This window comes from Eschrichtius robustus, chromosome 6 (genome assembly GCF_028021215.1).
Source record: "Eschrichtius robustus isolate mEscRob2 chromosome 6, mEscRob2.pri, whole genome shotgun sequence".
Lineage (NCBI taxonomy): Eukaryota > Metazoa > Chordata > Mammalia > Artiodactyla > Eschrichtiidae > Eschrichtius > Eschrichtius robustus.
In genome coordinates, this window is record NC_090829.1 from 77,719,585 (window position 1) to 78,007,942 (window position 288,358).

A 288,358-nucleotide genomic window follows, 5' to 3' on the forward strand; every position below is an offset into this window, starting at 1 on the left:
CGCGTCACTGTCTTCCTGCGCCTCAGAGATACTCAGTCTTTCCATCTCCACCGTCCATTTCCGGGTCTGGCTCTTGGGCCCCTCCGGCCCTCCAGGGACTCTGGTCTTCGTCTCCCTGCGGCAGTCGCTGCCTGGGCGCCCCCAGGCCGGTGCGCCCTCCTTCGGTACAGCCGCCCGGCCAGAGAATCGCCCAATAAGAGCGCCGGACTCAAATATGACAGCTCAGGAAGCGGCCAATCGAGCCGGGCCGGGGAAGGGGGGCGCAGCGCGGGGGCTGAAGTTGGGTTGAACGGGGGGATGGGGATTAAAGGGGGATACAAAAGAGGGGAGCTAGGACTAGGGGCGCAGGAACCCAAGCAAGGGGCGGGGGAGGACCGCACGGCAGCCAGGTCCGGCGAAGGGACCACAGGCTGGACGCGGCTCCAGGCGCCAGGGAGGGAGGGGGCGCGGCGAGAATTTTAGGTGAGGAAGGGGAGCTGGGGCCCCCACGGTACCGGGCGCCTCACGAGGCCGGGCCTGAGGATGCCAGCGGGGCGCCGAGGCGGGGGCCGCGGCCCGGCCGGGGGCGGAGGCGGCCGCGCGCCGCTGTGAGCCGAGGCCCGAGCGGCGCGGGGGGCGGGGAGGCGGCGGGAGGAGGGGATGCGGAGGGCGCTCCGGCGGCGGCGGCGGCGGCGGCGGCGGCGGCAAGCGGGCGAGAAGGGAGGAGCGGCGCGAGCGGCCGGAGCAGCGCAGGGCCCGAGGCGTGCATGGCGCGCCCTGAGCCCGGCTCCCGCGGGTCCCCCCGGAGCGCCCCGGGGGCGCAGCGACTCTTGGGTCGGCCCCTCTCGGCCGGCTGCCTCTGAGCGCCGGCCCTCGATCTCTGGATGCCGTGCTCCCTGGGAGAAGCCCGCCTGCGTTGGGGCGGAACGGCGGCGGTGCTGCGCCGGATTCCGCCCTCAGCTTAGTCCTTCTGCGCCCGGCCGCGGCGGGCCCGCAGCCGGCGGCGAGGAGCCTGGAGCTTGCGGAGCCGGCGCGACAGCCCTCCTGGGCCAGCGGGTCCGGGCCAGCTCCGCTCCGTTTTGGGGGAAGGGAGAGGCGAGAGGGGAAGGGCCGCGCTGCAGGAGCCGGTCCTCGCCCCCGCCCCCCTGCGCGGACACGCTGAAGGCTGGGCTCGGCTTTCGCGGGGGCCAAGCTCCCACTCTCTCCGCGGGAGGTGGGGGATGCGGGCGACGGCCCCCTTGGGCTCCAGGACCCTCCCCCCAGGGCTTCGGAGCTGTTGCTCCGCCCGCCGCCCCCTCCCCCGTCCTCTCCACCCCCCCCCATCCCACCTCCCCACCCCTCGTAAGAAAATAATGCTGGCTGGCGCCTGCACCTCCCAGTCGCTCCCAGTCCGCCGCGAGGAAAGGGCGCCCGCTTGGTCTCCACGCCGGGACCCCTACCGAGCCGCCCTAGCTGCCGCCTCGCCGCGTGTGCCGCTGGGCTCCGCTTAGGCAGAATCTGCGAGCGCCGCGCCCGGGCATTGCCAGCTCCGGGGAGGCGCCGCCCGCAAGGACACCTCTCCGTCCCGCCTCGTCCGCAACTCCGGTCCTTGTCGAGCTCGACGCGAGCCAGGAGTCCGGACGTCCCTCTGCGCGCGGCTCAGCAGCTCGAGTAGTCCCCGCTGCCCCAGCTCGGAGCCAACTCCATCTCGGACCTGGGACTCCTGACGCGGATTCTCAGCCACTTCTCACCTCGAGGCTGTGCCTGCCTCCCGCTTGCTCTCCCGTTGCCCTCCTTCTCCGCTCAGGACGGGGGTGCCAAGATGCCCCGCTACTGCCCAGGGCCCCGGGCCGCCCCCGACGTGTGACCCCAGCCTGGTCCCTCTGCTCGGCCGTCCGCCCTCCCCTTGGAGAACCCCGGCCCGGCCCCCGGGGGAGGAGGAAGAAGACGACGAGGCCGAGGGGGGGATGTCCAGCTCCAAAAGCGTGAGCCCCCCGGGCTACGCGGCGCAGACAGCGGCGGCGCCGGCGTCCCGGGGAGGCCCGGAACACCGCTCGGCGTGGGGCGAGGCCGACTCCCGCGCCAATGGCTACCCCCACGCCCCTGGGGGTTCGGCCCGCGGCTCCACCAAGAAACCCGGGGGGACGGTGACCCCGCAGCAGCAGCAGCAGCAGCGCCTGGCCAGCCGCTGGCGCAGCGACGACGACGACGATCCTCCGCTGAGTGGCGATGACCCCCTGGCTGGGGGCTTCGGCTTCAGCTTCCGTTCCAAATCGGCCTGGCAGGAGCGCGGCGGCGACGACTGCGGTCGCGGCAGCCGGCGGCAGCGGCGGGGCGCGGCCGGCGGGGGCAGCACCCGGGCGCCCCCTGCGGGCGGCGGCGGCGGCGGCTCGGCGGCGGCGGCGGCCGCAGCTGGCGGGACAGAGGTGCGCCCCCGTTCTGTGGAGCTGGGTCTGGAGGAGCGGCGGGGCAAGGGCCGCGCGGCCGACGAGCTGGAGGCCGGCGCCGTCGAGGAAGACGAGGATTCCGGAGATGGCGGCAGCTTGGCAGGCTCGGGCGCGGGGCCTGGCGCGGTGCTGTCGCTGGGCGCCTGCTGCCTGGCACTGCTGCAGATATTCCGCTCGAAGAAGTTCCCGTCGGACAAGCTGGAGCGGCTGTACCAGCGCTACTTCTTCCGTCTGAACCAGAGCAGCCTCACGATGCTCATGGCTGTGCTGGTGCTCGTGTGCCTCGTCATGCTGGCCTTCCACGCGGCACGGCCCCCGCTGCAGCTGCCCTACCTGGCCGTGCTGGCGGCTGCCGTGGGTGTGATCCTCGTCATGGCCGTGCTCTGCAACCGCGCCGCCTTCCACCAGGACCACATGGGCCTGGCCTGCTACGCGCTCATCGCCGTGGTGCTGGCTGTCCAGGTGGTGGGCCTGCTGCTGCCCCAGCCGCGCAGCGCCTCCGAGGGCATCTGGTGGACTGTGTTCTTCATCTATACCATCTACACGCTGCTGCCCGTGCGCATGCGGGCCGCGGTACTCAGCGGGGTGCTCCTGTCTGCCCTCCACCTGGCCATCGCCCTGCGCACCAACGCCCAGGACCAATTCCTGCTCAAGCAGGTAGGGGCCCACCTGGGCATAGGGACTGGATAGTGGGGTGCGCAGGCCTAGGCCTGACTCCAAAGAAAGGCAACCCACTTTCACCCTTTAAAGTGGTGAAAAGAGCCAGAGAGACATGGCTGTGTCAGCTGTGTGGTGTCTTCTAGCCCCCGAACCCCCTCTGAGCCCCATCATCTTCCTCTACAAAAAGAGTGCTCTTGTATGTAATGTTCCCGCTGGTAGAAGACACACCAAACCTTAGCCATTATTGTAGGGATGCTAATGAGGAAGGAGAGGTGGAGGAGAAAATGCTATGGAGAGGTCCCCTTCTCTTCCTGTGCTTCTGTCTCTGTATATAAAAGGCCCCTGACAAGAGTGGCTGGCCCCTGTAGCAGCCTCCCCGCTCCTGAGAGCCACTGATGGTTTGTTAACCGAATGTCCTGGATGGAGGGTTGGGGAGGGGAGACCCTGGGCGCCCCTTGCCCAGTCTTAGGGAGGGGAAATGATATAACCCTGCCAGTTGTCTGGGACTGGGGGTTCTGGAGCTGGAGATATTTCTGAACTTGAGGGAGGACTGACGAGTTTGTTTCATTTGTGAAAGTGCCCCAAGCCAAAAAGCTGCCTTCAGCAAAGGTGGGAAGGAACCTTTGTGTGTGGTGACGGTCCCCTTCCTGGCCTGAGCAGAAAGCTAGTGTTGGAAGTCATGACCCCTTCATATGGGTGCTCCTGGTTATTGCTTATGGTGGGGGCTTTTAACCCTCCTGGGATGGGTTAGGCGAGCCTTGAACGGTGGGCTTAGGAGGAAATAAAACTTCTGCCTGGTTAACTGGTGACTCCCCTGAAGACTTGTAGGGGAGAGGTGTGCTTGCCATGGCGACCTTGGGTGAGACCAGCTCCTCTGACATGCACACCTTCTCCCCTTAGCGGTCCCCTTGTCTGTGGCTCCATGGGCCTCATCCATTGGCCCCTGCTGAGCCTACTTGGTTGCGGTGCAACCTACTTGGCTGTGCGAGTCAAGTGGGCCTTTGCTGCAGGCTAGTCTCCTGACTGTGGACCCTAGTGCGTCCCCCCACGTCTCTCCAGGCATATGCATCCTCTAACAGAACTTCTTAACTCTATTCCATTGTCATTGCCTTCCTCCTCCCCACTTCTAGTGCCTTTTCTCAGACTTCAATCTTGTTGAGTACTGCGTCTTTCTTGAGGGGTTCTCCTGTGCCCCCTGGCTTCCTGCGTATCATACTCTCCCACAGGGAATACTGTGGGCTTCATGGCGCTGGGCTCTTGCTGTACCTCCAAGGTGCTCTGTGACTGGGAGGGAGGGAGCCTACAACCTCTCTGGGCCCCGGGTTCCTTGCCTAGTAAATGAGAGGCTTATGCATGCCCCTTCCAGTTCCAGCCCCTCTGTGCCAAGCCTCACCTTCTGCAAGGAGCCCCTCCTTCCATTCCAGCCATACTGGCCTCTCCCTCTTTTGCATGGCCAACAATGGAGTCCGAGCCACAGAGTGGGGCACTTACTTATTCCCCAGTGCCCATTGGTTTTACTCCCCATCCAATGTAAGCTCCTTGGATGCAGGAATCCTGAGGTGTATGTGTTTTTCCTTCTCTACTCTCTCTCCCTTGTCTAGCACAGTGTAGGGTACTTAGTAGGGATTTAATAACTGCTTAACAATTTGATTGTGTTCCAGTAGGTGAAGTAGTTGGGGTTGTTGATGCTAACTTAAAGTTTTTCTGATCTGGGATCAGAAGGAAATAAAATCTATAGAGATCAGCTTTGAACTTAAGAGAACAACTATTGAGAGCTGGTTTAAAAAAAATTAACTACTATTGTTAGTGCTTATAAAGGCTCCAAATGTTTTGACCTGGGGACCCAAGCTCTCACATGAGTATTATACCTTTGGGGGTTGTTCCTGGCTTGAATGGGAGGCAGGTTGCTTGGGTGGATATAGCTTTTCTACAGAAAGAAAGGCATGACATCCACATGGAGCAGCAGAGATTTCCAGGATCATTCAGAGTATTTACTGAACCAGACTTGGGACTCAGGGTCAGATTACAGCCCTAGGAAATCCTAGATGTGTGATTTTAGGAGACTGGAGTCAGATCCCAGGACAGGAGTGCTGGACTAGGGAGCTCCGTCTCCGTCTTAGCATGAAGATGCCATTGCAGCAACAAGAGTTGGCTGACTGACTTCCCCATCTAGTTCCTCAGGCCGGTCCCTCTCCTTTCTCTCCCTACCTCCATCACCTCCCACCCCATGCTTCTTTTACCCATTGTGGTCTTCAGACCTTCAATTGTCTGTAGGCTTTCGGGTGGGTTTGCACTTAACTTCTCATGACCTACTCTGCTGAGTATAGCAGCTCTTGTTAGGAATGGTCCATGATAACAGAATGCAAGCATTCTTTCTATTTGACTTCAGAGAAAACTGTATCTTTTTTGGTTTGTATTTGATTTGCCTTTCTGCTTATGTCTGATATAAACTTTGTATTTCTTGAGCAACCCCTATTGGATGGTGGGAAATATTAGTGGGACAGTCAAGCATTATCCTCTGCCTCAGGTTACCCCAGAGCAGCAGGTGTTAGAAGATGGCTTGTGTTAGATGCCTTGTTCTTTTCTTTGGTGAAGATACACATCCAGGGAAATGGGGCAGCAGTATGCAGTCTCTAATGCGGGAGCTTTGGGAATTTCCCTCCATGCGGCCTTGGACACAGAGTGGGCCCTCAGGAAACTGTGTTGGCATTTTCCACTTCTCCTGAGAGGCTGGCCCCCTTGCTCCTACAGCCTAGATCTTCAACATCAGTATCTGATCTGGATTTTTTTTCCCCTGGCCCCTCTTCTCTTTGGGGCTCTTCCGTTTGCTCCAATTAGGAGGAGAAACATCTAGTATCTCATCTGGTGCCTCCTGAGAGAGCGGAGAGGCAAGGTGGGGCAGCCCTTTTGGGGGATGATATTTCTTCCTTTTGCTACATCTCCTGATCTAGCTCTTCCCCTGTTATTCATCCCCCTCCCCCTGCTCTTTTTCTGTCCCTTCCTTTCTCTTGCCTCCCCCTCCAGTCCCCTGTTGTTCTCTGCCTACCTCTCCTCTCCTCTGCCTGCCTGCTTTTCTGCTTCCCCATCTCTCACTTCCCATTTGCAGCCTCTCAGCCTCGCCTTCTGTGCTTGCCTCACTGTCGTCTCCTTGGTGGGGTACAGTAGGAGCGTCACGGGTTGTTTTTTTCTCCTTCTTTGCCTGTTAGAAGTCCCTCTGCTACACCCATACCATAAATAACACTCAAGCATCTGCCAAACACATTCCTCACTTGTGTTAATAGGCTGCAATGATGCTGGAGCCTGTTGCCATGGCAACCTCATTTTTGTTTGACTGTATCCCACTCTGCTACATAAAGCCTCTGCATGCACTCACACACAAACAAGTACACTCACACAACTATTACACATGCTTAACTATTAGAGATTATTTTGGAGAAAACATCTTTGGGCCCCATGGGGGCGGGCAGTCATTTGGCCAAGGAGATGAACGTCTCTGCTTGTCCAGTGTTACTCTAGGAGGTGATAATGGATGCAGGAGCTCTTTGAAAAGTAGAGAGTCCTGTTCAAATGTGGGGTATTATTATTCTGCAGCCACATTAAACCCACCTGACATGGTTTCTGAAAAGAAGATTCTGACCCTGTGTGGGTCCCCGTGAGCTTGGGAGTGCTGTCAGAGGTTGCGTTTGCGGTGTGGGCTGACCCATCCCTACCCAGCCATCATCAGCTCCTTCCTCTCTTCCCCCTAACCCTTTTGGAGAAACTCAGTGATTTCCTGCATTTCTGCCTTTGTGCCTGTTTGAACACACAACTGTCACCAGTTGTTTCAGAGATCAGAAAGGCACAGGTGCTGTGTGGGTGATTTTCTGTGACCATGAGCACGTGTGAGTGTCTAAACTGAGGAGTCTGGGGCTGGATGGGGCTGGGGAAGCAGACCAAGAAGTGACTGCTGTGGCTGCTGAGGGGTGGGTGCCTGGGTCCATGTGTGGGAGTGTGTCTGTCACGTGGGCTGGCCCCAGTGTGTACGTGCATGCATGTGCATATGGATGTATGTGTGTGTGTGTGTGTGTGTGTATCTATCTGTCTGTCGTGTGGGCTGGCCTGGGTGGTGGAGGGGGGCCCAGGGAGGCCTTTGTGTTGACTTTGAAAAGAGATCATCACAGCTCTGTCCTGTTTATTCTCGGTTGGTGGCTGGCTTCCTATGGCTGTTTGCATTTCTGATTCTGGGCCTTGATTGACTTTCCGACCTTGACCTCTGGCTCCTCAGGGAAATACCCTGGATGGACACGCCGCCCCCCCCACTTATCATAATGAGGCTGGGGGCTAGACTCGAGTGGTCAGCCCACTCCATGGAGTCCCATGGCTCCATGGAGTCCCACCCTTCCCTTTCAAAACCGCAAGCTGCCCACCCACTCAGCCATCCGGTGAGCCCCGTGGAGAGCTGGCCGCTCGCTCTGGAACTTGGTCCAGAGGCCTGTGCAGTGGGTTACTGTGTGCACTGCTCCAGCCACTGCCTCCCTGCCCACGGAGGGGTGGGAGGACGGGGTGGTGGTATGGAAGAGGACACACACTTTCACCACGACGCCGGGAATCGTCTGCTGCCAGTTACTTCCCCCATCACCCCCATTTCTGGAAGAGGGAAATCTGGCCATAGTGAACCCCAGCAGCAACTGCAGGCTGGGGTGGGAGGCTGGCTCTGAGTTTGTAGCCGGGGAGGGTCTGCTTGTCTTGCCTCAACGCTAATTGTATTTGCCGATTATATTTGCTAATTGTTTTGAATTATGTTGCCTCCTTCTCTATGCAGTGGGAAGGGGGTGCTTGGAGGGGAGCAGAAGCCTCTGGGGTGGGGGTCGAGCAGAGCTTCTAGATGGAGGGTCATCTTGTGGATCTCAGGGGTGCCTCGATGCCTGCGGGGAGGACTTCAGGAATGGCAGAGACCCCGCCAAGGAGCAGAACAATCATCTGCTGTACTTGCGGCAATGTTGACTGTTAATAATTCAGTCTAAGTTTTGATCTGGAGCAAGAGCGTGAGGTCTGTGTGCTGTGCAACACGGAACAGTGTGCTCGTGTTTGTCTATAAAGAGGACACAGACGATGTATTAAACCCCAGCTCGGAAACCTGCCCAGCCTCACAGAAGAGTTTTAAATATCAATGTAAAAGGCCAGGGCCGAAGCTCTCCTGTGCAGACAGGCCCTGGCCGCGGGTCACTCTGTCAGAGGGTGCAGCTGGCAGCAGAAGCAGGGCTGTGGCCCTTGCTGGGCCTGGCCTTGTGTTCTCCCGAGAGGTGCGGATGGAGCGCCCACCTCGGTTCCAGCCAGGGGTGGGGTGAGTGTTGGGGGAGGGGACCGAGGTGGGCGCCTCTCTGCGACTGTACCAGTCTCTCGCTGGGTGACTTCCTGTCCACGGCTGCCCGCTTGGCACCTCCGTTAACTTTATTTATCTTGTGGTGGGTCCAGTTCGTGGTCGTTTACTTCCTAGGAGCGTCGCCTGTGTTGGGAATGGAAACAGTTTGCCCCAGGAGCTCCAACGTGCTCCATAAATCCTTTGGGTGCAGTTACATAAGTCACGCTTTAGCGTATCGTATCCTTCTTTCATCCATGCCTGTGAGGTGGGGGGAGCTCGCTAGTGGAGGGCAGGATCAGTGTTGGTTTTTTTTTTTTTTAATAAATTTATTTATTTATTTTTGGCTGTGTTGGGTCTTCGTTGCTGTGCACGGGCTTTCTCTAGTTGCGGCGAGCGGGGGCTGCTCTCCGTTGTGGTGTGCGGGCTTCTCATTGCGGTGGCTTCTCTTGTGGCAGAGCACGGGCTCTAGGCGTGCGGGCTTCAGTAGTTGTGCCTCGCGGGCTCTAGGGCGCAGGCTCAGTAGTTGTGGTGCTTGGGCTTAGTTGCTCTGCGGCATGTGGGATCTTCCCGGACCAGGGCTCGAACCTGTGTCCCCTGCATTGGCAGGTGGATTCTTAACCACTGCAGCACTAGGCAAGTCCTAGTGTTGGTTTTCTCTCCCAAACACGAAACTCCATGAAGACGATTGGAAAGCCCTACTTCCTCCCACACACCCCCACATTTTCTCCAGGCAATGTCCAAACGCGGGGCAGGGGAGATCTCTCTTTATAACATTGTGAACAAAATCTGGGAGTTTCTAGTGAATGGGCCGTGAGCTTCATGTGGACCTGCGTTTTGGTCTGGCTGTTAGAAAAGACCAGTGGGGTCTTGGTTAGGCTTATGGGCCTATCCGGTTCATAGGAAGATTGAGGCCAGATCTGAAATACTATGTTTGATTGTAGAATTCAGAGGAGGGTACCAGATTGGTAAGGGGACTGGAAACCTTGACTTCTGAGAGAACACTTGAAAGGGTGGGAGATGTTTAGCTGGGAAGACAGCAGACTGTACAAAGGTAAGAAGGCAGAGACATGGGCAAAGTGTTATTTACTGCTGGGATCTCTGTTGTCACATGTTAGAAGAGGGACTAAATTTATTTTTGGTTACTCCCGAGGGCAGAGTTGGGGCAAATGGGTGGAAACAGTAGACAGATTTCAGCTCCAGGTAGAAGATATCTTTCTAGCCTTTGGGGTTGCAGCCATCAAACCAGATGCCTCCTGGGGTAGCCAGCTGTGTCAGTGGAGGTGTTCAAGGGGAGACTGGACGGCTGACTGCCAAGCTTGTTACTGAGGAAATGGAAGGCTCTGCTTCCAAAGGTCTGGGGTGGGTCCCAGGAAGGGATCTATTTTTTCAACAGCGTGGATTTAGTTTTCCAAGCTCTCCAGCTGATATTGTTGATCAGCTCTAAGGTTTGGGATCATTGGCTAAGATAGCCACTCAGGTCACACCCAACCCTTGGATTCTGTGGTTTCGCGTCTTACCACAGCATGAATGCCTGCTGCAATCTGTTGGGGTGTCCTATCGTCATGCCCAGCTCAGCCTCTGTTTAAAAGTCACAAAGTCACTGCAGACCTGCAGGCCCATGAGGAGATGTCCAGGTGGGGCTGGCAAGTGGACTGATGTGGGATGCAGAGCTGGAAGGCGATTGGTAATGGTGACATAGGGTGGGAAGGATGGCCCAGGCCTGGACGCATATTCTCCTCTCATCCTGCCTCCCAGCTGTCCCCATCCCCCCACTCTTCTTGGCGGCAAAGCAGTCTGTGGCTCAGCACTGGTGGCGGTGGTGGTCAGCAGAAAGATGGACCTTAGTTTCACTCCTGGTTTATTCATTCACTTGGTAAGTGAATATGAAAAGCACTGAGGATACCCCAGGTCCACAATGGATGGTACAGAACGTGGAAAGTGGGGAGATCAGGGGGTAGGCAAGAGGTCGGGAATTAGGAGATGGTTTGAAGGAGGAAGAGTAGGCTGTAAGGAAGGGAAGAGGAGATTGGAGCTGTGAGTATGGGGAGGGGAAAAGCTTGGAAGTGGGGGCAGGGATGCTCTCTGGGAACAATGGGATATAGTCACAGAAAAGGGGGGTAAACAAACAAACACCGGGGAGACAGTAATCGCTTTATTCTGTAGCCCAGCCTCATGTGTCAGCCTGGACACCGCCCCCGCGCCCCCCCCCCCGTGCCCCCCCCCCGCCGACTCCCACACACACTTCTTGCTCTGAGAGGGTTATGAGCTGTTGCTTCTGGGCTTGAGGCATCCTGACTTCACACTTGGGTGGTCTCCTCTCCCTTCCCGTTAGGGGCTCCCTAGGGGTTATCACACAGATCACCACAGTCCCACTTGGCTCTTGGAAGGGGTCCTGAGGGACCTTGGTGTGCGACACGTAGTAGGTGCTCGGTGAGAGTTTGAATGAATGAATGAACGGGTGGTGGGGTGGGTGGACCGCTGCATGCAGACTCTCAGCTGTACCGAAGTGCTAGACCAACACCTCCACAGAAGGAAGCGATACAGCTCGGCTTGGAAGCCTATTTTGGTGGATTGTTATCCTAAACTCTGAGCAGGGCTTCCAAAATCCCTCCTGCTGCAATTTAAAACGTGTGCCTTCTTGGAAACAGAAAGCTGTTGCCTGGCACTGCCGGTACTATATCCCTTCACAGATTTGAAAACCATTATTAAGTCATTCTTTCAGCCTTTTCCCCATTCATTCAGACAACAACCGTTTATTAGATGCCTACAGTGTAACAGGCACTGTGCTAGACCATGAGGGTCCAAAAATGACTCAGCCTGGGTCCCAGCACCCAGCATTGCCTTTAGCCCAGATGCTCCCACTGACTGTCCTTTGGAGGGATGTTAATAGATGTTTCACATACACACATTCAGTCCTGTGTCAGATAAATTTAAGAAATACTGGGTTAAACAGAATTCTTTATTGTAGAACTTTAAAGCTTTTAATATGTTAATATGCAGTAGAATTTGCCAAGAGGAGGCTTTTGCATGAAGCCTTTATCAAACATATTTGACCCCAGAACCAGTTTTTGAAGGAACATAACAGAGGCATTAGTGTTTGTTGGAACTCATTTTGGGACACACTGCTTCAGGGGCTGGGAGAATCTTTGAAATTTCTCAGGGTCCAGCCCCCTGCCTCTGGGGTAGGCCTAGGCAAAGTCATCTAGATGGGGGCATTTGTTTGCTTGGGGGCTTTCTTCCCTCAAGAAGGAGATTACCCAGCTTGCATTGGCTGGCTACTTGTTTTAAAGTCTCATTCCCCATCTGCATCTGAAATCCTTTATAAAGTAAGATGATGGGGCTGGAAGGGACCAGCGAGATGCCTCCTTTATCTAGTTTCAGTTTCCTTTAGGGGTTTTCTGCTGTCATTAGACATCGGAACCTGTTGGGCTCTGTATATGACCTTTGGTGGGGCTGGGCTCCATGCACTGAGGGCATGGCTGCCCATGGGGAAGTCGTGATGGGCCATTTCAGAGCATCCTTCTTCCCCAAATTTTCTTTGTTTCCTTTGCACCCTTACCCTCCAAAAGGAGGAAGACCTTAAAGAATATTGATTATGAACAATGAGTATATATTGAGTTTTTGTTGTAAGCCTGGCACTGGGCTAATCCGTTACATATGAGACCTCATTTAATCTTAATATCAACCCTTTGAGAAAGATATTTTTATCCCTATTTCAGGGCTGCAGAAAATGGGATAAGAGAAGGTAAGTAACTTCCCCAAGGTCACTCAGTGAGTGAGCATAGCAGATGGTTCAGCGCCCGCCCATATTCCCTGGGCAGGTACCTTTCTGCTCTTGCCAGACAGACTGCCAGCTGTCAGGACCTGAGGGCTTTCTCTGGCCCTGAGCCTCTCTGCCTGTCTGTGGGACAGGTCAGAAGTGCTGGGGAGGGAGTGCCCATCCCTAGAGCAGTTCTCAACCAATGACTGTTGGGAGCTGGTGGATAAATACCCCAGCTCCCTCGACCCCGGTGTGGGGGGAGTATAACTTTAAGACAGGCCTTCTCTGGTGGCTCCTAGTCCTGCAGAAGGATTCAGCTCTGGTTGCCCACAGTGCTATAGGCGTGAAAACATTTCTTTTTTCTTTTCTTCCCCTTCCTTCCTTCCTCCCTCCATCCCTCCCTCCCTCCCTTTTTCCCTCCCTCCCTCTCTTCCTTCCTCCCTTTCTTTTTTTTCTTTCTTCCCTTCTTTGTCTCATTTCTCCATTCTCTGTCTAATGTTTTCTGGGGTCACCTCCCAGGTAAACCACTTCTTTCAAATCCTTGTCTCAGGATCTTTTTCCAGGGACAATCCAAATTGAGAGCGGAGAAGCTGGAATTCTAATCTGGGTTTGACTTGAACACTAGGGAGGGGAGTGGCCGCTTTGCTAGGGCAAAATGCATCAAGTGCAGAACCCTGTGGCAGACTCGGAACCCTAGTCCTGCCTGGCCCCTCACTCCTATCTGATAACATATTTTGTCACCAGTAGAGTGGTTTCTGGACTAGTGGAATGGTGTGAAAATTTTAAAACTATATACATATTTTTTGTTTATATATATATATATATATATATATATATATATTTAATTTCTGCTTCTTAAAGATGTATGACTTTCTGTCCCCTAGACAGTGGCTCAAATATCAGCCAAAGACTCAAATACTTGGACATCTGATTAACATTTTTTAGAGGACACAGGACTTTACCACGTGTGATCTTACTTGCTTCTCATGATGGCTCTGAGGAGGTGATGAGTTAAGAAGGTGCAGACATTGGCTTTTGGGCCCAGGGGCCCAGGAGAAGTCCCTGGTTATATGGTCCTGGCTGAGTTGCCTTACTCTCGCTCAGTCAGTTCCCTGACTGACAGGATCTGTTGTTGGGTGCCCAGATAAGGTAATGCATGCAAGAGTACTCATAGTTACAGACCTGTGCTGCTGGTATTGTGTTGGAGAGGAGGAAGTAGGTGTTCAGAGAGGTTGAGTGACCTCACTCAGGTCACACAGCCAGTTAGCCTAGGAGCTGCTATACAAATCCAGATCTCTGACTCCAAATCCAGTGCTCTTTTCACGTTTGGACCCAGCCCTGAGTCCATCCCATGGTGCCTAAATTAGAAGGCACAGCTGCTATCAAGCAGTCGTCTTGGGTGGTTGTGGAACGTGTGGTTTCTTATTTGTGATGCCTTCCTTCCTACGTGGTGTCTGGCTCAGATGGGCGTTAAGTGATTTGTCATTTCCTGAGCCTGCAGTCATGCTGCGAGCGGGGGCAGCGCTGAAGTGTTCAGGGGGCACCTGGGATCAGATGTTTACCTGTGAAGAGCCCCCGAATGGTCTTCTGGATGCGTGAGGAGGCACCGAGACCCAGGAGATGGGTCAGACTCAACGCTGGGATAGCTTAGGTCTGGGTGTGAGGCTGCCTCGTGTCCAGGCTTCTGGTGGTGTACATGGAACAGGGGTGGGAAGGAGGTGGCTGGGGACACACGTCAGGATCGCTTCTTGGAGGTCAGACTTGGGGTCTTTCTGTAGAGTTGCATCTAGTAGATGGCGCAGTTTAGTGCTTACTCTAGGAGGTCTTTATTTCGTTTATTTATTTATTTGGCCACGCCGTGATGCACGCAGGAGTCTAGTTCCCCGACCCGGGATCCAACCCACGCCCCCTGAAGTGGAAGCGTAGAACCTTAACCACTGGACCGCCAGGGAAGTCCCTCTAGGATGTCTTTAGAGCCCAGCTCCCCACAACCATCAACATCCTAAAAAGTACCCCAAACATCCTGCTTCAAATCCACTTCTGTCCTTGTCACTCTTCTCAAGAAAACTAAAGGAAAATGTAACTCCTACCCAAGTGCCATTCTTTTGCTAAGTGGATTTTCAAGGTTTTATTTTCGCATTTTCTTTTGGGGATGGGAAGGCTGTTTATTTGTTCACTTAACATGCCCAAGCCCCCAGTCTTCCTCTGGCCAAGTCCCTTTTCCTGTAAGCATTTCACCACGCCATCTGGGAGGGACCCAGCCATCCTGACAGGCTCCCAGCGGGTAACACCAGCTCGGAAGTGCCTTGGCTCTGACATCTCAGCCAAGGAGGCTGCCGACGGAGAAGGATCATCACTGAATCCCAGGTGAGCAGGGTAGGCTTGTACCCCTCCCTGCCGAGGGAGAGGCGCCCTGCCTTTGCAACATCTGGCACTCTGCATCTAACATCTGAGTCACTCTGAAACACCCTCTTCTTTTTCTCTGTAGCACTCATACTGGTTTGTAATTTTATCTCTGTAGGTTTATCTATCTGTCTTTCAACTTGACAGTCAGCTGACTGAGGACAGGGGCCTTGTCTGTTTGAATACTTAGATATTTACTGAATGTTACTGACTTTCCGACCCCTACTGCCCAGCACTGTGGGAAGAAGGTGGACAGTTCCCATTCTCAGGTTCTACAGGGAATGCTGACTCTTGGCAGCCAGGGGTCCCTCATGGTGCTCCCTCCCTGGACCAAGGCAAGCTTGTCCTCCACTGGCAAGGGGCTCTGGACCTGGGGGTGTGGTCTTAGAAAACAATGCTTTCCATCTTTGCCCTCCCTCCCTTGGGTTCCCTACTGGTCTGTTGGGTGATGTCAGGAAGGGTCCCTGTTGCCCCCATTTGCCTCTCTCTCCCATCCTTGGTCCCCTTTCTTCTTCTCAGCTTTCTTCTGGTATCTTTTTCCTCCTCCTGAGTCCTGCCACTTCCCTCTTTCCAGCTGTAAGATGTGGGAAAGACCTCAGAGACTTGCCAGGAGGCAAGTTCAACTGTAAGGACAATAAATATAAGCCTGGATAACTACACAAATTCCAAACAGTGTTCTTCATTCTTTTCAAAGCAATCCCATGAAACAGCAGTTCTCACCGTGCGTTATAAACTTCCTTATGGTTGATTGCCCTGTATTACAGTGCATGTGTCAGCTCCGTTTTTCACCTCAAACGCCCAAGGCTGAGACTTCAGCTTTTGGGGTGGGTTAACCTCCAGTCACCCTACGGAGCTTAAGGCGTGGGAAGTGAAGGCATATCTAGGAGTTTTTACATAACCCTGGTATCCAGGCTCATCTGGGGCGGGCCTGGGCATCAGCATTTTGGAATGTTCCTGCTGATTCTGACATGCCCAGGGATGAGGGTGCCTTGAGCCACCCTTCATCAGCAGAGGGCTCACAAGGATGACGCCGAGTCTGATTTATGGCTATATTGAAAGGCAAGTTGCTTATATCGAAAGGGGTTTATTGTGGTGATTCAGTAAAGAGTGACGGCCACTAAAAATTATTGCAGACGTGTAATAGGGGAAGAAAACTTGGTTGGTGGTTGGTGTATAAAATCTTGTCAGGCAAGGCTGTGGCTCAGTATATTTATGTTCCTCTTATCACCAGCAATTAGCCCCAAACATGGTTCAATAAATAGATTAGTGCAGTGCTATAATAACTGCAAGGATATTTTAGAAAATGAGTGCTATACCATGTGTTCAGTGGAGCCATCTTAGCAGAGCAGCAAATCTCACTCAACGTTCCTGATGGCCTCTTAGCTACAAACAAATGCCTAGTGATCAGTGTGAGCTCTTCCCTTCTCTCTTTTTTATGTGGTATTTCCCTTTTGAGTGGGAGAAATTGTACATTAGTCTTTGTGAGTCTCCCTCCAACTAGAATGTAAACTAGAAAATGTCTGTAGTAGATGCTCAATAAATATTTGTTAAAGGAATGAATGAATTTGCTCAGAGTTACGCAGCAGGTAAATAGCAATGTGAGTCCAGCACTAATACCGCCGTTACTTTTTCTTCGACTCTTAAGCTCATGAAATATGTAAGGAATTATATAGTTAGTGACTCCCCATTTGCACGTATTGTTATCAGCTTGTGTGGCAAAGACTAAAAGAGTAAAGAAAGGTGATGTGTAGGGTGATGGAGAGATGGAGCTTGCACCCTGAAAGGATTTCCTTCCTGTGCACTTTGAAGCTACTTCTTTCCTAGCACCTTTGGCTGGAAAGGTGCAAGGATCCTGCTGTAGCCCTTGTGCTCTGGGAGGACTGAGAGATGCACATGAAATCAGGGTCCATCTGAGGACTGGAAGGATTGAAAATCACCAGATGTGTGGGCTGAGGCCTGGGAAGCATCCCTATCCAGGAGCGAGAGACATCCTTGGGTTAAATCCTCCATGAAAGGCCACATGTGGATTACGACGTGGTCTTTTTTGGAAAAGGGTTATCTGAGGAGAGTTAATTTTGGATTTTGCTTTACGTTTATTTTTAAAGTGGAATATTTCTCCGGCATTGGTGACAATGGCCTAGAAAAGCCAGTTAGTCACCATCTGACATCTTCCCCGTGTGGGGTGTTTGCTGCCCCTGCTTCTTTCCCACCTGATGTCTCTGGGGCTGATTTAAATCCTCTCCCTCGGGGGCCTCTGGGGTGATTTCACTGGCAAACAGATCTATAGGGAAGTACTGCTGGATCTAAGTGGTGTCATCCTCTGCTCTGATCCTGGGTGACAGGGAGTGGCCCCTGGCGCTGCTCTTTGCTTCTCCTTGGAGGGGGTGATGGCATCCAGGTGAGGCCTTACCCTGCCACATCCAGGTCTGTAAGACTGGTTCCAGCCTGCATTCTCCAGTAGTTTTTTTGTTCTTTAATTTTACTCTGTATAGTCTGCAGGGAGTAAAAGGAAAATCACCCAAAGCCTGTATTTAAAGAACAAACCTGGTTTCTCTTAAGGGATCAAAAATATATGGACTGTTCCATCCCACTTCCCCTAGGGTCATCTCTGGTTCCACTGTGGAGCAGGAAGAGGGTCTCAGGGCAGACGCTGGAGCCTCTGTACTGTGAGGGGGTGGAAGACGGAAGGAGGCACTGGGAGAGGTGACAGAGGTGGCATCCCTGCACACTCAGTTGAGAGGTGGGGAGAAGGGCCAAGGCTGGCCCTGGAGTGATGTGCAGGGCATTTTCTGCTGGACCTTAACACCCCCAGTTGTAATTCATCTAAGAGGGACAACTCGGGGCCTGGAGGGAGTAGGGCAGTGGCTGTGGGCAGGTGAGCTCAGAGGACCTGTTGCAGTTGAGTGCAGGTGTAGAGTAGGGCACAGAGGCTCAGAGCCTTGGATCTCCCGGAAGCCAAGAAGCCACCGGGCCAGCCACACGCAGGTGCCATATGCCACCCTGACTTCTCCCACCTGTTCCTGCCCCCTCGTGCAGCACCGCCCTTCCAGGGAATGGGTATCAGGTGGTCTCAGAAGTGCCTCCCTTCGTGTCTGCGTGAACTCTGACCTCTCCAGGCCCCCAGAGTGAAAAGCCTGGGGAACCTACCTTACTGGCAGGTGGGAGTGGGCGGGGCCAGGTGCCTGGGCTCCTGCTCTGAGGAGAGGAAGGCTTTGTGATCTGCCTCCATCCAGGGCTGGGGAGGGGCTGAGCACAGGCACTCCCTGGGGAGGGGAACACTCCTCCTTCTTCCTTTTCTCTGGGGACCCCTCTGGACTTGGAGGTGTCCTGATAGCCTGCCTGGCGTAGGGTGGGCTGTCCACTGGGAACAGCATCTCTTTCTTTTCCATTCACCAGTCTTTGCTGCAGTCCTGATGAACCCCTGGGGCCCTGGGCATGGGGAGGAAAGAGGGGACTTTGTCCTTCCCCTGGGGGAATGTTCAGTCTGATGGAAATCTTTTGCCTTTCTGAGATCCCCAACTTAAAGACAGGACAGTGTTGCTAATTCCTACCATTTATCATGCACTTACTGTGTGCCAGGAGGCGCTGAGCACTTGGTAACTTATTTGATCCTCGTAATCTCCCTTTAGGTAGGTGTTGCTTTTTTTTTTAAAGAGGATAATTTATAGATGAGAAAATCGAGGCCCGGAGAAGGTAAGTGGCTCCCGTAAGGTTGTACGTTTAGAGAGCAGTACAGCGGGCTCCAGAGCTCGTGCTCCCCGCCAGTACACCAGCAGCTCCCAAACTAGTGTGTGCAAGAATTCCCCACGAAGTTTATTTAAAAATCAATTCCTGGGCCCCTTGTCAAGAGAGTCCGATCCAGTAAGATTCAGGTGGACCCCAGGAATCTACATCTTAAGTAGGCACCCTAAAATTTGAGGCAGGTGCCCCAGGGACACAGTTCCACCCTAGTGCCTCCCCAGGTGGAGAAAGGATTGAGGCTGAAGTGATGGGGGGCGGTGCCCGGCCACCCGCAGAGACAGAGGTTTCTGTGTTGACTTCCCCAGGAGGTAGCTGGGGAAGGCAGAATGAGATGGTTAGACTGAGGGTAGGAGGTGCCTTTCTGCTGAGCCTGTGCTGGTGGGTCTCAGGGGGCAGAGCTGGAGGAGGCTTTTGGAAGAGCTGAGGGAGAGACTGTAATCTGGGGGGCGGGAGCTGGGAAGTGGTCCGGCAGAGAGCACATGTCAACGGCCAGAGAAAGGAGGCAGACAAAGGGATTCTCAGATGATGGCAGGGACACCGGCTATGACACTGCAGGCACAGAAGTTTTGACCGGGAGACATCTGCCTCTGCCTCAGTTTCCTCATCTGGACAACGCAGATCAGACATTCTCTGAAGGTCCTTCCAGTGTGTACGTTAACAGGGGCACTGGGCCCAAATGAGAAAGGACTTCACTCCAGAGGCCCGGGTGGGGAGCAGAATGGGGACGAAAATGATACAACCCTGGGGGGACTGAGAGTCGCACGGCCGGACAGTGCGTGGCCCTCATGGGTCCTTGTCCCTTGATCCTCCGGTTCAGAGTCCCTCCAGCTCCTCGAACTCAGCATGTCCCCAAACAAAATTCGTCATGATCCCTAAATTGGCTTTATTTTTGTCATGTCAGTTCTCTCTTTGCCTAGGTATTGGTGTTAGATGTTTGCCGGACTGAATTATTTAACAATATCTACCATGTGTTAGGCACTGGGAAACCAAGAGGAAAGAGCTGCAGACCCTGCCCTCAGGAGCAAGCCTGTGCATTGTGCCTCCTGTACGCCTGACTCTGTTCTAAGTGCTTTATTTTGTTCTGTTAACTCATTTAATCCCCACAACAGCCCTAGGAGGTGAACAATGTTGTTGTCACACCCATTTTGCAGATGAGGACACTGAGACTGGCAGGTTAGGTAACTGGCCCAAGCTCACACAATGAACCGGGCAGCCTGGCTCCCAGTCTGGGCTCTGACCTCCCAAGTGCAGCGGACAGACAGGCACTCACACCCTCTGGGCGCAGCATGACACCTGCGGTTTTAGCAGCAGAGATAGCATGCAGCCTATACCAGGGAGGGAATGGGAAGAGGTATGTGGCGAAGGTGAGGCTGCTAGTATGTGGACTAGGTTGGGAAGAGTGTAGATTTCTGGGCCAAGGGGGTTGCATTTTTTGGAGGCAGTGGGGATCTCCAGAAGGTTCTCAAGGCCCCACCTGTATTTGGAAAGGTGGCTCTAGTGTGTGGATCTGGAGGGAGCAGCCTCTTGGAAGAGGGAGAGCTGGTGCCGAGTGCAGAGGCTGCTGCCGTTGTCTGGGGAGGCTGGAGAAGTCCCGGGGGTGCTGGGCAGTTGAGGGTCAGGGCCTTCAACAAGAGGGGGCGGGTCACAGGGTGCATCTGGGCATTTACCTATTAGTTTCTCCTTGCCTTGGTTACCAGTGGTGCCAAACCCACAGCCTTGTACTCCCTAACTAGGAGACCAGCTCCCCAGCCTCCGGGAACTAGATATCATCTTTTTCCCCGGGGACCTGAGGTGGCTCCTGAGGGCCCTCCTCCTTACCTTTTCTTGGGCTTTAAATATCCCATGACAGCCTCCTCTCCTCAAATGCCCGGGGCTCTGCCTTTATCTAGGTGTTAAGCGCCCAAACATTCAACCTCTGAGCTCCTCCTCCCTCTGGCACCCGGGAGCCCCCACCCCAACCAGCTCCGTTGCCCAGAGATCTCAAGTCTCTGAGAACTTCATCTCTCTCTGGGCCACTGGCATCCTGGCCACCCTGACCCCCAGCAGAGCTCCTGGCGCTCCTGTAGACCCAATATGACACCCTCCACGCACTGCCCCTTCTCGGGGGCCACTTGACAAAGTGCACATTTAAGCCCCTTGTTCATTGCTTGCCCGCTCCCCCTCCCCCACTAGAACATCAGCTTCCCCAGGCAGGGACTCCTCACGCTCATGGCTGTGTTCTCTGTGCCTACACGGTTCACATCGCAGCTCTGCCATGTCCCAGCTGTTTCTCCTTGGCAGGCTCCTTGTCCTTTCTGAGCCTAAGTGTACTCCACAAAATGGGATATTATAAGAATTGCTGCCCCTGAAGGTTGTGTTGACCGTTCTGTGTGATGGTGTGTGCAAAGCACTTAGCACAGGGACTGCCAAGAAAAACGGCCTCCGTAAATGACCTGAGGTCTGTCCTGGCTACGTATAAGCTTTCAAATTCCCACACATTACAGGAGAGCCTAGTGTTTCTCTTGAAGGCCTTTGTGTTTGGACAGCAGTAAACAGGGTAGGAGAAAATTGCATTACATCCGCAAAGAAGGCTGAGTGGAGGAAGGACTAGGTCCTGGGCCATGGGTTTTCCCCCCACCCCTGCCCCATCCTTATGCTGGCTGCTGGCCACCAAGGTCCAGCACAGACTGTCCAGGAGTGAGGCGGCCTCTAGAACTGACTGGGACCAGCCTGGGAGCTGGAGCCAGGACTGCCCTGGGTGAGTGTGAATGGGGGGTGGGCTCAGCCAGGTCCCCCTGAATTTGGGGGTGGCTGTAGCTGAGGGAGGCTGCAAGGATGTGACCAGCATCCTCTCCAAGGACCGTTCTAGAGAGGCCAGTAAATAAACTGAGGACGGTTTTGAAAGGGTTGGAACCACTAGGGAAGAGAGCGGGCAAACATCTGCTTTTCCCAGATGTGCTTCCTTCTGTAACTTCATTAAGACATGCACACCCAGCACAAAGGACAACAAAAGCACCCATGGACCCCAGAGGCCTCAGGGTGGAGAACGCTCAGAGCCGGTGAGGCCTAGAGAAGGGCCTGAGAGAAATCAGATGAGACCCTTGAGGGATCTGGCCGAGGCCGAGCGACAACCAGGATGTTGAGTCAAATCCCTCGTCCCCAAGTGAGTGTTTAGGTGGGGCAGGGCCCACGCCCAGGGCAAGAGATTGTGATGATGTCCAGAACATTCCCCCAGCTGGTTGGACCTTTGGGACTAGACACAGGGCTGGCCAGCTGGGTGGACCGTAGGAGGACTGCTGGCACGTGGCCTGCCGGCTTTCTGCCCGTCCGTAATCTTGTGTGCCCCTGACTGGGCCCCTTCTCTCCAGGGCTGTTACCCTCACACTGAGCGAGGGGCCCCCTGCGCCTGGGCTGCACTTAGGATGTGTGGGGAGGGGCTGTGCCAGAGCCAGAAACCGCAACAGCCCCTGATCCTGGCTAATGGAGGCGGTCTTGAAATGGACATTTTTTTCTTTTTGGCTAAATTAACATTTGGCATTTCAGGGTGCTGGCCCCATGCCCGGCCACTTTGGCCTTCTGCCTGTCAGCTCCTTTGAGGCTATTTTTGCCATTCACTTATTTATTAACTATTATTGCTCCCCAGGACAGATGGGCGTGCGCACGCGTACACACACGCACATGCACACGCACACACACACACACCCTTCAACCCAGAGCCCATTGGAAAAGCCAGCCTGCGCCCACCAGGCTGAACATGGGATGCAAAAGGGGGAAATGACCTAAAGATGGTCTCTCTGAGTCAGGGTGGAGGAAGGGCTGTGGGGGTGATGGGAGGCAGCGACCTCCCCATGCTCATCATTCCCCAGAAACACCTCCACCCCCAAGGCATTTCTGTTCCCCTTCTCTTGCCCTCAGGGGTGTTCAGCCCTGGGAAGGAGCCACGTGTGAGGAGATTGTGGATCCTGCCTGAACCATCTTTCCAGAGAAATCAGCAGGGAGACCTGGGAGATCTAAGGACTCCTTGCTAGGAGGCAGGAGAGCCCTTGCTTCCTTCCTACAGGAGGCCTGCTTTTCTGCCCTGCTCCACCAAACCCTCACCTTCCAGAGGAGGGAAACTTGGCTTCTGCCTTCAGAGAGCTCCCAGCCTGGTGGGGACAACCCTGGGCTCTGGTCGTGAGGTGAACAGGTGCCACTGTCTGAGAGCAGAGAGTATCAGGAGGAACTGGCCTCCATTGAGGGGCAGCGTGCACATGGCCCTGACCACCATTGGATCCCTCTGAGAGCAGGTTGCTGGCAGCAGAGCAGGCGCCAGCCCCGCCACCCACACAACCTGTGTGCAGGGCACTGTGTGCATGGTGTGAGATGATCCCCACACTTGGGTCCAATCTCCTTGCCTCAGGGCCAGCTCGTCTGCTCTGAGGCTGGGGCCCTGGCCATGTTCCCTTCCCCCAACAGCCTTGACCCTGGGGCTCCCAAAGGCCAGCATGGAACCAACAGGAGAATAGAACGAGCAATAGGGACCTTCCTGCTTCCTTGGCTGCCTGGTGCCTTACCTGGGCCTTGGTTTGTGCTTGGGAGAATTGCGAATGATGCTTTTGCCGTCTCCAAGGCAATTAGTGAGGGGATCGGGGGCTGGAGTGGTGGCGACCAGGCCTGAGTCCCGGGATGGCTCCCTCTTTTCTCCCACTCAGCTGGCCAACCCCACCCTTCCCGTCTTAGGGCACGTGCCATCCACTTTCTTCATCCTCAAGACCCCTTTCTTGGCCTCAGGAAGACACTGCACTCCTGGGACTGGATACTTACTGCAGAGGGACTGCCAGCTGCCGGGCTATGTCCTGTGGGGCTTTTCTGCCTTGGGACTCAATGCCAGCCCTTCTCAGAGTCAGGGAACTCGTTGAGGGCAGGGGCTTGCCCCTTCCATCAGACTGGGAGTGAGGCCAGGGGCTGCATTTCCTCCGTTGAGACTAGGAGCTCCTGAGGACAAGGACCGTGTCTCCCCCATCAGACTGGGAGCTCCCTGAGAATGGGATCAGGACCCTCTTCCACCACTCAGGACCCAGTTTCTGGCTGTGGGACACAAAGGTGCGCCTGGGTACCTGGAAAGAGGGTAGAATGCTGGGGAGCCACACGGCCTTAGCTGGGGATATGGAAGGTGAGAAACTTCCCATCTCCCTGCAGGAAGTCAGAGCCAAGAATTCCATCCCCTTAATCAGGAGCTTTCCTCCACTTCCCCTTCTTCCCAGGGGTGGGGTAGGGATGGGTTTTATAGCTGGGGTCGGGGGCAGGATTTCACAAGCCTGAGAGCCAGTTGGGCACTAAAGGTTTGTGCTAATAAGCTCAGGGCAGTCCGAGAGGCAGGCACGGGTGTGGAACGGGTGGGCAGTCAGGGAGGGCTGGGCTGGTGCCCCTGGTGGCCTGAAGACTGAGTGCCCTTTTGAGCTGCTGCCTCGTGTGACCTACTCCTGAGCTGAGGGCCAGGGCAGCCGCGGTAACTGGCCTGTCCCCTCCTCTGAGGTGCAGGGAAGTATCATCTCCTTGTCCTCGAGGTCAGTGCCGATGCTTCTCCCCGGGAGGGACGGTTGGGAAGTCCTCTCTGGTCTGTGCATCCAGACTGTGCCAACCCCTGACAGACTGATGTATCTGTGTCTCTCTTTCTCCCCTACTTGATAAGGGACCATCTCGTTAATTTGTGTGCTCGCCCCTCTCCTGGACTCAACCCTTGGTCTCTTCTGGAGTGCAGTGGCTTCTCAGGGCTCCCAGCAGCACAAGGAGGGGGACCAAGCCTGCTGCTGGTGGGCCCCGCCTGGAAGCCAGTGTCCTAGGGTCTGGGAAGAGGTGGGTCCTCCTGGCTGGGCGTTCTGGTGGGGGCGGGGGCAGGGGGTTTGCAGCCCCCAGGTTGTGAGCTGAGCTCACTGCCCCTGATGTGCAGGTCATGACTCAGTGGCTGCGTGGTTTAATGGCAGGCTTGGATTTGAAACTCAGCTCTGCCGCCTACCTGTGCACAGATAACCTTGGATGAGTGGCCACAGCTGTCTGACCCTCAGTGTCCCCATCTGACCACTTGGGGCTGTCGCTCTCCACGGCACAGTACTGCTGTGAGACTTGTGCTAATAAGCTCAGGGCAGTCCGAGAGGCAGGCACGGGTGTGGAGCAGGTGGGCGGTCAGGGAGGGCCTGGGCTGGTGCCCCTGGCGGCCTTAAGACTAAGTGCCCTTTTGCACTTAGAGACTTGTGCACTAATCTGTATAAAACACCCTGACCTTCCCCACTGCCCATGGAAATCCCACGGACAGGCCGAGAGAGGAGGTGGGTCAACGAGATGTCTAGTTCCTCTGGCCACTGTGCCGCCCTGATTTTTCCATGGTCTTGTGTACTTTACTTTTTTAAAATTTTTATTTACTTTTTTATTTTATTTATTTATTTTTGGCTGCGTTTGTTCTTCGTTGCTGCGCGCGGGCTTTTATCTGGTTGCGGTGAGCGGGGGCCACTCTTCACTGTGGTGCGCGGTCTTCTCATTGCGGTGGCTTCTCTTGTTGCAGAGCACGGACTCTAGGCACGTGGGCTCAGCAGTTGTGGCAGGCTCTAGAGTGCAGGCTCAGTAGCCGTGGTGCACGGGCCTAGCCGCTCTGCAGCATGTGGGATCGTCCCGGACCAGGACTTGAACCCGTGTCCCCCGCATTGGCAGGCGGATTTTTAACCACTGCGCCACTAGGGAAGCCCGGTCTTGTGTACTTTAACTTCTGGCTGCTTTAACTACTCATCTAAATCTAGACTCAGCTTTGGCGCCACTTTGCTGAGAGAATGGGAGAGAGTGTGGCCGTATTAGGAGCTGGGCAGAACCCTTCGAGGGCCCCTTTCTGCCAGGGAGGAAGCTGGCAGTCCCAGTGCCTGCACGGTTTTTTGCCTCCCAGTAAAGACTGCATTATTATGAGCTAATGTCTGTGCTGTCCCCAGAGTAGCCAGGGAAGAAACACGGAGTAATATGATTAGTACAACAGTAATAATAACAGCAACAACATCGACAAGCACACACAGTTATGGAGAAGGCTGAGACTTGAGGGCCTGGCTCCAGGCCAGGGCTGCGGTTCGTGTACCAGGGATGGCCTTGGGGCTTGAAGGCAGCAGATTTCAGGGTTTTCATGCTCAACTCTCTCTCCCACAGCCTTCCCCTATTAAAGAAAAAGCCTTCTAGACAAACCTTCTGGACAAATCAATAAGTTCCTTCCAGTAGAGCACAGTATGGTCCTATGCCCATCTAGAGACGGGTGGGGATGTCCCAGAAAGGGAGGCAGTGGGCTCCATTTGACTTATGTGTCCCCTGCCCCCTGCTCTTCACTCACCCACTCGGAACTCCTCCCACCTTTGTATTGCCCCACTGCAGGTCTGTCTGCTCTCTTGGGTGGCGACTTGAGCCAGGGTCAGGGGGCAGTTACCCTGTGAGAACTCTCCATGACTCAATCTAATGGCCAGAGTGTACCACACCCAGGTTCTGGATTTAGGACAAGGTGTCAGAGTGAGATGATATCTGTGTTGCCCAGAACTGGCACAAATGCTTACATCGCATGATATGATTATTATAGTGCAACGGCTGAGGACCACCTGCATTAGAATCCTGGTTTTGTCATGCATAAACTCTGTGACCTTGGGGAGGTTCCCTAACCTCTCTGGGCCTCAGCTTTCTCATCAGGAAGTGGAGGTAATAAAAGTAACTTCATAGTGTTCTTATCCATGCTTATAATGGTATGTGGGACATGGTACGCCCATGAGGGTCAGCTCTTTTTCAGTTACTATTCTTTCAGTAAGAACAATACCAGTACCTTCAGCAGCTCCCACCCTTGGGATCTGTTATGCATTGAATTGTCTTCCTAAAAGATGTTGAAGTTCTAACTCACAGTACCTTTGACCTTATTTGGAAATAGGGTCTTTGCAGATACTCAAGTTAGATGAGGTCATTAGGGAGGGCCCTAATCCAATATGACTGGTGTCCTTAGAAAAAAGGGGAAATTTGGACCTAGAGGTAGATATACATTGAGGGAAGATGGCCTGAAGACACAGGGAAAGTGCCATCTACAAGCCAGGAACACCTGAGAGAGTCTCCCTCACAGCTCTCGGAGGAACCAACCCTGCTGACTCCTTGAGTTTGGACTTCTGGCTGCTAGAACTGTGAGGCAATTATTTTTTGTCATTTGAGCCACCTGGTTTGTGGTCCTTTGTTAAGGCAGCCCTAGGAAATGTAGGCAGGGTCTGATAGGGGTATGGCCCACTGCTTCCCACTGCTCCCCTGAGCTGCCTGCCACCTGCAGGGGAGAAGAATGGAGGTGGGACGAGCAGGCCAGGGTCCGGGGCCTGCCGTCAGGCTTTGGCTGGCTTTGAGGCTCTGGCATCTCAGATGACCTGGGCTTCTGGCCATGCAGGTGAATGGAGCTGGAGCCATTCACAGGGCCTGGGGTGCAGATAGCCCACCCCTCGCCTCCCACCCTGCCTTCCTGCCTCTTGCCTCTGCTTCGTGGAGCACTCCCTACCTCACCCCTGCTCCAGACAGGAGGAAATGGAGGAAGGAGATAATAAATCCCTGGAGAGGACAAGCCACAGTGGGATGTAGGCCTGGACATCTCTGCGCCTCTCCTCACCTGTCTCCTGGAACTTTAGCTTTGATCTCTAGTTGGGAAATGGTCTGCCTGTCTGGGGTGTATCCGTGTGTGTGTGTGTGTATGTGTGTGTGTGTGTGTGTGAGTGTGTGTACTGAGAATGTCCCTCATTAAGCTTCTGTGGGCCTCGTGACCATGACTCATGAATGCATAATCAGGCTGCGCTGGACGGAGGAGACCTGTCCCTGGGGTGGGTGATGCCAGCTCCCGAGGCACACCTCGGCAGCCCGCCCCTGCCTGCTCCCTCCAGAGAACGGGCTGTGCAGTATCACTTGAGGGAACAGACAGGTCTTATGTGTCTCTGTCTGCATGGCATGGGGATCCAGCGATGAGGAAGGTGCTGGCCTTGCCCTCCGGGAGCTTGTCATTTGTGGGGGCGGAGGGGCGGGTGGGCGTCTAAGACAAGCACAAAATAACTCTTAATCCAAGGGGAATAAAACAAGGAGCGTGGAGAAGGGCAAGCTGAGAGTGGAGGTGGGGGGCTGTGGAGGAGGAGGCGCTCAGCACAGGCATTGGGGACGTCTTGTCCCATGGAGGGGTGGAGGGAGATGCAGAGCAGTCCTCCAGCACGGTAAGACCCTGGACTAGCCATGGCCACCAACTCTTCTGTGGGCAAGGAGATAGCTCCTCTCAGGAATCAGAGTGGGCTCATTTCCCTGAAGAGCCCTGGCCACTAGGCCCACTGGCAGGTCTGAGCTACAAGCACCCAGGGGCCCAGGAGCCAGGACCCACACTGGTCACAAAGGCCAGTGGCACATGTTCACCCCAGGATCCCACTTCACCACCTGCTCTGTGCTCCCTCCATCCCGGGTACCCCAGAGAGGGCCCTGCATCCCCCTTGTCCCACAGTGATTCCACAGAGACCTGCCCTCTACCACACCAGAGGCCCCGGTGCTGCACAGGTGGATGGCACAGAGCCAAGGCCAGGGAGGCACCCTCCCACCCACTCCTCTTTGAATGGCAACACTATTCCTTCACCCTGGCTCATCCTCCATGCCTCCTCTTCCTCACTTGCCAAATTCTGTCAATTTTCCAAGAGAAAAGTCTTCCCTTCACTCTTTCTTCCCACTCCCACTCTGCTCCCTCACCTGCGTCAGGGCTCATCCCACTCTCCCAGACCTGCTTCAGCCTCTTTCCAGGGCACCCCCGGCTACGTGCTCCCCACCCCACACACTCTCCTTGTCCACTCCCTTCTAAGGTGCAGCCTAAACCATGTGCCTGTGCCCACAAACCCCAAGGAACCCCCTCTGATGGCTACGTTATACAGACGCGCCTCGAGCCAGTATGTGAGGCCTCACTTCCCGCCTGCCCCAGGGAGGACCCTGCACGTGGGTCACTGGGAAGACTCAGTGTACCAGACACGCCCTGCCCGCTCCAGCTTCCAGGACTGTGCTTCTTCACCGCCCCCTGCAGCAATGCTGGGGCCTCAGAGGCTCCTTCATGAAGCCCCCCATGGCGTGTGAGGGAGGAGGGCTTACTGGTTCTGGCTGGCTTGGCCATCAAGCAATGGTTTCCCTCACTGCCCTGTGGTGAGCCTGGGAAGAGGACCGAGGGGGAGGGGGGCGCCTCTCGGGAAGAGGACCGAGGGGGAGGGGGGGGCGCCTCTCATTGGTACAACTCCTTTTCTTCCCTGGAAAGGCAGACTCACTGTAGCCTTTCTGTGCCTCCTGGCCCAGATCATGCGTGGTGGGACGAGGAGGAAGGAGGGAACTTGTACCTTCGGAGATGCTAGGAAATCAGGGGCACTTGAGCCAGACAGGTGTGCTTATTGGGTCAGATGGAACCACAGTGTGCCTTTGGGGTTCGTGTCTCTGAGGGGAAGGATTAGTCAGTTTGGGCTGCCCTAACAAAATACCACAGACTTGGTTTAAATAAGACATCTATTTTCTCACAGTTCTAAAGGCTGGAAGTGCAAGATCAAGGTGCCAGCAGATTTGGTTTCTGGTAAGAACTCTTCCTGGCTTGCAGATGGCTGCCTTCTTGCTGGGTTCTCACATGGCCTTTCCTTTGTGCATGAGCTTGGGGAGAGAGAGATCTCAGATGTCTCTTCCTCTAGTTATAAGGGCACCAGCCCTATTGGATGAGGGCCCCACCCTTATGACCTCATTAATCTTAATTACCTCCCCAAGACCCCATCTCCAAATACAGTCACACTGGGGGGGACCAATCAATTTGGGAGGACATAATTCAGTCCATAACAGAAAAGATTTGCGAATGAGAGCCATGGGTTTGTATCTTGCTCATCATCAGGGTGCCCTGTCCATGGGTGTGAAAGACCTGATTGGTAGGAAATTTGCTTAAAATCTCAAGGTCTCTACAAATTTCTGTGAGAGAATTGTCACATCCTGTCAATTACCTCAGATGATGAGGCAGAGTCTGAGTGTCCCTCGTCCTTAAAACTCCCTCCCCTCTTTCCCAATCAGATTGGGGTCAGGGAGGATCTCTGGGAGGCCAGCTAGGCCACTTCTCTGTGGGGCAGCCTGGTGTCTAACCCCAACCCAACGGGACACAATGCCCTGATGATAAAAGTTCCAGAGAAGGAGATTTTTGCTGTTGGCCCTTTGTAGGAAAAGTCTGGAAGTGAGTCTTGAAGAATGAAGTCTCAGAGAGCTGTTGGGCAGGGGTGGGAGGTGACCTGGCCAACAAGACAGCGGGTCCTGGAGAACACCACTGTCTGAGGGACAACATCATCTCCACTTCTGGCCCCCCTGCACCATCTCTTCCTTCCTTCTGTCCCTCCGTCTCCCTTTCCCTGTGCCCTCCCTGGGCACCTCACCTGGGTCCTGCATTATAACTTCCTGCCCTTGGGTGGGGCCTTTGTCTCAAAATTTTTTAATATGAAACATGGCAAAGTAGAGAGAATAATAGTGAGCTCCCACACACCCATCATTCAGATTCGACAATTAGCATGATTTTTCCCACATTTACTTCATTTATTCTTTTTTTCCTCTTGCTGAAATCTATTAAAGCAAATTCCAACCATCATGTCCATGTACCTGTATATACTTAGTGTTTCTGAAAAAACAATGTGCATCCGAATTTGATCTCTGCCTCTCTGCGCCATCCCTTGTCAGTCAGTGATGCCCTCACTGCTCAGTTTCTTCACTGTGAATTTTTCCGAAGGGTGTGGTATTGGGTAAAATAAAGGAGAACTTAAAAAGAACAACAGTGTAGTAAGAAGGTGCGCCAGATTAAACCTGAGACCTGGGTTTTGTAATTAAACTGCGTTTTCCCTGGTTGGAGCTCCTCCCTAAGGCCACAGAGGCGCTGTGGGACGTGCCACCCCCTCTCTCTGGTTGCAGGAAAAGTAATCATTTTCTAAACGGTCCCGCAGACACTGAAGAGAGGCTCATTAGTCCTCCCAGGGGCCGCTGTCACCCCCGGGAGGACAAGTGGCCCAGCTCAGAATCTGGGTCATCTTATCTCGTACCATGACGATCTCCCCAGGGCTCTGGTGAGAAGTAGCCCGACCAGCGAGACCCCAGGCACACTGGCACGTGGCGTGGAGGTGTACTGGTGGATGGCAGGGCTGGGGAGAGGCTGCTTAGGGTTCTGTCCAGGGCTGAGTCAAAGGAATTTAATGGTTTCGTCTCATTCCTCTCTAACAAATGAATTTCTCTCCCTCTCTTGGCAACCTAAGCTGTGTTTACAGAAAATACCAGAGTCTAGAATAAACAGTTCCTGTCAGACCCAAGGGCCAGTGGAGACCGTGGGAGGACTTGCAGGTCTCCTCCCTGTTGACTGGGAGGGGGCTGCAGGCCCCGCTGTGGCTCACCCCTCAGCTCTTCTCTCTGGGGGTCCCAGAGATTGCTGTGGTGAAGCTTTGGAGTCAGACAGACCCACATCAAATCCTGCTTCCCGCCTTGGTTACCCATGTGACCGTGGACAGGTTACCTAACCTTGCATAGCCTCAGTTTCCTCATTTGTAAATCCTCGGAAGGGTTGCTTTAAAGATGAGTTGTCAAGTCAAATCCCTAGCTTAGCACTGGTCCTCAGAAATGATGCTGCTTTCTCTCCCCCCTGACCTGGAGCTCCCATGTCCCTCTGGCATTCGGTACTGGACGCAGGGAATTATTGGCAAAAAAAAAAAAAAAAAAAAAAAAATTATTGATACAGTTTCTGAGGACCGTTTCCCACACATTATCTCATTGGAGTATCAGTGAAGTAGGAATTATTATCATCATCCCCATTTTGTAGATTTGAAAATTGAAGCTCAGAGAGGATAAGAGGATTGTACAAAGTTGCACAGTAAGTGTGGAGGTGGGGCTCAGGTGCGGCACAGGCTAGTGGGTGAAATTGGTGTCGAGTGGCCGGAGGGCTAGGATTGTCCACCTGGGAGCAGAGAAGGCTGGGGGTGGAATGAGAAGCGGTTCAGGCCTTTGAAGATTCAGTGTCCCCCCATGTCAGTCTTCACTCACCCATCCTGGGCAGATCCTCCAGCAATTTGTATGCCTTTAGCTGGCAATATACTGTCTGGACCATTTTTCAATCTCTCTCTCTCTCTCTCTCTCTTCCTCTCTGAGTTTTGTTTTATTTGAACCAGAGCTGACAGGGACGGACTTTGGGGGTCACCTCCCCTAGCTCTGTCTGAGAGTGAGGCTGTGTGCACAGAGGTGAAATGACATGCCCAGGGGCACACAGTCCCCAGTGGGGCTGGGATGTGACTCCCAGGCATTGCTCTGTCCACTACACGGCCCTGCCCCTCGGTCTTTGCTGCTTCTACGCTCCTTCGGGACAGAGCCTGGGGTTCCTGTCTCACGTACCCAACACAATCATGTTTAATAAATACTCATCGAGCAAATCAAAGGGGAAGGGAACTGCTTTCTCTGTCCTTTCTGAGGCGAGAACAAGAGATGCCTCAAGTTGCAGCCAGAGGCATTTAGGTTAGACTTGACAGTGGGCTCAGGCAGGTCCACTTCCTGCGGTGGCCCTGCTGCCCAAGTCTCCGGAGACTGTGGACTCAGTCGTCCCCTCTGCTGAGAGTCACACTGGTTTGGGGGTGGTTTGGAGGAATCCTAGGCAGGTCTGGCTGCAGAGCTGACCCCTGACTTGGCCTCCCAACTTCAGGCCTCAAGTTTCTGACGGGAGGCCCTCCCCATGTGCATTTTTCTGGGGTTCTACTCCACAAGTTCTCTCTGGGAGGGAGCATCTCCCTCCCTCCTCGGACTGAGGTCAGACGCCTCCCAGGAACAGACAACCTTCCTCGGGCCCCAGCCCACCCATGGGCCTGAGCTCATAGCTCTGGGATCTCATCAGGGACGGGAAGTGCTCCTGCCTGCCTGCGTGCGATTAGGGTTTGGGGAAATATGACGTGTTTTAGGCACACTCAGCGCCTGCCTTCGGAAAGGTCACTGCTTAAGAAAACAGCCTGGTCCTGGGCTTGGCCTATCTGCCGGGAAGCAAGGTCTGCAGCTTTTCTCCCATAGGCTGGCAGCATTTCTCAGATGAAAACAGGAAAACAGAAGAGGGGAGAGAGGCTCGTCGTCTCCTGGATGAGCCTGTGTCGTAGCCTGTGTCGTGAAGTCTGCTTCGGACGCCGAGGACGTCTCTGGGGGCGCAGTGATTTCTCACAAATCTGGATTTACCCAGGAAACAAAGTCCAAGTCTGAGCTCTGATGGCCTGCTCTGGAAGCCCTACTGGGCCTCTGTACTGGCAAGTGATGGTCCTCAGCCTTTGTGACGGGCGTGTGCATGGACGGGGCTGTTTAGGGCAATCATCGCCTGAGCACGTGACCATGACTGCCCTTTTTTGTTTGTTTATTTGTTCTGTTAGCCTGAGGAAGGATCCAGATGTTTCTAGTTCTCCAGATATTTTTCGTGGTAAAGCTGAAGACCAGAGATAGGAAATGATGGATGCAGGGAAGGTGGGTCCCAGAGCCTCCCACATAACAGATAACCAGCTGATAATTTGTCTTCCATGGGAGCTCAGATTCCCTCTGCACTGGACTCCCACCTTCAGCCCGACTGTTGAGTATGTCCCCCTCTTAGGTTTTTGTTTTTACCTTCTCTCAGAGCTCTCTTCCGCTAGCACTGGAACTGCCATCGTCATTGCCTTAACCCGTCATCCCAAGAGCCCTCCGGGGGCGCTGGCCCCTTTGGGAATCACTCTTTAGGGAGTGCCTGGATGTGGGGGACATGGTGGTTGCATTATTTGACATTTATTTGGAGTCAGAGGGAGACACACGGGGACAGTCCTATCAGGTTTTTTTCTCTGTCACTCTGGTCCTATCCCTCCCATCACCCCCATTTCCTAGTGGGGAGAATGTCTTCTCTAAGCGCCTGCTGGCAGGAATCTGAATGAAGACAGGGCAGCCAGGCTGGCCCAGGAAAGCCCATAGGGGAAGCTGCTTTCTCTCCTCCGTGGCATTCCCCTTTGGTCAGGAAGTCTCCCCGAAGTCTAGCCTCCTTCCCTCTTGTTGTCTCTTCTTCTGATCTTTCCCTAAGTGGAGGAAGATTTTTGTGAGTGGGGGCCTTCTTGGCACCTTCTAGAGAGGAGGGCAGGTATCCCGAGCTCCTGGCTTGGGGTTCCGAAGCTTTGCTGGACTTTGTGGGGGGGGAGGGCGTGCTCCAGAAGATGGGAAGTTCTGTTTGGGTGGGTTTGCTAAGTGGGCCCACAGGCTGAAGGGACAGGAACTGGGCCGTGTGTGGGGAAGCGTGATGAAGGCGGTAGTCTGTCCACCTGGGACTCTCTTGTGCAGTCAACACAGGCTGAAAGCTGTGCATGGGCTCCCTCACCTGTATTGACATGTCAGCTCAGCTGTACCTTTAGGTTGAGCCGTTTGGGGGCAGGCATGCCGGAGCCTGGAGGCCTGGGTCCCCAGGCTAGAGTCTGAGTTCAGGAACAGCTTGAACCCCCTCCCTGCTTTGCTTTTAGGACTTGGGCTGAGTCCTGGGGGCAGAGCAGGTAGTGCTGGGCTGGTACTCTGTGGGAGCCAGGACTTAAAGCAACTCTGGATGGTGGGCGTCAGCCCAGGGATGGGGGGGCCGGGTGAGGAGAGCAGGCAGGCGCTGGCACCCTGCGCTGGGCTCAGGCCGTTGTCCTCTGTCCCCTTGGAGCTGGGTCAGCGTCTGTTGTCTCTGGAGGTTTCTGCCTCAGGCTGGGAGCTCTGAGGACATGGCCTCAGAATGTGATCCCCACCCCAGGTGCCCAGGACGGGGCTTCTAGCGCAATCACCTAACTACTTGGACAGCAATGGGAGAAGTTCGGCTGGCATCCACTTGCTCCCTGTGTATTTAAGGCTCTGCTTTCTCTTCTGAACCTGGAAGGACTCCATTCAATTTTCCAAACATCTGTTTTGCTTGCTCAGCCCTCTGTGAGGGGACCCCATGATGGACAGCAGGCTGTCCTCAAAGCAGGCACTTATCACCAGGAGGCCCAGGCAGAATGCTGGGAATGGGGAGAGGGGCCACAGGGCAGGAAAGAAGAGCTCTCTGACAAACAGGACCGGGAAGGTCATGAAGGTCGGGCTTGGTAGTTAAAGGCATATTTGACAAATCCAGAATGTCTTTGTGTTGCTGCTGGTTTGGAGGTGATTGGGAGCCAGAATGGCCGGTGCTAAGAAATTTGAGCTTTACCCAGTAGGTGATGATTAGCCATTGAAGGTGTTTGAATAAAGGATGGGCGTGATGGAGGTGATGAATGTAAGTGCTTCCGTTATTGAGCCTTTCCTATGTGTGCTTTGTGTTGTGTCCTTTGATTCCATCCTCGCTGCAGCCCTCTAAGGAGGGTATTGTTATCCTGGTTTTCCAGAAAACGAGTCTCAAAGGTCACCCAACTAGTAGGTGGTGGAAGTGTGATTCCAAAGCCAGATCAGGTGCAGGGTGTGGCCAAGGGCCTTGGAATAATGGAGGGAGAGCTTACACCTGGGAGGTGGCGGTGGTCCCAGGCTGCTCCTTCCAGGAGAAGGAGGAGGAGGAGGGGAGGAGAACTCTTCCACAGGGCAGAGATGCCCCGGAAGGGAGTCTTTGCGAGCTGTTTTCGGGGGAGTTCTAGAAAGGAAACTCCCACTCACTCTGCCGCCCTTAAGAGTGATCAGCTGAATAAATTAAAAAAAAAAAAAAAAAAAAAAGCTTCCCTGGTTGCGCAGTGGTTAAGAATCCGCCTGCCAATGCAGGGGACACGAAGTTCGAGCCCTGGTCCAGGAAGATCCCACATGCCGCGGAGCAACTAAGCCCGTGCACCACAACTACTGAAGCCCACGCGCCTAGAGCCCGTGCTCCGCAGCAAGACAAGCCACTGCAATGAGAAGCCGGCGCACCGCAATGAAGAGTAGCCCCGGCTCGCCGCAACTACACGCACAGCAACAAAGACCCAATGCAGCCAAAAATAAATAAATTAAATCAATTAATTAAAAAAAAAAAGGGTGATCAGCTGTGTTCCCGCCCCCATTCCTCCCTCCCTCATCCTCCCAGCTCTGGAGGGGGCCCTGGGGGCAGATGGGGGCTTCCTGCTGAGCTGACAGGATCCGGGTCCTGGGCTGTGTGGGGAGAACAGTGGAATGTCCCTTTGCCTCCTCCTGTCTGGGGACCTCCGGGCTATGTGGCCCCTGCCCTGGGGGGCATAGGTCTGGGGGTGGGGGAATGGGTGTGGGAAGGGCTGTGGAAAAAGCTGGGGCTGTGTGACAGCAGACAGATTTATGATGGCTCTCCCTTTAGGTGTTTGCATTTCCCAGGCCAGTGAGCTGGTGAAGAGAGGAAGAGTTAATCTATATCCAGCTGATAGATTAGCTCCTCTGAGCCCAGGAAACTTTCTCAGCTCAGCCGACTGGGGCCTGGGGGGTGGGCGGGGCCAGGCCAGGAAGGAGTGTCTTTCAGGGGCAGTTTCTACACTGTTAAGAAAGCAAGTGCTAGGGGAGCAGTACCTCAACCATTTGGAGGGCTTTCCAGGGTGGGGCGGGGGGCACCCCAGAGTTTCCAATTCCCAAGGTTGGGACGGGGCCCAATAATCCGCATTTCTAGCCAGTTCCCAGGTGATGCGGCTGCTGTTGGCTTGGGGATCCCACTTTGAGAGCCGTGGTGCTAGACACTCAAATGAGAATTTATGGTTACCCTTCCCTCACCCCACCTTGCTGCTTGGACGGGTCTGTGGTTCGGAACTCACCCTCTCCACCTGAGAAAGCCACGTCCTGCCTTGAGGCCCTGGTTCAAAGGACACCTTCCCCCATGGCCACACTGAGAGCCACGTGTACTGGGCCATCTGTCCTCATTGTCCACAAACCTTATCGTGCCTGGTTTTACAGTGCTGTTGCACACTCCCTGAACACTGGGAGTCACTCTCACTAATCCCTGGGCCCCTGTGGTGCCTCGCACAGGCCCTGGCACATAGAGGAACTAGGGGCAGAGTGGGTCTGGTTAAATTGAACCATTGTCGTGGTTAAGCCATTCTCAAAACCAGGAAATCAAGGTTCAATTGGGGAGAGCATTGCACAGAGGCCTCCTAGGCTGGTTAGGGGCAGAATCAGAACTAGAACTTGGCTTCTTGGACTCCTATTATATACTCTCTGTGTAGACAGTTTTACCAAAAAAAATTTCATAAGCTTAAAACACCATCTAGTTCTCTAAGTCTTTCCTATATCTACACAGGTGCATTGTGTATATGTAAATGCAGTCTGCATAGCTAGAATTTTGTCTGCTGTTTTTTTTAAACTTAACATTTTGCATATTAATTTTCTTGCTGAGTGTACAAATGAGTGTCTTGTGTGATGGCCCTATATTATCTCATTTAATTCTCAAAACAGCACTGCAGGTAAGTATTATGACTGTATTCATGGAGTAGAATATCCCATGGAGGTGATGTTCTGTGGTTTGCTTAAATGTTTCCCAAGCATCATGAACATTGAATTGGTGTTTGGAGTTTTCACTATAGGTCCAGGGCTCTTTGTACCATCCCAGACCACCTCTTATATTTCTTTTTACGTGCCCACTGTACACTGTATATCATGGATGATTTGATCTGATTCTTTTTTAAAAATTGAGGTGAAATTCACATAATACAAAATTAACCATTTTAAAGTGTACAATTCAATAGCATTTAGTACATTCATAATGCTGTGCAATCTCTGTCTAGTCCAAAACATTTTTGTTACCCCCAAGAAAACCCCATACCCATTAGTAGTCATTCCTAATTCTCCCCTTCCCCCAGCCCCTGGCAACAACTTGTCTGCTTTCTGCTTCTATGGAGTTACCTATTCCAGATATTTCATATAAATGGAATCATGCAATATGTGTATTTTTGTGTCTGGCTTCTTTCACTTAGTATAATGTCTTTGTAGTTCATACACGTTGTAGCATATATCATGTACATCGTTCCTGTTTATGGCTGAATAATATTCAGTTGCATGGATGTATCGCATTTTGTTTATCCAATCCCATTCTTTTTGGTAACCAGGGAAATCCAAGGGCTAATGCTGGATTCTGGAGTGTGATGCTAATGTTTGAGAAGAGAGGGGGGGTCTCAAGAGGAGCTTATTGATGGGGGCTGCATGGGACACGGGAGAGTGGTGGGGAGTCTTGAGAAGGTAGAGTTGGTGGTCAGAGTTGGGACTGGGTATGTACCCTTGAGGGATCAAGGGGGCAGAGCAGGATGATGGAGCTTGGCATGGAGGGGCAGCTGAGGGGGTGTCACATTCCTAGAACAGAGGAGTAGTCAGTTCAGGGAAATGTGGTGGTTGAACTCCAACGATGTCCCCAAGCCTGCATGTGAATGGCTTCAAGTTGAGGAATTTTGATCCAAAACCAAGGCGTGACCTCGTGCCCAGATGGAAAAGGTCCTGGATTTCCTGGGAAACAGGAGCAATAGCTGTGGCCTGGTCTGCTGGGCGGGTGTGGGAGTGACAGGCTGGCTGAGCATGGCAGCGTGTCCCTGAGAGGAGTGGCGTGGGGCAGGAGAGGAGCGGGGCCTTATAAGGAGCCCAGCTGGGCGGAGTTGTGGGAATGCCAGCTTGCTCAACCCCAAGTCACCCGGGCGTCCTTGTCCCTCCCAGCATTACAACAGTCAGTGTTGATTAGACCGTTGTTTGTGCCATTTGAGGGATCATGGGAGAAATGGAATAGCCCTGAGTCTCAAGAGCACAGTTTCAGGAGGGAAAAAATCCATTTCCTCTCCCCCTCAGTCCCTCCACCTCAAATGAAACACCACTTTGCTGGTCAGTGGCACCAGACAACTATCTTTGTAACTGACTGAAGAACCATAGGGTTAAACTTTAAGTTTAAAACACTTAAAATGTAGGTGTTATTATTATCCAGGTTTGGTGAGACCCGCAGATCAGGAGACGGCTGCCATTGAAAAGATAGTTTGTTACTCACAGATCCCGAGAGGAGAGGATGCATTATGCCACGGGGGGCCATACAGGGAAGCACAGGGGTCAGTGAGGAGGCAGCGTGAGGGGAAACGTGAGCAAGAGCCTCTATTGTGGCTTCTGCAGGAAGGAATGGATGAGGCAGGGTAAGCAGGCTTGGGATTGGCTAGTTTGAATAATGTCGGTGGGCTCTGAGGCACAGGACTGTCCGAGTTACCTGGCACTTGTCCCTGGGGTGAGTAAGGCAGGGGAGTGGTGGGCCGGAGTGTGGGAGTGTAAGAGCTTGATAAAGGAGGTGTCTGGGGGTAGGGCTCTGGATTGGTTGGCTTGCATATGGAAGGCTCACACACAGGCAAGAGGCAAGTCATTTACTATCTCTCCGAATTGACTAGGTAAGCCCCAAGGTGTGGAAGCGTCTGAAATACAGAAAAATAAAAAGGCGTGATTGGTACAGTGGGGAACCTCAGGACCTTGTTCTCAGCGCAGTCCTACTCAGGCCTGGCAGGGGTGCGTCTCCCGTCACGCCCTGCTCTCCTCCTTGCCTCTCGTAGCTCTCTCAGGCACCGAAGGAGAGAAGAAAGTTGGAGTCCTCTTCTCCGCCTGGGTGGACTCTTGGGAGCATTTGCCTTCCAGGGAGAAGAGGACTTGGAAGATGTTCACGCTCCGGCCCGAGATGACTGGTGTCTGCCCGTCCAGCTCTGTCAGCTCTAGGCTGGCGCTCAGACCCTCACCCAGGGGCGCAAGGAGGAGCATGCAGGGGTGGGGCGCTGCGGGCCTCTGAGGGTCTGGGTCTTGGCCACAAAATCAAGGCCACGGCAGCAGGAAGGCAGGCCTGGGAGCCGGCGCTGGTTGGCCTTCAGGCCTTTACCAGGCAGCTCTTCTTTCAGACGCTGCTCTGGCCGATCAGCAGCAACCATCATAGGTCACATTTCTGGTGGTTCTGGCATGCTCGTTCCCCGCTGCCCTCTCTCTGTCGTCTCCGTGTTGTCCCAGCAGCACCCCAGAGGCAGGGAGGGTCCGTCTAGTTTCCCCTGTGGTACATGAAAATGGAGGCTCAGAGGAGGCCAGAACGGGGGGCCCAAGCCCCAAAGCAAACACGTTTACCAGACCCCTCGGACAGGGTTTCTCTTTGAGAGCCAGTTGGAGATGGAGTGTAAAAAGATGGAATAAGACAGAAATCTGTCTGTCAGCCACCTTCTCTTGCAGCTGGGGGGGACCCATGCCCAGACGAGTCCAGGTTCCGCTTGACTCCTCCGGGGACCCCTGGCTGTGTGACTCTCCCACCATGCTCCGTCTGGTCTGAAAACCCCCTAGAGCTGAACTCAGTGGCTCTGGTGACATACACGCAGCCCACAGAGCTGCCAGGAGCCCTTGTCTGATGGGGGTGGAGGCTCCCACTTTTCCGAGCTGCCTTCCCACCTGGGAGGCCTGTGCAAGTGTTTGTTCTGGGCGTGGTACACATTCTTCTCTCCAGAGCACAGCTGGAGAGACGGGGCAAGGCAGGAACCAGGCCTCGGTAGAGCACGAAGTCCGGGCTGCGGGGTGGTGAGTCAAGGGCTGGAGGTACCAGGAGGCCCTCTGCTTGATGCTCAGGACTGACTGGCAGCTCCAGAGTGACCATGTCCATCCCCTGGGTCTGGCAGGGGCAGTGTTTGTCCAAGGTCAGAAGCTAGGGGAAGAGGAGCCGTGTCTTCATTGGGGTCTTGTGTTCTCAGCAGTCGGGTGCTTGGCAGTGCTTGTTCACCAGCCGGGGTTCACGCTGTATTTAAAAGTCCCCTCCCGAAGCCAGCAGCAGTGGCTCACTGCTTGGGGCGGGCAGGGTTGTGACTCAGACACAGTGCCGATTGTGTCACTTCTGCTGGCGCTTTGCAGTTGGCTGTTCTGCCTCATTCGGTGTTTCCTGGGTGGGCACATCTCTGTACTTCCTCACTGTGTTTCAGATTCTTTGAGGGAAGAGGAGTGGGTCTTACTCCTTTCTTGTAAACTAACCAAACTCAAACTGTTTGCTAAATCAGGAAGGTGAACACCTCCACATAGCTGACTCTAATCAAGCAGCATGTGAGAAGGTGGTGGGAGAGAGAGAGATTCCCTTCTGGCTGGAGTGTCGGAGGAGACCTCACGGAGGAGGGACTATAGATGGGTACGGATTCCACAGAGAGATGGGATTGAACGCAGAAGGCTAGAAGGAGGAATGTGACAAGGACACACAGGAAGGAGGGACCCGGGGTCCATGAGGGAGGCTGTGTGAGGAGAGGCCCCCGTGGGCTGGGAAGGGATGGCTCAGGGGTTCACTCTTAATCTCATGGACAGCGGGAACCCTTTGGGAGCTTTTGATTGATGTGGTTGGTTCATTCACCTGGTGGTCGTATGGGGTGGTTTGGGAGGAGGAGAAGATGGCATCCTTAGGAAGATGGAACTAAGAGTGGGTTCCTCACTGCACTGGGACATTGCCTGAGTGTTTCCTCATAGTGATTCTGGTAAGTGGATGTTACTACCATCCCCATCTCACCAACGAGAAAACTGAACCCAAGTCACATATGCTGTAGGTGGTGGAGCCACGATTCAAAACCACGTCTCTCTGGCTCTAAATCTGTGCTCTTCATGCTACTCAAGACTCTGCAAGACATGGTAAAGAAAGCTTTTGATTTCATTGTTCATCGCATCTGTATTGAGGGATGCTTTAATGGTTTCTTTTTTTTTTATTGCCAGTCTTTAATTAGATAATAAATATAAGTACATCTCCCCTGCCAAAAAGGAAAAACTGTAGATGTGACTAGAGCCCCATTTGAACACTTTTCCCAACCATGGTCCTATGAGCTGCTCTGCCTTGGGACAGAGAGGTTGGAAGACACCCTTGCTTGCATTACAAGCCCTCCCCCGCAACCCCTGCCTTCTAACATCCTGCCAGCATTGTCAATCACGCTGTCACCAGGGTTACCAGCAGTCCAGTGCTGTCCAGCAGCCAGATTTGATCCCAAGAATAGTAACTTTGGGTTAGAGCCATGCTCTGCAGCCCCAGCATTCCACCTCTGGGCCTAGCCCAAGCTGTATATTTGGAGAGTGGAGGGCTGTCCTCCTTGCCATCAGCCTTAAAAGGTCCTGCTTGTGGTCCAAGCATCCCTCAGGTCCCTTGATAACCAGTCGTGGTTCTGCCTTCTCTTAATTTATCTGAACCCTCCATGAGCCTGTTCTGTTTTCAGACTATCTCAGCTCTTAAGAGAGATGGGGGCCAGGGGTTCCCGTCCAGCTTGGTAGAACGCACTTCCTTCTTATGTCTCACTGTGCTTCTTTAAGCTCTCAGGGGCATTTAGCCCTGGTCTTAGAGGAGCTGGTGCACAAAAAGTCCGCCTTTTCACAGCCCTTGTCTACTCGGCTCTCCCCTGGGGACCTGCTTCAGCCTGGCCAGGCCTTGTCTGAGGCATTGCCTGTGGATTCTGGGACAGGGGCAGGCACCGTGGGGTCATCCGGGGTCATCTCAGTCTCCTGATATGTTTCTTTTTTTTTTTGCCTGTGTCGGGTCTTCGTTGCTGCGTGCGGGCTTTCTCTAGTTGCAGCGAGCAGGGGCTACTCTTGGTTGCGGTGCGCAGACTTCTCATTGCAGCGGCTCCTCTTGTTGCAGAGCACGGGCTCTAGGCGCACGTGGGCTTCAGCAGTTGCAGCACGCGGGCTCAGTAGTTGCGGCACAAGGGCCCTAGAGGGCACAGGATTCAGTAGTTGCAGCACGTGGGCTCTAGGGCACGCGGGCTTCAGTAGTTGTGGTGCGCAGGCTCAGTACCTGTGGCTCGCAGGCTCTAGAGCACAGGCTCAGTAGTTGTGGCACACGGGCTTAGTTGCTTTGTGGCATGTGGGATCTTCTCGGACCAGGGATCGAACCCGTGTCCCCTGCATTGGCAGGCAGATTCTTAACCACTGAGTCACCAGGGAAGTCCCTCCTGATATGTTTCTAAGGCCCATTCTGAGACAGGCCACGTTCTCTAGGTTGGTTTTGTTATAGCCACATGTCACAGCAGGGGCCCCAGAGAACAGCTGGAAAGTTTGGGAAAAAGTTGTTCCTGCCATGAAGAATGCTGACCAGAGAGAGAGGTCAGGGCTCAGGATGATCCCAGCTTTCTTCCCCACCCCCTCAGGAAAAGTTGCCTTGATCTTGCCACCATGTATTTCAATGAAATCTTATATAGGTCTCTCTGGGAAAAACAGTTTATAATCATTTAGGTAACCATCTCCCCTTCCTCTGCCCAGCTCCTCCACCGTGACCCCAGCCACTAACTGGGCTCCAAGAAGCACAGGTTGAAAATCATCTGCTCTAGGCTGTAGAGTGATCAGACATATGCTTGTATTTACCCTAAGTGCCAATAGCCACGAAATGGTCTTTTTTTTTTTTAAGTAGAGGGGTGGGATCGGGATGGTAGTTCCCCACTTGCACACGAATTATGCTGCCCTGGTGTCACGGTGTTTTGCTTTTCCTGAGAAGGAGTCCTCAGGTGCTGGGTTTCCCCTGACCAACCCAGGCATGTGCCTGGGCTTAGCGTCCGAACCTCCCGCCCCATATGTCTGATCCAGCCACCTGTTGGAGCCATGAGTACTCTTGGAGAACTTCAAATCAGGACCCTCATCGTGTATTTTTTCCCAAAATTATTTATGCACATTTGGAAACTGAGAAAAGAAGTAAAAAACAAGCACCCATAGTCCCATCAGTCTAAATAGTCACTGTTTGCATTATGGTGAATTTCCTTTGAGTTTTTGTGAACATATAGGTGTTGCACCCCCATATAGGGGTGCAAAACTTCTTTTTTTAAAAAAATTTAATTACAATTATACAGTACCAGCCTTTTAATATTCTGTTTTTTTTTCATGAGGCCAAAAGCACATTCTATGTCAGTGCTCTGTTTTTTCAAATAATTGCATAATATTTCATTAAATGAAATTGCCATATCATAGTTTAGACATTCTCCTACTATTAGACTTTAGCTCATTTAGTATTTTAGTGTCAGAAGTAGTGCTGAGATGAAAGTCCTTGCACATAAAGCTTTTTGCTTATTTAGGATTATTTCCTTAGGGTTCTCAGAAGTGGAATTACTGGGTCAAAGAGTTTGAACATTTCTAAGGCTCTTGACACATATTGCCAAATTGCTGTACAAAAGGATTGAGCCGGTTTGCATTCCCAATAGCAGGGTAAGCGGGTGCCTATCTAGCTGCTTCTCGAAGCATCCAGCTCCTATGTTACCGATGAGGAAACTGAAGTGCAGAGATGTGAGGGGAGTGGTGATCCAGGGATGCACAGTTCCTTGAGAGCAGAGGTGACTCTGGAATCAAGGCCCATAGACTCCCACTTTAGACCTCTTAACTGTCCTCACTGCCTACTCCTGTTTTGATAATGTTTCCTTTCCTTTTTTTGAGTTATGTCCTAGTCTTTCCTATGGAAGCAAGGAGAGCATATAGTTCTGCTGCTTCTGGACCGTGTCCACTGCCCTTCCTGCATGTGTGCACTGGAAGGCGTCTGGGTGTCAAGGGTTTGGGTCCTAGTCCTGACACCACCTTTGCACACACCTGACTTAACCCCCCTGACCTCTGTTCCCTTACCTCTTTTCCGGGGCTGTCAGTGCCTGACCTGCCTGCTTCACAGGGTCAGGGTGCAGAAAGCACCACAATACAGTTAGGAACAATCCAAACGAAACATGCTATTACGATTATGGTTATTCTGAAAGTATTCCTGGGATGGGAGATTCAGCATTAGGACACTAAAGGTCTAACTTAATTAACTCATTTTAATACCAGTTTGTTCCAGAGAGAATATGAGGCATCTATCAGAGAGGGTCTACATGAAGATAAATAAAACTAAGAAAAGTGATGCTGTATAACAAAGTGCATAAAGTTAACAATACTGTACTGTATACTTAAAATTTTGTTTAAAAAGGTAATTTCATGTTATGTGGTTTTTACCACATTAAGCAATATGGAGAGGGAGAAAGCAAAGTGAGACATGGGGACAGTTCAAAAGGAACACTCATTATAGCCTTCAGAGGTCAAAGAGAGACTATTTTAACTAAAAGGTACAGACCAGTAAACACACCCAGAGCTCCCTAGACTGCCACTGCCCCGTAGGAACATAACATTAACCACATGTATAATTAAAAATTTTTCCAGTAGCCACATTTTTAAAAAATGAAAAGAAACAGGGAATTCCCCAGCAGTCCAGTGGTTAGGACTCGGCGCTTTCACTGCTGAGGGCCTGGGTTCAATCCCTGGTCGGGGAACTAAGATCCCACAGGCCATACGGCGTGGCCAAAAAAAAAAAAAAAGGAAAAGAAACAGGTAGATTTATACTAGCACTATATTTGATGTAACCCAACATATCCAAAGTATTATCATTTTAATATGTAGCCAATATAGAAAATTATCAGTGAGATATTTTGCATTTTTACTAAGTCTTTGAAATTGGTGTCTGTATTATACTTACAGTACATCTCATTTTAGACTCATCACATTTCAAGTGCTCAATAGCCACGTGCAACTGGTGAGCAGCTCAGCTGCAGAACGTTTCCACTGCTGCTGAAAGTTCCAGTGAATAGCACTGCTCTACACTTTCACCCTTCGCCTTGCTTTGGAAGCTATGGCTGCGATATAGAGAAGCCCATGAAGGGCTGAGGCCTGGGGGAGGCGGAGAGATGGCTCCCCAAGCCCTGTCCCTGGGGAATGCTAATGGGATAGTTGCGTTGCTTGTCTAGTGAGTGCCCAGTCTAATGGAGGAAGCTCTGTGGGTCCTCTGGGAACCCCTAGTCTAACGGGGGGATCTTGCAGCCTAATGAAAGAGGAAGATCCCCCCTTGAGTTTGCAATGAAGTTAGAAATTTGGAACCCACAATCAAATGGCCATTTATAGCAACATCAAGGTAGATGCAAGTATCTATAGTGACAGGATACAGCATGGCTTGTTGAAGGAGAGGAATGTGAGCCAGGATGCAAGGACATGGCAGGAGGGGGATAATGGCATGAGCAAAGAAAACATGGCAGGAACAAGAAAATTGAGACAGAGAAGAGACGGGTGTGGCTGGAAAGGCAAGGCCCTGGATTTGGGATTGGAGTGTGTGGGTGTGTACGTAGTGTAAAGGTTTAGATATGATCTGATAAGCTGGGGCAGGCTATTTTAGACGCTTGAGCTGAGGAGTGATTGGGTAAAAATGGTACTTGAAGAAGATTATCCTGGTGGTGGTAGCTGTGAGCGCGATGGTTTGGAACACCGGAGACTGGCCTGGAATCTGGACCAGAGGTGATGAGGGCGGTAGACGGTGTGGTGATGATGGATGGTAAGGTACATTCGGATCCATCCTTGCAAAATCTCAGAGAACTGAGCACCTCCCAGTATCCCTGTGTCACCTCAGCCTGGGGATCCCTGAGACAGGCCCCCTAGATCATGTGGTGGCCTGTATGAATGTCCTGAGCGAGGGTGCACACTGGCCTCTCCCATCACTCTGTAGCCGGGGTGTGTGGGTCCCAGCTGAGGGGCAGGTAAAGCCCTTGGTTTTAGAGGGAAGGGGGCTTTGCTAGAGGTCAATTGGGGGCCTTTTTGCTGATGAGCCCCGCTCTCCAGGTGCTAGGAGAGCTGGTTGCCATGGCAATGGGCACAGGTTGGCAGTGCTCTGAGGAGGAGGGCAGCTTGGGACGGCTGCTTGGGTGCTACAAGGCTGAGGAGGTGGGGAACCCAGATGAGGAGGTGTCTGAACCCCAAGATACCTGTGAGCAGCTTTGTTGGTGCCCAACAGTCAGCTAGACTTTGCAACAGGAGGGTTAACCCTTAAGCTTTCCTTCTTACTTTCTCCTGTCCCCTTTTCTTTGCTCTCCACAGTGGCCTCTCTGTGCCGGGTCTCCCCCACGTACCCCCTTCACTGTTTTAGTTTGAGCCAGAGATACACTTAACTAAGGCCCCCTTTTCCTCATCCCTCTTCATCTCTGGTTTGAAAAGCCCACCACTTAAGATCAGAGGGGAAAAAAATGGTTGAGAGTGGGAAAGAAGATCCTTCCCACAGGACAGAAGAAGAGGTTTAAGCTAGATGTCAGGAAGAACTTCCAGACCTGATGATTAAGTGCTGGAATGGATGAGTCAGTTGTTCCTTTTCTCAGCAGTCTCTGAGCACAGGGGAGACTCCTGCCTGGTCAAGTAGGAGAAAAGAGGGGCTGCGTGATTCTGGATGTTTCTGTGCTTATTCCTACCCCCACCCCCCCCGCCCCAAGCCACAGCAAACAGTAAGGAAAAAGTCAGTTAGGCAAGGCACAGAGGAAATTGTTGGCAGGGCCCCCTTCCCTTCCACCTAGTTCCACCCATTCCCAGGAACACCAGGACAGAGACAAATTTAGCCCTTCTATTTTTTAGAGTTTATGGAGAAAATAATTAGCATAAAATCCTTCTTGGGCAAGAGGGAATTCCTTCCCAGCTGGACCTCCTGTCATCCTTTCCCAATTCCAGGAGATCACATCCTCCGTGAGTTTCCCCAAAGTGGTGGGAAGGCATGTGTGTGAGGGTGCCTGTAGGCATGCACGCCCGTGTGTGCTCCAGAAAGCAGGGCCCCTGATCTGCTGTGGTGTGGACACGGGTCTTCAAATCTGACAAAAGTTTACTGAACGCCCGTGAGGTGCTGAGTGTGCTGTCAGCTGTGGGGACCCAAACAGGCTGCGTGCTGTCTGCACACAGCTTACCGTCAAGCCGAGCAGGGGAGGCGGGTGTGCAGGCAGCGCCAGTCAACACAGGATGGAAAGGAGCTCGAGGGGAGGCCCAGGCCGGGGCTTGCGAGGGTGAGGAGGATTTGCAGGGCAGGTGGGACTTTGATGGGGAGAGCGGTGGCAGGCTCTGTGAGGGAACACTGTGGGCAAACGCGGCTGGCAGCGTGAGGGTGTGTGGGCATGGTCAGGGGAGAGCAGGCAGACTGGGCTTGGAGCGTGGGTACTGTAGGCCCTCCCGGGGCCTCAGCGGAGCCCAGTTTGGGGATGTTGCATAGACTGAGATTCTGCCTGGACGTCGGGCAGTGGCAGGATGGGCCCTTTGAGTGGGGAGTAGTCTGTGTTATGGCCTTGAGAGCTGGGGCGCCCCTCTGCTCATCACACAAGGCTGCTCAAAGTGGGGAGAGTCTGAGGGTCAATTCACTTACAAAATGAAGTTGGCACAGTAACCCCCTTCTCTCCAGAACCCTTGGGGAGTACGCCATTCCGTGTGGCCTGCTTTTCCAGATAATTAAGTATTTATGCTGCATTTATTATTATAACTATTTCTGATGGAAGTCTTCCTAAAATATGTACTTTGTCCACTCCTTAAATAGTCACTGATACAATGTAGCCTTTTCTGGATCACTCCAGCCATCACTGTGTAAGTTATTGTCTTCTGCTGTAATACAGGGCAGACCTGCTTGGGGGTTGCAGGGATGTTTGCTCTTACATGAAATGGTCCAAGTAGTGGGTTTTTTTGATGACTTATTCATACTTAAAAAAATCATTTTCTGTCTTCTTCCTTGGTTAATAGACTGTCATTTGTCACTTCTCAAAGTTACCACAGCGCCTGCCCAAGCAGCTCTTCACCTCTCCCACCTCTACCCCACCACCACTTCTTATTTGCTATTTCTAAACTGCATGAGCTTGGCAACTATATTATTAGAATTTGTGGAAACTAACAGTTACCAGGTACTTAGTGATAACCTGAGATGATCACTCATGGGTAAACTTCATGAATGTGAGTGCATAGTCTAAGTACATTTGTTTTGTCCCATATAGGGTATCTTTTTGGCTATTTCTGGGTTCTCAGCTGTGCTATAGAAGGCCAGTGTAAATACGTATTCTTTTTATTCATTCAGAAACGGTCAGGTCCCTGGAAGGGAACAGAAAACAGTTGATTCGTTAAATATTGGAGGCAACATCCTTTATTATTTCTGATTCGGGTGAGAAAAAAATATTTTTTAATCAAATTAAGAGAATAAAGACAAGGTATGTACTTTTTAAAGTTAGAAAAGTAAATTTAAAATGTTACTATCTTAAAATTAGTTGTTGTTGTTGTACATAGTCCCTGAGGGTCCTCAGCAGCTGGCGCTGGAGGGAAGGAGGGAAAACTGGGAATGGGCCAGCCCGGGCCTGGGGCTGGTGTGGGGGTGGAAGGTGGGTCTGCAGAAGGCCCAAGTTCATGACGACAGTAGCTGCCAGTTAGTGAGCACCTGGCCAGGCCAACTCGAATGGGCACTTTGCTCATGTTATCTGGTTCCCATGTGATACCACGCCCCTAGGAGCTAAAGTTCTTGTCCTCGTTTTACACGGGGTTTCAGAGAAGAGGACTAACATTCCCACAGCCGCAGAGCTCAGCTCTAAGTGAAACAGCTTGAACCAAGGCCCGTGTCGGTACGGTGGGGTGGGGGGCGATTCAGGCAGAAGGTGTGTGGATTTCTGTGCCTGGCTACTCGCTTGTCTGCCTGGTATGTGGCCTGATTACAGGGACTGAAGTCCTGAGTCTTCCTACTGGGTGCCATTGTCTAGGCCCAGTGCATTTAGTCACATGTCCCTTGAGCCACCTGGGGTGGGGGAGACTGGTGGCCTCCCACAAACACAAAAAAAGAGCTTGTTCTATTGGGGGAGTGGGTTAGGTAAGGGCAGTGTGTGTGTGTGTGTGTGTGTGTGTGTGTGTGTGTGTGTGAGAAACAGAGACAGAGAGATGCAGAGCAGGGTAACAACAATGTCTCTGCCTGGGGGTTGAGAGGCCTGGGTTCAGACTCCACTTGGCTGCTACCTCCTGGCTAACAGACCTTAGGCCAGCCTCGTGCCCTCTGGGCCTCGGGCAACCAGTCATAAGCTGAGTGAGTTGGAAATGGTTTCTTGGTCTCTCTAACTCTGTGGTGTATGAGAATCTCAAGGAACACGCCCTCACCTGTGATACCTGCAGACACCAGCCTGTCTTCACCGCTCCTCAGACTTTCTACAAACCCGACAGATTTTGTCCTACCTGAAACTCGCAGAATTTTCCACTCAAGGTTTCTCTGAGGAATAAAATCTTTACTGCATGCATAGCTTTCTTTCTCTCACCATAAAAGCTATATATATCCTTTGAAGAAATCTGGAAGATTAAAAAAAAGTATAAAGGAGAAAATGGAAAATCACCCTTAATTCTACACATTTTGATACTTCCTTCTAATCATTTAAAACTGAAATTAGTATAATACAGGATATACTGTTCTGTAACTTGCTTCCCCCATTCCTGCCACTACATAGTGCATCTTTCTTAATTATGTGAAGCAAATTAGACCTGAGGAGGAGGTGGAGCTGACTGCCCTTCAGCGGCCTGTGTCAGCAGCTGCGCTTCTGAGGCCTCTGGAAACCTGTGGCCCTGCCCTTAGCCTCGGAGTCCTGGTCTGCCGGGACTGACCATGACAGAGGTGCCATGGCGGGGACTGCAGGGGCGCCTGGCCACCCACTAGCCTGCAGGGCTATGGGACAAAGCCCTGTAGCTGCAGAGGGAGCTGTTCACACATAATCTGCATTATGAGTGGCGCCCCCTGGAGTTGTGCAATGAGAGGTTGTACCAAAGCCCGAGGGACTGCCCGTGTCACTCCTGCGAGTTAATAGGAGCCCTGGGCCCTGGAAATGGCTCAGCACATTTCACAGGGCGAGGTTATTTTGGTTGTGCTTCAATCCCATGGCCTTTGGACCTTGGGAAGGGGAGCTGGTGGGGGGAGCTGGGCTGGAGGAAGGAGACCAGGGATAGCCCCGGTGGGGTTGTTCGGGGGCGTTGTTGCTTCTCAGCCTCCTGGGCTGGGTGGAGGCTGCCTCCTCTCAGGAAGGACATACCCATCTTCTGCCCTCAGGCCTCAGCCATGGGGTCTCTCCCTCCTGAGTGGGAAGTCATAATTGTAATTTACAGCCTCTCTTTCCCAAGAGATGATCTTTCACTTTGTTTTGTCTGAGCTGCACTTGCTGTCCCCTGTACGGCCCTCAAGGACATCTGGAAGTGTTTAGACAGTCTGTGGTCCTCACGCAGTGGCCCCACGAACCGACTGGCAAGGGTGGGTTTGGCCTAGTTTAGTGGCCCAGCGGCCTCAGGGGTGGCACATGCTTTGAAATTCTCAGAATGTAGCTCGCTTTTCTCATCTCAGACCCACATACTTTCACTTCATTTCCCGTCCATATCCTCCCATCTCACCCACCTGGAGGGATCAGTGTGCCTGTACATCCTTCAAGCTTCCACGCACCGTGGCCAGTCTGTTTGGGCAGCTGGTCATCGTGTGCAGGTGCGCTGGGCGGCCCCCAAGCCCCTGGAGGGGCGGATGGGAGGTGCGCTGCCCCCCCACCCCACCCCAAAGCTGGATCAGCGCAAAGTGCTTTAGTGTTTGCTTCTGGTTTTCCAAAGTCATTCCAGGGAGGAGAGACAGCTCGAAATGCCCCCTTCATGCCCCAAGTCTCTGTAGCAGGGTTGAAGGTTGAACAAATACTCTCTTCTCAGGTAGAGATTTTAGGGGACAGACCACAGAAGTGAACCTTCGTGGATGCAAACTCCAGCCTGCTGTCCTGATCAGGTGAAGGGGAGAGAAGGAACAGGACAAGTCCGTTCCAAGGATGTGACTGGGTGGCCTCACCTTGATGGCCCAGGACCACCAGGGGATTATGAGGAGGGTGCTTTACCCACATCCACAGGAGTCCAGGACCAGCCCTCGTTCCGTACTCCACAGCACCTCTTAATTCTCTAAAGCAACTTTTTATCCTCCTTTGTGTCTCAGCCCCTCGGAAAAATCTAAGGAAGGCTATTAACCCTCCCTGCAGGGAAATGTACCATTTTAGGGAGACTTGGGCTCCTGAAGACCACCTACACAAGCCTCAGGTAGAGCCCCTGCTAACCAGATCTCACAGAGAGGCTGGCCCTCCGTGGCCCATTCCACCAGCGTGCACGGGGGAAACAGGCTTGAAGATGCAGTGGGAGACCTCGCGAGTAAGCACTAGACTGATGCCCAACTGGGTGGTCAAGCAGATTCTGAAGGCTCCTCTGCTTCTGCCACGATGACAGCATTCAGGGACCACCAGCTCCCTCTTCTTTCCCCCTTTTTCTACAAGCAGCACAAAAGTCAGGCTTGGCTGTGAGCTGTGTCTGCTGGGGACGAGCAGTAGGGGATGGGTTCTGTTTTCTGAGCCGATGGTTCAAAGTGTCTGTCCAGCTTCCCAGCCTGAGACTGAAGCTGGAAGCTTGATGGCCCAGGGATTGGCAGCCACCCTCACCCCCATCGCCTAGGGCCACCTGCTCTGTCCCCGTGTCCAGCCGTCTGTAGGACGACTCCCCAGGCCCCTCCCCTGGCTCTGCCCCCATTGTACACTCCCCCACCTTGGCCCTGCTCTTGAGGAAGGACGCGGGCCATTTTGGACATCTGTGTACCCTCCATGCAGTTAGGTTCCGGTCGTATTCACTTCACGCTGGAGTTTATCCTGCTCCGAGCCATGGACTGAGAAGCACTTATTCTGGGAGAGTTGACTGACCCTGTGGTCAGCGAGGGTGAAAGTTATAGGTTTTTCTAACCTCAGGGTTAGTGTCCCTCTCATCTGTTTGTCACATGCCTCTCTGCATGTGGTGCTGTGCTGGGGGCGTCACCAAGAGCAAGAAACAGATGTGGGCCTGTGCTGGACTGGAGTCCCGGCTGTGGTGTGCAGGGAGTTGGGGGGGGGGCGGTTAGCTGTCTTTTGTTTGTTTGTTTTTAAGATTTAATTTTCTTTGTTTTTGGCTGCGTTGGGTCTTCGTTGCTCTGCGGCTTTCTCTAGTTGCGGCGAGCAGGGGCTACTCTTCATCGCGGTGCGCAGGCTTCTCATTGCGGTGGCTTCTCTTGTTGCGGAGCACAGGCTCTAGGCGCGCGGGCTTCAGTAGTTGTGGCTCACAGGCTCTAGAGCGCAGGCTCAGTAGTTGTGGCGCATGGGCTTAGGTGCTCTGAAGCATGTGGGATCTTCCTGGACCAGGGATCAAACCCATGTCCCCTGCATTGGCAGGCGGATTCTTTTTTTTTTTTTTTTTTTAATTTATGTATTTATTTACTTTTGGCTGCGTTGGGTATTCATTGCTGCACGCGGGCTTTCTCTAGTTGCGGTGAGCAGGGGCTACTCTTTGTTGCGGTGCACAGGCTTCTCACTGCGGTGGCTTCTCTTGTTGCAGAGCACGGGGTCTAGAACGTGCGGGTTTCAGTAGCTGTGGTGCACGGGCTCAGTAGTTGTGGCACGTGGGCTCTAGAGCTCAGGCTCAGTAGTTGTGACACACAGACTTTGTTGCTCTGTAGCATGTGGGATCTTCCCGGATGAGGGCTCGAACCTGTGTCCCCTGCATCGGCAGGCGGATTCTTAACCACTGCGCCACCAGGGAAGCCCGGCAGGCGGATTCTTAACCACTGTGCCACCAGGGAAGTCCCCAGTTAGCTGTCCTTTGTGAAAACTCTCCATGTGCAAAAGGACCCTACTGGTATTGGGGAAAAGGGACTGAAAGATTTAGGGACAAGACTATAAATCTTAGCCCGGAGGAAACTCTTTAAGTTGTGTTCCTAATTTTTCTGAACCAGTTCCCTTCCCCTCCAGGGCCATAATTTCTTGCTCCCCAGAGTGGCCAGCTGGAGCCCTCCCCACTGTCTCTCTCTGGCTTCCAGTCCTGTGTCACCACTAAGCCCTCATTGTTTGCACATGAACTTCCTGCCTCACTGAGGACCCCTCAACCCCTGTCCCTCTCTGTCTCAACTACCTCCTGGGTGCCCCTCCTGGGTGCCCTTCCCGGCCTCTCAGAGCCAGCCCTGACCTTCTCCTGCCCAGGGTGCTCCTTCCACTGGCCTGACCTCTGTTTTGCTCTTTCGGCACCCCCCACCCCCCAACCGCTCCATCATTTCTAGTGTCATTCAGCCTCTGTTCCCTCAGATGGTAGTGAGGACACAGGTTCTCCCGCATCAAACCCACCCTCAGTCTCTTTCAGGCCTCCACCTCTCACGTTCTCTCTCTTCTCTGTCACCACCAGCCCTCTCAATGGGGTAGCTTTCCCTAAACTCAGCAATCCCCCCGACGATGAAGGCAGCCCTTGCTTCACATATTGGGGTCTCCTGGCTACCACGTGGTCAAGCCCCCTCAGCTGCTGGTCTCCTGTCTCTCGTCAACCTGGCCCCGCCTCCTTCCTGACACTCCTGGTTCTCACTCCATCTCCTATCTGGGCCTCCGGTCCTCTCCTTCCTCCTTAACACTGAAGTGTTTCCCAGGCTCCGCAGTGGGCCCGCTTCTGGCTGATCTTGCCTACCTCTGTGATTCAGTTAGTTGTCCCCCATATCTGTCCCTTTGGCCCCGATTTCTCTGGAGATCCACTGGCAGATTTCAAGCTGTCTGTTGCTCCCAGGCTGTTTGTCCCTGGGTACCTCAGAAACCTATCGTGGCACTGCCTGATGCATCCACCCCACTTCCCCGACAAGGCCAGCTTCTCTTCCACCTCTCTTCTGCATCTTGTTTTCTGGCATCACCCTCCCCTGGTGCCCAGTTGAAAACTGGGAGTCATCCTTGACCACTCCCTCTCCTCGCCTCCCACTTTCACCTGGTCATCTGGTGCTGATGGTTGTGACTCTGAAAACCCTCTCGCCCTTCCTCCACCTCCCACGTCGCCTCCCAGCCTGCCCTGCTTAGCCCTCATCATCGCTCATCTACCCCACTGCAACAGCCTTTTAACGGGGTACCCTGACTCAGCTCTTTCCCTCTTTGGCGCACCTTCCACACAGCTGTAATGCTGCATTTCCATAACTCAGGACTGAGTACATCACTTCCGGGCCATTCTGGCTCTGCATGTTGGCTCCCTCCACCCCCACCCCCCCAACCTGCCATGCATAGCTCCCTCTCCAAGCTTTCTTGGAAGGCTTTCAGTCCCTCCAACTGCTTCTTGTTCAGCCACTACTCATCTGCATTCCAGAATCCAAGTCAAACTTCACCTCCTCCAGGAAGCATTCCTGGGCCATACCCCAAGTTGCAGGGTTAGGCTTTTTCCTTCCTTCCTTGGGACCCCTCTCTGACCACACTCACCCAGCTGTTGTGCCCTCCTGGTTCTATTTATCTTTCTCCCCCTAGACTAGGTGTGTCTCAAGATCCGAGATCGGGCTTTATTTATTGCTGATTTCTCCAGCCCTAGCAGAGTGCCTGGCCTGCCATTGGCCTCAGAACATGTTTGTCTAATTAATGTTGTATGAAGATAAATTCTCTCTTGCATCTGCTAATAGACCCTTTTAAAGGAGGTTACTATGTCACTTGGTTTGAATGTCCCGTATTTGTGACTGGGCTGGGCTGAGATCAATGTCCTCCTCAGCTTCTCTCAGGTTTCCTCAGCTGTCCTCAGGCTTCTCTCTGCAGGCTGTTGGATTTGCATGTTTTTTTATTCTCGCCTTATGTTTGCATTTGGTTTACCCCCAGCCTCCTGCATGCTGGTCACATCCTGGGCAATTAATCCATACTTCCAGATTGATAAATTTGGCCAAATTGATTTTTTTTCCCCTGGCTAGCTTCCTCAAACCCAGGCATTTTCTGAGAATGTAGAAGAGGTCTCGGAATCCAGGCTCATTTGAATAACAATGTACTATCATATGGGCTAAAACATCATCAAGGAGGTAAAAGTATTGAAAAAAAAAAATCACCTAATGCATTTCAAAGCCTGATTCCAGTGATTTTCAGATTCCTGGGATAGCTCACAACTCACAAGCACAGATAACTAAATCTATATATGCATATATGTGTGTGTATCTCCATCCTAATTCTATAGGTTGTATATATACTTTAATTTTGTGGGTTCTGGTTCCATTGACTATAGGACACAGCCTTGAGCCTGGTTGATGTTTAATCAATTTTTGTTGAATGAATGAACAAACAAACAGACTAGAGCTTGAGGGAGTATCTGTTTCTCTTCTTGAAGATAACAGTGATTTCTCATGGATCCTAGTGCGTCCATGAGCAGTGCTGGGTGATACTTCTGGCCGCCTCCTTTCTCTCTTCTGGAGTGGCCGTTTTCTGCTGGCTTATGACCTTCGGTCACTTATGTGGTGTTGAGAAGGCCCAGCTGGGCCCCTTCTAGAAGTCACAGGCATGGGTGGCTGGCAGGCAGTGTGGGAAGAAAGTTTCTAGAGCCTGGAAAATCAAGGAAGCTGGTCAGGGGCATTTCTCAAAGGTCCTTGGAACTGCCCAAGGACGGTGGGGTGCCCCCCTTAAGGGCAGATTTAGGCCCAGGGCTCAGGAGCTGTGCGTGGGGAGTCAGAGTATGGTGTCCATATAATTTAGCATCAAAACCAGGACCCTTTTGGCGGTTAAAGTGGAGGGAGCACTGTGAATAATTGCTCCAGAACATCAGGCATAAACCAGGACTGTCCTGGGCAAATCAGAACAGAATGGAAGACAGGCCTGCTCTGGGAGCTCTTCAGTTCCATCCAGAGGGCACCCCAGGCAGACTGGGGCATCACGGGCAATGTAGCGGGAAGCTGAGACGCTGGGGTGCGAGTTGGGATCCTGTGGGCGTCCTTCTCTCTGGAACTCGGGGTTCTGACAGAACGCTGGCAGGTCTCCCCTCCCACCCTGTGCACACCTCTGTCTCACCAGCTAGGTCTCCAGAAAGTAGAGGACTCATGATTTCTGGCACTGACACTGCATGTCTGGCTGGGGCTAAGTGGGACTTATTTATAAAAGGTTTTAATAAAATAAGCCTTTTGGCTCTATTGACATTCCCTCTCCTTTCTCCACTGCTCCCCCACCCCTGCCTCTCTCTCTCTCACATACACACACACATAGACACATACACACACAGATTATAACCCTGGTCGTGAGTGTGTGTGTGTGTGTGTGTGTGTGTGTGTGTACGTCTGCGATGGACATTTTTTGCCCCTAGAAGGACGTGCTCTCGAGTGGAGTGCAATGCAGGCTCCAGGGTGACCTCTGCGGGAAGGGCAGCTAGCTTGGCTCCAGCGTCTTGCTTGTTTGTTTGTTTACCGGGGATGTGATGGGGTGCGGAGTATAAGGAGAGGGAGCTGTGTTCACATTGTTCAGAGACATCTGCTGTTTGCTGTAACTTGCCAGCCAGGCGGAGCTGCTGGATGGCTGGCTTTGCAGTGTTCCCTGTAAATATTATGACTTGGAGGAGCAGGGCGGGGTCCCAGGGACTTCAAGGAGACCAAAGGGCTGGTCCTGCACTTGGTGACTGCATCCCTGAAGTCCTATTGTCCACTCCTTCTTCGGAGCTGAGGGTCACAGAAGGAGTGGTGGCTTTAGGAGCAGCAAGGAGGCCAAGATGGTTACTGGTGGCCTCTATGCTCCTCAAATTAGAAAAGTTGGGGCTCACAGATTGTCCCAGAGCCGAGCATCAGAGTGGGAGGTTGGGAGAGAAGAGATGCCCTCGGGCTTTGGGCACAGTTCCTGTGGCTTTAATGGGGAGGAGGCAAAGAAGGAGCAATTTCTTGGGCAGCGAATTTAAATGGCCCCTGGAGCTTGGTTCTGGGGTCAGAGAAAGGGCAGTGCATGTGACAGTGGACAGGCTTTACAAGGACACACCTGGCTTCAAGTCCCAGCTCTGGCCCTTATGCACTGTGTGCCCTGAGGCAAGGCTCTCAGCATCTCTGAGGTAATGTATGGGAAGGGCACAGCCAGTGATGGCGCAAATACAGCTGGTGTGGTCAAGGGCTCCAAAGGCCATCTACGCCACCCCTCTTCCACAGGTGGGCCACACTTGACCCTGCCCGAGGGAAGAGGCAGCCTTCTGTGACGCACTCATGCTCCAGGACCAGACTCCGTGACTCAGTGTTTTAGATTTCCCTTGGTTGGACGGTTCATCCTCGAGTCCAACCAAATTCCTTGATAATATGTACTGTTGAGCCGTCCTGCTCTGTTCTCAGAGGAGACAGCTGGTCCCATCTGCAGCTGCGGTCTAAAGGCTGTTTATTATTAAATCTCCCTCAGGGTCTTTTCTTGGGACCTAGCCACCTCTGACCTGGGAGTCATATGGTCACGTGGTTAATACTATGTAGTGGGGCCTTACTGGGTTCAGAACTGCAGGGAGTAAAGGAGTGACAGATTCCCTTCCTCTCACAGGGCAGGAAGGAGAATTCATGAGGCCCACAGGGAGGAAGGGTGTGCGTGTGCACACGTGCATGTGCACGGGCGCCTGTGCGTGTACATGGTTGCATGTGCACGTGCATGGGTGCATGCGTGCATGTGTGTGTGTGTATTTTCTTGCCCTTCTGGGTGGCCCCATAGTGTAAACCTCCCTAGCTGACTTTAACAGGAGCCTTTGCACAGGGAGCTGTCCCTGCTGCCGTGGAGCCTAAAATTAGCCCTGTGGGCAGGCACTTTTCCATCTGGCTTTCCTCTCCCTAAAGAGCTTGTCCATCTCCAGAAGGCGGGATCCTGGAGCTCAGCAGGGCAGCCCCACCCTGGTTTTGGGGCAGAGCTGTGAGCATTGCAAACTTCCCTGGAGACCAACAGAATCTGTCTCTCCCCTCTCGGCCTTGACCGATGGCTGGTAAAGCCAAAGGGGGAGCTGAGAGTGGGCCTGAGAGCTTGCCGAGTGCAAGGGCCTCGCCGACCCACTTCACATCCCTGCAGCAGCAGCGGGCTGGGCTGCGGAGGGGATGGAGGGCTCCTCCTTTCCTTCTGTCACACACTGTGGCCATGCCTGCCCCTGACTTGGCTTTGCTGAAGCCCACAGTGCTGGAGGCAGAGTCAGAGGCCCCCAGATGCCTCACCAGCGACTGCCTTTCCCTTTGCACTTTCCACCCATTCACAAAGCCCCATCTCCTCGGCAAGAGACTTCCCGTGTGTATCTGTGCCTGACGTCCTTCACAGGGTATCACTAGGGGATGCAGCAGACCGGGAGCACCCCCTTCCCTCTCCAGGGCAGGGCAACACTCGGCCACCCATTGTGCATGATGGTCAGTGTCACCTGGTAGCAGCATCAGACCCTGGGGCGGGTGTGGAGGAGGCCGAAGGGGTCAGGAGGGAGGGCGAGGTCCAGAATGGTTCCATATGCAATTGAGTCTTTTAACCTCATGATTTTTCCTCGACTTTTTGTTATCATGGCAAAATATAAATAACATAAAATTTGTCATTTTAACCATTTTTAAGTGTACAATTCAGTGGCATTAAACATTCACCATGTTGTACAGCCATCACCCCCTTCCATTTCCATACCTTTTTCTATACTAAACAGAAACTATATGCCTATTGAACAATAACTCCCCATTCCTCCCTTCTCCAGCCCCTGGTAACCATTATTCTACTTTCCGTCTTTATGAATTCTACTGATTTTAGGTACCTCGTGTGAGTTGAATCATACAATACCTGTACTTTAGTGTCTGCCCTAGTTCACTTAGCGTAATGTTCTCAGAGTGCATCCATGTTGTAGCATGTGTCAGAATTTCATTCCTTTTTAAGGCTGAATAATATTACATTATGTATATAGCACATTTGGTTTATCCATTCATCCATCCATGGGCATTTGAGTTGTTTCCACCCTTTGGCTATTGTGAATAATGCCACTGGGAACATGGGTATACAAATACCTGTTTGAGTCCCTGTTTTCAATTTTTTTGGGTATATACCCAGAGGTTGAATTGCTGGATCAGGTGGTAATTCTATGTTTAATTATTTGAGGAACTGCCATACTCTTTTCCACAGGGGCTGCACTATTTTACATTCCCACCAGCAATACACAAGGGTTGCAGTTTCTCCACATCCTCACCAACACTCTATGCTTTTTAAAGGCTGGATTAAGTGCAGTCCAGCTTAGGGACAAAGGGATAGGTATGATTTTAGAGAACTTTTCTGACTTGAAAGGGATGTTTGGTCCTCTGTTTGGGGAAGGATATCTGGGGTAAGAGTGTCCTGTGCAGAGGTAACAGCCAGAGAAAAGGCCCTGGGGTTAGAATGTGCCTGGTCAGTGAGGGAAGGAGAGGGTGTAGACTGTGAAAGGCCTCAAGACCACTGTCACGACTTGGCCCTTCCTTTTACTCTGAGTGGGATGAGAGCTACATTTATTAGCACTGTTAGCACTTTATAATACAGTAACTCATTTAATCCTCATGCTAACCTAGAAGGTGTCCCCATTTCACAGGAGACAAGACTGAGGCACAGTCAGGTACTTGCCATGGGTAGAGGTGAAGCACCACGGGAGGGGCACCATGCTGTTTTCACTTCTCATGGGGGAAGGACGGGATATGAGGAGGGCCCGTGGTGGTGACCCCATGCCTGGCACTGTGGGTATGTGCCCACCCTAATTTTAGGGAGGCGGGCCCCTGTGGGGCATCCTGACTCCAAGAGAGGGAGCCAGCAGTGCTCGTGTTTATAAAGAGGGCAGGTGGGGGGGCAGTTTGCAGCGCATGGTTTTGGTTGGTAAGTGAACTGACAAAGCTCACCTAGGTCTCACCTCTTCTCTCTGTACTCCCCACTCTGGGGCCCAGGATTCACAATCCCCCAAATGCTGCTCAGACCTTGGCTTTGCTTGACAGGACCAGAATCCTGTTGAGGGCAGAGGGTAGTATAGTCATTTTCCCACCCACCTCTACTCAGCTTGTTCCCCATTTACATGGCTCCCTGTAAATGTTTGTGGTTGATAATTATACCAAGGCATTGGTAGTTGTAACTGGGACTTTTCTGGCTTATTTTTTCCTGGGAAACCAAAATGTACTCAAGCCTGGATTCACTCTTTCTGAGAAGAGAGGCGAGGGAAGTCCCCTAATTTCTTCTAATTAGGGAAGTAGTCCTAACTAGGAGAGTCTGGCCTATTGATGGGAGAGGAAATTCAGACCCAGATGTCTGGCTGTGTCCTTTGGGCTAAAAGGACCTGGACTTGAATTCTCACCCTGCATTTAATATTTTGTCTGCGTATCCTTGGGTTGAGTTGGTTTCTCCTTTGAGTCTCAGTTTCCTCTTTGCAAAAATTAGGATAATCGGTTCAAGTTGCTGTAGAGACCTGGGGTGAGATACTTAACAGGAAGGAGAAACGCAGTTCTGGGAACGCTTTTAGCCCGGAGTCTCTCTGCTGTTCAGATATAAAGTCTGATCAGAAGTTGGCGGAGACCTGGGGCCTCCGGTTGGGCTTCTCAACTTTGCCGTTGCCACTCCGCCCTACCCCCCGCCCCACTCTGAAGTCCCCATGTCTCTGAGCCCCCGTGAGGCGACCCTACCCTCACCCACACACCCTTCCCACACTCTGTGCTGTCACAGAGCTGCTCCTGACAGCCTCCATTGTCTGCCTCGCCCACTGTCTTCTCACACCTTCTCCCCCCGGCCCCGTTCCCATTGCCCCCACTTCCAAGCCACCCCCACCTCGCCCCCCGCAGTAATTGCTGTCCTGGATTCTCTCAAAGTTCCTGCAAACCCACCTGCTCTGTGGGCCTGCAGCCTCTCGCCTCCTGCCCTGTGTCAGCTCCTTTCTCACCTCATAAGACTCCCCCTCCCCAGAGTGGAGAGACCCAGTGCTATTTCAAACAGGCAGAGAGAATTGCCTCAGAAGTCCTCCGTGAGGGGAGCTGATGGGAGGTCTCGACCCAGGGAAGCCAAAGCGTGCCCCAGGCTCAGCCTCCTGGGGGTCTCGAACATTCCCCACCGCACCCCTTGTCCTCTCTTATCAGCCCTGTCCTCCAACACCGGGACTTCTGCCAGCAAAAGACCAGGCACTACGGTCCAGTGCCACAAGTGGTCCTGTGTCCGTCGGCTGGAGATGGTGGAACCTGTCTGTGAGAGGATGGGCGAGTGAAGCATGGAGGAAAGTAAACATTTGCGCCTGATGCTCTTTCCGAGGACCATAGGACAATAGCCAGTACCAGGAGTTCATTTCACCTGGAGAATTTCAGCCTGAGTTCCTGGAAACCGGGGACGTGTACCCTGAAAATGAGAGCGTGGGACAGGGCATTGACAACATGGGCCTTTCTGCAGAGTCAGAGGATGGCCAAAGAGAAGGAGCTGCCTTGGGGCTTTAGAGGACTTTCTCTGTTTATAGTAACCGATGTCACGTTCATCTGAACGTCATTCCTCACCTCTCCTCTTGAATCCACACACTAACCCTCGGCTATGATAGGGTGGAGTTGGTGCTGGGCATCTCCATTTTACCTCTGGGGAAACCAAGGCACGAAGAGACACAACTAAAGACATTTGGCCAATCAGAGCAGCCCTCGGCATCTCTGGCAGATGACAGGGATAAGAGCCTTCCATTTCAACACGGTGGTGGGGCTTCCCTAGGATAGTGTCATGCTGCCCTCCTGCAGGATGGGACCAGTTGGACCTTCTGGAGCCTCTGAGGAGTGAGGTCAGGGTGATTGGAGCAGGAGGGCGTGGTCTCCCTATCACCTCAGTCCTTCCCTCGCAACTCCCACACCAGTCGGGAGGACCACCTGCTGATCTCTGCCTGGGGCTCTGTGCTCTGGGAAATTGGGCTCCTAGTCAGCATGTCATCTTGGGATAGGAGGTTTTTTCCTCCCAGCAGGGACATGGGGCCACTAGGTCAGTGGAGGCTGCAGGACTCTTCAGGACTCTGGACAGAATTAGCCCTAGTTAGGGCCACACAGCAGTGTGGAGATGTGCTCTCCACATCATTCTCTTTTTGTGGGTATTTGGGAAGACAGTGTTCCTAGCCTCCCTCACAATTAATTTGGGGCCAAGTGACTGAGTGGTAGCCAGTGGAATGTGGGCGAAAGCCACGTACAGCTTGATGTGTACCACCTCCAGGCCTGGTCTGTGAAAATACCCAGTGCCTTCTCTTTGCCTTCCACAGGGACCTGACATGGACCTTCCACATGGTCCAAATGTGGCCTGTATCACATTTTTTATGAGCCAGAACTCAACTTGTACGGAGCTAAGTGCTGGAGTTGCCGGGGTGTATTTGTTCCTGTAGCATAGCCTTGCCTGTTCTGACACAGCAGCATATTAGAATCAAGGGGCCTGATGTAGTCTGCTGTCCTGCTGCCTGAAAGTGTGATCCGAGGCACTGAACCCAGCTCCTCATCTGAAAAAGTAGAGCGTCAAGCCCTCTCAGGGTATGAAATTTGGAGAGGCTGTGAAGATCAGAGTTGAGTAAACATGCTGGAGAAGGAAGGTTTCCTGGGCTCAGGGTGAAAAGGCAGGGCAGGTGGCTGCTATGCCCAAGCTGTTTCTCAGCTTTATTCTCAGGTGGAATTATGGATGGCTCTAGCTTTGGAGAATGCCCAGCTCGTAAGTGATTTGATTTTCTTGTCCATTCATTCATTCATCCACTCATTCATTCATGCAAAGTTTCTTGAGCATTTATTACATGCCAGGCACCATGCTAGGTGCTGCTGTTTTGCTGGTGAGCAGACAGGTCCTACCCTTATGGGGCTCTCACTCTAGTGGGGAAGTTGTACACTGATGAGAAATCACACTGGTAACGGTAAAATTCCAGCCGTACTCGACACAAAAGGGAGAGAGACGTGGGCTTTGGTAGCTGTTGGGGGGACGTCACTTTGGGAGGTCAGAAAAGGCTTTTCAGAGGAATTGGATATTTGGCTGCAGTCTAAGAGAAGAGTAGGAGGGGGAACTTCCCTGGTCGTCCAGTAGGTAAGACTCCGAGCTCCCAATGCAGGGGCCTGGGTTCGATCCCTGGTTGTGGAACCAGATCCCTCATGCATGCCGCAACTAAGGAGTCCGCGTGCTGCAACTAAGAAGTCTGCATGCCGCAACCAAGAAGTCCACATGCCGCAACTAAGAGCCGGCATGCCACAACTAAGAGCCGGCGTGCTGCAGCAAAGATCCCGTGTGCCGCAACTAAGAGCCAGCACAGCCAAAACAAATAAATAAATAAATGAATATTTTTAAAAATAAAAGAAGAGTAGGAGGTAACTAGGTAGAGAGGCGTGGGAATGGGGTTTTCTTGGGAGAGGGACCAGCATATGCAGAAGCCCTGTGGCCAGATGGAGTGGAATTGAACTTAAGGTAGTGATAGCAAGAGGTGATGTGAGATGAGGCTGGAGATGCAGAAGGAGGCAGATGACACGAGCCCAGGGGGCTGAGTTAGGAGATTGGATTTTATTCCAAGAGACTTGGAAGTTATCATAGTTTGAAGTGGGAGAGGATGTGTAGTTTACACGATCAAATTTGTGTTTTGAAAAGATCACCTTGGCTGCTGTGCACAGCTCCAGTTCTTGTCTGTTCTGCCCTCGTCAGCTGCAGGTGGACAGGGGTATGTGTGGAGGGTGGAACATGCATGTGATTTTAGAAAGCCTTCAGTCCAGGGTTGCCTGCTTCTTGCTGGTACACATCTCACCCTGGGCTGCCTCAGCACAGATTAGATGAGTTCCATGCTTGAAACACCAGAGGATGAAACTTCCTCAGGGAATGACGGGAATTTACCAGAAGCAGATCCTAATTCTGCGAAGAATGCTGGTGGAGAAAGGAACTATTGTCTAAAATTAGGCTTTGGGAATGTTTCAGTGAAACTTCTTCTTCCTGACCTTTCCTTCCTGAGGGCTTGGTGCTTGTTCCTCCCTCCTGCCTGCCCAGACCTCTCTTTTCCAGCCTCTCCTCATCCTCTTAGCTCACCCGGCCCCCTCTGCTCTGGAGCTAAGGATGAGGGGTTTATTGTTACTTATCTTTTTGTTTTTTATTTTTTTGCTGCACTGCGTGGCTTGCGGGATCTTAGTTCCCCAACCCCCAACCTGGGCCCTGCCGAGTCCTAACCACTGGACCACCAGGGGAGTCCCCACTGTTACCTATTTTAGACCTCCCTGGGCATCCAAATAGTGGGCAGACTGGCTATGGGCTGATCGTGATTTTCACTTAGCAGGTTATGTCCTGAGGCCTCGAGTAGAGGAAAGGCCTCTAGGAACAAGTGTCCCCTCCTCCTAATGAGACATTTCTCAAAAATATATAGCCTGGACTGGGAAGCCCCAGGCAGAAAGAACTTACAGCCCTCAGAAGAAATTCTGATTTCTCTTATGGAAGTGCCAAGGTCCAGAGCCTGCCCCTGGACCCCTTAGCTTAACTGTGACCGCCTCGGCTACACTCTTGGCATTTCCTTGCTCTTCTATCCTGTGGGCCCCCAAACCAAAGACCACCTTAGCCACAGTCCTGCTGAGACAAGCAGAACTGCCAAGCAGTCCTTGAGTCTCCCCTCACCCCACTGTAGCCCCTTGCCCTGGAGAGCAGGCAGATTGAGGAATTCCAGGTCTGCTGCACACATGCCCCCAAACAGCCATGAAGGAACTCAGCTTTTGGCTTAAAAACCCCGTATCACTATCACCATCATGACTGCCACCACCACTCTGAAGGCTTGCCTGGAGCCCAGCGGTGGGGCTCTGCTAGGCTTCCTCACTGTGTGTGCCTAAGAATCACCAGGACAGACACTGATGTGGACAGGTGAGCAAGGTGTTCGCTTCTCGGGGTTAAACAAGGCCTTTGAAGTCACCCTCCCAGCCTCCCAGCTATCCCCTGCTGTGTGAGTGCCCTGTCCAGCTTCCCCAGATGCCAGAGTGCCCGGCACACAGGGACCCCTCAGTTAACACTGAAGGATGAAACCAGCTCTTAGAATGGCTGGCCTGCCAGAAGCCTCATATCCCTCTGACCCCTCATGCATTCTTGGGGCAAACTCTTAGCTGCAGACATTCTTTCTCAAGAAAGCAAGATAGCACCTGCTGACCTTGGGTTGTAAATATCCTTCGTTCTCCAGATTTCTCTGAAAACTGGGAACAGAGGGGCCTGTCCCAGATGGGTGGCTGAGCCCAGAGCGGGGTAGGCTGGTTGTTGGGGTGATGCCTTGACACTTGACTGTCAGGGCCCAGAGTCTTCAGGAAGGACACCCTATGGAGAGCCCTCTTGGCTGAGATTACTGGCAGCAGGACCTGGGAAAGCTCAGTGCCTGGTTTATCTCTGTTTGTCGTCCACTGAGGAAAAATGAGAGTGTGCTTCCTTCTTGGAGGCAGAGCTGTTTATATCTGCAGGATCTTGACACATGCATGCATGCTTTCACACGCACAGCCTTGGAAATAATAAGTCCCCCACTTTGGACTCCGTGGCAGTGAACAGACACTAACCAGATCCTGTCCGTTTCCCCCGGGAATAGATGCGCTTCCCTGGAGAAGGGACTCTGGTAGAGGTGGACGTGTCATTGAGGTGGGGCCTGTGGAAGGGATGAGGGAAGGTGGGAGCTTCAGTCCCCTGGAGGGTAACTTGTGAAAACCTGGGCTGCAGGTGAAGGGTAGGCTATGTGGGAGAAGAACTCAACGAGGAGAGAGACGGCAGTGTCCACTCTGTGGACAACTCACAACTCTTCAGACTGAACCCATCATCTGCCCCATACTTGGTGCCTTTCTCAACTTTTCCATTCCTGTCAAGGGTCCCCTAAACATTTGAGTCTCCCTGAGGCTTGGTATGGGTTTGTCCCAAATTTTGTCAATACTTTCCTCATGGAATCTCCTGGATTCAGCTCTTCTCTCCAGCCCCATCCCTATCCTCATCTCCCTAACGTAACGGTATTCCTGGCCTGCAGACCCAGGTTCCCAATGGATGCTGCGGCTCCTCCCTTTTGCCATCTCCATGCCTCTTTGCAACTGCCGACAATGTATTCTTCCTTCTTGGGGGCCAGGTGGCATGGAGGTTAGCCACGTCCTAGCCGTGTGGACTTGAGCACGTTGCTTAACTTTGCCATACCTCACAAGTCTCCTTGTCTGTAAGGTGGGAATTCTAATTGCCTCCACCTCATAGGATTGTCCTGAGGATTATAGGAGGTTATATCTGCACATTGTAGTCATTCAATAGACAGTAGTTGCTATTAAAAATAATTTCATCATGAAACTCCCCCCTCCCCCACCAACCTTCAGTGGCTCCTTATTGCTTGTGATCCCAAGACAAGCTTTCCATCCTGGTAGACCTTGGTTCACACCTGGGCCACAGCTGGGTGCAGCATTATCACCGGTCACTCTCTGATCCTGCTGGGCAGTCTCTTCACCGCCCCAGCCATGCCAGGATTTTTCCAGGGCTGTCACTTTCATCTGAAAATTTCCCCTCCCCATCCAAACCCTAGTCAGCTCCCCACCCAAACCTCGCCCCCTCCCTGAAGCCTGTCTTGGCCTCTGTGGCCCACAGAGGTGTTTGCAGTCTAAACCCAGATATCTTGCTCTCCATCATCTATTCCTGTGGTTTCTCCCATGTCATCCACCTAAGTGTGAGCGCCTTGAAGGCAGGGGCCACATCTTGAGTGTCTGCAGCCTGTCTCATGGGGCCAGCCACGTACTGATTTGACTCCCCTAATGTGGACAGTTGGGAGTTGACCGTAATGATCAGTAGAAACTTGTCCATCAAATATAGGGAAGTCCTATCCTGATTTGATAGGAGCCAAAAGGTCAAGAAATGTATCCTGAAGTTCCCAAGTGACCATTGCAGATGAAATGGGATTGGACTCCAGCCCAGGTCCTGTATTCCCTCAGGCCTGATCCCTTGTTACCTGGGGGCTCTTGGCTTCTTGGCCAAATTCCACAGCTCAGCAAGTGGCAGAGATGAAAGCAGGGACCAGCCCTGCAAGTGCCTGCAGTGGTTTGTTTTGACAGGGCAATTTAGCTTACTTGGCTTGTGCTAGCACTTGAGGTGCTCACCAGGACTCCTGCCCCAACTCCCTCCCCAGGGCCCTTCAGGGCAGGGGGGTCACTGCTGTGAGACCATGGGGTTGGGGTGGGGAGATCTTGTGCCCCCTCAGCCCTCATTCTCCCAGTCCCATTCTGGCTGCTGGAGCAGCCCAGCTGAGATTGGTCAGCTCCAAGAGAGTCCTCTGTCCCTCTGAGTGTTCATCCAGTTAGCTCCATTAAGCTAGGAAGCTAGAGGCATGGATAATACCAAACAGCAGAGGATTTCTAAATGCATTTGATAGTTTGGAATGCACTGGATGATTTGTAGCAGACTTCCTCTCTTAATTATTTTGGGCTCAGGCTGAGGTCAGATCAGTCTGTATTCCTTGTGTACATATCGCTGCCTGGAAATGGCTGTTGTGAGGACGAGCCAGTCATTCCTTGATGTGTTTTCCCATTCTCCTGCTCACCCAGCATTTATCAAGTACCTGCAGCATGCTAAGCACAGTGTGGGGTGCTGAGGCTCTGTGAGATATGGTCCCTGTGCCCAGAGAGAGGCCTGGCTGACCCTGGCTAGTAATCTGCTGTGGATAATTCCCACAGTGGATGAGCACCTGAGCTGGCCAGGAGAAAACAGGAGGCCGAGTGGTGCAGTGTCCACCTTTCTGAGCACCTCTGCCCCAGCCTCTGCTTGTCAGGGTTCAGGCTGCTTGGGGTCCAAGGTGGCTTTGCCAGACTCTGCTTTCTGCTGTAGCTGTGGCCCTCTTTAAGAGAGCGCAGTTGACAAACATCCAGACTTGCAAAGCTGATTTATTAGGGGAGTGGCCCTTTGCTTCAGATAGGGTGCGCCCTAGGCTACCTTACCACGGCAGCTCCCTTGGTGCAGACCTTGAGCCACAGGGGACTGTCACATGGCTCTGTTGCCAGACACGAGCCTGGTTGGGCTTTCCTGCCCTCACTGCTGGCGTGGGGCAGGGCGGGGGGGGGGGGGGCGGGGGGGTTGGTGGTGGGGAGGCCAGCTGCTATGTTCCTCTCCTCTCTTGTTCTCACGCTCTGTCACTCCAGGCACATGCACGTGGCCGGGGAATGGAGAGCATCTGGTATTGCTGGCTCAGGTTCCACTCCAGAATCCTTTCCGAGGACTCGGGCTCTCTCCATCCACCTCTGAGCCCTGGGAAGGACTCTGCTTCCCCCAGATGAAGAGGAGAAAGGACTCTCCTGGCTCCTCTCACCCGGGGCCCTCTCAGAATGGGAGTACCATTCGGTAGTTGGTATCCTGCCCCACAGGGCATCGTGATGCTTTTCCGGATCCCACGGTGTTCCTGGGAAATGCCCTCTCTGCCTGTGTTCTGGGGGGCAGGGCAGAGTACTGCTGCCCAGTCTTTGGGGAGAGGTGAGGAGGACTGGCCACGACGGGGCTGGGGCTGGAGTAGGTGTGAGCAGGTGGGACCGAGAAAGCTTGGTATTCTAGCAGGGAGCATGGGGGTAAACCGAGGCAAGAGAAGAGGCGTCGGGCTGGTGTGGCAGCTCACCTTTCAAGGCTCCTGGATGCACCCCAGGACAGAGAGGCAAAGTCTGCAGGATGGTCATCCGATAGTGGTGCTGGGGTATCAGGGACCCCTCCAGGACCGGGAGAGGCCTGAGCTTGAGTGCACTTTTCTCCACCAACTCAAATAATTTTTTGAAGAAAGAAAAGAGCTTGGATTGTAGAAGGGAAGGAGGAAAAGAATGTCTACGTGTGTATAACTGAGTCACTTGGCTGTACAGCAGAGGTTGGCACAGCATGGTAAATCAACTGTATTTTAATAAAAAAAAATAAAATAAAATAAAATTAGAAGAGAAGGAGGAAAAAGGGCTCAAAGATGAGAAGGGAACCACTGGGCCAGGGGTCTCAGGCCCTCTTTCTAGTCTCACTACAGACCTCAGAGACTTTGCTGCCCCACCCTCTCAAAACTCCCTCATTCTTCCCCCAATGTGGCTGAGGAGCAGCCCAAGGCCCAGCTGCTCCCGAGGTGCGGCCCTCAGGCGCCTTTTGCTTTCCTGTGCTTCTCTGCGTGGAAATGCCGAGTGACCATCAGGCAGGAAGCTAAGGTTCAGACGCCTCTGCTGGTGCATGCCTGACAGTTTGCTGAGAGCCCTCTGAGAAGAGACGCTTTGGCCTTTGCTTTCCCTCCCAGTCAAGGCCTGTCGTCGCCAGGCTAGAGCCTGCAGTGGCCACCGGATGGAGGAGAGGAGCTCCCTTCTCCAGCTCCTCTCATCTTTGGCGGCCTCTGCCCCCAGGGCTGTGGGAGTGACAGCCTTGCCCTAGCCCTTGCCTGGTCCTCCAAGCGTGGGTGAGAGAAGCCAGGCTGCCTGTGCACAGGGTCCTGAGGCTCCAGACTAGAACTCTCGGGCAGTCGGTCACGTGTCCCTTTCCCTGGGAGATGCTCTGAGAAACACTCCCAGCCCCGTTCCTGGTGCTTCAAGACGCCCGACAAATACTGATCGATGTTCATATCCTCCCCACGCTAGGACTGGGCATAGGTTGGTTGCGGTTCTCAGTTTCTTGCTTTCACTATAACTAAACCAGGTAGGCGGTGGGAGAATAACTGCTTTTCTGACATTTTTTTAAAAAATTTTATTTATTTTTGGCTGTGTTGGGTCTTCGTTTCTGTGCGAGGGCTTTCTCTAGTTGCGGCGAGCGGGAGCTACTCTTCATCGCGGTGCGCGGGCCTCTCACTATCGCAGCTTCTCTTGTTGCAGAGCACGGGCTCCAGACGCGCAGGCTCAGTAACTGTGGCTCACGGGCCCAGTTGCTCCGCGGCATGTGGGATCTTCCCAGACCAGGGCTCGAACCTGTGCCCCCTGCATTGGCAGGCGGATTCTTAACCACTGCACCACCAGGGAAGCCCTCTGACATTTTATATTATTACCCTATTTAGTTTATCAATAGTCCTTGAGAAGTAGATACTATCTCCCTATTTTCTAGGAGAAGAATCTGAGGCTTTCTAAGGTGAAATGACTCAGTCCACACCACTCATCTCATAAGTAACTGAGCCAGGACCTGAACCCAGGTCTTCTGATACCAGGTCCCATGTTCTTTCCCACACCATGCTTCATCTCCTTGAGATAAAGCAGAGCCCGTTCCTTCTTTCCTCTGGGCCTCCGTTTCCCACCTTGTGGAGTGCAGCCACTCTACTTCCTCCCGCCCTTGAGGATCCAGCCAGTCTGTCTGCTTTGTCTCTGGTCTGGTTTCTGGGCTTAGGCCCAGTTCTTGTCAGGACCACTGCCTCGGAAACCTTCCACTGTTTTTGAAGTGGGCTTCCATTTTCACACCTCCAACCCCATCCTGCCTTCCCTCATCTGCTGTGCTCTGCATGTTGTGGTTTCTCCCTTCTGCACTGGAGGAAGTGATGGGAGAGGAGGGGGAAGGACGGGATCAGGCTGTCATTGGACGCTCCAATCTATGGACCTCTGCTGTTTGCAGGCATGTTAGTGTCACGAAGAGACACCAAGATACAGTCACTTTCAGAAGATGAGAGTTTCTTCCTTTCTCAGGTAGTAGTCCCAAAGTGACCTGGTCTGGTCCCATGAGGTTGCTACACCACCCACAAGGCCATTATCCTCATCTATATCGTCAAAGCTGCGTTTGGGGGCTATCCATGTTCCAGCCTAGAAGAAAGTGAAAAAAGGTGCTGGTCCAGGTAGGGCAAGGGGCTTGTCTGATGATGGAGAGGGAGATGGCATAGAAGTTGCACACATCACTTCTGTTCACACCCCTTTGACCTGAGCACAGTCACATGACCACACCTAGCTGCAACGTTGGCTGAAAAATACTCTCGCTGGGCAGCCATGTGTCCAGCTACGCTGTAATGTTTTGGAAGAAGGGGAGAATGCATTTAGGTGGACAACTAACAGTCTCTGTCATGGCCCTTAAAATTATTATTTGTTTTCAATTTAGTTCTTATTGGAGTATAGTTGATTTACAATATTGTGTTAGTTTATGCTGTACAACAAAGTGAATCAGTTATACATATACATATATCTATTCTTTTTTAGATTATTCTCCTATATAGGTCATTACAGAGTACTGAGAAGAGTTCCCTGTGCTATACAGTAGGTCCTTATTAGTTATCTATTTTATATATAGTGGTGTGTATATGTCAATCCCAGTCTCCCAATTTATCTCTCCCCCTGCCCTTTTCTCACTGGTAACCATAAGTTTGTTTTCTACATCTGTGACTCTATTTCTGTTTTGTAAATAAGTTCATTTGTACCACTTGTTTAGATTTCACATATAAGCGCTATCATATGATATTTGTCTTTCTCTGTGGGACTTACTTCACTCAGTATGACAGTCTCTAGGCCCATCCATGTTGTTGCAAATGTAAAATTATTTTTTAAGTAAAAAGGTTAATCCTAATTATCTACTCTAAAGGGACATGGTGGGAGGTGGTAGTGTGATAATCTGTAGTCCATCAGATGGCCCTCGAGCTGAAAGTACGTTTCTGGGGGGTCAGTTTGCAAAAGAATATTTGCTGCACTCTTTCCACTAGGTGCTCTTTATAGACTTGCATCAGTAATGGTTGAGTTTAATGGCTCACCCTTTGGCACCCAGGTCATGTCTCCTGAGGAAGAAGACATAACTCTTTTTAACTTTTTCATCCCAAGAATTGGGCTCTTAGTCTCAGTGCCAGCCCCGGTCAACCTTCCTGCCTCTCGTTAGCAGGGCAGCTGGGAGTAAGTGGCGACCGGGCCAACTCTTGGTTTTCTCTCTGGGAGGCTGAGTCACATCACAGAGAAGGCCCCCCGAGTCCTAGGATGTCAGGGCCCTTGTGAAGCAGCTGAGAGACGTGGGGTCGTGTTCTCTTGTTTTACATAAGAAGAAACCTCATGGGACCCAGCAGACTTGCTGAGGCAGCCCAGCCTGTGAGAAGGGCAGGCCCTGCAGTAATCCAGGTCCTCACTGTTCATCAAGCCTTTTCACAAGCCTCATTTCCACATTATCTCATTTCTCCTCCCAGGTCCAGCCTCCAGGGATTTCCCATTGATCTGCTCAAAGCCAGCCAGCCAGTCAGGGACCCACCAAGACCACACCTGGGTCTGCCAGGTCCCAGCCCAACAGGGCTGTGCACCCACTCACAGGGACACATAGACTTGCCTCCTGGCTCATCTGTCTGGTAGAAACCATCTCCAAGCCCTTAGCAGCCACGGCAGTTAGTGCCACATTCATTTGTCCATCTTTCTTGGCCTCATCTGTGTTTTATTTAATTCTAACTCAGGCCTTTGCATTCCCATGGATGGGGTCCTGTAACCCCCTCTCCTGCCTTGTGCTTGGTGCTTAGTGTCAGAGGCAAAGACGGCTGGGGGTCTGGACTGTCTTCTGACTGAGCTGGAATATTCAAGGCCTTGAAAGTGCCCTGTAGCCCTCAATGTCCTTTTCACCCATTTATTCGTTTAGTGAGTGTTTATTGGTGCCTGATATGTATCAGCCTGTCCTGGAGGATGAGGATGTAATAGTGAGCAGGAGGCATGGCCAGCCCCTGGAGGGCTTTTATCTAGTTCTCACCCCTCCCAGCCACTCAGGGCATCGCTAGACCAACTCGTATTGCTTTACACCTGTAATGTGTTTGCATTGGTAAAATCAGCAGGCATCCATAGCTCCATTTCAGAGCTAGCTCTGGAGGTTATGTGATTTGCCCAAAGTCACAAGGCCAGCAAAGGTCAGTCCAGGTCCCCTGACGCCCAGCAAAGCACTCCTTCCGTGGTATCTCCTTGCCTCTCTCTCCAGGCAACCTCTGGGGTAACCTCTGGAGCCCCCTGAATCCCTGCTGCGGTACCTGACGGAGCTGGGCAAGCCTGCCTTGTCCTGAGCAGCTGCAGGGTGACCCTCCATCCTGGGTCATTCACAGGGTGCCCAAGCCTGCCACACAGACAGACACAGCCCCATACACGTTCTGCACTCAAGTAGAGGTTAGGTAAGCAGCTTAGTGGCAATTTCACTTTCTCTTTAGTGTTTCTTTTTTCCTTCCAAATTCAGCAGACCTAAAATGGGCCCCTGGAGGTGAGGACTGGAGGGAGGGAGGAGGTGTGGGTAGGGAAGGCATGAGGGAAAGCCGCGCTTCACCTGTGTAGGGTGGAAAGCCGAATTCAGTGTTTGGGGAGGGGCTGCTCGTTTCCCTCCCATGGGATCTGATTCCAGCATTTTGTCAGCCCCTTCCCTCCACCTACACAGCCCAGCATCATCCTCAGCTGTCACCACTGCTCACCTAGAACAATGAAGGCTTGTCTGATTTTCCTGGAAGGGGGAGGAGGATGCTGAGGGTGGAGGAACTTGGGGAGGTGGGGCTGGATAATTGTTCTCCAAGATGGAGGAGAGAAACTTCATTTGCACTCAGATTATAAATAAACTTCTAGCCCACAAAAACTTCTTGCCAGGCCACAGAGCAAACTTTCCCTTACCGCAGAGGTCAGAGAACTGCATGGGAAGCAGTTCATGGGTGGCAAAGCCCCATCCAGCTTCTCTAGAAACTCTTGCCAAGGCACTCCCACCGAGCCAGGCTGTCCATCACCCCCGACCCCTCTGCCCCAACTCATAGCCTTGGTTTGTGTGGGAACGTATCTGCATTTCCACACTGCTTTGTACGTGTGATTCCCACACCTTGGGGGTGCGTGAGGGGGGTCGTTGACTGGCATAGGTTCTGAAGGACTCCGGCTTCCTCTGGGATTCCCCACAGATTCAGCATGGATCAGACGGGAGACTTTTGTATGACTTCCAGGTGTGACCAGCTGTCTTAAAGCTGCAGCTTATATGCTGAAATGTTGGGCATTTTATTGCATTTCAGAAGAACATGGGACAGAATATTTGAAATCAGATCTCCCAGAAAACCCTGTAAGTTGGTGTCTCCATTCATAGTGGTGTGCTCAGGACGGTTGCGCTGCCAGAGCCCCAGGCCACAGCCACTCCATGGACTGTCCCAGGTGGCAGAGACCTCGGCCATCACCCACTGCCTCTCTAGTTTTATAGACGAGGAAGCTGAGGCCCATAGAGGAAAAGTGACTTGCTTAGAGCCAAAGTGCTATTTTTTTTTTCTGTGGCAAATCCAGGATGAGAACTTAGCCTCCTAAGTCCCTAGTACTTTCTTTACACTCTGCTGCTTCCAGACATTTATTCATTGCTCTCAGGCTGCCCCTTCTCCCCATGGTTTTAAATTCATATACTTTCCCAAAGCCCCCAAGTTTCATGACATGCTAGAAACGTTGACATCCTGTCTTAATACAGTCTTAATACCTCAGTCTATACCTGAGCCCTCCGTGAGAGACTTTCTGGTCCCTTGGGACCTTATGGTTGAGCCTCAGCACCCGGAGACCCCTGTCCCTTTTCTCCTGCACATTTCATGCTCCCAAAAGCCAGAGAGAGTGGCTGTCTTAGGGCATACCATCTGAAGTCTGCTCTGAGCCTAGTAGATGAAAGAATCTGAGTCTTTGGAAAATAACCCCCTAAAGGGCAGGGAGGGAGGCCAGTCCCTCTGTGGCGCAAAGGTGGGCCTCTAGGTCAATTCACCGAGTGTCAGGTTTTCAAAAACAGCAGTTTGATATTCTGCAAATCAGCCTGTGGTCTGTCCCATGTCTACCGTGCTCCCAGTCCCTCTTGCTTTGCCTCCCCTTTGTTCTACAGCTGTGCTGTCCAACAGAAATACAATGAGAGCTACATACATAATTTTAACTTTTCCAGTAGCCAAAAAAGTTTTTAAAAATGGGTGAAATTTAGACTTCCCTGGTGGCGCAGTGTTTAAGAATCCGCTTGCCAGTGCAGGGGACACGGGTTCGAGCCCTGATCCGGGAAGATCCCACATGCAGCAGAGCAAATAAGCCCGTGCGTCCCAACTACTGAGCCTGCGCTCTAGAGCCCGCAAGCCACAACTACTGAGCCCATGTGCCACAACTACTGAGGCCTGTGTTCCTAGAGCCCGTGCTCCGCAACAAGAGAAGCCACTGCAATGAGAAGCCCACGCACCGCAAACGAAGAGTAGCCCCTGCTCGCTGCAACTAGAGAAAGCCTGCGCACAGCAACAAAGACCCAACGCAGCAAATAATTAATTAATTAATTTTAAAAAATTTTAACCGGTGAAATTAATTTTAATAGTGTATTTTTACTTCACCCAGTATCTCTAGTATATCGTTTAAACAAGTAATTAAAAAATTATTTCAAAATCTGATGTGTATTTACACTTACAGCACACCTCAGTTCAGACTAGTCACATTTCAAGCGCTCACAGCTGCGTGCAGCTGGCGGCTGCCATTGTGGACAGTGCTGTCCTGCAGCTTAATAGACTTCTGTCCCCCTTTGCCCCTGTAGTCCTCCCCTGCCTCTGCCTTTGGATAAATCTGGTTCTCCCGCCTTTCCCTTCATTCCACGCTCCCTCTCAAGCATCCTAAGAAAGAGTCACCTTCACAGCCCCTATGACTTAATCCGTTGCAGTCTGGACCCCTCTTCTACCCAATCCCCCTCAGCGGTCACCTGTGGGAGGTCCCTAACAACCTTTGATTCACGGTACCTTGTCAGCCTCTTCCACAGACTTGACTCGGTTGGCCCTCCAACTCTTCCTTTAATCTCTCTCTTCCAGTTAGCTTTCGTGACACTGTCTCACTCATTCCACTCACCATGGAAACTTCCCTTCCCCTGGAGAGCCACTTCTGGCAAATGTCTTGCTTGGGACCTCCCAACACGGCTCCCCCTTCCCTTTGCAGGCCCCTAGCCCCCCTCAGGCCCTGGCCTTTCTCATCTGTGCCATTTCCCCACCTCTCCTTTTGGTTTCTCCATCTCTAGCACCTTCCTCTTGACTACCTCTTTCCCAGCTGTCCAATTAATCTTTCTGAAGTGCATCTCTGATCACATTTCCCTGTTGAAAGCCTGCAACATTAGAAGTTGTAATAACAGGGGAACTTGCTTACGCTATAACGTTGAGTGAAAAAAGCAGGATACCAAATCATAGAAACAGTGAGATCCCAGCTTCACAAAAGCAAAAACAAAAAACTGTGAGTAGATTAGAGTGGAAGGAAGGAAGGAACCAGACAGCACTGGTTGTCTTTGGGGGGGGTAAATTGATTTTTTTCCTATGATTTTGAAATTTTCTCTAATGAAAGCACATTTTATAAGTTGAAAAGTTAATATACTTTTTATTTTGGGAAATGCAGCCACCAAGAGGTTTTAATGCTTCCTGGGTCATGTGCCAGCTCCTTACCTGACATGGATGTCCTTCGTGATCCAGCCATGAACCCCACCCTGTCTCTGGCCAGTTCCCCTTGCTGGCTCTGTCCCAGTCAGCGTTGACTTGCTCGCATTCCACAGGCAGCCTTGCACCTGTCTCCCTCCACCCCTTTATTCAGGTTGTTTCTGCCAGCTGGACACCTCTCCCCTGTCCTGCTGGCTGCCCAGATGCTGCCCACGTTGCAGGTTCCATCTCCAGACACTTCTAGCCTTCTTGGTCCCCACTGCCCAGACGTGACTTCTTTTTCTTGTTCGAATCTCTTTTCCCGTTTGACTTATTCTGGCTGGTTTTGTAGGCATTTGAATTCTGATCTCTTCAATTTAGATACGAAGTTCCTTCAGCCTGCCATGCTCAGAGTAAAAGCATGTAAGTTTTTCCTCTTTTTAAAATAAATTCATCATTTTTCTCTTTTAAGATTCATACGTAGGGTAGAAAAGTAGGAAAGTATTCAGTGGTCTAAAGAAAAAGGTAAAAATACTTATAATGCTACCACCTAGGGACAGTCTACCACTGTTGACGTACATATATTTTTAGATTGGGATCATGCTGAATATGCAATTCTGTATTCTCTTTTTACCCCACTTGACATTATATTTTGCAAACTTCCCCATGATGTTGAATCTTCTTCAAATAAAACATTTGAAAGGCCTTGACATATTCCAGGGTTTTGAAGCACCATAATTTATTTAACTATCCTCTAGTTGTTCAACATTTATCTGTTCCCCATTTTTAAGTTTTCTAATTCTCCTTGGATATAAAGCCCTGCCCAAGCTACTGAGTTTCTGTAGCACAGATTCCTGAGAGGAGACTGAATCTAGGTCAAAGAGTATAAACATTTTTAAGGCTCTTCATACACATGGCCAGATTGCTTTCCAGAAGGGTTGTGCCTTCACATCCCCACTGATGGTATGGTGCCTTTTCTATTGCATTCTTGCCATCATTATCCCCATGAAAAAAAGCTTTGCTAGTTTAATAGGCAAAATATTGTTTTCATTAGTATTTCTTTGCTTACTGGTGAGGTTCACATTTTTCATATCATGTGTTTATAAGTCATTTGTAATTTTACTTCTTTGAAAAGCTTCTTCATCTACGTTATCCATTTTTTCTGTTAAATTTTACTTATTCCTTGTTAATTTATAAACCACTTCATATAGTAAGAGTATTATCTCCTCTGCCATATTTGTTGAGCGCTTGTGGAACTGACTTGGGGTTAGCGACTGCAAGGCCTGCAGAGTTTGTGTCCTCTCAGCTGCTTCTGTGCATATGCCTTCCTCCACCACCAGACCTGGAGTCCTGGAGGGCAGGGGCTGGGTGGCCGGGGTCAAGGTTCCCCAGTGCCCCAGCATGGTGCTCTGCACTGGATGCTTAGTCAATGCTTTTTGACTGAATTAAGAGGATGTCCTGTTCAAATAAGTACTGTTATATGAAAGCTGTTGTTTTTCTCTGGCTGTGTACACAAGGTCTGGGGTCTTCCTAGGAACAAGTGACCAAAGATGACAAAAATAAAGTGTCCAGTGTGGCCATTTCTCTCTAAAGGCACAGCTGTTTAAGTTACAGAGTAAACTACCTTACATGTTATTGTCACTATTTGCTTTAAATGTTAAGGGAATCAAAATCACAATGAGATACCACCTCACTCCCACTAGGATGGCTGTAATAAAAAAGACAAAACAAGTGTTGGGGAGGATTGTGGAGAGTCAGAACCCTCAGCCACTGCTGGTTGGAATTTAAAAGGTGCAGCCACTTTGGAAAACACTTGGGCAGTTCCTCAAAATGTTTAACATAGAGTTACCATGTGACCAGCATCTTAGTCCATCCAGTTTGCTATAACAAAATACCATAGCCTGGGTGGCTTAAACAACATTTATTTCTCACATTCTGGAGGCTGGGAAATCAAGTTCAAGTCACCAGCAGACTTGGGTCTGGTGAGAGCCTACTTCCTGGTTCATAGTTTTTCACTGTGTACACTCACGTGGTGGAAGAGATTAGAAAACTCTATGAGATCTCTTTTGTAAGGGTGCTAATCCCACTCATGAGTGCTCCACCCTCATACCTAATCATCTTCCCAAAGCCCCACCTCCTAATACCGTCACACTGGGGGTCAGGATTTTAACATATGCATTTAGGGGAAGAGGACACAAACATTCAATCCATAACATCTAGCAATTCCACTCCTAGGTATATACCCAAGAGAATTGAAAACAGATGTCTGTGAAAGAAGCTGTACATGAATGTTCATAGCAACATTATTCATAACAGTCAAAAAGTAGATACAACCCAAATGTCTATAACTGATGGATGAATAAACAAAATGTGGTATATCTGTACTATGGAATGTTATTTGGCCATAAAAAGGAATGAAGTACTGATACACGCTAAACAGAGATGAATCTTGAAACTATTATGCTAAGTGAAAAGAGCTAGACATGGGAGGCTATTACATGATACCATTTATATGAAATGTCTAGAACAGGCAAGTCCATCAAGACAGAAAGTAAATTAGTAGTTGACGGAGCTGGGGGTGGGGCTGCGGGGGGAAATAAGCGAGGATTAATGGGCGTGGGATTTCTTTGGGGGCCTGTTAATAATGTTCTGGAGTTAGTGGTGAGGGTTGCACAACCTTGAGATTGCATTAAAAGCTACTGAATTGTATACTCTAAACGGATGAATTCTATGGTATATGAATTGTATCTCGCTGAAAACATAATTAAAGGACACTCTACGAGGGTAAGGCTTGGCCTCACAAGACAGGCAATGGGCCTTTCTCACCCGCAGTGGCGAGTTCCTGGGAGAGAGCTGGGCTGGAGGCAGCAGCTGGGAGGAGGGCCCTAATCAGCAGCATTTTATGTGACCAGGATCTATGAAGAAGGCCTGGGGCACTTAGGACGAGGGTGAAAGAAAGTCGAGTGTTTCTTTATTAAATAGAATAAAACAAAAGTGGACCTAAATTAAGTTGGGATAAATAACAGCTTCGTACAGTAGAGCAGGACAAGCTCTGAACTCGGAATGAGAATCTGATTGAGTCCTGCCGCCGCCTTGCTGTGTGACTGCCGATGAGGCCCCTGCCTCGAGCCTTAGTTCCCGCATCAGCAGGAGGGGGTGATGCCACCCAACTTGCTTATCTTAGAAGGATGCAATGAGGATGCAATGAAATGTTACCTGTGAAGGTGTTTTGAAGGCTGTAAATTGCTGACCCCCATCATTCCTAGATACTTGTCTTTTTTCCTATTTTAATCTACGTTGTCTTTCCTAAACATGGATTAAGCAGTTGCTAATTATTGATTTGTTTTTAATAATAGTAAAATTGTATTAAATAAACATCGTACTTTTATAGATTACTTCTTTTTAAACCATTGAATTGCACACTTTATTTTTTTTTTAAGAATTTTATTTATTTTTGACTGCGTTGGGTCTTCATTGCTGTGCACGGGCTTTCTATAGTTGTGACGAGAGGGGGCTACTCTTCATTGCGGTGCGCGGTCTTCTCATTGCGGTGGCTTCTCTTGTTGCGGAGCACGGGCTCTAGGAGGGGGCTTCAGTAGTTGCAGCACTCAGGCTCAGTAGTTGTGGCTTTTGGGCCCTAGAGCACGCGGGCTACATTAGTTGCAGCACGTGGGCCTATTTGCTCCACAGCATGTGGGATCTTCCCAGACCAGGGATTGAACCCTTGTCCCCTGCATTGGCAGGCAGATTCTTAACCACTGCGCCACCAGGGAAGTCCCAAACATTGTACTTTTAGAATCATATTGTAGATTGGTATTTCCAGAGGCAGTGAGTAGCCCATATGGTTGGGGTAGTGAGGAGAAGGGGAATGTGGCCCACGATGAGACTTGTAGAATCTTAATACCAGCACAAGAGTGTGGGCTTTATTTTACTGGTGGGCTTTTGAGCAGGAAAGTGTCATGATATAAGGGGATATGAGGATCTCTGACATAGAGGATAGTTGCATAGAAGATTCCAGTGCAGGAGAGATTGACAAGCACTGAGCAGCTAGATCCTGGCTGGAATGGAGAGGAGGAGAGGGTGCCACCTGGGCAGAACCCTAGCAGGAATGAAGTGAGCGGAGACTCTGGTCTTGTTTGTCCAGAGCCATTGAGATGGACCAGCCACCTCTATGAAAGAGGACCTCATCACAGGAACCCTCAGGCAGAGATAATGTGGCTTTGATCACCAAAACAAGTACAGCAATCTTCATTCTCTGCAAAGGAAAAATTTTAAAAGAGGCATCACTATGATGAAAAGAAGTTAAAATATGTAATATTTTTAAAAAGCCATTTAGCACCTAATCGAGCATGGTACAGTATACAAGAAACCCTGCTGATATGCCTTCTCAGTATATAATTTAAGATTATCCTTCCTTGATTTATTTTACATCATAATGGGATTCCACCGAGGTCCCCCAAGCTTCCCACCAGCACCACGCAGGAGAAATGAAATCTGGGACAGGCAGAAGGAACCCTTGTCCTGCTTGTCGGCTCCTTTTATTTGGGACTCATTTGGTTGCTAGTTCTGTGTGTTTGTAAACTGCCTGTCTTTAAGGCTGGAGTCCTAGGTCACAGCTGCAGAGTACTGGGGAGCTGGTCCTCAGCCCCCAGGGCCCTGAGGTGGTCTAGCCCCCTGGGTCCAGGTGGGTGGATTTGGAAAATTAGATCTCAGCTTTGACTTGCACTTAAGTGGGGTGATTTCAGGCCCTGATATGAAGAGGAATTACTGTAGTCTATCTGTGCAGGAGCCACTGAGAGTGGAAGAGGATCTGGAAGAGGAAGTGGGGTGGAGTGGGAGCTGGGTCACCCTTAGCGTGCTGGGGCTCAGCCAAGGTGGGTGGTGTCAGAGCTGGGGGAGGGCAGGTTTGAAAGGGCTCCCTGTTAGGGTTGCCAGTGAAAATACAGTCGCCCAGTTAAACTTGAATTTCAGATAAACAAATAATTTTGTGGTGTATGTCCCCAATATTGCATGGGACATACTTATACTAAAAAAAAAAAATTGTTGTTTATCTGAAATTCAAATATAACTGAACATCTTGCCCCCTCTCCCCAGTCACCAAATCTGGCTCCCTGGGGAATTCTGATTCCCCATCTCCTACCGCCACCACCAGATCCACCCTGTGAACCACCTTGCAAGGGCAAGCTGACTTGTCCAGAACAGAATTCATGCAAAATAGCAGATTGTGAGGGGGTCTTCCCCAACTTATTTCCTTCTATTCCAAACCGTTCATTCCTCATTCCTCTTTGCCTTGTGCCTTTCTCAGGACTGGTTAGTAGCAGGCCTATGGCAGCGGGCCCTTGGGTCCCCCCTGAAAACTCAGAGAGAAGAGGCAGCAAGGATGGCCATGCCCAAGGCAAGCTGCTGGGAGTCCTTTCAACCTTTGCCATGGAGACACTGCATACACTGAGGACTGTCACTTCACTTGTGGCCAAATCAAACCTGAAGCCTACAGACAGCCAAAGATTGGGTTTCTGAAGTGCTGGGGTTTTAGAAATGCCAGCGGAGTTGTACATATGCCTAGGCATCTCCTCTGGGTTTCCACTAGGAGACCAGAATTCCAAACATTCCCCACTCACAGGGGTTTTCTCCTGGTGTGGTCCTGGGACCTCCCAGACCCAAACCATATGCAGGCCTGGTTTTAAAAAGCAAATGCTGAGGCCACTGCCAGGGCTGAGGTTTGCTGTATTGTCAGGTGTCCCTGTTACTCCACCTGGTGTAATGTAGGTATCCCTTCACACACACACACACACACACACACACACACACACACACACGCATCTTCCATGTGGTTGGACATGTCCTGTGAGGTCGGCACAAGGAAAACCAACAAACCCTTAATTAGGCCTTGCTTACTTGTTGTGACTGATACCTGCTATTATTTACTAATTAAGTATTTTACATAAGGACATATGAAGGGGCTCAATATTTGATAATTATTTTTAGTAGAGAAGAAAGCTGGTCAGCATTTAGACCCTTGTGCCTGAGGTGTGAGATCATTTTTAAGCTACAAACTCCTTCCTGGAAGGCTGTAAGCAGAATTCCATCAGATTTTACTGACGTTTCCTCTCCATTCATAACCTTAGTGTCCGCACAGTGGCCTTAGCATCTATTAAAACCTGGCACACAGATTCCTGCTTTTTTGATGGGTGGCGTGTGTGTGTGTGAGTGTGTGTGGTGTGTGTGTGTGTGTGTGTTTGTTTGATGTGTTAATCTCTTTTTCACTCTCAGGTCCATTTGCTGAAATCACCCTTCCCAATGGGGCCTTGCTCAAGACCCCTCTCTCATACCCAGCACTCTCTTCCTGCTCCCCCCATTGTGTGTTTAGTGAATGGGAGAGAGGAACACTGAGGCATGCTAAGCTTAGCCAAGCCATTTGGACCCTACTGGGTTACGGCGCGTCATTTTACCTGGATTTGCACCGTCTGTTGCTATTGGCCTTCTGGCTGCAGGAGGAGTAAGGTTACAGCAGGAGAGGTCAGGAGGATTAGTACTGAGATACAGCATCGGCCAGTTGATAATTACTTCGGAGATCATGTCTCAGAATAGAGTCTGGTCCCTCTTTCTGGCCTCAGAGAGAGGAAAGGCTGCCCTTTCCCTGTCCAGCCGGCTCCTCATATTCTCTCTGCTAGTCCCTCCTGGATCTTAGTCCTGTCCTTTCTTTATTAAAGTATAACTTACATGCAGTAGAATTCAGCTTCTCTGGTGTACAGTTCTGTGGATTTGACAGAGGCATATAGATGTGTAACTACCAACACAATCATGATATGGAACAGCTCCATCACCCGGAAAGATTTCCTCCTGCTGCCCCTTTTAGTCAACCTCTCCCCCTGCCTCCTGGCAACCACTGATCTGTTTTCAGTCCCTGCAGTTTTATCTTTTCCAGAATGCCATATAAATGGAATCATATAGTATGTAGCCTTTTGAGTGTGGCTTCTTTCACTCAGCATAATGTATTTAAGACTCGTTCATGTTGTGTGTTATCACTAGATTGTTCCGTTTTATAGATGGGTAGTATTCCATAAACATTCCTGCACAGATTTTTGTGTGAACATAACTTTTCATTTGATTTGGACAGATACCTAGGAGTGAGGTTGCTGGTCATATGGCAGGCATAAGTATGAGAAATGCCAGAATGTTTCCCAAGGTGGCTGTACCATTTTTCATTCCTACTAGCAAGGTATGAGAGTTACAGTTGCTGCACACTCTTACCTGTACCAGTGTTGGCAGTTCTTTCTTCTTTTCTTTTCGTTTTCTATTTTATTTTATTTTAACCATTCTAGTAGTGTTTAGTAGTATCTCATTGTTTTTTTAAAATTTGCATTTCCCTAATGGCTAATGATTTTGAGCATCTTTCTCTGTGCTTATTTGTCATCCTTATATCTTCTTTGGTGAATTGTCTACTTAAATATTTTGCTCTTTTAAAAAGTGGGTTGTTGGTTTTCTTATTTTTGACTTGAGAGCTCTTTATGAATTCTGGATACAAGTCTTTTTATTAGATATATGATTTACAAACAATTTTTCCCATTCTGCTGCTTGTCTTTTTATTTTCTTAACAGTGTCTTTTGAAGGCAAATGTTCTTAATTTTGATGAAGTCTGATTTATCAATTTATCATTTCTTTTCTTTTATGGATCATGTTTTGCTGTGGTATATAAGAAATCTTTGCCTAACCCGAAGTCTTGTGTTTTCTTCTGGAAGTTTAATAGTTTTAGGTTTTACATTTAGGCCTATGAACTGTTCTGAGTAAATTTTTGTATATTTTGAGTTAATCATATGGGTATCCAATTATTCTGGCACCGTTTGTTGAGAAGATTATCCTTTCTCCATTTAGTTGCCTTTGTATATTTGTCAAGAATAAAGGTGTGATAAATGATTTGCAGATATTTTCTCGCATTCTGCGGGTTGTCTTTTCACTTTCTTGATGGTTCCTTTAGAAGCACAGGACTTCTTAACTTTGATGAAGGGCAATTTATCTCTTTTTTTATCTTTTATCATTTGTGCTTTTGGTGTAATGTCTAAGAAATCATTGCCTAATCCTAGGTCATGAAGATTTATTCCTATATTTTCTTCTAAGAGTTTTATAACTGTAGCTCTCATGTTTAGGTCTTTGATCCACTTTGAGTTAATTTTGTATATGGATGAGTTATGAGGTGCAACTTCATTTTTTTGCATGTGGATATGAAGTTATCTCAGTATCATTTGCTAAAAAGACTATTCTTTTCCCATTGAATTGTCTTGGTACTCTTGTTAAAAATCAGCAAACCATAAATGTAAGGGTTTATTTCTGGGCTATCAATTCTGTTCCATTGATCTATATTTCTATCCTTAAGCCAGTACTGCACTAGATTAATTACTGTAGTTTTATAGTCAGTCTTAAAATTGAGTAGTGTGAGTCTTCCAACTTGGTTCATCTTCTTCAAAATTGTTTTGGTTATGCTAGTTGTTTTGCTTTTCCATATAAATTTTAGAGTCAGCTTGTCAATTTCTTTTTCAAAACCCTGGTTGGGTTTTGATTATGATTATGTTGCATCTATACATCAGTTTAGGGAGAATTGACATCTGAACAATACTGAGTTTTCCAATACATGCACATGGTATGTCTCTCCATTTATTTAGGTCTTTTAAAATTTCTTTCATCAGTGTTTTATAGTTTTCAGTGAACAGGTTCGCAATATTTTGTTAGATTTATGGATAAATATTTCATAGTTTTGGTGATATATAAACGGCACTTTAAAAAAATTTCACTTCTGATTGTTGCTTGCCTGTAGAAATACAGTTGCTTTTTTGTATATTGACCTTGTTTCCTGTGATCAGTATCTTTGTATTTCTAAACTTGCTTATTAATTCTGGTAGCTGTTTTGTAGATTCTTTGGGATTTTCTACATAGACAAACATGTCATCTGCAAATACAGAGAGTTTTATTTCTTCCTTTCCAATCTGTATGCATTTTATTTTTTTCTCTTATCTTATTGCATGGCCTAGGACCTCCAATATGATGTTGAATACACGTAATGAGAGAGGACAATCTCGCTTTGTTCCTGATCTTAGGGGAAAACATTCAGTCTTTCACCATTAAGTATGATGTTAGCTATAGGTTTTTGTATATGACATTGATCAGATTGAGGAATTTCCCTTCTATTCCTAATTTGTTAAGAGTTTAAAAAAAAATCTTGTATAGGGACTTCCCTGGTGGTGCAGCGGTTAAGACTCCATGTTTCCAGTGCAGGGGATGCTGGTTCGATTCCTGGTGGGGGAACTAAGATCCCAATGCTGCACAGTGTGGCCAAAAAAATAAAAAAATTAAATTAAACTAAAAATCTTGCATAGATGTTAAGTTTTGTCAAATACTTCAGTAACTATTGAAATAACCATATGGTTTTCTATTTAGTCTGTTAATATGGTGAATTACATTGATTTTTGATGTTGAAACAGCCTTCCTTTCCTGGGATAAACCCCACTTGGCCATGTTGCATTATCATGCTGCATTATTCTGTCTGAGGGTAACTCCTCATATTCTCCTTTCCAGTTTCTCCTCACTCCTTTTTTTATCGTCTGGCACCTTCCTCTCACTTTTCAAAAGATATCCCCTAAAGAGAACATTCTTCAGAATTCCCTGTAGTCTGCACCTTCAGCCTCCACCTCCTCATCTCATTCTCTCTCCTTAGCCCTCTCTCAGTGGTCCCCAGCGACGTCCAGGAGGTGTGTCCTCGGGGTCTCCCTTCACAGTCATTGCACTGCTTCATACTGCAGGCTGCAGTCTATTTCTTCCCTGCTCTTGGGGGCTCTTCTTTCTGAGTCAGCTCTGCCTTGCCAGCCCCCAGCCTCATGTAGGTCTTTGTTCCCTCATACTTTGGGCTTCTGTGGTAGCCTCCTGACCCATCTCTTAACTCCCTGCATTACTCTTGCCCCTGATGAATCTTCCTGAAGCCGTGTGCTCATCCTGCCGTTCTTTGCTTCAGCAGTGTTCGTGGCTCCTGTTGTAGGATTGTGCCAGGACTTCTCAGCCTAACATTCAGATGCCTCTTCATTTTGGCTCCAGTCTGCCTTTCCAGCTCCGTCTCCTCTCTGTGGACTTTCCCTCAGGATCAGAGAGCCTGGGTTATTTACTCAAGGACCCTGAGTACCTCGCAAGCCTGAGCTTCCTGGATGCTCTCTCCAGGGACGCCCTTTCTTATGTCTGCCAGCCTCGGCAAACATGCCCCTAACCGCAGGCCCAGGGTGCCGGGGCCTGCCCAGGGGTCTCTCCTCACTCTGTGCTCTCTTCCGCTCCCTCTTGCTTGGCATGAGTCAGTTTCTGCTTCCTGTTGCTGGTTCTCTGTCAGTCTTGACCGCTTATCTCCTCAACTGGACGGTAAGCTTCCGTAGAGCAGGGGTCTTCTTTGCTTGTGATAAATAGGTTGGGTTTTTCTCTGCAGTGTGTTTACATAAGATAACAGTGGTAGGATTCGGGGGTGGCTGAGGTTGGGGTGGGGGGGCTGTGAGTGAGCAGCAGAGTTGGTAGAGCTGGTGGAGCTGGTAATCTGAGTTTGCCCCTTCCCTGAAGGCTCCTCAGGGAGGCATCTGGAGGGTAGCCAGGAGGTGCTTGAGGGGAGCCCACAGTGTCCTTCAGCCAGAAAACCAGAATTTTTTGTGTAGCCGAGGAGAGAGCAAGACTCAGATGGGAGAGGAAAGGTCTCTTTCTGTGCATGGACTGGGACAGACATGGTATAGGATGTCTCCAGGGAAAGGTGGCACCACATCCGGTATGGAGCCCACATGGCTCTGGGCCTGAGAGCCTGGGTGGAGGTCAGGGCCACCTCAGAGCTGGGCTGGGGAAAGCCTTCAGGTAGAACGCAGAGCAGAGCCAAGGACAGGACTTCTAGGTCCAGAGACACCCTGGAAGAAGAGTGTGGGAGCTGCTGCCAGTCACTGCCAGGCAGCTGAAGTCCCAGAGGGAGGCTCTTTGGGATCCAAATAGACAAGTGGACTAGAGACCAATGCAGGGCTTCTGGGGGCTGGAAGAGCCACAGCGGAAGGTGCAGGGGTCGGCCTGGGCTCCCCTTCTGCTGCTGGGACTAAGAACTAAATGTTTGGAGGGAGTGATTGAGGCCTAGAAAGCTGAGCCTCTTTGTGTGGCTTCTGTCCGGTACGGCCTGAGGCAAGGGCAGGACCAGGATCTGTTTACCCAGATACCCCAGGAGCTGTACCTGCCAAGGGAAGTTCTGACCAAACAGCACCTTTGCCAGGACCTGGAATGTGCTATGTCAACGCTGCTTTTGTGGGTTGAGTTGTGTTTTCCCTTAGCTTTTCAGTAAGTTTTGCTTTCAAAAGAATTCCAGCCTGGTCTCTGACCCGAGGGACAGTGGCCTTTCTCCACACACACCTCTGTCAGCACAGAGCAGGGCGTCCGTGAGGAGTGGGGGTAATGGTGGGTGCTCGCCGGCAGGTGTGCTGGTGGGGTCGTCAGGAGGCCCTGGTGCTTGGTGCAGAGAAGGAGATGGGACCTGTGTGGACACTGATCCCTGCTGGCCAGGGACCTCATCCTTCCCTCAGTCCCCAGAGGACTTCACACAGCGCTGGGTATCAGCAAGTATTTGCTTCTTGGAGCCAATCCCTGGGGAAGAGCCAGCTAAGGCCTCTCTGTGGAAGAGCAGCCCTTTGTCCTATGTGGACCCTGTCGCACTTTCAAACAATGAAACCCTGTCCCCCTCAAGGAGCCTTCCCTGCAGTGCCCTTGCTGCCCCCAACACACACAGCTCTGTCACAGCATCCCCAAGACACCTAACCTTTTAGCCTGTGGTACCGTGGACATGGCCAGTATGAGTATTCAGTGACTCAGCATCCTTAGGGCCATATTCTGTCCCAGGCCAGCCAAGCTTTAGGCTCTGAGGACATCAGAGAGCCTGACTGATGACACTTGGCGACTCCCAGCAGTTGGCTGCGGGTGGGTGCCCTTGGCATTTGTTTGCGGGCAGCTAGGTGTGCGTTTGCTACTGTGGGGCCTGGTGGCTCCGAGCTCTGGGCCTGGGAGGGTCATGGCTGGGGCTCCAGTGCCTGGTGCCTGCTCCAGGCCTGAGCTCCGTGTCCTCGTCTCTCCCTCTGCAGCTCGTCTCCAATGTCCTCATTTTCTCCTGCACCAACATCGTGGGCGTCTGCACCCACTACCCGGCTGAGGTCTCCCAGAGACAGGCCTTCCAGGAGACCCGGGAGTGCATCCAGGCTCGGCTGCACTCGCAGCGGGAGAACCAGCAGCAGGTGAGTGAGGCCCTCCTGCCCTGCACAGCTGGCAGGGAGCCTGCCTCGGCCCAGCTGCTGCCTGCCCACCAGCTGTGCTCAGGGCAGCTGGCCAGCCCCGCCTCCCTGGGGGAGGGGGTGCCCAGCCTGTGGGGAACGTTTCCCCTGGAGGGAGCCCAGCGTTCCTGGCTCTGTGAGAATGCTCTAGGGGAGGCTCTGGAGAACCAGCTCTAGCCCTGCCCTTGCCTGTTGCCTCCTCAGTCTCCCTGGGGTTTGCAAGCAAACCAAGCAGCTCCAGCGGCGGCAGGAAACAGCCCTCCACCTCTCCCCAGGGGCTGATGAGTTGGGGTGGTGAGAGCGTCAGCATTCCCTCCTGGGATTAAGGTGCCCTCCAGGCGAGGGGGGAGGGAGGAGGAGAGGAGACCGAGCTGTCAGCCCCTGTGATACCCTCACTAGGCACTTCCTCTGTGATGAGCTCTGGGGTTTGGTTAGTTCAGAGAAAGGAAGACGACTGTGTCTCACCCTAAACCTCACCCTCAGAGGACTCCTGGGCCAGGAGGCAGGCCATTCAGGCAGCTCACAGACTCGGGGGCTTCTCCCCGTGAGCCCTGGGCAGAGGGACCTGCCCCTGTGTACTCCTCTGGCTGAGGCGGGGCAGGGACTGAGGACTTGTCAGGGTTCCCTGCCTGGCATCCTGGGGGTGTCCTGTTTGGGGTTCAGGTCTGGCTGGCTCACCACTGTGTCTTCTCCTGTGTGTGAACCAGATAGAAGCTTGGGATCTCTGAGACTGCGCATGGCTCCCAGACAGCAGGCCCGGAGGGAGACCCCAGGGGGAGAGTGGGCAGGTCAGCAGGGTGCTGGGGTTCCCACTGGACCTGGACTCGTCCCGGCTCTCAGAGACAAGGTTACTCCAAAGCAGAGGGGCCTCCCTATCTTCTTAGGTTCGTGTCTCGCCAAACCCTGCACGAACACTGGCGAGGTCCTCTTCTGTGCTGCACACTGTGTCGGCCAACGACAGGTGTAAACACGGAGGTCTGCCTTCAATCGTGAGGACAGGGAGCCGGAGGCCTGGATGGCAGTAGTCATCTGTGCCCTCCTGCCCAGCACGGCGTGTGCGCTGTGAACACCCCACGAGCACAGAGTTTGCCACAGTGTGAGGGCCTCTCTGCCTCTGTCTGGATTCAGCCCACGGCTGGTGACATCCAGATGGCTGAGCCGGGGGGAGAGCTCTGCTGAGCCTCTCCAGGCCCTCCCCCAGTCACCACCTGCCCCTGCTCCCCTTCCAGCCCCGCGCCCGGCCGCTGTGCCTGGCTAAGTCCCCAGCTCAGGCTGTCCAGTCTGAGGCCTGGCCTTCCCATGTGCTCTCTTGGCCCCATCTGGGCTCCAGGTCCAGCCTCTTGAATGAAACCTGTTCCCAGGGGTGTCCCTGAGTCTTCCCACTGTCTCTTCTTGACAAGCTTACCTCACCTCTCTGCACCACGCTCACCCCCAAGCTCCTACCTGCCTCAAAAGCCCCCCTCTCATCCCTGTTCCAGACCCCAGCATCTCTCACGTGAGATCAGGATACCTTCCTTCCCCTTCTGGATTAGGGAATGTCCCCCCTCACTCCTGGGCCTCGTCCCTTCTCCAGTAAAATTAGCACTTACAGTGCCTCACAGTTTACTTGCACTGGCCCTGGCCAGGCTGGACATTCCAGAAAATCCACAGGGACTTGGGGGAGAAAATATGTTTGCCATACCATGTTTCAGGCCAAGGTACTGGGGAGGGGAGGCATGCTTCCAGGGGACAGGCACTCCTCACCTAGCCGGGGCCCAGAGTCAAGCCTCCCCTGCCCTCTGCAGAAAAGGATCTTAGATCTGAGGATGCGCCTAGGTGCCACCTGATGAGGGGACTCAGCACTGTTCCCCAGCCACCCCCTGCCCACCCGTCCTGGCCCTCAGCCCCAGAGCTAGTTATAAATGTAGGAAGGTCTCTCATGAATCTAAACAATTTGTAGCACACTTTCTCCCAGTCATCCTGTATTTCCACAGAATTGTCCTTTAGTTTATATTGATATTTTTATCACCAGTAGCTGTTCACTGAGAGTTCAGTAAATATGAAATGGCCTTTAGTGGCCGTGTGCACTGATGTCTGGGGAGGCCAGCCCAGCCCACAGAGAGCACCATTCCTCACTAGTCCACCAGAGTTTCCTAAGCATAAGCCTGTCAGCTCTGGAGCTGAACAAGACACAGTTCCCACCCTCAGGGAGACCCCGGTAACAGACCATTGACATTGAAATGCAGAGTGATCGGGGGCTCTATAAGAAGGCCCAGGGTGGCGAGGGGATGCTGGAAGCTGGAGCCAGGACCCTCCTCCTGGGACGGGGCTGAGCCTGAGGTAGGTTAGCAGCAGTACTTGAGGATGGTGATTCTAGTTGAGGAGCAAGGCCTTGACCTTCGTGATCAGGAGGACGGGGGTGCCATGGACAAAGGCAGGGAACTTGAGAAGAAGAACCATCGAGAGTATGGTGAGCATGGTGTGGGCATGATGTCAGGTGCTGGTGGCAAGACATAGGCGGGCAACCGGACGAGGGAGCGGGCGTGGGAGGTGAGCAGTGGAAGTGCTGATGGAAACCTTGCTCCCGGAGGCCAGGAGGAGGGAGGGGAACTAGACAGATGCAGGAGCAGCAGAAGAGTCTTAGGACCACGTGAGAGAGCGGCCCAGCTTCCGGTGCTGAAGGAGTGGAGCGAGAATGAGGAGGGCTGGAGACAGCCAGGAGGAAAGGTTCCAGATGAGAGGATTCGTGAGCGAGCCTGGCAGAGCGCCTGGTGTGGGGCGGGGGCTACAGAGGGTGCAGGTAGAGGTTGGACCTCTCGGAGCAGGCAGGCCCCGGAGGAGAACACAGAAAGGGGGCCAAGTCCAGACCCCATCAAGGGCTGCCATGACCCTACCCAACTTCACAGGGTGGCCCTGGCCCCTCTCCTGGCTTTTCTCCAACCTCCCCTTCAGCCGGTCTTAATTTCTTGGTTTCTCAAAGTCAGCAAGCTTTCCCATCCTCCTGGGCCACCATCCCCTACGTCGAAATGGAGCCCCCTCCTTCACACGTCATCCTCTGGTCCCCACGAAGCCTTCTGTGACCACCCTCCTTCTCCCCAGCCTACGTCAGGTCACCCTGCTCAGTGCCCTGTAGCACCTGTAGCCCCACAAGACTGGGAATTTGTGAAGGAGGAACTTTGCCTGTCTCGTTCACGGTTATCACTCCTGGCACCCGGCATGACGCCAGGAACATGGGAGGTGCTCAGTGAATATTTGGTGACTGAACGAATCTCATCTAAAGCTCCCAACAACCCCATGCCTATTTATAGATAAGGAACTGGAGGCTCAGAGAAGTTCAGTCATTTGCCCAAAGTCTCAGGTGACACCCAGGATTCTGACCCGAGGTGCCTGGTACTACAGATTCACCAGGAGTACTTTTCCCCATGTATGTGGAAGAACCAGGAGGTGTCCCAGGGAGATGGGGGCCAGGTAGCCCTGGGGCATGATTCCACACCCAGCACACACAAGCGTTAGCTCCATGAATTTCAGGAGAGCCTGAAAAGTTTTCCAGGGCCCTGTGGGTGGGGGCTTAGGTGGGGAGGAGTGAAGCCTGGGGAGGGGAGGGGACTGCCAGGCAGGGGGAGGAGCTGTGATGAAAGCATCTGCTTCCCTCCCCAGGAGCGGCTCCTGCTGTCTGTCCTTCCCCGTCACGTTGCCATGGAGATGAAAGCAGACATCAATGCCAAACAGGAGGATATGATGTTCCATAAAATTTACATCCAGAAACATGACAACGTGAGGTAGGGGTGAGGCTGGGGGGCAAAGGCAGAGTGGGAAGACTGAACCCCAAAAGAGGTGACATGTCCCTTCCTTCCCTTTCAAGAGGGCACAGCCCAACAGGGTGGTCTGGTGGCTTTAGAATGTGTGTTGTCTGGGGCACCCCAGCCCCGCCCCTCTAGGTCTGTTAAGTGAATTAGTATTGGTGGGGAGGAGGTGAGGCTGCAGCAAGGAGGAGAAAGGAGAAAGCAACACCACCAGCTCTTGGGGAAACTCCTAGCCTAACAAGGGAGACAGAACGTACAGACTTGGGACCCACATGTCACCATCATCGTCTCAATCTTCACCACCGTCCAGCAGCCTCCATGCCTTCTAAGCCAGTGTGTGCCAGGCACTGTACCAGGCATTATCCACCGCATTGCTCATCCTGTCAGGAGACTGACAACCCTGCAGGGTGGGGACCCTTATTAACATCCCTTGTCTAGAGACTCAGCTCAGACTGGCTAAGACCCCCGCCCAAGGTCACTCAGCCAGGAGTAGTAAAGCGGTGTGTGCCCAGGTCGGCCCACCTTGAAGCCCACGCTCCTTTTAGTGCGTGTTTGCGGCTTCCCTAGACGGAAGCTCTGTCAGCGGGGACAGGCAAACAGATGTAGATTAACAGAGTGCAAAATCTGCTTCTGTGTTCCATGGGGACATGAAGCGATACAGAGGCCTTCATCCAGCGTGGCTTCCTGGAGAGCCTGCTAATCCTCCCATATGCCCAGAAAAGGAGCTGCTGTGTTTGCCTTCGAGAGGGTTGCTTCCTCCCTGGGCGAGTTTTCCTAGGACCCATGAGTCCTCTAAGGTTGGTGTAAAGAGGACATTTTGGAGGTTTGGGCTGAATTTTCAAGTTTGGGTTAAAGAGAATAATACAAATTATTGTGCGTGGGTGCACGTGCACGCACACACAAATACACACATTCGAGATGAGGCTGATGGCAGCAGGAGTGGGGAGGGCATGTGTAGTCTTGCAGAGTGGACAGAGCTGCCCAGTCCCCAGTGTGCCCCGGAATCCGACACTGCCGATTCTGCCCGTGTGTCCTCCACCCAACTCCCAAGACAGGTTTGAAGCCTTTGGGAGAAAATAGTACCTGGACAATATATTTGTCTTCAGTTTTCAGAGTATCCCACCCCCATGACGCCCGCCCACACTCCACTGTCAGGCAGGGAGAGTGTGGCCAGCAGCAGCCTTGGACTCTCAGGAAGAAAGCTGCCCTGGCCAAGTCTCCATGCCGAGGAGGTGTCCTGAGGGGCTGCGGGCTCACCTCAAGAGGGAGGTGGGGTCCAGGCCTCGGTAGGTGGTGCTGATGCGAGGTTTCCCTCCTGGGCCCCTCACACCCGCCTCTGTCCTCACATGGTGGAGTAATCACTAGCAATAGTTAATGCTTGTATAGAGCTTTCTTTAACCCAAGCACTGTTCTAAGCGCTTTTGTATATTCGCTTAATCCCCACAACAAACACAAGAGGTTGGTACTATTATTATCTCCTTTTAACAGGTGAATAAACAGGCACAGAGATTAACTTGTCCAAGATCCATAACTAGTTAAGTGAGGGAATCGTCGCCAGAAAGCTTTTTGGTATTGGAGTTTTAAACTGGTCTGACTACTTGACAGATTTTTTTTATATGCCAGCAGAAGGGGTTCGTGGATGACTCTGTAGGAAGGAGGCTTGGGGAGCCCTCAGGGAAGAGGGGACTCAGAGGAGAGGAGGAGAGAGGTTTGGCTTCCCACCTGCGTGTGTGTGACTGAGGAGCCACAGGGCCTTACCTGTCTGATGGCTACCCCTCAAATCTGGGGGGCCCCACCTTAGGACATGTAAAGAAACAGCCTTATTTATCAGAACAAGTCCCAGAGGTCCAAAGTTCTGGTGGGAAGGAGTGACCCGCCAAGTGGTCCCAACACATACAAACCCTTGAGCTCCGCCCTTTGGAACTTTCTCTCTTGGTCCTGTCTTCACCACGCCGCTGGCCCTGGCATTGCTCTGTTCCAGGCAGAGCATGGACAAAAGGTGCTTTCCTCGATTTCTCTTAGCACAGCAGAGCTTTCAGCAGATTTACTAAACTATAAAGTGGAACACAAAGGAAAACCAGAAAATTCACCACTCAGAAACCATCTGGCATTCAAGGCACAGGTTCTCAGCCTGGCTTGGCTGGCACATCCGCCACGTCTGGCCTCCTCTGCATCTCTGTCCAGTACCTTGCCCTCTCACCCCTCTGTCCTCCCAAATGGGGGACTTCATCTCACTTCCCATCCCTCTGTTGCTGGCTCTTGGGCCTGCAGCCCTCCAGCAAAAGGGTTTGGTCAGAGAGGTTGACTCAGGCCTCTTCCGCAGTGACTGCCCTACGGAGTGGCCCACCCTCTGGGTGACACCCCCTCACCCCTCCACTCCCACAAAGGCTGTGACTTCGAGTCAATACAAGAATCACAAGAGTGGCTAGAGCATCGGCACGGCAAGAATCAGAATCAGACCCCAGCCATGGGGGGTGGGGAATGTCTGTTCTAGAATGTGCTCAGGATCAATAACAGCAATCAGGAAAGAGATGAAAGGACAGAAAAGCTAAGATGCCATCATTTTCATGGGGACAGACATAATTCTGGCTCTGAAATTGCCAGGACTAGGGGTGGCTGGTACACATCAGAGGCCAGCCGCAAGCAATCATATGCAAATATCCCGCTGGGGCCCCTTCCTTGTTTCATCAGCCTCCGGGTGCTGCTCTTGGTGGAAACACATTGCTTGCTCTGGTCTCTGGTTTGGGGCTGAACCTGTGGCTTGGGTTGGGGGTTGAGTAGTAGGTGGAGGGATGACATCACAGTGTAGAAATGCACTTTGGGGTTTGGCTCATGGTCCAGTGATTAGCCCTGGGGCCCTAGGCAAGGCCCTTCATGTCATTCTGGCTCTGCTGTGTGACCAGGGCAAGTTACAGGCATTGAGCCACTCTGAACCTCAGTTTCCTCATCTGCATAATAGGATAGGAAAAGTACCTACTTAACAGGGCTTGTTAAAGAAGAAATGAAGGGCTTCCCTGGTGGCGCAGTGGTTAAGAATCCGCCTGCCTATGCGGTGGACATAGGTTTGAGCCCTGGTCCGGGAAGATCCCGCATGCCACGCAGCAACTAAGCCCGTGAGCCACAACTACTGAGCCTGCGCTCTAGAACCCACGAGCCACAACTACTGAAGCCTGTGCACCTAGAGCCTGTGCTGCGCAACGAAGAGTAGCCCCCACTCACCGCAACTAGAGAAAGCCCGCGCGCAGCAACGAAGACCTAACGCAGCCAAAAATAAAATAAATAAATTTATTTAAAAAAAGAAAAACAGTAAATGAAATAATATGAGGAAAGCGCTTAGCACAATATCTGGCACAGAACAAGTGTTCACTAATTGGGAGCAGCTATTATTGTTACTGTTATTATTATGATTATTACCACACTCCTATCAGCAAAGAAAGGCCTGGGGATTCTCGATCTGGAGTGGAAGGGTGATGAGTCACATTCGTCAATTCTCTGTGGAGTTGTAATATTTAGACAGGGTGATGACATGCTGTTCTCTAACCCCACTGAGAGCAAGGCCACAAGAAAAATAAATCAACTCTGAGGTGTGACAGTTTGGGCCTGGATCTAAGGGAGAGAAGAGACTAATGGGTGGCCAGAGAGTTTGTCCTGGGCAGGGAAGGGGGACAGACAGGTGCCCATCACTTTCCGTGGCCTCATTCTCCCCAGGCCCCGAGGAGGATCATTGCACAGCATACAATTCTCGGGATTCCGGGGAGCCTGTTGGATGCTCTGGTGCTGGGCCACCTCTGGCTGTGGGTTGAGGCAGGCCAGAGGCCAAGGAACCCTCAAGACCCCCGTGGAGCCCCCCAGATGCCTCTCCTGTCTGATGTGTCGGGTGGAGATGTTTCAGCCCCTCTTGCTGGACAGCTCAGTTGGGGCTGGGGCCGTGGCTGGATTCAGACCTGTGACTTGAGAGCCCTCCTGCCTACCCTCACCTCCCCCCAGACATCTGGCCCTGCTGCAGCCACAGTGCCAGGGTGAGAGGAGGGTCGTGCCGTCCCTACTCCTGGGACAAGGGCCTCCAGGACATGTCATCGGAGGCTGTTCTGGGCTGGGGGCTCCTGGTGCTCTGCTCTGGGGGGAGGCAGATGGGGGTTGGAGGAAGGGACACCCAGAGAACGTACCACATGGGGGAGCAGAGTAAAGGTACTGATGCAGCCAGAACCCAGGTGCCACCGGGTTACCCCTGCCAAGAGGTCATCATTGTGGAGGTAGATGAGTGTCTGTGTTGAGCAGGCTAGTTCACACCCCACTCTGCCACTTAGTAGCTGTGGGGACTTGGGCAGGTCACCTAGTCTAAGCCTCGGTTTCCTCATCTGTGACATGGGAATGGTGATGTCCTTCCATTCATCCATTCAGCAGAGGTTTCACCTCTACCTCCATCGCTGGGAATCACCAGCTGTGCTCTCAGACACTTAACCAGAGGCAGGACTGTGCTGGCAATTGGCGGGGGGACACTGTCTCTGTCATGGGGAAGCTCCCCTTCTGTTTGGGAGGACACACAAACAACAGGTTAATTAGTAAATTGGGGATGTATCACATGGGGAGTGGGGGTAGTGACCTGGCGACATGGACTTTGCATTCTGGCAGAATACAGTGCTAGACAACCCACCTCTCAGTCACTGAGGAGCAGAGCCTGTAGGAGGGGGGCCCTGGGGCTTCTTGCAGGGGTGCTGGAAGGGTAGGGCAGCTACGGCGTGCAGTGTGTAAAGCCCCGGGCCCAGGAGGCGGCTGCACCCTGTTTGCCCTGCGGAAGCAGAGCAGGCTCCTGGGCAGGCGACCAGGTGAGAGTCAAGGTCAGGTAACCCCAGAGGTTTCAGGAGGAAGGGAACACCCAGCCAGGCCTGAGAGGGTACTGAAGGGTTCCCTGCTTCCGCAAGGGTCCCAGCTGAATGAGAAAGACCTGCACTTGATTGGGCAGTACGCTGGAGCCCTTAGGTTTTACAGGTTGCAGATGGTGGGATCATTCCAGACTCTGCTCTCTGTGGGAGTGAAGAGAAGGCCACCTCCTCCAGGGGGCGCTGGTCCTCTGCTGAAGGAGTGCCGGGGCGAGGTGCGGTCTTGACTCACTGGCTTGAATGAGAGCCTCATTCTCAGAGACCCAGGAGCCCTGTGGGGCTGGAGCTGGGGCCCTGGCAGAGGAGCTGCTGACCCGGGGGTGGACTTGAGGTTACACCTTCACCCTACGCAGGGGGTGTGTAGCAGGGTCTGGGGAGGGCTGCCCTTCCCCCGCCCTTCCCTTCTTTCCCTGTCTCTCCCCAACCTCCCCCTTTTAAGGTTATCGGCTCCTCTCCTGTCTTCTTCAAGGGCTTGGCTGCGTCCCCAGGTCACTCCGGCGTCTGGCTCAGCTACAGCATGGTTCTGAATTATAATGACCACTCCGCAATGTCTGCGATGCTCTGATACCCGTGGGCGGATTGTGCACCCTGTGGGCAGAGATTGAAAATGTTTACCTCCCCATGTCCTCAGCCAGCAGATGGACGAGAGGTGTGGCCCACAAACATGCAGCTTTCCTGTCTCCAACCTGATATTAAGAAAAGTATTCTTGTCACCTTCTGTATCAATTATAGATATAAGTGGTCTTATATTATCCTCTCATTCATTCCACAAACATTTATTGAGCTGCTACTATGTGCCAGACATGACTCAGAGTAGATGGAAAAGACACCATGCTTGCCCCTTAGGGAATATCCAGCCCTCACAGTGAGGTAGGGCTGAGCCTGGTGCTCTGGGAACGTGGCTGACGACCCAGCTGGAGCCACTGGGGTTGGGTCTTTTCTTTCAATCAGTCAATCAATTAATTAATTATTTTTGTTGTGGTAAAATGTACATAGTATAAAATGTACCATTTTAACCATTTTAAGTGTACAGTTCAGTGGTATTAAGAACATTCACATTGTTGTGCAACCATCACCCACCACCATCCGTCTCCAGAAGTCTTTTCATCTTGCAGAACTGAAACTCTACTCATTAAATACTAACTCCCCATTCTTCAACTTCCCCCGGCCCTGGCAACCACCATTCCACTTTCTATGTATTTGGCTATTTCCAGGTACCACATTTAAATGGGATCATACAGTATGTGTCCTTTTGTGTCTGGCTTATTTCACTTAATGTCTTCAAGGTTCACTTATGTTATAGAATGTATCATGTTTTCCTTACTTTTTTAAGGCTGAATAATATCCCATTGTATGTATTTACCACATTTTGTTTATCTGTGCATCCATAGATGGACACTTGGGCTTCTTCCATCTCTTGGCTGTTGTGAACAGTGCTGCTACGAACATGGGTATACAAATATCTCCTTGAGTCCCTGCTTTCAAACTTTTGGGTATATGCCTAGAAGTGAAATTGCTATATCATATGGTAATTCTATTTCTAACTTTTTGAAGAGCCCCATAGTGTTTTCCATAGTGGTTCACGGTTTTACCTCTGCACCAGCAGTGCACAAAGGTTCCAGTTTCTTCACATCCTTGCCTGGGATTGGGTCTTGACAACAGACCTGAGTTTGTCCTGGGACACAGAATGGGGATCAGTGGGGAATGGAGCCAGCACCGCTCTGGACTCAAAATGGGGGGCCCTGGGGGAAACTAGAAGAGAGAGAAGTTGGGGCACAGGGTCACTGACCAGTTAAACATGTCAGGCTGTCTTTGAAACAACTGGAATCAATTGTGCTTTGTGATTCTGATTCTAATAAGAATTCAGACACAGGAAGGCTGATTCTGGGCAGGGTGAGTCAAAGAAGACATTGTGAAGATGGAAGGGTTAGAATCAGGGCCTAAGAGAAGAATGCGATTTATTTTCCATCTTTTAAAAATTAACATTTTTATTTTACAAAGGATGTAGGTTCTTTATAGAAAAATTGGAAAATACGAGCAGCATGAGAAGAAAATAAAAAGCACCCATCTTCTCACCACTGAGAGGTCCCGACTATGGCTTGGTTCTGGGGCAGTTCCCCTCCCTTCAGTGTTTCTCCTTTAGGAAGCATTTCCCCAGTTCTCCCCAGACTCTGGAAACAGAAAGCCCGTAGGTGCTGTGGAGGCTTCATTGCCTGGGTGGGGGGGAGTAGGAGGAGTAGGATTAGGTGGGCAGAAATAAGAGCGAGGCGCTGGGGCATTGGAATGGGGTCTGCAGGAGGCCCTGAGGCCGGCAGTGGGGATCCCAGGACATACCTTGATCCCAGACCCCCTGGACCCGGTCCTGGTGGTCAGGCTTGTCGCAGAACCCTCTGCTTCCTGAGGAAGGTGTCCCGTCTCTGTGGGAGTGGAGAGGGCACGGCTGTCCCAGGGCAGATTCTCCCTGTAGGTGGATGCGTGCCGACAGACACCCAGTGTGTTCAGCACCCTCTCCCTGGCTTTCCCCCTTTGCCTCTCCCAGCCTGTGTCCTCGGATGGTCCTCTGGCCGCTCCCAGTTCAGATGCCCCGCTAATCGTTTTCCACCGCCCCTCGGAAAATGCCCCGTCATCTGGAGCCCATTCTCAGCCGGGTGTTAATGAGACCACACCTGACTGTGTTGCTCACCTAGGGCATGGGAGTGGCCCGTTGACCCTCCTTTATCTTACAAGGGGCCTTGGACCTGGGTGGCTCTCTGGGTGGTAGGGCTTGGAGCAAATGGAGTGATGCTGAGGGGGCAGCCCTCTTGGTCCAGAAGAGACCCCTGGCTTGTGGCTGGGCCTCCCCAAGCTACACACTGGGGGCCTCCAGGCCACTTCCTGCCCTGCTTCCCCAGAACCTTCCGCTCCCTCTGGGCCCACAGTCCCAGGAGTTGGGCTGAGACCTTGCCATGCTCCCGTCCCGGCCCCCACCCCATGATCTCTGTTTCCCCAGACCCCTGCTCTTCCTGGGCCCACCTGGACAGATGGCTTGCTTCTTGGCATTTCTCAAGTTCCCTCCCCGTGCCAGGCAGGGAGTGCAGGAGTTCAGACGGGTGGGTTCTCATGCTGCTGCCCGCCCAGGCCCCTAGCTCCTGGCTGTTCAGAGATGCTGTGGGGCGTGGCTTCTGCACAGCAATGGGATCAGATGCCGGCAGTTCCGTAAGTCCTAGAGCCTGTTGGCCGTGAGAGGGATCAACAGTGAGGAAATGCACTTGACCAAAACTGCACATGGTGAGGCTGAGCTGAAGCTGTGACAGAGCTGAAGGGCCTGTTGTGGGAACTGGGATGAAGAGCCTGCCCGCTCCTGCCTCTGGAACAGAATGCAGGCGACCATGAGTGATGGATGGCAGGCAATTAGGGAGGAGCGCACAACCGGAGTGGGCCTACCCAGCCTCCGCAGACCCACCGCGAGGGCCTGATCACGTTGCCAAGACAAGCTCTCAAGTGGGAGCTAATCGATGAATTAGTACCTTGCCACGTGTCTGGGCCCCGCGCTGTTGTAAAATGGCCTTCGGAATTACCAAGGAGCAGATCAGGCAATCTTGGCCAGCAGAACAGACAGCCTGCCGTTGGGTAAACCTCGTAAAACAGAGGAGCCTCCAGAAGTGACAGACACGAAGCAGAATCCTCCCCCGAGGCGGCAGAGGTGTGTGACTTTGCCTGTGACAGGAGGCCGGGGCATGTGGAGGTGGCAGAGTCTCCATCAGCGTGGAGCAGGGGCTGCGGGGCTCAGACGTGGGACCTGTCCCAGCTCCGCACCTGCTAGAAGCCTTGCTTGGAGCCATCTCCCCCCTGGCTGCTGGTCGCTGTCACACCACCTGAGGGAAGGGAACCAGCAACCTGCCCCTCCCTGATTCCTCAGCAGCTGTTGAAAGAACTTTTACGGAAGAATAGGTCCCAGCAGATTGGAAGGAGGGTCAGGCTTTCTTTTTGTTTTTTTTTTAAATTTTAATTAATTAATTTATTTTTTGGCTGCACTGGGTCTTCGTTGCTGCGCACGGGCTTTCCCTAGTTGCGGCGACTGGGGACTACTCTCCGTTGCAGTGCGTGAGCTTCTCATTGCGGTGGCCTCTCTTGCTGCAGAGCACGGGCTCTAGGCGTGCGGGCTTCAGTAGTTGTGGCACACAGGCTCAGTAGCTGTAGCTCACGGGCTCTAGAGCACAGGCTCAGTAGTTGTGGCCCACGGGCTTAGTTGCTCCACAGCAAGTGGGATCTTCCCGGACCAGGGTTAGAACCTGTGTCCCCTTCTTTGGCAGGCAGATTCTTAACCACTGCACCACCAAGGAAGTCCTGGAGGGTCAGGCTTTCTAAGGCACCTGGAGGTCCCATCCACATGGATGTTGTTTCCGATGTCCTCTGGCACAGAGCAGGAAGATGCCTGGCCTCCATCACTATTCCACCGTTTGTTCCATGAACACTGCTGGATATCTGCTGGGTGCCTGGCCCGGGGCTCCCCACACTCGTGTCTCAGATGACGTGCTTGGGACCTCAAGAGGCCCAGGGGGGTAGAAGGAAGAGCTACTAGAGTTACTGGTCCTGCCTCTTCCTTGCTTTACACTATGAATATTCTCTTCCATTCAACAAATATATATTAGACACTGTGTGGGTTGAACTGTGCCCTTCTAAAAGATACGTTGAAGTACTAACCCCTCGTATCTGTGAATGTGACCTTATTTGGAAATAGGGTCTTTGTGGATGAAATCAAGTTAAGATGAGGTCATGCTGGAGAGGGTGGGCCCCTAATCCAATATAAGTGGTGTCCTTATAGGAAGAGGAAAATGCCATGTAAAGACACAGATACGCATGGACAACGCCTTATGAGGACAGAGACAGATTGGAGTGACACAGCTGCAGGGTGAGGAGCACCAGGATTGACAGCCACCACCGGAGGCAGGAAGAAGAAAGGAAGGGTTCTACCCAGAGTCGCAGAGGAGCGTGGCTCTGCCAACACCTTGACTTCAGACTTCCAGCCTCCAGGACTGGGACAGAATAAATTTCTGTTGTCTTAAGCCGCCCAGCTTGTGGTACTTTGCTGTAGCAGCCCTAGGAAACTAACACAGGCACCTACTATGTGCTGGGTATTGTGCTGGGTGTGTGTGTGTGTGTGTGTGTGTGTGTGGAGGGGGATGGGCAGAGCAGAGGGCAAGGTAGATGTGCCCTGTCCTCATTCATTCAGTCATTCCACTGCAAATTTTATTGAGCAGTTCCTCTGTGTGCCAGACATTGTACTAGGGGCCGGGACGTGGTATTGAATGAAATAGACCAAATCCCTCCTTCAGGACTTCCCTGGTGGCACAGTGGTTAAGAATCTGCCTGCCAATGCAGGGGACACGGGTTCGAGCCCTGGTCCGGGAAGATCCCACATGCCGCGGAGCAACTAAGCCCGTGCACCACAACTACTGAGCCTGTGCTCTAGAGCCCGCGATCCACAACTGCTGAGCCCTCGTGCCACAACTACTGAAGCCCGCACGCCTAGAACCCGTGCTCCGCAACAAGAAGCCGCCGCAATGAGAAGCCTACGTGCCGCAACGAAGAGTAGCCCCTGCTCGCCGCAACTAGAGAAAGCCCATGCTCAGCAACGAAGACGCAACGCAGCCAAAAACAAAACAACAACAAAAAATCCCTCCTTCAAAGACTTTACATTCTAGTGGGCAGAGGCAGACAGGAGCATGATAATAAATAACAACAACAATAATAAATAATACATTAAATGGTGAAAAGTGCAATGGAGAAAAATACAGTCGGGAAGGGACTTAGACATATGGGAGGGGTTGTAGATTTAAATAGGGTGGAGGAAGCCTTGAGAAGGTGACATTGAAACTAGTACCCTGGTTCTCAACCCTGGCTGCGTATTAGAATCACCAGGGAAGATTACAATAAAACAAAACAGAACAAAACCAATCAATAGCAGAGCCCCACCCCAGGCCGATGAAGTCAGAATCTCTGGGGATGGGGCTCCGGTACTTCTCCATATAAAAGCTCCAGGGGGATTCTGATGGACACCAGCTCTGAGAACCACAGGTCTAGCAGATGAAAGCTGCAGTGGAGAAAGTGCTCTCCTAGGCCCAGCCAGGTCCCTGTGGAGAAGGAGAAGGGTTGCAGGCCTGCCCATGTCCACACGTGGCAGGCAGAGGCCGTCCTGGCTGAGTGGCTAGGTGAGCTCAGGCAGCTGCGGGGCTCAGGGCTCAGTGAAGCGAGGCCCCCGAGCCCTGGTCCACACACGTCTGCCTAGTGCTTCTAGGGGCGGCCCGTTCTTTTCCTCCTTCCCTCTTCTCCTTGGCTTGGTGCTGTGGGTCACCCTGCCCAGTAGCGTTCCTGCTTCTGCCGGGTTTGGGGATTTTTTTTTTCCTTCCCACCATGGGGGGCGGGTCTCATCAGCCCCCAAAGCCAGGCTTCTGCTCTGCAGCCTGGGACCCAGTGTGGAACAGCTGCTGGGCCTGGTGCCTGCCGGCTTTGCATTCGAAATACTGACACTTATTAAAGGTGTTCTTGACTCTGGAGCAGCTGATCTTGACCCCAACTCCCCTTGGCTTTGATTATCTAAGAGTTAAAGAAGAATTTCCGGAACAACTATGTCATGGTGCTTTCACATAGACCAGGAGAGACCTTTCTCTTCTTCCCGGGGTGGGGTGGGGCTCCTGAGAGACTGAGAGCCAGGGAGGTGGCTGGTGGGCTGGGCTAGGGGTCTGAACTTGCTTGGGGAGCAGGGGTCAGCGTCTGGAGCACGGCCGCTTCCCTTCACGCGCTTCTCTCTCACCAGTGTGGATGTCCACAGACTCCCCCGGGCGGCGTGCTGAGCCTGTCTGCCAGACACCAGGCATCAGAGCCTGATGGGGGCTCCGGCTCCCTTTCATCTGCTGAGCCCCTGCCCCGTGGCTGCCACTCTGGAGCAGCTTGTCTGATTTCTGAGTCCTGTGGGCTGACAGTCTCCTCTCTGCTCCTCCTCCTCCTTACCTTTTCTTTCGTCCCCCTCATTTGTCTCCTCTCTTGCCAGCTCCCCCATTTCTCCCACCCTCTTTGGCTCTCCTCCTGCACTTGTCTGCTGGTCCGGACTGGGATCAGGGTGGCCGGAGGAGCCTCGAAGCCGGGAAACAGCACTGGGCTCGGGGCCTGGGGGCTGCCCTCTTGTACTTTTCTTGTACTTGCCTAGCCCAAGCCCCGAGATGCGCTCCCACTTCCCCTCGTGTAAGCTGGTGCAGAGCGTGTCCCCTCATGACGGAGTCCTGTATTTGCCCGCCTACGGCAGCCCACACCTGTCCCTCCACCTCCCTCTGCCCTGTATACAATGCCAGACCAGTGAGCTGTGCTTTTACTCATTTAAGATGACTATGGGGCCAACAGACAGCATAGTATTTATTGGCTTAACTCCTGGATTGTGGACCCACACAAGCCTGTGTGGCCTTGGGCAGGTGACTCGACCTCTCTGTGCCTCCGTTTTCTTACCTCGAAAAGGATTCCAACCTCAAAGGGTGGTTGTGAGGCTTAAATGAGTTCATACATGTAAAGTGCTTAGAACAATGTCCAACTATTTTAAAATGTAGGTGTTATTATTATCCAGGTATGGTGAGGCCAACAGATCGGGAGACGACTGCCATTGAAAAGATAGTTTGTCACTCACGGGTCCCAAGAGGAGAGGATGCATTACGCCATGGGCTGGGGGGCACACGGGGAAGCACAGGGGTCAGTGAGGAGGCAGCGTGAGGGGAAACGTGGGCAAGAGCCTCTACTGTGGCTTCTGCAGGAAGGAATGGATGAGGCAGGGTAAGCAGGCTTGGGATTGGCTAGTTTGGATAATGTCTGTGGGCTCTGAGGCACAGGACTGTCCGAGTTACCTGGCACTTGTCCCTGGGGTGATTAGGGCAGGGGAGTGGTGGGCCAGGTGTGGGAACCTGACTGGGGTGGGAGGCTCTGGACTCCAAGGTGAGTGGTTGACCATCTCTAGGAGCCGGCTGGCCTGGGAGAGGCAGGCTCCCCAGGTCAGGAAGACCCCAGATGTCAGACAGCAGAATGAAAAGATATGCTTAATGCATGAACACACATTTTTCCAAATAAAATGACAAGGCATGTTTAGTTCTACACTCTAATTTGAAGCGAGACTGTCGGTCTGGAGCCTCGGGATCCGCGTGGATCAGAGTAGAGAGCAGAGGCTGGGGGAAGAGCCCCCAAGCTACCGTCCGTGGCTCTTCCCCGAGGCTCCTCGTCTTGGGATGGGGACACCGGGCCCTCCTTCAGGGCTGCCTGGAGGGCTCAGTGAGGTGGCAGTTCGGAAACCCCAGCCCCCGTGCCCAGCCACCAGGAGCATCTCAGCCCGCAAGAGTTACTACATTTCTGTGTCCATTTTAAGAAAAAACTCTTGGGGCCCTTACTCATTCCGGCCCTGGGGCCTCACCTCTGGTAGTCTGTTTTGAAAGAAAAGGAAGACACGTTCAATCTCGGGAACAGATGAAAGATCACAGCGTGCAATGCAGGGACCAGCGGGTGCACCTGAGGGCCCCGGGGATGAGGCCGAAGGAGCTGGCAGGACAAGTTGGGGGGCTTCCAGAGATGCTTACTGGCTGTGTCTTCCTCTGCCTCCTCCCTGGGCCTCTTTATTCTGTCTCTTCTAGAGGACTCCCTCGGTATGGAGGGCCTGGGGTTGGATTCCCTTGTGTATGGGTTTGGGAAGTGAGACCTCTGTACGGCCGCCATTAGGGCCTGAAACACTTTCCAGACAAGATGAACCAAAGACCCTTCTCCTGGACCCAGCTACCTTGAGGGGACTGCTCAGGAGTCAAACGGGGGGCAGGCCTGAGAGGTGGCTGAGGGTGAGGGGAGCAGGCCCTGTTTGCATGGCCTCAGGCAGGCGTACGCCGCCAGGCCTCATGCGCCTCGGCCCCCCTTTCCTCCTGGGTGGGAGCGAGGGTGCAGGGAGATACAGAAAGGAGGGCTGGCCCGGCATTTCCCTACCAGCTGGGAGAGACCACCAGTGTCAGCTCTCTCTCTCCCCTCCCCAGCAGCCATTTGGAGCTCCCAGGACTCTTGCTGGCTGGCAGCCCTCCTAAGGCGGAGGGTGGCCCCAGCTGTGTCCCCCTGACCTTCCTTCCTCACGGGGGTCTTCCCCCCTGTCTCTCTAGCATCCTGTTTGCTGACATCGAGGGCTTCACCAGCCTGGCGTCCCAGTGCACTGCCCAGGAGCTTGTCATGACCCTCAACGAGCTCTTCGCCCGCTTCGACAAGCTGGCTGCAGTGAGTCACCTTGCCCACTGCCCTGGGGACCCCGTGTGCCTGAGCCGGGGCCGGAAGGGTGGCCTGATCTGGGCTGCCTGGGGTAGGGTGCTGCGGAGTCTGCCATCGGGAACGGGGGAGGCGGGGCCGTACAGGCTGTGGCTGCGTGTCCTCACGCCTCACATCAGCCCCGCCGCACACTCAGAGATGCTCACAGTGTCACCGGTCACAAGTGGAAAGGGGTGGTGAGGCCTGCAGGAAATGCTGCCCTGATCCCTGAATTTGTGGAATTTGTGTTTGGAGGAGCAAATTCGGTGCCCCAGAGCCACTTTGCTGATGAGGGTGGCCAGAGTGATAAAAATAAATAAATAAATGAGTCTGAATCTCAACTGGCCTGCAGACAGCTGTGTGTCACCCACGAGACTTATGGAAAGAGGACTCTTCCACGTTGGGACAGATTGGAAGTGACCCCCCCCCAGGCATGGAGTGGTGAAGGACACACGTTCGTTAGTCCCTGTTTATACTCTGCCGTCCTTTCCCAGCCTTTGTGGCTCTGAGCGATGCTCTGTGCCTTTGGAGAGTCCTATGTCGGGGCCCACTTACTGCAATGTCCACCGATAGGTGGACACGTCCCCTGGGCCGTCACAGGACGCCAGGCAGATCATGGATGAGAGACGGTGCCAAGGGCCTCCGAGGGCATTGATGGTGGGCCTCACACCTCGCTGATTTTATTACCGAATGTGGGCGAGGTGAACGGGGACATGCTCAGCCCCTGGGTTTTGGAAGGGCCTTAAAGGAGAGTCCAGGGCACACAGATACTTGGGTCCCAGCGTACCAGCTTCACGAAATAACCTTTGGGAAGCAGACTTGGACAGCTCAGAATTGGTGATTAATGACAGTCCATCTCAATCCCAATTATGCATTGGTTGCGGCCTGCGGGGTGACCCTGCAGCGGGCGGGTGCTTCCGCTCTGTGGCTGTCTTAGCATGCACGTGCTTGCTGGCTTAGCAGAACTGTCTTGGATAAAAATCTCAGGCTGGAGGTCAGGCGAGCTTTGGTTAAATCTCACTTCTGCTTCAGTCTTTTCATAAAAGGAGAGTCATAAAACTGTTAGTAGAACCCTAGGCCAAGAGTCAGAGCGTGTCCCAGGGCTGGGAGTGGGACGGGCCCCTCACTCTCAGCTCGGGGCCTCTCACACCGATGAGTCTGCCCCATTCGCTGCCACACTGGACCCAGCTGTATTCTTCTTGGGCCTCAGCTGTGGCCATAAAAGTGAGTTCCTGAGCCTGGGGTGGCTGGAATGCTTCTCGAGGGCGGCTCAGCCTGTCCTCCGTCCCCCACGGCTCCCGATAAGCCTGTCCCCAGGCTGGGGCCACACCTCATGCCGGCACTGGGTCTGTGCTCGCTGCCCTAAAAGGCAAGTTATTTCAGGCATGGGGTGAATCTGTTTGCTTCCTGTTTCTTTCTCTCCCACTTCTCTTTCCTACTATTTTTAATTTTTAAAATTAATTTGCTTTCCAGGAGAATCACTGTTTACGTATTAAGATCCTGGGAGATTGTTATTACTGCGTCTCAGGGCTGCCTGAAGCCAGGGCTGACCATGCCCACTGCTGCGTGGAGATGGGCATGGACATGATTGAGGCCATCTCGTAAGTGCCCGTCTCCAGGGTGACTGCCCGCCTGTGGGGACACTGTCCATCTCCAGGGGGACCGCCCATCTGCAGGGGGACTGTCCCATAGCCCGAGTAACCGACTCATGTTGAACTGATGGAAGCAGGGAAATAGTGGGGCAAAGCCACCTCCCAAGGACCCTGGCCACACCGGAGGGTTGATTCACGCCTCCAGGCTCTGAGCCTTCTCCCGGGCTCCTGTGCCCACAGCAGCCTGGGAAGCTCTGCACAGAGGGACACGTCCTGGAAGAAGGGAGGGCTTTGCAGACTCCAGGGCAGCAGGAGGTGTGGAGCGACTCCTCCAGGAAAGGAGGACTGGCTGGCAGCTGTGCTGTGCCCTATGCCATGGCAGGGCCTTGCACTCCAGGCCTCATGTCTTCTCACAACCACCCAGCCAGGGGTAGAAGTCACCGGTCCCATTTCTTCACAGATTAGAAAGGTTGGCCTCACAGAGGCTAAACGGTTCCCAAGGGTAATACTGCTAGGCAGGTGGATGCAAACACAGGTGTTCCCGTTTAAGAAAATCCATCCTCCCTGGGAACAATAGCAGCCAGGATCTTTGGCCGATTCTTGGTCACTGCTGACCACAGAAGGAGCCCCAGTCATTAAGCAACATGGACAATCCAAGCTTCCAGGTCAGCTAAGGGAGTAGGCCAGAGATTGCGTCCAGTTTCCATAACTGAGCTTTAGAAGTAGACTGGGTGGGGCAAACGAAAAGCCACAGTGGGCAAGGTCAGAGGTCAGAGTAACTGGCCCAGAAGGTGGCCGGGTCCATCCTGTTTGGCTCAGTTCCTTTCGGCAGTGTTTGCCAAGTGCCCCTGTGTGCCCGGGCTAGACAGGGGGTCCCTTGCCCGGAAGCACAGAGCCTGTTGAGGGGCCAGGACTCCCGTTGCTCTGATACCAGGCATGCCCGGTGGACACCATCAGGTAAGAGAGGCAAACTGCGGTGGGAGGGCCCAGGAGGGGGCAGTTGATTTCACTGGGAGGACCCAGAAAGGCTTCATGAAGAAGGTGGCCTTGGAGTGAAGCCGAAAAGGTAGAATGAGAGATATCAACCTAAGCAAGTGGCCAGAGGCCCTGTGGATGGAAGGCACAGCTCCAGCAGAGGTATTTGCAGAGTTGATCCCAGGACGAGAGAAATAGATGGATGACATAAATATTCCCTGTGGTAGGTGTCAGCCTCTCGGTGGTGGGGTGGGGTGAGAGCTGGAGTCCACATGGTGGTCCCGCCCACCAGGCCAAGTCAGACTGCCGGCCCCATGGCTGGCTGAGTGGGTCCATCCCCAGGGAGCCAAGGAGGGCCCAGGTCCCTAAGAAGTGCACACTGTGAACCTCCCCCCAGAGCACCGGCTCCCTCTTCCACAGACCCCGGGCCCCAGACGCATACCCAGAGCTGTAGGGCTTCCATCCCACTCCCCCTCCTACAGGCGGCCCGCCCCGAATACGTGCGTGGTGCATGTGATGGGGTTGGCACTGTCTTCTAGCACGTGGAGCATCCCTGGCCCCCTGCACCTGCCCCAGCTCCCCTTCTTTCCTGGGCAGGGCCTGTGTTCTCTTTTTCTCCATTATCCTGCTCATGTCGAAGAAGCAGCAATGTGGGTAAATCCGAGAATTATATGAATGGGGTTTGGAGTGACTATAACTTTCCTGTCGACTCAAATCGGCACTAACGTGCGCTTGCATTTTCAGAACACAACATAATTATTGACCGAGGGTAGCGCTGGCTCAGGTGCCCTCGCTGGGGAGAAGCAGTGGGCCTGGGATGTAGTGTGAGGCACTGCGCCACCTTGCGGGCAAGTTGGGAAACAGCGCCTCTCACAACCCTCAGCCCCTGGGCACCAGGGCCCAGCCCTGCCCTTCAGGATGCACAGTCTAAGACTCTGGATTTGGGCTGTCCTGGAGAGAAATGACTCTTTGACCCCTGCACCTTCTCATGCACCCTGACCTCTCTGCACGTGGCCCTGACCCCCTCCCGGCCTTACCCCTACTCCATCCCCAGGCTGGTCCGGGAGGTGACAGGTGTCAACGTGAACATGCGTGTGGGAATCCACAGCGGGCGAGTGCACTGTGGCGTCCTTGGCCTCAGGAAGTGGCAGTTCGACGTCTGGTCTAACGACGTCACGCTGGCCAACCACATGGAGGCTGGAGGCAAGGCGGGGTGAGTGAGTGAGGGCAGCTTCCCGCCCAGCCCACCCAGGTGGCTGTCATGGGGAAAGGGCTAGAGTGGGCAGGACCGGGTAGCCGCAGCCCTGGGGTTGGCAGAATTTAAGTGGAATTCCTCTAGTAACCAAGCACTGACGCCACACATGGCAACTTGTAGGGAGCGTGGCCCCAACCTTCACCCAGTCTTCACCCAGAAAATATTTACACAGAACCTGGCGGCCTGTTGTCAGACGCCGGAGGTCAGGGTAGACTTCTAGAGGAGGGAGGAACCCTGGATAATTTCGGGGGTGGCCAGGAGGTGGAAGGTGAGCTGGCCCGGCAGACGGGGCGGGATGGGGACAGGTGAGGAAGGTGAGGGTCGGGGGAACTGCCAGGCTGAGGATGGGCACAGGTAGAGGAAAACACAGTACTTCCAAGGAATGCAAGTAGAGCAGATGGCCTTTTAGGAACCAGTGGGGGAAACAGTGCCTGTGTTAAGGACATGCATGCCAGGCTGGGGAATTTGGACGCAATCCTGCAGTCAGCAGGAGCCACTGCTGGCTTCTGAGCAGGTGTGCAAAGTTTGTGAGAACGGAGGCCGTGCTCTCCCGGCAGGCCGATGTGTTACATTACTATAATAACGTGATGCCGATGTGATGCGGTGTGGTCTCGGTGAACGTGAGCTGGGGAGGGGCCCACCGTGCCATCTTGATGAGGTTGGAGGGATACAGTCCATTGAGAGATCCAGGTAGGGGTTAGCACTTGAGCCAGAGTTTGGGGCACTGGGATTTGAATGATGACTGAGTTGGTTGCAGTTTGGTTCTGCATGGAAGCAGGGGTTCTGAATTCATGTCTGCTGCCCTCCTCTCCCTGCTTCCCCCCCTACCTGTAGACGCATCCACATCACCAAGGCCACACTCAACTACCTGAATGGCGACTACGAAGTGGAGCCGGGCGGTGGGGGCGAGCGCAACGCCTACCTCAAAGAGCACAGTATCGAGACCTTCCTCATCCTGCGCTGCACCCAGAAGCGGGTCCGGGGACCGAGGGCTGGGGTGGGGGGGATAGTGGGAGGGCTTCATTCTTTGGGGAGGAATGTTTCTTAGCCTGCTGCTGCTTCTTTCTCCTCTTATTCTTTCCTTGAGGCAAGTCCTGAATTTCTTATGCAGTCGTGGTCCCTGCATCTCAGGAAGGACATGAGAGCTACAGAGGCTTTGTAAAGGCTGGTGGCAAAGAGGGGAGGTTTTCATTTTGCTTCTGTTGCAGAAAAAGCAACAGACCTCAGATCGGTTAGTAACAATCCAGCAGAAGGCCACGAGATGGAAAAGAAGCATCAGGGAACTCTGTGTATACCACGTCCTTTATTTCCATCTCGTCCCTTGTCTGTTGCCTAAACTAGGTGGATCTCGCTCTCTCTCTGCCTGTACTTATATACCTCTGTTTCTTGAAACTCTGTCTTTTCCCCTCTTGCACTTTCCAGTCGTTCTTCTTCCTTCTTTTGTCTCAGCCCACACTTGCCAAAATATAAAACTGAATTATTAGCAGACTTCAGTGTTCTATTTTTAATAGTGTCACGTTCCATGTTCTTAATATTTAAAGCAAACGAGGAGAACATTTTATATTTTATATTTTTCCTTAGATTAAAATGCCTTTTACTTATAAATCTTTCAATTGAATTTATCTATTGGTCAGAGCCCTTTGATAGAGAAAAGCTTCCCTGTTTCCTTCCTAAGGAGTTAGACCGAAGACAAAATTAAGCTGTGAGAAAAGTTCAGAGAAAGTCTTGGAGACAGCAAAAGTAGATTTTTCAGGGTGGGCAGAGCTCTTCGAGGCAGGTGTCCACCCTGAGAGGGACATCAGAGGGACACCTCACCCCCCACAGAAGCACATCCCAGCACACAGGACCTGGCTGCGGGGTGCCTCTGAGGGAGCGGTACCAGGCCCTGCCACAGACATCCGGAAAGAGGGATGGGAGGATTTAGGTACTCTGGGGAAAGCACTTAGTGGCTTAATTGACTCATTTTAAAGCATTTGCTTGTTGTTTGGCTGGAGTATAAATGAACCGAAATCCTCCCAGGCCCCCTCCCACACTCCTCCTCTCTGCGGGGCCCATAGCGCCTCTAGCCTCACCTTCCTGCCCCGCCCAGGCTGAAGGGTTACCCTCTGCCCTGGGTTCTCTGGGTCTTGATTCTTCTAGCTTGACAAGTGTTTCAGAAAAGATGAAATGGAGACAGAAAAGGACACCCCCCCCCACCGAGCCCCGACCCAGAGCAGTGTCTGCTGAAGCAGGCTCTGTCCCCTCCCCTCTGCCTCTGATATGACAGGCTCCCTTCCCAAGCTCAGGGAGGGAGTTGAAGGGAAGGCCACCCAGGTCCCCCCAGGGCCTCTCCAACCCTCCACCTCGAGCTCGTTTGGATGGATGGACAGATAGGTTGTGGTTGGCACATGGAGAGCTGGCTGAGGCCCTGTTGGTGTATTTGTGCAATGCGCGTCAGCCCTTGAATCTCACATTCTAATGAACCAAACCTCCAGAAGCTGCAGGGCCTGTCCTACTACCCGCTCTGCTAGAACATGCTTGTTTTGGGGTGGAAATTGGAATCTCATGTTTCCTCTCCGTCCATCATCCCCCAAGCACCTTCAGACCCAGGCTCTGCCCACATCTAAAATTCTATGCCAGCGACAGATGTTCCCACGCCCCTTGGCTTTCTAGCAAGACAAACCTCATCATGCTGCTCTGCTGCTCCCACCTGAGGCTCCCAGCTCCCAGCCAGGGCTGGCGTTGGGGAGTTTGGAGGGATTTAGGGTGCTTTCTTGGGTGAGCCTTAGGATCTTGGCAGACCTCAGGGCTCCAGGCTGTGCAGAGAAGGGAGGGAGGCACTGCCTTAACCCCTACCTGGCCAGGCACCTGGGAGGAATGAGAAACTCCCTACTTGGGCTCACCTGATGGGCCCTGCCCACAGGCTGATGCATCTATGTTGCTCTCCCAGAAAGAAGAGAAGGCCATGATTGCCAAGATGAATCGCCAGAGAACCAACTCGATCGGGCACAACCCACCACACTGGGGGGCCGAGCGCCCCTTCTACAACCACCTGGGTGGTAACCAGGTGTCCAAGGAGATGAAACGGATGGTGAGTAGCTGGCAGGGCAGTGTGTGGGCCGCACTCTCCAGGGCTAGGGCCTTCTGTGGGTGTGAGGACTGGGCCAGGCCCCTCCTGTTACCCAGGGAATCTGGAGAGCCACAGAAGGAATCGTTGGAAGGGGGCTCACCCTGACTTTGGACCAGGAGACAGAGCGCCTAACTTCCGGCCCTGGGCTTTCTCCGTGGGCCCCACCATCTCTCGGCATGCCGGATTTGGCTTTGGAGCAGAGCGGTGAAGCCCCTTCTTCCCTACCCCTTGGCAGACCTTGCTGGTGTAGGCTGGAAGCAGACCCATCTGGCTGGACTCAGGGTCCAAACAGAGCCTCCAGGGCCTCTTGGCACTGTCTGGGGAGCCCCGGGGAGGTGGGTGGGCACAGGCTTGTCAGACACCTTCCAGCATCTGTTGCATTTCCCAGGCAGTTGAAACACATCTTCTGGCCCGGTCGCTCAGAAACCATCTCAGTGCTTTTTGGCAAGTGCCAGGTGATGGTCTTTTTGCCCTCTGTGCTGAGAAACGCCCTGCTAATTCCAGTCTTCCTGTGGGAGCATGCAGGCTGAGTGAGCAGAGGCCGTGGTAGGGGTGCTGCCTCCATCTCAAGGGACCCTGCCGGCCTCAGAGGACAGACACCCTCAGCCACCCCCGCACACAGCAGGGACGGGCGAATTCAGGCTGCCCTGCCTGGGTTCTGTCAGTAATGCTAGAAAGGAGACTTCAGAGGGTGGGAAGAGGAGAATGAGGGATGACAAGAAGTCAGTCTGCAGCAGCAGTGTTTTCTTTCTTTTTATCTGAGATCTTGGCTTCTGCACCTGAGTACATTCCTCAGGTCAAGGGCAGCCTGGTACCCAGGCAGGAGTTGCCCACTCTGAGGGAGGGATGGGTGAGGAAGCCGTGTGTGTGTGTGTGTCCACTGAGTTCCCACAGATCCAGGTAGAGAAATGGGGGGCATGCCGACACTAGGATCCCCACGTTGGGGGCCTGTGGATCAGACTGGGTTTAAGCTGCAGCAGCAGGGATTAGAGAGAGACTCCATGGGAGTCCAGCTGAGTCGGCAGACAGATCCAGGGGTCTGAGGGAGGGGACAGACTAGGGGCCAGTCATTCTGCTCCTTGCCAGCTAGCAAATAGCAGATGACAAAGGTTTAAGGAAAATGTACAGAAGAAAAAAGTGAATTGAGTCAAGATCACCATTTTAACTGTTGGTGGTAAAGAAACAAGTCGCAGGACACCAAGGTCCTAAGCGACGAAGAGTGGGAAAGGTCAGCCTTGCCCCAGGGCTTTGAACTTAGACGTCCCAGACCTGGTCAGTGCCACCCAGGGCTCCAGGTACCACTCCCGCTCCCTCCAGGCCCCTCCCCAAAGCCAAGAGCAGTTGCTGGATCCCCCCTGTTCTCACCCCAGTTCTTGCATCATCTCCTGTGGACTCTGTACCCACATGACCAGGATGGCCAAGAGGTGAGAGAGGGAGTGAGAGGAAAGGGAGGAGACTGAGAGCAGGATGCAAGGAGGGAGGCTCTCATCCAGGTGGGAGGAAAGAGAAGGACAGGGGAGCAGGAAGACCAGAGAGGGAGGACAAAGGGGGTAAGGGGCAGATGGTGGGGGGAGCAGGAGATGAGAGAGAGCAGGGAATAAAAAGATGGGGCAGGACAGAGGTGGAGAGGAGGAACCACCAGCGGGCCAGAAAGGTGCCTGCCGGTACGTTCTCCGTTTAAAATCTCTGGAAAGTTTTTTTCTTTAGCGATATTTGGTGTAGGTGGACTCTTTAGGTATTTCAGAGTCTCCAAGGGGGCAGTTTGGACTATAAGCACCGATTTGGCAGACATTAATCATTGTTAGGACAAGAAACCTTGGAAGAATTAGCAGAAGGGCCGTACGTAATTGGGGAAGCAGTCTCAGGGGAGACTGGCTGTCGGAAAGGCTCCTCCGTGGTGTTGGTTGCTTCGCCCAGTGGGGAGGGAATGGGAAGTGATCACAAGGCTCGGGGACACCCCTGTAGAGGGAGAGAAGAGGCTCCCCATCCCCGTCCTTGCTGGGCACAGTCACCCGAGGGGCCAGCATCAAAGTACCATCCCCTGGGCCCCTGCCTGCCCAGTGTCTAGGCCAGGGATGGGATAGGATCTGGCAGCCACCAGGCACACCATTGGCTTTTGGTGTTAAACTCGCCCAGAAACCCTTGGGAAAGATAGGCAAAAAGAAAGCCTCTACCCCGACTTCCACTGAAGATGCGGTGGAGGGGAGGGGATTGGATTAAGCAGTGACTGAGAGCAGTTAGAGGGGAGTAACTCATAGTCAGCAGTTTATTTCTTTAAATCTTGTTCCAACTTTTACTCAGCTTTTAAGATGTAGTAATGAGCTATGCTCATTTAGGCATGAGTGCCTAAATGAGTTTAGACACGAGTGTTGTAAGGTCTCTAAGGTTCTTTTTTTTTAAATTATTTTTATTTTTATGTATTTATATTTTTAATTAATTATTTATTTATTGTTTGGTTGCGTTGGGTCTTCGTTGCTGCTGGCAGGCTTTCTCTAGTTGCAGCGAGCAGGGGCTACTCTTCGTTGCGGTGCGCGGGCTTCTCATTGCAGTGGCTTCTCTTGTTGAGGAGCACGGGCTCTAGGCGCGCGGGCTTCAGTAGTTGTGGCTCACGGGCTCTAGAGTGCAGGCTCAGTAGCTGTGGCGCACGGGCTTAGTTGCTCCGCGGCATGTGGGATCTTCCCAGACCAGGGCTTGAACTCGTGTCCCCTGCATTGGCAGGCAGATTCTTAACCACTGTGCCACCAGGGAAGTCCTCTAAGGTTCTTTATTAATAAAAAGGTTGACGGGAGGTTGTACGTGGACTCCTGCTCATCTAAGCAGGCCCGGGTAAGCTGTGCATCCTCCAGAGGCGGCAGGCTGGCCCCAAGTGTTCCCCACAGCAGCTTCGCCAGGGCAGGCGTGCAAACCGGAGTCTGCACCTCAGTGTGGACGAGCAGAGGGACCCACGGCCTCTGCTCTTGCTGTAGGTCAGAAGGAGAGGACTCGGGGACCAAACAGAAACACTGAGCTGAGCTGCTCCTCAGAAGTGCTGAGGCACAATGGCAGGAACCCGTCTGAGGGTCCTCCTTGCCGGCTGAGGACCGTTGTCCTAGGACTAGAAAGCAGGTCAGGGGACTGGAACCCAGTCTGCTGGCCTGTGTTCTTAAAGGCCCTTTGCCGTGGTTTATCCACCAAAGTGTTTGCTGACTGCGGTCAGTTCACCACCCCAGCCCGGCACCCAGGGAGCCTAGAGCGGACCTGGCCCCCAACACCAGCCCCCGCAAACCACCAAAGGAGCACTGGAGGAAGTCAGAGACAGGTTCATTAGACACATTTCAGGTATAGTTCCGAGCTGTAGAGACCAGCGTAGGCATAACAGGGCTTGGATGTCCTCCGAGTAAAATCGTTGCCGGCCCCTGTGGTGGAGATCAGCGGGCCAGCCCCTCGCCATGGTCTGCAGAGACTGGCCTGTCCGGACTCCCCGCTGCCCACTCGAGCTTGTGCCCTAGAGATCCTGCCTGCCCCCAGATGGGGCACTCACATGAGAGACCCCAACTCCTCTAGCCTCGAGTGGGGACAGTGAGGTGGGCGGGGCCCTGCAGCCTGGACCGAGGGCTTGGTGATTCTCAGAGGACGAGGAGAAAGGAAGACAACCACTGGGCAGCCTGGGAGGAGCTCAGAGCCCACGGCTGGGCACTTGGATGTGGCACTAGGGGCTGCCAAGGCCCCTGGGAGCCCTGAGCTGGTGGGGAGAATAGACAGCACCTCAGTGCCCACGGGCCCCACGTCTGTTTCGGAGCCCAGCAGCTCCGGCTCGCGGAGAGCATCATAAACCCCACTCCTCAGTGGGAATGAAGAGAGCTGTGTTCATTTGGGGTTTGGGTTCCCCCAACATTTGCCAAGCCCTCTGGCTGCCCAGCAGTGTGTTCCATGCTGGGCCACAGGGACAAGAGGCCACACTCTGTCCTTGTCCTGGCAGCCTGAAGCTGCCTGTCCTGGGGTGCTTGTGCCTCCCCCACTGCCTCCCAGATCCCACCCCTTCCCATTTTAGGGGCCCTCCCTCCATTCTGCCACAGTTGGTCAGACCCTGACACACTTGTGTCCTTTATAGATGAACTCTAGGTAGGGCCTTGAGTTTGGCAACCAGTAAGGGCCCTTCCCACCCTCACCCCTGCCCTGGGTGTGTGAACATCAGAACAGTAATCAAACCGGGGCAGGCAGGTTCCTCACCTCCTGGGTCCCCAGCCAGCTCTAGCCTTATAAGAACACATTGGTTCTCGGATACCAGAAAAGCTGTTGCAGGTATCCAGAGTTTAGTTTTCTTAAGCTCAAAACTTGTGAAGTCCCAGGAGATTTTATGTGTGCTTGGCGGGAGTTGGGGGGGTGAGTGTGCATGAGCTGTGTGTGGGCACAGGTGTGCACGGGCGTGTGGGGATTGATCGGCCTGGCAGTTTCTCTTATTTCCGTCTGAGTAAGTGGCAGAATTGGGAGGGGACCCACCAAGCCCAGGGTCCAGGAGGAGGGTGAGGGAAGGTTTGGGGAATGACAAGGAATTGGGTATGGGGACAGAAAGAGCTTAGACTCATGGATTTTGCCAGCGGATGAAGTAAAATCACAGTGCGCCCCCAGCATCTAGCACGGAGCCTGTCCCAAACCCAGCTGTGTTGGCCAAATGAAGGAAGGAGGGAATGACTGGGTGACAGTGCCCTCTGTGTCCCAGCTCCTGGTGAACTGTGGAGAGGGGATGAGCTGCAGCCTCACCGCTTTCATCCCCTTCTCATCCTCCTCTCCTGCTCTCTCCGTCCCTCTCTTTCAGGGCTTTGAAGATCCCAAGGACAAGTGAGTAACCTGTCCTTCTTCACTTCAGCTCCCTCGGCCTGGGGGATGTCTCCAAGTCTGCCTGGAGCTCAGTTTCCGTACTCCATGGAGAATGAGCCCAGGTCTCGCAGTCTTGGCTGGGAGTGAACAGAGCCCACTGCACCTGAGAGGCGAGCAGCCCGGGAGCCCAGGCCCCCGGCAGAGAGGCTGGGCCTGGGCATCCCCCATTTATAATCTCCACTCCACGCACACACACACGTGTGCACACACAACTACACACAACACACTCCGCACATGCATGTGCGCGCGCGCACACACACATGCGGCTCCCGGGAAGATGCAGGCTTTGCACATTGGTCACCAGCGCCTGGCCACGTCCCAGCACCCTGAAGGAATGTGCCTGTCTCTCTCCTCCACTCCCCAGTCTCAGGGGCTGTCAGAAATCCCACTCGAGGACTGGGCTCCACTCTAGAAGTAGGGTGTTTAGTTCAGCACCCAAAGATTGTGAAACGTGCTTCCCAGAGAGTCCCCTGGGCCAGTTGAGAGCAGCCAGGTGGCTCCCAGGCCCTGCAGCAGAGGGCTTGCCTCCTGGTCTCAGCCTGCAGTTCAGGATGACAGTACAGCTAGAGAGTGAAGAGCAGAGACTGTTACCTGTAGGGGAAAAACAAACCCTTGAGAATAATTCATATTATCATTATCATTCAATAATACATCAATAGGGTTAGAAAATCCTTATTGTCAGTGAGGCCCCCCAGCCCGCGGGTCTGACACTTGGGCAGTTTTCTGTGCATGTGAGTACTTGGGCTTCGGGCTGTCCTGGTGTCAACCCCAGCTTCCCCACCCCTTATTAGAGCTGATCAAGCCCCTCTGATGGGTCCGGGTGCACGGGCTGAGCCGGCCCCCTAGCGGCGCCCCCTGGTGGTCAGCCTGTCCTGTGTCCGCGCCCCTTGCTCCCCAGGAACGCCCAGGAAAGTGCGAACCCCGAGGATGAAGTGGATGAATTTCTGGGCCGTGCCATTGACGCCAGGAGCATCGACAGGCTACGATCTGAGCATGTTCGCAAGTTCCTCTTGACCTTCAGGGAGCCTGACTTAGAGAAGAAGGTACAGCACCCTGGGGGGGACCACCCGCCACCCCTGCCCCGGTGCAGAACCAGGACCGAGGGGAGGGCAAGGAGGCAACAGGATGGCTCCCTCCCTTGTCTCCACCCTGGAAAGAGCTCCTTCTTGTCACTTCCATTTCCCGGCTCTGATGCTGCCCTACCCAGGAAATGGGGGTTTTAGGGAGACTTCCTTGGTGGAAGTCTTAATTTAATCTTAATTTCTTTGTGTCTCAGTTTCCTTATCTGGGAAATGGGGATTTTTAACATACCTACCTCATGGTGTCAGAGTGAGGATTAAACACATCCATGTATGTAAAACACATGAAACAGTACCTGCCACATAGTAGATGTTCAATAAACATTGCTATTTGTATTATTTTTATTGCTATTATTATTATTATAGTTACCAATGGACCATCCAGCTGCCTTTGGCACACTGGAAACTCAAAGTATTAGAGTTGGAAGGGGCAATCAAGAGCTCTTTGTCCTATCTCCTTAAATTGTGACTGAGAAAGTAAAGCTCAGAGTAGCTGGGTGACTTGCTCTAGGCCACCCAGTGAAGTAGTGACAGGGCCACAACGAGACCCTGGTCCAGGGTCTTTGCTACATGTCACAGGGTCTCCCTTGTGTTCTGTCAACATGGGCTCCTGTGAACTCACGCCGTGGTCAAATGAGGCACACCTAATCAGGAGGGAAGAATTATGGGTAGGGAACTTAGTCTGTTTACCAGCATAAATGGAACTGACTCATGGATTACCCTCTCTGGGTGACTCTCTGCCAGCACGGCCATTTGTGCAGCTGGTTGGTGTCGTGGGAAGGGGGGGGGGGGCGCTGGGAGTCAGGACCTTGGAGATGAGCTCTGTGACATTGGACAAGTCGAGTGACCTCTCTGATCCTCAGCTCACTCATCTCTGAAGTAGAAACAGCAGCAGTCCTGTGCCTATTTCCTGGGGCTCTTGTGAGGATGTGCAGTGATGGTTGCAAGCCCCAGCACGTGTTGTGGCATGTAGATGGTGCTCAGGAATGTGAACCATGATCATTATGAATTATTCTCATGGTGACCCAGCCTGCAGAGTTTCTGGTTTAACATAATTCAACAGCCCTCCCCACAGGCACCACCATATAGTGAGTGGACTGGTTTCTTGAGAGCTAAGGCTAGTGCTGGTTCTCGACTGGGTCTTCCAAGTCTTGGGAGTGGGCTGTCCTGGGTGTGTCTGGGGTGGAGGGGGGCTGGAGCAGACAGGGCCAGGTGCCTCCGCCCACTCACCCTGCCCCTGTCCTCTCAGTACTCCAAGCAGGTGGATGACCGATTCGGTGCCTACGTGGCATGTGCCTCGCTTGTCTTCCTCTTCATCTGCTTTGTCCAGATCACCATTGTGCCCCAGTAAGTACCCCATCCCTCCCGGGCTCCCTCCTCTGGCTGCAGGGGCTCCAGGGGTGGGAGGGGAGGTCATGTAGGAGAGCAGAGGCGGGAGTCTGGGCTGAATTTGCTCAGGCAGGGAGAAAAGTTTACAGTCTTGTCCTCAGGGAGACCAGGAAGCCAAGAGTCTGCCTCCCCCATGATGGGTGGGCCATGTGCTCATTGCAGGTGGAAAACTTCTGTCTGGGCACTGCCCAGCGCACGGGAGACCCCTTCTCTCCACTTCATCCTCTCCTCCCATTTTAACGCAGACCACTGTTGCCCACTGAGTCACCCAAAGTATTCACCAAGCTGGTTTCTGCGTGACCTTTGGTTCTTGCAAAAAAACAGGTATATCTTCAAAAAATAAGGGTTTTATGCTACTCCAGATATTTCAAAGAATGGATTTCAGATTCTGAAGACTTTTCTCTAAGAGATGTTCCTGAAATCTTCTGAGGACTGGCTGTGTCACTGAGAGAGGCCTGTGGCTTCCAAGGGGACCACTCTGAAATGGGCTGTTGGACATGAAATGTTTGTTAGGTAGCCATTCACAGTAGGGTCACAGCTAAGTGAGAAAGATAACCGCTCCGTGTATGTATGTGTGTGTATATATATGTATATATGCACATATATATATATATATATATATACATTTTTTTAACTTTTTATTATGCAATATTTCAAACATACAGAAACATAAAGTAATTAATATAATCAACACTCATCCCCTAGATAGAACAATTGTTCTTCTTTTTTTTAAATTTATATATTTATTTATTTATTTTTGGCTGTGTTGGGTCTTCGTTGCTGCGTGCAGGGGGTTTTCTCTAGTTGCTGCGAGCAGGGGCTACTCTTTGTTGCGGTGCGTGGGCTTCTCATTGCGGTGGCTTCTCTTGTTGCGGAGCACGGGCTCCAGGCGCACGGGCTTCAGTAGTTGTGGCACGTGGGCTCAGTAGTTGTGGCTCACAGGTTCTAGAGCGCAGGCTCAGTAGTTGTGGCGCACGGGCTTAGTTGCTCTGCGGCATGTGGGATCTTCCCAGACCAGGGCTTGAGTCTGTGTCCTCTGCATTGGCAGGTGGATTCTTAACCACTACACCACCAGGGAAGTCCCAGAACAATTGTTAATATTTTGCAAGAATTTTTTATCTATCTTTTTCTGATTTTTTTAATTGAAGTATAGTTGATTTAGAATGTTGTGTTAGTTTCAGGTGTATTTCTGATTTTTTAAGGTAAATTTTAGACACAAGGACATTTTGCCCCTAAACACGTCAATATACACCTGTTTTAATGACATTTTGCTTCTTAACCCCAATGCTTTATGTACCAAACAAAACTAACTCCAGTTCCTCTACAATCATCTAATACCAAGTCTGTATTCAAATCTCCCAAATTGTCCCCCTAAATGTCTTCTACTCTTAGTTTATTCATAGCCAGGATCTACTCAAGATCCACTGGATGCATTTGGTTATGTCTCATAAATCTAACTTAATCTGGAAGAGTCCCCTCACGCCAACACCTTCTGTTTTTCATTTTGAAATAATTATAGACTTAGAGAAAGGTTACAGAAGTACCACGGAGAGTTTCTGTACATCCTTCCTCCAGTTTCCCCTGCTATTGACAACTTATATAACTGCAGTAGAGTAATCAAAATCAGGAAATAACACTGCAGTGATATATGAACTAATCTGTAGGCTGTATTCTAATTTCATCAGCATTCCCCCAAATGTCCTTTTTGTGTTCCAAGAGCTGGGCCTGGACCCCACATTGGATTTAGCTGCTGTATCTCCTCAGTCCCCTCCAATCTGTGATGCTTCCTTGGCCTTTACTTATCTCTCATGGCCTTGGCACTTCTGATAAGTACTGGCTAATTAATGTGTAGAATCTCTCAAATTGGATTTGTCTGATGTTTTTTCATGATTAGATGGAGGTTATGTATTTTTCACAAGAATCCCACAGAAGTGATGTGTCCTTCTCAGGGCGTCATATCAGGAGGTACATGACGTCGGCATGTCTTATTACTCAATGCCTTTTATTTTTAATGGCACTTATCGTTGAAGAGATGGCCCTTGCGTTTGTGTCTGCTATGACCCTGTCAGGATACCACAGGTGAAAACCAGACACTGGCAGCCAGCTGCACCCTGGTTATGCAGTTAATGTCCGTTGCCCCCTGCACTGAGACCATGCAGAGCTGGTGGGATTGTGGGTCTTTACTGGCATAGGACTCATTTTCTGTACTGAAATGGAGCTATAGGTATAATAAGCAACCTAGACTTTCCATCCCATTGCAACTGAGAGTCTCCTTCACTTGGGTGCATAATCCTGCCTCTTTGCTGCTTCTCTCTTTCTGTAGCGTGGCTTGGGGCTGGGTTATTCCAGATCCCTGCTCTGCCCGCCGTGGCTTCACTCCCTCCTCTGGCCACAGCTCCGAGCTGCTAAGGCATGGATGGAGGTCGTTCTCTGGCCATCCTCTCCCCAGGGAAGCCTTAAAAGCTACTTTAAAGGTCTTTCTTTCCCTCTGAAGAGAGTTCTCTCCCCTGTTCTGTTTGTTTCAGGCAGCTTAAGTGCTGGCTTCCGGGGGAGCCTGGAACAAAGATGCCTCCCTAGAGGCATTCGCCTGCCTTCTTATGTCCTCCACTTGCCTTTAACCTGCTGACAACACCTGTCATGTCAGGCTGTCTCACTCCCTGAAAGGGAGAAGGAGTTTCTGGGGCCTCCTGTGGTTGGTAGGGAGTGCTGTGCCTCGACCAGCCCCTGCCCCAGGAGGGCCACGGCAGGCTGCGGATGGAAAGTCACTTGCAGTTCTTTCGCCCGAGGATACTAGCCCTTTGTGAACATTGAGCTCCCCTGTGACCTGCCTCTGTGAGGAGGGGCAGCAGGAGATCCTTGCAGTTTTTACGGCTGTTGTTGAGCTGGGTGGGAATAGGGGAACAGAAACTGAACAGGACTTGTGCGGCCTGGCAGTAGGAAGGGGACAGGGTTTAGGGACTCTGCCCTCCAAAGGGACACGTCACTGCTGTTTCTCAGAGTAGCTGGTTGGGCTGTTGACAAATGCATTTCTATAAATGATGGCCATTTGTCAAACCAGTGTTCAGCCTTCAGAGTTACTTGTCAGGCCATAAGTGACTACCTAGAGGGAACAACCAGGTGATTTTTAAAATGGGTCATTCCAGGCTAAATGAAGTGAGTCTATGGATAGCTAAGAATTAGGCAAAATATTGGGCAGGTGTCACCCTGTTCTTCATTTGGCTCCTGTGTGGGCTATGCTCCCCCAGGAAAGTGACGAGACCGGGAGGAAGGGCAGGAGCCAGACCGCTATGGAGGCAGGTCCTGAATCGGTTCACAAGGCTCCGTAATCCCTCCTCAGTGAGTCAGGGGCCAGGCACCCAAGAGTGGGCAGGAGGTGCAGGAGAAATGGAGCAAATTCTGCTCCCTTCGTGGGGCCTCTCAGAGCCCCAGGATTCCCCACCTCCTCTCTCCTTCCAGCTCCGTGTTCATGTTGAGTTTCTACCTGACCTGTTTCCTGCTGCTGACCTTGGTGGTATTTGTGTCCGTGATCTACTCCTGCGTGAAGGTGAGTCCAACTTATACTTGAACCCCAGTCGCCTTCTTCCCTCCCTTCCCAGCCCACTGATAGGGCCCCTCCCAGGGGCTGGAGAGTCACACCTGGGATCCAGGTGCCTGATGCTGGATCACAACTCTTGATTGGCATTCGCAGCAAGCCAGACTGCCGGGGGCGTAGTTTGTCTGAGGGGCCTTATTTGTACTGGCTGTTTCAGTTAGCCTTTGCAAATCTCTGCAAGAAGATACTGTTGCTGCCTCTTCCTTCTGTCCCCTGGGTATCAGGTAGGCCAAAGGAAGGGCACGTAGCACAATGCCTGGCACAGAGCAGTGGTCAGTAAACATTTGCTGAAAGAATGAGTGTGAAAGGGATCGTTCTCGACACCCCTTCTCTGTTCCATTGTGCCCTGGAAATGGCCCTGGAGGGAAGCCATAGAGATTATGGCTTTTGAGCTGCCCATGGTATAGATGAGAGGGAGACCCAGAGTGGTTCATTGTTTCAGACAGGGCCACACAGCTAGTAGCATGGGCGTGAGACCCTGTTCTGTGTTCTTCTCCCATGCCGCCGCTTAGGCATGCTGTGTCACCATCCAAGCTGTGTCCTTCAAGGGGACCTGACCACAGGTCATTAGGGTCTGTTGTAGAAATCACTCAGGTTCCTGTTTGCCTTGCCCACCAAGCCTCTTCCTCAGTTCCTTCGCCACTGGTTTAAGAATTCCTGTGGGCCTTCCCTGGCAGTCCAGTGGTGGGACTTTGCCTTCCAATGCCGGGTGGGGGGGCGGGGGCAGGGGCGGGGCGGGGCGGGGGATGGTGCGGGTTCGATCCCTGGTCGGGGAGCTGAGATCTCACGTGCCTCATGGCCAAAAAACCAGAACATAAAACAGAAGCAATATGGTAACAAAAATTCAATAAAGACTTAAAAAATGGTCCACATCAAAAAAAAAAAAGAATTCCCTGATGGGGCCAGCCTGGTTCCAGAAACCTGTGTCCCAGCAGAGACAAGCCCTTTCTAACTTCTGCTATAACCATTTCTCTGCTCCTCCCTGACACTCACTTGGAGCCAAGCCCCTGGGGGGCCCAGGCCCTGCCAGCACTCCCTACACCCTTTGCGGTGGGCACCGTGTTCTCCTTCCTGGGGGATTGGACCTTTGTCATCTCCAAAGTCCCCTTTCTCGCTCCATCCTCCAAATAGAGTCCTTCATTAGGCTGTAAACTGTTTGATCACCTGATGGTCAAGATCTTGGTGGACTGATCGTCAGAACTGGAAGGACCTTAGAAGCATCTGGTGTGCTGCAGTGTGCCCCTGAGCAGGTGCAGAAGTGGATGCCCAGAGAGGGGCAGGACCGGCCGGGGTCGCTCGGCAAGTTGGGCAGTGTGCTCAGCCAGTTCCTTCGCTGCATCGTAGGGGTTAATCCTGGCTCCCTGCCTCTCCACCAGCTCCTTCCTCAAGGCTGTGACCTCCCTCCTGCTCTGTGTTCAGTCCCTCTTGCCTTTTGGTCTTGCCGTTGTCAGGCACCCCCAGCCTGCTTTTCCCCCAGTGGGCAGTCCCACTTTCTTCCTCTCATGGCTATAAAAGCACGCCGTACATTCACAAGAGCCAAAAGGTGGAAAAAACCCAGGTATCCATTAACAAAGGGGTCCCCACCCCCCGGGCCTCGGGCCTGCACCGGTCCTCGGCCTGTTAGGAACCGGGCCGCACATCAGGAGGTGAGTGGCGGGTGAGACAGCGAAGCTTCATCTGCGGCTCCCCATCGCTTGCATCACCGCCTGAACCCTCGCTTGCATTAGCTCCTGAACAATCCCCCCCCACCCCGGCCGTGGAAGAATTGTCTTCCACGAAACCGGTCCCTGGTGCCAAAAAGGTTGGGGACCGCTGCATTAACAGATGAACGAATAAGCAAAAGTGCTAGGTCTGTACAATGGCATATTGTTCTACCATAAAAAGGACTGAGATTCTGACACATGCTCCAACATGGATGAACCTTGAAGACATTATGCTAAGTGAAAGAAGCCAGACACAAAAGGGCATATATTGTATGATCCCAGTTCTATGAAATATCTATTCTAGACAAATCCATAGAGACAAAAAGTAGACTATAGGATAGCCTGGGCTGGGGGAGGGGGAGTGGAGAGTTATTGCTTATTGGGTACAGAGCTTCTGTTTGGAGTGATGAAAGGGTTTTGGAAATAAATAGCAGTGATAGTTTCACAACGTTGTGCAGGTAATTCATGCCACTGAATTGTACACTTAAAAATGGTTAAATTGGCAAATTTTATGTTATATATATCTTACCGCAGTAAAACAACCTAAAAACACCATACCATAGCTAAAAGGCCCTCTTAAACATTCTTTTGCTGAACACTCAAAAAGAATCTTAAGTTATAAACTGAGGCAAAGTCATTGTTTTGTTTGTTCATCTGAGGCACTTAATTAGGCTATTCAAATCAGAATCAAAGCTATCTGTTGTTTACAATTTTTAAACTGGAACCGAGCTTCTCTCTTTTCTATTAGCTGCTTTGGTGAACCTGAGCTTCCTGGACTTCATTTGGTTTGTGTTCCCTGACTTGCATGTGTATCTGCTGGTGGGGGAAGAGGAGGAAGCAGAGGGGGAGGAGGTGGGGAGGGGAGGGGACGGGCCCCGCCTGCACTGGCCATTTTAAGTTAGTTCCTTGGTCTAGTGAATTCTTTTTGCCACTGTTAGAGATTATTTATAAAAGTCATTCCTGCCTCCTTGTGTTTTATTGAATCTACCTATTTTGTAATCAGTGTCACAGTCAATAATCTTGTTCTCAATTCCTTCATCCAGCCCAGTGATCTTTCTGACGGCTCTGAGGCCTCAGTTTTCTAAGCGGGAGGCCGGTGGACGGAACCCTCCCCTTCCTGCCCCGACTCCATTCCGCCCACCTCCCCACACCCTTCCACCAGAGGAGCTGCTTCTTCCATCTTGCAGATATAGAGCTTCTGTAAGGAGTTTGTTTAGAAAAAAAAGTGCTCTGTGACTTACCAAGCCTGAAACCTGCTCATCTGGACCAACAGTTGAAGAGACACTAATACCTTTCTTGGGCTCCTAGCTGTGTGCTTCTCTCACAGCCTCTGAGAAGCCATCTTCTCAGCATTTATCCACTTTCTGGAAAGTAGACCCCGACCTGAGCAATTGTGTGTAGCATGCACTCCTCTTCCAGTTAATAATCAGCCTTCTTTCCTCTTTGTGTTGTGGATTAACTGCATAGTAAGATGTGAAAGGGGTAAGTCTCCCTTTTGGCATCTCTGCAGCAGGGTGGCCTGGCCCCCCTTCCCCTGTCACACTGCCTGCAGGCCGACTGACTGAAAGTTGATGGTATCACCTTTTCAGGTACTGCCGTGAAGCTGACTAGACTGGAATTTTCAGTGTCATTCTGTTTTTCCCTGTGAAAAGATTTGCCAGAACTCAAGACATTTTTCATCTTATTTCCACAGTTTCTCAGAAATCATGGCTAGTGGCTTTCTGACGAGATACAGCAGTTCCTAAATTACCCCTGCCTGCTATGGGCTCCTGCAGATCCAAAGCCAAGCGGTTCTGTCAGACATGGTCTCTTTCTCTGTTTCATTTACTTTTCCAGTTCCCCAAAACAACTTGGACTTACTTTCTTAAATCATCCATATTTTATCCTTTTTGAAGAGAGAAACATGAAGAAAGTGTAGTCTGAGTTAGTCAACGTAGTCGTCTTAGCTGTCTGTCAGGGAGCAATTCCTGGGTCGTTTCTGTTTTTCTGAAATGTACTGCTCACCGAAGGCTCTGATTGTTTTTTCCATCTTGGGCCTGTATGATCTTTTCCTGACACAGCTTGGCCCAGGTCACACACACACACCTAGATTTCTCAGTGAGGGTAATTTTGTGCCTTGGTCTTCATCTTGTCCCCCAGTCCTGGTCTCGCTTCTCAGCATCAGCTGCCCTCTGGAGCCCCTCTGTCTCTGGGATGCCTTGTCCTAAGGGTCATCCCCTGAGCGTGTCCTTCTGGGGAAGCTGTCTTAGAGGGCCAGTCTGAACATCTGCACGCACCGCTCCTTCCTTCCCTTGGCATCGGTGCTCATCTGGGCCCCAGAGCTGCTTTCATCAGAGAAAACCATGCTAAATCCCTTCTTGCCATCACATGTGGTCCAAAAACTCAGCGAATCTCAGATTGGAAGGGGCCCGAACAGTGAGGCAGCCCAGACACCCTCCTGAGGCCGGAAGCCCTTTGCATAACCCTGCAAGGGGTGGGCCAGCCTCTGCCGTGTCAGCTCCAGGGATGGCGAGCTCACTCACGTCTCTGAGTGCAGCCCCTTCCCTCTTTGGCCAGCTCTGACTGCTCCGTCAGTCCCCCTGTGGCTTGTGCCCCCTCATCCTGTGAGGCAGCCCAGGCCTGCCCCTGGCAGTGCCAGCACTTCTGCTGCCACCGCCCAAGTGGGTGGAAGAGAGTGGCTCCCTTCTGTCCCCCCACTTGACTGGGCCCCCTTTCTCTCCTGTGGTTCATAGCACGTTCTCACTCAGAAGGCCAAACTCTGCTTTCCTGCAGTTTGGGGGTTGGGTACAGATAGGCCCAGAAGGAGTACTCAGCTATAGGGCCGCGCGCGCACGTGTGCGTGTGCGTGTGCGTGTGTGTGTGTGTATGTTTAAATCTCTTTCATCTTCCGGGCTGCTGGCATCCTCTTGGCTTGCCTCCCACCGACCTCCTGGACCTGATTGTCTGAGCTCCTGGAAACTGACCAGGGCTTCCTCTAGGCCCTTGTCTGCTCTGTGCAGTCACCTAAAAGCCTCCTCTCCTCTCCCCGAAGCCTGAAGCTAGCCAAGTCCCGCCTTGCCAGCTCTCCTTCCTACCACGCCCTCCTGACTCCCGTCCACAGCTTCTAAATCAGGGCCCTACTCCTCAACCAGTACCTCTCACCTCCCAGCTGGCTTCTGTCTTGTGACGACTTCAGAATCCCCACACTCCCCTTTGCAGAGGCTTGGGGTCACACTTTGTCCACTTGAAGAGGATGTGTTGCTGTCAGGCACGTATTTGTTTGGGGGTGGAGAATGCTTCATTTTCAGGAAGGAGATCTTAGGTTCCTCCCGTGGCTTTTAAGTCAAGCCATCTTGGGTCCAGAGCCCAGCCATGCCACCTTGACCAGCGTTTCCCAAACCTTTAAGGTGGCTTTTATTATATCCACTTTGCAGATGAGGAAAATGAGGCTCCAAGCGGTTAGACAGCTTTCCCTAGGTCCCAGAGCTAAGAAGTGGTATAGCTGGGGTTCTTGACTCCAGAGCCCACAGTCCTTCCCCTCCAGGGCACTGCCTTTGTTAATATGTCCAGTTGACCGCTGAAAGGCCAGGTGATAAGAGCAATAGTCAGCGTCTACTACCTGTCAGCATCTGCCTGTCTTGTTCTGAAGTTTTCATATCTTTAAAACTATTTTTCTGAAGTAGGAGCCACTGCTTCATTTATTAGCTCCTTGTCAGAAAGTCTGTTTTCTTACATTTTTTTGCTGTCCGATTTCATCACCTTCTTTCATTCCTGCAATACCCTGGTCCCACATGACAGACAGGGAGTCAGGACCCCAGGGAGGTCATTGATTTGCTTGGAGACTTTCTGAGAGGCCAGGATCAAAACTGTCCCTCACCCTAGTCGTGGTTTATTAATTGTGTCGCCATTCCCATTTTTCAAGTTGAATTGATTTGAATTAATCATATTGGGGTTGGAACTTTTTTTTTAAATTGATTCTTTTTCTGAGCTCTGATGGTGAACAGGCATTGATCAATTGGTTTGCACAGACACAATTATCCTTCCAGAAAAATGCTCTCCAGGATCTGTATGCAGCTGTAGAGCAGCCCTGCGAGGAGATTCTACTCCAGGTGAAGAATTTTATTGTCCACACCGGGGTTAGTAAAGGTGGGATTTGGGGTCAACATACAGGTGAACTTTTTGTTACAGGAGATGAGACACTCTATCAAGCAGTGCCAGGGCAGGATGTCAAATCTTCTGGAGACTTCAGAAAGGCAGCAATTCCTGGGTTCCTGCTGAGACTTTTAAGTCAAGAGCAGGTCTTTTGAAAGGGTGACAAGGGAAAATGGTTTGTAAAAAGCCAATGCATTGAGGTAATCACTCATTAGATGTTAGAGCTGTAGCAGCGGTCCCCAACCTTTTTGGCACCAGGGACTGGTTTCATGGAAGACAATTTTTCCACGGACGGGATGGGGGTGGGGGGCTGGCTCAGGCGGTAATGCGAGCGATGGGGAGTGGCTGATGAAGCTTCACTCGCCTGCCTGCCGCTCACCTCCTGCTGTGCGGCCCGGTTCCTAACAGCCCCGGGGGTTGGGGACCCCTGAGCTATAGTATTCCAGGTTGGATTTTGTTTAATAGCCTGCAGTTCTTCTCTGGGTAGCCCCTGTGGGGCTCCTGGTCCCAGGTTCACCAGGAAGCCTGTGTGCCTATACTGTTCCCCAACCACCTTCTATAAAGGCTTTACCATCTTCTAATAAGTGTTGTCTAAATCAGTCATTACACTGGCGATGAAAGAAGCCATTCAATTGATGGATAGGGTGATCAGGACTGAAATGGTTTAAGCAACACGGGGGATGGGGGGATGAAATGGCAAAATTTTAAGCAGGCAAAGATTAGAAGCCATCTGTCTTACCATTTCAGAGTAAGATCCTCATGCTAGTGCCAAAACACTTTCCACAGCTGTGAAACCAAAAATTCCTTTAATGAGAAACAAGGACTTTTGTTCTTATCGGCAACATAGCTTTTTAAAATGCAAATATTAAGTAAATTTTCTATTGAATTTAACAGCTTTCAAAGCACTTTCAAATGCATCATTTCATAACCACCCTGGAATATCTCCCACCCTGGAAGGTAGATATTCCCTGTTTACCAATAAGGAAACTCAGAGCCCTTGATGACTTCCCCAGGATCACACAGTACGAAGCTGAGCAGGATTTTTTTTTAAATAAGTGCTTTATTGAGATATAATTCACATACCATCAAATTCACCTTTATAAAGGTTATAAAATTATAATTCAGTAGTTTTTACTATATTCATAAAGTTCTGCAACTATCCCCACAGCTCCTAGCAACCTCAAATCTACTTCCTGTTTCTATGAATGTGCCTGTTCTGGACATTTTGTATAAATGGAATCATACGCTATGTGGCCTTTTGAGATTGGCTTCTTTCACTTAGCGTATTTCAAGGTTCCTTCATGATGTACTATATGACAGCGCTTTGTTCCTTTTTATGGCCAAGTAATATTCCATCGTGTAGATATACCACATTTTGTTTATTCCTTCATCAGTTGATGGATATTTGGGTAGTTTCCACTTTCAGGCTGTTATTAATAATGCTGCTATGAACATTTGTGTACAAGGTTTTGTATGGACTTATGTTTTCAGTCCTCTTGGGTATGTACCTAAGAGTATAATTGTTGGGTCACATTTTGAGGAACTGCAAAGCTGTTTTCCAAAGCAGCTGCACTATTTTACATTCCCACCAGCAGTGTACAAGGGTTCCAATTTCTCTACATCCTCACTAGCACTTGTTATTATCTGACTTTTTGATTATAGCCATCCTGGTGGATGCGAAGTGGTTGCTTTTGTTTTTGGTTTGCATTTCCCTGATGACTATTGATGTCAAATATCTTTTCATGTGCTTATTGTCCATTTGTGTAGATTCTTTGGAGAAATGTCTATTCATCGTATTTGTGGGCTTTTTTTGTTTTGTTTTGTTTTTGGCCGCGCCTCGTGGCTTGTGTGATCTCAGTTCCCTGACCAGGCCATAGCAGTGAAAGCCTGGAATCCTAACCACTAGGCCACCAGGGAACTCCCTGTTTGTCCATTTTTTAATTGGGTTATTTGTCTTTTCTTGTTGAGTCGTAAGAGTTCTGTGTATATTCTGGTTATAAGACCCTTATTAGATATATGGTTTACAACAATTTTCTCCCATTCTGTGGGTTGTCTTTTCATTTTCCTTTTCATGATCATTTTTAATTTATGGTAAAATATACATAATATAAATTTTTTATTTTAACTATTTTTAAGCTTACAGTAGAGTGGCATTAAGTACATTCATATTGTTGTGCAGCCATCACCACCGTCCATCTCCAGGACTTTTTTATCTTTCCAAACTGAAGCTTTATACTCATTAAACAATAACTTCCCATTCTGCCCTCTTCCCTGGCAACCACCATTCTGCTTTCTGTCTCTATGAATTTGACTACTCTGGGTACCTCAAAAAAGTGGAATCATATAGTATTTGTCCTTTTGTGACTGGCTTCTTTCATAATGTCTTCAAGGTGCCATCCATGCTGTAGCGTGTTTCAGAATTTCATTCCTTTTCAAGGCTGAATAATATCCCATTGTGTATGTATACCACATTTTGTTTATCCATTCATCCATAGCTGGACAGTAGAGTTGCTTTAACATTTTGGCTATTGAAAATAATGCTGCTATTGGGCATATACTCAGAAATGGAATTGCTGGATCATATGATGATTCTATGTTTAATTTTTTAAGGAATCGTCATACTGTTTTCTACAGCAACTGAGCAAATCATTTTACATAACTACCAGCAACAAACAAATGTCCCAATTTCTCCACATCCTCACCAACACCTTTTTTACTTTCTTGATGGTGTTATTTGAAGGAAAAATTTTCAAAATTTTGATGAAGTCCAACTCACCGGTTTTTTCCTTTTTGCTTGTGCTGTTGGTGTCATATCTAAGAAACCATTGCCTAATCCAGTCACAAAGATTTACTTATGTATTTTCTTTTAAGAGTTTTGTAGTTTTAGCTCCTACATTTAGGTTTCTGATCCATTTCAAGTTAATTTTTTTGTATATGGTGTGAGGTAAGCTCCAAATTCATTCTTCTGCATGTGGAGATACAGTTGTCTTAGCACCATTTGTTGAAAAGACTATTCTTTCCCCATTCAATTTTCTTGGCTACCTTGTCCAAATCAGTCGGTCATAAAGGTAAGGGTTTATTTCTGGACTCTCACTCTATTCCATTGATCTCTGTGGCTATTAAAGCAATATTTTAATCCAAGCTTATGTTCTCCAAATCACACATGTCTTTTCTTCTGCCGTGTTAGAGGGTTCAGTCAGGGTGCCTCCTTTATTACCCCAGAAGGAACTGTTCTTTCAGAAGAATGCCACAGACTTGATGATCCATGAACACATCTGAGAGGCACCCTTGCTGGGGACGTGGAGGTCCAAGGTCTTCATCACTCAGCCTAGAGCCTGAATGGCTTGCAGGCCTCTGCCACTGCTGCATTCCTTCTGTGTGGTCCCTTCTTTCCCCCTGCTGAATAGGAAGTGGCCTTGTTGGAAGGGTGGAGGAGGATTTGGGGTGGAAAGATATACTGCTTCCCTACCTGCATGCCCAGCCCAAAGCCAAAGACTGAGGGGGTAAGCAGGGCACTTTCTTGGCGTCAAGAACTATGAAGGGTCTGAAATTTGGTTTCACCCTAGTTACAAGCTAATAAGTCAGCTTGTTGCTCTTTCACAGATACTGGCAGACGTCACGAGACTCCTGGGTCAGAGACAAGAGACTGTATTACTCACAGCATAGCAAGCAGCACAATCATCAGCATATTTGTGTTGGTTTCCCAAAGTCCCATGGGGGCAACCTGATGGGCCCATGTAGACACCCTGCATGTAGTGAGTTTGGGTCACAGCTGAGGAACACTGGACCAAGGGCCCGGTACTTGCTGGCCTTAAACATCGTAGCACACAAGCCAGTCCTCTCCACACTGGGAATGAGCAGTCACACCGTGGTCACACTGTGTCCCCTTGCCTACTTAGCTGTCTGTGTGACCAGCTACAGAAATGCTCTGTATCAGAGGGTGGAGAAGCCTTGCAGTCTGGCACACTCAGCCAGAATGTGCAGGTGTGCTCAGGGGTCACACAGGAAAAGCCACGCCTAGAACCCTGGCCTCCAGGCTCTGGCAAGTGCTTTTTCCACCACCTTCGTCTGCCCTTAGGCGTTTCCAAAGGACACATGGCATGCTTGCAGATCAGCCTTACCAGGAGGCATTAAGGTAGGTAGGGTGGGGGAAGCACGAATCCACTACTTCGCTTTTCTGGGGTCTGTCAACTTCTTTTTTAGCCTAGGTTGCTTGGGAGATGAAGAGCACATGGGGGCCAAGGCCAAGTGTATCAGATTTGGTAGACCCAATCATTTAATTACCAAAACCGCAGCGGGTCTTGAATGGACATACAGTTTGTCTAGCTGAAGGAAATATAGGGAGGATTAGGTGAGGGAAATGGCAGATCCATGGGAATCCTGCTGAAGAAAACTCACTTAATTCACATGACGGGGGCCCCACTGTCCGCTTACACGCTGCTCTGCCCCCTTCTCGTGTGCCCATCCCTTTCCTCCAGACCCCAGGTTCTCTCCAAGCCCTCAGACCCACAGCTCCCTACTTCTTCCCTGAAGCCTTCTGGCCCTCCCTGGAAACGTTCTGGGCACCTCCATGTCTCCTTCACTCCCACCTCCTGCCCCTCCCTGACTGTAACTCCAAGCGGCCCAGCATTCACCCAGCGGGTACATGTGCTTTTTTCTCTGCTTCCCCGTTGGGGTGAAGGTAGCATCTTTCCTTTCGTCCTACCTCTCTTACCTGTGAGCTCCCCAGGTGGACCCCCTCCTGGCCAGCTGCAGAATCTGTGCTGTGGTTGGCCTGGAAGCAGGGGTGCAATGGTGCGAGGCTGGAGGCTTGCCCACAGGGAGGAAGGAGGTCAGGAAAGCCCCTGTGGTTCTGTTGGCGAGAGACAAAGGTGGGGAGGGCCTCCACCGAGCTCCTCTGTGGCGGTGTGCGGAGTCCACTGAATTCTGTTCCATCTCTGTCCTCCCTCTGCCCCGCGACAGCTCTTCCCGGCCCCGCTGCAGAGGCTCTCCAGGAAGATCGTGCGGTCCAAGATGAACAGCACCCTGGTGGGCGTGTTCACCATCACCCTGGTGTTCCTGTCGGCTTTCGTCAACATGGTGGGTGGCTCCACCTCCCCAGCGCCTCCTCAGCCCATTGGGTGAAACCCAGTGGAGCCCTGTACCTCACAAGCATGGGCCGGGAGGAGACTTTCCCCGAGGCCCTGGAAGTTCTTATTTGGGTCTCACCTCGGGTCTGGGATCAGATTTAGCTCCTAAAGCCTCTCACACAGCCTTTGGTCCTCACTCTCGAGGCTGGAGGAGCCAGAAAGACTCAGGGAAGTATGCCCCAGGGGAGGTTTACAAGCCCTGCCCTGGGTAGCTGGGCAAATCTTGCCCGTTCCTCGGCCTCTTCCAGGCTCCTCTCCTGTCCCGGCCAGTGTCAGGCTGCACCTGAGGCGAGGCGGGATGGGCACCTGCTGCCTGTGGAGGTGGGCTACCCTGGCTTGGTCCCCACAGGCTGACCCTCTCCTCCCCCACCAGTTCACGTGCAACTCCAAGGACCTGTTTGGCTGCCTGGCGGACGAACACAACATCAGTGCCAGCCAGGTCAACGCGTGCCACGTGGCGGAGTCAGCCGGCAACTACAGCCTGGGTGACGAGCGGGGCTTCTGCGGCAGCCCCTGGCCCAACTGCAACTTCCCCGAGGTACTGGGCAGGGAGGGACTGGACACGGCTGGGGACCTGCCACCCCAGCCCTCTCTGCCCTTGGCTACTCTGATGGACAGTCAGGGGCCCTCAAGCTCACTGCCATTCCAGAGACCTCCTTCCCCCTCAGTCTCTCTCACTCTTTGTGCCAGACACCAGTGAACAAGGCCGACCTCCTCAGTAAAGCAGTAACAACAATAATAGCATAGCTATTGTTTATATGGTATTTACCATGTGCCAGACACTGTGCTAAGGGCTTCACATTTACTCATTTAATCCTCACAGCAACCCTATGACAAAGATACTGTTTTATACAGATGACACTGAGGCACAGAGAGGTTAAGTAACTTGCCTAAGGTCACACAGCTAGTAAGTGGCAGAGCCAGAGCTCCCACCCAGGTCACCTAGCTTCAGAATTCTTGCTCTTAACCTGAAAGCAGAGCTGTTTCTCAACCCTCAGCCTCAGCAGCATACCTGATAACGGCCTCAGGAGGACCTGTCTGACCCCTCTGCTGTGGGTCAGAGAGCAGAGGGGAGCAAAGGGAATCCAATCCCAAACCAGTACTACCACCAAGTTCACCCATTCAAAGTATAATTCAGTAGCTTTTAGTATATTCACAGACTTGTGCAGCCATCATCATAATCTAACCTTAGAACATTTTCGTCACCCCAAAAAAGAAATCATGCACCTACAGGCTATTGGGTTTAAAAAATGGCGAGAACCTTTCGAGAGCGGCGTGCATTAAGCCCCTACGGTACGTGAGGTGCTTCGTTCACCCTGCCGTGCTTCCTCAGGGAGCTGTTTTGCAGCGAGCAGCAGGGCCAGGCTTCCAGCCCAGGGTATTTGCTCCAAGCATTGGGTGATTCCCACAACCCGGCTCCCTGACGGGGCTCACGTGAAACCTGTAAGATGATGGCAGTTTTTGCCCTTTTCTGGGGAGAAAGCCCGTGCTTTCATCCAATTCCCAAAGGGCCCATGACTCATAACAAGGGTTCAGAACTGCAGTGAGGGCTCCGTGGGCTGTCACAGTGCTGGCCTCCCTCCCCTGCCCCAGGGAATGGACCTGATCCTACTCCCCTGTACACATGGGCAAGGGAAACTCAGTGAGGGGTAGGGCTCACCCTCACCCGTGCTCACCTAGACCAGTTGTCCCTGGGCCCCTGCCAAGCCCTCCCTCTGCCCAGGCAGCCATGCTCCAGCACCCACCCTCTGCTCCCCACCTCTCTTCCCTCTCACATCTGGCCGACAGCCCACAGGAGCTGCTGCCTGAGGGCTGTTCGCTGAGAAGCAGAGGCTGTTTTTGGTCTTGCACATGCCCCTTGGTGGTTGCTCCATGGGAGAGTGAGGGAACAAAGCAGTGGTGTCAGGGCCTGTTCTGGTTCCTCATTTGTGGCAGATGGTTGGTTGGTCACAGACTTCAGCTCTCACCAGCCCGACCAATTTCAGGCCCTCAGATCCCAGGCCCTACCAGCTACAGACCCCTCGGGCTGACACCATCCCACAAGTGTTGTTCTGATGCAGCAACTCCTCACAGACCCTGAGGTGGACCTCAGTATTAAGCCTTGGCCTCCTGGATGTCTGGGCCCAGGGTCTGAATAGGAATCCAGGCTGGCGCTTGGGTTCCCCTCCCCATCCCCCAAGGACAGGACTATTATCCTTAGGGCTGATGTATCGGGTTGTGCCTTCCCTACTCCTTCCTCTGCCCCTTTCCTGTTGCTGAGTTGAGGCTGGTCCCTCCCCCTTCCAACCGCCAGGGGCCTCTGCAGTCCCTCTCTGGGTTCCTGAAGGCCTAGGCAGAAGGGACTGCCCCACTGCCAGCCACCAAATTTGGCCTCCAGCCCAAGGCAGAGGCAGCGAACAGTGAGTCGCTCTGCCTGATGCAGAAATAACAATGCTAAATCTAAAAGAGAAAAACAATAGATGCTGACATGACTAGGACTAGTGTCAGGGGACAACAGAGCAGAAGTCGACCTCTGAGATGGCCTGGTTTGGCCCCTTGGTTGTCTGAGAAAGAAACTGAGGCTCAGAGACCAGGATTTCCCCGCAGTACAGGGAAGAGCACAATCCCTCATCTGAAACCTTTTGGGTCAGATATGTCTTAGACTTGGGAATTTTTCAGGTTTTAAAATGTTACCTCACACCCCAGTGCAGTATGGGCAGCACCTGATAATGAAACACAGAAATATTTCTGCAGCAAAATGTATGAATAGTCACAGGAAGCAGGATAAAGGTGATAATTCGCATCACATCAGTAGGTCAGTTTGGCCACCAAATAAGGTCAGTTCAGATGTTGCCACCACCTGTTATGTTGCAGATCAGGGGCTGAAGCCTGCGCTCCCACAGTAATGAAAGGCACCATGCACTGTGCCAGGGGCTTCATATTGTGTAATCATCACAGTAAGCCCATGAGATAGAAGGTTTTGCATATGGGGAAACTGAGGCTTAGGTTGAATAAATGGCTTAAGTCACACAAACAGTCCATAGTGAATCAGGGCTGAAACTCAAGTCTGCCTGAGCCTGGAGCCCTGCTCTAACCATTGGGCCACACTGCTGGTAGTGGTCCTCCTCAGCCTGGAGCCCCACCTCCTGGTTCCTACCCAGGGCCACTCACACCACAGTACAAGTCTGCACCAGCAGAAACATCCCCAGACCCCCAGTTTCACCTGAGGCCAGCTCAGACTGGAGGGATGCTGGGGGGCGGGGCTGGGGGCGGGGCCGGGGGAGGGCGGGGCCCGGGGCGCTGAAGCCGCTGCCCTCTCTCCACAGTACTTCACCTATAGCGTGCTGCTCAGCCTGCTGGCCTGCTCCGTGTTCCTGCAGATCAGCTGCATCGGGAAGCTGGTGCTCATGCTGGCCATCGAGCTCATCTACGTGCTTGCCGTTGAGGTGCCCGGTGTCACGCTCTTTGACAATGCCGACCTACTGGTCACAGCCAATGCCATGTAGGTGGCACCCGCCTCGCGCTCTGCACGGGGTCTGGGGCATTGCAGAGAGGCAGGAAGAGCGGGAGGCTGGGTTCCTGGGCCGCAGGGGGCTTGCCAGGGGAGTGTTCTGTTGCTCCCAGCTCTGACCACCGGGGCAAAGCAACACAGGGTCTTGTTTCTTTCCCTCCATCCCTCCCCCAGTGGTGAGGGTGGCCTCAGGGCTACTAGGTCCCCTGTCCCTCTGCTTCCAGTCTCCTACTCAGTCCTGACCTCAGGCTTCGGTGAATTGTTCCTCATCTGTCCAGGGCAGCCTTTGATGACCTATTTTCACCTAACTGCCCTTGCATCTCAGGCCCAGAGGGGTCAAGGTCCAACAGAGCTGGAAAGCAAGGTGTGTGCGAGCAAAGGAACAGCCTTTGCTGTTCGTGGGCACTTGTCCTGCCTCGAGCCAGGCAGTTGGACATACTTTATCCCTTTCATCCTCATAGCAGCTCAGCAAAGTAGGCAGGGCCACCCTGGACGGTTGGGTAGTTTGTGCACTGCTCAAAGGCTCCTGGCTGTGATGGTGAGCAGTTAAATCCTACAGCCCAGAGGTGGCAAGTATGGGGGTTGTACCCCAGGCTATCTAGCTGGCAGTCAGCCTGGTCATATAGTGACAGATATCAGATTTCCAGGGGAGGTAGCTCCGTGAGGGGAAAGAGCTCTGATTTTGGGTCAAATTGAGTTTGAATCTCAGCCTCAGACACACATTTGGCTGTTTTTCCTGAACCTCATTATTTTTTTCCCAGTGAAATGGGAATAATAATACCTATAGTAGTAAAATGTATGTAAAGTGCCTGATATGTAGTACCTTTTTCTTCCCATTACCATCCCCCCCACACATACATACACATCAGGAAGAGCAAAACACGTGAGTGACAGGTCTGTGTCCCCTGAGAAAATGCAGCGAACTGTACTTTCTCTGAGTTAGAGGAAGGGATCCATTCATCCATCTATCCATTCACTGAAAAATATTTATTGTGGGCCTACCCTGTTCCAGGCACTGAGCTTGGCAGTGAAGGTACAGTCATGGATAAAATAGGCAATAACTCCAGGGTCAGAAATGTTACCTTCTTGTGCAGAGTGTCGCCTGAGGAAATGAAGATGTTGTGAAGGATCTAAGTCAGATGCAAGGAAGAACTTCTCCACAGCTGTGCAGGGCTGTGGGCAGATGACAGGGAGACGCTGTAGCATCATGAGCGGTGCAGGCTGCAGTCCCCTGGGGACAGGAGAGGGAGGAGGTCGACCCTTCTCCCTGTGGATCAGGGCGGGAGCTGAGAACTTTGCCTCCTCTTTCTCTCCTGCCCCGCCCCTCCCCAGAGCCCCTCCACGCCTCCTGCTGAAGCAGCCACAGAGAATGGAGGTCCTTTCTGTGTTGGGAGACCCTGGCGTGGCTCTAGGGCAGCACTGTCCACTAGATAAATCATGCAAGCCACAGATGTAATTTAAAATTTTCTAGTAGCTATATTAAAAAGGCAAAACAAGCAATTAATTTTAATAATGTATTTACTTAACCAATATATTCAGAATATTATTTTCATATATAGTCAGCTTAAAATTATTAATAGAATACTTGACATTTTTCCACACTAATTCTTCAAAACCTAGTATCTATTTTACACTTACAGGACATTTTAACCTGTACTAGCCACAACTTAAGCTCAGTAGCCACATGTAGCTAGTGGCTACCATACTGGACAGTGCAGGTATAGTGTTTCTCCTCTGGGTGGCAGCGACTGGCTGGGGTGGGAGAGGGCACAGGCTTCTGCCCAGGTGGATGTGCTGGGAGGGCCCCAGGGTCCCAGGTAAGGGCTGGGTGATTTGTGGTCATGGTGACCAGATGCTAATTGGGGCTGGCCTTTCTGCAAGCCTCCCATCCTGAAAGTGACCTTGGATTGGGAAGAGGGGTGCTGGGGGCGGGGCGGGGGGGTGGCAAAGGAGCAGCAGTGGTGGAGGCAGAAGTAGGAGGTGCGGGGAAGCAGAGCTGGGTGTAGAGGGGCACAGCAGGGGGTGGGGGGCAGTAGAGCAGGCTTGGAGGCTACTGATGCAGGGAGCAGCCCTGAACAGCCCTCCCCAACTCCTGTTCACAGAGACTTCAACAACAACGGGACCTCCCAGTGGTGAGTTGAAGCTGTTTCTCCGAGTTCCCTGATACAACCCCTGCCTGCCCTTGGCACTGAGCAGCCAGAGGCCACCAGCTCAGGCCACCAGCCCAGCAGAGAAGGCAGCAGTGCCCAGGTGGGAGGGGGCCTTGGTGGCAAGGTGGGTGATGAAGGAGGAGGCCCTCCCCTCCCTAGGTACTAAGGGGGGCCTCACTGGGTAGGTGCCCTTCTTTTATGATCTCTCTACCACCCCAAGATGATTTATAGACTCAGTGACCAAGGTCATCAGGATCCACAGGTCATTCCACAGGCCTCAAGCTCTCCCCAGGGGCATGCATGAGATCCTGGCGCACGAGAACAGGTGCCCCTTCTGCCCCCAGAGGAGAGGAGCAGAGGAGAGGCCTGCAGGGTGTGTAGGTTAGGCCCTGCCTCGGGGCTGCTCCTGGGCAGGGAGTCTACACAGCCTTCAAGGTTTGGGCTCTTTGCTGGGACAGGAGCAGGGTCAGGAACAGCTGTTTTTATTGAGAGTATTAATAATGTTAACAGAAATATAGTCAGACAATAATAGCTACCAGTTTTGGATTTTCTACTGTTTGTCAGACACTGTACAAGGAGTTTACATACAGTGTCTGTAATTCTTACCACAATCTTGAAATATGGGTGTTATCCCATTTTACAAATTAGGAAACTAAAGTTCAGAGAGGTTAAGAGGACTTGCCCAAGGTTGCCCAGAGATGGTCAGTATGGCCTGCCTGGCTCCCCTGTTACAACCCCTGTCTTGTCAACTGAGAAAGACCTGAGATGTACACGCTGCCTTTTACAAGGGCCTCGTTCATCCCCTGATGTAACCAGAGGGAAGCGCCCCAGTGATGGGGGAGAGGGAGCCATCAGGAGAAGAGTGCTGGCTGCTGAGCTGCAGGCTGAGCAGGGGCTGCCCACCGAGAAGGCTTCCTGGAGGAGGCATACCTCAGGCAGTTAGAGCAGGAGGGTGAGGATAGGGGGGCTGGAGTGGGAGGTAGAAAAAAAGGCCTGAGGGGCCTCAGAGCCCGGCATGAAGTGCCAGGACATCTACCTCCCGCCTGCAGCCCTGAGCACGCGACCAAGGTGGCGCTGAAGGTGGTGACGCCCATCATCATCTCGGTCTTTGTGCTGGCCCTGTACCTGCACGCGCAGCAGGTGGAGTCCACCGCCCGCCTCGACTTCCTCTGGAAACTGCAGGTGGGTGGCCCCGGGCTGGGGGGTCGGGAGTGGGGTTGGAAGGGTGGGGCGGGGCCCCCAGGCCTCATGGCACTTTGTGAGTGAGCAGTTCATCCGCTGGGCTGGGCTGGGCCTGGGTTCTGCACTGACAAGGTGTCCTGCTCACCAGCTGACCGGTGCCCCGCGTCCCAGCGAGTCTGCTCCCTGCTCTCTGAGGCCAAGAGGCAAAACCCTGGAGCTCCAGACAAACCCACCCTTGACAGTGCCTGGTACCGGGACTCTGATGGGCCTGGGAGAGAGGCTCTTCAGTCACAAAGACCGTGGGCGTCCAGATGCCGGGACAGAAGGGAGGCATGGACAGGCCCAGTTTGTGGCAGAGGCAGCAAGGAGTCAGGAGGGCAGGGGGAAAACAGTGGCAGGAGGAGAGGAGAGAAGTAGGGGGAGTGCAGTCCTGGGGCCGCGGAGGCCTTAGTGCAGGAGTTGGTGCCAGAGGCTTCTGAGCAGGGCTCGATGTGACCTAAACTGGGCTTGAAGACCCCTCCAGGGGAAGACGGCTGGAAGGGGCATCAAAGATCGTCGACAGGAAGTCCAGCCAGGTGGCTGTGTCCTGGCCTTGATGAGAGGTGGCCCAGGCAGGGGCAGAGGTGCTGGGTGCTGGGTGCCCAGGTGGGGCTGGAATCCAGCCAGCACTCTGCCCTCCAGGCTCTGTGCCCTGCGCCCTGATTGTGTCCACCTGCAGGAGGGGGTGCTGCTGGGCCATGCACAGGGTACTCCAGGTGCTACAGCAGCAGCCCCTGTGGCCCCTTCCGACCTGCTGGACCACCTCAAAAGGTGCAGGAGAGGGCGCCCAAGGGCCCATGAGAAAGCCTGGTCTTGTCTTTTTTTTTTTTTTATAAATTTATTTTATTTTATTTATTTTTGGCTGTGTTGGGTCTCCGTTGCTGTGCGCGGGCTTTCTCTAGTTGCGGCGAGCGGGGGCCACTCTTCGTTATGGTGCGCGGGCTTCTCGTTGCGGTGGCTTCTCTTTTTGCGGAGCACGGGCTCTGGGCATGTGGGCTTCAGTAGTTGCGGCACGCGGGCTCAGTAGTTGTGGCTCGCGGGTTCTAGAGCGCAGGCTCAGTAGTTGTGGTGCACGGGCTTAGTTGCTCCGCGGCATGTGGGATCTTCCCAGTCCAAGGCTCGTACCCGTGTCCCCTGCATTGGCAGGCGGATTCTTAACCACTGCGCCACCAGGGAAGCCCCAAGAGAAAACCTGGTCTTAGATGGGAGTGAAGGTGGGGCTCAGACCTGTTATTCCAGCCCAGCCGCTTGCAAGGCATAGCTTAGCCTGGCCTTTTTTGCCTTCCCTGGCCTGGCCCCTGTGTGCAGACCACTTCTTCAGCTCATCTGCAACTCGCTTAGGCCTCCTCCATCCTCCGCTTCCTAGTAACGTTGAGATTAAAGTCTTCGGGCCGGGGCAGGAGGCCCTGGATTTTCGCTGGATGCTGAGTGAAGACGGGCATCTGGCTGCCCCTGCTATTGGGTGTCTCCGGTGGGGATGTCCTGAGGCTGGGCGAGCATGTTTTCCATGCGGAATGCCCTGGGTTGGGAGGGGCCTCGGGGGTACCCAGTGTGAGGCTGCACCTTCTCTTCTCGGAGAGCAGCCTCCCAGCCTCCTCCCGACCTGCTCACGCCTCTCTTCTTGGGGAAGCTCCCAGGAGGTCCCCAGCTCTCTCCTGGGGGCTGACCAGGCTTTGTGGGGTCCAGGGCCAACGCCCCTCCACTCCTCTGCTCACACCCCCTGCCTTCCCCAGGAGCCCCCAGGGAGCCCCTCCCAAGGTGGTTGCTGTTGGGTGACCCTGTTGTGTTCCAAAGGTCCCGAGAAAGGGGCGGAGGCCAGGGAGGGTGAGCCTGCCACTCCGCATCTTTGTGACCAGCTGCCCCTTGACCCGCACCCCGGGGCCTTGTCCAGCTCCTGAGGGCACAGGGTCAAACCGAGGCCGCCTGCCTGCTGAGCAGAGTAGCCTGGAGCCCCTACCTCTGGCTCCCCGGTGCCCAGGCAACAGCAGCTTTCTCGTAGCCCCGGAAGACCTGGAGGAGCCATGAGGCGGGGTGCCTGCCTCTCCCAGAGAGCTGAAGCCTTTCAGCTTTCAGCCAGGGTGAACCTCCCCGAACCAAAACAGCCAGGGAAAAAGGGGTGTGTTGTGGACAAGACTTCCTCCAGTCCCCTTGGTCTGAGGCCCCAACATCTGCCCAAAGCACTCCCGTTGCCTCCTGCGTCCCCGGCTGCAGCCCGCCCCCATCCATCCCCCCACCGACCCCAGCTGCGCTGAGGGTTTGGGGAGGTTTGGAGACCCAGTCGATGTCAGGCACTTGTATTGTTAGTGCTCCTCTCCACATGTGGCTGCAGAAACAGGTTATTTCCACTCTTCATCTTTCCTCCCTGACTTCCTACCCCACACCCATGCACCACCACCCCCATTTTTATCTTCTTTTATGGGAGGAAGTTTTAAAAAATAATTTTAAGCTTACAGAATAGTTAAAAGAACAGTATAAAGAACTCCACGAGTCCCTTCATCAGATTCCCCAGCCATTTGTCTACATTTGCTCCGTCACCCTCTCTCTCTCTTTTCTGAAACGATGCCTCATCACCCCCCTAAATTCTCTGGTGTCTACCTCCCAAAAGCAGGGACACTCTCTGCGTTATCCCCGTGCGAACTCCCAGTCAGGAAGTCAACACTATCCACCCACAATACCATCCCACCCACAGAGCTGTTCACGTTGTGTCAACTGTCCCAGTTCTGGCCCTGGATCCCATCTGGTGTACCCTATGCCTTTAGCTGTCATGTCTCCTGTCTTTCTTTTCCTCTCATGTTTGCCAGTCTTAAAGAGGTCCTTATTCTGTGACCCTCAGTCTAGAGCCCTTGATGTTTCCCATGTCCAGACTCAGGCTATGGCTTCTTGGAGGAAAACCGTGGAAATGACACTGTGCACTTCTCAGAGCATCAGCCTGGGGACTCCTCTATGTTGGCCTGTCCCACCCCTGGTGACATTTACCTTGATCACCCACTCAAGTGGGCGTCCGCCAGACTTCTCCACTGTCAGGTCCCCATCTTCCCCTTTATACTCAATTAGCATTTTGTGGAAAGATACTCTGGTATTACGCCAATATTCTGATCTCCAGCAAACCTCACCCACCAGCCTCAGCATCCACTGCTGACTCCTGCCTGCCAGGTAGCGATGACCTATGTCCGTCATTCCTTCTGCATTTGTTAATCGGCATTCTCCTGTAAGGCAGAGCTCTCCTTCTCCCCCTCTCATTTACTTGGTCATTCATTTATCTACATCAGCACAGACTCATAGATTCCTATCGAATTCAGTGGGCTTTACTCTGCTCCTCTCATTATTTATTTGAATGCTTTAATTGTCCTGGCTTTGGTCGGTGTGTCTTCAGTTGGGTCCATCATTCTCTGAGCGTCTTCTTCCTTTCTGGCACAAGAAGATGTCTGGGGCTCATCATGTACTTTCCCTTCAAAGTGCCCCAGTTCTTTTTAGTGGAGAATGGATTTAGAGACCCAGATCAGGGCACTCAGTGTGCTCACTGTTCTAGGTCCTCTCTGTGGGCAAAGCTAGGAAATGCATGTAGGTGCGTAGGAACATAGAAACAAACGTACACATACACACGTACATATAGATGGATACCGCTCCAATATCTGTCTGTTGATATTTAAAACCACGAGTTTATAGCAGCACACCCATTGCCAATGCAACACCTCAGGCTTCTTTCTAGCCTTCTCCCTCCCATGCATGCAAATATCATCTCTGGCAGTGAGAACCTCCCCTTCCACTCCTTTCATATCTTTACTCATTTGCTCGATGGAACCGACCTCCCAACCAGCCCAGCCCCCTTCTCTGCCCTACCATGCCCTCTCCCCCTCACTGCCCTGCTTCCTTGCACACTGGACATACCACGTGTGGCACCCCTTCCTCTGATCACTTCCTTCTTCAGGCACCAAGGGCTCTGCACAAGGGCGGGAAGGAAGGGAAAATTGGAAGGGAAGTGGCTGACCACTTCCCATTTTGAAAACAACTAAGAAGGCCACGCACACTGTGTGGGTGTCTGCGGGGGGTGGGGTGGGGTGAGCGTGTCTTTACCTGCTAGGTGCGTCAGCCTCTCTCCACTCAGGCTCTCTGACAGGCTCATGATGCGTCCACCTCCCTCCATCTCCCCTTGTGCTCCAGGGCTTTGGGGAGGGATAAACAATAACCTGAACGCAGGTCCTTGGGATGGGTGAGTGATGGTCCATTCCCCACGCCCAGTCTCATGCAGCAGCCCATTTAGCTGTTGGGTCTGTGGTCGTGATGGGTGGGTGCGGTGCTGACGGGGAGGTGGGGAGCCTGGGGTTCTTAGCTTCCCTGAAGCACCTGCACGAGGAACACACCCTAACCTGCAAGGCCCCCTCCACTTGGCCTCAGCTCTCGGGAGAGCCCATTCTTGTCCCCTCCCACAGCATTGAACTTACTAGGACCAGCAAGCGTCTGTGGACCCCTAAGCTATCCTGCCTGGGCAGAGCCCAGCCCTAGAAGCAGCTGGCTATGCTGGCAGCTGCCAGCATGTCTTGGGCAGAGTTCCCCAGATGTGGCAGGCATACCTGGCCAGGGCCTCTGCGCTTGGCGTGCGTTCCCAGCCGCGTCTCTGCTCCCTGAGTCCCCACCCACAGCCTCCACAGCCACCCTGCCTGCCACGTTGGGCAGAGGCTCTCTGGGAAGGCACGTGTCACATTTCTGCCACCTCCAGGCTGATCAGAGGAGCTGAGGTGCTCCAGGGTCCCCAGGCATGTGGTCTCAGCGGGCAGTAGGAGCAGGAGTGGGGGCAGTCCGGTGCATTTTCAGAGGCAGATGGACCAGCTGGGGCTCCTCCACGGGATAGCAGGCGAGAAGTACAGGGATTCCCACTCCAGCCTTCTCCCTCTGGCACGCCTGTTCCCGAGCAGGAGCAGGTGCCACTTATTTATGGGGAGGGGGGTGGTCAAACTGTCCCGCCTCATAGGAGCAGAGGTCACCTGGCAGGAAGACAGCACATGCCCGCTGGACCGCCCCCAGGCACCTGAGGGTCCAGGAGCTTCCTCGGGTGTGATCCCCATCCTTGTGGCCACGTTTCCAGTGGCTCCAGGAATGAAGTGGGTCCTCTCACCTCAGAGGCAAGGCTTAGACCCTGAGCCTCAGGGTCCCTGAGCTTTCTCCTTCCCTGCTGGACCCAGTCCTGCAGCCTTGGTGGGTGTGCCAGCTCCTTCCCTGTAGGCAGCCACTGCCTACCGGGAGGGCCGGGGCCCTGAGAAATAGCCCTGGCCCTTTTGGATGTTCTAGTTGCAGTGAACAGAAAGGCCTCCATGTGTAGTTAGGGAAGGCCCAGGCAGGCTGGCTAGATCTTTTAAACAGCCCTGCCAGTGATCCTTTGTTTGCCTGCCTGCCTGCCTGCCTGCCTTACCAACACGGTCACCCCCAGTTCAGGGGGCCATTTTGTTTGCCATTGAGGGGAGGAAGCCAGCAGACTCCAGTCTGTACCCCCGCGTTCCTTGAACACTCTGGTCAGCTGGCTCCTCGCATGCCGAGGTGCAGGACTACCTCTGTGCTTCAGCCTGTGGGCCACTGTTGGCCTCTTGACCCGAGGGCTCTGCACTGTCCCTTTATCCTGGAGAGTGAGCTTGTCCCAGACCCAGGACCCAAGCTAGGGGAGAAACAAAGTCATCAGTGATGTCCTTGTCCCGCCCAGGTGGCAACCTCGGGGTACCTGCACCTCCTGGCCCTGCGGGTTGCGTCTGGCCCTGGGGTGAGTCAGCTCTCAGGGAACCAGGGAGAACGGGCAGCGCTTCGAGCCATTTTCTCTGTGGTCAGTCTGCTGAAGTGATTTTTCTCACACTGCCTTTCTGATCGCATTTCCCGATATGAAGGGGAAAATGGAAAGTCGAGGAGCCTTTGGGTGGCTGGAGGGCCATTTGCGTGTGGTTTTGGACCATCCCTTTACCCTCCTGCCTTCTCCTCATCTGGGGCAGACAGGATCCTTCCGGCCTCTCCTCCGGGACCTGTGTCCACTCAGGGTTCCCTCCTTCAGGATCAGTGCCCTCATAGGCATCGCTTTCCAAGAGGCAGGCGGGAAGAGTTAGCTACCTACAGATCTCTCTTTTCTGTTGGTCAAAGTAAGAGATGCTCTTTATAGAAAACCAGGAAGTAGAGACAGCAGCGAGGATGCAAAGTCAGCACTTGCTGAAATCTTGGGCCTGCGTTGGCACGTGGGCGGATTGCACTGCCTTTTTCTAAGCAGCACGATGCTTGCCCTCCCCCTGACCGAGCCCTCTGTCCCAGGCCACCGAGGAGAAGGAGGAGATGGAGGAGCTGCAGGCCTACAACCGGCGGCTGCTGCACAACATCCTGCCCAAGGACGTAGCCGCGCACTTCCTGGCCCGCGAGCGGCGCAACGATGAGCTCTACTATCAGTCGTGTGAGTGCGTGGCCGTCATGTTCGCCTCCATCGCCAACTTCTCCGAGTTCTACGTGGAGCTGGAGGCCAACAACGAGGGCGTCGAGTGCCTGCGGCTGCTCAACGAGATCATCGCCGACTTTGACGAGGTGCGGCCGGGCCCCGACGCCCCCTCTCCCATCACCAGATGTGAGCAGAGGCGTCAGGCGCTCTGACTGTGTCCCAGGCACTGTCACAGGCATCTGCATACATTTCCACCCCATCACCATGTCACGATGGGGAGGACGAGGCCCCCGCACGTTAAACGTCCTGCCTTGGGTCACTGCCTGCAAGCGGCAGAGCTGGGGTTTCAGCCCAGCTGTTTGAATTCGCAGTCTGTGCATGTTGGCTGCCCCATCGAGGCCCTGCCTGGCTGACCCACCCCCATCACCTGCCATTCCTCTCATGCCATCTAGGGCTGGATGGGGCTCCAGGCTGGGACTCAGCATTTGAGAGAGTCCAAGGGAGGAGGAGTTCCCAGGCTAAAGGAGGAGGCAGGACAAAGATGCAAAGCCCTGAACAGCAGAGGCAGAAACAAAGACATTTTCTTCTTTGTTTATTACTCCCTTGTTGAGCACCCAGTGTGTGCCAGGCCCTGGGGATACTGTGACCAGTAGAGCAGTCTCGGGGCTGGGCGCTCACCGCGTAGTGAGTGTGAGAGGGACGAGCCCAGCGGGAATACAGGGGCTGGGGCATGGAGCTGGGACCAGGCAGTGTCAGAAGCAGGCCCCCGAGACTCCCGGGCGGTGGGGTAACTGGAGTTGGCTGCAATGGGTGTGGACAGGCTTCCGGCAGGTCCTGGAGACAGGAGAAGAGCGTCCTGCTGGACAATGGTGAGGAGGTCTCCCTGGGAGGGATGGAGACCTGAGCCAGCAAAGGGGAAAATGGCTGCCAATCCCTGTGGGGGGACAGAGCCCCAGAGGTGACTAGTGACCTGGCCCCAGGGGCTCTTGTATGGGGCTGGGCTCGTAGCCCACGGCCACTAGACAGCCACAGGGTAAGTGCTGGAGAAGGCCTGACTGTTGGGGAGCACCAGGGCTTTGCACTGAGTTGGTGGCGGAAATGGGCCCCCCTGTGTGAACTGGGGAGACACGAGGGGGCCCTGCTGCTGCACTCCCCTGCAGACCTCGGTGCCCAACTTGGGGGTGACCCAGCTTGTCCTCCGTCTGTCCAGATCATCAGTGAGGATCGGTTCAGGCAGCTGGAAAAGATCAAGACCATCGGCAGCACCTACATGGCCGCCTCGGGCCTCAATGACTCCACCTATGACAAGGTGGGCAAGACCCACATCAAAGCTCTGGCTGACTTCGCCATGAAGCTGATGGACCAAATGAAGTACATCAACGAGCACTCCTTCAACAACTTCCAGATGAAGATTGGTGAGCCCGGCCCGGAGTCCCGAGGGCTTGTTGGGACTCCCACCCACCATCCCCCATGCCGCCACCATGACCCGATCCAAGCAGAGGCTAACACTGCAGTGTGTCCCTGCCCGAGGGGTGGGGGTAGGCCCCCATCACACAGCAGAGTTCTCCCAGGGCCTGGAGGTGCCTCCTCTGCATGGTGGTAAGCACTGGACACCCTCTTTCTGAGTTCCCGCCTCTCCCACTCACTGTGCCTGCCAGAAAGGCTTTGTAGGGGGATGCTGTGTGCCAAGGGCAGAGGGGCCCCCGGTGGGAGAGGCAGGAACTCAGAGAGAGGTTATCGCTGAGCTCCAAGTGGTTTCTGTGCGCACGTGAGCAAGATCTTCTAGGTGCTGTGAAAGCTGTTCTGGTCTACGCAAACTGGGGAAAGAAACGGTGAGGATGTGGAGATAAGTCCACGTATCTTCCCTGGATCCCTTCTTTGTCAAATGCCTTGGCCCTCGCTGGGTGGCTTTGAGGAGCTTCGTAGATGCTGTGGTGTCCTGGAGGCAGGGCCGCTGCGGGAGAGAGTGGGGAGCTCTGAGCAGAGCCCCTGGGTCAGTTTCAAAACAGGCAGAGCCATACTCTACTTGTTCAGAAAATCTTCGAACCAAAACCCTATATAATTTTTTTCATTTTTTGTATTAATTTTATTATTTTATTTCTTAATTGAAGTATAGTTGATTTACAGTATTATATTAGTTGCGGGTGTACAACATAGTGATTCAATATTTTTATAGATTATACTCCATTTAAAGTTATTATAAAATAGTGGCTGTATTCCCTGTGCCGTACACCTTTTGGTATTCAATTTTGTTGTTTTATTACCCCAACCTTTTTTTCTGACACGTTTCAACTCTACAGAAGAGCTGAAAGAATAGCGCAGGGAAAACCCGCGTACATCAGCACACTTGCCTGTTCGCTCCCCTACTATATCCACAAAATGATCTCAGAATCACAGCTCTGACTGTGTTGCTTGATAAGTTCAAGGTGTCTCAGCAGTTTGTTTTTTTAGCACGTATCTTGCCAAGGATGCCCAGGCTTTCAGAGTAAGAGTTCCATTTTCAGAAGAAACTGCTTTGTCGAGCATTGCTCTCTCCTCCTTCTGAGGATGGTGGAGGTAAAGAATGCTTTCCAAAAGAGCAAGCCTTTGTTCTTGTCAAAATTTTAATGTATGATCGACCCCCCCTCCAAGAAATATCTCAGGCCAAAAATTATTCAGATTTCAAATTTTTTAAAAAACGAACAGAGATTCACCAACAAAAATACTGGTATCTCAATTCTAAAAATTAGCACATTAGACTGAAATATTGGATTCCTAAAAATCAATATTGTGATCATGAATGTCCTCAGGAGACCTTTCGTTCTGGCCCGAGTGTTGGGAACTGGGCTTTCCCTGAGGAGCTGGCCGTGTGGGCCCGTGGACACATGCCTATGGACTGGACCAGGTTTTCGTTTTGCATCGGCTGCTGGAAAGCCAGACCAGAGCCAGCTGGGGGCCTGCTTTAACTGACGGGCAGCCTGTGCTTCTGTGTTAATGTCACTCTTGGTTTCCTGTGATGTTGCCATTCTTATTTTCCTTTCACCCCATCTCCCTCACCCGCATTGATCTGCACCTTTCTCCCAGTGTGTACTTATTTCTGTGAGCTGCCCCAGCTCCTTCATTGGACCAGGACTGGGGACTGAGTGGCAGGCAGATACGTAGCTGGGCAGGCAGTTGGGAGCCTTGTGTGGCAGATCCCGTCCTACAGACTCAGGAACGTCTTCCCTGGGGAGCGTGGCTTTTGGCCAGTGAGGGCAACAGTCCAGCCTGGGAATAGCACGTGAGGTAATAAGTTACATGTGGTTTGATGGGACCAAAGAGGAGGGTCGTGGAGGGAACAGTTTTGAAAACTGATGACATTTCTGACTTAGTGAGTGACCAAGGGGTGTTACGTGGGAGCTTCTGCTGTGTTTGTGGTCCTGCCGCTCACACACAAGAAATAGTTAAGCAACAGCGAGGCTTAATAAGACCCAGTGTGAGAGACAGTTTATGTAATAGGAGGGAGCACCCTGGGGCTTGGAGATGGGGCAGGACATGTCTAGCGAATGCCGGTTGAGGCAGATGTGTCCAGGAAGGACTTCACCAGGAGAGAAGGAGAAAGGACACTTGAGGTGGAGACCAGCACGGCAGAGGCTCAGGGGCAGGGTTGCCCAGTGTTGTCTTGGGCGGGACTGGGAAGGCGGACAGACCGGAGCAGAAGTGTAGGAGAGAGATGGAGACGGAGAGCCCATGTGGACGGTGCTGCGGCATCACCGCCCCGGCTCAGAGGCCTGAGGGAGGATTACCTGGAGAGAGGAGACTCTGGGGGCAGGGAGGTGGGTTAGGAGGTAGGTTCTAAGAACGAGAATGGTGGCACCCCTGAAACAAACAGAGGAGCAAGGAAGAAGAAAATGGCGAGTCTGGTATATTGAGTGTGAATTGAAGGTGAAAACTTAAATGCCACCGAGAGAGGGGGAATTAAGGAAAGGCAATCAGACAACGCAAGAGGTTAACTGGAAACTTTGAAGAGGGCAGTCTAGCGGTGGATTTGCAGGAGCTGAACGTTGCCTGGGTGGCGAGGACACAGGAGCAGCGGCTATGTGAATGGGTTCCTGTCGTCTCAAGTTAGCCAGCATGCAATAGGAGCAGAGCAGTGGCAGCTGTGGGGTTAGGCACAGCCTCAGGGCGGGAGGACCCTGGGTGTCTTCAGGCCAAGAGTCAGGCGGAGAAGCTGCCGAGTGTCGAGGGAGGAACGGTAGTGAGGGCGGGCAGGGCAAGCGTCAGTCTGAACCCTGATGAGCATTCTGACTTCTGTCCCCTGCAGGGCTCAATATCGGCCCCGTAGTGGCTGGGGTGATTGGGGCCCGCAAACCTCAGTACGACATCTGGGGCAATACAGTGAACGTGGCCAGCCGCATGGACAGCACCGGCGTGCCCGACCGCATCCAGGTGAGTGCAGGAGCGCCCACGTGGGGACCTCTGTGTGATGCTAAGTGGTCTTCCAGCAGGCCGCCCACTGTTCCCAGTCAGAATTTCTGCAGCCAAATTTGAGGGTGATGGGGCAGTTGGCGCTGGTATCTTGGAAGCTTGGAGAACACAATTGTGTTTTGGTCCGTCAGTACCTTGGACAGATCTTCTACCCTGTGCAAAGCCCTCTACTGGCCACAGAAGGAATGGGGGGGAATGAGGGCAGCCAGCTGCAGATGCCAAGCCAGGCATGCAGAGCGGACACGAGGCGGCCGCAACGAGCAGGGTCTTGCCAAATGGAGCCCATGGCACTCAGGGCCTAGCTCTGAGAACCAGACGAGGCCACTGGTCCCGGGATGGTGCTCCCGCCAGCCTCAACAGCCAAGGTGCCTGGCCAGAGACCTGGAGACTTTCTCCTCTCTTCATCCTTTGCGGCTGGTGCTTGTGATTCCCAGGCCTGCCGCTCTTCAGCTGCTTTTCTTTGTTTTTCTCAGGCCTTCCTTGATTCTTTCTGCTCCAATCTGACACAGAGAGGCCCTGGACTGGGCTCTAGTCTGGCACCCCCGGGTCCCTGTGAGGCTGTGTCTGGTCATTTAGCCTCCCCGGCCTTGGTTTTCCCAAGTGCAGACTGGGCCATTGTTAAGGTCCTTGCTCACACTGACGCTGCTTAACTGGCCCCTAACTTCTCTCCCCTGGGGGGCCTCTGAACAAAGGGGCTGACCCCAGCACAGCCCTGGCTGGCCTGTGGGTGCTGCCTGAGGGCCCTGGCCAGATGGCCTTCTCTCACCTCCATCCCTGTGCCAAAGCGGGGGGCGGGGGAAGGGACAGCAGGATGGGAGTGGGGGTCCTGAAGGGAGATGGGGAGACAGGATGAGTGTTTACAGAGCCTCCAACCCCGCCCACAGACAGGTGTGAGGGGCTCAGTCAGTAACCGCACGACAACCCAGCACCTCGCCTTTGCGTGGGGCTTACCTTTCACGGAATATGCTGCCCCCTCCTCCCTGGTCCCACAGCAGCCGTGTGATGGGGGCGCTGGCGGGGGGCGGGTGCTGGCTATGCTCGGAAATGGCTCTTGGATCACCTTGTGGTGAGGCATTAGTTGTCCTGCTCCTCCTGTGCCCCCTGCTCTGGCCCTTCGCCCTGCAGTAGTGCTGTGTCATTACTGAAACCACCTGTGAGTTCCCCTCTGTGTTCCAAAAGCCAAAGCAGAGACAGGCAGCACCATCTGAAGTGAATCCGGGCTCTAGCATTTATTAGCTACGTAATATCGGGCAAGTGACTTAGATTTTCTGAGCCTGAGGTCATAGTTCTTACCCCACACAAGGATAAAATGAGATCAGCAGTGGTTCTCCAACTGTCTGTGGTGAAAAACCGGTTTCTAGAACTTTCTGATCACTCAGGAGTGAGACTTTGGTAAAGCCTTGGGCACTGATTGTGGGGAGTCAGACGGCTGTGAGCTCCTGAGCGCCTCCCCTCAGCGTCTGCGTTTCTCCCACTGTGGACGGTGACAGGCAGTTTGCGGGCCGCAGGCATGAGGTGCTCGCCACGCCACGCAGCAGGGGTGGGCGCTGCCGTCCTTCCGGTTTGTGAGGCCTTTCGCTGGACGAGCCGCCCCGCAGGGGCACGCCGCCCACCCTTCCGAGTCGGAGGCAGTCAGGGCTCAGGTCATGGATGGCCTGTCCTCTCTCCTCGTTTGCCTCCTAGGTCACCACGGACATGTACCAGGTGCTGGCCGCCAACACGTACCAGCTGGAGTGCCGGGGTGTGGTCAAGGTCAAGGGCAAAGGCGAGATGATGACATACTTCCTCAACGGAGGGCCCCCGCCCAGTTAGCAGCCGCCGCGGACGCCAGGCAGCCTGGCCTCCAGAGAAACGGCGGAAGCCTCGCTCCAGCCCACGAGGCCGCCCTGAGATTTTCCACTTTGACTCCAGAAGCAGCTTCTGCCTTGGCGGGCGGGCGGTCTCCGTCCCAGGCCCCGGGGTGCCAGCGTCCTGCGAGCACCAAGCTGACCAAAGATGTCTCCCCCTGTAGTAGACGCCGCCAGACTCGATCGGAATCTCGTTTTCTAACGGGTGCTGCGGCGCGTGCGCGGGCGGAGAGGCGCCGCTGGAGGGGCCTGGGCGCGCGGCAGCCCCGTGTGCGGGGCCGCGGGAGCACGGCCTCGGCGGGCGGGAGGCGGCGCCACCTGGCCCCGGGCCCTGGGGCTGCTTTTCTATGTGAGCCTTTAAACTTGCAGAGCGAGGCTGCGGCCCTGCTCCGTGGTGGAGGGGACCCCGAGCGGGAGTGCTGGCTTTGGAGGGACCGAGGCCTTCCTCGCGGGCTCCTCCCACACCCACACACACAGCCGGTGCCCCCTGGAGGGGGCAGAACTGCGAGGGGGAGGCCAGAGGCCCCGGAGCAAGGAGTGGTGGTTCTGAGAAAAAGAAAATATTTATTAAATAAAACAAAACACGTTTCTGTGCCCTTCTTTAGACTATGCTAGTTGTATGCGTGTAAGAAACCCACAGGCAAAGCAGGATGCCACTGGGGAGGGAGGGCGGGGACCCCAACTTGTCTTTTTGTATTTTTTACTTTGTATTATTGAAAACCTTGGAGATCTAACAAATATACCAAATTCTATATTTTGTAAATTCTCTATATTAGAAAACAGCTGTGCACAGCAGGGCATTTGTGCTCATTTGTACTGTACGTATGTCAATGTACTGGAGTGTGTGTGTGTGTGTTTATGCTGCGGAACTGGTCTCATTCAGGACACCTGTTTCCCTCACTTAAGATTTCCCCAGGTCCAACCAGAACAGTGAGCATGTCCTTTCGGGGTACCATAGGTAGGAAGATGCATGCACACATTGCCCCACCTCTCTCTCACACTCACACACACATACACTCACACACACACACATGTACACACACAAACATACACACACACACCACTTCCCCTAAGTAAAATGCAAACAAAATGAAAAGAAAACAAAAGCTTCTTTCCCATCTCAGGCCAAGTTGGAATCAAGGGAAGCAGCCTCAACCTGCGGTGGACAGTTCGGCCACCCTCCAGCCTTCCACTCCCTGAGATGTCAGTGTTTGCTGCCTGCAGAGAGGCAGCTCCTGCAACTGTGAGAGCTCAGCTGGCGTTGGGAGTGTGAGGAAACCTCGCCTGCCCGGCTCCTCTGTTGGCCGAGGTGCAGGTGGCTCTCTCGGGAGAGGATCCCTCAGACTTGGGGATGTAACGTGCAGCCCTCAGGCAAGGAAAGGGCGGTGGCCTTGCTCTCCACCTGCAAACCAGACAGAGGAAAGAGTAGAGGCCAGCTTCAGAGTCCATGGGGCAAAGCTAGCAGAAATCTCGTTTTGTCTGATTTTTGTTTTGGGGGGAGGGAGCAGTCAAATATACCAAGAAAAAGCTCTATTTTTTATACCCTATGAGGGAGGCATTTGGGAAATGATATACTATTAGAGACATATTCAAACAGAATCCTTTGGTCCTGTGCCCAGATCTTGTTGCTTCTCAGGGCAGCATTATTCTCGCCTCCAACATGGGCTTGAAGGAGGTGAGGAGGCAGCTATATGCCAGCTGTGAAATGTTACTTTGATGCCCACCTGCAGCACCTCTCACTGGACACTACTAGCACCACCCTCCCCTTTCCACACACTGTCTCCCACCCCAGTTTGAACACAGCTCTGAGAAGCAAAGCTTATGGACCTAAAACTAGCAGCGTTAGTCTCTCTGTGCTTTTGCTGCTCCAGCCTCTGAATTCTGCATCACGCCTCTTGCATCTGTCACGAGGGGCCGGCTCTCTCCATGGTGTTGTATTCAAGTCCCTGACCCCTCCATATGGCCCGCCAGTGGTGCTGGGTTTTCATTTTGCTCCCAACCTGAGTAATGTGTGTGCTGAGTTTCTCCTGTGTTTCCCCTGTTGGTCATGGCCTCCCTGGCCTTGTGGGGACCCATCCTCTCCATCCTGGCAGTGACTGGTGACAACGTGTAGTGCTAGCTCTTCATTCCCTCCAAGGGGTGTGCACACTTTTTATCCCTGCTCTTGCAAAAATGAATACAATTATGATTTCCCATGGAAATTGAAAAGTCTATTTAACTAATTTAACTATTAAACACTTTCACTGGTAACGTGTCCTGGTCTGATTTGCATCTTGGGCCGTGGGCCTGGCTCCAGCTGGAAGAACAGTGTACCCAGCACAGGAGAGGCACTGCAGAGGGAGCCTCAGAGGGTGGAGAGCGCCCCTGAGTGGGCACAGCGCACTGCCGTGGCGAGAATGTCAGCTGAAGACTGCAGTCGTTGTAGCAGCAGGTGGGAGAACGCTGGTGACCTTGGACTGGTGACCTTTGACATGCCAGGGTGCAGGAGGCTGAGGGATGGAGAGATGAGGAGAGGGGCCAGGGGTGAAGGGGACAAGGGATGGAGGATGGAACCAGAAAAGATCCAGGGTCAAGGGGAGGATGTTTTAAAACAGGTGAGCCAAACATGTTTCTTTGCTAAGGGAATGAAAATTGAAAATACAAGAGGGAACACAGATCATCGAAAGGACCCAAGTAGGTGGCAGTGGGGGAGATGTAGGCAGGAGGTGAACTGACTTGACCTGGATAGCTAAGAACAAGGGCTACCATTTATTAGGCACTCTGTGTGCCAGAGCATGGGATAAGCACCCTACAAATATGACTTCATTTAATCGTCCTGGCCACCGCATTTCACTGATGAAGAAACAGAGAGGCTGAGTTACTTGCTTAAGTCCACACAGCTGGTGATTAACAGATGAGATTAAAGCGGGCCTGTCTGGTAAGCCCACGCAGGGAAGTAAGTTCACGTGTGTCCAGGACTCCTCCTCCCCTGAGAGGAAGGGAAAGGTGGTAGGAAGCCAGGGGACACTTTTCAGCAATTCCCAGCTGCTGCACCCATCAAATGCAGGGATATATTTGGGTTCAGAAAATAAAACCAGAGGGGCTTGGTCAAATTAAATTCAACACAAGTGAAAATGAAGGAACCGTTGAAAGACACTTCACTGGGGTTCACTGCAACAATGGCCACAGATGTGGTAGTCCTGGTCCTAGGCAGGCCTCCTGCCCCAAAGAGAATAGACATCATTAGGAATTCAAATGTGCCTGGTGAAGGATGTAATTGCATAGAGCTAAAGTTTAACTCAAAGATCTTTTCAGGCTGGAGTGAAACCGTGGGTAATTGTTAGTCAATTCCATTTCACCTGTAACCTGCCTTCACTAATCAAGGTCATTTTAATTGTTGCTACAAAAGACTTGCGTGTCCTGCAATCTGCACGTAGCCTAAACAATAACATATTGGCCCGAGTTGTTTTCCAGAAACTTAGACTCAGCTGCTTCTGGTTCAAGCTGAGCTGGTTAAGACTCTTAACCACCAACCCTTCAACTAGGCATGCTCAAGTGACCTTTTAACCGAGCAGAGGCCTGTAGCTTAGTTACGCTTGCGCAGAACAAGGATTTTTGCACCTTTTTCCAATCACTTTCCCTACACTCCCCAGTCCTCAAACCGCCCTGCTTCTTTATTGGTTATCCTATATAAATACCCCGAGGCCCTTGCCTTGGGGAGGTGGATTTGAGGTGTGTTCTCCCGTCTCCTCTCTTAGCTGCCTTGCAAGTAAACCCTCTGTTTGCTGCAAACCTTGGCGTCTCAGCGTTTTGGCTTGCTGTGCTTCGGGGAGCATGAACCTGGTTCCCTAACAGGTTTGGTGAGCCAGCCAGAAGGTAAGTCCAAACGGAGTTTTGCCCATGGTTCATCAGCCCCTTGCCAGTATTGAGAGCCTGTAGACAAGTCCAAGTAGCTGCCTGGGCCGTTTGTTCCAGGGGCCACCTCTCCCACCCCCTACCCCGCCCCGGATTTCCCCGGGGAGGTGCCGCTGACCTCTGGCGCTTAGTTTCGTTTTGCAGCGAGGAAACGGTTTGGAAGATGTCTTTTAGATGAGAAACCTTGTTAAAGAAACATACCTGTGCAAGCCTGACCAGATCATGGGCTGGAGGCTCACCTGGTGGGATTGTGGCAGATGAGGTAAAAGGTTACAGCTGCTGAGGGACCCTGTACCTGGATTAAAGGCTTGGGACTCCCGGTTTTGTTTTGGTTTGGTTTTGTCTTGGTCTTGTTTGTCCACGTCTATGTTGGGTTGTCTTACTTATTAAGAACTGGCTATTGGGGATTGAGCTTCTTGGTGACCATAGCAAGGACTGGCAGAAAGATTTTGTTGCTGTGAGCATCTGGCAGTAAAGCACCTTCAAAATCGGCAATGTTAATTCAGTTCCCTCTTGCAGCCTTCTAGGCTGCATTCTCCAAAACTGGGGAGATTTCAGTTATGAATCCATGGAAAAGAAAAAGATGCTAGTTTTTGGTAACACTGCATGGCTTTGGGCCTAAGACCAAAATGGCCTGAAAATGGATCCTTAAATTACGACACAATTTTTTTTTTGACTTTTGAGTTTTATTTATTTTTTTTATACAGCAGGTTCTTATTAGTCATCCATTTTACACACATCAGTGTATACATGTCAATCCCAGTCTCCCAATTCATCACTGACCCCTAGCTTGACCATGTCCTAAGAGTTTAATAATAGGTCTGGCATTCTGTGTGCCCCCTCAGGATATGTCTTTTGTCTACACTTTGATTACCAATCTCGGTCCTATGAATGCCTTGACAGCTGGCAGATAGGTAGTATTTGATTACTGGGATTGTGGAAAGGGAATGTTGCCTGCCATTCCAGTTCAAGAATCAAGCTACCAGTTACAACAGCTACTGCCCGTTGTTCCCATGGTGTGCACTGAGGGGAATTCAGTACGGAAAAATAGGATGCATGTTGTGCTTTGGATGATGGCCGTATATAGTAAAGATGCATATCTAAGGAATAATTTGACTGAGCCCAGACTCAAAAGGCCCCAAATAGCCAAAACAATTTTTATTTATTTATTTTTTTGAATTTTTGAATTTTATTTTTTTATACAGCAGGTTCTTATTACTTATCCATTTTATACACATCAGTGTATACATGTCAATCCCAACCTCCCAATTCATCACACCACCACCCCCCACCACCACTTTCCCCCTTTGGTGTCCATACGTTTGTTCTCTACATCTGTGTCGCAATTTCTGCCCTGCAAACCGGTTCATCTGTACCATTTTTCTAAGCTCCACATATATGCGTGAATATACAATATTTGTTTTTCGCTTTCTGACTTACTTTACTCTGTATGATAGTCTCTAGATCCATCCACATCTCTGCAAATGACCCAATTCCGTACCTTTTTATGGCTGAGTAATATTCCACTGTATATATGCACCACATCTTCTTTATCCATTCATCTGTCGATGGGCATTTAGGTTGCTTCCATGTCCTGGCTATTGTAAATAGTGCTGCAATGACATTGGGGTGCATGTATCTTTTTGAATTATGGTTTTCTCTGGGTATATGCCCAGTAGTAGAATTGCTGGGTCATATGGTAGTTCTATTTTTAGTTCTTTAAGGAACCTCCATCCTGTTCTCCATAGTGGCTGTATCAATTTACATTCCCACCAGCAGTGCAAGAGGGTTCCCTTTTCTCCACACCCTCTCCAGCATTTGATGTTTGTAGATTTTCTGATGATGCCCATTCTAACCGGTGTGAGGTGATACCTCATTGTAGTGTTTTTTTTTTTTTTTTTTTTTTTAACTGGCAAGAAGCTCATTTAGCTTTTTTTTTTTTTAATTTTTTTATAGCTACTTTATTTATTTATTTATTTATTTATTTATTATTTTTGGCTGTGTTGGGTCTTCGGTTCGTGCGAGGGCTGTCTCTAGTTGCGGCAAGCGGGGGCCACTCTTCATCGCGGTGCGGGGACTGCTCTTCATCGCGGTGCACGGGCCTTTCACTATCGCGGCCCCTCCCGCTGCGGGGCACAGGCTCCAGACGCGCAGGCTCAGTAATTGTGGCTCACGGGCCCAGCTGCTCCGTGGCATGTGGGATCTTCCCAGACCAGGGCTCGAACCCGTGTCCCCTGCATTAGCAGGCAGACTCTCAACCACTGCGCCACCAGGGAAGCCCTCGCTGTAGTTTTGATTTGCATTTCTCTAATAGTGATGTTGAGCAGCTTTTCATGTGCTTCTTGGCCATCTGTATGTCTTCTTTGGAGAAATGTCTATTTAGGTCTTCTGCCCATTGTTGGATTGGGTTGTTTGTTTTTTTAATATTGAGCTGCATGAACTGTTTATATATTTTGGAGATTAATCCTTTGTCCGTTGATTCGTTTGCAAATATTTTCTCCCATTCTGAGGGTTGTCTTTTTGTCTTGTTTGTAGTTTCCTTTGCTGTGCAAAAGCTTTTAAGTTTCATTAGGTCCCATTTGTTTATTTTTGTTTTTATTTCCATTTCTCTAGGAGGTGGGTCAAAAAGGATCTTGCTGTGATTTATGTCAAAGAGTGTTCTTCCTATGTTTTCCTCTGAGTTTTATAGTGTCCAGTCTTACATTTAGGTCTTTAATCCATTTTGAGTTTATTTTTGTGTATGGTGTTAGGGAGTGTTCTAATTTCATTCTGTTACATGTAGCTGTCCAGTTTTCCCAGCACCACTTATTGAAGGCTGTCTTTTCTTCATTGCATATCCTTGCCTCCTTTGTCATAGATTAGTTGACCATAGGTGCATGGCTTTATCTCTGGGCTTTCTATCCTGTTCCATTGATCTATATTTCTGTTTTCGTGCCAGTACCATATTGTCTTGATTACTGTAGCTTTATAGTATAGTCTGAGGTCAGGGAGTCTGATTCTTCCAGCTCTGTTTTTTTCCCTCAAGACCACTTTGGCTTTTCGGGGTGTTTTGTGTCTCCATACAAATTTTAAGATTTTTTGTTCTAGTTCTTTTAAAAAAAAAAATAATGCCATTGGTAATTTGATAGGGATTGCATTGAATCTGTAGATTGCTTTGGGTAGTATAATCATTTTCACAATATTGATTCTTCTAATCCAAGAACATGGTATATCTCTCCATCTGTTGGTATCATCTTTAATTTCTTTCATCAGTGTCTTATAGTTTTCTGCATACAGGTCTTTTGTCTCCCTAGGTAGGTTTATGCCTAGGTATTTTATTCTTTTTGTTGCCATGGTAAATGTCAGTGTTTCCTTAATTTCTCTTTCAGATTCTTCATCATTAGTGTATAGAAATGCAAGAGATTTCTGTGCATTAATTTTGTATCCTGCAACTTTAATTCATTGATTAGCTCTAGTAGTTTTCTGACAGCATCTTTAGGATTCTCTATGTATAGTATCATGTCATCTGCAAACAGTGACAGTTTTACTACTTCTTTTCCAATTTGTATTCCTTTTATTTCTTTTTATTCTCTGATTACAGTGGTTAGGGCTTCCAAAACTATGTTGAATAATAGTGGTGAGAGTGGACATCCTTGTCTCGTTCCTGATCTTAGAGGAAATGCTTTCAGTTTTTCACCATTGAGAATGATGTTTGCTGTGGGTTTGTCGTGTATGGCCTTTATTATGTTGAGGTAGGTTCCCTCTGTGCCCACCTTCTGGAGAATTTTTTTTTAAATTAGTGTTGAATTTTGTCAAAAGTTTTTTCTGAATCTATTGAAATGATCATATGGTTTTTATTCTTCAATTTGTTAATATGGTGTACCATATTGATTGATTTGCGTATATTGAAGAATCCTTGGCATCCCTGGGGTAAATCCCACTTGATCATGGTGTATGATCCTTTTAATATGTTGTTGGATTCTGTTTGCTAGTATTTTGTTGAGGATTTTTGCATCTATGTTCATCAGTGATATTGGTCTGTAGTTTTCTTTTTTTGTAGTATCTTTGTCTGGTTTTGGTATCAGGGTGATGGTCACCCTGAGAAGGATGGGTATTAGCTCTTCTCTAAATGTTTGATAGAATTGACCTGTGAAGCCATCTGGTCCTGCACTTTTGTTTGTTGGAAGATTTTTAATCACAGTTTCAATTTCATTACTTGTGATTGGTCTGTTCATATTTTCTGTTTCTTCCTGGTTCAGTCTTGGAAGGTTATACCTTTCTAAGAATTTGTCCATTTCTTCCAGGTTGTCCATTTTATTGGCATAGAGTTGCTTGTAGTAGTCTCTTAGGATGCTTTGTATTTCTGCAGTGTCTGTTGTAACTTCTCCTTTTTCATTTCTAATTTTATTGATCTGAGTCTTCTCCCTCTTTTTCTTGATGAGTCTGGCTAATGGTTTATCAATTTAGTTTATCTTCTCAAATAACCAGCTTTTAGTTTTATTGATCTTTGCTATTGTTTTCTTTGTTTCTATTTCATTTATTTCTGCTCTGATCTTTATGATTTCTTTCCTTCTACTAACTTTGGGTTTTGTTTGTTCTTCTTTCTCTAGTTCCTTTAGGTGTAAGGTTAGATTAGATTGTTTATTTGGGATGTTTGTTGTTTCCTGAGGTAGGCTTGTATTGCTATAAACTTCCCTCTTTGAACTGCTTTTGCTGCATCCCATAGGTTTTGGATCATCGTGTTTTGATTGTCATTTGTCTCTAGGTATTTTTTGATTTCCTCTTTGATTTCTTCAGTGATCTCTTGGTTATTTAGTAACGTATTGTTAGCCTCCATGTGTTTGTGTTTTTTACGTTTTTTTCCCTGTAATTGATTTCTAATCTCATAGCGCTGTGGTCAGAAAAGATGCTTGATATGATTTCAATTTTCTTAGATTTACTGAGGCTTGCTTTGTGACCCAAGATGTGATCTATCCCGGAGAATATTCTGTGCGCACTTGAGAAGAAAGTGTAATCTGCTCTTTTTGGATGGAATGTCTTATAAATATCAATTAAATCTATCTGGTCTATTGTGTCATTTAAAGCTTGTGTTTCCTTATTAATTTTCTGTTTGGATGATCTGTCCATTGGTGTAAGTGATGTGTTAACGTCCCCCACTATTATTGTGTTACTGTCGATTTCCTCTTTTATAGCTGTTAGCAGTTGCCTTATGTATTGAGGTGCTCCTATGTTGGGTGCATATATATTTATAATAGTTATATCTTCTGCTTGGATTGATCCCTTGATCATTATGTAGTGTCCTTCCTTGTCTCTTGTAACATTCTTTATTTTAAAGTCTGTTTTATCGATATGAGTATTTCTACTCCAGCTTTCTTGTGAGTTCCATTTGCATGGAATATCTTTTTCCATCCCGTCACTTTCATTCTGTATGTGTCCCTAGATCTGAAGTGGGTCTCTTGTAGACAGCATATATATGGGTCTTGTTTTTGTATCCATTCAGTGAGCCTGTGTCTTTTGGTTGGAGCATTTAATCCATTCACGTTTAAGGTAATTATTGATATGTATGTTCCTATGACCATTTTCTTAATTGTTTTGGGTTTGTTTTTGTAGGTCCTTTTCTTCTCTTGTGTTTCCCACTTAGAGAAGTTCCTTTAGCATTTGTTGTAGAGCTGGTTTGGTGGTGCTGAATTCTCTTAGCTTTTGCTTGTCTGTAAAGCTTTTGATTTCTCCATCGAATCTGAACGAGATCCTTGCTGGGTAGAGTAATCTTGGTTGTAGCTTCTTCCCTTTCATCACTTTAAGTATATCATGCCACTCCCTTCTGGCTTGTAGAGTTTCTGCTGAGAAATCAGCTGTTAACCTTATGGGAGTTCCCTTGTATGTTATTTGTCATTTTTCCCTTGCTGCTTTCAAATAATTTTTCTTTGTCTTTAATTTTTGCCAGTTTGATTACTATGTGTCTCAGTGTGTTTCTCCTTGGGTTTATCTTGTATGGGACTCTCTGTGCTTCCTGGACTTGGGTGGCTATTTCCTTTCCCATGTTAGGGAAGTTTTTGACTATAACCTCTTCAAATATTTTCTCTGGTCCTTTTCTCTCTCTTTTCTCCTTCTGGGATCCCTATAATGCGAATGTTGTTGCATTTAATGTTGTCCCAGAGGTCTCTTAGGCTGTCTTCATTTCTTTTCATTCTTTTTTCTTTAGTCTGTTCCGCAGCAGTGAATTCCACCATTCTGTCTTCCAGGTCACTTATCCGTTCTTCTGCCTCAGTTATTCTGCTATTGATTCCTTCTAGTGTAGTTTTCATTTCAGTTATTGTACTGTTCATCTCTGTTTGTTCTTTAATTCTTCTAGATCTTTGTTAAACATTTCTTGCATTTTCTTGATCTTTGCCTCCATTCTTTTTCTGAGGTCCTGGGTCATCTTCACTATCACTATTCTGAATTCTTTTTCTGGAAGGTTGCCTACCTCCACTTTATTTAGTTTTTTTTCTGGGGTTTTATCTTGTTCCTTCATCTGGTACATAACCCTCTGCCTTTTCATCTTGTCTATCTTTCTGTCTAAATTACAATTCAATTTTGCAACTAGATTTATTTTGTAAATAGGAAGAAAAGTGGGATGAAATACCTTATGTACAGTCTTTTTATGTCCTTGTATCAGAGTAAACCTTCGCAAAGAAAATAAGATTACAATCCAATAGGAAGGGAAGGCAAAGAAACCTGTTTTACTTGATCCTAATGAAAAGGAGGACGACTTGCTGTTAATTCAGTGGAACACTCTGCCTGCTCCTCCTCCACCCCCATATGATGAGGCGGCTGCTCCTTCCCTGACAGCACCTGAGCCACAGTCTCAGGCCCCCCTACCCCCTGTCTCTGAGGATTGAGAAATAGGAATGGTCTCCCCCTCTTATATCCATCAGGGAGCTACCCAAACTCAGGTAGGACAATCCTACCATCAAGGCAAATCCTCATTGGGGGTATAAATGCTGAGACTGGGCAGCCAATGGCATTGATCTGGGTCCACGCCCCCTTTTCAACTTCAGGTTTAATCATTTAGGAGAACAATATGCCAGGACTTCCCTGGCGGTCCAGTGGTTAAGACCCCTGCTTCCACTGCAGGGGCCTGGGTTCGATCCCTGGTCAGGGAACTAAGATCCCGCATGCCGCACAGCACAGCCGAAACAAAACAAAAACAACAATACGCCAATTTATAGAGATGACCCCCAGAAAATGGAAAGTGTTTTTCTGATTTCTGAAACCCACAACCCGGGCAGATGTTGAAAGTTTATTAGATTCCCTCCACACTTCAGAAGAACATAGAATGGTGCTGGATAAAGCTAGGGAGGAAGTAGATGGGCTTCATACAGGAGCCCCTGGTAACCCAGTACAGGCTGCTGCAAGTGTAGCTAGCTGTACCAACAACAGACCCTAATTGGGATGAGAATGCTGAACATTATCGAGATTGCATTCTTGCAGGATTGCGAAGAGGGTGCCAAAACAAAGAAGCCTTAATAGAGTACGGGAGGTAAAACAGAAACCGAATGAGGATCCTTCGGAATTTCTAGAAAGGGTCTTTAAAGCCTATAGGCAACATGCAGATATAGACCCTAAGACCCAGGTAGGATTGCCCTACCTGAGTTTGGGTAGCTCCCTGGTGGGTATGAGAATTTAAAAGATGTTTAATGACTTTTGGTGAGAGCAACCCCGATACACAGAAGAAACTGCAGAAGGTGGAAGGGGCTCTAGGGATGCCTGTGTCTCATCTTGTTGAAATTGCCTTCAAAGTTTTTCATGGCAAAAGCCAGGTTCAGGAGAAAAGGGAACAGTGGAGAGCGAAATAGGCCGCTGCCTTAACGCAGGGGAGAGCTAGATCAAATCGAGGACCCTCACAAGGGACTCAGCAAAAGGTAGGAGGCCTCAAGCCCCGAACTCCCACTCGAATGGGGCACTCAACAGTGGGACCCCGCCAATGTGCATATTGCAAACAGGAGGGACACTGGAAAAGAGACTGTCACATCCTAAATAAGACTCTTGAAGGTAAACAGGAGGCACATCGGATGTGCGAGCTGAGAATGACAGTGACTAAGAGTGACAGGGACCAGGGGCTCCTTTACATCCTGCATCCATCAATATGGAACCCCAGGTAGGAAGTCAACTTCTGGACTTTCTAATGGATACCGAGGCCACTTAAGTCTTAAATACCCGGCTTTCTAAACTGTCTTCTGAGACTAGGGTATCCGGAGAGACCTTGAAAAAGCCTTTTTTCCAGATGCTAGACAGTCAGATAGGGGACACCCATCTAAAGCATGGCTTTTTATACATGCCTGAAGGCCCCATCCCATTCTGGGGTGAGATTTACTAAATTAAATGCCAAAGGTACCTTTGCACCTAGATGAATGGACATTAAAATACCACCAGAGCAGGCTTACACATTGCAGGTTCTATTGCTGTGACCCTGAAGAGAACATCCAGCAACCATCCGAGGAGAGATATGGCAGAAGGTAGGCCCAGAGGTGTGGGTGGATGTGAGACCCGGGAGAACAAAGACAGTTATACTATACAGGTTAGGCTTTGCCCTGGGGCAAAAATTCCAAACTTAAAAGCATTACCCATTAAAGAAACAGTGAAAGCATGGAATTCAACCCCTGCTAATGGCCTTCCTTGAATATGATTTAATACACCCCTGCCTTTCACCTTCTAGTACTCTAATTTTACCAGTCAGAAACAAGACACAGATGAATATTGGTCTGTGCACAAACCAAAAACAATTAATCAAACTGTAGAAGATATTCATCTAGTGCCTAACCCATACACTCTGCTCACTACTTTGTCTGGAGATTTTTGTTAGTTTACCGTTTTGGATTTGAAAGATGCCATTTTTTGGTGTACCCTTGAGTTTTGAATCACAAGAGTTGTCTGCTTTCGAATGGGAAGATCTAGATACAAAAGTTAAGCAAAAATTAAACAGTACTGCTGGACAATACTTCCTCATGAAACTGTACAACTTGTCTTGGGACTCAGTAGAGCACAAGTTGCTGAAAACTCAGAACTCATCTCAGGGCTTAATGAAGCACAGGTTCTTTTGTCTCGGCGCAGAAAGAATTCAGCGAGAGGCAAAGGGACAGGCAAGATGTGATTTATTAGTATAAGACGCTTGTGAGAGATACAAACAGGCAGGCAAGGGAGTGCCACCCCGAGAACTTAGTGGGCTATAGGTTTATAATCAAAGGAAAAGTGGGGAGGGGAAGAAGACCACCTTCTTCCTCATTCTCGAGTAGACGTCAAACTTCCATCATCAGCTCCTTCTCCATCTCGGGCAGAGGAGTTTTCTTTTCCCTACATAGTCAAACTGGCACTGTCACGGTGCTAAGGAAATGAGCAAAAAGGTGGTAACATATATGAAAACATGGTAAATCATCTCAGGTTTCAGTATAATGTCTCCTTTCACTTATATTTCTCCTCTTAGTACATGCAGAAAAAGCCCCTTCTCAACGTTCATTAACTTGCTGACTTCACCGGGCAGGATGTGGGTCTCATTCCACCATTGTTTTATTTGGGGGCATGTCTCGTGTTTCTGTTGCTTGGTTTAGTTGTTAAGCAAGCTTGCTTTCTTGAGTGATCATTAACTTACAGGGGTCTCCCATACTTTTTTCTCTATATACGGTCCCCTAATGGAATTAACTATTTGATCACCTACTCTGCCCCTATCAGGGATTTAAAAATCCACATGATATTTGGAGAAATCTTGGCAAAAGACTTGAGGGACCCTCAATTAAATGAGGGAGCCCTGCTCCAGTGTGTAGATAATAATCTCTTTTCTTATAAGACAAAGGACACCTCAGACCAAAATGCGGTTTTGACTTTGAACTTCTCGGTTGAACGAGGCTATGAGGTGTTTAATAAAAAGGACAGATTTCTCAGCCTTCTGTTAAATATTTGGTTTTGAACTTTCACAAGGACAGAGACTTAATCTTTGACAGAAGGGAAGGTCTCGCCAGGGTTGCAGTTCACCAACAAGAGACAATTGTGGGGATTTCTAGAAATGGCCGGGTTCTGCATTTGGATCCCTAACTTTGCACTCATAGCAAAACCTTTTTATGCAGCTCTTAAAGGAGTAGACAGTGAACCTCTAAACTGGACTGGGGATGCCATAAGGCATTCCAGGTCAAGAAACTGCTAACTGCCCTGCCTGTAGGTCTTCCAGATATCATAAAGCCCTTTGACTTATTATTGGAAACAAGGAATCACCCTTGGAGTCCTAATTCAGAACCTGGGCAGCATAAGGAGGCCTGTTGCATATTTCTCAAAACATTTAGATACAGTCACTAAGGGATGGCCAGTTTGCCTTCTGGCCACAGCAGCTACCTGTGATCTTCTATAAGAAGCAGAGAATTTTACGCTGGGAGAACTTACCACTGTGCATGCCCCTCACTGTGTACTTCCCCTCCTAGAACAGAAGGGAGAATACTGGTTAACTTCAGGAAGACGGGGAAAAATATCAGGCCATGTTATTGGATAATCCTAATGTTTCTCTGAAAGCAGTCTCTACTCTGGACACAGAATGTCACTTGCTGTATCAGTAAACAAAGAATGTTGCAGCCGCTGCAGGCCCCCTGACAGTGCACCCTGAGGGGATTCAGGATGGAGAAAAATGGGATAGGTTGTTATGGTGCATATCAAAGGAATGATTTCAACGACCCAGACTCTTGCATCTTTCCATACAAAGAAAAGCGCTAAATTCATTAACTTGAGATGTCTGTTGCTTTAATTAGCAGTAATGTTCAACTACCTGTTTTGTTTTTGTTTTTGTTTTTTCCTGCAAAAACTCCTCTATATCCTAGCTCCTCCGTTACCTCTTCAGTACAGTCCCTCAGAGCTATCCAAGAGGGTGTATCCTGGGCTTATATCCTCAGTAATGCCCCAAATAAGACATAATTCTCAACTTTCAGGTTGTGAATTTTTAAGTTGACAAGATGTTCACAGATGGAAGCAGCTTTAGGGACCAGGGCCAATGCAAGGCTGTGTATGTGGTACTGACTCATCAAAAGACTCTGGAAGCTGAAGCCCTTCCCCAGGCACCTCAGCACAAAAGGTGGAACTTAACAGCCCTGATGAGAGCCTTCCACCTACGTAAGGATGAGAGAATAACTATTTTCACTGATTCCAAATATGCTTTCTTGGTGGTCCATGCCCATGGGGCTGTTTGGAAAAAGGACTGTAAACTGCAGAAAAGAAGGAAACTAAACATGCCAAGAAACTTTAAACTTATTAGAAGCTGTCATGGAGCCAAAAGAATTGGCTATTGTCCACTGTGCAGGACATCAGAAATCAGGTTGTCTGACTGCTTGAGGGAATAATCTAGCAGATCAAGTGGCAAAGCTAACAGTCAGGACTAAAACACCTGGGTTCCCAATTTGGCCCTTACCTCTGATATGGATTTGACAAGATGCTATCCAAAGTAGTCTTCTGAAGACTTAGAAAGGGCCAGTGAATGGGGATTTGACTGGAGTCCTGGCCATTCTCAGGAGGCTGACTGTTAAGGTACACCAAGGAAGGGTGGGTTTAGAATAGACAAGGCAAGGTGCTTGTACCTGAGTACCTTATGGAAGACCTAATAATAAATTATATACAGGAATTTTACATAAAATCCCTGCAGTGGATTCAGAAATTCACTATAGGACCAAACATGCAAAGGGCAATTCAAAAGGTGAAACAAAAATACATGGTATGTGCTAAAAATAATGCTAAACCTGGGCTACCGCCAATCAAAGGAGTTGAGACTGGAGGTGCTAGACTCCAAGATTGGTAGACTGACTTCACTGTGATGCCAAGAGCCACTGGAAACCTTAGGTACTTACTAGTATTTGTGGACACTTTTACTGGCTGGTGAGAAGCATTTCCCTGTTGGTCTGAAAAAGCTTCTGAGGTTGTAAAAACCCTACTAAAAGAAATAATTCCTAGGTTTGGGTTAACTGTCCATTCAGAGTGACAGTGGAGGGGCCTTTATAGTAACTCAAGCATCTGGAGCTTGAAACCTTCGTTGGGGTTGCCATGAAGCATGTAATTTCTAATCTACTGGCAAAACAAAAGATGAATCATAATCTTAAAAAGACTAGTCTCTTGACAGATTTTAGCTATAATCCCCTGGAATAAGGCCCTACCAGTTGCCCTGCTTCGAGTGAGGGTAGCCCCTAGAAGCAAGTTCTGAGTGAGCCCTTATGGAATGTTGTATGGGAGACCCTTCCTATTTTTCAGAAATGGTTTAGGAGACCAGGAGGGAACTTGAATCAAGAAACCAGACACTGTTGGATATGTACAATCATTGGGAACTACTCTAACAGCTATACATGTTTCGCCTAGCGGGTTATGTTTCCCACGGCTGTTCCCCTGCACCACTTCTGTCCTGGAGGTTGAGTCCTGCTGAAATCTCAGAAAATAAACAAGACAAGTTCCATCCTTACTGGACCAGACCTTATGAGGTGCTACTCGATGAAGTTGAAGGGAATTAAGACATGGATCCATCACACTCACGTTAAGCTGGTTCCGCAGAGATCAACGGAGCCACCATATCCTGTTTACAGGAAAACAATGGGAAATGGAAACCACGCTGCAGAAGAGAACCATGACCGAGATCATGCAAACCTTGTCTGGTTCTGTACCCCTGACACTGACTTCACCAAGAGGCCAAGTGAACCCCTAACAGATCTTAAGTTCCTTTTCAGAAGGAAGCCAAGAGAAATTGAGGTGCACAGGATTGCTGCGATGGTAACTTTGTAAAGCAAAACTCTTCAGAAGGCAACTTTAATAACTTGTTAGGTTACCAGAATTATTTTTTTTCCTTTTGTTAGGAACAGAAAGCCTAATCTCCCAGTCTTGGAAGAACAACTCAGTGATGAGGAGTTCCCAGACTTTGGCAAAAGCAGGTAATCTCTCTAGCTGTTGGATATGTCATTCGAAACCATTTTCTGTATTTAACCATGCTGACCCCTCGGCTGCGCCTGTCAATTTTGTGACCATCCCTAACATCACTGTGACTTAGAATAAAAAGCCCTCAGTTATAACCAGGTTAGGCTAATCAACAATTTCCTGCCCCCTGTTTTTTTCTTGACTAAGCCAAAATTTGGTCCTCTCCTGTCCTAAAAACAAACAAAAAAAACAACCCCCCCCCCAAAACAAACAAACAAAACCCTGGTGTCTACGTTTGTCAAAATTCTCCTTGGTCAGGATATTGTAGAAACAGGACTGTTTTTCCCAGTCTATGTCCCTTCCATATATAATATCCAAGTGTTTCACCCAAACTGATAATAAAGACATTTCAATATATAAAAGGTAAAACAAGAAAAAACATACTCTCAAGGGCTGCACACCCCTCTGCCTATTTGCGAATTAAATGACTCCTCGTGGATGTTGCCTTATACGGATCCCTGGCTTGACTGTGTCCTAGATAAAATTCCTAAAAATAGCATAAATTTTAACAATATATCTGGCATTCTGTGTCCCTTAGGCTACATCTTTGTCTGTGGTTTCGATTGCTAATCTTAGGCCTATGAATGCCTTGACAGCTGGTACATAGGTAGTATTTGTTTACTGGGATACTTAGTCACCGCCTTTCTGTCCACAATCCAAATGAGACCCAACATTGGACTAGGTCTTGAAAATTGTTCTCTAGAATAAAAAGGACCACCTACTTGCTTGGGTATCAAGAAGATGAATTTTGGTACGTGATTGATAGAGCAATTTTGCCACGTTGGGGAGTCTGATCACATGATCAGAAACCTTACCCCTAGGGTAGCTGAAACAGCAAATGAAAATGCTTTAGCTATGACTGGCCTACAAAGAGAAATTGACTCATTAGCCAAAGTAATCCTAGAGAACTGCATAGCTCTAGATTATATTCTGGCTCAACAGAGTAGGATTTATGCTATTGGTGATACCTCCTGTGTATAAATTAATGATTCTGCTGAAACAGAAAACAGTATAGACAATTCGGCAACTGGCTATAAGTATCCCCAGAAGTATTGGGTCCCGACTGGTTTTCAGGACTATTTTCCTGGATTCTCTAAGAGATTAGATCTATATGTCAGAGACTATTAAAACTTGGTTTATTTATACTTCTTATCCTTTTATTTGGGTATTTAGCTATAAACTGTGCTCTTAAATGCTGTACCAAGACTTGTTAAGCTTGAAACCAGGAACAAGAGTATTTCCAATGAATGCTTAACAGCTTCATTCCTAAAGCCCTTGTTAGGGCTATGCTACTTAGCAGGAAGTAGCCCAGAGTGGTCATAACCCCTCTTCCCTCAAGATTGAAAAATAATCAAAAGATACAGGGGACTGAAACAGTGGGTAAACATTAGTTAATTCCATTTCACCTGTAATCTGCCTTTGTTAATCAAGGTCATTCTAATTGTTGCTACAAGACTTGCATATCCTCCAAGCCTCATGTAGCCTAAACAATAAGATGTTTGCTGGAGTTTTCCAGGAACTTGAGTTAGCTGTGTCTAGTTCAGCTGAGCCAGAGTTAGCTGTGTCTAGATAGAGCTGAGCTGGTTAAGACTGGATGGGACCACTAACCCTTCAACTGGGCATGTGCGAGCGTCTTCTCAGTGACCTTTTGACATCTGAGGGCTAAAACTGCACCCTCAGAACATGCAGAGGCCTGTAGCCTAGTTACACCTGCACAGAACGTGGATTACCACACCTTATTCCAATCACCTTTCCCCACACTCCCCATGCTTCAGACTGCCCTGCTTCTTTATTCTTCATCCCATAAATACCCTGAACCCCTTGCCTTCATGGAGGAAGATTTGAGATTTGTTCTCCCGTCACTTCTCCTGACTGCCTTGTGAATAAACAAGGTTTGCAGTAAACAGTTATCTCAGCATTTTGGCTTGCTGTGTGACAGGCAAAACAAACCTAGGTTTGGTAACAAATTTGGCAAGCCAGCCAGAAGGTTACCTCCAGATGGAGCTTTTGCCCATGGTTTGTCGGCCCCTTGCTGGTATTGAGAGCCTGTGGACAAGTCTCAGCAGTTCCCTGATTCTAGGGACCGTCCCCTGGAATTCCCCCGGGAGGCACTGCAGACTTCTGGCACTTAATTTTCTTTTGCAGTGAAAAAACAGTTTGGGGTTTGGGTTGGAAGGTGTCTTTTGGGTGAGTAACCTTGTTAAAGAAATGTCCCTGTGCCAAGATTGTTTGGCAATCCTGTCCAGGTCTTGGGTTGGAGGTCCACCTGGTGAGAATTTGGCAGACAATATGAAAGGTTACAGCTGCTGAGGTACTCAGTACCTGGGTTAAAGCCTCGGGCCTCTGGATTGTTTTTTTTTTGTTTATTTGTTTTGGTCTTGTTCATGTCCATCTATGTCAGATTGTCTTAGTTATTAATAGTTGTCTTGGGGCTTCCCTGGTTGCACAGTGGTTAAGAATCTGCCTGCCAATGCAGGGGACACGGGTTCGAGCCCTGATCCGGGAAGATCCCACATGCTGCAGAGCAACGAAGCCCGTGCACCACAACTACTGAGCCTGCACTCTGGAGCCCATGAGCCACAACCACTGAAGCCCGCGCGCCTGGAGCCCGTGCTCCACAGCAAGAGAAGCCACTGCAATGAGAAGCCTGCGCAACGAAGAGTAGCCCCTGCTCGCCGCAACTAGAGAAAGCCCGTGCACAGCAACGAAGACCCAACGCGGCCAAAAATTAATTAATTAATTTTTAAAAAAAATAGTTGTCTAGCCAGAGGAAAGATCATGTGAGGACTAAGTGGCCATTTTCAAGCCAAGGAGAGAGATCTCAAAAGAAACCAAACCTGGTGACCCTTTGATCTTGGATTTCCAGCCTCCAGGACTATGAGGAAATAAATTTCTGTTGTTTAAGTAAAAAAAAAAAAAAAAAAAAAAAAAAAAAGTCTGTTGTTGGGGGGCTGAGTTCCTTTGCAACAGTAGCAAAACTTTGTTGCTGTGGCCACCTGGAGGAAAAACCTCTTCAAAATGAGAAATGTTAATTCGATTTTCCCCTTGGAGCATTCTCCACAATTGGGTGACTTTCAAAGGAAAAAATTTTGTAACACTGCATGGCCACAATACTCTTTAGATTCCAGAGAAAAATGCCCAAGATGGGGCTCCTTTGACATTCCAGAACTGGTTTTGTGTATGTTAGAGAAAGCTGGCTTGATTAAAACATTTTCAGAATTCTGACCCTAAGGAAACAAGTCTTTCTAGGAAGAACTTGCATTTCTATCCCTGTGCCTTTGAGATGTCAGTGTTCAACCAGGACTCTCAGGAACTCCTGTCTTACTCTTATCTTACTCTTATTTAGACTATCTCCAAGTCCTGAGATGAGAGGAGAAAAAGAGGCCTTTTTAAACTCAAGGAGGAAAACTGAGATCTGTCTGTGTCTATAGGGATGTATGTATGTCTATGTGTACAATTATAAATATGTGTCTACCTCTGGATTTTACCAAAATTAACTTGTAAATGAGCTCTATTTAATTGGCTTAAAGGAAATTAAAGTTTATATGAATCCTAAAACACAACAGAAACTAACCTAAATTTTTAAAAGGATCACACGATCTAGGATTTCTTCAGTGAATAACAAGTTTAAGTTGTTGATTTAATACAGACATATCTTTAGAGTCATTAAGTATAATACTTTCATTGTACCTAGACTTACTATGTCAAGTTCATATTTCTGTTACAAAATGTTTCAACAAGAAAATTAACTTGGTATGATAAAACTTAAGAAAATTAAATGTAAATGCGAAGAGGTTTTTAGGTGAACTCTTCAGGAATAACTGTTTTTGGAATGTCTAAAAATAGTCTCTACAGATTTTGGTAACTTGAAGCTTCAGAGTTTTGCTAAATTAAGTTAAATAAATTCATTAAATATCCAGATTATTTCAAATAAGATACCGTTAGAACATTAATTGCTAAACAAGTCTAAGTTTACTTTTTGTCCTCTTACTAGAGAGGAACTCAAGGTGTTTGGGTTGACCAGACACACCTCTTGTACCACATTGAGGAAAGAAATTATGCTGTGAGAAAATGTTTCTAGAGGCTATAGAATATGTTCATAAGTTGGTTAATCAGGAAATGCTGGTATGACAGACAGTTCACAATTACTCACTTCTTGGTTTTTGCTGGAGATGAAGGTTTTAAAGGGTTAAATTGTAACTAAAATTACTAGAAATGTGGGAAATGGTTCAGTATGCAAAGAAAGTAGGATGTATGTGTTCAGTAAAAAAGTATGAGGAATGAAAATCTATTGTGTTAAGGGAAAAGAAAGTAATTTTGTCCTGAAGCTGGTTATTTCAAAATAGGAAAGAAAATAAGGGATTAACTAACAGATACAGAAATTTATGGAAAGTTTGTAGAAAAGGAACCTTGATGAGTTTTTTGCATGGTCAGGGCTGGTTAGGTTGGATTGAATACAATGGTGAATGAATTTTTATTAAAAACCGATGAGACTGGAGTTTGATTTCTCTCTCAGGAGAACAAAAAGTTTTTTTTTGAATACTGAGCTGCTATTGATAACAGATTTGACGTTTCTTTACCTTTTTAAAGTGATCTGTTGTAACTTTCTATATTGTCTTTGAAGTCTTTGAAATCTCTTATTGTCATTTAAGTGAATAAGTATAATTTCACAGTGACCTATGAGCCTATTTGACCAACTGTTTTAAAGCTTTTTTCAGATATTTTAAAAATAAACTTCCAAAGAATAAAATTCTAGTTGAAGTTTGTTTGACCTCTAGCAAAACTTTATTTAGGGTTTTCCAGAAGGTCCTTGGAACACCTCAAGAGATTTCTTTTCTCTCTGTAGCAAAGAGATTGATATTGTTCAAGATATTGAACTAATTAGGATTATATGATATGTTAAATTACATGGGAAGCACTGTCAAATGAGTGGTAAGCACTTGATTATATTTTATGGGTAAATGTCATTAATATAAATGTCTTATTATCTGAAATATTGTATGGCACAGAAATACCCAAATTCCCTTGATAGTTGCATTGTAATCAAGTCTTTAACTGTGTCCTTAAGTCTTTTTTTCAAATTAATTTTTATTTTATAGTATAGTTGATTTACAATTTCGTGTTTCAGGTGTACAGCAAAATGATTCAGTTTTACATATATATATATCCATTCTTTTTCACATTCTTTTCTCATATAGGTTATCACAGAGTACTGAGTAGAGTTCCCTGTTACATACAGTATGTCCTTGCTGGTTATCTTATATATAGTAGTGTCTGTAGGTTAATCCCAAACTCCTGATTAATCTCTCCCCCACCCACGGTTCCCCTTTGGTAACCATAAGTTTGTTTTCAATATCTGTACGTCTGTTTCTGTTTTGTAAGTAAGTTCATTTGAATCATTTTTAAAAAATTAGATTCCACATATGAGTGATAGCATATGGTATTTGTCTTTCTCTGTCTGACTTCACTTAGTATGATGATCTCTAGATCCATCCACGTTGCTGCAGATGGCATTATTTCATTCTTTTTTATGGCAGAGTAATATTCCATTGTATATACGTACCACATCTTCCTTATTCATTCCTCTGTCTATGGACATTTAGGTTGTTTCCATGTCTTGGCTGTTGTAAATAGTGCTGCAGTGAACATTGGGGTGCATGTATCTTTTTGAATTATGGTTTTCTCAGGGTATATGCCCAGTAGTGGGATTGCTGGGTCATATGGTAGTTCTATTTTTTAATTTTTTAAGGAACCTCCATACTGTTCTCCATAGTGGTTGTATCGATTTACATTCCCACCAACAGTACAAGAGGGTTTCCTTTTCTCCACACCCTCTCCAGCATTTATTGTTTGTAGACTTTTTGATAATGGCCATTCTGACCAGTGTGAGGTGATACCTCATTGTAGTTTTGATTTGCATTTCTCTGATAATTAGGGATGTTGAGCATCTTTTCATGTGCTGTTGGGCCATCTGTATGTCTTCTCTGGAGAAGTGTCTATTTAGGTCTTCTGCCCATTTTTTGATTGGGCTGTTTGGTATTTTTGATATAGAGCTGCATGAGCTGTTGTATATTTTGGAGATTAATCCCTTGTCAGTTGCTTCATTTGCAAATATTTTCTCCCATTCTGTGGGTTCCCTTTTCATTTTGTTTATGGTTTCCTTGCTGTACAGAAACTTTTAAGTTTAATTAGGTCTCATTTGTCTGTTTTTTGTTTTCATTACTCTAGGAGGTGGGCCAAATAAGATACTGCTGTGATTTATGTCAGAGAGTGTTCTGCTTATGTTTTCCTCTTAGAGTTTTGTAGTATCCAGTCTTACATTTAGGTCTTTAATCTATTTTGAGTTTATTTTGTGTATGGTGTTAGAGAATGTTCTAATTTCATTCTTTAACACGCAGCTGTCCAGTTTTACACCACTTATTGAAGAGACTGTCTTTTCTCCACTGTATAGTCTTGCCTCCTTTTTTCATAGCTTAATTGATCATGGGTTTATTTCTGGGCTTTCTATCCTGTTCCATTGATCTATATTTCTGTTGTTGTGCCAGTGCCATACTGTTTTGATGACTGTAGCTTTGTAGTATAATCTGATGTCAGGGAGCCTGATTCCTCCAGCTCCATTTTCTTTCTCAGGATTGCTTTGGCTATTCAGAGTCTTTTGTGTTTCCATACAAATTTTAAAATTTATTGTAGTTCTGTGAAAAATGCCACTGGTAATTTGATAGGGATTGCATTGAACCTGTAGATTGCCTTGGGTAGTCTACGATGGTCGTTTTAACAATACTGATTTTTCCAACCCAAGAACACAGTGTATCTTTCCATTTGTTTGTGTCATCTTCAATTTCTTTCATCAATGTCTTACAGTTTTTGGAGCACAGGTCTTTTGCTTCCTTAGGTAGGTTTATTCCTAGGCATTTTATTCTTTTTGAAGTGATGGTGAATGGGATTGTTTCCCTAATTTCTCTTTCTGATCTTTTGTTGTTAGTGTATAGGAATGCAAGAGATTTCTGCGTATTAACTTTGTATCCTGCAACTTTACCAAATTCATTGATGAGCTCTAGTAGTTTTCAGGTAGCAACTTTAGGATTCTTTATGTTTAGTATCATGTCATCTGCAAACAGTGACAGTTTTACTTCTTTGCCAATTTGGATTCCTTTTCTTTTTCTTCTGTAATTGCTGTGGCTAGGACTTCCAAAACTATGTTGGATAAAAGTGGCAAGAGTGGACATCCTTGTCATGTTCCTGATCTTAAGGGATGCTTTCAGCTTTTCACCATTAAGTATGATGTTAGCTGTGAGTGTGTCATATATGGCCTTTATTATGTTGAGTTAGTTTCCCTCTATGTCCACTATCTGGAGACGTTTTTTTTTTTCTAATCATAAATTGGTGTTGAATTTCATCAAAATCTTTTTCTGCATCTATTGAGATGATCCTATGGTGTTTATTCTTCAATTTGTTACTGTGGTATATCACATTGATCGATTTGCTAATATTGAAAAATCCTTGCATCCCTGGGATAAATCCCACTTGATCATGGTGTATGATCCTTTTAATGTATTGTTGGATTTGGTTTGCTAGTTATTTTCTTGAGGATTTTTATGTCTATGTTCATCAGTGATATTGGCCTGTCATTTTCTCTTTTTGTGGTATCTTTGTCTGGTTCTGCTATCAGGGTGATGGTGGCCTCATAGAATGAGTTGGGGGGGGGTGTTCTTTCCTCTGCGGTTTTTTGGAAGAGTTTCAGAAGGATAGGTGTTAACTCTTCCCTAAATGTTTGATAGAATTCGCCTGTGAAGCCATCTGGTCCTGGACTTTTGTTTGTTGGAAATTTCCTAATCACAGTTTCAATTTCAGTACTTGTGATAGGTCTGTTCATATTTTCTGCTTCTTCTTAGTTCAGTCTTGGAAGATTGTACCTTTCTAAGAATTTGTCCATTTCTTCTAGGTTGTCCATTTTATTGGCATATAGTTGCTTGCAGTCATCTCTTATGATCCTTTGTGTCTCTGTGGTGTCGGTTGTAACTTCTTTTTCATTTCTAATTTTATTGATTTGAGTTCCCTCCTTTTTTTCTTGATGAGTTGGCTTAAGGTTTATCAATTTTATCTTTTCAAAGAACCAGCTTAGTTTAATTGATCTTTTCGATTTTCTTCATCTGTCATTTATTAATATTTGTGCTCTGATCTTTATGATTTCTTTCCTTCTACTAACTTTAGCTTTTGTTTGTTCTTCTTTCTCTAGTTGCTTTACGTGAAAGGTTAGGTTGTTGACTGGAGATTTTTCTTGTTTCCTGAGGTAAGGTTGTATTGCTATAAACCTCCCTCTTAGAACTGCTTTTGCTGCATCCCATAGGTTTTGGATCATTGTGTTTTTGTTTCTCTTTTAATAAACTTTTAAAATTCAAATATAACATGTATTTGAAAAAGCATACAAATCATGAATGTACAAAGAACTTTTACAAAGTTAACATACTCATGTAACTACCATCCTAATCAAGTACAAGAAAACTCCAGAAATTGATCTCATATACCATCCCATCAACTAATCTCCCTCCCTAAAGGTAGCCACTCTACTGACTCCTTGCTCGTATATTAGTTTTGCTTGTTTTTTTATTGGAGTATAGTTGATTTACAATGTTGTTACTTTCAGGTGTACAGCAAAGTGATTCAGTTATACATATTACATATATTCATTTGTTTTCAGATTTTCTCATATAGGTTATCACAGAATATTGAGTAGAGTTCCCTGTGCAATAAAGTAGGGCCTTGCTGGTTATCTTATATATAGTAGTGTGTGTATGTTAATCCCAAGCTCCTGATTTATCCCTCGCCCTGCCACGGTTCCCCTTTTGTAACCATAAGTTTGTTCTCGATATCTGTAAGTCTATTTCTCTTTGTAAATAAGTTCATTTGTATCATTTTATAAAAATTAGATTCCACATATGAGTGATATCATATGGTATTTGTCTTTCTCTGACTTACTTCACTTTAAATATATCGTGCCACTCCCTTCTGGCCTGCAGAGTTTCTGCGGAAAAATCAGCTCATATCCTTATGGGGATTCCCTTGTATATTATTTGTTGCTTTTCCCTTGTTGCTTTTAATATTTTCTCTTTGTCTTTAATTTTTGTCAATTTGATTAACATGGCCTCAGTGTGGTCCTCCTTCAGTTTATCCTGTATGGGACTCTCTGCACTTCCTGGACCCGTTCCATACTTGCTGGATTGGACCTTATGAGGTGCTACTTGTGACCCATTCCTCAGTGAAGCAGAAGGGAATAAAGACATGGATTCATCACACTCGCGGTAAGCTCATCTTGCAGAGATCAACAGAGCCACACTTCTGTCTACAGGAAATGGAAACCATGTAGAAGGAGAGAACCTTGACAGATCATCCAAAACATGGCTGGTTCCAGACCCTGACACTGGCTTCTCCAAGTGGGCAAGTGAACCTCTAACAGTTCTTAAGTTGCTTTTCAGAAGGAAGCTGCAGGAAAGAAATTGAGGTGAACAGAATTGCTGCAGTGGTAACTTTGTAAAGTAAAACTTTTCAGAAGGCAATTTAAATATCAATAGCTTGTTAGGTTACCAGAATGATTGTTTCCTTTTATTATGCTTCTGCTTTGTTTCTAACTTCCCAAGCTTGGAAGAACAATTCAATAATGAGGATTTCTCAGACTTTGGCAAAAGCAGGTAATCTCTCTAACTGTTGGATATGTCATCCAAAACTATTTTCTGCATTTGACATGCTGACCCCTGGGTTGTGCCTGTCATGAATTTTCAACCAGCCTTAACGTCACTGTGACTTAAAATGAAAAGTCCTCAGTTGTAACATATCAGGTTAGACTAATCAACAGAATTTCCTGTCCCCTGTTTTTTTGACTAAGTTGAAATTTGGCCCTCAGATTAAAACAAAACAAACAAAAAAAAAGACCTTTGTGTCTACCCCTGTCAAAGTTCTACTTAGGATATTGTAGAAACAGTACCTATTTTTCCCAGCGTACGTCACTTCCATATTTAATATCAAAGTGTTTGAGCCAAACTAAGAATGATTGAGAAAGTCCAATTTGTAAAGGTAAGACACTGATCCCTAGCTTGACCAAGTCCTAAAAGTTTAATAATAGGTCTGGCATTCTGTGTGCCCCCTCAGGATATGTCTTTTGTCTACACTTTGATTACCAATCTCGGGCCTATGAATGCCTTGACAGCTGGCACATAGGTGGTATTTGATTACTGGGATTGTGGAAAGGGAGTGTTGCCTGCCATTCCAGTTCAAGAATCAAGCTACCAGTCACGACAGCCACTGCCCATTGCTCCCATGGTGTGCACTGAGGGGAATTCAGTATGGAAAAACAGGATGCATGTTGTGCTTTGGATGATGGCCCTATATAGTAAAGATGCATATCTAAGGAATAATTTGACTGAGCCCAGACTCAAAAGGCCCCAAATAGCCAAAACAATTTTTATTTATTTTTATTTTTATTTTTTGAATTTTTGAATGTTATTCTTTTTATACAGCAGGTTCTTATTAGTTATCCATTTTATACATATTAGTGTATATATGTCAATCCCAATCTCCCAATTCTTCACACCACCACCACCCCCCCTGCCACTTTCCCCCCTTGGTGTCCATACGTTTGTTCTCTACATCTGTGTCTCAATTTCCGCCCTGCAAACCGGTTCATCTGTACCATTTTTCTAAGCTCCACATATATGCGTGAATATACAATATTTGTTTTTCTCTTTCTAACTTACTTCACTCTGTATGATAGTCTCTAGATCCATCCACGTCTCTACAAATGACCCAATTCCATGCCTTTTTATGGCTGAGTAATATTCCATTGTATATATGCACCACATCTTCTTTATCCATTCGTCTGTCGATGGGCATTTAGGTTGCTTCCATGTCCTGGCTATTGCAAATACTGCTGCAGTGAACATGGGGTGCATGTGTCTTTTTGAATTATGGTTTTCTCTGGGTATATGCCCAGTAGCGGGATTGCTGGGTCATATGGTAATTCTATTTTTAGTTTTTTAAGGAACCTCCATCCTGTTCTCCATAGTGGCTGTATCAATTTACATTCCCACCAACAGTGCAAGAGGGTTCCCTTTTCTCCACACCCTCTCCAGCATTTGATGTTTGTAGATTTTCTGATGATGCCCATTCTAACTGGTGTGAGGTGATACTTCATTGTAGTTTTGATTTGCATTTCTCTAGTAATTAGTGATGTTGAGCAGCTTTTCATGTGCTTCTTGGCCATCTGTATGTCTTCTTTGGAGAAATGTCTATTTAGGTCTTCTGCCCATTTTTGGATTGGGTTGTTTGTTTTTTTAATATTGAGCTGCATGAGCTGTTTATATATTTTGGAGATTAATCCTTTGTCCGTTGATTCGTTTGCAAATATTTTCTCCCATTCTGAGGGTTGTCTTTTTGTCTTGTTTGTAGTTTCCTTTGCTGTGCAAAAGCTTTTAAGTTTCATTAGGTCCCATTTGTTTATTTTTGTTTTTATTTCCATTTCTCTAGGAGGTGGGTCAAAAAGGATCTTGCTGTGATTTATGTCAAAGAGTGTTCTTCCTATGTTTTCCTCTAAGAGTTTTATAGTGTCCAGTCTTACATTTAGGTCTTTAATCCATTTTGAGTTTATTTTTGTGTATGGTGTTAGGAAGTGTTCTAATTTCATTCTCTTACATGTAGCTGTCCAGTTTTCCCAGCACCACTTATTGAAGAGACTGTCTTTTCTTCATTGTATATCCTTGCCTCCTTTGTCAGAGATTAGTTGACCATAGGTGCATGGGTTTATCTCTGGGCTTTCTATCCTGTTCCACTGATCTATATTTCTGTTTCTGTGCCAGTACCATATTGTCTTGATTACCGTAGCTTTGTAGTATAGTATGAAGTCAGGGAGTCTGATTCCTCCAGCTCTGTTTTTTTCCCTCAAGACCACTTTGGCTATTCAGGGTGTTTTGTGTCTCCATACAAATTTTAAGATTTTTTGTTCTAGTTCTGTAAAAAAAAAAATGCCATTGGTAATTTGATAGGGATTGCATTGAATCTGTAGATTGCTTTGGGTAGTACAGTCATTTTCAGAATATTGATTCTTCCAATCCAAGAACATGGTATATCTCTCCATCTGTTGGTATCATCTTGAATTTCTTTCATCAGTGTCTTATAGTTTTCTGAGTATAGGACTTTTACCTCCTTAGGTAGATTTATTCCTAGGTATTTTATTCTTTTTGTTGCAATGGTGAATGGGATTGTTTCCTTAATTTCTCTTTCTGATCTTTCGTTGTTAGTGTATAGGAATGCAAGAGATTTCTGTGCGTTAATTTTGTATTCTGCAACTTTACCAAATTCACTGATTAGCTCTAGTAGTTTTCTGGTGGCAACTTTAGGATTCTCTGTGTATAGTATCATGTCATCTGCAAACAGTGACAGTTTTACTTCTTCCTTTCCAATTTGTATTCCTTTTATTATTTCTTTTTCTTCACTAATTGCCGTGGCTAGGACTTCCAAAGCTATGTTGAATAATAGTGGCGAGAGTGGACATCCTTGTCTTGTTCCTGATCTTAGAGGAAATGCTTTCAGTTTTTCACCATTGAGAATGATGTTTGCTGTGGGTTTGTCGTGTATGGCCTTTATTATGTTGAGGTAGGTTCCCTCTATGCCCACTTTCTAGAGAGTTTTTATCATAAAAGGGTGTTGAATTTTGTCAAAGGTTTTTCTACATCTATTGAGATGATCATATGTTTTTTATTCTTCAATTTGTTAATATGGTGTATCACATTGATTGATTTGTGTATATTGAAGAATCCTTGCATCCCTGGGATAAATCCCACTTGATCATGGTGTATGATCCTTTTAATGTGTTGTTGGATTCTGTTTGCTAGTATTTTGTTGAGGATTTTTGCATCTATATTCATCAGTGATATTGCTCTGTAATTTTCTTTTTTTGTAGTATCTTTGTCTGGTTTTGGTATCAGGGCGATGGTGGCCTCAGAATGAGTTCGGGAGTGTTCCTTCCTCTGCAGTTGTTTGGAAGAGTTTGAGAAGGATGGGTGTTAGCTCTTCTCTAAATGTTTGATAGAATTCACCTGTGAAGCCATCTGGTGCTGGACTTTTGTTTGTTGGAAGATTTTTAATCAATCACAGTTTCAATTTCATTACTTGTGATTGGTCTGTTCATATTTTCTGTTTCTTCCTGGTTCAGTCTTGGAAGGTTATACCTTTCTAAGAATTTGTCCATTTCTTCCAGGTTGTCCATTTTATTGGCATAGAGTTGCTTGTAGTAGTAGGATGCTTTGTATTTCTGCAGTGTCTGTTGTAACTTCTCCTTTTTCATTTCTAATTTTATTGATTTGAGTTTTCTCCCTCTTGATGAGTCTGGCTAATGGTTTATCAATTTTGTTTATCTTCTCAAAGAACCAGCTTTTAGTTTTATTGATCTTTGCTATTGTTTTCTTTGTTTCTATTTCATTTATTTCTGCTCTGATCTTTATGATTTCTTTCCTTCTATCTAGTAATTTTGGGTTTTGTTTGTTCTTCTTTTGCTAGTTCCTTTAGGTGTAAGGTTAGATTGTTTATTTGAGATCGTTCTTTTTTCTTGAGGTAGGATTGTATTGCTATAAACTTCCCTCTTAGAACTGCTTTTGCTGCATCCCATAGGTTTTGGATCATCGTGTTTTGATTGTCATTTGTCTCTTGGTATTTGTTGATTTCCTCTTTGATTTCTTCAGTGATCTCTTGGTTATTTAGTAACGTATTGTTAGCCTCCATATGTTTGTGGTTTTTACGTTTTTCCCCTGTAATTGATTACTAATCTCATAGTGTTGTGCTCAGAAAAGATGCTTGATATGATTTCAGTTTTCCTAAATTTATTGAGGCTTGATTTGTGACCCAAGACGTGATCCTGGAGAATGTTCCGTGCGCACTTGAGAAGAAAGTGTAATCTGCTGTTTTTGGATGGAATGTCCTATAAATATCAATTAAATCTATCTGGTCTACTGTGTCTTTTAAAGCTTGTGTTTCCTTATTAATTTTCTGTTTGGATGATCTGTCCATTGGTGTAAGTGACGTGTTAAAGTCCCCCACTATTGTGTTACTGTCGATTTCCTCTTTTATAACTGTTAGCAGTTGCCTTATGTATTGAGGTGCTCCTATGTTGGGTGCATATATATTTATAATAGTTATATCTTCTGCTTGGATTGATCCCTTGATCATTATGTAGTGTCCTTCCTTGTCTCTTGTAACGTTCTTTTTTGTAAAGTCTATTTTATGATACGGGTATTGCTACTCCAGCTTTCTTGTGAGTTCCATTTGCACGGAATATCTTTTTCCATCCCGTCACTTTCATTCTGTATGTGTCCCTAGATCTGAAGTGGGTCTCTTGTAGACAGCATATATATGGGTCTTGTTTTGTATCCATTCAGTGAGCCTGTGTCTTTTGGTTGGAGCATTTAATCCATTCACGTTTAAGGTAATTATTGATATGTATGTTCCTATGACCATTTTCTTAATTGTTTTGGGTTTGTTTTTGTAGGTCCTTTTCTTCTCTTGTGTTTCCCACTTAGAGAAGTTCCTTTAGCATTTGTTGTAGAGCTGGTTTGGTGGTGCTGAGTTCTCTTAGCTTTTGCTTGTCTGTAAAGTTTTGATTTCTCCATCGAATCTGAATGAGATCCTTGCTGGGTAGAGTAATCTTAGCTGTAGCTTCTTCCCTTTCCTCACTTTAAATATGTCATGCCACTCCTTCTGGCTTGTAGAGTTTCTGCTGAGAAATCTTACAGGAGTTAACCTTACAGGAGTTCCCTTGTATGTTATTTGTTGTTTTCCCTTGCTGCTTTCAATAATTTTTCTTTGTCTTTGATTTTTGCCAGTTTCATTACTTGTGTCTTGGCGTGTTTCTCCTTGGGTTTATCCTGTATGGGACTCTCTGTGCTTCCTGGATTTGGGTGGCTATTTCCTTTCCCTTGTTAGGGAAGTTTTCAACTATAATCTCTTCAAATATTTTCTCAGGTCCTTTCTCTCTCTCTCTTCTCCTTCTGGGACCCGTATAATGCGAATGTTGTTACATTTAATGTTGTCCCAGAGGTCTCTTAGGCTGTCTTCATTTCTTTTCATTCTTTTTTCTTTATTCTGTTCCACAGCAGTGAATTCCACCATCCTGTCTTCCAGGTCACTTATCCATTCTTCTGTCTTAGTTAATCTGCTGGTGATTCCTTCTAGTATATTTTTCATTTCAGTTATTGTATTGTTCATCTCTGTTTGTTATTTAATTCTTCTTGGTCTTTATTAAACATTTCTTGCATCTTCTCGATCTTTGCCTCCATTCTTTTTCCGAGGTCCTGGATCATCTTCACTATCATTATTCTGAATTCTTTTTCTGGAAGGTTGCCTATCTCCACTTCATTTAGTTGTTTTTCTGGGGTTTTATCTTGTTCCTTCATCTGGTACATAGCCCTCTGCCTTTTCATCTTGTCTATCTTTCTGTGAATGTGGTTTTTGTTCCACAGGCTGCAGGATTGTAGTTCTTCTTGCTTCTGCTGTCTGCCCTCTGGTGGATGGGCTAAGCGGCTTGTGCAAGTTTCCTGATGGGAGGGACTGGTGGTGGGTAGAGCTGGCTGTTGCTCTGGTGGGCAGAGCTCAGTAAAACTTTAATCTGCTTGTCTGTCTGCTGATGGGTGGGGCTGGGTTCCCTCCATGTTGGTTGTTTGGTCTGAGGTGACCCAACACTGGTGCCTACCTGGGCTCTTTGGTGGGGCTAATGGCAGACTCTGGGAGGGCTCACGCCAGAACTTCTGCTGCCAGTGTCCTTGTCCTCACGGTGAGACACAGCCAACCCCCGCCTCTGCAGGAGACCCTCCAACACTAGCAGGTAGGTCTGATTCAGTCTGTTATGGGGTCACTGCTCCTTCCCCTGGGTCCTGATGCACACACTATTGTGTGTGTGCCCTCCACGAGTGGAGTCTCTGTTTCCCCCAGTCCTGTTGAAGTCCTGCAATGAAATCCTGCTGGCCTTCAAAGTCTGATTCTCTAGGAATTCCTCCTCCTGTTGCCAGATCCCCAGGCTGGGCAGCCTGACATGGGGCTCAGAACCTTCATTCCAGTGGGTGGACTTCAGTGGTATAAAAGTGTTCTTCATTTTGTGAGTCACCCACCCAGCAGTTATGGGATTTAATTTTATTGTGATTGCGCCCCTCCTACCATCTCATTGTGGCTTCTCCTTTGTCTTTGGATGTGGGGTATCTTTTTGGTGAGTTCCAGTGTCTTCCTGTTGATGATTGTTCAGCAGTTCGTTGTGATTCTGGTGCTCTCGCAAGAGGGAGTGAGAGCATGTCCTTCTACTCTGCCATCTTGAACCAATCCATCCAAAACAATTTTTAAAGAACAGCTCGAATCACACTTCCTGACTTCAGACTATACAACGAAGCTACAGTAATCAAAACAGTATGGTACTAGCACAAAAACAGACACACAGATAAATGGAACATAATAGACAGCCCAGAAATAAACCCACATACCTATGGTCAACGTACAACAAAAGCAGCAAGCATATACACTGGAAAAGAGTCTCTTCAACAAGTGGTACTGGGAAAACTGGACAGCTACATGTAAGAGAAATTAAAGCATTTTCTGAAACCATCTACAAAAACTCAAAATAGATTAATACCTAAATGTAAGACCTGAAACCATAGAACTTCTAAAATAGAACATAGGTAGAACACTCTAACATAGATCCGAAAAAAAATTTGCTACAATTTGTCTTGTAAGGCAAAAGACACAAAAGCAAAAATTAATGGGACCTAATTAAAGCTTTTGCACAGCAAAGGAAACCACTAACGAAAAGAAGACCCTACTGAATGCAAGAAAAATACCTGCAAATGATATGACCAACAAGGGGTTAATATCTAAAAGATAGATATAAATAGCTTATACAACTCAAGATAAGAAAAACCAATTAAAAAATGGGTAGAAGACCTGAATAGACATTGTTCCAAAAACGATATACAGATGGCCCACAGGCACATGAAAAGATGCTCAACATTGCTAACCACCAGGAAAATGCAAATCAAAAACACAATGAGATATCACCTCACACCTGTCAGAATGGCTCTCCTCAAAAAGAACACAAAAAACAAATGCTGGCAAGAATGCGGAGAAAACAGAACCCCATCCAACAACTTGTAAGCACCAGTGTTGTGATGCCTCAGGCCAAGCAACCAATTGGGCAGGGACACAGTCCCACCCATCAGCAGTAAGGCTGCCTAATGGCTTCCTGAGCCCATAGCCACCTCTAGACACATCCATAGACACAGCCCTCCCTACCAGAGGGCCAAGACCCAGCTCCACCCACCATTGGGCAGGCACTGGCCCTACTCTCGAGGAAGCCTTCACTAGCCTCTAAATCAGCCTCACCCACCAGGGGTCAGACACCAGACACAGGAAAATTACAATCTAGCAGCCTGCAGACCCAGCTACCCACAGCAGGCCAGACCATACCCTGTGACCATCTGGGCCCTGTCCACTAGCAGACCAATGCAAGCTTCAGGACACCCCAAACCCCACACTCAACTGTGTCAGGAATTGCCCTAACAGCATCCACCACCCCAACAATCTGAAATGAGCTCTGGGATCCTTGGGCCCTGCAGCCAGATTCCAAGAACCGGCTCTACCTGCCAGCAGTCCAGCACTAACCCCAGGATCTGGCTTCACCTGCCAGTGGGTGGGCAACAGCCCCAGAGTCTTCCAGACCCTGACTCTGCCCACCACTGAGCCAGCACTAGCCCCAGGGCCCCCTAGGGTTCTGCAGCCAGCTGCCTTGTGACCAGGCCCTGCTAAGCAACAGCCAGCAGCATCCACCCAAAGAAGGGACTGGCAACCAACCAGGCAAAGGGCCAACCAAGCCTACCAGAATGCCCACCTAGTCACCTGCCAAAACAGAAGGACCCACACAGCCCTCTTAGGGGGAACCCCTAGAGCATATACCTCGGGTGACAAGAGGGGAGTGCACTGCTGGGGCCCATAGGACGTCTCCTACAGAATGCCACTTCTCCGAGGTTGAGGCACATAACTAATCTACACATACATAAAAATACAAATAGCAACTTAGGCAAAATGAGGTGGCAGAGGAACATGTTCCAGACAAAAGAACAAGCTAAAACCCCAGAACAACAACTAAGTGAAGGGGAGACAGACAATCTACCCAAGAAGGAGTTCAGAGTAATGATCATAAAGATGATGAAAGAACTTGGGAAAATAATGAATGCACAGAGCAGTAAGTTAGAAGTTATCAATAAAGAGTTAGAAAATATAAAGAGCAACCAGCCAGAGATGGAGAATACAATAACCGAAATGAAAACTACACAGAAGGAATCAATAATAGATAAATGATACAAAGGAACAGACCAGTGAGCTCGAAGACAGTAGTGGAAATTGCTGTCATCAAACAGAAAAAAGAATGAAAAGAAATGTGGACAGTTTCTCTGGGACAACATCAAGTGCACTAATATTTGCATTATAGCTGTTCCAAAAGGATAAGAGAGAAAAGACCTAAGAAAATATTTGAAGACATAATAGCTGAAAACATCCCTAACCTGGGAAAGGAAACAGTCAGCCAAACCCATGAAGCAGAGAGTCCCATACAGGATGAACCCAAAGAGGAACACACCACGACATGTAATTAAAATGACAAAAATTAAAGATTAAGAGAATATTAAAAGCAGCAAGGGAAAAGCAACAAATAACATACAGGAAATGCCCATAACGCTATCAGCTGACTTTTTTAGCAGAAACTCTGCAGGCCAGAAGGGAGTGGCATGATTATTTAACATGATGAAAGGGAAAAATCTACATCCAAGAATAGTCTACCCAGCAAAGCTCTTGTTCAAATTCGATGGAGAGATCAAAATCTTTACAGACAATCAAAAGCTAAGCGTTCACCACCAAACCAGCTTTACAACAAATGTTAAAGGAACTTCTCTAGGTGAAAAAGAAAATGCCAAAACTAGAAAGAAGAAAATTATGAAATGAAAAAGCTCACCAGTAAAGGCAAACATACAGTAAAGTTAGGAAATCATCAATATACAAAGCTAGTAGGGAGGTTAAAAGACAAAAGTAGTAAAAATCATCTATCTCCTCAATAAGAAGTTAAGGGATGCACAAAACAATTAGATGTAAAATATATCAAAAACAGTAATTGGGGGGAGGAGAGTACAAATAAAGGGTTTTTAAAATGCATTTGAAATTAAGAGATCAGCAACTTAAAACAATCAAATATACATACATACATATATATATACATATATATATATATATATATATATATATATACACAGCTATACAGATACTTCCTACCAAAAATCTATAATATATATACACACAACAAAGAAAAAGCAATCCAAACATAACACCAAAGATAGTCATCAAATCATAAGAGAAAAGAACAAAAGAAAAAGAGGGAGAAAAGACCTAGAAAAACAAATCCAAAACAATTAACAACATGGCAATAGGAACATACATATTGATAATTACCTTAGATGTAAATGGACTAAATGCTCCAACTCAAAAGACAAAGAGTGGCTGAATGGATACAAAAACAAGACCTGTATATATGCTGCCTCCAAGAGACTCACTTCAGACCTAGAGACACATACAGACTGAAAGTGAGGGGATAGAAAAAGGTATTCCATGCAAATGGAAATCAAAATAAAGCTAGAGTAGGAATACTTATATCAGACAAAATAGACTTTAAAATAAAGACTCTTACAAGAATCAAAGCACACTACAAGATGATCAAGGGATCAATCCAAGAAGAAGCTATAACAATTGTAAATATATATGCACCCAACATAGGAACACCTCAATATATAAGGCAAATATTAACAGACATAAAAGGAGAAATTGACAGTAACACAATAATAGTGGGGGGGGTGGCTTCCCTGGTGGCGCAGTGGTTGAGAATCTGCCTGCCAATGCAGGGGACACGGGTTCGAGCCCTGGTCTGGGAAGATCCCACATGCCGCGGAGCAACTAGGCCCGTGAGCCACAATTACTGAGCCTGCGCGTCTGGAGCCTGTGCTCCGCAACAAGAGAGGCCGCGATAGTGAGAGGCCCGCACACCGCGATGAAGAGTGGCCCCCACTTGCCGCAACTAGAGAAAGCCCTCGCACATAAATGAAGACCCAACACAGCCATAAATAAATAAATAAATAATTAATTAAAAAAAAATTAATAGTGGGGGACTCTAACATCCCACTTACATTAATGGACAGATCATCCAGACAGAAAATCAATAAAGAAACACAGGCCATGAATAACACATTAGACCAAATGGACTTGATATTTATAGAGCAGTCCATCTGAAAGCAGCAGAATACACATTCTTTTCAAGGGCACATGGAACATTCTCCAGGATAGATCACATGCTAGGTCACAAAACAAGACTCAGTAAATTTAAGAAAACTGAAATCATATCAAGCATCTTTTTCAAACACAATGCTATGAGACTAGAAATCAACTACAAGAAAAAAATTGTAAGACACATGGAGCCTAAACAAATATGCTACTAAACAACTAATGAATCACTGAAGAAATCAAAGAGGAAATTAAAAAGTACCTAGAGATAAATGAAAGTGAAAACATGATGATCCAAAACCTATGGGAGGCAGCAAAAACAGTTGTAAGAGGGAAGCTTATAGTGATACAATCTTACCTCAGGAAACAAGAAAAATCTCCAGTCAACAACCTAACTTTACACCTAAAAGCAACTAGAGAAAGAACAAGCACATCCCAAAGTTAGTAGAAGGAAAAAAAATCATAAAGATCAGAGCAGAAATAAATAAAATAGAGACTAAAAATACAATAGAAAAGATCAATTAAACTAAAAGCTGGTTCTTTGAAAAGATAAACAAAATTGATAAACCTTTATCCAGACTCATCAGAAAAAAAGGGAGAGGGCTCAAATCAATAAAATCAGAAATGAAAAAGTTACAACCAACACCACAGAAATAGAAAAGATCATAACAGACTACTATGAACAACTACATGCCAATAAAATGGACAACTTAGATAGAAAGGTACAATCTTCTAAGACTGAACTAGGAAGAAACAGAAAATATGAAGAGACTAATTACCAGTAATGAAATTTAATCAGTAATTTAAAAACTCCCAAGACACAAAAGTCCATGACCAGATTGCTTCACAGGTGTATGATACAAAACATTTAGCGAAGAGTTATAACCTATCCTTCTCAAACTATTCCAAAGAATTGGGAACACATCCCAACTCATTCTATGTGGCCACCATCACCCTGACAAAGATATCAAAAATCAAGAAAATTACAGGCCAATATCACTGATGAACATAGATGCAAAAATCCTCAACAAAATACTAGCAAACTGAATCTAACAATACATTAGAAGGATCATACACCATGATCAAGTGGGGTTTATCCCAAGGACACACTATTCACAAATCCATCAATGTGATACACAATATTAACAAACTGAAAAATCGAAACCATATGATCATCTCAATAGATGCAGAAAAACCTTTCACTAAAATTCAACATCCATTTCTGATAAAAACTCTCCAGAAAGCAGGCATAGAGGGAACATACCTCAACATAATAAAGACCATATATGACAAATCCACAGCTAACATCATATTCAACAGTGAAAAGCTGAAAGCATTTCCTCTATGATCAGGAACAAGACAAGGATGTCCACTCTCACCACTTTTATTCAACATAGTTTTGGAAGTCCTAGCCACGGCAATTACAGAAGGAAAAGAAATAAAAGGAATCTAAATTGGAAAAGAAGTAAAACTGTCACTGTTTGCAGATGACACGATACTAAACATATAAAATCCTAAAGACAACACCAGAAAACTACTAGAGCTCATCAATGAATCTGGTAAAGTTGCAGGATACAAAATTAATACACAGAAATCTGTTGCATTTCTACACACTAACAATGAACTATCAGAAGGATAAATAAAGGAGACAATCCCATTTACCATCACATCAAAAAGAATAAAATACCTAAGGAAACAAAAGACCTGTGCTCCAAAAACTATAAGACATTGATGAAAGAAATGGAAGATGACACAAACAGAAAGATACACTGTGTTCTTGGATTGGAAGAATCAGTATTGTTAAAATGACCACACTAGACTACCCGAGGCAATCTACAGGTTCAATGCAATCCCTATCAAAATACCAATGGCATTTTCCACAGAACTAGAACAAAAATTTAAAAAATTTGTATGGAAACACAAAAGACCCTGAATAGCCAAAACAATCTTGAGAAAGAAGAATCAAGCTGGAGGAATCAGGCTCCCTGACTTCAGACTACACTACAAAGCTACAGTAATCAAAAAGTTTGGTACTGGCACAATAACAGACACATGGATCAATGGAACAGAACAGAAAACCCAAAAGTAAATCCATGCACTTACGGTCAATTAATCAATGAGAAAGGAGGCAAGAATATACAAGGAGAAAAGACAGTCTCTTCAATAAGTGGTGCTGGGAAAACTGGACAGCTACATGTAAAACAATGAAATTAGAACATTCTCTAACACCATATACAAAAATAAACTCAAAATGGATTAAAGACCTAAATGCAAGGCCAGACACTATAAAACTCCTAGAGGAGAATATAGGCAGAACACCCTTTACAAATTGCAGTAATGTTGTTTTTTGGATCTGTCTCCTAAAGTAAAGGAAATAATAGCAAAATAAACAAACCTCTTTGTTTGTTAATTAAACAAACTTAAAAACCTAATTAAACTTAAAAACCTAATTAAACTTAAATACCTTTTGCATAGCAAAGGAAACCTTTGAGAAAATGAGAAGATAACCTACTGAATGGAAGAAAATATTTGCAAATGATAATCCGATAAGGGACTAATTTCCAACACATATAAACAGCTCATACAATGCAATATCAAAAAAAGAAAAACCTGATTAAAAAATGAGCAGAAGGGGCTTCCCTGGTGGCGCAGTGGTTGAGAATCTGCCTGCCAATGCAGGGGACAAGGGTTCGAGCCCTGGTCTGGGAAGATCCCACATGCCGCGGAGCAACTAGGCCCGTGAGCCACAATTGCTGAGCCTGCGCGTCTGGAGCCTGTGCTCCACAACAAGAGAGGCCGCGATAGTGAGAGGCCCGCACACGGCGATGAAGAGTGGCCCCCACTTGCCGCAACTAGAGAAAGCCCTCGCACAGAAACGAAGACCCAACACAGCCATAAATAAATAAAAATAAATAAATAAAATTTAAAAAAAAATACTGGCTTTGGTCCTGATGTGGGACCTTTAAAACAAAACAAAACAAAACAAAAAAATGAGCAGAAGAACTGATTAGACATTTTTCCAAAGAGGAAATGCAGATGGTCAACAGGCACATGAAAAGATGCTCAACATTGCTAATCATCAGGGAAATGCAAGTCAAAACCACAATGAGGTATCACCTCACACCTGTCAGAACAGCTATCCTCAAAAAGAACACAAATAACAAATGTTGGCAAGGATATGGAGAAAAGGGAACCCTGGTATACTGTTGGTGGGAATGTAAAGTGGTGCAGCCGCTGTGGAAAACAAGAGTGAGGTTCCTCAAATAACAAAAACAGAACTACCATATGACCCAAAAATTTCACTCCTGGGTATGTATCCAAAAAAACCAAAAACACTAATTTGAAAAGATACAATGTTTACAGCAGCATTATTTACAATAGCCAAGATATGGAAGCAACCTAAGTGTCCATCAACAGATGAATGGATAAAGAAGATGTGGTATACCTACACAATGGAATACTACTCAGCCACAAAAAAGAACAAAATTTTGCCATTTGCAGCAATGTGGATGGACCTGGAGGACATTATGCTAAGTGAAATAAGTCAGACAGAGAAAGATAAATACTGTATGATATCACTTATATGTGGAACTTAAACACCACAACAAACTAGTGAATATCACAAAAAAGGAGCAGACTCACAGATATAGAGAACAAACTAGTGGTTACCAGTGGGGAGGGGGGAGGAGGGGCACTGTAGGGGTGGGGGAGTGGAAGGTACAAACTATTGTAAGATAGGCTACAAGGATGTATTGTACAACCCAGGGAATATAGCCAATATTTTGTAATAACTGTAAATAGAATGTAACCTTTACATAAAAAATTTAAAAATAAATTTTAAAAAAGTTGAAAAAGCAAAACAAAAATAACACATTGCATGGACTATCAACCAAATCCTCATCTGTCCTAGGAATGAACATTCCTGGCACCATGGGATAAATAAGTCATGAAATGCCTTCCAAACCTTGGTCAAATTTATGACCAAGAGGGGGCCCTGTGGAAAGGGAATGTTGCCTGCCATTCCAGTTCTACAAGGATCAAGCCAACAGCCACTGCTGCCCCCTGATGGTGCACCCTGAGGGGAATCCATTAGGGAGAAATACAGGAAGCATTCTGTATTTTGAATACTGACCCTATATAATTAAGATGCATATCAAAGGAATAATTTCAATAAGCCCAGACTCTTGCATCTTCCCATACACAGAAAAGGACTAAAATCATTAACTTGAGATGTCTGGGTTTTTTTGTGAATAGAAGTAATGTTTTGATGGTTAACTACATTTTTTTTCCAGCAAAAAAATCATATATATACTGGCTGCTCCCTTACCTCTTCAGAGCAGCTCATCAGAGATACCTGAGAGACTGTCTTCTAGGCTATAGTTCTCAGTAAGGTCCCCAAATTAAACTTAACTCACAACTTTTAGGTGGTGTGCTTTTCCTCAGTTAACAGGGTCAAACTGTTAACTTGAAGCAGGGAACAAGAGAATATTTTCAAATGAGTGCTAAACAGATTCATTCCTTAAGCCCTCATGAGGTCTAGTCTACATTCCTTATCAGCAGGATGTAGCCAGAATGGTCAGTGCCCTGCAACAGGGCTCCCCTGAAACCAAGTTCCTTTGCCAAGATTATGATTAACCTCTCTATCCCAAACTGTATTCCCTTTCTTATCCCTCCCCTGTTCCCTACAGGACTGAGGAGTATCAAAGAAAAGGGGGGACTGAAACTGAGCAGGACCTTGCAGGGCCATTCCAGGTACAAAAGCCCCTTTGTGTTCCCTGTTTCCTGTTTGTAGAAAAAAGGTTTTAGTCTCCTAGGCCTTCCCTGAGTTCCAAAGAGCAGACTCAAGCAGTTACTAATTAGGGAAGTGAGAGAATGCAGAAACCAAGGAAAAGCAGTCAAGCAAGTAATGATAGCTTAAACAAAACAGTTCTAGTTCCTCCTCAAGGGACATATATATATATATATATATATATATATATAACAATCTGATGCATATCTCTGAGTTGTTCTGCAGAAACTAAGACCCCCACCTAGGTGGAGGATAGTGACTACATGCTGACCACAAGCAGCAGAACCCAGACTGGTTGGAACCAGAAGGTTGATGATTAAAATTCCTGAAACACTACCCTGTTACCTCACCACCAACCAATCAGAAGAAGGTCATGCCCCTTGCAACCCTTACCCCAAATGTTGCCTTTAAAAACCTTCCCCTGAAAGCCATCAGTGAGTTTGGGTCATTTGAGCACAAGCTGCCTGTTCTCCTTACTGGGCACCCTTCAATAAACGCTGTACTATCCACCACAGCCAGGTGTCAGTATATTGGCTTTGCTGTGCTGTGGCTAGCAGATCTAAGTTCTGTTCAGTAACAGCCCCTCTTCCCCCATGACTGAGGAATGATCAAAAGCTAGGGGGAACTGAAACCATGGGTTAAATCCATTTCACCTGCTTTCACTAATCAAGGTAGTCTTAAGACTTGCATGTCTTCCAAGGGGCACAGAGCCTAAAAACATGTTTGCGGCTGTGTCTAGTTCAGCTTAGCCAAGAGTCAGCTGTGTCCAGTTCAAGCTGAGCTGGTTAAGACTAGGTAGGACCACCAATCCTTCAACTGGGCATGTGCAAGAATCCTCTCAGTGACCTTTTGACATCAGAGGGCTGAAAACTCCATCTTCAGAAAACGCAGAGGCCTGTAGCCTAGTTATGCCTGCACAAAACGTCAATCACCACACCTTTTTCCAATCATCTTTCCCCACACTCCCCATGCTGCAGTCTGCCCTGCTTCTTTATCCCATAAATACCCCAAGTCCCTTGCTTTTGGAGAGGCGGATTTGAGATCTGTTCTGTAGTTTCCTTGTTTGACTGCTTTGCAAATAAACCCTGTCTTTGCTGCAAACCTCAGCATCACAGCATTTTGTCTTGCTGCACATCCAGCAAAATGAACCTGGTTCAGTTAACACTCCCACCCTGCTGTGGGTAGTGGAGACCAAGCCTCAGGCAGGCCCATGAAACCACGCACGCAGGCACGTGCACACCCAGGGCACACCGCGACAACAAAGGACACATCTCAGACCTTCCCATCCCCATCTCCATTGAGCTAATCCCAGAGAACATGTTCGTTTCTCCCATAGAGATTTATACTTTTTTTTCAAAAGCACATCCATACCTAGAATGTTAATTGGCAAGGGCACCATTATTATGTAGAGTGAGTTTTGAACACCACTTTAATGCCCACTGACAGCAAAGAAGCAAAGACTGCTAAAACCAAGATCTGACTTCACCCAACAGGGGGATGACTTGATGGTGGTAGGGAGATAGCAATGTTAGCGGGAAAGCATATTGAACCTTGGTGTACTGAGAAAGCTGAAGCTAAATATTCGCCAGGTAGCCATGTTACGTTAAGACTTTCAAAATTACAAATACATTTACAGAACTCTTCCTAAAGCAAGTTTCACCTGAGTGGCACATAGATAAATCATGCTCAGAACTGTAGTCTTTACAAGATAAAACATGGGTGTTTCCATATGCAATCTGGCCATGAGTTGCTAATCGATAGAAAATGAGCTTCCCAGAGCCTGCAAGAGATGTTGAGTTCATGTTGTCGCAGGGCAGGAAAGCATTCTTAGGCACAAGATGTACACACCCAAAAGTAGTGCTGAGCAGACTCACTGCCACCTGAACAAGAGAACTGCACGGGTAGGGACAAGCACACTATGAAAACCCACAGCTTTTGAATTTGTCTAGATCGAAACAACTCCACAATGAAGAGAATACTGTACAGGTCATCATGTCCAGAAGGGAGGAGTGACACGGCTGGGCCATGCTGGCTGTGGCAAGCAACATGGAACACAGGTGTCAGGAGGAGAGTTGGAAGCGCTGGTGTTATCTGTGGGGCTGGGGGTGAGGGGACAGACGACCAGAGGATACCATATCCCCTCATTTGGATGAACTTCCCAGTGAATAAAGAGCTTTCACGTACATTTTCTCACTGTGCTTCCCCCTAGGCCTAGGAGACAGTGGGAGAAATTGGTGCAGCTCCTGCAGTGGCTTGGACACTCGGGGACAAAAGCTGTGGCATTAGCCCAGGGGCACTTCTGTTCATTGGGCCCACCTGGCTAAGTACCGATGATCTTGGCAGGAACAGAGGGCTCGCCACTCTTCAGGGTTGACAACAGATGAAATGAGATCCCATTCCTGTGGTACTATATAGCTTTTATCTTTCCAAACTTTCAAAAAGGCCCTATGGTGGGTTTTTTCCTCTCTGTCTTGGGAGGAAAAATATATTTGCTCTCTTCCTCTAACCTATCTTTCCTTCCCACCGGCAAAGTCACTGCTTCACAAGACAGACACACGAACAAAGCCAAGGGAGGCCATTAGAACGGCTGACCTCCAAGGTTTCTTCCTCCTCTGGCATTCCCTAACTCTAAAATATTTGTGCAACTCTTTATCCTATCTTCACATGCCAGACTACATGGATGGTGAAAACATCAACACAATCCAATTAGGATTTTAAGATGCTAGAGTCAACAGCAGAGAGAAAAATGGGATGAAAGTATGTTGCCAAGGGGGATCTGTGGGAAGATTACCTTCAGACCAAAGTTGGAAGCAGTCTTTGCTCTGTCCTCCTCCTGCCAAGCCAGCAGCAGCAGCAGCGATTCATGATGGATGCCCTTTTCTATCAAGGGCCCTGATCCATCGAGTGGGGAGAGGTAAGTGGAGGTCAACCTAGGTTCACAGAGCAATCAGAGGTCCAGAAAGGCAGGATGATGGTGAGAAGACAAAGAGAAGGAAAAGGATTCTTTGGGGCTGAGGGGTAAGTAGGCATCCTGTCCCCACTGGCTTGCCTGCCCCAAACCTCACCGTCTGTTTCTAGTGAGCAGAGCTGAGCTACCCTCTCCCTTGGTGAGTGCATATTCATCCCCAAGGCCCTTTTCACATTGCTGGTCTATTAGGCCTGTGAATTTAAAGAAGTCTCACTGGCACAGATGTAGAGAATAAACGTATGGACACCGAGGGGGGAAAGCGGGGGGGGGGGGGGGGATGAGTTGGGAGATTGGGATTGACATATATACACTAATATGTATAAAATAGATAACTAATATGTGTAAAATAGATAATAAGAACCTGCTGTATAAAAAAATAAAATTCAAAAAAATAAATAAGTTTCACTGGAATCTATTAGGAGCCTCATCACTTTTTCCCTCCCAGCCAATTTCCAATTTAGACCCGCCTGTAATCTCTAGTTTGTCAGCATCTCTGGTTATTCTAACTTAGACTATTTTCCAATTTTGCAAAATTTGCTTCTCTGCTTTGAGTTTGTTAGCTAAAGTGGCATTTCCCTGGCTCACATGGGTTTTTTTTTTTTTTTTTTGGAGGGGCGAGGGGTGCATTCTCTTCAGATTACTCTCTTGAGAGCCACATTGCATTTGCGCTTTTTAAGAGTGCCTTGAGCTCTCACGTCCTGAGCATCTATGTATTTCCATACTGCGCTTGAGGGCTGCTGGCTGCCTTCCCCATCCCTTTCTCCCATCCATGCACAGACCACATGCACATACATACCCACGGGGGCCCTATAGAGTGGCAGACATTAGGCGGCAGCCATCCAGGAATACCCAATAGACCGAAATTGGATGTTCAAAGCAAAGGATGATGGGGCCATAGTGCCGGTGCCACACTGTATAAGGCGAGGTTCCCAGAGGCACCTTCCCCACGTGACAGCAGTGCTCCAGTACCAAGGAGACTGCAGGGTCCTGGAGAGCAGTCTACTTCTTCCAGGCTGAGTGACACTGGATTAAGTGACAACTTAATCCTGTTTACTTACCTCAGATGGAATTTAAGCTCACATAAAGCCTGTATGTAAAACACCTGATGTACAGGAGGCATTTGGCAAATGTCAGTCCCTCAATTCCCTTCCGTCTTTGAATGCATCCCCCGTGCACTGCCCAGAAATCTTCACACAAGAGCTTGCCAGGGCAGGGCACCTGCCTACTAAATATTTCAACAGGATCCTCTCTTAATTCACAATTTCTGAAAAGCTACGTGCAATGATATCTTTGGGGGCATTTGTGATTTAAAAGACTCCTATTATCTTGAAAGTAATAGTAACACCAACCAGAGAGGCCACAACGAGGTAGCAAATGCTGTCCTAGCACTTGCTGTGCCAGGCTCTAGGTGATTTACATTTATTGACTCATTCAATCCTCACAACAACACTTTGCCCAAAGCACTATTATCTCTACTTCAAAGATGAGGAAACTGAGACAGAGAGGTTACATGACTTGTCGAGGTCACAATGCCAGTGGCGGGGAGAGCCAGGGGTCTGGCTCTAAACTCATAATCACTATTCGATAAAGCAAATAGTTACCTTCTATCTTTTGTTTAATGTTTTCAGATATAGGGACTACTTAAAGCAGAATTCTCATGAAATTACTTCATATTAAAGAACCAATCTATGCTGGCCTTCAGCTAGAAAAAGTAAATATTTGTAACACAAGAATCACCAACGAAGCTTTAACATTCTGTATCAAGAATCATTAACTCATGTGTTAGTTTTATGAGAAAGACTAAACTTTATACCTCCTTGCCCTAAAATCTGAGGCACACTTAAGGTTCACCATACCTATGGCAGCCATCTGTCCTATGTGACTGTTATAGATGTAGGAATTTTAGGAAACAATTTTATTCAGTCTAGGACATCTATACTGCAGGAATTAGCAGTGACCTGATCTCTCTTATTTTAAAAGCAATGTGTCGGGCTTCCCTGGTGGCGCAGTGGTTGGGAGTCTGCCTGCCAATGCAGGGGACACGGGTTCGAGCCCTGGTCTGGGAGGATCCCGCGTGCCGCGGAGCGACTGGGCCCGTGAGCCGCAATTGCTGAGCCTGCGCGTCTGGAGCCTGTGCTCCGCAACAAGAGAGGCCGTGATGGTGGGAGGCCCGCGCGCCGCGATGAGGAGTGGCCCCCGCTTGCCACAACTGGAGAAAGCCCTCGCACAGAAACGAAGACCCAACACAGCCATAAATAAATAAAAATTAAAAAAAAAAAATTAAAAGCAATGTGTGTTACTTGTGTGTATATATATATATATATATATATATATATATATATATATATATATATTCCTTATATATTTCAACATATTTCCTAGCTTAATATTACAGGGTGGTTAAAGAGTGTGAGTTCTGAGTAAGACTGATCTGGATTGAAATCCTGGTGCCACCACATAGGGTAGATTGTGACTGTGTTCAAGTCACTTAACTTCTTTAGGGCTCAGGTGCTTCATCTATAAAACAGAAAGCCTTCGTAAAGCTTCCTGTGAGGATGCTTAGCATACACAGTGCCATTTTCCCCTCCCTGTTGGCTTCATCTGTTCTCTCTGCTGCTGTAACAGTAAGAGCCCAGTGTTGCCAGCACGCGAAGAACTTTCTCTCTGAAAGGCTCTGTTGGCATGGAAAAATGAGCACCAATTTTCGAGTCGTTTAATCCTGAATCCCAGGTTTGAACCTGAGCCTGTTTCCTCAAGTGAACATTAGATAGTGCCCATCCCCACCACCGTAAGGCTGCCATAAGGATTAACTATGTAGGAGGTCCTCACTGGCGCAAAAGGTGCTAACAAGCTTTCTTATTACATTAGTCCTAGGTATGGAGGAATTCAAAGTGCAAGGGCAAAATATTCTTTGTTCACCTTCAGGCAAGGTCCCCTTGACAACCCAGCCTTAAAGAAAAGCATTGGCCCAGAGAAGGCAGGTGACCTAGGCAGAGCTGGGAAGGGGCTGCTGGGACCAGATAGGAAACAAAACATACGAGCCCTATTTTCCTACTGTTAGATGGAGCCTGAACGTGCTTCTGCCGGTGATGCTGCACTGCTGTACTGTGGGATGTAGGAGAAAAGGGCAAATGTGAACCGTGGGTGGGTTTGGGCTGAAAACGCCGTTTGTTGCCAAGAAAACATCAGAAAGAATTCATAAGGCTACGGTACTGATTTCAGGAACTCTGAGAATGAAGCCTGTTCTCTCCTTGAGTTTCCTACGGCCTCCACTGTGCTTAGACTATTCATTACACACCAGCACCACCAATACAGGAGAAAACATGTGCACGCGTGTCAATGCCACTCACTGTAAACAAGCAAGGAGGATACAAGCCATGTGGCTTCCAACCATGCAATGCTGCAACACTGTGATTTCATCTGCTGAATAAAGAAACCTAGAAAGGTTGGCCACCCAAGGAAGAGATATTACAAGAGTGGCAGCCACAGATACCACTTCTCTTTGAAAAGCTCAATGCTCAAACAGAAGGCTGCGATATGCCAGCATTCAACAGCAGTCTTAGAACACTGATGAAGATGAGCAGACACCTCATCCTAATCAGTAAGACTAGAAGAGTAAAATCCTCAGCTGACATGGCTTCTATACACAACTCATTCATAACCCTTGGAGTTGGAGGGGTTTCTTCCATTAACTTTAGGCTTGGGTATTCCTAAAGCCAATTTAAACCAAAAATCAGGTTTGATTTTACCACAGCATTTTTAGGTAGAAAGACTCCATTTCCTTAGAGATAATAAAGCAGAAAAATACAAATTGACCATAGACAAAGAATGCAGCCCTGAAGAGTGACCCATAATGTGTGGTAAAGCTAAGTGTTCAATTTGGCCTGAGTGGTGGCTGATTTTGAAATAATTTATTTGTTCTTTTACCACATAACTCTATTACAGCTCTAACTTTTAAAGTGAACAAAAAATCTGTTAAAATAGCAAAAAGAAAAGTGAAGACACACACACACAAACACACACACACACACTTTGCTGTGTCTCTTGGAAATCCAACAGCCTGGAGTGGGTCCTTGGGTTACTCAGTAAACCTTTTGGAATAAAAGCCAAGTGACTGCCTTTTTGGTAGGCAGCTAACCCCAGAAGGAAGCCCTTTTGTGACATGGGGGTTAAAGGCTCACCTGACAAAGCTGGTCTCTGTGGAGCCTTGACAAATCAGGAATCTAATGAGATTCCAGACATAGCCCAACAGAAATGGAGCTATGTGTTTCTCCAGACTGCATTCCACTATGAAAAAGACCATATTTAATACCAAATAAACGTGCTAACCCAGGGATAGCAGATTCATTTTACATAAGTTATAAAATTATAAAATTGGGTAAAGGTTTTCCATGTCTCAAGGCATTTGTCTTGAATGGATTTTCAAGCTTTAACACGGATACTTGTCTTTAGCTTAGGAGCAGAATTCTCACGGGAACAAAATCCTCTATTAACCACACAAAAATACCTTGAAATGAAAGCCTTTGAAAGCTGGTACAAAGTTGAGGATCCAAGACACAATCGTAATACAGAAATGTGTGTAAAACAATTGAGGATTTTGTTCATTTTAGCATTTCACAGGACCCCCAAGAGCAAATATTTTTACCTGAATCCATCAGGAAGACGTCTCCTCTGAGAAACATGCTTTGACTTACGGAATATAGATCAAGGCAAAACTTGTTTTCCTTCTTCTAGCCTTGACTTCCAAGAAGTTCAAGAATTAAATTTTATACTAACAGCAATGTGTTCACCCTTCCTTCCAGTTTCATTGGTCTTGCTTTTTTCCCCTGAAAGTTCACATTTTGTTAACATTATCGGGTATGTCTTTTCTGGGTATGCTGCTTCGAATTCTCTTGGGAAAGAGCCCAGGTATAAATACACTTCAAATACAGACCAAAAAAAGCAAGCAACTACTGCAATTACTTTTAGGATATAAAAGGAGTATCTTTGCCCTTATAGCCTACCTTAATCAAAAGCAGTATTTCAGAATTACCTTAAGAAAATATACACCTAGATTTGACAGTAGCAGGCTAAATCTCATTACTTTAAGAAGTCTCCAGTACCTCAATTTTATCAAGGACATATTTCCCTGAATATAATCTTAGTTATCGTCATTACTTTCCACTCTAGTGGAAAAACCCTGGGCTAAAAGATTAGAAATTGTGTGTGTTTTGCTCTTACCCTAGGTAAGTCATTACCATCTGATTACCATAGTGTTCTCCTTCCTAATAGGAGAGCAAATACTATTCCCTGACACTACAAAACCCATTATGATTAGGTAGGTAAAGGCTGACTTGTTCTTAGAAGTAAAATTGCAATATAAACACAACGTATTACCATCATACACATTAGAAGCCTAAGTGATTCTCTGTCAAGAGCTTAAAAACTTCTTTACATTCATGGCAAAAATTTATCTTTCCAAATTCATAGTTTCTTTGGCAACAACATGATAGAGGCAGAGAAGTTGTATAAACACTGAGAGATGCAGGCACCAAATAATGAAAGAAAGCATTTCTATACATAAAACATTATTTATACCTGTTTTCATTTTTTACATTAAAATGTAAACATCCCCTTATCCAAAATACCTGGTGAAAAAGCAAAACAAAAACAAAAAACAAATTAAGCCTTTAAAGATAGCTGGTGAGTTTTCAAGTGTCCTTGCTCAATGCATCCAAATACCAAATATTATAATTCAATAATAAGGAGAACCAAACTGGTAAAAGAGCTATAAAATATCAATATACAGCAAAATCACAATGAACCAGAATACTCCAATCTCCTGGTTAATTGACTATTTACAAGAAAACTTTTCTTGCTTTAACCATTAGTTTAGAAAAATATAGTTTCTAAATTGAACCACTTTACTTTCCTGGCTCAGTTAACTACAAAACGCCAAACATAAATCAATTTTATTTTGATGATTTAGGATCATATGGTACCTTGGGATATCTCTCAGAATATTCATAATTTCTGTGATTTTGTTACAGGCAGAAAATTGGAGGAAACTGGAGTTTCTTGCATTAAATAAATCCCCGAAATCGTAAGCTTACTGTCTTCTTTTGCCTCGTTCTCCTGAAAGAAGAGTGTAGCAAAAAGGTTCTAGTTAAGCAAGATTTCTCATTGTAGACATACCTATGTATACTGGTTCTGGAAACAGTGTAGTTCAGTGACTTTACCTCTCTGGACGATTTCTTCTGCAAAATTAATATACCCAGAACATGAATTATATGTAATGGGTCCACTGTTTTTCTGGATATCAAATTTCAGTACGTTATGAATTCCTTAATTGGAATCTTTTCTCAAGAAAATCACTCATGAAGATGACTTCGAAACCAGATGAGCTGTAGATTTTGCTAATGGAAACAAACTATGCTTCCTCTATTATTAATTCAAAGCTGCTTAAACAATCTTTATAAAGTTATCAAAAAGCAAGTAAGTTCTCTAAGATAGTAGGTGCTTAACTCCTCAAAGCCATAAAGTAATAAGAGGAATAATAAGAAGTGCTGAGAGAAGAGTCACCTTCTGATTCTTTTAGAACAGCTCAGTGTCTCCATAGTGCAGGACCCATGCCACTTGGTGGCATGCAAGATGATTTTAGGTGATACACAACACAGAATTAAATAATGCTGAATCACAGTGAGAATGGCATTCCCTTTATAATTTTCTTTTAAACTTCTGATAATTCCACAGGGAGAGCCCCATTTTGGTGCTGGGTAACGTCTCTCTCACTGCAACAAAGAAAGAGCAGGCTTTTTGGATTCAGAGCCTTGGCAGGCATTAGTATCCAGCTAGAATTTAATAACATCTTTGTTTTATTTTGTAGTTATCTTTTTTTATGGCAAACTGATGCTGGTTTTCTACTTGGAATAGAGATTAGTTTCTTTTTAAAATATTTTAAAATTTAAAAGATAAATATTAAGTAAATAATAGCATATTTAATACTCAAGTGATTGAAGTTTGGCAAACAATGGCTATAGCCTAACAAATATTTTTAAAAAGTGATTTCAAAAGAAAGTATAAACATGGCCTAGGAAAGAAACATGTGTCACTGTGTTTTCAATACTTGCAATGCTCCAGGGATGAGCTCACCAGAGCCTTCTCCTACATCGGGCGATTTCCAGAGTTAAGATTCAAGCAAAAATATAAAAGGAAAAAGAACCCATTCCACACCAATCTGGACTTCACAAACTGGTACCATAAATGTGCAAAATCTAATATTTAGCAAGTAATTTGTTTTACACATAAACTTTCCAATTCACTGCAGCATCATTTTATTTGGTCTACACTAATGCCTCACAAAGGCAAACCCGGGTTGTAGAGCTCCTGCTTAGTTCTCAGAGCAAGTACCACACGTAATTTTTGACTGAACTCTCCAGCCAGGATTCAGGGCTGCTGGCCAAGTCTTCCAATGGCATCTGACTGTTCTTCCACTGCCATGGCCCTGCAGAGAGGTCTCCTCATCTTCTTCTGATTGATAATCTCATGGCCAACATTCTGCTGAGAGGAGTTTGCGTAGCAGGTATGGCATGCTCATAGGCATGCCATGCTGACTTAAAACGAAAAGGACAGCTGCAGAGAAAGACAGCAGAGCTTCTCATTTGTGGTGAACAGTTTCTTCATCACAGTGGTAGTTAAGATATGCTCCCTCCTTTTTCCCCTGAAGCCAAGGCAACATGTCTGAAGGATGGTGTCAAACATCGTAATCAGGAGCCTTGCCCTGGGCTTGCCTCAGCCAGATCTGGAGTGTAACAAATGCTCCCACAGTCACGTGAAAGAAAAGCTGCCAGAGGTTGCGCAGTTCATAGAGATACATGTTGCATAGACAGATTAAGCCAAAAGTCAAAAAAGATTTGACATTCCGCCAGCCGGTGTAGTAGACAAATAAATAACACTGTTGAAAATATAAAAATGAAAGATGATTAGGGTTACAGGAGAAGAAACAGATGCTTCTACTATAAAGCTGTAAAATATGAGAGTGGAAAAGGGGATTTTTCAACTACAGGTAAGACAGTGTAATATCTTTAATACACTCAGCTATACACTCAATGTATCTTTAATACACTCCCTATTAAAAGGGAAATAGGTTTAAGAAATAGGTTTGCATAATCTGGAATCAGAGGAAACAAGCTATAGAGAACATTTTGGAGACGACATAATCTGAATATGAATCCTCTATTAGATAATACTGTATCAATGTTAAATTTCTTGGGTGTGATAAAGGTATCATGGCTATGTAGAACGATGTCTTTGTTCTCAAGAGACACATGTTCAAGTTTTTAGAGGTGAAATATCTTGATGTTTGTAACTTATTTTAAAAACAACTGTGCAGGAACTTCTGCTTCTGGGATGATGGAGTTGATGCACTTTCCTCTATTCTTCCCACTAAGTACAACTAAAAACCCTGGACATTATATATCAAGCATAAGATGACTCTGGATGATGAAGAGAAGAAGGCAGATAGGCTAAGGACCTTGAGACCCAGGGAATGACACAGTGGTAAATTACCTTTTTTTTTTTTTTTTTTTTTTTGCCTCATATATCCCAAACTTGGAGCTGAAGAAGCTGGCAACTAGAAACACCAATGGATGCACACCAACAAAACAAACAAACAAACAAACAAAACACTCAGTAAAATCTTGTTCTCTCTAGCCAAAAGACCATGAGAGGGGCACCTTTCCAAGACAGAGAAGTTTTACATAATAACTATTCTACTCCAGCCGAACACCACCAAAACCAAAACAAAACAAACTAAACCAAAACAAACCAAAAAAACCCACAAAAAAACTGTGACCACCCACACCCACCCCATCAAAGCCTATGTGGGGAGCCTATAATGCTCTAAGGAGATGTTCTAACACTCCAGGGCTTCAGAGAAGGCAAGTGGGAAGCCAGAACTTTGATTCCCACTGGATGGTAGGAGTCCCTCACTCCAAAAAATAAAAACGCCGCCAAAAAATAAAAACTTAAAATAAATAAATAAATAAAAATGTTTCAAAGACAGTAAAAATAACCAGGGACAGAGAGGGATATAATGATAAATGGATCGGAGAGACCTTCAAGATGGCAGAGGAGTAAGATGGGGAGATCACCTTCCCTCCCCACAAATACATCAAAAATACATCCACATGTGGAACAACTCCTACAGAACACCTACTGAACGCTGGCAGAAGACCTCAGACTTCCCAAAAGGCAAGAAACTCCCCACGTACCTGGGTACAGCAAAAGAAAAAAGAAAAAACAGAGACAAAACAATAGGGACAGGACCTGCACCTCTGGGAGGGAAGAAGGAGGAAAAGTTTCCACACACTAGCATGCCCCTTCACCCCCCGGAGATGGGGGGGCGGGGGCGGGGGGGAAGCTTCGGAGCCATGGAGAAGAGTGCAGCAATAGGGGTGCAGAGGGCAAAGCAGAGAGATTCCCACACAGAGGATCGGTGCCAACCAGCACTCACCAGCCAGAGAGGCTTGTCTGCTCACCCGCCAGGGTGGGTGGGGGCTGGGAGCTGAGGCTCGGGCTTCAGAGGTCAGATCCCAGGGAGAGGACTGGGGTTGGCTGTGTGAACACAGCCTGAAGGGGGCTAGTGTGCCACAGCTAGCCAGGAGGGAGTCTGGGAAAATGTCTGGAACTGCATAAGAGTCAAGAGACCATTGTTTTGGGGTGCACGAGGAGAGGGGATTCAGAGCACTGCCTAAACGAGCTCCAGAGACAGACGCGAGACGCGGCTATCAGCGCGGACCCCAGAGATGGGCATGAGACACTAAGGCTGCTACTGCAGCCACCAAGAAGCCTGTGTGCAAGCACAGGTCACTATCCACACCTCCCCTCCTGGGAGCCTGTGCAGCCCACCACTGCCAGGGTCCCGTGATCCAGGGACAACTTCCCCGGGAGAACACATCGCGCACCTCAGGCTGTTGCAATGTCGTGCTGGCCTCTGCTGCCACAGGCTCGCCCTGCATTCTGTACCCCTCCCTCTCCCCAGCCTGAGTGAGCCAGAGCCCCCTAATCAGCTGCTCCTTTAACCCCGTCCTGTCTGAGCAAAGAACAGACGCCCTCAGGTGACCTACATGCAGAGGTGGGGCCAAATCCAAAGCTGAACCCCAGGAGCTGTGAGAACAAAGAAGAGAAAGGGAAATCTCTCCCAGCAGCCTCAGGAGCAGCGGATTAAATTTTAACAATCAACTTGATGCACCCTGCACCTCTGGAATACCTGAATAGAAAACGAATCATCGCAAAATTAAGGCAGTGGACTTTGGGAGCAACTGTAGACCTGGGGTTTGCTTTCTGCATCTAATTTGTTTCTGGTCTTAGGTTTATCTTAGCTTAGTATTTAGAATTTATGATCATTGGTAGATTTGTTTATTGATTTGGTTGCTCTCTTCCTTTTATTTATATATAGATATATATAATTTTTTCCTTTTTCTCTTTTTGTGTGTATGTGTATGCTTCTTTGTGTGATTCTATCTGTATAGCTTTGCTTTTACCATTTGTCCTAGGGTTCTGTCTGTCATCTTTTTTTTAATTTTAGTATAGTTTTTAGTGCTTGTTATCATTGGTGGATTTGTTTTTTGGTTTGGTTGCTCTCTTCTTTCTTTTTTTTCATTATTTTAAATTTTTAATAATTTTTTTATTTTAATAACTTAATTTAATTTAATTTTTTCCTTTCTTTCTTTTTTCTCCCTTTTCTTCTGAGCCATGTGGCTGACAGGGTCTTTGTGCTCTGGCCAGGTGTCAGGCCTGTGTCTCTGAGGTGGGAGAGCCGAGTTCAGGACCCTGGTCCACCAGATACCTCCCGGCTCCACATAATATCAAACGGTGAAAGCTCTCCCTGAGATCTCCATCTCAACAATAAGACCCAGCTCCACTCAACGACCAGCAAGCTACAGTGCTGGACACCGTATGCCAAACAACTAGCAAGACAGGAACACAACCCCACCCATTAGCATAGAGGCTGCCTAAAATCATAATAAGGCCACAGACACCCCAAACACACCACCAGACGTGGTCCTGCCCAGTAGAAAGACAAGATCAAGCCTCATTCACCAGAAGACAGGCACCAGTCCCCTCCACCAGGAAGCCTACACAACCCACTGAACCAACCTTACCCACTGGGGGCAGACACCAAAAACAACGGGAACTACGTACCTGCAGCCTGTGAAAAGGAGACCCCAAACACAGTAAGTTAAGCAAAATGAGAAGACAGAGAAACACACAGAAAACGAAGGAGCAAGGCAAAAACCCACCAGACCAAACAAATGAAGAGGAAATAGGCAGTCTATCTGAAAAAGAATTCAGAGTAATGATAGTAAAGATGATCCAAAATCTTGGAAGTAGAATGGAGAAAATACAAGAAACATTTAACAAGGACCTAGAAGAACTAAAGAGCAAACAAACAATGATGAACAACACAATAAATGAAATTAAAAATTCTCTAGAAGGAATCAATAGCAGAATAACTGAAGCAGAAGAATGGATAAGTGACCTGGAAGATAAAATAGTGGAAATAACTACCACAGAGCAGAATAAAGAAAAAAGAATGAAAAGAATTGAGGACAGTTTCAGAGACCTCTGGGACAACATTAAACGCACCAATATTTGAATTATAGGGGTCCCAGAAGAAGAAGAGGAAAACCAAAGGACTGAGAAAATATTTGAAGAGATTATAGTTGAAAACTTCCCTAATATGGGAAAGGAAATAGTCAATCAAGTCCAGGAAGCACAGAGAGTCCCATACAGGATAAATCCAAGGAGAAACACGCCAAGACACATATTAATCAAACTATCAAAAATTAAATACAAAGAAAAAATATTCAAAGCAGCAAGGGAAAAACAACAAATAACATATAAGGGAATCCCCATAAGGTTAAGAGCTGACCTTTCAGCAGAAACTCTGCAAGCCAGAAGGGAGTGGCAGGACATATTTACAGTGATGAAAGGGAAAAGCCTACAACCAAGATTACTCTATCCAGCAAGGATCTCATTCAGATTCAACGGAGAAATTAAAAACTTTACAGACAGGCAAAAGCTAAGAGAATTCAGCACCACCAAACCAGCTTTACAACAAATGTTAAAGGAACTTCTCTAGGCAGGAAACACAAGAGAAGGAAAAGACCTACAATACAAACCCAAAACAATGAAGAAAATGGTAATAGGAACATACATATCGATAACTACCTTAAATGTAAATGGATTAAATGCTCCCACCAAAAGACATAGACTGGTTGAATGGATACAAAAACAAAACCTGTACAACATGTGCTGTCTAGAAGAGACCCACTGGAGACCTGGGGACACATACAGACAGAAAGTGAGGGGATGGAAAAAAGTATTCCATGCAAATGGAAATCAAAAGAAAGCTGGAGTAGCAATACTCATATCAGACAAAATGGACTTTAAAATAAAGACTATTACAAGAGACAAAGAAGGATACTACATAATGGTTAAGGGATCAATCCAAGAAGAAGATATAACAATTGTAAATATTTATGCACCCAACATAGGGGCACCTCAATACATAAGGCAAATGCTAACAGCCATAAAAGGGGAAATCGACAGTAACACAACCATAGTAGGGGACTTTAACACCCCACTTTCACCAATGGACAGATCATCCAAAATGAAAATAAATAAGGAAACACAAGCTTTAAATGATACATTAAACAAGATGAACTTAACTGATATTTATAGGACATTTCATCCAAAAACAACAGAATACACTTTCTTCTCAAGTGCTCATGGAACATTCTCCAGGATAGATCATACCTTGGGTCACAAATCAAGCCTTGGTAAATTTAAGAAAATTGAAATCGTATCATGTATCTTTTCCGACCACAACGCTATGAGACTAGATACCAATTACAGGAAAAAATCTGCAAAAAATAGAAACGTATGGAGGCTAAACAATACACTACTAAATAACCAAGAGATCACTGAAGAAGTCAAAGAGGAAATCAAAAATACTTAGAAACAAATGACAATGAAAACACAACGACCCAAAACCTATGGGCTGCAGCAAAAGCAGTTCTAAGAGGGAAGTTTATAGCAATACAATCCTACCTCAAAAAACAAGAAACATCTCAAATAAACAACCTAACCTTACACCTAAAGCAATCAGAGAAAGAAGAACAAAAAAACTCCCAAAGTTAGCAGAACGAAAGAAATCATAACGATTAATTAGATCAGAAATAAATGAAAAAGAAATGAAGTGAGCAATAGCAAAGATCAATAAAACTAAAAGCTGGTTCTTTGAGAAGATAAACATTAATTGATAAACCATTAGCCAGACTCATCAAGAAAAAAAGGGAGAAGACTCAAATCCATAGAGTTAGAAATGAAAAAGGAGAAGTAACAACTGACACTGCAGAAATACAAAGGATCATGAGAGATTATACAAGCAACTATATGCCAATAAAATGGACAACCTGGAAGAAATAGACACATTCTTAGAAAAGCACAACCTTCCGAGACCGAACCAGGAAGAAATAGAAAATATATACAGACCAATCACAAGCACTGAAATTGAGACTGTGATTAAAAATCTTCAAACAAACAAAAGCCCAGGACCAGATGGCTTCACAGGTGAATTCTATCAAACATTTAGAGAAGAGTTAACACCTGTCCTTCTCAAACTCTTCCAAAATACAGCAGAGGGAGGAACACTCCCAAACTCATTCTACAAGGCCACAATAACCCTGATACCAAAACCAGACAAAGATGTCACAAAGAAAGAAAACTACAGGGCAATATCACTGATGAACACAGATGCAAAAATCCTCAACAAAATACTAGCAAACAGAATCCAACAGTACATTAAAAGAATCATACACCATGATCAAGTGGGGTTTATTCCAGGAATGCAAGGATTCTTCAATATACGCAAATCAATCAACGTAATACACCATATTAACAAATTGAAGGATAAAAACCATATGATCATCTCAATAGATGCAGAAAAAGCTTTTGACAAAATTCAGCACCTGCTTATGATAAAAACCCTCCAGAAAGTAAGCATAGAGGAAACTTATCTCAACATAATAAAGGCCATATATGACAAACCCACAGCCAACATCGTTCCCAATGGTGAAAAAATGAAACCATTTCCTCTAAGATCAGGAACAAGACAAGGTTGTCCACTCTCACCACTATTATTCAACATAGTTTTAGAAGTTTTAGCCACATCAGAGAAGAAATAAAAGGAATCCAAGTCAGAAAAGAAGAAGCAAAGCTGTCACTGTCTGCAGATGACATGATACTATACATAGAGAATCCTAAAGATGCTACCAGAAAACTACTAGAGCTAATCAATGAATCTGGTAAAGTAGGATACAAAATTAATGCACAGAAATCTCTTGCATTCCTATACACTAATGATGAAAAATCTGAAAGAGAAATTAAGGAAACACTCCCATTTACCACTGCAACAAAAAGAATAAAATACCTAGGAATAAACCTACCTAAGGAGACAAAACACTTGTATGCAGAAAACTATAAGACACTGATGAAAGGAATTAAAGATGATACAAACAGATGGAGAGATATACCATGTTCCTGGATTGGAAGAATCAACATTGTGAAAATGACTATACTACCCAAAGCAATCTACAGATTCAATGCTATTCCTATCAAACTGCCAATGGCATTTTTCACAGAACTATAACAAAAAATTTCACAATTTGTATGGAAACACAAAAGACCCCGAATAGCCAAAGCAATCTTGAGAAAGAAAAACAGAGCTGGAGGAATCAGGCTCCCGGACTTCAGACTATACTACAAAGCTACAGTAATCAAGAGAGTATGGTACTGGCACAAAAACAGAAATAGAGATCAATGGAACAGGACAGAAAGTACAGAGATAAACCCACGCACATATGGACACCTTATTTTTGATAAAGGAGGCAAGAATATACAATGGAGAAAAGACAGCCTCTTCAATAAGTGGTGCTGGGAAAACTGGACAGCTACATGTAAAAGAATGAAATTAGAACACTCCCTAACACCATACACAAAAATAAACTCAAAATGGATTAAAGACCTAAATGTAAGGCCAGACGCTATAAAACTCTTAGAGGAAAACATAAGCAGAACACTCTATGACATAAATCACAGCAAGATCCTTTTTGACCCACCTCCTAGAGTAATGGAAATAAAAACAAAAATAAACAAATGGGACCTAATGAAACTTAAAAGCTTTTGCACAGCAAAGGAAACCATAAACAAGACGAAAAGACAGCCCTCAGAATGGGAGATAATATTTGCAAATGAAGCAACTGACAAAGGATTAATCTGCAAAATTTACAAGCAGCTCATGCAGCTCAATATCAAAAAAAAACAAACAACCCAATACAAAAATGGGCAGAAGACCTAAATAAGCATTTCTCCAAAGAAGACATACAGATGGCCAACAAATACATGAAAAGATGCTCAACATCATTAATCATTAGAGAAATGCAAATCAAAACCACAATGAGGTATCACCTCACACCAGTCAGAACGGGCATCATCAAAAAATCTAGAAACAATAAATGCTAGAGAGTGTGTGGAGAAAAGGGAACCCTCTTGCACTGTTGGTGGGAATGTAAATTGATACAGCCACTATGGAGAACAGTATGGAGGTTCCTTAAAAAACTAAAAAGAGAACTATCCTACGACCCAGCAATCCCACTACTGGGCATATACCCTGAGAAAGCCATAATTCAAAAAGATATATATGTACCACAATGTTCATTGCAGCACTATTTACAATAGCCAGGACATGGAAGCAACCTAAATGTCCATCAAGAGATGAATGGATAAAGAAGATGTAGCACATATATACAATGGAATATCACTCAGCCATAAAAAGAAACGAAATTGAGTTATTTGTAGTGAGGTGGATGGACCTAGAGACTGTCATACAGAGTGAAGTAAGTCAGAAAGAGAAAAACAAATACCGTATGCTAACACATAAATATGGAATCAAAAAAAAAAAAAAGGTTCTGAAGAACCTAGAGGCAGGACAGGAATAAAGACACAGACATAGAGAATGGACTTGAGGACACGGGGTGGGGTAAGGGTGAGCTGGGACGAAGTGAGAGAGTGGCATGGACATATATACACTACCAAATGTAAAATAGATAGCTAGTGGGAAGCAGCAGCATAGCACAGGGAGATCAGCTCGGTGCTTTGTGACCACCTACAGGGGTGGGATAGGGAGGAAGGGAGGGAGACGCAAGAGGGAGGAGATATGGGGATATATGTATATGTATAGCTGATTCACTTTGCTATAAAACAGAAACTAACACACCATTGTAAAGCAATTATACTGCAATAAAGATGTTAAAAAAATGATAAATGGATCAATCAACCAAGAAGATACAGCAATCCTAAATGTGTATGAACCAAACAACAGAACTGCAAAAACTGACAGAACTCAAATGAGAAATACACAATTATAGTTGAAAAATTCAATACTCCTCTCTCAGCAATTGATAGAACTAGCCAGAAAATCAGCAAGGAGACATAAAAACTGAACAATACCATCAACCGACAGAACCTAATCAAAATTTATAGAACACCCACTCAACAACAGCAGAATACACATTCTGTTCAAGTGCCCAAGGAACATATACCAAGACAGACCATATTCTGGGCCACAGAACAAACCTCAACAAATGTAAAATAACTGAAATCACACGGAATATGTTCTCAAACTACAATGGAATCAAACTAGAAATCAATAATGGAAAGAAAACCAGAAAATATCCAAACACTTGGAAACTAAGCAACACAATTCTAAATAATCCATAGGCCAAAGAGGAAATCTCAGGGAAAAATTTTTTAAATACACTGAATTAAATGAAAATGAAAATACAACGGCTCAAAATTTATGGAACACAGCTAATGAAATGCTAAGAGGGAAATCTGTAACACTAAATGTATACATTACAAAAGAGAAAATTCTCAAATCAAATCATCTAAGCTCCCATCTCAAGAACCTAGAAAAAGAGCCAAATAGACCCAAAGCCAGCATGAGGAAAGAAATAATAAAGTGCAGAAATCAACCAAATAGAAAATAGGAAAAAGCCAATAAAACAAGAGCAGGCTCTGTGAAAAGATCAATGAAATTAGCAAGTAAGACAGATAAAGAAAAAGAGAAGACACAAATGATCAATATGAGGACTGAAACAGGAAATATCACTACATAGCCTACAGACATCAAAAGGATAGTAAGGGAATACTATAACCATTCGACACACAAATTTGATAACCTAAGTGAAATGGACCACTTCTTCATAAAACACAAACCACCATAATTCACCCATTACAAAACATTATTTGAATAGCTCTATAACTATTAAGAAAATTGAATTTAAGACTTATTAAATAGCTGAAGTATTCAAAACTATATGGTACTGGCAGAGGGACAGACACATAGATCGATGGAACAGATACAGAGCCCAGAAAAAGACCCACATAAACATGCCCAACTGATTTTTTTTTTTAATGCAAAAGCAATTCAGTACAGAAAAAAAAAAAAAGGAAAAATTGAAAAATTAAACTGCATAAAAATTTTAAATGCTTGATCTGCAGAAGACTCTTTTAAGAGGATGAAAAGACAAGCTAAGACTGGGAGAAGATATTTGCAAACTACGTATCTGACAAATGACTAATACCTGGAATATATAAAGAACTCTCAAACTCAACAGTTTAAAACAATCTCATTAGAAAATAGGCAAAAGATGTGAACAGACATTTCACCCAAGATGATACACAGATGACAAATAAGCACATAAAGTTATTTTCAACATCATTAGCCACTAGGAAAATGCAAATTAAAACCACAATGAGATATCATTACATACCTATCAGAATGGCTAAAATATTAATAAAAAATAGAGACGACACCAAATGCCGATAAGGATACAGAAAAACTGGATCACTCACACAATGCTGGTGGGAATGTAAAATGGTACACTATTCTGGAAAACAGTTTGTCTCTTAATAAGCATGCAACTACTCTGCACTACCACATAACCCAGTAACTGCACTTCTGGGCATTTATCTCAGAGAAATGAAGACTTTTTTGTTCACACAAAAGCCTGTACATGAAGGTTTATAACAGCTTTATTTATAACAGCCAAAAACTAGAAACAACTCAGATGTCCTTCAAATGAGTGACTGATCAAACTGTGGTACAGCCACACCATGGAATATAATTCAGCAATAAAAAGGAACAAACCATTGACACGTCCAACAACTTGGATAAATCTCCAGCGAATTATGCTGAGTAAAAAATGCCAGTCATAAAAGGTTACATACTATATGATTCCATTCATATAACATACTCAAAATGAGAAAATTATATTAATGGAGAACACACTAGTTGCTGCCAGAGATTAAGGAGAGGTTAGGGCAGGAGGGAACTATAAAAGGCAACATGAGGAGTCTTTGTGGTGACAGGACTGTTATGTATCTTAACTGCATCAATATCCATATCCTGTTGTGATACTGTATTATAGCTTTGCAAGATGGAACATTGAAGGGAAGCACGTAAACATTATACAGGCGCTCTCTTATGACTCCACATGAGTCTAATTATCTCAAAATAAAAAGTTTAATAAGAAAAACAACTTTATACATTCATTTTATCTGCAACTTAAACTATAAACAACAAATATACACACTATGTGCATAAACATACAAAGAGAGAATGAGATAAAGTGCTGCAAAATGTTAACAATTCGTGATTCGAGGTGTACCAGTTTCTCAACTTTTCTGTAAGTCTGAAGGTTTTCAAAATAAGACACTGAAGGAAAAGTAATAGTCTCTAGTTTCTTCAGACTTCCTCTGATTTCCTATTTTATCTTTTTTTTTGGGGTCATGCCACGTGGCTTGCAGGATGTTAGTTTCCCGACCAGGGATCGAATCCATGCCCCCTGCAGTGGAAGCGTGGAGTCCTAACCACTGGACCACCAGGGAATTCCCTGATTTCCTATTTTAAATGCTCCGTATCAAGATTATCTCCATCTGGCTGAACGCTGTGATTCCATAAGCACCCATGGCCTGGAGGAAGAGGCAACAAACCATGTAGTAGTGGCCTTTGAGGTCTGAACTGACGGAGATGAAAAAATATCCTGACAGTTGGAGATAGAGCATGTTACGTGGTAAAATGTGGTCACTTAGTTTTTACTGTGGGAAAAACAACGTTATTATCACTCTGCTCAGCATATTTGGAAAGCATGCAGTTTCATGCCTGTCAATATGAAGGAAACTGGTTTTTTGATTTTCTTTTTTAGAGCATGAATTTGTTTATTTTTCTCAAGTTAAAAGGTCACCTGGGTGACACTGCTCCACCATGAGGCAACTCTGAAAACTACCTTTAGCTGTTCTGAGAAAGGTAACAGAGGTGTGCCTATCATAGGCAAGGGCACTGGTTCCGGAGTTGCCTGGGTTCAAGTCACTGACTGGCTGTAAGAACTGTCTAGGCCTCAGTGAAAAATGGTGATAATAATAGGATCAGTGTGGGGCTCACTTTGAGGAGTTAATGGTACAAGGAAGGCAAAGGGCTTAGCACAACGCAAGAGCTCAACACATTTTTGCATTATTACTAGAATTTAAAATTTAAAATTAAATTATTAGAATTTAAAATTTAATTTAATTTAATATTTCATTAAGGCAAAACAGATGAAAGTATATTTTATAAGAATAATCATTCAGGAAATTATTTTGAAGTTAATATTTACCTCACACTGTTTTAGAATCATATGAAATCATGCATATAAAAGTTATTAAATTATAACTTTATAGCATTATAAAAATCATGTAAATATAGGAATTTTGCTTAGAGACAGCATGATATAGTGGAATGAATACGACACTGAAAATCAGAAGACTCAGAGTTCTGACTCTACCACTTAATGGCTACGTGACCTCAGGATAGTACTGAAACTGTCTCAGATTTCTCCTTTTCAAAAATGAGGATATATACCCTGTGTGATAGGACTGTAGAGATTAAAGTAGAAAATCTACATAAGAATATTTCATAAAATTGTAGTACTTGTGACATCAACGAATACAAGCTTTCACATTTCCTGCATGAAATGTCATTAATTAAATTCAATCTGCCAAATTTTACAGGAAAAATTTCTGAAGCTAATATAAATGATTAAGAAAAATTAGGGGACTGAAAAAAAAATGGTGCTGGGACTTCTCCGGCGGCCCAGTGGTTAAGACTCTGCGCTCCCAATGCAGGGGGCCCAGGTTCGATCCTTGGTCAGGGAACTAGATCCCTCATGCCGCAACTAAGAGACCGCATGCTGCCACTTTAAAGATCCTGTGCGCCGCAACTAAGACCTGGAGCAGCCAAATAAATAAATATTTTTAAAAATGTGGTCACTGAAACTAAAATTTCTAATATGTCTTTACATAAAAGTCAAATGCATATATTTAAAATATTTCCCGGGACTTCCCTGGTGGTCCAGTGGTTAAGACTCTGCGCTCCCAATGCAGGGGCCACGGGTTTGATCCCTGGTCGGGAAAGTAAGGTCCCGCATGCCGCACAGCGCGGTCAAAAAAAAGTGTATATGTATTTTATATATATATATATATATGTATATTTATTTCCCTAAAGACTTCTACCGAGTTTTAGGTAGCCTTTTATTTGCAGTCCTGAATCTTTCTAACGTTTTTCTATGCAAGACAGAGAAATGTGTCACTTACAAAAGTTAGGTCAAAATGCCTTGTTTGTTCTAACGTGTTTTAGCAAAGACATTCTTGAATCTGGGTAATTGGCATGGTTACCTCTCCCTTCCCTAACACATCTGTGCTTCCTCTGTTCTTGGAAATGGGGAGTACATATCTCCCTATCACGCAGGTACAAAACCTCCTCCCTCCTAAAGTCTCAGATCTATTCTGTCTTTGGGTCCTAGTGAGTCTTCCTTCTCAGCGTCCTTTCTTTTCCTATCCCTAGTGCCATTACCATTAGTTTGGGCTTTCATTACCTTCTGCCTCTCAACTCATTTCCCTGCTTATAGTCTCTCTGCTCTGACAATCCATCCTACTCATCAGTGCTAAATTAAATATCCTAAAAGCCTGCTTTTGCTGTTCCCTCTTCAAAGACTTTCCCCAAAGTACAAAATCCTCAACCTGGAGTAAAAGCAGAGCCTGGAAGCTAAACAGTAAGTCACCAGAATATCTAGAAGTATAGTCTTTACTGCCATAGGCTGAGGACCTGCCGCCAATGAAGCCCCAGCACAGGAGAGGGCTAACACTGAGTTCACTGGGATCTATGTCCGTTCAAAAGGGTCACAAAGGCTAACAGAGGCTCAAATTTTAAAAAGGGGCAAAGAACTCAGACATTAGTTTTATTTATTTAAAGTGCACAAGAAATTATTAGAATTGATACCTGAAACAAGCAATAATGGGAAAATGTTTCTTAAAATCGGAGAGAACCTACCTGGTAAAGGCAGGCTGCTGTTCCAAGGAAAAATGCAACAATGTAATTAAAATCCTCACCATCACTCTGCAAAAACAAAATAAAAATTACTTTTTTTTCTGGTGCAAGCCCATTTCCAAAAACAATCCATTGGGACAGGATATGAAAACATTTACGCACAAATGGTCAAAATTTTCAAAAGTGGCATATAAAAATTCTCAAGAGTCCTAAAATAGAAACATAAAATACATTATAAGAACCGGGGAGTGTGAGGTAGAGGAAGGCTACCAGTCTTCCTCCATGTCTGGGCCTCCCCATCAGTTATATCTTATCCAAGAGAAGATGAAAGCCAATGGAAACAAATTTCCATGTAATGTAAAAAGGGTCTCTTCTCGCTACTAAAGAAACCAAATAAAAATGTACAACACCCCAGGGACTTCCCTGGTGGCGCAGTGGTTTAAGAATCCACCTGCCAGTGCAGGGGACATGGGTTTGATCCCTGGTCCAGGAAGATCCCACATGCTGCGGAGCAACTAAGCCCATGTGCCACAACTACTGAGCCTGCACTCTAGAGCCTGTGAGCCACAACCATTGAGCCCATGTGCCTACAGCCCGTGCTCCGCAACAAGAGAAGCCACTGCAATGAGAAGCCCATGCACCGCAATGAAGAGTAGCCCCTGCTCGCCACAGCTAGAGAAAGCCTGCATGCAGCAATGGAGACCCAATGCAGCCAAAAATAAATAAATTAATTAATTAAAAAAAAAAGTACAACACCCCAGTGGCCTATAAAGTTAAGCCTGCTTGCTAGGATTACTATTTGACTCAAATAAATATTGACAAACTTTACCATCTAGTAAGCACATTACGGAACTGTCCAATAAAGTCTTTGGCATGATTTAAAAAAAAAAAAAAAAAAAAAGACAACCCAAACTGAAAAGCTACTGTCCACTAGAGTGTGCTAAATCTCAATGAGGAAATTCAGTCATACATGCTATGCTAGAAAAAAAACCACCCAGAGGAAAAACAGAGATAGATTATTCATAGAATATTTCTTTTAAAAGAAAACTAATAGAGACATGTAACAAACCCTTTTTTTCTATTCCTTTTTGATTCCTCTTAAATATCTATATGTATCATTTCTTTCAATGTTTTTATGAAGTAAAACATAAAGCCCAGGCAGGAGCATCAAATTTCTTTCTTCTAGGTAGAAACATTAAATTTGGCCCTTATTTTAGAAAAAAACCTCTTTATACAATAAAAATTTCCAGAAGACATGGGAGTGTCTCTCACGACCATGTCTTCAGGAAATAATATAAAGAGAAAATTGCTTTTCCATTTGCTATTGGACAACAGAAGTGCCTGTAAGGCAGAGGGAGAGGGGCTTATCCTAGTGAGGATCTTAAAATAGAAACCATTAATCTGTCTGGGATGGTTAGGCCAGTTCAATCCCAGAGGCAGGGAAGGTCAACACAAAACCCTTCTACTTTAATGATTCTAAGACTGTTAAATAAGTTCTGCTTGATTGTTTTTTCTTCAGTCCATTAAATGATCTTTTTTGATTATAAAAGTTCATGTTCATTGGAGAGAATCTGAAACAGAATGTTACAAATAAGAAACTCGTATAGTCCATAATATTACAACTTTGGGAGAATTACTGTTAACCATTTAGGTACTTCCTTCCAATCCTTTCTGTACAAAAATATATGTACATTAAAAAAATGGAATCATAGTTTTACATACTGCTTTCTAGTACTTCACACTATATCATAAACATGTTCTCAAAATACTAAATATTTCTCAACTACTTAATTTGTAATAATTATATAACCTTTAATTGTGGGACTATATAATAATTTAATTACTATCTTACAATTGAATACTGTATTTTCCCTAAATTTACACTATCACTTTACAACTCTCTTAATTGCCTTTGGAACACTTAAAAGCATGTTTCTGGACTCAACCAGATCTCGGTTCAAATCTTTACTTATTAGCTGTACGATCATGGACTATTTATTTAACTTCAATTCCCTTTTTTGAAAATAAAAGTTGTAGAGATTCAATGAAATAACACTGGCAAAAATATAACAGTAACTGACACACAGTAAGTATTCAAAAAGATTCTCTAACTTCTCTTTCCCAGAGGTTACTGTCTGCATCATTCATCAGATAATTAGGATTACTTTTCAATATTGTTTAAATCTCTAATGTACTGGCCTTGTCTTCTCAATGAGATCCTAACCTTCCTTCAGGGCAGAAACTAAATCTTAACTACTTGCATGAAACTGTGCACATAGTAGGAATCCAACAAATGCATGACAAATTGAGTTCAGCTTTGAAAAATCTTTATTTCCCCTTGCTAAAGAGAATATCTATAAACATATTCTTCCATTCAATAAATAGTCATTCATTAAACACTTATGGGCCAAGTACTGTGTCACTAGACCAAGGACAGAAAACAAGTCAACACCAACTCAAGAAGCTCAACTCTAACCAGGAAGGCAGATACAAAGAACAACAATTCCCACCTGAAGTGGTAAGTGATGGGATAGGAGTGTGTACAGCGTACTAAGGGAGCCTACTGGAGACACATTTAATTCTACCTGGAGAAAAAAAGGATCAGGGAAGGTTTGGCACAGAAAATAAAGCTTAATTTGCATCTTGAAGGACGGACTAGTAGACAAGGTAGGAAGAGAATTCCAGGCAAAGGGAGTAGCTTGTGCAGTTTCAAGAAGGAAGAGGCTAGGATGACTCCAAGGTCTCCTATTCAGGAAACATTTAAATGATACCATTCACCAAGTTGGGGATATAGGAGGAAAAGTAGGTCTGAGAGCAGAAAAAACTGAGTTCATTTTGGACAAGGTATTTTGGAGTTGCTAGTGACATATCCAAATAATTATGTTTAGTAGACATTTAAGTCAGCTTCAGGGAACAGTTTAACCTAGAGCTCTAGTTTAGTTGTCATATATTTAAATAGTAGTTAAATGAAATAAAGGACTATGACAACCGAATGCAAAGCTTAATTCTTGATTGGCTGATAGACTGGAGAGAGAAAAAAGTATATATAAAGGATATTCGGGGTCAGTTTTGAATTGTGAAATTTGAATATAGATTTTATATTAGCTAATACTCCACTGATCTTCAATGTCTTTGGTGTAAGAATGGTATTGTGATTATGCAGGAGAAATGTCCTAGTCCTTAAGACAGACATACTGAATAATTTTGGAATAAAATGTCATAATACCTACAATTTTACTTTCCAGTGATACAGAAAAAAAAAGAAAAGAAAGAGATAAAGGAAGAAAGGTAGGTATGTATACAGGTAGATGTTAATTGTATTTTTTTTTAAACCTTTCTGTAAGTTTGAATTCTTTCAGAATAAACTGTTGTGTGGTGGGGGAAAACAGGCATACAAATGAAAATAAAAATGCTATGCAGTCACTAAAAAGAATCTCTACATACTGCTATGAAATGATCTACACATTGTCAGGTGGAAAAAGATGCAAATCACTATGAACAGTATACCGCCATTTATAAAGGAATAATTTTAAAAGAATAATTATATAAGTAAATATATAAATACATATGTATTAGCATATGCACATAATCGCTCTAGAAGGATACACCAGTGGTTGACTCTGGGGAGGAGAAATGGGAAGAGAATTACTTACTGTGAAAATTAAAGGCTTTGAAATTTACCATGTACACATTTTACTGTGTGTATGCGTGACTGTGGATATTTGTGGATATACATGTATTAACTCTAAGTTATGAAAATATCCAAGGAGAAGGTATAGAGTTAGAAGAATATAAAGCCCAGGACATGACACAAACGCTACTATTTAAAGGACAGGTGGGGACTTCCCTGGTGGCACAGTGGTTGAGAATCTGCCTGCCAATGCAGGGGACATGGGTTCGAGCCCTGGTCTGGGAAGATCCCACATGCCGTGGAGCAACTGGGCCCGTGAGCCACAACTACTGAGCCGGCGCGTCTGGAGCCTGTGCTCCGCAACAAGAGAGGCCGCGATAGTGAGAGGCCCGCACACCACGATGAAGAGTGGCCCCCGCTCACCGCAACTAGAGAAAGCCCTCGCACAGAAACAAAGACCCAAAAACAGCCAAAAATAAATAACTAAATAAGTAAATTAAAGGACAGGTGGAGGAAGAAAGTTTACCAAATAAACTGAGGAACAAGAAGAGACAGGAAAAAAATACAACAGGAGAAAATTGTTTCACAGAACTGAAGGAATGAGATAATGTCAAGAAGAAAAATGTAACACATCAAACTATTAATAGTGATCTGTTTCATTTGCTTCTAAACTTTCTAAAATAAACATTATTTTTGAATTTAAACAATGAGTTATTTTCAAAAGGAAGAACTGAACAGTGTGTGAGATGAGACAGAGAGGACACATCAAACAAGGCCTCAAGAGTGGCTGCAATATTTGGCAACCAGAAGGACACTGGTGAACTTAATGGTCGATGTTTGAAAGAATTATGAGGGTGGAAAGAGATCACAGTAAACTAAGAGAACAGAGGTAAGGGAACGGGGGCAACAGGCATAGCCTATGCTTTCAAAATATTAGAAGGGAACATACATCAAGAGGTTTTTTTAGGGTTTTTTGTTCGTTTTTTAAAGATCAGCAGGCTATAACATATTTATGAGCTGAGAGAACAGAGCCAGTGGAGAGGAAGCAGATGAAAAACAGATGAATAGCTAGAGGTTGGGGAAACATGGGGCAGAAGTTTAGAGAATGGACAGAAGTGGGAGTTGGGTGGGCGCAGGGTGGACACGAGAAGGGATAAAGGTGGGGCGGGGAAGGAAGGGCTGAGGTAAGGAGTTCAAATTTTTAAATCACATTCACCTTCAGAGGATGCTAGATTACCAATATTGCTTGAAAAATAACAAATAAAGGGAAAGAATTTTTTTTAAGGTGAGGATAAAGAGGTAAGCAGAAGTTTCATATAATAGCCATACAATGTATTAGAATGATACTATTTAAATGTTTGTAATAATTGGGAAAAATTCACTTTTTAATCTTAGGTGAAAAAAAGGACACAAAGTTACATAATGGATATGATATGTATATATACGGTATATATTAATAAAATAAGAAAATTTGGGATTTTTCTTTTCTTCTTTATACATTTTCCCCCAATTCTTTAACAATGAGCATAGAACTCAGGAAAAATACATTTATTTTTTTAGAAGAAAGCAAGCAATGCATCTTAGCATAGATATTACGCTACTAAATAAATCCAAACTTCCAGTGAGCTTTAATAGGTATGTAATTTCTTTAAAAGGTAGTAACAAATCTACTGGAAATAAAGAACTCAAGGAATAAAAGCAAGTTGATTACTTTTAGTTGTAGTATCCATTACAAACAATTTTAGAATCAGAGAGTCTTAGAACCTTAGTACTGAAGTGGTCCTTGAGCCTATGTAGTCTAAAACTTTCCTCTTGCAGAAAAGAAAAATGAGATCCAAGAAGATAAAATAACCAATCTAAGGTCACAAAGTTAGTTAACTGGCAGATGGGACCCAGGTATTCTGACTTACAGGTCAGCCTGTCTACTGCTGTATCAGAATACTCAAATTTTCTCCTAATGTACCACCTGCGAATTACTTCTAGGTTGGCATCAGCTTAAATAAGATCATTGCTTCAAGCCTGATCCTTAAAGGAACACAGGAAAAATAAACCCAATGTGATAAAAGCTTATACATTTGTGAGGTGTCAATTCCCAATAAACTTATTAACATCTCTAAACTCAGAACAAAGTATGGAAATGAGTGAAAATAATCGAATTTACACATTACTGTGAACACCAAATCAAATTTACCAACATAATAAAAAAAAACTGTATTCATCCTAAACCTCCTCAGTCTGAACTCAGATACCAAAGAAAAACTTCAGCACTACACATTTTAATAAATCCCTCCTTATCACCCTAAGAGGCAGTTATTTATCTAGAAGAAACAAACTTGTGCTGAATCTTCAAACAACATTATACAGGAATGTTGGTTCATGTGGGTTCTGAAATTTAAATGTGCCTCAGGCACCAAGCTACATACTAGAAGATAAACGTGGCAATCGTTTTTAGCATTTGAGAAGAGTATTTAGAATTCACAGCCTTAAGAAAGCAAACTTTAAATTAATATCGATATAATGCTCACACTCAGGAAATACACTACACATTTTCAGCTAGATCTAAAAATATGATCCCCAAATAAATCCTTTGCTCTTAAATCAAGTATTAAAGAAATGCTGAGGCCACTTAATTTAGGTACTGTCTTTCCACCTCCTCTATCACCACCATGATCTATCTGAGTTAACACCAATACAGGTAACTTCAGAACAGATAAAAGTTTAAGCCCCACGTCCTGGATTTTGCATTCAAGTCTACACAGCAGACTACCTCAAAAAGATCTACTTCACTGACCAAAAATTATCTATAGCGACTCTAGAGATTATTCCTAACACAAAGTACAATGATGAACCAGAGAGAAGGCTAAGAGTATGTCTTAAGTTCAATGGCTTTAGTGAGAATAAAAAGGACCTTTTAACCAGTACAAGTCATGAACAATGATAAAATAGGTGCTAATGTGGGAAAATTAAAAGGGAGAGAACTCAGGTCCCTAATTTTGTGTATATCTTCTTTCAGGTTAATTCAAGCTATAAAGGATGTACTCGCTGAAATTAATCTAGTTTGCACCCTTAATCCTATCCTGCTAAGAGGTCTAAGTTTATCACAGTGCCCTCTGCATTCTGACGTTCATCTCCATTTGTTTGCCTATGGTCCATTCCATCTTTTAGGACATGGAATCCAACACTACATAGTACTTCCTCATTATTCTCATAACAAGACAAAGAAACATATCTCCAAGCACCAGTCACTTACCAGAACATTCTCTCTATGCAGATGTAAAATCCCCGATAACTGGAACAATGGGATCTCTACTTTTGGTCCAGTGAATTTCCAAAAGCAGTATTTCTCATTTAGGTGAGAGGATCAGAATTTGCTGGAAAATACCTTAAAACTACCTATGAGTGACAAAGTACCTGTGGACTACATTCCCCCAACTTTGCACTCTCGTTTCCTCACTGCTCTCTTAAAGCATCACTGTTTTAGGAACCTCAACTGTTGATGAGTTGATGAGTGTATGTGGGTTATGGCAGAACAAAGATTTAAAACAATGCTAAGAGAACAACATAACCAGGTGCCCCTAGTTCCCAGATAGCTAAAAATCCCATATGGACCAATTTACAGTTCCCTGGGTCAAGTGAGAAAGCAGTGCCGTTGGGGTGAATTTAGTCTAGGACGACAGTGAAAAAGAAAGAATTCTGTATCAACCATCAGAAAGACACATCTTCAAAGATACAACAAGCATCCAGAGAGTGCCCAAATTATAAATGATCTACTAATGAAAAAGACCACTCTAACCTTTTCCCCATTCATAATGTACCCCATGCTGCTTTCACACCCTACCACCACAGTTTTAAGGAACTATTTAAAACAAACAAACAAACAAACAAACAAAACCTTGAAGCTTCTAGAGAAATTGTAGATTCTAAGACAGAGGCAAGAAGCATATATGTGTGTGTGTGTGTGTGTGTGTGTGTGTGTGTGTGTGTGAATAGACTGCTATCTTTAGAGCAGTTTTAGGTTTACAGAAAATTAAGCAGATGGTACAGAGTTCCCATATAACCATTCTTTCCCCTACCCAGTTTCCTCTATCATTAACATCTTGCATTAATGTAGTACAACTGATGAGCCAATAGTGACATACTATTATTAATTAAAGTCCATGGTTTACATTAGGGCCCACTCTGTGTTGTATGTTCTATCGCTTTTGACAAATGTATAATGACATAACCACTATTACAGTAACATACAGAACAGATTCACTGCCCTAAAAATCTCATGCTCCTACTATTTATCCCTTCCTCGCTCCCTCCAAATCTTTTCATTTACTGTCTTTAGAGTTTTGCCTTTTTCAAAATGTCATACGGTTGGAATCATATAGTATATAGTTTTTTCAAACTGGCTTCTTTCATTAAGCAATATGAACTTAAGGTTTAGCCATGTCTTTTTCTGGCTTGATAGCTCACTTTTCATATATTACTGAATAATATTCCCTTGTATGGATTGCTGAAGTTTGTTTATCCATTCACTTTTTTTTTTAATGATGGATTTATTTGGGTGTATTCGCCTCTTTTTTTTTTTTGGCCACGCCACACGGCGTGTGGGACCTTAGTTCCCTGACCAGGGATTGAACCCACGCCCCCTACATTGGAAGCACGGAGTCTTAACCACTGGACCATCAGGGAAGTCCCTATCCATTCACCTGTTGAAGGGCATCTTAATTGCGTCCAGCTTTTTGAAATTACAAATAAAGCTGATACAAACATTCATGCGCAAGTTTTTGTGTGGATGTAAGTTTTCTACTCATTTGGGTATATAATACCTAGAAGCATGACTGCTAGATCATATGATAAGTCTATGTTCAGCTTTGTGTGAAACAGCCAAACTGTCTTCCAAAGTGACTGTACGATTTTGATTTCCCATCAGCAATGAATGAGAGTTCCTATTGTTCCATTTCCTCATCGGCATTTGGTATTATCAGTTTTTTGGATTTTGCCATTCTAATAGATGTTCAGTGGTATGTTACTGCTGTTTCAATGTTCATTTTCTTAATGACATATGATGTTGAGCATCTTTGTATATGCTTATTTGCCTCTTGTATATCTACTTTGTTAAGGTGTCTGTTCAGTTCTTTAGCCCATTTTTTTTTTTTAATTATTAGCACCTTTAATTATTATTTATTTATTTATTTATTTGGCTGTGTTGGGTCTTTGTTTCTGTGCGAGGGCTTCGCCTAGCCACGGCAAGCGGGGGCCACTCTTCATCGTGGTGCACGGGCCTCTCACCATCGTGGCCTCTCTTGTTGCGGAGCACAGGCTCCACACGCGCAGGCTCAGTAGTTGTGGCTCACGGGCCCAGTTGCTCCGCGGCATGTGGGATCTTCCCAGACCAGGGCTCGAACCCGTGTCCCCTGCATTAGCAGGCAGATTCTCAACCACTGCACCACCAGGGAAGCCCTAGCCCATTTTTTAATTGGGTTGTTTGCTTTCTTCAGTTTTAGAATTCTTTGTATATTTTAGATACAAGCCCTTGTCAGATGTGTTTTGCAAATATTTTAATATTTTCTTCTAGCTTATGGCTTATCTTTTTCATTCCCTTAAAAATGTCCTTTGCAGTTTTAAAATTGAGTCCAACTTACCAATTTTTTCTCTCATGGATCATGCTTTTGGTATTGATCTAAAAATTCATCACCACACCCATGGTCCCCTAGGTTTTCTCCTGTTACCTTTTATAAGTTTTATAGTTTTGTGTTTTACATTTAGGTCTGTGATCCATTTTGAGTTAACTTTTTTGTAAAAGGTGTAAGATCTGTGTCTAGCTTTTTTTTTTTTTTTTTTTTTTGCACGTGAATGTGCAGCTGTCCAGTACCATTCATTGAAAAGAAAATTTTCTCCACTGAATTGCTTTTGTTGCTTTGTCAAAGATCAGTTGATTATATTTGTGTGGGTCTATTTCTAGGCTCTCTATTCTGTTCCATTGGCTAAATTATTTGTCTATTCTTTTGTCAGTGGCACACTGTCTTAATTATAGCTTAACAGTAAGTCTTGAGATTGGATAGCATCAGTCCTCTGACTTTGTTTTCTTCAGTATTGTGTTGGTTATTCTGGGTCTTTTGCCTTTCCATATAAACTTTAAAATCACTTTGTCAATATCCACAAAATAACTTGCTGGGATTTTGATTGGGATTGTGTTGAATCTACAGATCAAGTTGAGAAGAACCAACATCCTAACAATTTTGAGTCTTCCTATCCATGAACATGGTAGACCTTCTTTTATTTCTTTTATCAGAGTTTTATGGTTTCCCCATATAGATCTATGTATTTTGCTAGATTTATTCTTAAGTGTTTCATTTTGGGGGGGGGTGCCAATATAAATGGAATTGTAATTTTAATTTCAAATTTCAATTGTTCCCTGCTGATATATAAGAAAGCAATTGACATTTATGCATTAACTTTGGATCCTGTGGCCTTGCTACAATCACTTATTAGTTCTAGGAGTTTGTTGATTCTTTGGGATTTTCTATATAAATAATCATACCATCTATGAATAAAGGCAGCTGTATTTCCTCCTTCCCAAACTGTATACTTTTTCTTTTCTTTGTCTTATTGCATTAACTAGGTCTTCCAATGTTGAATAGGAGTGGTGATAGGGGACATCCTTGTCTTGTTCCCAATCTTAGGAAGAAAACATCTAGTTTCTCATCAATTATGATGTTAGCTGTAGGGTTTCTGTAGATATTCCTTATCAAGTTGAGGAAGTTCCCCTTTATTCCTAGTTTGCTGTGAGTTTTATCATGATTTTGTCAAATGCTTTTTCTGACAAAAAAGCATGATACGACCACATGATTTTTCTTCTTTAGCTTGTTGATGTGATAGATTGTATTAACTGATTTTCAGATGTTGAATCAGCCTTGCAAAACTGGAATAAAACCCACTTGGTTGTAGTGTATAATACTTTTTATACATTGTTGGATTCAATGTGCTAATATTTTGTTGAGGGTTTTTGCATATATGTTCATGAGAGATACTGGTTTGTAACGTTGCCTTTTTAAAATATAAGTAGGCTGAGAAATCTCAGAGGTATCAGTCAGTTACACATAGGTGGTAGTTTAATCAGATTACTATTCTTCTGAAAATCTCAACGGTGATGAGGCAAAGACATTACTGATCAGAGGGAGAACAGGAAACACTTAGGAATCAAGGCAGGCATTAGTTGGGGACAGCAGCTCAAAAGCCATGAAAAGCTGTAGTTTATACTACTTGCTTAGTTTTTTTAAAAATTTATTTTACTTAAGTATAGTTGATTTACAATGTTGCATTAATTTCTGCTGTACAGCTAAATGATTCAGATATACATATACATACATTTTAAAAATATCCTTTTCCATTATGGTTTATCACAGGATATTGAATATAGTTCCCTGTGCTATACAGTAGGACCTTGTTGTTCATCCATTCTATACTACTTGCTTAGTTCTGAAGTTGTGAATCAAGAGGAAAGAAATAGTCCAGGAAGAGAAGGGATAGGATATGAGTGCCTGAAAAAATTGTGAGATATGACGGCCTTGCCTGAATTTTAACTTAAAAATCATGTGGCCTAAACCCCAGGTTCTGCAACTTATGTACTGTCTTCTAAGTCAGGGATGGTAAGGCTCTCCTTTCCTCTACCCAGGCCTGCTCCCTCCCCTTATTAGTTTCCCAATTTCAAACAACCAGAGAATTATTTTAACAATAAAATTTTAACCTCACAGAACCACCTTCATAATTTTTGACAACTCTAAATACTAATTATACCATTATTTATTAAGATATGTCATAAAGGTGACTTTTATTAAAATTACTTTCTTTTACAAGAAAATTTTTATATCTCTACCATTAATAGAAACTAGTATCCCTTAACAAACACAGACACTATACATTAATATACATTAAATACATAACTCTTAAAATTAAAAATGTTTATCTCTCTACCACCTAAAGTCATCTACTGTGTAACCAGGTGTAAATGTGTCCTATACTTAGAGAAATACTCATCAAATCCACCTTTCTCCTTCATTTTATAAGCAATGAAACTGAGGACCAGAAAGTAAGGTGAGCTACTCAAGGTCACCGAGCTAATCAGTAGCTCAGCTGGAGCCAACCCCCTCTCTCGCTCTCTTCCACAAACAAAAATCAACTCTTCACACTCCTATGCTACTGTCCTTTCCACTACATCAAGTTAAAAAAAAAAAAGGCAAGAGAGGATCTTATTTATTAGTATTTTCAGTCAGCAGTCTCCAAATTGCCTGTTTCTTTTTGGCAGGTTGTTTAACTAGCTCGAAATCGAAATCCTGCTGGAATAAAGCTAACTGGCTAAGAAACAGGGGCAGGAATGACAAGAGACAGTAGCCAGCTGTCCTGTGCCTGAAAGGGAAGAGGGGCTTTACCTGCAGGCCCAGGATGTTCAGGAGAGGAATTAGGAAGTCATGAGAAGACCCCCAACCCCCTGGAGGCAAAGCTCAGCTGCCTGGAACCTGTGATGTCCTCTGCTATTGGCTTCATATGGCTGAGGATGTTCAGAGGGTACTCAAAATGGCACTCTCTTGAGTATTCCCCCAAACTAACAGCTATTTAAAAACAGAATAGAAGGTGTCTTGATTGGGTTTTTACAAATGATATTCTTGGCTTAATACTGGCCAAAAAAAGAGAACTAATTCACAACGTGGAAGTGTCAAAAAAATCTTCAGAGAAAGTGAGTAGAAACAGGGAAAGGAAGGCTGAGATGTGCTTAACTTTAAGAAAAGTTTCAAAAGTTTACAAAAAGAATAAGAGAAAAAGTATACTCTGATAGCTTTAGTATCTGGACGAAACTCCTCTGGAAAACAAAACAGTCGGCAATATCTGAAGAAATTAGTGATTTCACAGGCAGCCACCAGTAAAAAAGGAAAAGGAGCAGATAACTAGGTAGGAATGCCCAGCGGTAGGACAAAAACCTGCCCATGAATGCCCTCTTCTTTCTTCTACTCCTCTCTGTCCACTCAGATCCTTCTAGGTCCTGCTCACCCCTCCCAGAGTTTCCCTCACCACAGAGCTTCCTTCGCCTATCCTGACTCACACTGACCACTCCTCTTCCAAACTTTCTGTACTTGACATTTGTTTGTGGACTTCTTTGCCTCCCCAATTCAATCTGGGTCTGAGACTGCAGCGCCCTCGTCACACGTATTTTGGGGTCCCCAGAATAACTCTAAACAGTACCTCCTGGGAGAGTAGATAATAAATAAATATGTGTTAATTAGGTCAAAGAAGTCAACTAGAAATCAGTGTTTTTAGAGGAAGGGGAAACTAGAGTAGGTATAAAGAATACAAAACCTGAGCATGCATTTTAAGTTGTACTAATACCCAAATCAATTTAAATCAATTGTGTAACAAGTAGAATCAAAAGGCATAGTCACCTGAAATTGCAAAAATAGCACAGTACCTGCAGGAGACTTTCTATGGCATGAAAGCCTCGAATTAAATTCAGAGCTGCGCATAAAAGACTAAGGATAAATGCCACAATCCCTGACAGAGTTGCTGGTTCCAGTCGCTGGTGAGCTGGAAAATAAAAGAAGTGATTAGGAATAAACATCAATATCTCACGTCAATACCTACATGTATGTAAAATGAAATTCACTGCTCAATTTAAAGGGGTCAAATACTGATGAATCTTCATAAAATTATTTAATAATGCACCTTAGAAATTAAATATTTTTTAAAATGCAAAATGTCTGACACGACAGCTTCCTTCCCCTGAACTCGAATTAACTTCTTTTTCTCTACACTTTTAACAAAGACACCTAATTTGCATTTGGGGTATATAGTGCTAAGGCTAAGGGGTCCTCATATCTGGCAGTAAATCATATAGGAAAAACCCTTATGCCTAAATATGTCTACCATTTACAAGTAGCTGCAAATATTTGCAAAGGTGACTCTGCTCAGAAATTCACTGCATAATTCCTACTTTTTCTGAAAATGCTTAGAAAACATTTTTAAGGACAAACATAGCTTGCTTTTAAGCAAAGCTCTTCCTTATTTGGGGTCCAGGTCTATAAATACCACAGGATATATGTGAAAGCTCATCTATATAATCACCGATCTTAACTCTACAGTACAATGGATTCTTATAGTTATGAGGTTCCTGGTCTCTGAAGACCACTTGAAAGTAAAAAAAGCTAAAACAACAGTTGAAGAAGTTGCAGCATAAGATATTTAGATATACAATAGCTTCCCTTCATCATCTTGTGGTTAACAGAATTAACTATAGAGTCTAAATGAAAACACAAAACTACATAATCATCTAGACCTCAAAAGGGAGAGAGAGAGAAAGAGAGGACAACAGAACTACATTTAGATCATTTTATTTAAATCACTGAAGTGTAAAAGCCCTAACAATGAAGTTAATGAGGTGGAACATTAATATAAGGAAGGGCTTAAATCTCTGCAACTTATATTCAGCCATTACAGCAGAAAAACTTCCCTAAACAACTCATAAAAACACGAAAACCCTATGTCGCAAAAAAGTATTTATTCCTCAGGTTCAGCAGAAAATCCGCTGAATACAGGATAAATTTTCCTAAATTTCTTCTGTGCCCAAGCTGACTGCTTGGTCTCCCAATCAATTTCCTTGAGATTTTAATATGAAAACAAAAAACTAAATGCCTTTGTAAAGTATTGACACCAAATTTTCTATCACTACAGAAAAAAATCTCACAGTTTAAAAATCTATCCAACTGGTCTACCAATTAGTCATGTTTTACATCCCTCCCTCCATGCTTCCCCACTCCCTCTGAGTAGTAAGGGGGAACTGGGCTCTAAGTAAAGAAGAGATCCTTAACAAGGGCCTCAAGCATAAAGCCACCTGATAACTAAATAGATTATAGAAATAATATTTCTAAAGTATACAAAACAAGTTTACCTTACAAAAAAACCAAACAATATTCTGTATTGTAATTAAGAACCATAGCCTTTTGTGGTCAAGTAAGGAATGGCCATTCTTGAACGGAAAAATATTACCATTTTAATGTGTTGATCAATACCTGTTTAAGAAATAAATAATACGTCTATACAAATTAAATATTTACTCAGTTGCTAACACTTGCCTCTTGCCCTTGGAGCACTCTTTTTATGATAGTATACCATTTATAAATTAATTATTTCAAATGACCAGAAATATTTTTGAAGACATGAAAGCAAATGACAAGCCTCCTTTAACAAGGACAAGGCACACATTATGCTGAAGGATAGGCTGGAGAAGTGCCCAATCACTGTGAGAAAGGAAATTCTCAAGTGGAGATTCCCCCACTCCCACCCTACCCCCTTCCTAAGACCTGTGGGAATGCTAAGAAAAAACTCCATCTGCACAGAATGTGAGGGTGACACTTTCTCATTTTAACAAATTGAATGAGATATTTAATCACATTTTAATGTATTATGTTATATGATATTCTTTATTTCATAAAACAGATTTTATATCAATTGTTATCCACAAATGCTTACTTCACACCTCAATCTGGCACCATGATAGGTACTATTAGGTACAGAGCAGATGTGGAACAGTAAGAAATGAAGAAATAAGAGGAGATGTAGAAAAAAATAATTTTGTTGAATTCAAAACAGTGTCACCTGGTCAGTTTTTGTTTTGTTTTGCTATTATTGTCTTCAGCTACAATGCTTTTTCTTTAATTAGTCTCCTTGAGCCCAATAATTGCACTTTCATGACAAAATTAAAATTTTTATGTACCAACGATTAATGGAGAGTTTACAAAAATTCCTAAAGAAATAAGAGTAAATCCTTTGGAACAAAAGGGCTATTGGTTATAGTGAATTAATATATTTATTAAGCAAATACTTTTTGTCGTGATTCTGTGTAAGATGCTGTGTTTTAGAGGATAAAAGAAATGAATTACACAATCTGCCCTCAAGGCACTTCTAGTCATTTAAAGGGAAATGGACTGATAAGCACATGAAAATAATAAGTATTCTAAACTAAAAGAGTTAAAGAATTCTGAAAAGGAAAGATAACTAGGGGAAAGGTGGTGACACAAAAGTGGTAAGAGAACCAAGGGAGATCTTTAAAGATGGTTAAAATTTAGACAGGTACAAATGCGAAGAACTGCATTCCATGCAGAGAAAAGAATATGAGGAGCCTGGAGATGGAAATGGAAGAAGCAAATAATAACAGCATCAACAAAAACTATTACCGCTACTCTTTCTACTAATCCTTCTAATAGTGGCTGCTTTCAATGTGCCAGGCACCAAGTGCTTTATATACATAATCTCATTTTATCCTTCCAAGAACCCAATGCAGTAGGCAGTATAGTTATCCCAGTTTTTTCAGACAGGAAACTAAGGTTTAGGGAGATTGAGAAATTTGCCCAAATTGGGTAAAGGAACTGGGATTTAAATCTAGGTAGCCTGACTCTAGAACTCACGCTCTTAACCACTTTGCTATTGGGCATTGCTACTGGTTTTGTTTTGCTCAAAAAGATGTTTATAAGAGTAGGAAGAAATAAGGTCAGAAAGGGAGGCTGAAGCAAATTAACAGTCTGAAACACGAGGCTAAAAATTATGGGCAAATTAGACAATGGGGAAACACGGAAGAGCAAGAGATTGATGATTAAAGCTGTGCTTAAAGAATATTAATCTGTTAATGGGTTGTAAAGATATTAAAAGTAGGGAGAGAGAAATAATATTTTTTTAGTGCCTTCTCACTAGGTATACACTGTCCCATTTATCCTTCAAAACATAGTACTTCATGAGGTTTAGAATGACTAACTTCTCTGTGTCTGAATCTCCTCATCTATAAATTGAGGTTAAATAATTTGCTCTAAGCCAGACAGCTAGTAAGTACCATCTTCACAATTAGCACTTAGGTCTTAAAAGCCCATGCTCTTTCTACAATTCTGTATTAGGAAGTTCGTGAGGGAGTCATTGCAAAAGACTTACTGAAATGAGGACCTAAATTAGGATAGTGACAGTAGAAGTGGAGAAGAAAGAGGGGAGAGAGATTACAGAGGCTAAAACTGTTAGGCTTGGCAACTAACTAGATGTGGGAAACAAAAGAGAAAAAATCAAGGAAAATGCCAAGGTTTGAAGTGTGGGTGATTGGAAAGATAAGGGTGCTATTAACAGACCCAGTGGAAGAAACTCAGGTTTGATCGAGTATGGAGACATTTTAAACATATCAAACTTGAAGTGATGGTGAGGCATGTTTAATAAGCAACTGAAGAATGTAAAAGCAGTGAGCTGGAGAAACAGATGAGGTCTGCATATGATGGGATGGGTTTGGATGAGATTACCAATGAAAGAAGTGGGCCAAGGGCAAATCCTTGGTAAACACTACCTTTACAGGGAGGAAGAGGAGGCAGGGAAGACAGATGTAGACCAACCAGAAGAGGAAAGAGCCACAGTAGCCTAGGAAGGGGAGACCATCAAGAAGAAAGACATGGCTTACAAAGCCTGTAGAAGGCCAAAGACAATCTGAACTGAAAAAGAAAGAAAAAAAAAAAAAGATTAGATTTACTGACTAAGAGATGGTTTCAACCTTTCATGAAATAGTTTCAGAAGAGTGGCTGAAGGCAAAATTCAGACAGCAAAAGGTTAAATAACTGGTGAAGGTAAGAGATAGAAGCAGTAAGTGAACACTTCTGCAGTTACAGGAGAGGAAAACAGGATGACAGCTTGACAGATACAATAGGACTGAAAAATAGTTATTTTTCCCCTGTAATGGGGTGGAGGAGGGAGATTTTAATACATTTATAGGTGTAACAACAAAATTCAGTGAAGATGAAATAGAAGAATCAAGAGAAAGGAAAAATAATTGGTGAAACAGAGTACCAGAACAGTCATAATGAGGATTCAAAAAGATGGTACTATTCTAACCCTCAAACCTCATCCTAATACCAGTGTCTACGCTCTGAGTCAAAGATAAAGTTCAGAAGGTGCAGTTATTCAATGATACCCAAAATATCTGGAGAAAAAGGTTTTAGAACATTAGAGAGAGATCTCAAGTCAGTTCTATCTAAATGAGCATAATTTATTACTAAATTATGACTAAATGAGACTAATTGTATAGTACAAAAACACACTACTCTTTTCACTATGAGGCCCTTTCTTATCATCACCACCTGTCAAAACCTGCATGTCCTTCAAGGCTCCAAGGCCTAAAAGTGTTACTTCCTTTTTACCTCTTTTAGAGCATGTATTGCATTCTACCTTGTGTTTTACTTATTGACTTTTGCTTTTCCCATCTTGAAAGCAGAAAATGTGCTTATTATCTTTATAAAATGCCCTACAATATTCAGCGTAATACTTTGGAGAAAATAAAGCAATAAATACTTGTTAGATTGTGGGGGGGGGGAGTGTGTGTGTAAGAGAAAGAGACTGGGAAATCTACTTGCCTTGTGGGGTACCAGCCAAATACAGCAGCATTTGCAGGCAACTGACAAATTGTCTAGAAAATTATATAGATTGAAAAAAGGCTGATTAACCAAGTATTTATCTTAAAAATAGAGGTGTCAAAGAACCTGAGAAAAGCGTATTAAGTTTAGGGTTTCAGGAAGTGGTTTTTTTTTTAAATTTTAAAGGATATAAAATTTAAAAGAATAACAACATTAAATGTTGGTGAGGATACAGGGCAATCAAAACTCTCATACATTGCTTGTGGGAATGTAAAATGGCACAACTATTTCAAAAAACTGGCAGTTTCATAAAGAGTTAAACATACACCTAACCCTTGACCTAGCAATTCCACTCCTAAAACTTACTCAAGAGAAATGAAAACATATGTCAACAAAAGATGAATGTTTATAATAGATTTATTTACAATAACCAAAAACTGGAAACCAGCTGATGTCCAATGTTTATCCACTCTGGATAAACAAATTGTGGTATGTTCACACAGTGACTACTACTCAGCAATAAAGAGCAACAAACTATAGAGACAAGCAACATATACATATGACGTTGTGTTGAGCAAAAGAAGTGGAACACAAGAATTACATGATATAATCTTGTTTATATCAGGTTCTAGAACAAATAAAACTAATTTAAAGTAAAAAATCTGAACTGTGGTTGTCTGGAGTGGGGCAGAGGCTGACTGGGAAGGGACACAAAGGAACTTTTGGGGAGATGGAAATGGTCTACACTGTGATAGGGGAATGTACTAATCATGGTTTTTTACTCTGTATTTTTGGTACTTTGACATCTTGGGGCCTTGCTGACATCAGAGGACTGCCCGTCCTAGGACTATCTAATTCCTAGAGATAGCAAACAACTCTCCTGCAAGAGTGCCTTTCATAAGCAAACCCCTAATCTGGAGCTGACACTCCTAACTATCTGCTCTATGAGGTTCTCACACTCAGGGCCACTATTCCCCTGCCCAAATCACGGCAGGGTCAGGTATCAGACAAAGAGCCTATGTCCCACAGCTCACTAAAAGTATTCAAACTAGCCAATCCTAAACCTGCTTACTCTGTCTCTCCAGTTCCTTCCTGGCGAAATCACACTAAAGGCTCTTGCCCACATTTCCCTCCTGCTCCTTTGCCTCCTGACCCTCGCTGGCACTTCCCCACGTGGCTCCTGGTGGTGTGCTCCCTTCTCTTGGGCTCCATGAGTATAACAAACAATCTTTTCAACAGCTGTTGCCTCCTTATCTGTTGGCCTTGCCATACTTGAATAACAGTAAAATCTACATTTTGAAACAGAGTGTGGTTTATACAACTGTATCCATTTGTTGAAACCATATAGCAAATATTTATACATTTCAATATGTGCAAATTTCCCTTAAAAAAGAAAGAACTGTGGGAGGTACAACCTATTGGGTGTAAGACAGGCTCAATGATGTATTACACAACATGGGGAATATAGCCAATATTTTGTAATAACTGCAAATGGAAAGTAACCTTTATAAATTGTATAAAAAATTACTTAAAAAAGAGAAAGAACTGTAGAAATTATCAAGTGGATAACTGGGGAGTGAATGGAGGTATAGATGAAACAAGAATGTCAAAATGTTGATATAGTTATTATAGTTGGGTGATGTGTTAGTTATAATATTCTATTTACTTGATATGTGTTTAAATTTTTGTATAATAAAATGTTTAAAAAAGAAAACAAGTAAAAGAGGATATAGTATTTAACATATTGACCCCAGCAGAACATCTGTAGACTTCAGAAAATAATAATATGGCAAAAAAAAAAAAAAAAATTTATGCCAGACTGTGGAAAGACAGGGCACAAGGTTAGGAAGAGAAAAAAAAAATGTCAAGAAATACAAGAAAAAAGAAATCAAAAGTAAGATATTGTAATAGAGAAAAAGGTCTGCAAAATAAGGTTTATCAAATACCTATTAACCAGATTCCAAAATAAAGTAAATTTATTTAGGAAAGAAAATTGTAAAACAGGAAAGTATATTTAAACTGGAAGACTACAGAAAATATTATGCAGGCCTGGTCTGAATTAAGAACAAATTTAAAGTTAATATTAAAATAATTTCTAATTGTGAATTACTTTAAAAACTTCTCTTTCTTTAGACTTTTCTCTCTTTCTTAAAACCATAACAAATCCCAGATTCTCCCCATTTTTCAAGTATCTCCTATTTGGTGATCCAAGATACCACTGCAGTCTACAGGTCAGAGTGGAGACTTACAGAAGTCAAGTAATACAAGGAGTTTCTAGTAGAGTCTGCCTCCTAGTAGGTCAAGTTGGACCCCTACCCCAAATTATGGTAATTCTCCTGGATCCTGAGTGCGTATGTTAATGGACATATATTCTTAGCAACTGCCAAGCCTATGGAATTAAAAATATTTGAGAAGGAAAGGCCAATGGAAGTCTTGGAGCTCCCCCAACCCAAATATCATAAAAATATTAATCCCTAGAGTAACTGCAGAGATCAGTGCCACCATCCAAGGCTTGTTTAAAAAGACGCATGTATGGTGATTCCTATTATACTCCTTTTTAACTCTCTAGTTTGTCTCCAAAATGGGTGCATCTTAGAGGATGACAACAGATTACTGTAGGTTCCAATTGCACATGCTTTTCCAGATGTGGTCTCCATGTGGAACAAATCAATTAATTCCCTGGCACATAGGTACTAATTTTTGAACACTTTTTTCTCTATCCTAATAAACAGAGAATATCAGAAGCATTTTGCTTTTACTTAGTAGAGATATCAGTACATTTATGATATTGCCACCAGGTTATATCAACTATGTGCCACTGATTAGTCTATAGCAGGGTTTGCCAGACATGACCCATAGGCCAAATCCAGCCTAGCACAAATTTTTGTAAATAAAGTTTTACTGCAACACAGCTTCACCTATTCTTTTCCATACTGTATATGGTTGTTTTCATACTACACCAGCAGAGCTGAGTAGTTGAAAGACAGACCATATGGCCTGTAAAAACTTTACTACCTGGCCTTTTACAGAAAAAGTTTGCTAACTCTTGGCTTACAAAGGACCTAACACCTTAACACCTCATAGGACATTATATTAATCTACTTTATTGATGACCTCATGCTGATAGTACCTGAAGAACAGACAGTATATGCCTTAGATTAGATACCTTGGGATGACATGTATATGCCAGAGAGTGAAAAATAATCACAAAATTAGAAAAGTCTACAACCTCAGTCAAGTTTCAGGTAAAGGTCTAGAATACACTGAAAGTAAAGATCAAGTTGCACCTTTCAACCCATACCACTAAGAAAACATACTTCTAGAAACATATGCCTTTCTAGATTTCAGTACGATGCTCCAACTTGTTTACTAAATGACAATGGTTGAAGAGGGCCCAGAGCAACAGAAGGATCCAGACTTCAATACAGAACATTCTGCCATTCAATGCCTATGACCCATGGATCCAATGGTGCTCAAAATACCTGTGGAAAACAGGGATGATGTTTTGAGCCTATTGCAAACTTGGAAAGAAGAATCATAAAAGAGGCTCCAGGTATTCTGAAGCAATGACACGGCCCTTAGGCAAAACCTGTTTTCGTTTTGAGAACTAATTCTTGGCTTGCTTGTTAGCCATGGCAGAACCTAGTGACCCTACCACAAAATATCAGATATATACTATAAAACCCAAAGCAACCACCAAAGCAAACAAATGAAATAAGGAGGTAAAGTAAGCCAACAAAGAATAGAAAACAGATCAAAAGTAACCAATACAAAAAGAGGCAGGAAAAGAGAAAAGTGATCAAAACCAGAAAGGACAAAAAGAAAACAAATAGCCAAGATGGTGGGTTTCAACCCAACCACATCAATTACCACGTTAAATATAAATGATATAAATACCTAAATAAAAAGGCAGATATTGTCAAATTGGATTTTTTTTTTTCAGAAGACCCAACTACCTGATACCTAAAAGAAACCTCTTTAAATATAAAGACACAACAGTCTCCCAAGGCAACAGAAATAAAAGCAAAAATAAACAAATGGGTCCTAACCAAACTTACAAGCTTTTGTACAGCAAAAGAAACCATAAACGAAACGAATAGACAACCTATGGACTGGGAGAAAATATTTGTAAATGATGCGACCAACAGAGGCTTAATTTCCAAAATATACAAACAGCTCATACAACTGAATAACAAAAAAACAAACAACCCAATCAAAAAATGGACAGAAGACCTAAACAGACATTTCTCCAAAGAGACATACAGATGGTCAACAGGCACGTAAAAAGATGCTCAACATCGCTAATTATTAGAGAAATGCAAATCAAAACTACAATGAGGTACCACCTCACAGGGGTCAGGATGGCCATCATTAAAAAGTCTACAAGTAACAAATGCTGGAAAGGGTATGGAAAAAAGGGAACCCTCCTACACTGTTGGTGGGAATGTAAATTGGTGCAGTATGCACCAATGTAAATTGGAGAACATTTTGGAGGTTCCTCAGAAAACTAAAAATAGAGTTGCCATATGATCCAGCAATCCCACTCCTGGGCATATACCTGGACAAAACTATAATTCGAAAAGATACATGCACCCCAACATTCACTGCAGTGCTATTTACAATAGCCAAGACATGGAAGCAACTGAAATGTCCACTGACAGATGAATGGATAAAGAAGATGTGGTACATATATACAATGGAATACTCAGTTATAAAATGAACGAAATAATGCCATTTACAGCAATTATCATACTAAGTGAAGTAAGTCAGAAAGAGAAAGACAAATACCATATGATATCACTTATATGTGGATTCTAAAATATGACACAAATGAACATATCTACTAAACAGAAACAGACCCACAGACATAGAGAACAGACTTGTGGTAGCCAAGGTGGAAGGAGGGTGGGGGAGGGATGGACTGGGAGTTTGGAATTAGTAGATGCAAACTATTATACATAGAATGGATGAACAACAAGGTCCTACTGTATAGCACAGGGAAGTATATTCAACATCCTGTGAAAAAAAGGAAAAAAATATGAAAAAGAATGTGTGTGTGTGTGTGTGTGTGTGTGTGTGTGTGTATATATATATATAACTCAATCACTTTGCTGTACAGTAGAAATTAACACAACATTGTAAATCAACTATACTTCAATAGAATAAATTTTAAAAATATATATAAAGCACAAAAATGTTAAAAGAAAGAAGATGGTAAAGACATACCATTCCAACACTAATTTAAAAAAAGACGATACCATGGCTATATTAATAAAGTAGACTGCAGAGCTAAGAATACTACTAGGTACGAAGAAAGTAATTTCAAAGTGACAAAGGTGTGCATGCACCAAGAGAACGAAACAATACTAAATATTTAACAAGATTTAAAATATACAAATTAAAAACAATAGACCTAAAAGGAGAAAAATATAAATTCATAAATATAGTCAGAAATTTCAACACCCCTTTCTCAATAATTAATGAAGTAGACAGAAAAATCAGAAAGATATAAAAGACTTGAACATCATCAACCAACCTGGTCTAAATGATATTAATCACTGATATTATACTGGGTGATCAGCTACCCGATAACAGTAGAATACACTTTCTTTTCAAATGAACACAGAAAAATGACTAAGATAGACTATACTCTGAGGGAATAAAACAAGTCTCAATAAATGTAAAAGGATTAAAATCATACAAAATTTGGTATCTGGCCACAATGAAACTAAATTTGAAATCGGTTAACAGAAAGACATCTGGAAAATCTCTAAATATTTAAAGCTGTGTAACACATTCCTAACAAATCCATGGATAGCAAAGAAATCAAAAGGGAAATTAAAAAGCATTCTGAGAGTGAAAATGCAATGCATTTAAATGTATGAAATCTAGCTAAAGCAATATTTAGAGGGAAATACATAGTACTAAATGCCTGTATTAGAAAAGAAAGTTCTGAAATAAATGACCTCAACTTCTACCTTCATAACCTAGAAAAACAAAAACAAACTAAACCCTAAGGAAGCAAAAGACAGGAAATAATAAACATCAGAACATAAATCATGAAACAGAAAACAAAAACAATAAAATGTCAAGGAAAGCAAAAGCTGGTTCTTTAAGAAAATCAATAAAAATTATAAACTCTAGTAAGACTGATGCCAAATTTTATGCCAAAAAATTCAATAACTTAGGTGAAACAGACAGAATCCTTTAAAGAAACTACTAAAACTCAATCAAGAAGAAACAGATAACTTGAATAACCCTACATTCACCAAAGAAACTGATTTGTGGTTAAAAACCTTACCACAAAGAAAAGCAGAAGCTCGAAAGGCTTCACTTACTAAACACTTAAAGAAGAAATAAAAATTCTACAGAAACGTTTCTCAAATTTTGAAGTAGAGGGAATACCTCTCAATTTATTCTACGAGGCCAGTTCTTTCCTGATAGCAAAACCAGACAAAAAACATCACAAAAGAGGAAAACTACAAACCAATTCCCTCATGAATACAGATACAATATCTTAACAAAATTTCAGCAAATTGGATCTGATGATATATAAACAGGATAATACATCATGACCCAGTGGGGTTTATCACAGAACTGCAAAGTTTATTTAACATTTGAAAAGCTAACAATGTAATTTACCACATAAAGACTTTAAAAAGAAAATCATACAATCATCTCAATAAATGCAGACAAAAAACATGCTGACAAAGCATCTGACAGAATTCAACTTCAGTTCCTGATAAAAACCGAATTCATCAAACTGGGAATATAAGGGAATTTTCTCAACCTGGTAAAAAGTCATCAATATAAACCCTAAGTTAACATTATATTATACTTAACTCTTTAAGACTGAGTTTTCCCTGGTAACATCAAAATCAGGAACAATGCAAGAATATCCATTCTTGCTACTTCATTCTTTCAGGATGTTTTTGTTAGGCACAGAATTCTGCATTTGCAGTTATTTTCTTTTATCCTTTAGAAGATATCATTGTCTTCTGGCTTCCATGGTTCCTGAGACCATGTGTGTGTGCACACGCATGCGTATGTGTTCCTAATAGTTTGCATTCACACAGTCTAGTCTCTTCAGGAGCCTGGTTATTTATGATTGTTTGCCATTCTATTTTCAAAATCTTGTTGTAGACATAGTTTGAAGCTTGGGAGACTATTTCTTCCAGGAAATTTGTTTGCTTCTGCCAGGATCTCTGGAACAAAGCACTGTGTAATCAGCTCAATCTAATTTTAGAGACCAATATGATTCAAAACTAAGCTGTAGTCCTGATAAAAGCCTGTCTACTTCGTATTCCTGTCTACCCATACTCCTAGAGTGCAAACATGCAAAATCGTAAGCCAAAGCTGAAGGGTTGCTCATGAGGTTCAACACTTTGGTGGGCTCTGCTCTAATCCCTGTCTCCCAAGTCTTGAGAGGCCGTCAGCAGTTCCCTTCAGAACTGGTAAAAGCCCCAAAAGGAAAAGTAGCTCCAAACATTAGGCTCATCACCCTGAGCCTCCATTCTCCCCTGTATCCTAGTAATTCTTAGTAATCTTGTTGGATCTCCAAAGACTTCAGGAAGATTATATTTTAGATTAAATTCTGTATTATATTAGACCTATATATTCTATATAATATATACATTCCATTTAGCTTTTCTACATGTATTCAGCGGGACTATTGGTCTGAATTACCTATTCCATCATTACTGGAAGTCATCAAAGTAATAACCCCTTCATTTATTACTGATTTTAAAAACTGAAATATAATCCAAATACAATAAAATTCACCCTTTTAAAGTGTACAATTCAGAAGTTTTTAGTATATTCACAGACTTGTACAATCATCGTCTAATTCCATAACATTTTTATCACCTTAAAAAGAAACCTCATAACCATTAATAGTTATCACTGCCTATTTCCCTCCAGCTCCCATCAACTGCTAATATACTTTCTGTCTCAATGGATTTGCCTATTCTGGACATTTTATATAAATGAATTATAAACATGTGACCTTTTGTATCTGGCTTCTTTCACTTCTTTCACGTTTTTAATTTCACCCATGTTGTACCATGTATCAATACTTCATTCCTTTTTTATTGCTTAGTAATATTCCATTGCTTGAATATGCCATATTTTGTTTATCCATTCATCAGTTGATGTACATTTGGGTTATTTCTACTTTTTAGCTGCTATGACAATCTCTAGGTCCATCCATGTCTCTGCAAATGGCACTATTTCGTTCCTTTTTATGGCTGAGTAATATTCCATTGTATATATGTACCACATCTTTTTTATCCATTCCTCTGTCGATGGACATTTAGGTTGCTTCCATGTCCTGGCTATTGTAAACAGTGCTGCAATGAACATCGGGGTGCATGCATCCTTTCGAATTATGGTTTTCTCTGGATATATGCCCAGGAGTGGGACTGCTGGGTCATATGATAGCCCTATTTTTAGTTTTTTAAGGAACCTCCATACTGTTCTCCATAGTGGCTGCACCAATTTACAATCCCACCAACAGTGTAGGACGGTTCCCTTTTCTCCACACCCTTTCCAGCATTTATTGTTCGTAGAATTTTTGATGATGGCCATTCTGACTGGTGTGAGATGATACCTCATTGTAGTTTTGATTTGCATTTCTCTAATAATTAGTCATGGTGAGCATCTTTTCACTTGTTTGTTGACCATCTGTATGTCTTCTTTGGAGAAATGTCTATTTAGATATTCTGTCCATTTTTTGATTGGTTGGGTTGGTTTTTTTTATACTGAGGTGCATGAGCTGTTTGTATATTTTGGAGATTAATCCCTCATCACTTGCTTCGTTTGCAAATATCTTCTCCCATTCTGAGGGTTGTCTTTTCGTCTTGCTTATGGTTTCCTTTGCTGTGCAAAAGCTTTAATTAGGTCTCATTTGTTTATTTTTGTTTTTATTTTCATTACTCTAGGCAGTAGAGCGAAAAAGATCTTGCTGTGATTTATGTCAGAGTGTTCTGCCTATATTTTCCTCTAAGAGTTTTTTATAGTATCCAGCCTTACATTTAGGTCTTTAATCCATTTTGAGTTTATTTTTGTGTATGGTGTTAGGGAGTGTTCTAATTTCATTCTTTTACATGTAGTTTTCCAGTTTTCCCAGCACCACTTACTGAAGAGGCTGTCTTTTCTCCATTATATATTCTTGCCTCCTATGTCATAGATTTGGTGGCCACAGATGCATAGGTTTACCTCTGGACTTTCTATCCTGTTCCATTGATCTATATTTCTGTTTTTGTGCCAGTACCATACTGTTTTGATTACTGTAGCTTTGTAGTATAGTCTGAAGGCAGGGAGCCTGATTCCTCCAGCTCTGTTCTTCTTTCTCAAGATTGCTTTAGCTATTCAGGGACTTTTGTGCTTCCATACAAATTGTAGAAGTTTTTGTTCTAATTCTGTGAAAAAATGCAATTGGTAATTTGATAGAAATTGCATTGAATCTGTAGATTGCTTTGGGTAGTATAGTCATGTTCACAATATCGATTCTTCCAATCCAAGAACATGGTATATCTCTCCATCTGTGTGTGTCATCTTTGATTTCTTTCATCAGTATCTTATAGCTTTCTGAGTACAAGTCTTTTGCCTCCTTAGGTAGGTTTATTCCTAGGTATTTTATTCTTTTCGATGTGATGGTAAATGGGATTGTTTCCTTAATCTCTTCTGATCTTTCATTGTTAGTGTATAGGAATGCAAGAGATTTCTGTTTATTAATTTTGTATCCTGCAGCTTTACCAAATTCATTGATGAGCTCTAGCAGTTTTCTATTAGCATTTTTAGGATTTTCTATGTATAGTATCATGTCATCTGCAAACAGTGACAGTTTTACTTCTTCTTTTCTGATTTTAATTCCTTTTATCTTCTTCTTCTCTGATAGCCATGGCCAGGACTTCCAAAACTATGTTGAAAAAAAGTGGTGGGTGGACATCCTTGTCTTGTTCCTGATCTTAGAGGAAATGCTTTCAGCTTTTCACCACTGAGTATGATGTTAGCTGTAGAACTGTTGAATGTGGCCTTTATTATGTTGAGGTAGGTTCCCTCTAAGCCCACTTTCTGGAGAGTTTTTATCATAAGTGAGTGCTGAACTTTGTCAAAAGCTTTTTCTGCATCTATTGAGATGATATATATACACTGTTCTATATGATCGCTTTTTAAATCACTTAGCAGAAAAGAAGAAAATGAATTTTTACTGTCTTTTATAATTACCTTTACCATTGCTCTTTGATTTTTCTTTTTTCTTCTTGGTACGGATTCAAATTATTGTCTAGGTCTTGCTTTCAAATATGAAGAACTACTGTCAGTATTTTTTTAAGGTGAGTCTGCCAGCAACAAATTCTCTCGTCTTCTGCTTATCTGCAAATATCTTTATTTTACCTTTGTTTTTGAAAGAGAGCTTTGCTGAATACAGGATTCTTGGTTGAGGTTTTTTTTCTTCCTTTGAGTATTTTGAACGTATTATCCCACCGCCTTCTTGTCTCCATTGTTTCTGTTGAGAAGCCAGTTGTTAATTTTGTTGTGCTAAACCTTGTAAATGACAAGCTGTTTTTCTCTTGCTGCTTTAAAGATTTTCTCCTTGTCTTTGTCTTTCAGAATTTTTAGTATGATTCATCTATTTGTGTATCCCTTGCATGTATCCTATTTGGAATTCTTTGAGCTTCCTGGAGTAGAAGATTAACATTTTTTGAGTAAGTGGAAACTTTTCAGACATTATTTCTTCAAATACTTTTTCAGCTCCCCTCTCTTCTTCTTTCCTTCTGGTTCTCCCATCATGCATATGTTAGTGTGTTTAATAGTGCCCCATATTTTTCTGAAGTTCTGTTCATTTTTCTTCATCTTTCTCTGCTCTTTTACTTGCATAATCTCTCTCGATCTATCTTCAAGTTTGCTAACTCTTTCTTCTGCCGGTTCAAATCTACTGTCGAGCCCAACTAGTGAATTTTTTATTTCAGTTGTATTTTTCAATTCCAGAATTTCCATTTGGTTCTTTTTCTTTATAATTTCTATCTTTTATTAATACTGTCTGTTTGATGTGACATCACCATCATACCTTCCTTACTTCCTTAATCATGGTTTTCTTTAGTTCTTTGAAGAAAATTATAATGGCTACTTTGAAGTCTTTGTCTGTTAAATCTGACGTCAGATCACTCTCACAGGCAGTTTCTATTGCCTGCCTTCCCCACCATACCCCATCCCCAGTGTATGAATTATACTTTCCTTTTCTTCTGCATGTCTTGTAATTTTTTTTTTTTATTGGAAGCTGGACATTTTAGATAACATATTTTAACAACTCTAAGTACTGATCCACCTCCTCTCCCCCAGGGTTTATTACTGTTATTTGCTTGTTTACTTGTTTCCTGACTAGCTGGATCATGTTAGTGAAATCTGCATCCTCTTTTCTCCCATAATTTGTATTAATCAAACCAAATATGAAGTGTTCTGTTCAGCCTTGAATGCCATTTTTTAAAGAATACCAACAAACAAAAGCATATAAAGAGGAAGCTTCCAGGATGAGGAGGGTTTCAAATTACCAGAGGCTAAGAAAACTGGGGATATTTTATATGAAGTCAATCAGACTAATAGGATAGAAAGGACACAGAGTTGCTGACATCAAAGTTCTGGTACAGCTGAAGTCAGGGAGGGAGAGGTCACAGAACTTAGACAAATGTAGGCATTATAGGGAACAGATTTTAGCTCAAAATACAAGAAAGAATTTTTAAAATAAACAATTCAACAACGGCATATGCTACCTTATAAAATAGCAAGGGTTCCACTTTTAAGCAGAAATTTTCAACATGTCCCAACTGTTGAGAATTGTATTCCTTGTTTGGGAGGGGATGTCTGAGTAGATGATCACATGTGCTGTGACAGTCAAGAACCCTAACCTTCAATGCAGTCATTTCTACATAATGCAAAGCACTTTACATGCCTATAGGTATATATTACAAATTGTTATTCTTTTCTAGAAGAATGTGTACCAAGAAATCTTTTTGAATGTTTCCCTAGCAAAGAGTTCCTTTGAGATTGCTGTTTAAAAGCAATTGAGATTGCTGATTAGTCACATATCTGAGAGACGACTATATAAAACACTGGGAGAAATGATTACTTTGAACTTCTACATTCTCTCATGTACTTACTTTAAAGTTTCAGAATAAAGTAATTCATTTTTAAGAGCTCCTCGGTTCTTAGAAAATATTTTTTTAATGAAGTAATTGAGATCCAGAACTCACCAGAAGAAATCTTACCAGCACCTTTATAGTCAACAGAAAATGCAGATGTTACTCCATTGGCTGACCCCAGTTCACCCATGGAAATTTGATAAGGGGGCCTCAGCTTGATTTCCATCTGCATGTCAGACAGATTTATCTTTGTTGAAAGAGACCTGGGGTTATTATATCGCTGCTTGGTCCTCTGAATGAAGTTATCTATGTAAAATAAAAAATAAATTTCCTTGCAGTCATTTGTTAATTAAATCATTTGAAAGTGTGATGTTTATGTTTATGGACAGTAAATTTTGCGATAAACGGTTTAATTTGCTATCCCAAACTGTTCAATCTGTCATGGAATGTCCTAATATTATTTATGTTTATGGTTAATATATCATGGCATCATCAGTTTTTCTCACTAGAAATTATACTTTAGAAATTAATAATTATAAATATACTAAGGATTTAATATTACATGACTGTGAGAATATTTCTACTATTATATCCGCTTCAAGGAATTACTTTGAGCTTCTACAAAAAAACTAAAAACAGCTTCCTTTAAATTTAAACCAAAGTCTTCATTTTTATAGGGATTCAGATCTCATAAAATATTAAGTCTGTCAGTATTTACCAGTTGTAATTATATTACATTACACTACATTATATAAATTAATTATATTAAAACATACACTTTAAATTGCATGTTCATATAAATCTGTTTTCTTATTTATTGCTTACACCATTGGAACAGATGTTTTAAAGAATAAATTTAATGAAAACAATAAAAGACATTTCCTAAATTTCTTCCAATTTTATTTTCACTATTTACACCTTGAATTTACTTTTTTTCCCTCTTTTACATCAGGAGTCAAGCAAACTAATGTCCATAGGCCAAATCTAGCCTGCTGATTTTTTTGTGTGTGAATAAAATGTTATTAGAATATAACTATACTCATTCATTTATGTATTGCCTATGGCTGTTTTCAAGCTATAATAGCAAGGGCTGAGTAGCTGTGACAGTGACCAAATGATCCTTAAAACCTAAAATTGTACTATCTAGTCCTTTCCAACAAATGTTTGCCAACCTCTGTTCTACATTAAGCAGCCAAAAAATACTATCACATAAACACAAAACTCAGAACCTCTAGCTTATAAACTTCTCACTGAAAAATTATCCTCTGGAATTAATTCTTTGAACCAATCATCATGATCCTCTACACAGCTCAAACAGAATTTTTTAATAGGCACCTAAATGAAGAAGTTGCCATAATTTATAGACCATTTGTCAAATTATTCTGTCAAAAGCAAGCTAGCAGAATTTTCTGAGTTTTCCCTCTGCCCCTCAGTATTAGATGAAAAATCATTTACGACTGAATGGAGACAGGATAATGAAAAGGAAAAAAAAAATCAGGCCCTTACCAAATTCAATGAAACAGTATGGTCTGACAGCAGTATTTGTCTTCATCATGTTATAAGTAGTAATGAACTCCTTCTGAAGCTCATCCAGGAAAGAGAAGGCCAGAACATTTGGGTAATTTTCAGTGCACAACATCATGTAGCTCACTCCCATAGAGCTAATAAAACTACAGTGTAAAAAACATTGGATTTAAAATTTCAAATTCAATCAAGGTAATTCGTTACTTCAGAAGACTGGCTCTATACACCATAAACTGCTGCTACAGAGGCAATGACGATATTAACATTTATTACATATTTCAGCAAAAAAAATTAAAGGAACCAAAATATGATACTAGTTTCAGTTGTAATTTAAAAACAGTAGACAAAAAAGTGGAATGTATTCACTTTGCCGTATAGCAGAAACTAACACAACATTGTAAATCAACTATATTCCAATAAAAATTAATTTTAAAAAGAGTGGAATGTATCTAGAGAGGAACACATACTATGATTCTAAAACTTCAGTTACTTATCACTTGCGGTAGAAATCAGGAAAGACTATTCAAACAGATAAGGGTAACAGATAGCTTAACATTTCAACCCTTCAACCTAGTGGAACTTAACACTGTTTGAATCAAGAACTTTTTAGAGGTTCTGATGAAAGTTATGGACACTCTCCCCAGAAACAACCCAGAACTTGGCACACAGGTGATTACTGACCTCCTAAAGTCATCCACTGACCCCAGAATCAAATCCTCTACTCACATAATAATGAATTATGAATCATTAGGGGAAAAGAAGAGAATTTAAGAGTTCATAACAACAAACAAAAGGGAAGAGAGGAAGACTCTTGTTCACAGCAGAATGCTGAGTGACACCTGCTAAATGTGGAGACAGTGCTAGGACTGCAAAAATCAGCAGTTTGCAACCCACAGAGTAAAAATTGGATCAAGCAAGTATAATCAATGGATGCTAAATCTAGGTGGATATTTTGGTGAGGAACAGGAAATTTTGCATGGCTTTACAATGTCTTCCCATGGATTGTTTATTGGCTGTAAGGGAATTCTACTGTATTTATTATACAGTAGAAACTAGACAACACCTTGACCAAGTACTCTAACATCACTAATGAGGGGAAGATGGGCTTCCTGTGCCTCAGTAAGACATGTCAACTATGTAGTATTCTGGCTAAGAATGCACAGTCTGAATCTAGGAACATCATGAAGGAACATCAGAATAATCAACATTCTATTTTCTTTAAAGAGGGATGGGGGTGCTGTATTCTTTAAAAACCTCAATGTTGTAAACAAAGAAATAAAGGCTTTGGAAATGTTTCTGATCACAGGAGGCTAAAGAGACACAACTAAATGTAATACCTAACCCTAATCTGGATCCTGTGCCAGAGAGGGGGAAAAATGCTGTAAAGGATATTCCTGGGTCAACTGACAAAAACAGAAAACAGGCAGTACAGTAGTTTAGGTGAAAGTATGGTAACAATATTAAATTTAATAGACCTGATAACTGTACTACAGTTAAGTAAGAGAATATCCCTAATCTTAGAAAATACACTTTGAAGTAGTTAGGAATAAAGGGGCATGGTATTTGTAAGTTTCTCTCAAATGGTTCAGACAAAAATAAATCAGACAGATAGATAGGTAGACAGATAAAACAATAAAGCAAATGGGGTAAAATGTTAACAAAAGGTGAGTCTGGGAACAAGTATTATTTGTAATTTTCTTATTTGTACAACTTTTCTGAAAGTTTGAAAGTATTTCTAAATAACAAGTTAAAAATTAAAAACAAAAATGTTTAAATTAACCATCTTCTATTGAAAAAAAAAAACTTTCTAAAATAAAGTATACACTCCCCTGTAACAAGCAGAGTATGGGACAAAAATTAACCCTTTTTAACGAGTCACTTAAACATTCTTTCATGGTACTACCAACATAACTCTGGTCTAGATCAAGGGGAGCAAACAGAGCATACAGGCTGTAACTCCCACTCCCATGCCAGACACTGCTAATCTATCACAGCAATTTTTACTGCCAAACCCTGATCCATGTTGGAGTCCCCCTCTCCCCTCTTTTCTCTAATACTGTAGTAGCAGAATTTATTTATTATTTTTAATTTAACTTTTAAAATAAATATATTCACATGACTCAAATTTTAAAAGAATGAAAAATGAAAGGAAATACTATACTTGAAGTCTTATTCCCCCCTCTGCTCACAGATAGCCAGTTCTCTGTCCCTCTGGCAACTCATGTTATTATTAATTTCGTATGTATCCTTCCAGTGAGAGTTTATGCATATGCAAGCAAATGTACATATATCTTTCTTTCTTAAAAGACCATCCAAGGCAGTCAAATGATGAGGGGCTGGCACCTATTAATCGTCTATTATTAATGGTGTGGGATATACTACTAGTGAAATTGTGCTGATCTTATGCTTCTGGAATAAGTGGAACTTCAGAAAGGAATTCCAGGTTAACACATAGTCATTTCATGCAATGTTTTTCCAACTGCAAGTTGTGACCCACTAGTAGATGATAAAATTAGTTTAGTGAATTACACACAGCATTTTCTTAAAAATGGAAATAGAATATAACAGAAAATACCGGAATGTTTATTGCTTCATAAAACTTTTGTTTATCCTATTTGTATGTTAAGTAATGGTCACAAAGTAAAATGCATCTCTTCTTATGGGTCACAGTCAAAAAAGTTTAGCCATAACATACTGTATTTTCCTACAAAACTGACAACTAAATAAAAAATCAAAGTATGATTTTCCCAAGTACTTTTCCCTTTCCAAAATAATCTTCACTGTCATTATCAAAATTCTTTGACATGTCATTAGCATTCAAATATATCTTACAATAACTTGAATTGGGATAAAACACAATTGGTGACTGGCTTCTACACGCTTGGAACTTCTAAGTGGCTAGCTAGGAGTTATTTCACTGTCCTTCAATAAGATGACTGACGCTTTTAGACTCCATCTTTTGTGCTATAACAGGGTTTTACTGTACTTCCATATTAATAAGAGTGAACCACAGACACCTACGTGAGTTTATCCCAAATGGTTTTTCTTGCTTGCGCTCAATCTAACTGGAGAATTTATTGTGAAATTAAAAAAAAAAAAATCCTATGTTTTTAAGATTGTATGTTAACGTTTTCAGAAAGTCTTTATTCCAAAGTCTTTATTTTTCTATAAATGCATGATATTCTCTGAAAACGCTATATTCTACATAGTATTATGACTTTTCATAGTGAATTTACCTTTACAATGCTGTCTTTATTTGAAATGCAAAGCCAGTTTTCCAAAAGTACATACAGCTCTGTCGATTTACCTTTGTTATCAAAAGTTCTGCTTTTTCATATCACTGGGACAAACTGAAAGACTCCTACCATCGCACTGAGGACTACTCACATGAAATAGTCTAACGTCACTAGAGGCATGCCAGTTTGTGCACCCTTTAGCCTGTCCATCAGGTTCATTTAGTTCACTTGTTATAGACAATCTGGCTGTTATCCTTCTGCCTTGATGAGGAGGAAGAAAAGAAGTAGTAGTAATAGTAACAGTAGCAGGTACGGTTTACTGACCACTTAGTATGAACTAGGCCCTTTGCTAAATATATTACATATTTTATCTAATTTCATTCTTACTTTATTGTAAACAAAGCACCTGTTATTTTTCTTCATGTAACTAACCCAGCTCGTACTTATATATTTGTATGTTTGTTGTAATGTCTCTCTCACTAGTATCTATGCTCCATGAGAGCAGGGATGATTTCTTTATGGTTCACCACCGTATTCTTAGCATCCAGAATATTATGTCTAGTACACAATAAGTGCTCAGTAAATTAGTAAATAAATGAGTGCATAGAAGGCATCATTCATTTACTCATTTATACCTAATTTGTTTAGTATATTGTGCACAGATAATTGCACAGCTCAGTGGTATCTACACAAAGAAGAAGATCAATAAATACTTGACAAATGACAGAAGAGAGTAGAACTTCACCTGCTCTTCCAGGTCAGTGTTACCAGAAGGCTTGAGTTCAGATCACTGAGTCTTCAACATCCCCCTACTTAAAACACAGGGCTGTTCTCAGGGACCATGTAGAATTACTCACCTCTGCAGTGAGTACCTCCAGATGGTTATAAAGGTCTAACAAGTATGTCTGCTTTCCTTTTATCACTGTCATTACTAATCCCACAACAACAAGAAGTCTTCTTTTCTCCACCTTGAGCACAATTCTTAAATTGCGATTGTTTTCTTCCTACTTTGCTCTAATTTCCTTTTTCTTTTTTATTTCCTTCCACTTCTGTGCTTTGGGACCAATGGGATTTGATCTCTATAGCTACTGCCTTTCTTCTGGCCAAGGAATTTATCCAACCTCATTACATCTTTGGTTCCTCTCCACAGCACACACACTAGGAACTTCTTTAGGGCCTTCCAAGATCAAGTGTGTCTTGAACAGGTAAAGCTGGTGGAAGTTCAAACTCCAGGTAAGAAGGATTTACCTCTTTCAATCACTTTGTTTAAAAGCTAATTTTATCATGTATCCAAGCAGGCCATACCTCAAGCGATTCCTAAAGTCCAACAAAACGAATAAATGGTTTAAGACGTTAAACTTTTCCTGGTATCTAATTTTATTTATGAAATGTCAAAAAAATTTTAGACATCACCAATTAAACACCGACATTATTAGGACTTGATGGCTTGCTGTACCAAACTAAATAATAAGTGAAAACGATGATCTTCCCCACAGCAAATAATAGAGCACCTAGCATATGTCCAGCATTCTACTCTATAGGTTCTGATGTCAAAGACCAAGTCCCTGCCTGCCAGGCGCCTACAATTAGGTACTGGGAATACACTTAAAACGATATACAAAACAAGATTAAAGAAACAAAACTGAATTTTTTAGCATGCCAAATGACTAAGTATACAGCAAACTATTTATAAATTGAAACAGCAATAATATTTGTATTACATATAGTTTTCATTCTGCTACTGTATCATTGCACACAGGAAATCTGCTTATCCTTTGTAGTCATATTTACCCAGTAAATAGCTTTCCTGGGTGAAAAAAAGTTCTCCAGTAGGACATGAAATCTCTAATCTACTCTTAAAATTGCTAAGCATAAGAACAATTTTATTTTCGAAAGGGAACCTTCCATACTGAACTCCATTCCCTAAAATAAAGCGTTTACACTTTTAAATATAAAAAAGGGTTTGATGGCCTCTTAATAGTGTTCTGCAAGTACATTAACTCTTTCAATCTATCCTGGCATGCGGAAATTATTTGTATAAAGATGTATCATTTCTTGCTTAAAAATATGGGGGGATTTTTCAAAAAATAAAACACAGATCCATATCTCAAAAAAAAAAAAAAAGGGTTTGATGTTATGAAAGTCAGTATACCTTATGAATTTATTATCACCAAATACACCTGATGAGAAACAAGGTGAAAACAAGACTTCGCCATCAGTAGGACAGTAAGGTGATAAGAACCAGAAAGAGAACTCAGTAACACTGAGTGTCTGCCATGAGCAGCATTCTACCAGGAACTTCGTATTTTCTCACTTATTCCTCTCTTAGGTAGCCAACCTTCAATTACCCTCCAATGTTGAAGAGCTAAATACATTATCCCATAAATAAAAGACCCATTTTAGTCACTAATTTAAACCTCATTAAATAAGAAAATATGTATTAATATGTAATATGCCAAGTGATAGCAACTTATAACAGTAAGCTAAAGGAGAATCAGATGATTTTAAGCAGCCAAAGGTGATTACACCATCAAAACCTTGGATACAAAATTTGCCTTTGACAGCCTTCATTTTCTTTTTCTGCAGAGTTAATCTCCTGATTCACCCTTTCCCACTAACCCTAATACCTTCACACCTTCACACACCAGAGAATAAAGATCCTGACTTTTTTCAGATAACCAATCGTAGATAGTCCCTCATTTGCCTGTTAGTTGTATTCCAGAAGTTTACTGCACCTACAGAACTATATTGTAAGAGTAATTAGATTCCTAGACCAGTTCATAAGAGCCTATTTAACATATGTGGCGCTGAAAAGCTGTGGATTTTACCATAATAAATGGTAGAAAAGTGATATGATGCTAATAATGAGACAAAACACAGGTTACATTCTTCCCTCAAGTGGTCTGGTAGCTACTGGTGGGTTGCATTCCCCTGTCACACCCATTCCCCACCAAACACCTTGTCTTCAATGAGACAATGCTATCTCATCAATTTTAGACTTCACACATACTCTGTTCCTCATCATTTCTCAACCAAAAAAGGGGGGAGGGTAGTTTCACTTAATTCTCTTCCCTGGTTAATTTCGCTGTCCATAAAATGAAAAGAATTAGGAGAATTAGGAATGCACCCTGTCAAGAAAGAGGTTAAGGGTAAAAGGAGGTAACTCAATCTTTTACCAGAGAATAATGTGAATGCTGAAGCAAAAAGACTGTATGGCTGTATGGGGCTTCCCTGCTGGCGCAGTGGTTAAGAATCCGCCTGCCAATACAGGGGATGTGGGTTGGAGCCCTGGTCTGGGAAGATCCCACATGCTGCAGAGCAACTAAGCCCGTGAGCCACAACTACTGAGCCTGCGCTCTAGAGCCCATGAGCCACAACTACTGAGGCTGCGTGCCACAACTACTGAAGCCCACGTGCCTAGAGCCTGTGCTCTGCAACAAGAAAAGCCACTGCAATGAGAAGCCCGTGAACCGCAATGGAGAGTAGCCCCTGCTCGGCGCAACTAGAGAAAGCCTGCGCTCAGCAACGAAGACCCAACGCAGCCATAAATAAATAAATAAATACATACATTTCTTAAAAAAAAAAAAGACTGTATGTCAGATATACCATTTATTAGCTTTGTGACTTTGAACAAGTTTCTTTACACCCCTAAGTCTCAGTTCCCTCATCTGAAAATAGGGGTGGTAGTACTATAATGGCTATCTGCCCAGCGTCCCTTCTCCCCTTCCCTTTGGAGAACTATTTCCAGCCCCACCACCTATTCTATATGGCTTTGATAAAGCTGCCCATCAAACGGGTGGGCATGTAATCCAGGCCAGGCCAACTAAGAGTACCTTAGCCCTCCAACCACAATGTTAGTCCAGAAATGGGCCATGACACAGCAAGGCCCACTGAAGTCCTTTTCTTGAAACATGGAGGCAGTGGGGTTGCCCAGCTGGAATGAAGTAAGCCTGGAGCTACCTGTGCAGTGTCTTCCAATATGTGCAGAATATCTATCTGCAAAAGGAAAGACTGGAGAAATGAGAGAAAGATTCCTGATAACATCTGATTCCCTGGCTCCAGCCAACTAGGTAAAAGGCCTATCCTTCACAATACCCTTTTTTTGCTTAAGCTAGTGTGAGTTGTGTTTTTGCCCTTGGCAATGGGGAAAAGTTCTATTTAAAAGCCATTCACAGAGCTGTTGCAAAATTTAATGAAAAGTAACTAAACTGCCTGGCCATTGCAGGTACTTAATAACTGGGTCCTTGTTGAAGTTGTTACTCCCGTAATCAGAAAATACCACCAAAGAGTGAAAGGAAAGCCAGAAACAAAAACCAAAAGGCAGGTAAGTCTAAAACAGCATTCCTGGCTGCAGGTAGCAGTCTGGGGACAAATATGAAGAAAGTGACTCCCCAGGTAAGGAGAGAACCTATGAAGCTCACAGCCATTATCAGACTTCAAATGAATTTACTGTGAAAGAACTAAGGAATTTCACTTCTTGCACTAGAACTCACAACAGAGTATGACTGACCTCCCAAAGTGTTTTGTCTTTTCATAAGATCAGTGTCTCAACATTTATCAAAATGTACAACTATGATTTTTAAACACCTAAAACCAATCTCTAAGTTTTAAGATCTCATAAGACACAACTTGATTTTCATATGGTTCATAAGTATTGCTTTAGTCACTGTTGTTTCCTAAGTAGTAACATAAGTTTATCTATTAAACATTTACTACAATTTAAGTATCCTTCAACTAATAAAACAGATGAATTCCTTAAAATTTTATACAGAGAATTATAATATCACTATGTAATGTGAAAAGAAATCACAAAACTGGATTATCCTCCCACCCCCACCCCCAATCAATAAGTCAAGTTGAAGAATATTGGAGAAAATGAAGACTTAACTCCATTGCACTCAGAATCCTGACATACCCCACAAACAACCATCCCTCATGTAACAGCTACTATGATATATGCAAGGCATTGTGCCAGCAAAAGCCAGGCTCCACAAAATGTGCTCCATTAGCTGAACTGAATTATTCAGCTACTACAATCTGATGAAATTCATCTTTTTCCCAATACATAGGGGGAGAAAATTAAAGGAATTTTCGCAATTTTAAATGTTACCTATTTTTTTTTCTTAAAACTTTGGACTTCCTTTACCAATTCAACTAGAATCTAATGTGAGGTACCATCTGATTTAGCACATAATCAGACACTTAGCTTTGCTTCTCAGAGGTATTCTGCAAAGAGCCCCTCAATTTCTGTACAAATTTGAAAACCACAATGCTAAGAGATGAGGAATCAAAAATAATATAAGCCAGGGCACATCAACTATCTCAATGAGTTACAACCTAGTTGTAGAGAGTGGATATAGAAATTTTAAAAAATATTACGAAAAAAATGATGAAAAAGTCAGTCAACAAGTTCTACAGGCAATCCGTGAAGGGAGTAAGATCACTAAAGAAATTATTGGGTTGGCCAAAAGTTCCATTTGGTTTTTTCCGTAAGATGGCTCTAGTAGCACTTAGTTGTCTTTAACTTCATTCGAAACAATTTTGTTAGGTTGTGTGTGACAGCTGTCATATCAGCGTACATTTAAAGAAACACTTATCAAAGTTGGTGAATTTTTGTGTAGCCATTTTAATATTGAAGATGGAAGAAAAAAGAGCACCATTTTCAGCATATTTTGCTTTATTATTCAAGAAGGGTAAAAACGCAACCGAAATGCAAAAGAAGATTTGTGCAACGTATGGAAAAGGTGCTGAGACTGATCAAACGCGTCAAAGGTAGTCTGCGAAGTTTTGTGCTGGAGATTTCTCACTGGACGATGCTCCACAGTCAGGTAGACCAGTTGAAGTTGATAGCAATCAAATTGACACATTAATTGAGAATAATCAACATTATACCATGCAGGAGGTAGCCAACAGACTCAAAATATCCAAATCAAGTGTTGAAAAGCATTTGCACCAGCTTGGTTATGTTCATCACTTTGATGTTTGGGTTCCACAAAAGTTAAGTGAAAAAAACTTTCTTGACTGTATTTCTGCACACAATTCTCTACTTAAACATAATGAAAACGTTCTGTTTTGAAAACAAATTGTGATGGGTGATGAAAAGCGGATACTGTACAATAACGTGGAATGGAAGAGATCGTGGGGCAAGCGAAATGAACCGCCACCAACCACACCAAAGGCCAGTCTTCATCCAAAGAAGGTGATGTTGTATATATATGGTGGAATTGGAAGGGAGTCCTCTATTATGAGCTTCTTCTGGAAAACCAAACTATTAATTCCAACAAGTACTGCTCCCAGTTAGACCAACGGTAAGCAGCACTCCACGAAAAGCGTCTGGAATTAGTCAACAGAAAACGCATAACCTTCCATCAGGATAACGCAAGACCGCATGTTTCTTTGATGACCAGGCAAAAACTGTTATGGCTTGGCTGGGAAGTTCTGATTCATCCGCTGTAGTCACCAGACGTTGCATCTTCGGATTTCCATTTATTTAGGTGTTTACAAAATTCTCTTAATGGAAAAAATTTCAATACCCTGGAAGACCATAAAAGGCACCTGGAACAGTTCTTTGCTCAAAAAGATAAAAAGTTTTGTGATAATGGAATTATGAAGTTGCCTGAAAAAATGACAGAAGGTAGTGGAACAAAAGGGTGAATACGTTGTTCAATAAAGTTCTTGGTGAAAATGAGTCTTTTATTTTTACTTAAAAAACTGAAGGCACTTTTTGGCCAACCCAATAAATAGTAGTAATGAGGCAGAAGGTGATTCAAAAGACACAAGCTATAAGCTGGGCTTTGAAAGAAAGAGAAGCATTTAAAAACACGGCTGAGAAAGCAGATTGGTGCCAGCTTCATGCTGTGCTACAACAACTACTGCAGATCTGTGAGTTTTATCTGGCAAACTCATGGTGGTTAAAAAAAAGAGGTGTCCTATGAGAATTTTAAATAAGTCAGGTAACACATAAATTCCCAATTTTATATATTTCAGGCTGAATTTATTGTCATATAGCATAAAAACCTCAATAAACTAGAAACCAACTAACAAGACTTCCAATCAATAATAGAAAATATATGAAATCCAGGTTCTTGTCAGGAACTAGAACTGAAAATTCTGTTATTCAATCCTTTTTTAAAACTTGTCTACAAAAATACACAAAGAGGCTTTTCTATGTGTGGTTCTGGCGGCCATGTAATCTATTTAATCCTTTAGACATTTCTAAATTGTATTCTTAGATCAGGCTGATTAGACCTCTGCTGATTCACCCCACTCCTAAATTCACTAATAAATTGCTTTTTGCATCATGCTATTTGTTTACACTAAGGAATATTATAAGAAAAATCATAAAAAGCTCATTGTTATGGTTCCTGGAAGAATGCTATCCGAATTCTGTCTCTCTTTATGTATATCAGGTTACAGTAACATGAAAAGCAACGTTTTTATCCAATGGATACTGTGAATCCTATAAATGATCCATTATCCCCCTTTGTTTTGGTCCCAAGGAAGTTCAGAACAATGTTTGTAGCCCTTTTCTAAAAAATGAACAAACTACATAGTTTGCATCTCCAGAAAAAAATGTTACTTCAGTTTATTATTCTATGTTTATTTTTTCATTCACATGATTCCCTTATCTGTACTCTTGAATTTTTTTTTTTAATTGCCTCACATCCTTTGTGGAATAACATGGGGTGCAAATAAATAATACAAAATCTAGAATTCACAACAATTAAACAGCATTGGGCACTGGAGGGGTGTTAACACTTTACTACATTCTACTCTACTTTTAAGACAATAGGTAGAGGAACAAAAAACATTTGCAAAGAAGTTTGTTTTTTTTTTTTTAAAGTCCAGGATATCTGCCAGAATTAATACACATTCAAGCCAATCTTCTGTAATGCTGGTATCTGTCTACAACACTATACGATAACTGAAACTCAGAACACTACACCCAGAGCACTAAAAGAGCCTATTAAATATCAGAATGCTTCAGGCTTTTTCTTCAAAAAATAGAAGTACACTGAGACATCGTTTTAGATATATTTTAACTACCATGACCACCACCACATTTTCTAGTTAAAACTCTCAGAAAACCCAATTAAAGATAATACCTATTATCCCAGGTAATCCAAGTAAATATGGACCTTCTCTAAGGTTCTATTCTGGGCCTCTCTGAAACTCAGTGTGCATGTCTACCCTCACAGTTTCAATTTCTATGTGAATGATTCCAAAATCTCTATCCCACCTCAACTGGACACCTTGTCATAACCTCAATTAAAATGCTCAAAATGGAGCTTCACTGTCTTCTTCTTCTCCCTCACCCCATAAGCAACCCTTTCCAAAGATCTCATTCTGTCCAATTCCAATTCCAAGTCATCTTTGTCCCTTCCTTCTATTCATCTCTGGTATTCTATCTTATCAGGCTCAACCGTTTCTTCTTCTGAAGCGTCTTTCTGGTTGGCATTTTCTTTTTCATTTGCACTTGTATGTTACTAGTTCAGGCCCTAATTATAAGTTGACGCCTCTCCTCTCCTCAGACTTTCCATTTCACCCTCTATGTCACCGTCTCAGCACTGCTTTTTATCAAGTCATTTCCCTCAGTCCTGCAGTAGGAGTTTCCTATAACCTATTACATCATCAAAGTGACATCCCTCAACCTGAACTTGCAGGGAAATCCAGGATCTGGCCCCACGCTAAGTATCTCACATTTCCCATAACTATCCCTAAATCACCATTCACTACACCAGGCCAAGCAGGTTAATGCACCTACCATGCTAAGTCACAGTCTTTACTTTTTCCGCCTCCTCTCTACACCTGGAATTGCCCTCCTCTCTGCCTTAGCCAAATCTTACTAATTCTCCAGGACATGGCTCATGTCTCATCTCAGTAACGAAGCCCTCTCCTTAACATCACATATGGACTCTGTTCTTATCTGATTTCCCACTGTATGCACAATCAGTATCAAATTGCTCGAGTTAATTGTTCTCTGTTTCATGTGTATGCTCTCCCACTTGGTCTCATCTATTCCCATGGTTTTAATTATAAACTGTAAGCTGACTTCCAAATCTACATCTCCACACTTGTCCTTCTCTTCACTAAACTTAAGACTTATACATCCAACTGCCTACCTGAAGTCCCCTTTGGATGTTTAATGGACATCTCAGACTTAACAGTCCAACAGAACTCTTGATTTTTACCACTGAAACACATATCCTCCAGTCTTGCTCATTTCAGTCCCATTATCCAAGTAATTACGGACATTCTTTAGGCCAAAAATCTAGAGGTAACTCTGATTATTCTCTTTCCCTCACATTCCACTTCAATCCATTAGGAAGATTTGTTGGTACTGCTCCCAAAATACAGCCCAAATCCAACCCTTTCTCATCCTTACCACTCTTATTCAAGTTATAAGCATCACCTCTACCTGAACTTCTCTAAGAGTCTCCTAAATGATCTCTCTGCTTCCACTCTTAGAGCTCATTCTTCATATAGCAGCCAGGATGATCTACTCAAACCCAAAATTAGGTTTTATATAACTCTCCAGCTTAAAACTCTCCAATGGCTTCCTATTACATTAAACTCAATCCAAACCCCTTATCATAGCCTAGAAGGCCCTACGTAACCTGTCCCATTCCTACCTTTCTAACCTCACCTTCCACCACTCTATTAATTGTCCGTATTGCTTCATTGTCTTGGTTTTCTTTCCATCCCTTGATCTGCAGTGAAGGCTTTCTGCACTGGCTATCATCTCTGCCTTGACCTTCATCCACTGCATTCTTAAGACTGCCGTCTTTCACATCTTTTAGGTCTCTGTTCAAATGTAACCCTCTCAGAGAGGCCCTTGACCACCATAAAGTCACTATTCCATTGCCCAGTTTTACTTTCTTTATTTACAATAAATAGTGATGAGCACCATCCCCTCACTAGGATGTAAACTTATTAAATTCATTGAGGGCAGATATCAGGTATGACTTTTTATATTTCCCATGACAGTTTTCCTGGGCATGTAAGAACACCAATAAATATCTAATATCAATTATAAGATAGACTATCTGTAATCTGCAAAACTATAAAATTTTCTAAAGCCAGACATAAACACAGAGAAACTATAAAAAGGGTGATGACATGATGAATACTATTTAGTATAAGTTCAGAACCACATGATTCTTGACTTGAAAAGTTCTCCTAAACTAATCAAACACTAATTTCTATTTAGACCACTTAAATTTCATTAAAATGACAACCACTAAGCAAATGATTCTAATGGAGCAAACCGATGTCTTACTTAATGTTATAATGTCCAGTTTTCAGTGTACATCTATCAGGAAGCTGAGCCAGTTTTCTCGAGAGCTTTTTAAAATACTTTCTGCACTCCTGCATGCCTGTGCCTTGTTCATAGTCAGTAGAAGCAGAAAGTGGCAGTCCATCTCTGACACGAATGACTGAGGCAGATAAAATCATAGACATTTCAACTGACAGAGAAGACCTAAAACAAAATGAACAATTTGGGTTAGGCAAGAAATTAAAGCCAAAGCTGATAAACACAGTGCAAAAATGTGTAACTCACTAATAATCAAAGACATACTAATTAAAGCAATGATATACCATACTTTCCTTCACAAATTAGCTGTTAAAAAAAATACTTACTTCTTTCTGGCATTTCCAGAAGTATATGTGGAAGTACATATTGGAATAAAAACCATTCTCAAAACAATCTGTTGATATTCAACAAGAGTTTAAAAATATTTATGCCCTTTGACCACAATAAATTTATATACATAACCCTATCTTAAAGAAAATAATCAGAATTAGACAAGATTTTAAACAGAAAGACATTTTTCTCATAGAAATAACTGAAAACAACCTAAACGTTCAACGATAGGGGGATGGTTAAACAAATTATGGTACACCCCTATGATGGAATATAATGCAACTAAAAGTTGTTTGTTAAAAATAATTTAGTAATGTGGTAAAATGCTTATATGTTAGGTAGAAAAAAAGCAGGATCAAAACTGCATATGTTGTTTTCCATAAAGACACAGAGAAGGAAGAAGGGAGGGATAAATAGAGAAATAGATATTGGAAGGAAACATGACAAAATTAGAATGCTTACCTCCAGGAAATAGTATTATGGGTGATTGTTATCATTTTATAATTTCCTAAATTTCTGTAATGTTCCACAATGAGCACATATTACTTTTATAATCAGAACAAATGTTTTTATTTAAAATAAATTTTAAAGCTAAAGGAATACTATTTTTTTTTCTGGTCATGCCATGAGGCACACAGGATCTTCCCCCACCAGGGATCGAAACCGTGCCCCTTGCATTGGGAGCACGGAGTCTTAACCACTGGACCACTAGGGAAGTCCTAAAGGAATACTACTTTAAATGTTGTTCTCAATCTTTTTATCAGAAAGCAAATCATAATGACCTTTTTTATTATATTCTAATCATGCTTTACAAAAATAGATAAAAGGACTGCATAGGCCTACGCAGGTCTGAAAGAAATCAGGTAAATAGTCAAACTTCAATAAAATACACACACACACACACACACACACACACACACACAGTGGTCCCCTGTGTAAAAACCATTGGAATTTTGATTAGAAATGCAGATTTCTGGGTCCACCCTCCCCCCAAAAATTCTGATCCATTGACTATGGGGTGGGGCTTGAGAATTTTCCATTTTCAGCAAATTCCCTAAGTAATTACTACGCTTATTATCTAAGGATCATACTTTGAGAAACACTGAATTAAAACATGTTCACAGTCTGAAATTAAGTGATAACTCTTTCCTGCCAGGCAGGAAAGAGCACAATGCCACTAAATACTTCTCCTTCACTAACAGGAGGCACAACTGGTAAAAACTGAAAAATCTGGTAACAATTTCATAGGCTTTTTTCAAGATATTGTATCTCAGAGACTAAATTAATCCTTACCTGCCCAGCTCAGCTAGGTCAATATGCTCTCACTCCAAAAATGAAAAACTAAGTTAGTAATATCAAAAAAATGACAAAGAAAATCAACTGCTACCAATTTTGGAAACGAGTGGTCCCTAGTTTTTGTTGCTATGTCAAGTTAAAATCTGAGTGCCCATTCATGATGGTAACTGACTGACATTAAAATCAATCCAAATAATAAAGCTAATGCTTTAAATTTACTTCCCCCTTTTCCCCTTTTCCTCTGAAGAAAAGCTAGGTATTAATATGTCATTACCCTTTAATATTTTTCTCCTCCATTTATTTAAAAGGAAAAAAACCCAGCAGGAATTAAATTAGCCTTTACCATAATGGAACCTTCGAACGAAAGTTCCAACATGACATATCCAAATCATTTTTTTTCCTATTCAACCAGTTTCTTTTTTCTTCTAAAAGCGGTAGCAAAAGAAAGCAGAGATCCCTCAAGGGATAATGTCTATACTATAAATCTCTTTTAAAAATTGTTACCACATTTTTAAATTTATTACACCACAACTGAACATTTAGCCTAAGTGTAAGAAATTAGGAAAATGTCTTACTTCATACCCTTACAAATTTATGATTTAAATATAAAACTTTGTCTTTCCAGAAGTATACTGCAACACAATGACCACTCTGGGAATTAACATGAGAGCAGGGTTGTGTCTTATAGTTTCCAAACATCCATATTCTTAGTAGTATTTAAAAGCAGACTGCATTCTTTATGCCTGATCTTTCTAGAATCCCAACAGAAATATTAGGAATAATCTTTATTATAGGGTGCCAACTTTCATGTAATCTTCAAAGTTACTCTTTTTTATGACTTAAAAGACAGAAAGATATGATTCATACTTCCTAAAACATATACTGAAAAAAGAATAACAACCTGGATAAGTTCCATTCATTTAACAAATATTTACTGAGTACATACTGTATGCCAGGGGCTATTTCAGATATTAGGAATAGATAGTTCCTACCACCGAGAAGCATCGGGCCAGAATTAAAGAAATTCAGATGGAAAGAGCAAATACAACACAAGCTATGTTGCCCACCGCTTTACTAACTGGAAAACTATAGCTAGACAAACTTGCCTTTCAGATGTTCATAATACACACTTTTAGGCTTGTCATGGAAAGCACAACACAGCAGTGATATTCCCTTTCTAAATTCTTGAAAGGTTTTCAGAGAATTGCTTGTATTTATCAGGAGATAGGATTTTTCTGAGGAGAAAAAATTAAATCCCTTCCTTCCAGAGTCATTTAACCTAGCATCCAAACCACTGAACTAACAAAAGAAACTGGGATGACTGTCCAATGAACAATGTGAGGCTTGACTACTTTGTAGATAGACTTCAATCACCTTAGGATAAGCAATCTCTCTTTTATCAACTCAATAAATATATCCCCCCTTTTTTTCTTTTTACCTTGAATTCTTAATACAGTTCCTTAAAAAAACAAACACACACTCCAATCTTATCTGGACTGTGGTAGTAGAAAAAGGAATCTGTCAACATCAAGGCCAAGCTAGGGTTAGGATACCCTTAGAGGCTAGGCAAGGTGGTGGCTGGAAAAACCAAGGAAGAGCCAGTAGGAATTGAGGAAAGGAAGAGGTTAAAACACTTGCATGGGAAGATTCCAGAGCAGTAGTAGTTTTATTGGGACCACAGATACATTTTTAGGCCACTGGTCCATTTTCCCTCACCTTTAACAGAAAAAAATATAACATATGCCTTTAGACAGCAGCAGAAAACTCATAGGGAAATCTGAGTGCTGGCTTATATATTCTTTGCCCAATAGCAACTGCTAGAGGAAAAAGCCCAAAGCAGAATCTAGGTAGGTCTGGGTAAACATTTACGTAAAGGCTGAGGAAAATAAACTTCCACAACACCAAACACCTATAGCAGTGGTTAGCAGCCTTTTAGACCCAAGATAACAAGATGCTGACCTGTCTTCTTCAGAAACTTGTGGGGTGATGACTGTAGGCCCAAGGTTCCAGGAAGGCAATCTCTCAAAAAGTAATAAACAAAACCCAACATCTAAGTACATTTTATATCTACTTTCCAGCAAGATGCTTTCATAAATGCCTCTTTTAAGATAAAAAAAATTTCATAATAGGTTAATCACTCATATTTTATTTTAGTCCATTATTTCCCAAACTTCAGTCACCCAAGTACCGTTTTCAGAAGTCTTACCATATCTGCATCTCACCTGTACTATTTTTTACCTAATACAGGCTTTTCAATTGATTTATTTTTTTGCCCTATGCTTAGTAATAGTATCTGTGAAATCAGTTTTGAGGTGTTAGGTTCTTCTCCTAATTTAGACATATAAAGAACTTTTGTTTCATTCAAATGTGTGTGTAAATTTTTGGAGAATTTTTTTTTTAAGTTCATCTGCTTATCATTCGAATTATATTACCTATCTGATGTTACCAAAGTTTTGGAAACACTACCTTGGTACATACTATTTTATAAAAGTGCTAGCTGAGATCTGGGACTTGGGGAGTTACTTGTGGAGAAAGCTACACTAATTGTGATGCACAGGGTTGGGGTTAAGATTGAGTGAAAAGGGAAGGATTTCATAGAGCCACAGGTTAGCAGGAAGGCACTGGGGAGACAGAGCTTGAAAAGAGGGGGAAAGGGTACCAAGAACAACCAGAGTTTATTTTGCAGCTTGGCCTGCGCTCCCCACCTTACCAGCAGCCTTTGGTATTCCTATTACAGGTGCTTGTACTGCACAGTATGTATAAGACCTCGAGTTCCAGAGTAGATTATACTCACATCTACGAAGACGGCCTCCAACACATACACAAATACATCAATCATTTGTGTAACACCTCATAGTTCACAAAGAGTGAGGTAGGTAAAACCTCCATCTTACAGAGGAGAAAACTGAGGCGCCCTTTCTCAATGTCCCACTGCTAATATATGACAGTGCTTAAACCTAAGTCTCTTGTATCTCTCCATCACTGTGCTCCTCCTATAACCAACAAGGCGCAAGAACCCAGTGATACAGAAACTATCTAGCTACTCATTTTGAAATAATAATAACAATTTTAAACAACAGCTTATGTTTTCTTTAAGAGGCAGTATAGTATTATAGATAACAGGATGAACTCTGGAACCAGATTGCCTTGGTTCAAAAACTGGCTCCACCATGTAGTAACTGTGTAAACTTGAGCAAGCTTTGTCTTTTTAAGCTCAATATCCTCATCTGTCCATTGTGGCTACCAACAGTATCTATCTCATAGGGTTATTTTTAAAATGCTAATGGTATCTACCTCATAGGAACACGTAAGGAACCCGAAACATCACCTTGCAGACTGAAAGTGCAATATTAAGTGTTTGCTATTATTATTTATTGACTGCTCTCTATTTACCAGACACTTTATACACATTACCTCATTTAAGCCTTCCAATAACCTGTGAGGTAGGTATTATCAGTTCCATTTTACCTTTGAGGAAATTCAAGCCCAGAAAAGTAATTTATTCAATCCCTAAACTACCAAGTGACAGATTTAAAGTCAAGCCTAATTCTAACCACCCTATGAGTCTTGCCTCTCAACATATTCAAGCTTCTTACTCAACTACATGGACAGGGAGGTCACAGGCACCCCTTTGAAAAGACCTAGGCTCTGTTCACACACCAGTATAAAACATACTTAGATTTTTAAGAATCAGTCATACACACACACACACACACACACACACAAAGCACTAAACTGATCATGGTTCTCAACACAGGAAATGCCCAGATGTCCCTTAAGTTAGGGCATGGTCACAGATGTCAGATTCAAATACTGAACGACAACCTTCATACACCAGAAACTGTAGGTACTGTTTAAGGTATTGCTTAATTCCTTATTATCTTAGAACGTGAGCAAATGCCAGTAACCCGAAATGTGATTCAGAGAGTTTCAAAAAGTGGCTGTTCCACCTGTTGGCTGGGATCCCAACATCTCCCGCCTGGTGGCTGACACTGTAACCCTGGGCTTTGCCTTGGCTGAAGAGGCACAGGAGGAACTGGATCTCAAGCTCTCCCACTGCCTCAGGTGGAAGATCCAGGAAACTAAATAGAAGAAAAAGCCAAAGCTGTTTTCACTTTCAGAGAGATTTAAGCCAGCTGGGGCTCAGCCTCCTATTTTGAAACCTTCTTCCACCTGTCGAGCCAATTGCTCAGGTCTCCTTTATGCCACATCGTTCCCAAAGTGCCATTAACAGGGCCTTAAGAGGTTTCCGTGAGCCAACGCGGGCAAAATTCTGGGTTCAATGCTCATTCAACCCCACAATAGGCAAAGTAACCCTACCTAAAAAATAGGAAGTGCCACGTCAAGCTCTCTGGGCCACCTAAACAGCCTAGGAGGATCACCGTGTTTCTGACACCTGGGCGCCAGGGAATGCTGCCCCACCGCTGGCAGCCCAGAGCGACTGTCCTCCTCCTCGGGCCCCCTATAACCACCCTGTGAGTTGCCCCATATCCGGGCAGGTCAGCCGAAGGGCAACCGCCGTTCGCGCGGCCCGCAGACCCCTCAAGTCGTAGGAGACGAAGTCCCCGCAATCCCACCCCTCCAAAGCTCCGCGACTCCGACGACTCCCCGCTCCCGCCCCCCACGCCACGAGCTTAGTTCCCGCCCGGGGTTAGGTAGGTCTGCAATCCCGAGGGCGAGAGTCGGGGGCCGTGGCGGGGGACGAGAAGAGCGAGGGAAGCGGCCAGCCAGGGGTTCGAACGACGCGGAGAAGGGACAAACGAGGACTGGGAGGGGCCGGTCCGTACCTGTCTAGCCAGAACCCGCCGCTACGAGTGACGCGGCCCGCAGTGCATTGTGGGGCTGGGGAGTGGCCGTTCCGCCGGGCAGCCCCACGTGAGACATGGCTGGCGCCCGGCGGGATCAAGCCCCGCCCCCGTTCCCTCGGCCCGTCCAGGCCAATCCGGTTCTGGGGGAAAGACACACCGACTCGCCCCCTCCAGGGGAGTTGGCAGTTTTTCCCTCTTGTACGTGAAGAGAGTGCAAAATCCTCGGGTGACAGATTATGCTGTCCCTCACACATAAGGCTGATCTCTCCCGCCTGCCGCCTGTATCTGGAGGCAGTTTGTTTCTTACGCGGCCCTACAGCAAACACATATCGAACAAACAGGGGGAAAAGCCCCCTCTGAGTGAACAAGAAGACTTGCCCCACCTACCACCACACACTGGGAGGCACCTATCCTTGGCACAGAAATGCCAGATGCTGTTCCTGCAGCCGCTTCCAGCTTTTGCATCGGTCACGCATTATTAAACAAGGACTTACTGACTGCATACTATGTGCTAAGCACAGTGTTAGGCAATGGGTTACAGGAGTGAACATAACACTCGATGGATCTAAAGTGTGATAGGAGCAAGAGATGTTAAAACATAAATCATTACATAATTATAAATCGTAATCAGTTCTACGAAGGAAAATTAGTGGGTGCGATGATAGATTAATCAGGACTATCAGGGAAGAGCTCTTTGAAGAAGTGCCTTTTAAGCTCCAGGCATATGAAAGAGCCTTAAAGAATGTTGCAGGCCAAGGGAACATTATGTTTGAGGTTGTTGGGGCATGAAAGAAATTGATGTGTTCTAGGAACTGAAAGGAAGTCAGTGTGGTTGAGGTGCAGGGAGCAACTTGAGCTGAGATGAGGCAGAGAGGCCAGACTATGCAGGCTCTTACTGGCCACATTATAGATTTTGGACTGTATTTTGGAATGTATCTTAAGGTCAATGGGTAGCTAATAGAGTGTTAAGTAGGATCAGATTTACATATTTAAAGGCTCACTTAAGCTGTTTGTGGGGAATAGTTTGGAAGAGGACAGGAGGGCTTGCTGGAAGTCCAGTCTGGAGGCAGTTACATTAGTCAAGGCCAGAGATGATGGTGGCTTCAACTAAGGTAATGATAGTAGAGACAGAAAGATTTGGATAATTTTGAGACATATATAAATCAGAGGTTGAATCCAAGGGACTTAATAATGGATTGGTTTGCCAAGAAGGATAAAGAAAATCGGGGCATTAAGGATGACTCCATTAGTAACTAGATGAATTAAGCCAACCTAGAAGGAGGAGAAAATGGTTTTGTATATGTTAAGTTTGAGATGCTTTAAATGGAGGTGTCAAACAGATTTGGATATGTAAGTCTGGACTAATTATATAAATTTGGTGGGTTTTAGAGTGGGTTAACCCAGCAATTCCACTCCTAGGTATATATGAAACAGAAATGTATTCATATGTTTGCTACAAGACATATATAAGAATGTTCATAGGATAAGTAAATTTTAGACAATCCACATAGTGGACTAGTTTTCAGGAAAGAGAATGAACAATCAACAACTACATGCAAAACATGGATGAATCTCACAATCGTAAAATCGACTGGTATAAGCCAGACACAAAAATTGTGTACTACTTGATTCCACTTATATAATGTTCAAAAGCATACAAAAGTAATATATGGTAATAGAAATCAGACTATTGGTTACCCTTAGGTAGTATTAATGTTTGGAAAGGGCCCCTAGGGGGCTTATGGAGTTCTAATAATGTTTGATCTGGGTGTTGATTACACGTGTGTTCAATTAATGAAAATTAATCAAGTTGGGAATTCCCTGGCTATCCAGTGGTTAAGACTCCATGCTTCTACTGCAGAGGGCACAGGTTCGATCCCTGGTAAGGGAACGAAGATCCCACATGCCTCACAGGTCAGACAAAAAAAAAGAAAAGGAAAAAAAAGAAAAGAAAATTTATCAAATTGTACACTTAAGATACATGCAATTTTTCAGTATGCACTTTATTATTCAGTAGAAAGTTTACATTTTAAAAATGTTATGGTGATCCAGCCATGAATAAATAACTGGTACCAGACTAACCTTCCTACCACAAACAATAGAAAACTGAACCAAATCTATGAAACAAGTGTCTTCAGACATTGGACAATAGGCACAGTAGAACTGTGATCCAGGAAAGAAGAAAAACAATTAAGATGAGCCCAAAGTTATCCCCAGATTTCTTTCTGGCAGTATTTGCCAAAGCACAGGATAGAGGAAAGCTAAGCAGAATACAGTACTCTCGCTAACTGAGGAGAGAGAAATTGGAAATATGAGAGATGGAGGCAACTGAAATTTGCAGGGCAGAGAACCAGATTATGAGCTCCAGAAATATGCATGAGTCTCCTTGAATCTTCAGTGTAGGTTTAATGAAACTCCAGGAGGCTGGTTAAATAACAACTACTGTGGGATCTGTAAGCTGAACAACTACTAGATCTTAAATAAAGTTTGGAAACATTCAAGTTCTGACCAACTGGAATGGAAAAACCCTATTAAACAGATGGGGAATTTGGTAAAAAGACCTCAGAAAGGCCACACTTTAGAGATAAGGCTAAACTAGCCCAAGAGTAAAGGCTATTCTAGATTCACTCAAACAAAGCCAAAAAAGCTTATCTGCAAGTAAATTAACCGCTTCCTTGAATGAAACTTAACAGTCTTTAAAGAGAAAATCCAGGCACTAAACAATGTAACACCCACAATGTCCAGTATCCAATAAAAATTATTATATATGTGAAGAAGCAGGAAAATGTGAACCATGAACAGGAGAAAAATTAGTCGATGGACCCAGAAATGACAGTGATGATGAAATTATCAGAGGACTTAAAGCAGCTGTTAAAAATGTGGTCAAGAATTTAAGGGAAAACATAAATATAATGAAAGAAATGAAAACTATAAAAATAACCAAGCAGAACTTCTAGGGCAGAAAAATACAATATCCAAAATGAAAACTTCATTGGATGGGCTTAAAAGCAGCTTAGACATTACAGAAGAAAAGATCTGTGAATGAGGAAACAGTACAAAAGAATTATCTACACCAAAGCACAAGGAGAAGAAAAGTTGAAAAGAAAATGAACAGAGGAATTCCCTGGCAGTCCAGTGGTTAGGATTCTGTGCTTCCACTGCAGGGAGCATGGATTTGATCCCTGGTCGGGGAACTAAGATCCCACAAGCATGCAGTGTGGCAAAAAAAAAAAAAAAGAAAGAAAGAAAATGAACAGAGCCTTAGTGACCTGAAGGACAATACTAAGTTACATATCACCTGTATAATCAGAGACCCAGAAAGACAGGAGTGATGATTTTAAAATATTTGAAGAAATAATAGCCAAAATTTTTCTAAATTTAAAGGAAAATATCAATCTACAGATCCAAGAAATCAAACCAACCCTAAACAGGATAAACACAAAGAATCCTCACCAAGGCACATTACACAAAAACTGCTGAAAACCAATAATTAAAATATTAGAAACAACCAGAGAAAAAGCCACATTGTATACGGAGAACAAAGACAAGAAGTACTACTGACTCCACATCAGAAAGAAAGTAAGCCAGAATTTAATGAAGTAAAATCTGAAAGAAAAAGCTCTGTCAATCTAGAACCTTATATCCAGCAAAAATTCTTTCAAAGTATGAAGGTGAAATAAAGGCAAACAACAGCAAGATATACCTTACTTTCAAGTGCACATGCAATATTCACTAAGTTACACCATATTCTGGGCCATGAAAATAATTTTTAAAATATTACGTGGAGTAAAAGAAACCAGACACTAAAAAGTACATTCTGTATTTTTCCATTTAAATGAAAGTCTAAACAAGTAAAACTAATCTGCAGTGAAAAAGAAAATCATAAAAATGGTTGCCTCTAGTGGTTGGATTGACTAGAAAGGGGCATGAGGGACATTTTTAGGGTGGTGATAATGTTGTGTCATCTTGATAGGGGTTTGGGTTTCACAGGTGTGTCAATTTTTCAGAACTCTTTTAATGGTACACTTAAGATTTTTACATTTCATTGTACGTAAATTTTACCTCAAAAGAAAAAAGTTTCATACAAATATTAAAGTCTAATTAGCAATTCTGAAACTATTTCTGTGTTTTCTAGGTTTGAGCAAAGAAGTCAATACACTGAGAATGATGGAAGACAGGTTTCTCAAGTCAGGGAAGAGAGTTAAAAATAAGGAGTTATCTGAAAATAAGAGAGCAAAATGCCACTTCCAATAAAAGGGACCAGAAATCTTTGGAAAAAAGGTTGACCTCAGGCCTGGGGCACAGAAAGAACAATAGGAGCCTGGGCCATCTTATGCCAGAAAGCAAAGACGTGCCAAAGAATGACAGAGATGTATCCAAAGAACATAAGAGCTAGCTTGAAGGAATTCCCACTGATCCAATCTGCGACAATATCACAGTATCAAACTAAACAATAAATGTAATTTTTTATAACCCCCCTTGAATGGAATAAAAATGAGTGAAACAAATAATTCATGAGTCCATACTGATATAAATTTAAAAGATAGATAGATAATAAATAGATAGATAAATATAAATAGATAGATGAGGAGGCAAAGCTTTTCCTTAAGGTAGAATGCCAAGTAATAAATACAGGAATAATGATGGACTTAGAAAATTATTAATGGATGCCAATGCCAACATAACTAGACAAAAGTATAATGAGGGACAGGGTATTTATATATTCTCAAAACATCTCCCCAAATTGCCTACTAAACAAAGGGAAAATCAGGAATTTTACAGTGGAGAAGCCTGGCAGACACCACCAAGTCACCAAGGTTAATGTCGCTATTTTATCTAATTAATTAATTTATTTATTTATGACTGTGTTGGGTCTTCGTTTCTGTGCGAGGGCTTTCTCTAGTTGCGGCAAGCGGGGGCCACTCTTAATCGCGCCGTGCGGGCCTCTCACTATCGCGGCCTCTCTTGTTGCGGAGCACAGGCTCCAGACGCGCAGGCTCAGTAATGTCGCTATTTTAGAACAAACCGACTAGGACTTCCCTGGTGGTGCAGTGGTTAAGAATCCGCCTGCCAATGTAGAGGACATGGGTTTGAGCCCTGGTCCGGGAAGATCCCACATGCCGCGGAACAGCTAAGCCCGTGCGCCACAACTACTGAGCCCGCGCTCTAGAACCCATGAGCCACAACTACTGAAGCCCGAGCTCCACAAGAAAAACAACCGCAAGGAGAAGCCTGCTCACTGCAACAAACAGTAGCCCCCGCTCGCCGCAACTAGAGAAAGTCCACGCGAAGCAACGGAAGACCCAACACAGCCCAAAATAAATAAACAAATAAATAAATAGAACAAACTGACTTTATGTGTTTCCTAATGTGATGCACTGAAAAAGACACTGTCACAGATTGAGTTCTCTGTAGGCAAAGTTTGGAGTGCAAGATGTGTATCAGCGATTAACACCTATGAAGGGAAATGGAGTGGAAACAGGATTGAGAAGAGTTCAAACTGCAATTCCGACCTGACAAAGCTTTCCCTGATCCAGTGGGCGCTCTGGAGTGAATATTGCCTCTCAGAGTGTCCTATATGGGACAAAATGACCAGTCTTTTATAGTCCCACCTCATTCAGTGACCAGATGCAGGCTGCCCTGGGAAGGGTGTGACCCCAGATGAGGCAGTACTCTGCAGCTGATACGGACCCTGAAGGGTCTTCACGCATTGAAGCTGGGCAACAATTTCTTCACTGGCAGGGTGGGGGAGGGGAGGTCTAGGCAGCTTAGCTCCATGTCTACCACAGCCAATGCCTGTGTTGCTTAGACCCACTTCTCCAGGAATATGGTGGACCTCTTCCGGAGGGAAACCTTCGAGGAAGGAAGGGAGGGAGATGAGCTACAGCTGATGCCGTTGGTCTCAAGGCTACCATTGATGTGATCATCATCCCCCTCCTTCACTATCCATTCTAATTGCCCTCCTCTTCAATTTCCAACTCTGCTGGCCTCAGTGCCTTATCAGTGGCATGACCCAGACTTTCATCCCCTGGTCAACATGCCCTGCTCCAGCTGTGGTTACTGTTCCTGATTTTTTACAGTCACAACTGGGCAGTGGATTGAGGCTCCCAAGTGGGTCATCTGCATTCCACACATGTTCCTCCCTGCCCCAATTGTGTAAAAGCAGCCCAACCTCCTCCTGATGCTCCATAACCCCTGGCAAGACAGTGACCCTCTTCTTGCCTGGTCCCTGGACACGGGAGCCCAAAGTGCTCAGGCAGCAGCCATAGCTCATAATCCAGTGGGATTCTTGTAACACCTGCCAAACGTGTGGCACTTTTGGAGACCAGGAACTCAAACCCCTCAGAGCCCAGGGTTGTGGAGACAAGAAATATGAAGACCCTCTATTAGTCTTTAAGAGTCATAATAAGAGATGCCAATCTGCTTCTACCCCTTGGTACCAAGACTCATGTATTTTTCCTACGAGGGATACAAGGAATCATGATACTCGTGATCAAGAATCATGAGTTTTTGTGGATGAGTACCCTCAGCCTCTCAGTTTTCTGTTAGTGAAAGCTGAGTAATATTTAACTTGTCAGCTGCCCATCTATTTTGCACCGATGGAGGCCATGTTCTATTAACCATTTTTGTAATTCTTTGCAGTCAGGCCCGTGGGCTGTCACTCTGACTTTGCCAGTCATTACAATAATAACGGTCTCACCCTGGTTTTTGGCTGTTAAGCATCGACACTTGGCCTCTATTTGTTCAGGGTCTTGTAATACCAGGGAGCCAAATTTTATAATGGCTTCTGCTGCCATCAGCCCTGGCTTACGAGAGAGCCCCGCTGAGCCTCTTAGCAATGCACCACAGCTCATTCCTCTGGGCCTTCCCGAGAACATATCATCTGGCAACTCTTCCAGCCACACACAGTGTAACCATTCCAGCATGCTCACTTCCACTTTTAATCCAGTCCTCTCCTCCCTGCCATGGCAGTTCTGGCGTTTCAACTTCACTGTGTGGACCACACTTTTCCACGCTTGAAGGATCCTTCCAAGGACTGAATTCTCATCACCTCCTGGGGTCTTGGGTTCTTGCTGGGTGCTAAATCCTGAATCTCAGGAAAATGCTCCCGAGTCTAACTCTTCCCTATCCAATTTTATGCTCTGACCCCTTAGATTAAGCAGCCTTAGAATCCAGTCGCCCATGCACTGTCCCGCTCCTTCTGGTAACTGTTGTCTAGATCTTGCAGCTCCCTTGGTGTATAGCTCCTTTCCTTCCTTACTAGGCTCACCATGTCTTCAGCTGGGTTATGCTGTCACTTAGCCCACATTATAGACCTGGTAGCCAAAAGGATAGCTGAGGACAGGAGCACATACTGCCTTGTAAGGGCCAGGTACCAGCTTGTAATATGGAGGGCTGGGCCACAGCCACTTCTGCAGGTTCAGAAGGTCCAGAGGAGACAGGAGTGAGATGGGGGTGCCAAAACTTCAGGGTCCTGTACACATATGACCCCTTCCCATGTGTCCTGTTTCCCAACCAGTGTTTCCTGACCAGGAATCTGACCTTGGCATAACGGTCCTACCTTGATTGGCTATTTTAACCTTTTAAGTTCTTGGCTTTCTCTGCCCTCTTGCTAAAGATGAGATTTTCTCTTTTTATATATGTAATCAAAGTGGTCCTCTAGCTTTCATACCTGGTTTTCAATTGCCTGTTACTCACCTTTAGCTGTTTATTATATTTCTATGTAGAACCTCAGTGGCAGTCAGCAATAACCATCCAATGGTTATATACCCTCATAGCTATTCTTTTCTCCGTATACAGTACCTTGAATGCCTGATACATTGTACCTGCTCATATATTCCCTTCCACCCATATACCTCCCAACTAACCACTGCTAAAGATTTTAAGAAGTGGTGCTGTCAATGCTTCATCTATCCCCATCCAGGTGGTAAATGATTCAGTTTCAAACACTCTTATTATTGCCTTTTTTTTTTTTTTTCATCATTCCGTTTCTGGTATCATCACAGGTTGGGTTCTTTGGAAGCAGGCACTAAGTGGAGTTTGGGGTATGAAATGTTTATTAGGGACCAAAACCTGTGAAGGGAAGAGGAAGAAGCAGTATTGGCAGAGGAAGAAGTTGAACTGTGATGCAGACCTGACAAAGGAGTGCCTCAGGCAGCCCAGCAGGTGTTCTGGAGCAAATACTGCCTATTAGTGTAAGGTCACATGGCCAGGCTTTGATATCCTTGCCTCACAAGTCACCAGATGTGGACTTCCCAAAGTGGACATGACATCACACAAGGTTGCTCTCTGAAACTGAGGCTGACAATAAACAATCTATTGGCTAGCGGCTATCCGCTGACCACTCTCCCTGCAGGTACATGACAAGTCTATTCGAGCTGCTATAACAAAATACCATATAGTGGGTGGCTTAAATAATGAACATTTATTTCTCACAGTTCTAGAGACTAGGAAGTCCAAGATCAAGGTGCTGGCAGATTTAGTTTTTGGTGAGGACCTGCTTCCTGGCTTGCAGAAGGCTAGCTGCCTTCTCACTCTATCCTCGTATAGTAAGAGAATGAGCTCTGGTGTCTCTTTCTTTTCTTATAAGGGTAGTAATCCCATCACGGGAGCACCACCCTCATGACCTCATCGAAACCTAACTACCTCATCTCCTAATACCATCACATGTGGGGTAGGTTTTCAACAAAAGAAAAAGGGGAAGACAAACATTTAGTCCATAACATTCAACATGTCCTCCCTTGAAGGAGGATCCCAGCAGGGAGTCCCTGTGTCTACTGCAGACACACAGATTTTCTGTGGGATGCTTGCCAAAAATGCAAAACTTGAAAATAATCATGTGGAAGATAATCATATGTTCAAATTAAAGGACATTCTTCATAACAACTGGCCCATATTCTTCAAAAATCTCAATGTCTGGAAAGGCTGAGACTATTTTCCAGATTCAAAGAGACTAAACAGACATGACAACTAAGTGCAATGTCTGATCCTGAATTAGATTCTGGACTGTGGGAAGAAACAGCCATAAGGAACATTATTTGGACAACCAGTGACATTTAAACATGGAGAGTGGATTAGATAGTAGTACTGTATCAATACTATACTAAATGTCCCAATTTTGATCATTTTAATTTTATTTAACTTTAGTTAAATTTAAATTTAGATTTTAAAACTGAAGCAATGTGGAACTTTACAATTTATGTGCATTGAAATCATAAAACATTAATATGTAGGTTAAAATATATTATAATTAAGTTTACATTTCTTTTCCTTTTTTAAGGTAGCTACTAAATATTTAAAATTATATGTGGCTTGCATTCTATTTCTATTGGAGAGAACTGTTGACACCATTACTTTTTCATAATACAGAAATCAAGATTATCTCTAGCACTCTCACCATCCCATATTTTTAAAAATTTTACATGCCCTAGTCTGAGATTGCACTATTGGTTTGTGAGCCAGTTCTATGCAAGGCCTGGGTTTTTAACTGTAACGAGGGACAGAAAAACGGGGTTGACCCTCTGTGCAGCCAGCCATCTAAGGGACCCCCTTATACCAGGTGGACCTGGTGGGGAAAGAGGTGCAGATTTGCATCTAGGGTAAGAATGTGTCTGAGTCTTGCATGGCAGCACTGCAGAACCAGGAGTGAAGAGCTGCAGGTCAGAGGGGCTAGAGAAGCCAGAGGGTGAGGATTTCTCAGCACTGCAGTTGCATCAGTAGGTTTGCCACTGTAGCATCATTTCTTTGTCACTAACACTGCACATCAAAAGCCATCCTTAACACATAGGTGTCATATTTATATGATGTTATTTTTCTTTCAGGTTAGCGCTGTTTTTGACAGCCATATTTCTTAGAAAGGGAGGAGGAAAAGCTCCTTATTTGTATCTTGGAAATTCTGAAATGACATTTCCACCACTCTGCAAAGGCTTTTGCAAACTGTTATCTTGGTTTATTGTCCAAAACTATATTTTCATTAACCTTTCACACATTCAACAAATTGTGTGCCCTATGTGTGCTGGCAGTGGCAATGGTAAACATGATACGGTCCTCCCCTTTAAGGCATTAAATGGAGAGATGGGGAGAGAAACATGTATAAAGACAATGATAATCCAATAAGATAAATGTCAATAAAAATATGACCAGAAGACTCTGGGGGGATCACAAAGGGGTAACTAACTAAGCTGCAGAGAAACAGAAAACTTTTTACAAAAAGAGGTGATAAAGAGGAAGAAGAAAAGTTAATCAGGCAAGCTGTGGTGAGTAATGGAGAAGGGACTCCATATTTGTAAAGACATAGACACATGGAACAGCATTAACAATTCAGGGAACTGCAAGTGGCCTCTGGTTGCTAGAGTGTAGATGGGAAATGAAGCCAAAAGAAAGGCCAGACTCCAAAGAGTTGATATGCCAAGCTGCCAAGTTTGACTTTTATCCTGCAGACTTCAAAGGATTTTAAGCAGAGGAATGGTAAATAAGTGTATTCTGTAATTGTAAAAAAAAAAAAAATGGTGCTTTAAAAAATAAGCATGTTCTGTAGTTAAAAAAAAATTCAACCATTAAAACAGTTATAGGAAGATAAAGGTGGATCTGGCTTTGGATAAAGAAGGATTTCTAAGCATGAAAGCAATGAAGAAACCACAAAGAAAAAGATTAGGAAACGAGATTAAATAAAAATATAAAATGTGTACATGAAAGCAAATAAAATTAAGAACCAGACAACAAATTGAGGGAAGTATATGCCAAGAGAATTAGGAACATTTTTACTGCAAATGGGCAAGGGACTAAAAAGATAATTCACAAAAGAGCTATAAGTGGCCAACAAATATTTAAGTGGTAATTAAAGGGAAAAAAATAAATATCTTGTCTTTCTAGTAGGAGTTGTATTTCAGAGTAAACAAGTGGTCCCAGTTGATGAGAGAAAGCTCTATTTAATAAAATAATAGGAAGTAAATGTAACAGAAGGAATGATAGAAGTATAAAATCATCATTTTCCACCCAAATGAAAACACTGATTTAAGCAGAAATTAACTATTGGTGGTAAAGTCTGTAGGTGAATGGTGGATGCACAAAGGACATTCCTCTGGTGCAAAAGTGCACCACACAGATTACTGAGCAGTTGCAAAGGGGAAAACCCACCTGTGCAATGGAGGGAGAAGGTTGTCACCACTGTCATCAGGGGTCAACCTGAACATTCCTAATGACTGACCACAAGATGTTACAGGTTAGACCCCTGATATGATGCAATAAGAAATACGCAACGGGCTTCCCTGGTGGCGCAGTCGTTGAGAATCTGCCTGCCAATGCAGGGGACACGGGTTCGAGCCCTGGTCTGGGAAGATCCCACGTGCCGCGGAGCAGCTGGGCCCGTCAGCCACAATTACTGAGCCTGCGTGTCTGGAGCCTGTGCTCCGCAACAAGAGAGGCCGTGATAGTGAGAGGCCCGCGCACCGCGATGAAGAGTGGCTCCCGCCTGCCACAACTAGAGAAAGCCCTCGCACAGAAACGAAGACCCAACACAGCCATAAATAAATAAATAAACAAATACTTGAAAAAAAAAAAAACAAAGAATGTCATTATAAAAAAAAAAAAAAAAGAAATACACAACACCTGTGATGTATTCTTTCCAAAAATGTTTAGCTTGAATCTCATGCCTTTAGAGCTAGCTCCTCATTTACAGAAAATACAGGGAATAGAGGATCAAAGTGAACAGCACTGCAGGGAAACAAGACAAATCTGGAAAAATAAAACATTCTACAGACAACTGACCCAATCTCTTCAAAAGTCAGTACATGAAAAGAGAGAGAGAGAAGAAAAGAAAGAAGGAAGGAAGGAAGGGAGGAAGGAAGGGAGGAAGGAAAGAAATGAGAGGGAAAAAGAAAGAGAAACAAAGGAACTGTAGATTAAAAGAATCTTAAGAGACATAATAATCAAGTTCAATGCATGGTCTTGGGTTGGATTTTGTTTTAAACAAACCAGCAAAGACATTTTTGAGACAACTGGTGCAATTTAACTATCAAATATTCATATAATATTAAGAAATTATTATGATAATTTTTTACTATGGAGGGAAATGTTCTTTATTAAACTACAAACTGAAGTAAAAAATATACTTAAATTTTTTCAGCTACACTAACAAGTAAATACATATTTTAAAAAGGAAAAACATTTTTACCTGTTAAATAGATTTCTTCTTATTATTTTGGTTTCTTTTTATATTTTATTTAAATTAGAAATTAAGCCACTGGTCAGAGTAGGATGGTTGAAGTTTCATTCACTTTGATCCCCTTCTGGTAAAAGTGCAAATTAATTCAGCCTTTCTGGGAGTGAATTTGACAATATGCATTCTTTAAAATACTCATGCCAATATTGCACTCCTCCTCCTTTTATAAGAAATTTATCTTGAAGAAACAATCAAGAGATATAATGGAATATATACTTTATATACATATATATACGTATTCTTTACCATAGTAAAAAATTAGAAACTATCAAATGTTCACTATGAAATAACTGATGGTATGTCTACAACATGGTATATTATGTAACTATTAAAGTTATGTCAAAGGTGGTTAATAACATGGGGAAGTGCTCATAATAAAACATCAAGTTAAAAATCAGTACAGAAAAAGAAATCAGTGTATGATACTGTATCTATAACTCTAATTTTTAAGGATTTATTTTAAAAAGACAAACAGAAAAATAGGTACAGTTTATTTCTAGAGAGTGAGATTAATGTTGTTTTATTTTATTTGACAGACTTCTGAATTTTGCAAATTTTCTCCAATAAATAGACATTCTTTTATTATAATTAGAGGGAAAACTTGTGTATATTAAAAATGCCTCCCAGGGCTTCCCTGGTGGCATAGTAGTTAAGAATCGACCTGCCAATGCAGGGGACATGGGTTCGAGCCCTGGTCCGGGAAGATCCCACATGCCGCGGAGCAACAAAGCCCATGCGCCACAACTACTGAGCCTGCGCTCTAGAGCCCGCGAGCTGCAACTACTGAAGCCCGTGTGCCACAACTACTGAAGCCCGCGTGCCACAACTACTGAAGCCCGTGTGCCTAGAGCCCATGCTCCGCAAGAAGAGAAGCCACTGCAATGAGAAGCCCGCTCGCCGCAACTAGAGAAAGCCCATGTGCAGCAGCGAAGACCCAATGCAGTGAAAAATAAATAAATTAAATAAATTAATTTATTTTTTTAAAAAAATGCCTCCCAAAACAAGAAGAGAAAATCCAGTAAAAAGTTTGGCCCAGTGCAATGCGGGAGATGGAGGAAGAAATAGCTGTAAGAGCCTATCCATGTAAAATTACGTGCTATTTTAAACTATTTTAACAAAAAAAGTAATTTATACTTGTTTAAAAAATTATAATGTATATAAAGTAAAAAAAGAAGTCATCCTTTAACTTTTAACTTCTTTTACAATCTTCTTCTTACTGTTTTAGTATCTTCCATACAAACCTTTTTCAAAAAATGAGATATTCCAAATATTGTTCTACAACTTGTTTTTATGACAATATTTCATGCACAGTCCCTCTTTCTACCCCAGTCAGTATCTGTGGACTTACTTCATTCTTTTTCACAGTGGCAGATGGTAATATGGATTACTGTAAGTGATTGAATCACTTTCTACTAATGGATGTTTAGGTTCCCTTTTCAGGCCATTACAAACATTGATATCGTAAAGACTGTCATATGTGAGTATTTAGGTAGGACAGATTCCTTGAAGTGGAATTTCCTGGTCAAAGGGCATGTGGATTTAAAATTACTACCAGATTGCTGTCAAAAATCCTATACTAATTTATACTCGCACCAGTACTGTGTGCATTTCCCCAGTACTCACCAAAGCTGGACTTGTATCATCGGACTGTTTAATTTTTTTCCAATTTGAAAAGTGAAAAAAAAGTTACATCGTTGTTTAGCTTGCAGTTTTTATATTATTAGTGGAGATGGTAATTGTTTTATGTGTTTCTTGGCCAAATGTGTTTCGTCTTTTGTAAGTTGCCCATTCATCTGCTTCTTTGGCTGAACAAAGTGTAAGTACTATTAATCTGTTGAAACCCTAGATTTAAAGAAGCATCTTCAAATATTACCAACTCTGTTAACCAAGGATAAAATGTTTCGGGTTAAACAAGGATTCTAATTTCCCAGACTCTTGTTTTGAATGTTTGCCTGTTTGGATCCGAAAGTCCAAAAATCTTTTTGGTGTTCTATGTTTATAAAAAATAGACTCTTACGCCATACTTTCCAGATAGGTATATTACCATAATCTTCCAGGTGGAGACTCAGAGCACGAAGTGTAGTATTTAGGGTCACAAAATGATTCAGTGGCAGACATGCATCTCAAGTCCATCATTCCATCTTATTTTTCAATTACATGCCCCACATTTTCCTTCTTCAGTTCACTCCCCCATCAGTCTCGTTTGCAGGACTAAAGAGGCAGTTAGTATTCACAGGTTTTATTCAAATACATAAATATGTAAGTTCATGAAAGAATGAAACGATCGCACATAAGCTATAAATTATTTCTTGTTCCTGTTTACGTATAGTGTTTTAATTACTGTATAGTTCTTGGCTAAAGGAAAAAATGACTTAGAAATAATTTTCACTCCAACCAAAATTCAGTAAGAAATATGTTTTAGTACAGCGGTGCTTGCTCAGAGAGAGAGACCTCAATGTGACATTGCTGCTGAGGTTTAAGGAAAAAAATAAGCTGCAAGGAAAGAACTTTAAACTTTTATTACAGGAGAGGGTTTTAGGTGGGGGAAGTTCTCAAAATCCAAAATACAGTTTCCCTACCTGCTATAAATACATCTGTCATTTCTTCACCGCCCCCGTACAGCAGTGACCTTGTAGGATAGACGGAGTGGAGAGAAAAGCCTATTTCAGAAATGAGGAGTTGCCTGTGTGCTATAGTAATCCCTCCTCTTTAACCGTTTCCTGGGGACTAGGAAATGTTCTATTAACACTGATAATATGATTAAAAATAACTATTACCATTTCTTTATTTTGTGCTAATTACTTTGCACCCATCTCATTTAGTTTTTCTAGCAACCCTGTGCCTTGAATATTATAATTATTATTATTTTACAGGAGTAAGTCTCAGAAAACTTGGTCAAGGTCCCACAGTTAGTGAATGTAAGAGCCAGGATTCAAATCCAGGCTTGCTGACTCACATGCTGGTTCTTTTCACTGTGATGCTTTGCTGCCACTTGCAGCTGGTAGTTCTGTAACAGGGAAGACAGACCAGCTGTGCTAGGCCTGTCATCTTAGGACACTTCACATGTCTTAGGGATCCAGCCATGTCAGGGTTTGCCTCTCAGCTCTGCAAGTTCAGATAGCCAATGTTATCTATGTGTTGGTTCATCCTGGAGTGGAGTAAACCACTGGGCCACAAGCATCCCGAGGGAAGAAATCTAAGATCACGCAAGGGGAGTGTGAATACACTCAAAATCTGTAGGTCTGTGGAGGGAAGAGAAGGCAATGACCAAGGAAGCCACTGAGACTGGAGACAGGGATACAAAAGCAGGACAAGAGATGTCCAGTCCATGCCAGGGATCATAGCAGTCTATCGGGAGCCACGTAATGTAGTGGATAAGTTTTTCCAGTGGCCAGACAAATGGCAGCCAGGGGCAGAAAGGCCTATGGGAGCCTTGGCTTCTCTCACTTGGG

The 288,358-nt window shown here is 46.1% G+C and overlaps 2 protein-coding genes across 3 annotated transcripts; one reads left to right on the forward strand and one right to left on the reverse strand.

Annotated features, from left to right (window-relative positions):
* The first annotated feature begins 1,312 nt into the window (after positions 1–1,312).
* ADCY5 (adenylate cyclase 5) lies at positions 1,313–154,838 on the forward strand. Its single transcript, XM_068546616.1, has 21 exons — positions 1,313–3,062; positions 88,096–88,245; positions 91,918–92,039; positions 106,093–106,204; positions 107,705–107,832; positions 109,853–110,011; positions 110,888–111,029; positions 112,983–113,123; positions 117,958–117,980; positions 118,918–119,062; positions 120,348–120,445; positions 123,944–124,031; positions 134,876–134,992; positions 135,416–135,580; positions 138,348–138,523; positions 140,635–140,664; positions 141,732–141,864; positions 148,186–148,449; positions 149,514–149,718; positions 152,586–152,710; positions 154,433–154,838. Exons 1-21 carry the CDS (start codon positions 1,926–1,928, stop codon positions 154,559–154,561), a joined length of 3,789 nt encoding a protein of 1,262 aa, XP_068402717.1. The 5' UTR covers positions 1,313–1,925; the 3' UTR covers positions 154,562–154,838.
* Positions 154,839–206,825: 51,987 nt separating this feature from the next.
* On the reverse strand, positions 206,826–272,708 carry SEC22A (SEC22 homolog A, vesicle trafficking protein). 2 transcript variants are annotated; one of them, XM_068545496.1, is made up of 7 exons: positions 272,666–272,708; positions 266,217–266,417; positions 252,684–252,847; positions 251,289–251,483; positions 234,081–234,196; positions 221,002–221,067; positions 206,826–207,462 (listed from the first exon to the last, which is right to left on the reverse strand). In XM_068545496.1, the coding sequence occupies exons 2-7, from the start codon at positions 266,396–266,398 to the stop codon at positions 207,262–207,264; spliced, it is 924 nt and encodes a 307-aa protein (XP_068401597.1). In that variant the 5' UTR covers positions 266,399–266,417; positions 272,666–272,708; the 3' UTR covers positions 206,826–207,261. The 2 variants fall into 2 exon arrangements, with proteins under 2 accessions (XP_068401597.1, XP_068401598.1); XM_068545497.1 differs by lacking the exon at positions 221,002–221,067.
* Positions 272,709–288,358: the final 15,650 nt, after the last annotated feature.

Coding starts and splice junctions, on each gene's coding strand:
- ADCY5 (XM_068546616.1), top strand. CDS start 1,926: ATGTCCAGCTCCAAAAGCGTGAGCCCCCCGGGCTACGCGGCGCAGACA. Junction 119,063..120,347: donor AGCCTGACTTAGAGAAGAAG/GTACAGCACCCT, acceptor CTGTCCTCTCAG/TACTCCAAGCAGGTGGATGA. Junction 152,711..154,432: donor GCGTGCCCGACCGCATCCAG/GTGAGTGCAGGA, acceptor TTTGCCTCCTAG/GTCACCACGGACATGTACCA.
- SEC22A (XM_068545496.1), bottom strand. CDS start 266,398: ATGTCTATGATTTTATCTGCCTCAGTCATTCGTGTCAGAGATGGACTG. Junction 252,848..266,216: donor ACTGGACATTATAACATTAA/GTAAGACATCGG, acceptor TTTACACTGTAG/TTTTATTAGCTCTATGGGAG. Junction 251,484..252,683: donor ATACTGTTTCATTGAATTTG/GTAAGGGCCTGA, acceptor TATTTTACATAG/ATAACTTCATTCAGAGGACC.